The sequence below is a fragment of the Condylostylus longicornis genome, unplaced genomic scaffold (assembly GCF_029603195.1).
Source record: "Condylostylus longicornis isolate FDR11 unplaced genomic scaffold, ASM2960319v2 ptg000080l, whole genome shotgun sequence".
In the NCBI taxonomy this organism is placed as follows: Eukaryota; Metazoa; Arthropoda; class Insecta; order Diptera; family Dolichopodidae; genus Condylostylus; species Condylostylus longicornis.
Window position 1 is genome coordinate 2,616,623 of NW_026578048.1, and position 249,686 is coordinate 2,866,308.

The window sequence follows — 249,686 nt, forward strand, 5'->3', positions numbered from 1 at the left end:
GACAATTTCAGCAAATTTCAAATGATGCACCACCACGCCTCTGTGCATATCTTCTGTATCACATATGTGTGCATTCAATAAAGTTTAAAAATGCGTCCAATTTTAATATTTTTACTTAAATTTCGAATTAATATCTGAGAAAATATTCAAAACACTTTCTAATTATTACAAAATCAAAAAGATAATCAAAATTAAATTGATTAAAAAATATGCAATTTTTAATGTCCCAAATGAGATTTTATGCTTGCAGAAAATAAAAAATAAATTTTCAAAATTCCCCTACAGCAAATTAATGTGTAACAACTGATAATTTCATGCAATATTATAATTAATGCTAGTTTAAGGAAATTTAGAGCAATTTTCATCAAAGACAAATACAAAAATGGTAAGAAAAAAAAAATTACATTAAAGCAATTATTTTGCATTTCTTTTTTCATACCATTTTGAAATTAAATTTCAAAAATTAGTTTGTCATTTAATGAAGTTTATAAGCAAGATAAAAGCGAAGAAATCAAATTTTTTTTTTAAATGTTATGGAAAAGTCATTATAATTATTGGATTTTTATAATTATTTCATATTATTAGTCGGGATTAGAAATAATTGTGTACATTGTAATTTATATCGCTCCAATTATATGAAACACTCTATCAGTTCGAAAAAATTCCGAACTACATCAGCCTTTATGCAAAGGAGTAATTAAATTGAGAGAAAAATTGTAACTTACATTTATTCCGATAGATGGCAATTCCCGGTACGGTAACATACACATTTACGCCAAACATCAAATTTTGAATATTATTAATTTTATATGGGTAATAGTTTTCTCTATTGTATAATAGATTTTTCATTCAGAAAAGCGCTCCATTTGAAAAACTATGCGCCCCCATCCCCATCTATACTTCGAAATTATGGTGTTACATTCCTGAAAAAAAAAAAAAACAAAAAAATTAACAAATTTTCAAGTGAGCGCAAAAATTTAATTTTTCTTCTTTCTGCAATAGTTTCCTTTTCCTAGAAGCAACTGATTTCTAGCCCCTATAGGCATTATCCTACAAATAATTAATTAGAAATTCCAAGTAAAATTGAAAGTGATAAACTCTTAAAGTTTTATAACATAAAAACACAACAATCAATTATAACTGTAACAATTTCTTTGGGCAGCCTGAAAACTTTTGGAAATTTTTCAATTTTTGACATTATAAGTAGTAAAAAACAAGTGAAAAAATTTAAACTCAATTAGTTGCACATAGGAGGCGAATTTATTACAAAATACAATGAAAAGATCTCCTCAACGCATTCATAAATCAAACGGTTTTTTGTTTTCCTTTTCTCTCCTTTAACTAGTTTTCTGTATATGCATATATAACAGTTTTCTATGTAAAATAAAAATGACAATGTAACAAGTTTTTATGTAGGTTTACAGTGTTTATACGTGATTAAAAAGTTTATCACTTTTGCAAAAAAAAACAAAAACACATACAAAATTATAAATCTAATGTTGTCATTGTAATTTATTATTAGCAACTATGTATATATTGCTATTCCCGTGGCATTTGGATATATGTGCATGTTCATATACTAATCCTATATGTTATATAAAAAAATTTGTAGTAGATGCATCATAAATATAACGCATATTTAGCGTTTATACACGTATACAGATACGTACATACTTGAATATATTTTTGCATATAACATGCAAGTATTAAAGAAAGTAAAAGCAAGCTACGTATATTTCAATTACATATTTTTAAATAAAAAGTGAAATTAATGACAAATACATGAAAAAATATTTTTGCGACTGCCTACTCTCACAAAATATGCAATTTTTAATTGAAGATTAAATATAATTAAGAAATCCATAAAAGCAGTATATAGTTTCTTAATCCTAAAAGCCTATTTTAATTTTCGAATCTATAAAATAAAATTGCTGCATTTCAATAATTTCAATTTCGAGAATATTCAATTTAAACATTTTCGGAAACTTGGATTTAAATATGCAAATAATTTTAATATTATTTATCACATAAATTCTAAATGAAAGACAGTAACAGCATTTTCCTTAAAATGAAAGTCACCCTATCTTTGTATTCAAATTTAATTCTAATAAATCGCAACTATAAAATGACATTGCCACTATTTGTCCACAAAATATGGCTAAAGTGAAAAAATGGTAACCAGTCCATTAGTATCTGATTAAATTACTGCACTCGTGGAAAGGGACCTTAAAAATACAAAAATATAGATTTTAATTTAATTTACAATTACAAATTGAAAGTTCTAGAAAACTGACCAAAATTTAATTATAAATAATCATAAGCAGCGTAAAGTGGTGCAGTTTATTTTACACTAAATAATATTATACGGTTCCCTTTCTAGGTAGCATTATTGAAATATAGTTAATATTCTTTTAATGAAGAAATTGTTAAATTTTTTTTATATGACTCGGATTAAAATTGTCAGTCAGTCAGAGGCATTTAAATTAATTAAATCGTACGATGACGAGTACGAACACGAAATGTTTTTTATATATTCCTACTTATAAGTTCTTTATTAAGCTAAAGTACAATTCTGTTCTGTAAGTTACCAATGAAAGACTCTATTTAAAACTCTTATACATCTTAATAAAGTTAAAAACTTTCAAAACAAGCAATTGGCTATTTTCAAAAATTTTCATCAATTTCATGAATTTTACTACCCGACAACCTGGACTTTTTCAATTAACAAAGCCTTAATTTATAATGCTATAACCAAATTCTGATTCAAAACTTCTCTATATAACACTTATTTCATAAATATTATAAAATTTCTTATCACTTTTATTTACAATTAAAAATAAGTTATAAAATATCAGAGAAAAGTTCAAAGTAAAAATATGTTATTAAAATATAAAATTTTCTTTCCGTATAACATTATGTAAAATAATAAAATTTACAAATTATTTTGTGCAATATATTGTTATACATTTTAATGTAACACTTAATGCACATGCACGCGTTTTCATGCGTTTCAATAATTTTTTTTTTTTTGTTTTTAAATTTAAAACATTGTTAAATTTTTATCGTAAAAACTTACTGATCTTATATACAAACATAGCTTTAATTCAGATGAAAATAAAACTGATTTTAATAACAAGTATACATATTTGTTATAATAATATGTATAACAGAAAAAGAAAAATATGTAAGTATGTCTAGACAATTCGCTAATATAGGAATAAAAACATATTAGTTTGCATATGTACAAACTAGGCGATTTGAATACACACAACAATAATGGGTACATCAAGTATTAACTATAAAATATAATTACATACAATTTTTTTAAATATTTTTATGAAAATTTTATATATGTACATGTATAAGTGTGTCATAAAAGAAAGTGAAATCATTTCGATATAAATAAAAGTGAAGTCTATATTTACTGACATTATAAAAATTAAACCGGTATGCTACTAATGCTACTAGCATTTTCTTATCTCTCTCTCTATATATATATATATATATATATTTTCAATATCCATTCATTCGCATATAAACATACTGTACACACATTTTTAAACGACTATGTACAACGCTAATCATAGATACGAAATATTATGCTGCTCCTATCGTATACGCAGTCAAATGAATTTGACTTGTCCTCAAAAAAAAAAAAAAAGAATATGTGTATAACATAGTACACATTAGAAAATAAAAGGCTAGACAAGTCCATGTTTTTCTTCATTATTTTAATATTAAAAAAATTATTCGAACATAATTTGTTCTCCTTTTTTTTCTACATTATTATTATTTATTCGTGTTTATAATGAAAATCTAGTTTAAGCAGGTTTTTTTCTTTTTAATTTTTCTCCTGCTATGCAATTTTAATCAATTCGAAATATTCATAAAAATGGAAAATTAATGCGAAAAGCAAAAAAAAAAAAAATCATATTATAATTTTATCCGATCAAATATTATTTTAGATATAGATTAGGAAATATTTATCAAAATTAATTAATTGCAAAATTAAATTGAAATAAAAATTTTTTTTTTAAAGTGAATTTCTACAATAATTATTAGGAACAGTCGAAGACGTTAAACAAAACTTTTGTAAACAAATACTTGCTAATCATGTAGATTAAATCTGTAAAAAGCAATGTGACGGTAACAATTTGGCAGTAATTTCTTCATACCTCTATAGCTTAGTTGTTAGATAGTTCGGCTAGAAACCAGTATATCTCTAGTTCAAGTTCATCCATCTTTTATCTGAAGTTGTATCAAAAAATTTCCATTATAGTAAATTTCGTCCTGAATAATTTCTACACTTCTTTACACTATTTAAAATGCTTAAAAGTAAATTCTTTAATAACACAAAATTTTCTCAGTAGATATAAAAATTAGTTGTTCATCCATATGATGTATAAGATCTAAAAAATACTAATTTATATTTAATATTATTACTTCTAATTATAGTACGAAGTTCTCATTAAAATTTATTTAACCGTGTTCGACTGTATGTGAAATCATATGGATTTTTATACGTACATGTCTGCAAATCTATTGAAATTTCAGTATTAATATGAGCTTTACACAATAAAATTTTAATTTTAGCTTGCAACATTAATAATTTCAGTATCACATATTTTATATTTAGGTTATGTATTACAATTTTTAATTAGTTGTTCTTATTAAGGACATTATTGGTTACAGCGGCAAATCCTTAAACATATACATATGTTAATATAATAAGAAAAAACTTAAGAAGATTTTGCGAAAGCTTTTTTCGTTAATGCATTAGTTTTAGACAAGTTCATTTGAAACTACTACTTATTACTTCTGAAATGGATTCTGCTATATATAAAATCAGTATTACAAAAACCGATAACAAAATATCGGTGACATTTGATATTGACAATTTTATAAATGATTAAAGCATTTTATATGCAAATAATTTCAAAATAATAAAATGGCACTTAAATACACACGTGGAACACTTTCTTACAATATTTATCACTTTTTCGCAACAACAATTCACAATTCCAAAACAACTTTATAAAATTATTCGTATATATATCACGAATTTGAAGATGACAAAAATTTTTGATTGCAATAATGTAATGTTTCTGTTTGTGACATATTAATTTTCTAAATCACGGAAAACTTCTAATTGATATTTACGACATTTTATATTGTTCTTTTACTTTCGTCACTTTTCATATATATATACATATATGAGTTAAAATAAAAATATTTCGAAAATTAAAATGAAAATAAATTTAAACACAATATTATTAAAAAAAAAGTCGTGGCAAATCTAAATAAATTCAAAAATATCCTGGAATAAATTTTTGTAGATTATGAAAAAATCACTCTTTCATAGTTTAAAGGATTTACTAAATGACATTTTATTAATCAACTTTTAATTGTATTTACTCGTTTACATAACTAAATAATAACTCGATTACATAATTATAATAAAAAAGGTGAATTTTGAGAAAAAGGAGCTATAAGAAGTTGAAATTTTTTAAGCTTTCAGTAAAAATACCGTAATAATACAAATACAATAAACTCTTCTAAATAATTTTAATGGAAAATGGCAAAGTATGTTAATATCAATTTTTTGAATATAAGCTGCTCGCATGCACTCAGTCTTTATGTAGAGACTATAAATTAACAATAACTAAGTCAAATAACTCAGTCTTCGATTGCAACTGAAAGAATAAACTAAACTATATGATTTTAAAATTTTTGAAAAGTGTAAACATTCCCTATATGCAGAAATTATTTGACATAATGAAAGTTTAAATAATTACTTTAAAAGTAACGAAAAGTTTAGTAATTCCAATTACTTAACATAACAGAAATAATCGCATTTAATCTTCTTCTTCATCGCAGTAGACTAGAAATTAAAAAAAAATTTAATAAAAAATAATTTTGTATTTTAATTGTTTGATTAACGCTCGTAATTTTTTTCTAAAGAATTTTATAATAAATAAAAAATATCCTTCAGAGTATAATTTAATATAATATTATAATAAATTATTGTTATGTAACTAGTACTTACGCACGTACTTTATATATATATATATAATTATTTAAATATTAAAAATAATTTGTATATACTTTAAAACACATATATATACTTATATTATACACATTTGTAATCATAAATTTTTAAATCATCTCATTATACAACATTATTGTAACTGTATACAATATTTAAAACTGTAGTACATTCGCCTTTTAACTGTTCTTCAAATTACAATCATAATACTTGTATATATATTATCAATATTCACAATTACTTCGTACATATATAGTATATAGGTATACACATCTTAATACTCTTACAATATAATTATCATGTAATCTTCACATAAATAATGGTTAAAATAAGAATTCATATATTGTTACATATATTCACCATAATATTAAAAAATATATTAAATATAGTGTGGCCAGTACATAATCGATCATATATATTGTATATTTTCTGAATATAATATTAATTTTAATAAATCTATTTTTATTATTATTAAATGCAAAAAAATAAATGTCAATAGATACTGGAACTTGCTTTTCTTAGAAATCTTGTGCTGGCTATTCATATAAAAAGAACTTTTAAACAAAATTTAATTATGTAAATTTAATACATGTACTCGTATTGTGTAAGTTATTTTAATAAAAATAAAGATCCAGTTTATGAGGCCAAACATGAAGTATATGAGGTCAAATTATAGGAGTAAATTCAGATGAATCATTTGAAATTATATTTAAATTTCATTTTTACATAGAGAGCAAGGTGAAATGCATTTCCACTGAATATTCAATATATGAAATTTGGTACTAACACAATACCCTCATTATCGTATATTTATGCAATACAATTTGGTAAGAAAACCTTTTATATGTACATTTATATTTGAACTTTCAAGTACCATTAAAAGGAATCAAAACAATATTCAATAAATTTTCATTACTTTATCCCATGTCATTATAAATATTTTAAGTACCAACTACAAATGTACTCACTCACATATAATTACTATTGTATATTTTCTGTTTTATTGCACGGTAAAAGAAAAAATTAAGTAAATTTGAGAAAAATTGAAGAAAAAAAGCCCATATTAAACAAATATTTGTGGTAAATCAAGAAAGAAATTGAAAAAAAAAAAAATAAGCAAAAAAGGAAAAAAATCAAATATTACTTTTTCTCTCTTTCCTTTTCTGTTAACTATGCATACACAATTTTTTTTTTGTTTTCCTTGTTTTTTTTTTTATTTTTTTTTTTTTGTTTACATCCAATATCTAAAGTGAAAGTAATTTCCAGATTCACGATTATAAATGCAAATATTATGTACATATGTATATATATGCACAAGTATGTATGTATATATTATGTTTGTATATCGGAATTCTCTTAAAAAAAAAACATAGTACAAACTGATGATATGTACTTAAAGTTTTTTTTTATTTTAAACACCTGTACTTATAATATTTTATAATATTAAAATCGAGTTTATAACAGTTAAGTTCCAATCATCGACCTCTATTCCTAATATATACATACAAGTTTTTTCTTCTTCTTCTTTTTCTACATACAGAAAATAATATGATATTTAAAAAGAAAAATGTATAGGATATCATCATAATCATCTTCACATCTCTTCATCTCTTCATCACCTCAGACCTCATGGTTACATGTACATCGTATAAATAAATTTACATATCGATTTTTCATATACATACATATATATATTGTAATAAATGCACTTTCGATTTCAATACTTGTATTATGTATATATATATATGTATATAGAAAATGATTCCGAAAACAATATCCATTGATCAAGAAATGGTTGAATGAAAAAATTTTATTTTCAAATGAAAATTTATTATATTGTATTACTGCATATTATTATTGATTTTTATTTTCAATAATAATATAATAAGGAAAAATTTAAGGAAAATAATAAGGTAATATTTCAATAAATCAAAAATTTGAAGAAAAAAAAATTTTTAATTTCTTCCTCAATTCAATTTCTTTTCTCAAAGAATCTTGTCTCTAAGCGATGTCTTATAATAAATTTTTTACCCAATTGAAATTTGAACAAATTACAGAAAAATTTTCGATACTTATTTTGAATTTATATTAATAATTTTTTCTAAGTACAATTTTTAATGAAAAAACATATTTTCTTTTCAGAGTAATTTCTAACGTGTTTTTAATTACATCCTTTCTTTATAGAGCCTTTAGAGAGAGATTAAAACTACATCATGTCTCTCTATATATAGAGAGCCTTTAAGTAAAATATCAAATTAAAATATAAATTTCTTCATTAAATAAAAAAATACTTTACATTTATTCTATAATTGCTGTTTTTATAATTGCTCAATAGTTCGATATAATTACTATTATTGCAATGTATCGGATTTCGAAAGTTAATTTTACCAAAAACATATTTAATAATTTTGATTCATGCCATAATGCTTGTATGTAATACCTACGATATATTGATTTAATATATTTTCATTCCAATTTATTTAAACAAGTGAAGCCGACCCAAAATCAAAATTAAAGCTGAAAATAATTGCATATTTAAAAAAAATAAAACAAATATTTAACCTGAAAAAAAGGAAAATCAAATGGGAAATTGCTTAATAATGTCACTCACATCTATGTTATTACAAAGTTTACCAAAAGTTACCCAAGTAATAACGCAATCGCAAAATACGAATTAATTTCACTTAATTGGTATCGAAAACAAAATGACAAATTTTGTTATCAAAAACTTTCATTAATTCAACCAAAACACAATTAGTATTCAAAAATAAAATATTTCTAAATTTTTAAATTTATAATAATATAGAAAAACAATTTTCATTATAACTAAATTTCCCCTCTAAATTAAATAAAATATTTTCTAATCTTTTTTTTTTTTTGATAAACTATTTAAATTAATATAATTTATTAAAATTTATATTAAAATAAGGAACTACAATAGTAAATTAGAGAAAAAATATAATATTAAGGAAAAAAAATAATATAATTTTTAAATATAATATTTTCAAATGACTACCTATACTATATCAAAATTTAGTCAAGTTTAAGCTTTACTCTAAAATATTACAAAATATTTTTTGATAATAACAATATGTAACTTGTTTGGTTCCGTTTCCAAAAGGAAAACGAATTAAAGATTATATTATTAAAAAAATAATGGAAAAAACAACCTTTCCTTTACTTTTTCATGATAGCTTCAAGCTAGAAAATTATCAACTAAAAAAAAAATTTTTATGTTTTTTAATCCTGGTCATATTATATAAGTATAGGTTAATTTATGCAAATTTTATATATAAATTAACTGTTGTTGATTACATTAAAGTTAATAAAAATATTAATGGTACCCACAATGAAAATGAAAATTTAATACCAATCTTGTCTTATTACCAATTGTTTTTTACGATAGGACATTGTTAATAATTATAATTAAATACATACTGCATATAAATTTATAAATTTAATATTATTTACATTAAATAATGTAAAAATGTATAAAATAATTATAGTAAATTGGAAGAGTTTTTAATTAAAAATTTGGTACATGATGTAAAAATTGAAAAAATGCAGTTTGTAAAATAGCACATTTCAATTAAATAATTTCAAAACATTCACTTAGATTATTCTTCTGTTAAATTCATGTAATTAAAATGTAAAGAAAATGAAAAGGAGCTAATTTCAGCGGCCATTATTAATTATATGCTATTTCGTAGCAAAAGATAAGCAAGCGTTTTATCTTCCTAAATTTTTCTTGCAATTAAAAAAAACACCAAGATCTATTTGTTTAAATAATTTTCCTTAAATAAAATACATATAATATTTACACAATCAATCTCAATTAATTTTGTTCAAATAAATGTAAAAATTTAATAAAAATTCTATTTACAATCATAATAAAACTTTATTTTAATGTAAAACGTCTTGCTATTTAAATCATGTGGCTTATTAAAACTTAATATTCTCTTTGAAAAAATTATGTAATAAAGCATAATTTCATTCATATAGTAATTGATCACCTCATAATATTCTTTCTGAAATAAAATAAACAAACAGCCCAAAAAATAATGTACAAAAATATATGTAATATTATTAAAAAGAAAACATAACAAAAGCCGCCAGAAGCATGAAAACATGCAAACGTACAAAATCAAATTTTGTAGGTGTCTTAAAAAATGTTGACATTTTTTTTCGAAATGTAAACATTTTCAGTTTTTTACTTGATTATGGTACTCGAAAATGGTCTCCGGCAAGTTAAATCTTAACATTAATATGAATACTTTGTAGGTAATTATAAAAACCAGGAGAGTCAAACACGTTTTGGAATATGGAATTTATATTGGGGCTTGTATTAATTTCATATTATTTATTTTATATTAATACGATCGAAAGTTATATAAATAAATAATTGGTTTATTCTCATCCTAAACGAGTTTCTTTTCCTAAATCATTTCTATAATTTTAAAAATATCCGTGCATAGAAGATACTTAAGAGCTTTAATTTATTTAAATCACTTATAGCAAGTGACTTAAACCATAAAAGATAATTCTTTAAATTGCTATTTACACATTTCTAAGTCTTGTTTACATACAATATAACGAATGGCCATTAATTGAATTGTTATTGATTTAAATAGCAAAATTTATTATTATAGCATAAATTAAAAATAAAATTCAGGTGATCTACATAAAATTTCAATTGTATATTTACTATAAAATATTAAACTCTTTAAAATAAATATTTATTAAACTTTCAATATTGAATAACCAAATAAATAATATTTATGCAATAGAATTGAATTATTATCATAAAATTTTTTTAAATTATATTTATTATTTAATTAACACCGAATTGCTATATTAAGAATTTCAATTCTAAAAAAGAAAATTGATTCTGAAAAACATGCATATACGAGTATATGCAAAATACATGCGAATTTCTTTTAAATTAATATTAAATATTTATATATGTTGTTTTTTATTTTTTTTCAAATTTAAGTTGAATGTCCAATATCTTAAGATCTTGTATCTTTAAAAAATTTCCATAGAAACTAGGTTTTTTTTTTTAAAGTTTATAATTTTAAAATACTTATGTTGGTTTCTATCAAGTGTTAACTACATTTATGTACGTGTATTTCAAAATAAATTTAACAGTTTCGCAAATAATTATTTTGATAATGACAGTTAAAATTTTATTAACCCTTGTTTAGAATTATCATATTTATAATAAATTATATTTATAATAAATATCCATAATATCAATAAATCATATTTATAATAAATATCCTCATTCAAAATTATTCCATTAGATTTATGCATGTGTATATATTTCGGAAATAGACTTTTCAATTTAAATTTTGTTTAAACACTTTAATTTTGAATAGACTGCATCAATTAAGCCATAATCATTGAATATTTTGGATGATTCACAACGTGTTTGCCTTTTAAATTATTCAATATATAAAATATTACAATTAAATATCAGAACTTTATTTCACTTTTTGTTTTTACAACAAAATTAATAAGCTCTTATAAAACTAATGGCTTGTAGGTTACCTTTCACACAAATTATATTGCTTAAGTTTTTTTTAAAAAATTATTCAAACTATCGTTTGCGATTTTGATAAACAATTTGTCCAAAGATAGCATTTTCAGAAATTTGATGGCCTTGGGAATGGAAATAAGTAAACATTGTCTTTTACAGAACGCAAATTTTCCCAAAATTCAATTTTGTATATAAAATTTAAGTATTTAGTCCTTTAAGACATGTGTAAATATTAAGTCTTATAAATAGACGAAAAGACGAAGGGTAAATACGAAACTAATAAGCGTATTTTTTTTCATTGAAACTGTACTAAAATGCACACTCGTTTTTTTGCAGAAGATTTAATATTGTATATTTAATTACGGTTTTCTGGATCTATGTCTGTGAACTCGAATTTAAGGCTTTGCAAAAGAGTAAGTTTGCAAATTGTACCTACAAATTAGAGGATGATTATTTTTTTAACATGTCTTCACAAATATAATAAAATTCTGAATAATTTTATTTTTTATATTTTTACAACAGTGCCAATAAAAAATTTTGTTAATATAATTTAAGTACAAAATCAACAATTTCACTGAATTATTAAAAATAAATTTTTAAAACTAACATAAAGATCAAAAACAGTAATATAGAAAACATTATTATATTAAGGCACTTTACACTGTAAAAAGTCTTTTTTAATCCATTTCATTAAATTCGTTCAATTCTGCCAGTCTTTCAGCTTCCTTAAATATATCTGGTATAGGCGCATCATTAGATTGGGCAATAATATTATAACGTTCTGCTGATCTTAAACATTGTATTGATATTTCAACAGCTTTTGTTCTATCTTCATCTTGCAACTTTGATAATCCCATTAATAATTCTAACACGTCTGTTTCCATTACCTTTCTGGCAATTTCTTCATTTGCATTTATCATATTTAAAATGACAACTAAACCACGATGTTGAACATCAGGACTTGGATTTGCAATTAGTGTATGCAAAACATCTAACCATCTTACTGTATCGAATATTTTTTTGCAACAAATTACACTTTCTGAAGTTAACATTGCTAAAGCTCCTGAAGCGGCTTTGGCTGTTTCTTCATCTTCACTTTCACATAATAATGCTAGAAATTTAACACGATCATTTTCGCCTTCATGTAGTTTTACAACTTCTTCAGACATACATAAATTACAAATGCACTGCACAGATGCACGTATCAAAAACTCGTGGTCTTCCATTAAATATGCTTCAATTTTAGATAAGCCTTGCTCTGTCAATATTCGTTTACGAACCGATTCACCCATTTGGGCTAAATTACATAATGCCATTAATGCTTCAAAATTTTCCAACGCAGTGCAATCAGGATGCAATAAATTAAGGAGAGGTCTTATAACCTCCAGACTCCTTTGACCAGGAAACGCTACCTCTGGATTTATAGTTATTCCAATTCGAGCTAAAGCTTGTGATGCATGCCTTTTTCCTTTTTCAGTACCATCTAATGACATAGGAAGTAAAGCCTTAGCTCCCCCATCTTGAACAACTTTCCCACGCAATTCTTGCATGCTACATATTGCATTAAAAACTCTGGCTATCAATTCTTTTGAATTTTTACTATCAGTTTTTGATAAATTAACTAAAGCTGATGTAATTCCATTGTTACAAAGAACATCAATTCGTTTGTTAACAAAGTCCATGTCATCTAATTCATGCTCCTCTGGAATATGATGCTTAGCAAATTTAGCCAGTTCAATCATTTCAGGCATCAGTTCTTGTTTTTCATAAGCATTACACAAGTTTACGAAGCACGTTACAACACCATACAAAATGGATTCTCCACCATTTCTTGCCAATTCAATCAATGCTCTAATAGCTGGTATATCTTCACATAATTTTTCCTTAACTTCTGCATCCAATGTTAAATATGCTAACCCATCTGCAGCCCATTTTCTAATGTCTTTATCCTTTCCAGGTTTGATTAAAAATCTTCTACACGCTTCTGCCATTTTTTTTGTGGACCCGTCGGCAAAGGGCCTTATCGAAGCATCTGTACCACCATAACTTCCTAGTTTACATAAACCAACAAGTGCTCGTACCCTAATAGCTTCATTTTTCGAATTGTATAATTTTTTTAAAATATCTACAGCCATATGCATCATTGTTTGGGCTTTATCTTTCTTGGAGGTCGCAGCAACAATACATTCACAGGCTACCTTTTGTTGCAAAGCATCATCATCTGATGCCATTGCCAAAATCATTTGCAATACACCTAAAACAATTGTATGAATTTTACGTGAATGCAAAGTAAAGATAATATCTCAATTAATTATTTTATTTACCATCTCTTGCCATAATGCTATTACCAACATCCAGAGGACCATTTAATAAAGATGTAATAGCAACCGTTACGCGCACTTTTGACTCGAAATCTGGTTCCAATAATTTTTCCTTTACATATTCCTCTATCTGTTCCGTAAATTTTGCTCTCAATTCATCATAATACATACATTCATATATTTTAGCTAAACAAACTGAAGCGACTGATCTTGAATTCTCCGTAATGTCCATTGCACTTTCATATTTATATTCTTCCAACTCTGAACAAACTTCCATTAATCTGTACAAACCACGTATTTCAACTAAACGCTCACCCCAATTCAATGCACTATATTGGACGTTTCTAGATAAAAGTTCCATAATAGCATCTCTAGACATTCCGGATATTAAACGATCCGTAATAGAATAAACCAAACACGTTAGGATTGTATCTATTTCTTTAAAATATTTTTGGCACATTTCTTTATTTGGTTTACTTTCTACCTTATGATCCATTCCAGAAAATGTGTTTAATATTGTTTGTAAACAAAATTGTGCAGCACTTATGCGATCAGCATTTTTACTGTTCAAAACTTGGAGAAACCAAGGTATACCGAGACTTCCAATAACCACTTTTGTACGAGGTATATTTTTGTTACAAATCTCACTAATTGTTCTTATGGCGTTCAAGTAAATTTCTTCACACTTCTCAGTTTTTGTCAAAGCAGCTATTTTAGGAACAATCCCTTCCTTTTCTAAACATTCGGCACCGACTGGTTCACGAGCCAAAACTAAAATATTATTCATAGCACTTTTACGTTTATCGACTGGTGAATTTAAATCAAATGCAATTTCACACATTTTCTTAACTTTTGTTGACGTTTTTGCATTTTCTGTTGCACGATCTTGTACTATAGCGTGAAGTTTTTTTAACATTGGTTGAACGGATTTGTTATTTGGATCCGCTTTCCATAAATCTACAGCATCTTTATATGCCTCTTCGTATTTTTGTAGACTTTCATATGCTTGAGACCGCCTAAACAGCGCTTTAGGATCATTTGGAGTGATTTCCAATGAGTTCGTACAATCAGTTAAAGCTGCCTCATAATTGTTCTTCTTTAAATGGGCGGCTGCTCTATTCTTATAATATATAGCCAAATCCTTATCTTTCATGGATGACCTCAATTTTATAGCTTTACTGTACATTTCAATTGATTCGTCCCATTTTTCATTTTTAAAAGCTTCGTTGCCTTTTTCTTTAAACTTAGTTGCTTCTTCCATCATATTTTCTGCATCGATATTGCCCATTTTTTTTTAATTTTTTTAGTAATTTTTTTTTTAATGAAGTAACCTCTTATGTGTGCCTCTCAAATCAATGTGCTTTCCTTTTATATTGTCAAAAAATATGCGAGAATTTTCGATATTTTACACGATTTCGAAGAATTTAATGTTATTATTATTTGGATGAAAATCTATTTTTAAAACTTATTTATTCCTAAAATAGACATTTTTTTGTAAACAAAAGTTGATGTTTTACTGTCAAATTGATATGTTCTGCTCTCACAACCAGATGAAAAAATTTACGAGTATCGATATTTAAGATTTAGGTTTTCACATTTACTTTTCCATAAAGGCAAACATCATCTTTACTTTTAAATCGGCACCACAAGTTATGTGTCACAGTAAGAAAACTGCAATGGACGCGGTATAGATTGTCAAAAAATTGGTTTTATGTATTAAAATAAATACTTTTTTCCAAAGATGATGCGTTATAAGAAATAAATCATTTTTAATATTTATAGTTCAATCATACTTTTACAACAACAAGTGTATACCGTTTTTTTCATTTTTTCGTTCTGTTTTTGCAAAACTACATTACTGATTAATTAACAAAATCATATTTTGCTTAGTTAACCTTTCAGGTCGGACGTGATTATTTGATCTTTTAAAATTTTCCTTAATTGATCAATGAAAATGTCAATTGAAGAAATGAATATAAATGTAACACATAAATAACTAAAACTAAATTTACAAGTCACCACACACAAAATGACCTAGTTGTATTTAAACGACTTTTCTATGTATCAATTCTTAGAAACAGTAATTTTCATAATTTGAAATTAGTAATTTTGCAAATGATTTAAAAGTCATTCAAAACTATAAAAATAAATTGATGTATTCAGTGTAAAAAAGCACTTAAACTCTTTTCATCACTTGAATTATTATTCCTGCAAAAATTCTCTGAAGGACTTGAAATAATATCATCATCTTTTATTTATGTGAATAACGTATGTATGTATATTCATTCCTATACCTGTTTGTATATTGCCTCACGGTCACGTAAATGTTATGTTATAGACTAATGTTAGAAAAGAAACCTTCAGTTAATCGCGTTAAAGTAAATATCGTCAATTGCTAAAACGATTAAAGCATTTTAATTATATATATGTATTATGATCAATGGATTAAAGCAATTTAATTTGCTTCACATACATATTTTCTGAACTGAACGCACGCCATACCATTTTTGTCGATTTATATTTTTGCTTTAAAAAACAATATTAAATTTAGAGAATCGAAAGTATGACAGCAAAATATAAGTAAAAATTCGACAAAATATCCACGATCTCTTTCTTTCTTACAAATTTTCATCAAAAAATAGAAAGACAGACGACAATAGGCCAGCGTTGCCATAGAATATTTTTACAAAGATTAAAAGTTACACAGTGGTTTCGAAGTAAAAAAAATAATTTTTAAAATAATTTTAATTAATAAACTTTTGATAAAAAAAAATAATTAATTAATAATTTTTTACGTTAGTTGGTTTGAAATTTTATATTTTATAATAAACTAATTTCACTTACTGTGCTGTAGTTTGGCAATAATCTAACCAACTTTCTGAACACTACAGTATAGTTATATAGTAAAATCATCAGCTATTTCGTTTCAATGAGATTTTTTTTTCATTAAAAGTGAATAGTGAATAATTATTATTATATATCGTTAAGAGTAAGTAATAAATTGTGAATATATTTAATTGAAAAAAATTAAAAAACAAATAAAAATACTAAAACAATAAAATTTGGGCATGAAATATATTAGAAAGAAAATGTTTATCAGTGAATAAATGAGTGTTGAGGGCGTCAAATGTATACTTGACTTACATATCTTACTTTTTAAATGAAAAATTCTTATATATATAACCACACTCCTAAATTTTAGTTTCATATTAATTAAAAGTTATCTTATCTCTTATTAAAACTTACATATCTATATAAATGTATACATATATTAATCTATAAATAATTAAGTTTACCAATACCCTATATGTTCAAAATAATTAAAATTCTCAAGGTTAATGTTTACTAGACACTAATTTTCTATAAATGGTCATCGAATTTTTATAAACTTCAACGTTATGGCTTATAAATGTAAATGATAGAAAAGTGGATTAAAAATAAATACTATTCAAAAAGATTTAATTCTTTATAAATAAATAATTTTAATGATTTGCGTCTTAAAGCCCTAAAAAAATGCATATTTAGGTATAAGTACCTACCGACTAACCTACCTGTACATAATTACTAACGCAGGAAAAAAAGCAAGTGTATTTTTTAAACATCCATCCATCTCTTTGTAAAAAAAAAGAATAGCAAAAATACGAATGCAATAATAAATTATTTGTATCCGTCATTATTACTCATGCAATCATTTTTATTGTTTAGATGAAAGACGGGTTGAAAGGGGCAGGTTTATTAAATTGAAATCAATTATTCAATTGTCAATTTAATATTCATCCACTTAGAAAAAAAATACGCATCTCATATAAGCAAATCTGAATTTTTTATGTTTGCTATCGTAAAGATAAAATACCAATCAACAAGTTATGAACTAAAACAGAAATACTGACGTATTCTAACGAATATTTTTAAAAATTCTCTTTAGGGGGCTTTTTATCCTTACTCGAACTGTTTTTGTTTCTCTTTTTATAGGGCGTGTAGCGGCTTCACTGTTTTTTGTTTGATATTTCTACTTTTTTATATGATTATATTATGTATGTATGTACATGCATGGGAAATTAGCACTTATATATGCAGTATGCATATGTATGCCTGTATATTAAAAATTAAATTAATTAGAGTTGTTATTATCTGCCTATTTACGTTTACATTTTGTAAATAATTTTAGAATTTTTAATAAGTATATATGTAGCCATTGAATGATAATCGTTAAAAACCTACCAAAACAGATAAATAATTTATTTCTAATTGTAATTATTATCAAATTAACTTTACAAAATGTCGTAAAGATAATGACGTCATAAATAACTTGGTTTTGTAGAAAAAAAATAATTTAACAAAAAATTTGCATACATAGTTATGTATATACGCAAGTGAATTTGTTATTAATTTAGAAGTTTTTTCATGCTCCTACGCAGTCAAAAAGCAAAAACAAATTTCGCTTATACATATGAATTGTTACATACATACCTACTTAAGAATTCTTTTGACTTAAAGAATCTTTCAATTTAGATTTTAAACTAATCTCTCAACGTTTATAATCTCGTATTTCAAGTTGTGTAGAAGCTTTATCATTAAATATGTACATATATGTAGGTACCTTTCCAGAGTTTTCGTTTATGTACGCTGCGCTGAAAGTTATACATTAGAATTAAAATATCTAAGTTGCAGCGTTAAACAGTATGCAAAAACTTTAGCTAAGTTTTTTCTGTTTCTTTCTAAGATTCTGAAACTTCTAAATAATCAATCGTTTGAAAATAACAGAAATGACATTGTTTATGAAATTGTATCCACAATTTTTCGCCTTCCAATTCATTGCATAACGCAATTTTAACAAAATATGAAGACTTAAATAAAACTTACTTTAATAACCCTTGAATATCTGAATCTGCCATTTTGAAATTTAAATTTTTTTTTGAAATTTCGTGAGGCAGCAAGAAAATTAAAACTACAGGTCTGCGCTACATTTCTAACATTTCTTTAATACAGATTGAATTTCCGAATGCACATTATTGCAGCCAGTAATTTCCGAACGATCTATATTTTCAGTGTATGTAGCGTGAATCTTCGAACATACTACGAGTACAAGCTAGAACTTTATTTTTTAGAACTAAATAAACGAAAACGTCCAAGCTACATATTAAAGCTAAAATTCGCTTTTTCAATTCAAAATAGTTTTTTTTTGCTTAGTTCTACTGGTCTGCATTATTAATTAAAGTATTTATATTTAAATTTCAAAACTCTTGTTCGATAAACGTATACTAAGTAGTGAGTAGAGTAAAGTTTTAAAGTACTAAGTAGTGAGTAGGGTAACCGAATTTTAGGTAATTTTTTATCAAAATATGTGTACAGGTAGTTATTGTCAAAATAAAAGTAACGCCTTTTACCGATTTTTTCTTTACGTAGGTTCAGTTAAACATTTTTCTTTTTTCAAAAATAAGTGAAAAATTAATTTGTATGAGGGTTGAGGAGTAATGATGTATATTTCACCTTAATTTAAATTTGCTGTATTTTTGATGTACTGCACTGTATTTAATTTAATTCGTTTCTCTAATTCTTTTCGAATCAAGTTAATGTATATTCTTATTCTCTTCCGAAATTGTTAAGTAATTTATCATTACATACGTGTCATCGTTTCATTAATTTCCTCTTCCATATAATTATTAAAAATGATTTTTATTTATTTCAAAAATTTTTCATATTTAATTCCAAAAGTAAAGCTTACAAATCATTTTTAAATTAATTTACTTACATAGTATCTGCCAAGATGATCTATTTTTATGTGATAAATCCATACAATAATTATTTAATTCCTGTTAGGATACTGAGTCAGTACTGTTGACACACCAATCTAGCTAAAAACAAAAAAAAACATGCAAAATATTTAAAAATTTTTTTTTATCCCTCCAAACTTAAACCCGCTGTTTAAGAGCATATTTGAGATCTTATATTTTTTTTAAAATAATTCTCGAGAGAAAGGTGCCATATTATACTCTTTTCTACATTTTTGGTAATATAAAATAATTGATTATCAAATGTTACTTAGGATTAGTTAGTATGCATGCACACATATGTACATACTCTATTTAGTGAAATTGACTTAAAAGAAGTGAATAAAAGAAAACTTACAAAATTCTATCCCCTTCAATACAATTTCTTTTTTAAATGTAAGCATATTCAAATTAGAATTAATTTAGAAAACAAATTTACAAAGCTTTTTCCAGAATGTTTTAGGAAGTAAAATTGATTAAAATTTCAAAATAATTTTTTACTATCACACTACGGGCACCTCGTGAAATCTAAAATTAGAAATTTTTTTATAAAAAGCCCTTCCCAAAGATCAAATATTCCGTCATTATTCATTGTTAGCATTTGCTATTTTCTACAATATCGTTATGTCGTTAAGACACATAATCTCAACTTAGTATTCACACTGTTGTATCTCGAACAATGATGTTCAAAATATGTATTACACAAATGAGTATGGCTTTCGGTGCTGAAGTAGAAAACATGTAGGCATTCACAATTACCAGCAGATATCAGTTGCTTACTACGATGATTTGCTTTGATATTTTAAATAACTCAACTTAGATGAAGATGAACTGAACGTGATACTTTTTTACTTTTGAATTCTTGTTATATTGGATCAGATGAGAACTACGTAAAATTGATTATTCTCTGAACTCTAGATGTGAATAACTGATTCGGTTTTTGGACCAGATGTAAACTATTGAACACAGTATTTAGTTTTTTTTTGGATCAGATGAAAGCAACATATAAACATGATTTTAGATCAGATGAAAACGGTTTATAAGCTTGATATTGGATCAGATGAAAACCTGGTATTTTACTGGATTTCTGATTCAATTTTATAATTATTCAGATGAATATTCGTTCAGATGAAAACTTTTGTTCAGATGAAGAACCCTTGATCTAATACTGATATTTTTATACATTAAATCTAAATTCGATGTTGATCATGTTTTGATTCTTAAATGTTCGATAAACAACTGAAATAAAATAAAAATAAAAAAAAATTAGTTGCCAGTTGTAAAGAATTTAAAAATATACTTGAATGAGAATGAGCTAGATTTGTTAATTTTAATGTATACAAATTTACTAATTATTAATTTCTAAATTATCGTAACAAAGTTACAACATTTTAAAACGCGATTGTAATTTTAATTCATAACTAGCTCTACTAATCATATAATTTAAAATTAGTATTTTTTTTTTTCATAAATTTCGGTATTTTTTATATTAGTATAAACAGGCAACATTCCGAATTTATCAACTATCTTATTGTTGTTGAGTCATAAATTTATTTATTTTGATAAAGCAATTTAAATTAAAAATATGTATAGAAATTTTTTGATATACGCGACTATAACTAAGTTTTCTTTGAAACAAAAAACAGAATTTTTTTTTTTCAATTATTTTTTGTGTAGAATTTTTATCCTTTTTAGGTGTTTGTACATAAAAAAATCAATATGCCATCCAATTGTGCTCTTTACATGAATAATGGTACACGAATTCAATTATTGAGTATAATATACATACGTGGTTATATGTGCACACAATTTAGAAATGAATTGTAGAGTAGATATAAAATATATCTAAAGATGGCTGGCACAAACAGAAAATAAAAACCGATGAACAAAATATTTTTTTATGCTTTTTCTAATTCTACAATGAAATATAAAATACAAATAATTAAAAATTGATTTGATGAAATTAATATTGATTAAGATAATTTTCACAAAACTTTATTTTCAGAATTTTTTTTCATTAACTTTTAAATATTGATTTCATACTTATTTTTCACTTATATAGAAGTTTAGATACCATTTTGAATTTGTGAATGATTATTATAATTGAATAAATTTGATGTTTTCTTTATGAATTTTCTTGTCGTCATTTGTTAAAAATTAAGACGATATTTGAAATTGAAATTTTTCTTTCATTTGCGAATTACTCGCAGTATTTAATTTTTTTCTTTGACGTCCTTCATTTTTTTCGCAACATTTTTTCCTTAATCTGTATTGCGTCCAGTTCTAGACCTTGATCTAGAGTTACGATTCCTCGAATTACTTCGGCTTCTTCTACTTCTCGATTTAGATCGAGACGAGTTATAACGACGTTTGCTGCTGCTTCTATCGCGGTCACTTCGTCCGCTTCTTACACCACCACCTCCTCCATGTGGAGATTCGTCACCACTATGTTGGTGAACTTCACCATTACCATTAGCATTTTCACGAGATGAACGGCGTTCATTACTGCGGTTTGAACTTTTCATTCTGGAATCATTACGTGAACTTTTTGAGCGTGAACGAGAACGCGACCGGCTTTTTGATCTATCTGATCTAGAGCCAGTACGTGATCTAGTACGACGATCTCTAGAATATGAACGTGAGCGACTACGGCTCCGACTTCTACGACGACTCGATGGTCTTCGGCGTCTGCAGTCTCTTGCGTAATGACCGCGTCCACCACATTCATAACATTTATCATCTGGATTAAATGGACGACTCCGTCCTGAACCACGTCTATCACGACCTGAGCCAGCCAATTTTCCCGTAGATAGTTCAACTCGAACCCTTCGCCCACAAATATTTCGTCCATCTAACCCCCGTACAGAATCTGCGGCATCTCTTGCATCTTCAAATTCAACAAAAGCAAAACCAGGTGGATTTCGAGCTATCCAAACACTTCGTAGTGTGCCATAAGCGCTAAATGCGTATTCCAACTCATTTTTCCTAGCATTATTTCCGAGGTCTCCGACATATACTTTTCTATCGCTCGGATAGCGAGACATACGCTTCGACATTTTGTTTTTTGTAAAATATAATTCAGTTTTATTAAGATAATTTCCTAAACAAACTTTTTACCTATTTTTCAACTTCTAAACTCAAAAAATGCAAAATTTATACTGAAAAGAAACTTGATTTTAACAATGCCGAAAATTCACAGAAATGAAAACGATGTTAACGCGACAAACACAAACATCAAAGAAAAAATTACACACATCTAAAAATTGTGGATGTGTGCACGAATAACCATACTAAAAATGCTACAAACACAATTTAACGTTTAGATTTTTTGTATGTATAATTTTTTGTCGCTGTAGTGTAGCTGGTGAACGAGCATTGTATTAAAAAATTTTTGAGGTTATGTGTTCCGCCGTAAAATTAAAGCCATTATTTATTTTCAATAAGTACACTAACAAAATTTTCAAACGCAATATAAAAATAGATTTTTTTTTTGGTTCACATCGGTTTTTTTTTCTTGAAGGTTTGACGTATCCTTTAAATTAAATTATAAAGCAACACAAAAACAAGATACATACATACACTATTTTATTTTGAATGTACAAATATACAATGTCTATTAGATGATGTTAACAGAGTGCAGAGTAGCTAAAAAATTATTCTTGCAATCCAAATCTTAATATTTTTTGAGAGTAAGAATTTGTTGCATTTATTTTTTTTTGGAAAAATTGTTGAATAATTCAAATATAAAAACCATTGAAAATAAACTACAATCTGCTTAAATTAATTAACCATTCGTTGAATATTCATGGAAATAGAAAGTCGACTTCATCATCAGATCCTGAGGACCTCATTTTGTATCACTAACCGAGTATTATAGAGTAATTTTGTTTTAAGATGATAAACTTTTGCCAATTTGCTCCTTTTTTTAATTTTTACTTAAAAATTAAAAAAAATTATTCTTGAAAAAAATTACATACATGTCTAACTCTAGTGACATAACAATAAAAAAAATGTTGTTTATAAAGCGACTCCAATTCGGTTTTGTTGAAGATGAATATAAAACTTTTTATATTTAAATTTATCGGAAAAGTAGGAAGCAATTTTTTCCAAAATTTCTTAACGTAAGAATCAGGCTATTATGAAAATTCACTAAAATTCCATAATTTTATTATTTATCACAGGCACCGTTTTCAATTATTTATCAACTATAATTTTTTAACACACTGTATTCTTTATTATTGCTTTGAACTTTCCATTCTTTTTTTGAATTGGGAATATGCAAAATACATATATTTTTGTTGTAGCGTTGTAGTTTTGAAAAAGTTTTCACACATGCATACATCACCTAATAGTTTTTGAGTGTGTGGTGTTCACAAACACTACTATATTTTGCGCCTTCGTTTTTCGTTAAATTTTATTGCTAAAATTAGGTATTCAGTAATTGGTACTTATGCATGTTTGTATATGAACATGAAATTAAAATTATTAATGTATAGTGAGGTTAAGTTTTATTTTTGATACCCTGTTATAGTTGGATGCTTCACAAAGCAATTTTTTTTGTTTTGGTGTTAATTTGTTATTTTCCTGGAAAAATTTTTCCTTAACTTCCCTATTGCGAAAATCAAATTAAATTAATCTTTAATCTAGCTGTAATGAAAAAAATAATAAGTTATATAATAAGTCAGATCGTTTTTGTATACAAATTAACTTTTGCGCTGCACATTATAACAACATTGTATAAAGGGTAGCAACGTAACAATGCAAATTTGTTTAGCATCCAAAATTTATTTCTATGCTAATGTAATATGTATACTTGTCTAAAGGAACCATAGAGCATGAATTAAATATATACATATTTACTCAGGCATATATTTTTATATCTTTTGACAAGTTGTCAACTTTTATTTTCTTTTAACATGTTTTAGAACTACCAATAAATATTTCTAGAATGGATTTGTGTAATCATCTGTAATTTTGTACTTCACAAGGTCGTTCACGTACAAAGTGTTACTTGTTATTTTTCAATGATACGCAGTTACGGGAAAATTAAGAATGATTTAAAATAAAAAACAAAGATTTGGGTGCCTTTGAGTTAGACATTTAGCACTTCATGAAATTAATTAAGAGAGTTATGTACATATGTATACATATGTACATACATATTTCAGAAAAATTTTAAAGATCTTTTCCAGGTATATATGCACACATAAAAATATCTTATGTATAAGTGTATACTATTTGTACAATCTGCTCGCCAAATTTTAAAATATGTTTTCAGTTCAGTGGAAATACGACAAACCAAATTTAAGTCGGATCTGAAATAGGATTACTACATACATACCTGTATAAAAACTTTCGTTAAAATTCGCGTAGAATTATTAAAAAGCCAATGTTTCTTATATTTCTTCCTTATATGTATTTCTTTTTCACAAAATGACAAAAATGACATCTGTATATGTAGCAGTTACACACAGTGATACCTTATATAAAACGAAGTAAACCGGTAAAAATACCAACTGCCTAGCTTAACATATTTATCAACTCTTTCGCACTTTGCTTTGCAAGCATACTTCTTAACCACAAATTTTTTATACAGTATAAAAGATATACATTATACGTGAAAAAAGAAGTACATTCACGCAAACATATAAATAATTATTAAATTTTGTACATGACCACGCATATATAAACCATCTACCTAATAATATAAGGCATATGGGTACCCATAACATAAGGTAGAAATCTTTGACTTCTATTTATATTGAATTTATTTGCAAATAATATGTAGCAAAACATGTACATAAATAAATAATTAGTTACAGAAGCATAATGTTCAGCGTTAGTGTTGCCACTTTGACTAGTGCATTCCAAATTAGAGCCACTTTGCACTTTTCAAATCGTTCTGTCGATTTTTCTTTTACTTGCTGAACACGTACTTATTTGATCTTTTTTCAACCTGAATTTCGACTTTAAATTTTTTATTTTATTTTTTATTTTGGAGTTTTTGGTTGTTTTATGTCATTTTAATAGAAATAGACAGCTCATGATTCAACGAATTGTAAAAATTTTAAGAAAGTGAAGCAGAAAACAAAAAAAAATTTAAGCTCGTTGTTCATTTAGTACGTATTGTTTTACTAAAGTATACTTGACTTCTTTTTTTTGTATATTGAGGAAATAAATAATGAGATGAGATTGAACTTCATCGCAGGCATACCTACATAAGACTTATTAAAGTTTTGCTTACTGTGTGCGATTGTAATGAGATCGTATAACAGTGTTAATACGAAAAATGAAAATATTTCAGCCAATGCTAACTGACTAGGTAGGTTAAATGCCAAAATTTCTTAGGTTAAAGTCCAAACTTTGAGCAATTATTTCGTCTTTCATTCATTTTTTCATTGTCGATAATATTTACCGTTATATATTTAAAATTTATTTAACAGTATTTTAGAGAAACTGGACTTTAAATTTTGATATTTTTTTAAAATTACATTTCTTACCTTAAATTTGGTACAATCCGTAATTTGTTTTTTTTTTCTTACCCAAAAGCATTTTTTCTGAATAAATCGTAAGCCACCTGCAATTCTCTTTATATGTATTATCTTTGGATAATATATATGTATTTATTTACACATTTAGAACATACAAAAGTATATTTTCCAATTTCCACTGTTTAAACAACAATTTATTTTTAATTATAAAATATTTCGAAGCTAGACTTACATTTTATATGTGTAATACTTTTAACAATTAATTTAAGACATTTATTGATGCAAATTATCTTTTATTTCTCGTTTTAGGTTGGAACTTTTTTAAATATTCAAGGCGCACATTGTCATCAATTATTGATACATATTCAAATCAATTATATAAAAATTACAGTTTTTTGTATTTAAAATAAGACAAATAAAGTTAAAACTTAATTGTTACTAAATAAAATTAAAAAAAAAACACAAAAATAAAGAAACAATGCAAGCCATTAAATGTGTTGTAGTTGGTGATGGTGCTGTCGGTAAAACATGCCTACTAATAAGCTATACTACAAATGCTTTTCCTGGTGAATATATACCAACTGTGTTCGATAATTATTCAGCAAATGTTATGGTTGATGCAAAACCTATTAATTTAGGTTTATGGGATACAGCTGGTCAAGAGGATTACGATCGTTTAAGACCATTATCATATCCTCAAACTGATGTATTTTTAATTTGCTTTTCATTGGTAAATCCTGCATCATTTGAAAATGTTAGAGCAAAATGGTATCCTGAAGTACGCCATCATTGTCCTAGTACACCAATTATATTGGTTGGTACTAAATTGGATTTAAGAGACGATAAAAATACTATAGAAAAATTGCGTGATAAAAAATTAGCACCAATAACATATCCACAGGGTTTGGCTATGGCGAAAGAAATTGGTGCCGTAAAATATTTGGAATGTTCAGCTTTAACACAAAAGGGTCTGAAAACAGTTTTTGACGAAGCTATCAGATCGGTACTATGTCCTGTTTTACAAGCAAAACCGAAACGTAAATGTACATTAATATAAAATTTATTCAAAATAAAGAATAAAATGTGTAAAGCCAATTAAAATTGAATTGAATTAAAAAAATAATCTTATAATAAAAATGGAAAAATTAAAGTAACTATACAAAATACACACAAAAAAAGGAAATAATTAGAAAAATAATTTCTTGAAATAAAATGAATAAATATTTATTCACAATATCTTATTCATAATATTTCTATAATAATGCAAAATTCATATATTGAACACATATTAAGAATAATTAAATAAACCGAAAACTCAAAATATTTGTAAAATTATTGCTCTGAAGTTGATACTAACATTTAAGAAAGTTTAAAAGAAAATTTTTATTTGTCAACAAAAAATATTAAAAAAAAAAAAAAAAAATGAGAAATTTTTTTATATAAACTTGCATATATCAAAAATTGCAAGTATTAAAACTTCAACACTACAAAAATTTAATTATATTATATATTAAATATATAGTAAAACAAAAATTAATTATTATATATTATACAGACCTTTCCAAATTTCATTATAGTCTCACTTTCATTTTTATTTTTAACCGATAATTTTTTTAAAATTTAATAAATAAAGTAATTTTTTGAATTTTAAGAAAAATCTTTTTAACTCAAATTAATTCATATGCTTGAAAATATATATATATATATATATATATATATATATATATGTGTGTGTATATATACATATATATATATAAATTATGAAACGTATCATAGATATAGTTGAACTTAACTCAAAATCTTATAAAACCTACTTAGCAGATAATCATGTAATATTAGTAAAGTTTTATCAATTATACTGTTAAATCAACAATTTACAATAAGTAAAAGTGATGGTGAGAACAATATTTGGAAAGGTTCAAAATAAACTATGGTCGTGAATTTTTTTGTAAATAAAATATTTTTTTTTTCTTTCATATTTGCGCTTTTATAACAGCATTTTATTAAATATTATGTTAATTATTAAAAAAAAAAAAAGAAAAGAAACGCAAAAATATAATTTTATTAAGCTAAAATTTTTTATTTTTATTCAAAAAGAAAAAATATATATTTGTAGGTAATAAAATTCAAATTTTTATAATTTTTAGTTAAAAACAAGTAGGATTAATTTTTCTTTGTTTTTTTAAAAAGGAATTTCTTTTATTGTTAAAAAACGCCTAATAATAAATAAACACAAATGTGTTTAATTTACACAAATATTTTTTCTTTAATAACGATATAATCAAGGTATATAATCAAGGTTTTTAATTATTTTTTTTTTCTATTGCATAAATATTTTTGAAATAGTAAAATCAATAATTTCTATAAGCTTTTTTAAAATTTTGCCACCATAAAAATGAAGTATAAACTAAGTTAAAATATGAGTTCTTTCAAATATTTATTCAAATCAAAATTAACAACTGCAAATTGGAATTGACATCTTCAAAGAATTTGTTATAATAATTTGTTATTGAAATGAATAAATATTTCTTAATGGTACATTAAGAGTAAAGAATTTCTAAATACTTTATATTAAATCTCGTATATCGGAGACGTATTTATTTTTTATTTAAAAGAATAACTTTCTTGTACAACTTTATATTATTTTAATTCTATTAATTTTTTAATTAAATCTAAATTATTTTATATATAGAATATAATATATAAAATAATTTTATATATTAAATTATTTTATATAATAAACACACGCTTTTCAAATTATTAATATTTTTGGTTCATTAGTTTAGTTTGATTAATTTTATCATTTTTTAGTTTTATTACTTTTCAAAATTGTTTTATATTGTTGAATAATTAGCAACTTTTCATATAAGTGGAAGGTATTAGAAACTGTAATAATTATATGTAAACTTTATTGAATCATTGAAATTTCCTTATTTTTATCAATGTACCAAAAATTCATGTCAAAATTGTAGACTTTAGTGAAAACTTTATTATAGAAAGGACTCGGTTCATTCATTTAAATGATAAGTTGGCCAGCACAAGATTATTGAAAAACCGTTATTGGACATATTTTAATAAAACGTTTATACAAAAACGTTATGACAAATTTATTGTTAAAAAATATTTCGAAAAAGAATATAACTACTGAAAAATTTAATTGATGAAATAGATATATGCATAGTAATAAATTAATTTTTTTTTCAATTTAAAACTGATTTGTTTATTAACAAAAAAAAAACAAATTTTAATAAAATGTTTTTTAGATTATATATACAAATGAATTTTTTTACATAAGGCATAATCACACCTTCAAAGTTTTTTTTTTAGTTATAACTACATTAAATTGGTTGTTTAGGAATTAAATATAAATATGTACACTTTATATGTATGTTTGTTTAGTTTTATATTTTATAATTTTATTTTTGTTTCTAAATTATCGTCAAAATTTCTTTGTTAAAATCTGATTATTTAAAATAATTAATTGTAAAATAAATATGTGTAGAAAAGGAAGTAAATTAAAAACGATTTGTTTCAATTCACATAAGCAAGCAAATTTTTGTATAATCTATAATAAATTGTATCTTAGTGATTACTAAACAAAAATAAAACATTTATATTACTTCAAAATCTTGGACTTTAAATATAATATTCAATTTCTTTTTTCCTCTATTTAAATACATATATTATATATATAATAATAGAAATTTTTAATATTACTTTTTTTTAGTATTTATGTTAATAATAATAAAATATTAACATAAATTATTAATAACATCTCATTTTCTTATAATAAATATATTTATATTTTTTTGAATTAGTTTCAATAATAATATTGTATCTGTAATTAAAAAGAAAAAGTTTATATTAATTACGGCATTTATTATTGTTAATTTTTCCTTTTTGAATATTTCAAAACAAAATTTTAATTAAAAATTTATAAAAATAAATACAAAGTTTTACCATCAACAAGATTAATTAAAACGATAGTAGTTAAAGTAATCATAAGGATTTATAGATTTTTAATTTTGATTTTCTATTTAATTGCTTTTTGAAGTTATAATAAAAATAAAACAAATTTTATGAGTTCTTAAACGTTTTTTTAACGAATTTTATTTTTAATAGTGAATTTTAACATATTTTCACAATATGTACATAATAATCAATATATTTTAATATTTATTCAACTACATAAATTTATTTTAAATGGTATAAATCATACAAACTTACGGCATAGTAAAATTTGCTGTAGATGAAATAATTTTCAAGTCCATTAAATTCTTCCTCAAGAAGTTTGAAGTCCTTCGCTACACTAAATTATATTTAGAATTCGATTTAATAAAAATATCTTGGTTCTTTAATTACAATGAAAAATAGGAAAATAAACTAAAATCAATACATATAAAGTGTTTCAGTTTTATAAAAACAAATTTTTTAAGTTTAAATATTAATCGTTATATATTTTCTTTAAATGATTTGGTCTAAATTTAAAAAAGAAAAAAAAATATTATATAAAATCTTACACATTCATATACATAAGTTCAACTTTTAAAATCTAATTAAATTACATTAGTTTTTAATTTTTTTTTTTTGTAGATATTTAAATAAAAAAATCGTTTGCCAGGACTAAATACACAAAATTTGCACAATTTTTGTTTTATCTTTCAATTTTCTATTTATCTTTAAATTAGAAAAAAATTGTTTTTTTTTTAATGTTCTTACAAAATAAATAAGCTAAAATGAAAGTGGGACTAAATTTCATATTGTCTTCTATTGTAGTTAATTAACGAAGAACTATTATCATTTTTTTACTTACTTTTTACATAATTTTACTAAAAATTTTATGTGCTGTAATTAATATGTAACATATTCATAATAAGTATATGAATTAAATTGTAATAATTTGTGTAAACCCACTAATTAACACCTTCATAATATATATTTTATACAGGTTCTTATAAAAATTACAAAAAAAATTTAACAAAATATAAATATACACTATTGATAGAAAAAGTTCAGTTAATTAAACTTCCTGAATGTTTTGGAATAGCAAATAACTGAAATAAAAAAACTTCCAAAATTATGTTAAGAAAAATTATATAAAAAAAAACTTAGATAAATGGATTTAAATGTTTTCTATAGTTTTTGATAATATCTGTTGTATCTAATGCGTATTATTTTTGCCAACTTTTTAATACTAAATTTTAGTTTTACATATATATATATATATATATATATATATATATATATATATATAATTATATATATATCTATTATATATTTTTTTTGCTCTATAATGAAAATAATAAAAAATAATCATTTTTATTTAATAAAAAAAGTTGTATTAATTATATTTTCTTGTTGTCTTTTATATTCTATATTATGTATATTCTAAAATTTATTATTTTTATTAAGAATTCTCTTTTAAAATTGATCTTAATTATTTCGTAAATCAATTGAACATTCTTTAAATCTTCGCGACATGATCTTGGCCTAAATTGTTAATATATCTGAATTGATAGGGTCTTCTAATATTTGTTGTTGTCATTATAGGTCAACAAATTATATTTTTTTAATATAAATTGAGATACAAAAGCATTACAAAATTTTACTACGCACTTTTGATCAAAACAAATTATGAACGTACATGTATACATAAAAAGGTGCCTATGTTCTTAAAAATTCTACTTATTTTAATTTTCAATAATTTAATAAAAATTTAAAGCTTTTTATATTTTGAGGTGAACCACTAAAATACCTTAGTGGTTTTCTTGATTTTTCCACTGTTATAATAAGACACTACATATTTGTAAAAGAAAATTTCCCAAATAATACTTTTTTTACGTTAACTGTATAATTTCAATTATTTTTCCTACTTATATTTATATAATATATTTTTATATTTTACAGGTTATTCATTAAATATTTAAATATATTCAATAATTAAAAAAAAAACAAACTGATTTCGTATGATATTCATACATAGTTCCATGGAAAACAATAGGACTAAATTTAGTTTTGAAAATTTTAATACAATTGAAGGTAACACAATCCGACATTTACGTTTATGAACTTTTGAGTAGTAAGACTTTTGATTTTTGTAAAATAATTTTAGTTTTTACAAATATTCAGGCTGCATTGATTTTAAATCGGTAGTTATTTTAACATAAAAATATTTCGTGCCCAATATTAAACATAATCGAAATTCTAAATTATTGTATTAATTAAAATTGATATATTATTGTTCACGATTATATTAATAAAAATTAAAAAATTAAAAACTAAAAATATAAAAATGCAATTTATAAAATGTGTTGTAGTTGGTGATGGTGCTGTTGGAAAAACATGCCTATTAATTAGTTATACAACAAATTCATTTCCTGGTGAATATATACCAACTGTATTTGACAATTATTCTACAAATGTTATGGTTGATGGTAAGCCAATTAGTCTTGGCTTATGGGATACAGCTGGTCAAGAGGATTACGATCGTTTAAGACCATTATCATATCCACAAACCGATGTATTTTTAATATGCTTTTCATTAGATAATCCAGCTTCATTTGAAAATGTAAGAGCGAAATGGTTTCCAGAAATACGTCATCATAAACCGAATACACCAATTATATTAGTTGGTACAAAATTAGATTTGAGAGATAATAAAGATGTTATAGAAAAATTACGTGTAAAAAAATTATCTCCAGTAGCTTATCCACAAGGTTTGGGAATGGCAAAAGATATCGGTGCTGTTAAATATTTAGAATGTTCAGCTTTAACACAAAAAGGTCTTAAAACAGTTTTTGATGAGGCGATCAGATCAGTTTTATGTCCTACAATGAATAAGAAAACTAAAAAAAATAAATGCACTTTATTTTAAGTTTATTTTAATCAAAAATTAATTTTGAGAATTTCGTAATATATTAAAAATGTATATTACTATTATAATAAATTAAGAATATTAAAAAAGTTTCAAATAATGACCATTTTAAATTTTAATTAATCATTATTTATTTTGTGTGCTTAATAACTAGATGATTACGAATTGCAAATGCAATTTTTTTCAATAATCAGACCAAATGCAAACATTTTGACGCAATGTTGGTAGATTTATGTTCAATCTAATAATTAGTAATCTAATTCATCTAATTATGTTCAATCTAACAGTTAATAATGTAACTGGGATGTGACAATAATGTATTCAGAATTTTATCAAGTATCTATATAATATATCTATAAATAAATAGATGATTAAAACTTTTTTAATATTCTTAGTTAATTTCGCACCATTTACTCCAATAACATTTGTTAATGAATATACGATAATAAAAAAAATAATACGATATATTACTTTATTTGAAGCTTGTTGGAGAGAAAATATGTATGTATTTATGAAAATGAATACGCAATGTTGCGGTTTCACAATTATAATTACTTCGAAAATCATATTACTTTGTATATAAAAATTTTTAATTAAAGAATTTATTAAAATGATATTTTTTTATAAAATTTAAATCAACCTGAAATAAATTGTTAATCTCATTTAATTTTTTTTTTAATACAATAATTGTAAACCGCCGAACATGATATTCAATTAAAGGAAATTTCATTATTTTAATGAATTAACAATCTTCAATACTTATATTATATATATTAAAAATACATAGGTTCATTTAATTAATCTCTGATTGAAATATATTAGAGATTCTATATTATAAAACTAATATAAATCATTCCAAATCATTTGAATTCTAGTTTTAAATTGCATATTGTTATAGTGTTAAAATCAATTCAATTTTAGCTATAAAAAATTATTAAATATATAAGGGTAAAATTAAAATATTATAGAGAAAACTATTAAGTTTTTATGTAAAATGGTGTAAGTTTATCTTACCATAGAACTATAGAGCTTATACCCCCAAATGTATGATTTAAATACTTTTGAGGTTATATTACATGAATGTAAATATGCTCTTATTTAATGCCTCTTCGGAAACAAATAACTGTTAAAAATATTCACTATTTTAAGTTGCTAGTTTTTTAGTGGGTTACAATTGCTAACTTTAAATTTTAAACAAATAAAGTTATGCTTATTATCTCAACAAATTGAAAAAGTCGGAAATTTAAAAGTTATAGAATTTATATGGCATATAAATGTACCCACAAATATAATATTAATAAATTTTAATATACCTGCTACCAAACTATTCCAAAAATAATATTTCACATTTTTTCTTAATCGTGGATCAATGAAAATTATTTAATAATCTATTTTTTTTTTTTTTAATTTTTAACATTTTAGAAATTTTTTTATTTTCCATATATAGTTGCTGACTATAACATAAACTATGACAATATTTTAACAAGATTATTTCCGAAGGAATTACTCAAATTTTTCTCTTTCTCTCTTTTGTACAATAATAATTTATTATACCTGATATGTAAATTTTGGAAAAAAAAAAGTGAAACTTCATTCTGGAATTTATTTTGAAAAAAAAAAAATCAAAATAAAATTCAAGTTCAAAGACATAATTTAAATTTTTGCAAAAAAATAAAAACATGATTGACGTCGAATTTTTTAAAATTTAAAAATTTGCAATTTTAAATTAATTGCTACTAAACAATTAATGTTGACAATTAAAATTGTAGATTATCCTTTTAAATATTTAAAATTCTTCTCAAATTAAACAATTTGAGAAAAAAATCGTCTATTAAATTTGTTCTATTTATTCGTACTATTATACCAAATTGTGTGTTTATTTCTCTCTCTTAAAGGATTATGCATATGAAGGTCTTACAACGTTCCTACAATCAATATCCTTCTAAGAGGAAAACATTATAGGTTTAATTATTTTTTCATTCTTATTTTGAATTCTGAAATTATTTGCGTTTTTATTGAAATTTTTCTTACTATCCTATAAGTATGCAACAAAAGTATGAACGAAAAAAATTCAAGATTTAATTATACGTAGTTTATTCGTTTGAATATAAATAGCCTAGCTAGAGCTATGTAATTTTTAACAAAATATTTAAAAAAAAGGATATTTTTATTTTATTTTATAATTTTTATCATAAGATGACAATTTATCTATATTAGAATTTAAAATATAACTACAATAAATGAAATTTTGTATAATATTTGCGTCAATACGAAAAATTTGACAATGCCACTAATTTCTCCAATATATAAAAATTTAATTGTGCAGAGCTAGTAGATATAGCTTAATTATAGCTACATGTACATGTATATATATGTATGTACTTATTGTGCATCCAAACCTTGTACATAACATAATAAAAACTTATTAAAAACTTATTTAACAATCATTAATTTTTATTCGAATGTATTTTGTGGTTTTTCTTTTTTGAAATTTAATTAAAAATTACATATAAAAAAAAATCGTAAATAAATTTATTAGTTTTTACCATTTTTTCACCTTTTATATATTTTTTTTTTTCAAAAAAGATATTTTTAATTTTTTCTTTAATTTATTGCAGCCACAGTAAAACTTCTTCTTTGATTTTATTTTACAATACGATGCAATATGTTAATCTTATATTGTACATATATATGCATGTTTGCATATATATAGATTTGTGTAGATATGCAAAATTAATCAAAAGAAACTATAAGTCATATAGGTTATTATGAAATGTCCCTCAAATGCATCATAAAATATCGCTATTTAAATGAATATAAATCACAAATAAAAAAAAAAATAATATATTTTTTCTGTTTAAGAAATAGAAATTTATGGCAAAAGTATTTCCAATTTTTTTCTCTGCTTTTGTTTTTTTTTTTTTTTTTAGAATTGGCCTTCATTTATATAACAAGATTTTAATGTGTTTGATATAAATTTTAGCAAAATGGAAACGGTGTTTTTATTTGTTTATTTTTATTCACTTTTCATGTCTAAAAAATTAGGGCATTGAAAATCTTGCAAAAATTTCCAGTTTAAAATTCATAAAAATTTTAAAAAACAAAACAAAGAAAAACATTTTTTCTTTTAATAATAATATTGAAGTTTTGGTTAAAAGTATTTTTTAATGTGATAATTTATATATTATGATTTTTTTAATTTTATTAAAAAAAGAAATCACACAAATTACTTAAATGATCGCAGCTGTTTCCTATTGTGAATTGATGCATTAATAAAATTCACGGGTGCATACTCAAAATATCAAATTATGAGATTAATTCTTCATTAAGTTTTGCATTATTTGGTTATTAAAATTTTTTCCAGATATTTTAAGATTCCGTGATTAAATTAAATAGAATTTATTAATTTTAAAAATCAATTGAATTTATTTTTTTATTTAAAGCAAACATTAACACTCAAAAGCTATTTAATTTTTAGTGTCAAATCATTTAAAAATATGAAAATTTCAGGCAAGCGAAAATAATTAAAAAAAAAAATTTAAAATTTTTGTTCATATGTCCTGTTTGTCGCTTATACGTAATTCATGACTGTCACGTCTATCAAGAGAGAAAAATTTAAAATTTCTATAACTTAATGGATACTGCTGCGGATTTTTATATTATCTGACATTTGTATATTTTTCACATTTTAAAAATTTCCTTCCAATTATGTATATAGATTTCCAAGATAATGGAGGAGCAAATTTTTGATTATTCACTATACGTGTAAAACATACTTCGCTTTTTGAATTCAGTAAACATGTTTTTAATGGACCATTCGAATTAACCGTTTGGATTCATATTTTCCTAGTAATGTAACAGGAAAGAGTCGAAAGTTTTAGTAGAAAAAAAATGTTAGTTTTTACAATAAAAAAAAATTCCTCTTGCTCGACTTTCCGGAAACCAGAAATATGTTCTATAAACATTTCTATATTAAATAAAGAACGTGGTATAACCATCTGATGAACTATTTAGAAAATAGAATATTATAACCATTAGTTTTTACAGTAGTATAACAGTATTTACGACAAATAATAAAAACTTTTCGAAAAGTAAAACAAGAAATATGTTCCTATATGCCTTAATAGAATTAAAAATGTATAACAACATACAATAAATCTATTTTTTTTGCTAGCAAAGTTTTTTTAATTTCCTACTTAATATACTACTCAATATACTCGCGTCATTATTATTATACATACGCACCATTTAGAAAATAACAAATATTTTGCTATATTATAAATATTTTGCTATGCTATATAACAGCCGAATGAATTTTTGAAATTGGACACCGCCACAAGGTTGGCATCACAGTTAAGTAAAAGTAATAAGGTTGGTACTCGTATATAATTTATGTGTGAATTAATTTCATTTATAAAAGTAATAATCTGATCCAATTTTTGATATTTTGATCCTACAATATAATTAAATTATTTGAGCGTCATGAATGTAAATGGTTTGGCACTTTAATATGTCATAATATAATTACTTTAATTGCCGCATCAAATGAACAAATTGTATAAAAAATATTTTTTGTAAAAGAAAAATTTCATTACCAATTCGTGTGAAAAAATTTATCTAAATAATTTTGGAAAATAAAATTTTTGATAATAAAATAAAATTGAAAATCTATAAAAAAATTTTTAATGTTTTTGTTTTTTTATTTTAACAATATTATTTATCATTTTATATCGGCGTCACCAAAAACTAAATGAAAACTAAAAATTTTATGTTATTGCAAAACTATTAATTTTATATCTTCTATAAATCATAAAATTAATTAACATATTCATAAATAATTCAGTAATACTATATAAAATAACCATAAAATGATATAGAAACATAATTTTTTATTAAATTATAAACTCTTTTGGTTTAATAATTTTTATTAATCAATATTAAATTTAACTAAACGTTCATTAAAATGTCATATTATTGGCGTTGTATCTCATTTTAATTGAATTAATGTTATTTTTTTTTTATTACTTTGCTTATATAATTATTTAAAATTATTTTGTGGAACATAAAAAAAATTTACTTTTGTTTTAATTCAATACACTCGTTTAAATTAATCCATTTGTGTTTTAAGACAATAAAAATTTCACTGAAATAATTAAAAAATAAATATTGTAAACTCGTAAACGTATATAGATGGCGTGTATGTAGACTTCTATAACATAGACAGTAATACTTCGATAAATGAATTTTTAATTCAACAGCTGTTTCCTTTCAATTACGCATCAATTTTGAAAAACTTTAAGTATTTACAAAAGCATTTACAATTTAAATTATTTTCGAAGTTGATTAAGTCAAAAATTTGGAAGGGGGGGGGGGGGTGTCGTAAAATAATCAATAGAGAACAAAATTGTAAACAGTGTATAACAGTTTATATCAAGTATGCAGTTCTTGGAATAAACTCATGAATTTTGTTGAATATGTTTGTTCGTTCCCTTAAAGCTTTAAATTATATCTGCATTAGTCTGTTTACATATTATATGTAACATCATACATAAATAAATAAAAAAATTTAAAAAATTTGAATAATTTCCAATACTTAAAGTTATTAAGAAGTTTTATGAACTTCGACAAATTAATTCCTTCATAATATTCTCTTATTATTCAGAATAGCTTTCTAATTAAATGATATTTTGCACAAACATTCTTTTGAACAACAAACCTACATATATGTACATTTAAAAATTAAGTATTGGACGTTTAATTTATCATATAAAAATGTGAAGCCATCTACCAGAAAAAATGTACGAAATTATTCTTTTATAACTATCGTAAACAGAGTATTACACTAAATTAGCTCAATAAACAAGCGCTTAGATTATTAAACAATTATTATGTAGCTTGAAATTATGGCGAATAAGTCCTATAATTATGGTTTTAGTATAAGACCTACAGTTAGAAAGTTAACTCTTAACAGCTAAGGTCTCAGATGCAAAATGATTTTAATATAAACAATATTTTCATATAACTAATTGCCATAGTTTAATAATTTTAAAAATCAACAACTTAAAGCATTTACATTTTCTCTAATCCTATATAAAAATCCAAAAATAAAAAAAAAATGTTAAAATCATATACACTTGCATATGCAAAAGTTAATTGTGGTAATTCCAAATATAAAACTAGATCCTTACAATAAACAAAAATCGTGAATAAAGAAGCCATAATTTTTTTTTAAATGGCGTGAAGTAAAGCTCTACTAAAGTTTACCAATTAAATTAAGTGAAAAGTTATATTTGTTATACTAATATAGTATATTATGTAATATACAGATATAATAAAAGAACTGCAAATGCAAAAATCAAATAGTTATAACCAAGTACAAAAATAAAAGCTCAAATTTTCAATATACTTTAAAAATAATCAACAAATTTATTTAATTAAATTAAATTACACAATTTAAAGCAGGAAAACTTTTTTTCAAAAGTATAACAAATTAATTTGTAATAATTCCATTTTAAACTTTATTTGGTGGTAGATATGAAGCTGACGTTGCTCTAGCAATATTACTGCCAGCACTAATAAAATTATCACCTCCGGAAATAACAAAACCATTTCCACCACCAGATACATGACCACCACTGCTGAAACCACCGTTACTGAAACCACCATTACTGAAACCGCCATTACCACCAGAATGTCCACCAACATGTCCAACATCGAAAGCACCAACAACTGATGATACTGGAGCAAAACCTTCATCCGAAACATGCGTAGAACCACCGAGACTTTCATATTGAGATTGAATTGTTTGTTGAGCATGTTGAGCTTCTTCTGGTGTCTTATATTTAACAAAGAATACTTCTGGTTTAGCTGGATGATGTGGAACATTAGAAATAGCTTGACGAATTTCAGAAACATCATTTTTCTTGCTTAATACATAAATAGCTGTTTTTTCTTCATTAATGGCTTGAGCAGTTTGTGCTGCTATCGTTTTAACAGATTGATGTGGTGCTTTAATAAATACAACATTATAATGTCTATGTTGTTGTTCAGATGAATTATCTTCGAAAACTTCTTCATCTGGTTCTTCAGGGGCTGAATGCAAATAAACATGTTTTGATATTATTGGTGGTAAAACACGTCTTTGTGTATGTGGACGTGCTCTATGTGCAGCTGCAACACTACTTGCTGAAGGAAGAGCTGGTGCAGGATTAAATGAATTGAAAGCAAGTGAACTACCACCTACACCTGAGCTTCCACCAGAATACTGTACACCACCACCGAATGAGCCACCTACTGAATACTGTTGTTGAAAATTTGCTGCAGATCCAACTGAATATGATGGTCCATTATAATTGTATCCTTGTGGTGCTGCAACAGCAATTGCAAATATGCAACTTGTTATCTATACATTTAAATAACGGGAAAAAAACATTTAAATACCTTAATTATTCTGCTCTGAATAATGTTTTTTAATTAATATAGTTACCAAAAAAATTCGCATTTTCAGTTTTTGGAGAAGATTATTGCTCTTAGATGGTTAAAATGTTACTAATAGTATTATGTGCCATTCATAGATTATTTATACTTTTTTTATTGTTCTCTTGACACACAAAATATAAAAATGGTAGCATCTGTGATATTCAAAACCATGATGATATTTAGCATGTCGATGTCTTAAATAGGAATCATAAAAATGTGAAATGATGCTAAAGAAGATTGGGAAAATTATACTTTTTTTTTAAGTATTGAAGATTTATTGGTATAATTGGTAGTCTCAATGATGCAAAATTTATAATTAATTTAATGATCAAATCTGCAAACAAATAAATAATTTTGCTTTAAATTTCTCCAAAATTTGGATACATTACATGCATATATGTGCATATTAATAGTTCATATTTGAAGACAACAATAGCCGTTCATTTTTCATTTTACACGAGATCAATTAGGCGTTACAATAGGTTCATTGTTCCTTAATCAACAAATCATTATTATGTGAAAAAATAAATTTAAAAGTTTCTGGATGTCAATTGAGTTAAGCAATTTTATGATTCCCATTTTTGTCATAAATGACAAAAATGTGAAATATTGCAATATAGATATGAGCGTTGCAGATAACCGTTTGAATATGAATTTAACTGTTACAAGAGAAAATTAAATGAGTATAAATAATCAGCGATTGCTACGTAATATTATTAGTTACATTTTAACTATCTGAAAGAAATCAACTTGATCAAGTTTAAAATGCAAAACTTTTTGGTAATTAATGGAATAATTAAAGTTGTTTTTTGAAAATTTATTATCAAGTTATTTTTTATCATGTTTTGTTGCAGATAATTAGCTGCATTCTTACAGTGGTTGTAGCAGCACCACAAGGATACGACTATAATGGACCATCATATGCAATTGGTTCAGCAACAAATATTCAACAACAATATTCAGTAGGTGGCTCATTCGGTGGTGGTGTACAGTATTCTGGTGGTAGCTCTGGTGTAGGTGGTAGCTCCCATGTTTTCAATTCCTTTAATCCTGCTCCAGCTCTCCCTTCGGCAAGTAGTGTAGCAGCTATACATAGAGCACGTCCACATTCTCAAAGACGTGTTCTACCACCAATAATATCAAAACATGTTTATTTGCATTCAGCCCCGGAAGAACCTGATGAAGAAGTTTTCGAAGATAATTCTTCAGAACAACAACATAAACATTACAATGTTGTGTTTATTAAAGCACCACATCAATCTGTTAAAACAATTGCAACACAAACTGCTCAAGCCCTCAATGAAGAAAAAACAGCTATTTATGTATTGAGCAAGAAAAATGATGTTTCTGAAATTCGTCAAGCTATTTCTAATGTTCCACACCATCCAGCTAAACCAGAAGTATTCTTTGTCAAATATAGAACCCCACAAGAAGCACAACATGCTCAACAAACAATCCAATCTCAGTATGAAAGTCTCGGTGGTTCTACTCATATTTCGGATGAAGGCTTTGCTCCTGTGTCATCAGTTGTTGGTGCTTTTGATGGTGGAAATTCTGGTGGTTTCAGTAGTGGTGGTCATGTATCTGGTGGTGGAAATGGATTCGTAGTTTCCGGAGGTGATAGTTTTGTAGGATCAGGAAGCAATGTTGCTGGTTCAGTTGCCGCATCATATTTACCACCAAACAAAGCCTAATATTTCTTTGGCAATTTGATTTGCAGCATTTCTTTATGCAATTTATATTTGAACAAAAAAAAAAGAAGTTTTGTTATTTGAAATCGTATTACTTAATATGTTGAATAAATGAAATTTGTTGATTATTTCTAAAGGACGATTTTTTTTACTGCAGGCAAAGCACATTTTGCAATATTATATAATTCTAATTTCAGATTTTAAAAGTAATTTAATTTTTATTAACAGGTGGTATTTTATACTTGTTTAAACTTGGAAGTTTCACTATGTTTAATTTCGTTTTAGTTGATTTAAAAATCGAGCACCAAAGCCTCATGAGATTTCAAAGTTTTGTTTAAACAGGCCACTGGAAATATTTTTAAAAGAATATCCACAGACTGTTACCGCTTTATAGGTAAACTGCTATGTTCACGAATGAACAAAATTCTTTGCATCCTGGCAATGTTCAAAGCTTGACAGACTTCTAGAAACTGGCCGTTAAAGTTAATATTGATTATTTTTTCTTTACGTAAATTTTTGAGCACATCCCGGTTCCTTTATAAGAAATACGTATGTGATTTAATCTGATTGTTAAAATTTAAAAAAATCTCACTAAATCATATACGTGCACCTTCTTGTAAATATCGAAACTCCTCTAATTATATTCTTCTCAAATTTTGGGATAATATACTATGACACTTTTAAAAACTTTACTTTGTCAAGAAATGAACGTTGCATCTTTATCTTGGCTTAGTACATTCATTGCCTTCGTGAACTGTAGTATTGATCTCAATAAATCATACGAAAAATTTGTAAAAGGAAATGAATATTAACCCATTCCGGGCAAAATTTTGATTTTAAATATATTTTAACATTTGGTTATGGTAATGAATCTCTAAATGCGAGCAAATAAGCACTATTAATTGTTTTTTTTTCTAAATTTTAATTGGAAAATGGTTTTTTGAAGTGGTATCGTCAGGTTGCCACTAAGCCAGTACGCATTTTAATTTTTTTTATAATATTTCGAAATAGTTTTTTATCAGTTAAACATAAGGGTACTTTGCACACTTTGCGGTACCAACGTGTTCTGTGTTGTTATGCCTTGGAATTGCAGAGCGTGCATCTCCTTGGCGCCCCATAAATGGCCAGATAGGCGGATTAGTCAAACCTTCTTTCAGATGAAACGTATGGTTTGAAATTGTTAGGTATCCTTTCTATTAAAGGACAGACTTCCCTACGAGCTTCTGGCACAGAACCTAATAGTCACCTGACAATAGCGAGTCGAAAACTTTTGAAGTCCATTGTATTTCCGTCCCATCTAGATTTATATACGAGTATCATATGAGAATTTACCACAAAGATATCAACAAAATGTCAAAATGTCCAGTGCCACCATTTTATACTGTCCCTCTAATATTCAAATTCGGAAAACGTTCAATTCAATCACCTTTGAGAATGTTTAAAGAAGAGTTTCAAAAGATTCTCACGTTACCAGTAAGTGTGAAAGGGTTAAAAAGAAATTTATAGTTTTTTATATTGGTAAATAACACTCGAACTCTTTTTTATTTTGCTCAATAACTCTCGAATTTTTAATGGGCTCCATATCAATATTTCAAATCGATGTTTTGTTCACAGAGTCTAGATATAATTAATTTAGAGAAGGCTGCAATTTATTAACAAGGGTCTATATAGCCGTATATAGTAATGGTCTAAAGCGAAAAAAAAACTGTGTAAAGTGTATATTAGCATTTTTTATTATTATTTTATTATTATTATTATTTTATTATTATTTGCGGCACTATATTCAATAACAAGTTTTCATTTATTAACAACCCTATTAATAGCTGTTAGCTAGTCAGAATTTAAAAAAAATTAACACATGAAATGAAAAATTATTGCTGTTACTTTCAGGGCATCAGACCACTTGATGAATTTAAATGTCCGGTTTATAGATGAAAAGTAATATCAAAACAAGTTGCCTTTTCTTTAAGTCTTTCCATGACTTTTGTTCAACTAGCCATTTAAGAATTAAGCCGATGTAAAGCCTTTAAAAGAATTTTTAAGGAGAATTAAAATTGACAAAATTTTAAGCACTATATTAATAATATTCGCGTTAGGTGTATAGGAAAAATTTTAGAAATTTTGATTTTGCTGAACCTTAGACTTCACTTACTAAAATTTTGCTGAAAAAGAATTCATTAACTTTTTAAGACCTCCTTTTGCAGTTTAGAAAATAAAACCGAGGAAATGAATTCAGTGTTGGCAAAATCAACTCCTTATTTAACTAATTTTATAATTAGTAAAAAAAATCACCAAAAAATTTGCACACATGTAAGTACAGAATAAAAATTCTGAAGTTGTTAAAAAAAATAAGGCTAAAATAATTTCCTTAATTTGTTTTAGACTTCTTTTTAGTTAAGTATAGCAGAAAATAAAATAGAATACGTTCTTAAGAATGCGATAAAATAAATCTTAAAATTTTGCATGAAACAGTATTGTATTTTTCATAATCTAGCCGAATTCAGCTAACCAAAAATTCTAGCATCTGTGCAAAATTTTACATCTTCATCTCAAAGTAGCACTTCAATAATAGAATGGCGAACGGTTGGACATAACTGAATCGACTTAGAATTCGATTCTGGCCAAGAATATATTATATGTACTTTATGAGCTCGCAAATGTTTCCTTCTTGGTATTACATGCTTAAGTATATTGTATAAATTACACAGGAGGTTCGTTCAATATTACTAGTTTTGAGGTAAGATTGTATCTGATGCAATTCTGTCAAAATGCATTTAATACATATTATATTAATTACTCTTGTGACTTCAGTAAAAATTTCTCGCGTTACAGAAAATAATTTTGAAACACATGAAGTTGCCTCTTAAGGTTTTCTGGTAAAATGACGTGTTTTGGTAAATATTTTCAAGTTTCAATCATAAATTAGTTTATTGTCAATATTTCTTATAGCATAATATTTCTTATTATATTAATAAATATATATATGTACTCGTATGTATATGTATTTTCATATGAAAAGGAAATTTTAAACTTGTATAGAAAACTTAAGTGTTATATAAAAATGAATGTTACCTTCAAAATATTTTGACATTTTCATTATCTTATTGGCGATCAATATATTGATTGCATATAATGTCATTAAAAAAGGTTTATAGCACAGTTTTATTCACTCATATACAAATATGATGTAGAAGATTGAAAGAAAAGATTATCGTCGGTCTTACAGACTTCTTTTAATTTGCAATTAATTTAAATTGTAATTTTCTTTTAAATACAAAAATTAAAATAATGAAAGAAATGTTTGCTTAATCGTTACGCATTCGGCATTGGTTATGATCTTAACATTAATGCACTGTAAAGTTTAATACAGAAGAATATTATTGATCTTCAAACACTAAACGTAAATTTAGAAAAAAATTTTGATACAATTGCTTTCAAAACAGTTCCAAAACAATTTGAAAACGTGAAATAATCGTGGAAAAAAAGGCAGAAGCAAATTTTTATAGAAAACAGGATATCAAGTGAAGATTAAAATATTTCTCATAAGGAACAAGTGTGTCTTCAACACCCAAGATAATTTCATAAAATCATTATAATTTTAGCAATTGATGATTTCATTACATTTCGCATTACATAAGGCTCTAGCGGTTTAAGATATTAAGTATGATTTAAATTTTAAATAATCAAAATGCTTGTTTAAAAACATAAGCCATAATAAACAATGGTTTAACATAAGCCTAATCGGATTTTTCTCCAATTTAAACTACTGTTTTGACCGCAATGATTAAATGTTTTTACTAAATCTCTTGTATTTTGATATATTTAGCAAAATATGTGAATAGTAAAACATAATTGACAAAATAAAGAAAAAAGAAATACAAGACCACCATATAAGACGGTTTTCATGAACTATAACAAGCAACAGACTATCATCTGATAATTTTCGAAATTGTTCTTTTTATGAACTGAAACAATTTTTCAATGTACATCTTCCTTTTATGAAACCAACTAATACTATATATATTATGTATGTTACTATCATAAACTTTATGTTTTATTAGGTGCAAAAAATTAACACAAAATAATTTATATTATCTATTAAAAGTGAAATTGGTATAAATAACCGTTATTCAAAATACACTTCAGTAGTATCAACTTAACAATCTAATGAAAATCATCAATTTTTCTAAATTCAGAATGCAAAACTTTTTGGTAATCAAAAATATTTTAATTTTTACGTCATCAAATTCAATATCAATCTCTTTTTTATTTGGATTACAGTTAGCAAGTTGCATTTTTGCCATCGCTTTAGCAGCACCACAATATAATTATAATGTACCACAATATGGCGGTATTTCATCAGGCAGCTCATTTAGTAGTATATCTAGCGGTTCATTCGGTGGTTCATCTGGTGGTTCATTTGGTGGTTCTTTTGGTGGTGGAGAAATAGGTAATGCACATGCTTTTAACTTATTCAATCCTGCACCAGCATTACCATCTGCAAGCAGTGTTGCAGCAGCTCACAGAGCACGTCCACAACATCAAAGACGTGTTTTACCACCAATTGTATCAAAACACATTTTCTATCATTCAGCTCCAGAAGAACCAGATGAAGAAGTTTATGAAGATAATTCTACACAACAAGAACGTAAACACTATAATGTTGTCTTTATTAAAGCACCACATCAATCTGTTAAAACAATTGCAACTCAAACCGCTCAAGCTCTTAATGAAGAAAAAACTGCTATCTATGTATTGAGCAAGAAGAATGATGTTTCAGAAATTCGTCAAGCTCTTGCCGATGCACCACATCATCCAAATAAACCCGAAGTATTCTTCGTTAAATATAGAACCCCAGAAGAAGCACAACACGCTCAACAAACAATTCAATCGCAATATGAAACACTTGGTGGTTCTACTCATGTTTCTGATGAAGGTTATGCTCCAGTATCATCAGTTGTTGGTGCCTTTGGTGGTGGTCATGGTGGTAGTGCTGGATTTAGTGGTGGACATGGAGGAAGTGGTGGTTTTGGAGGTGGCTTCATTAGTTCAGGTGGTGGTAATTTTATTGGCTCAAGTAGCAATACCTATGGCAGTTCAGTTGCTGCTTCATATTTACCACCCAACAAAGTATAAATACAATTTAATTTTTTTGTGAATTAATTTTGTTATTCGAAATTTATGCTTATCAATTAAATAATAAAAGTTGTTATTGATTATCCGAAATATCATGTATTTTATATTCAACAAAAATTGCATAATAAGTGCATATAAACAGTAACTGCAGAATGATATCTAAGTAAACTTAACATTTAAATCTGATGAATTTCAATGTTCTTTAAAAAAATAGTTTGGAGCTGTGGATTTACTTAACTTAGCATAATTACTACTTAATCTAGCATATGTACTTCAGTGAATGTAACTTTATTCTTATACATTACCGGCTTGAGGCTTGGTTTTAAATTGCGGTCACGTTTTTAAAATTAAAGTTAAACACGAAAAAGTAAATATTGTAGGATAACTACAATGTTTTTATGTTTATTAAGAAATTTTAAGAAACAATGTTTAATTCAATGTTTATGTCTGTGTTTATTAAGAAATTTTAAGAAACTCAGATTTTCACAGTAAGTATGCGTTTATGCATCTAGATGCATTTTTTTTAAAATACTGTAAGAAAAAAGCTTTACACAAGTTTCAAATTTGAATTTTTAGAATTTCTAAATAAAATCAATGTCCTTTTAATCACGATTAAAGCGTACATGCATTATAAAATTCAAAATTTGGCAAGTTTAGAATTTCTCGGAATTAGTTGGTGATTGGTGAATGACCCATTGCATTGCAAAAAATTTAATTTTCAAAGCTTTTGTTGTTTTAAATTTGAAAATAAAAAATTCGATAGAAGACTGTTAATTAAAATAATAATATGGAAATTTTATTATTTTTGAAATTGTGCAGCAATTTTTTGAGTTGTTATTTTGATTATGTTTCTCAGAAACCATTCTTAGCTCATATATATTGTACATTTACCCCTATAGAAAGCAATTTGACTTTGTTCAGCTGCACATAAATCGGACATGTTGTTCTTGCACATAAATCGGCCATTTATTGCTTTGAAAAATTCCATCTTGAATGAACAAAACCCCCATTTCTCGTTCTTTTTCAAAATTAAGCAAAAAGATTAACTAAATTTTTCAAAGTTTTGAATTAAAATCATTAAAGTAGATTTGCAAATATTTGTTTCGGATTTAAACATTACTGCCAATACTATTTTTTTTCCTTACTCCACTTGGCTACATTAGAGCCACTTTTAAGAGTCAAGCTTCAGTTTCAAATGTCAATGAGTTAACTATTCAATGACGAGTCTGCCATAGTTTTTTCTTTATATTAAATGTGAAATATTTTTGATATTTATTGTTCATATTTAAATAAATCCATTCGCCATACACAATTTACGAAATGCTGGCAAATCCGGCAACTCAAGAGAATTTGAATTTGGTTGTTTGTAATATTTCCTATTGCTTCCTTGTGCTTTTAAGATATTCATCAGTTTTGCATACATTGGATTGCTGAAATGTATTTAAATCCCGTCTAAAGCATACCATTAAATTTATGTGTTTGTATCTTGTAAACCTCCACTGAAAATAATATCCAAAAAATAATAAAGAAACACAACGCTTTGTATGGAACTATCATTTCACAATAAGTATAAGAATGGAGTAGCAAATAAAAACTTAGATTTACATATCGCCGGCTGAATTCTTAAGTGTTCAATTTTAATAGAGTTGCAATTGCGTTTATTAAACTAAATCCGATATAGTTTTTGTATTGCATAATATTAGTATGCAAGAAAAATATAATTTTTCTATTACTTTACTAGAATTCGATTCGAAATGCAAACTAAAAGCATTTTAAAGTGATTTGGCAATAAGAAAATGTGTACACCATATTGAACTTGGAAAATTTGACTGAAATTTGCATTTTAAGGAGATGAAGTTTTTGATCTCCGCAAATACGCTCCTTCTATTTCTAACTTCTATATTTTCAATGATCCACCCAAGAATTTCCCAATTATTAGAAATTCCGAGCAATTTGAAACGATTTGAAGGACTTTCAATTCTTGATTCATTCATAGTCTAATTTGGCTCAAAAGAAATGTCTTATATGAATTTTATGGAGAATTTCTAAATTTCGAAATTTTGTATGTTTAAGTTTTTTAATGGTTTTTGACTTAGCTCTATTTTGTGTTTTAAAATTAATTCCAATATTATTTCTACAAAGCCTCTCTTAAGTGATAAAAGGTGAAATTGATTAACCTTGAGAGTCTACTACATTATTAATTAACATGCATACATACACATGTCATTATGTTGAACAAATTAATGTTTAGAAAGTGTTTAGCAAGCAATTATAGTAATATGTCCCTAAATAATGCCATTGTCAAAATGAAATTAAAAAGGCAAATAAAATAAAAAGAAAGAAAAAAATTAAATTCGCAGTTTCAATTTGCCTTCGAACAAATAAAAACAAGTATTAACAAGTATGATCACAATATAATTTTTAAAACTGTTCTTTTTGTGAAATAAAACCGTTTTTTTTTTATATGTACATACACTTATACCTCTTCCTTTTATGAATCTCACATTGGATTAATGTACGTTACACATGTATGCTACTTATATGTGCATACAAATACACAATATTGCCAAATTAAAATTGGCGTCATAAACTCTATTTTTATTAGATGAAAAAGATTAATGCAAAATTGCAATACCGAGTAAAAGTGAATTTGGTATAAATAACCGTTATTCAAAATACACTTCAGTAGTATCAACTTAACTATCTAAGAAAATAATCAACTTTTCTAAATTCAGAATGCAAAACTTTTTGGTAATCAAAAATATTTTAATTTTTACGTCATCAAATTCAATATCAATCTCTTTTTTATTTGGATTACAGTTAGCAAGTTGCATTTTTGCCATCGCTTTAGCTGCACCACAATATAATTATAATGTACCACAATATGGCGGTATTTCATCAGGCAGCTCATTTAGTAGTGCATCTAGCGGTTCATTCGGTGGTTCATCTGGTGGTTCATTTGGTGGTTCTTTTGGTGGTGGAGAAATAGGTAATGTACATGCTTTTAACTCATTTAATCCTGCACCAGCACTACCTTCAGCAAGTAGTGTTGCAGCAACATATAAAACACGTCCACAACATCAAAGACGTATTTTACCGCCAATAGTATCGAAAAGTGTTTATTATCATGCTGCTCCAGAAGAACCAGATGAAGAAATTTACGAAGATAATTCTACACAACAAGAACGTAAACACTATAATGTTGTCTTTATTAAAGCACCACATCAATCCGTCAAAACAATTGCAACTCAAACCGCTCAAGCTCTTAATGAAGAAAAGACAGCTATTTATGTATTAAGCAAGAAAAATGATATTTCTGAAGTTCGTCAAGCTATTGCTGATGTACCACATCATCCAAATAAACCAGAAGTATTCTTCGTTAAATACAAGACTCCAGAAGAAGCAGAACATGCTCAACAAACAATTCAATCTCAGTATGATATTCTTGGTGGTTCTACTCATGTTTCGAATGAAGGTTATGCTCCAGTGTCATCAGTTATTGGTGCTTTTGGTGGTGGATTTAATGGAAATGTTGGACTTAGCGGTGGGCATGGTGGATTCAGTGTTAGTTCTGGTGGTGGAAATTTCATTGGATCCAGTAGCCTTTATGCTAACTCTGTTGCCGCTTCATATTTACCACCAAACAAAGTATAAGTAGAAAATACTAACTGCAATATTAATGATTTTATATTATAATTTTGTTGTTTGAAATAAATTTTGGCCTTCATTATTTTAAAATCGAAATCATTTTATTTAAAAATAATTTTTATATCAGATTTATTACAAGTAGCATGAAGATATGTATTTGAAGAATTGTGAATGTTTCTACTTAAATTTCTAAAGCAGAAGAATGTATAAAAGCATAAAGATTCCTCCTCATTCCTACGGTATAATAATTTGCTTTACTATCTTTTCTTCGCATTTCATGCTATTTTCTAATATTATATTCAAAGTTTTTTAGATCTACTTTGAAAATACCAAGTGGATTTATGGAAATTCGGAGAACATTTAAAAAAATCTTTGAAAACTTGCAAAATTTTAGGTTTTAGGGGGAACAATAATTAAACTATGTTATAGAGATAAAGATATGAAAGCTATAAGAACTCAAAAAATCAAAAATTCATTTCGTTTGGTTGTACAGGTACAAGTATTTATAAAATACAGGAGAAAAATTGCATTCATCAGATTGTTTTTCCTAATAAATACATAACATAATTAAAGTTATTAATACACAAATCTTGATTTTTAAGTTTTATTTATGAATTATAGAATAATTTTATTAACCCTATATTAAGTTTCGATTTATAAGTTCCTCTTATGTAAATTATGCATGTATACTTATTCTATATCAGATTAATATTGATGCCCAAAATGCGGCTATCAATTTACCTAGCAATTCGGTTCTTTAAGAAAGAACCGAATTCAGAGCATCCTTACCAATATCAAGACCAAAATAATTAGAGTTTAAATTGACGGCACGCAACATCCTGGTCAACGGCTCATTCCTACCATAACCCGTAATGTACGAACATTGAAAAGCTCTACCGACCTCAAGTTGTTTGAATTCTCTCTTAAAGACACTTTTTCCAATAAAAACGGTGAAACAACGATCTAGTTGAAGAATAAAAACAACGTATAATGAATAATTTTTCTGCCTTTAACTCGTTCCTTTGATTACGTCATCCATCTGTTCTGCAGTTGCATGAAGAAACTTCCAACGTATTCATAGTAATTTTATATTGAACTTTACAAAGAAATTATAAAATTTTGACTAAAATCATTATTTCACCAAATAAATACCGAATTTCTAAAACAATAGAAAAATAACTAATGTCAATATTAACTTGTGCACAAAATTTAACTTTTGATGACCCTTTTCTTTTCAAAATATAGCCATCGTAAAAAGTGTTTATTGATCTACCACAAACGATAACTTCACAAACTGATGATCGCCTCACTCGGAAAGGATCTTCTCCCACAATTTTAGATTGAATTAAGAACTTATAATGTAGGCGGAGTAATATGATATAATTGCTTATTTTCCCTATCTGCTTCTGCTTTTCTTTGCCCCAATTATAATTTGAAAACGTGTGTAACTATTTTCACCAAATTTTGGTAAAACATTTAGAATCCGGATAAAATCACATATATAGAATTATTTTAATATAATTTCCGTTCAACTTTTAAAATATTGTGGCTCTACCTTATACAAATTTCTAAGAGTTCGAATTAAATATAAACAGGATTATTTATAGAACCACTACTCTCAAGAAGAAATATTTTAACAATCTAATAAAACAAAAGTTTTAGTTTGTGTACTATCACTAACACATTAAAATAATTTGTATAGGAAATCATCAGGAAAAATTGCAGTCAACATTCTTAATGTGATCAAAGTAGTATAAATTTTTGATTCTCTCACAACTCATGAATAAATTTATTCCTATACAAGTATCCACAACAATCTTCATTTTTCAAGTTTAACTTCTTGTTTTAAGCTTGCAAATTCTTCAGCTTGATTTAAGTTGAACGAGTTATCACTTAATTTTTAAAACTGGCAATTGAATTTCATGAAAGAAACTTAAAATAATTATCTGTATAGCAATCTTGTCGCAAGAATACCAAGAATACATTTCAAATTAATAAAAGGTTCTTCAATAAACTCTAAGATTTTTCCCGAAAATTTTTAATTGTGAAGTAACATTAAAGCATTTTTCAATAATTATACTTACGAGATCAATTTGGAAATTTCGGTTGATATTAATTCATATTAGCACAACTAGTTCTTTAATTTAAATGTGCCAGATTGCAAAAAAAAAAATTTGCTTATATGAAAAGAAATTTTAAGATATTTTATGCAATTTTGTATTTTGATAAAAAAAAACTCGTATTTTCGAATTTTATTACTAGGAAAAAGTGTTACACATAAAAACTTTTAAGAAACATGTTTGACAAGGTCAAAATTTTTATTTGAATTAAAAGTTTGGTCTACTATAAACATTCAATTATAATAGCAATTTTTTGGTTAATTACAAATTAATTATTAGTTGAAGCAGAAAAGTATTATAATTCATTAATTTGTTATAAAAACTGTTATAAATTCTTTAAAAAAAAAAATTGAACTTTGATTTAAAATAAACTTTAATCGAGATCATAAGTTTTATACAAAATTCATATATGGTTAGCCAAAAAGTGTTATAATAGTCAAAACAATGAATAGTTCGCGAACAATAAAATGTGAAATTTTAAGATTAATTTTGAATTTCTTTCTTTTATACATATGAGAGTATGTATGTATATTTGTGGAATACTCATCTTCTCTTTTTTTTTTTATAGAAAAAAAAAAGACATTAATTTTCCTAAATATTATTTCCATTCACTATTTCATAAAAATTTATAGCTTCTTTTTATGCAAGGCTATTTTTCTACAGGCTGTTTGCTACATTTCCCTAATATAGGTATCACATTGCATAACTCTCATTATATACAAGATTATTTTATAGGTGTGACAAAATTAATAGAAAAACGATTTATGTATCGTTATAATTAAAAGCAAATTTAGTATAAATAACGATTGTGCAAAAGAATTTGCAATAGTAATATTTTAGCTATCTAAAGAAAATCATCAAATCTTCTTGAATCATCCAGAATGCGAAGCTTTTCGGTAATTAATATGGTGGAAAATTAATAAAATTTAATTTTTTGTAAAAATAAAATTATTAATTTTAAATAATTAACAAAAAAAAAATTTTCTGTTTGGATTACTTTTGGATTATACAGTTAATATGTTGCATTTTTGCAACTGCTTTAGCAGCACCACAATATAATTATGGAATTGGCTCATCCGGTTCATCAGGTGGATTTTCATCTGGAGGTGGTTTTTCATCTGGCGGTGGTTTTTCATCCGGCGGTTCATTTGGTGGTTCATCAGGTGGTTCATTTGGTGGTTCATCTGGTGGTTCATTTGGTGGTTCATCAGGTGGTTCATTTGGTGGTTCTTTTGGTGGTGGAGAAGTAGGTAATGCACAAGCTTTTAATTCATTTAATCCTGCACCAGCATTACCATCTGCAAGTAGTGTTGCAGCAGCACATAGAGCACGTCCACCATCACAAAGACGTGTATTACCACCAATTGTATCAAAACATATATTCTATCATGCTGCTCCAGAAGAACCCGATGAAGAAGTTTATGAAGATAACTCATCACAACAAGAACGTAAACACTATAATGTTGTCTTTATTAAAGCACCACATCAATCTGTTAAAACAATTGCAACTCAAACCGCACAAGCTCTTAATGAAGAAAAGACAGCTATTTATGTATTAAGCAAGAAGAATGATGTCTCTGAAATTCGTCAAGCTCTTGCCGATTCACCACATCATCCAAATAAACCCGAAGTATTCTTCGTTAAATACAAGACTCCAGAAGAAGCACAACACGCTCAACAAACAATTCAATCTCAGTATGATGCTCTTGGTGGTTCTACTCATGTTTCTGATGAAGGTTATGCTCCAGTATCATCAGTTGTTGGTACATTTGATGGTGGTCATGGTGGTAGCGCTGGGTTTGGTGGAAACAATGGTGGAAGTGCTGGATTTGGCGGAAGCAGTGGTGGAGGTGCTGGATTTGGTGGAAGCAGTGGTTTCGGAGGTAGCTTTGGTGGTGGTTCTATTGGTTCTGGTAGCGGTGGTGGTATCATTACTTCTGGACGTGGAGTTATTAGTTCAGGAGGTGGTAATTTCATTGGTTCCAGTAGCAATTATGCCAGTTCAGTTGCTGCTTCATATTTACCACCAAATAAAGTCTAAGTACAAATTAATTTTATGAATTAATTTTGTTACTATTCTGTTAATTGAAACTTAATTTAAATTGATCGAACAAATAAAGTTTATTGTTTATTATTTGGAAAGATATGTAAGTTGTGATTTGTTCTTAATGCCAAATATAAACTAATTAAAATGGATTCATGCTTTTTTGGTAAAATTTGTTTATTACATTTTGTTTAAATTACATTTAACATCATTTTTTACAATTATATAGCTAAATAATATTTTTTCTGACTTCAAAATTTCAGTAATACACAATTCAGCAATTAGTGTTTATAAGCTGAATTATTTACTAATACGCAGTATTATTGCATTTTTGGAAGTCCCTATAATTCTGTTTCGTTTTATATACATATTCGAAATTATTACCATATAATTTACTTGTTTTTAAAAAATCGGGAATAAGATGTAGGTCTATAATTTCAAAAATTAAACAAAGAATAATTTTATTAATTTTTAATAACATATTTGCATGCTTATGTAAATCAGCCCTTATAATATGCAATTTTGGATTAATTTGACATTATAACAACTTAACAAGCCTAACATTTTACTTGATTCATATGTAGAGACAATTAATGTGTACTTTAAACTGTTTTTAATAATTTAAACAACAAGAATAGTAAATACTAAAAAAATTTTATATAAATTTGGTGCTTCACAAAATCTTAATGATTTCTTTAGCGAATATTTTACTTAAAATAGGAATTTGTGACAATTTCCAAAAAAAAAATTTAAAAAAAAAATTGTAAAATATTAATTTCAACTAAAGGTTCGAATCTTTTAAGTACCTAATGAAAAATTTTATTTAAAAATTAAAATTATATCAAAGAGTCGCAATTATTTTTTAAAAATATAGCAATTAATTAGTTAAATTTGTGTTTTGCGATTAGCAGCACAACTTGTTTTACAGTCTAAACTTCTTGAAATCTCAAATTGCATTTTTATATAACAATCTGCACCCACTGCTCAAATTTTCTGAAATTGTATTCTTGTACTTTTGTAAATTGTTCGTATAAGTCTAAAATCAAATTTTGTTTTTTTATCATTGTCATTATTCATAATCCTTACGTATATATTTTAAAAATGGCTGCTATTAAAACTATAATAATGCAGATTACAAAAGTGACATAATATGATTGCGGGACCCTAACGTATATTACATCAACTATACTATTTATTCTTTTTCAATCAAGTAATCAAAAAAATTTTCGAGGTTAAAAAGTAAAAATAGAAGTAAATATACTTAGACCCCAATTCCATCGTTCTATTCTAAATTCTTTTTTCCGATTTTTCAATTAGTAATAATCACAAATTTTACTTTCCATATTCTTCTTCATTTTCCGGTACATTTTATTTTATATTTTATGAACTTTTACATTTATAATAAATTCAAGTTCAAGACTAAACATTAATTTAATTTAAATTAATGCAATAAATTAAATTTTTATTATTAAATAGCGCTAATATCAGCATGCGTATAACATACGTATACCATACGCATGTACTAATGTATTCATTTTTATGAGTAATATGGGAAGGTGCGAATATTAAAATAAAATAAAAAAAAAAAATTACCATATATGAAATTCCCAAAAAAAAAAACGAAAAAAATGCGTGTTATTTAAAATACTTACATATATGTAATAATATATGTATATAACAGTAATTTAAATATTTAAAAACTAAAATGTAGTCAAATAATTTTCAAATTTATAACACTAAACTGACCTACCATGCTGTTTCATTTACATTTATTTACGCATAAAAATTCACCGAAAAAAGTCAGAAAAAGCTGTAAAACTTTAAAATTCGATTAATGCTTTCTTTCGATGTGTTTTACGTACATATGTAAAACATATTCAATTTAGTATATTAATTTTTTTATAATTTATAAGAGAGAGATAAAATTTATTGTTAGTTTTTTATTATTTATATTACTCGTATATTTAAATAAGGTTTCGGAATTTGAAAAAGGTATTTTAGAAAAAAAACAAATTTTGTATTTTGAGTTTTAAATTTATGAGTTCTTATTTAAAATTTATAATATGGTTTTGATCGTATAATATAATTTATATAGCGTTCTCAAATTTTTACATCAATGTTATATTCTATTACAAAATTATGTCAAAATATGCAATTTTATTGGAACTTAAAATTATTGAACATATAGAGAGAATTGAGGAAATGGCCATAGTGGAATAGCTATAGATGGTAAATAAGGAGAGATAAATCTGTATAATAAATCGAAAATTTAATTGTCAATAAAATAATTTTTTAAGAGAAACTTAACCGGTAACTTATAAATGTTGTATGCCTTCATTAACTTAATATATATTAGGCCGTCTTACTATACATATAATAATAAAAATTTTTAAATATGAATTTTATTATTTAAGTTTTATGTAATAAAATATTTTATTTAAATTTATTAATTTTTTGAAACACACATAATATATCCGTACATTTTAAAATCTAGTGTAAACAAACCGAAAATTTGAATGACATAAATTTCTTAATTACATATAATGACATTTATATTGAACAGGGTAAACTGAAGTGCAAATATTTTAAAAACTATTTGCATAAAATTATAATATAGGCTTAATATAATCAAATTTAAAAGTTAATTGCAGGAACCAAAACTTAATATCAACATTTTCAAATGAAATTGCATAGGAAAACTACATACCACAAAATCACATTTAATCCACTTTTTTCACTTATAATAATTTTGTTTGGGAAATGACATATTGCTCTTTATATTGAAATTGTTAACGTCAAACGTGCGCTTACTTCAGTGTTATTGTCAACTTAATTTGTTGGTCCAACATATCATAAAATCTTTGAAATAAATTTCGTAATAAAATATTTATTTGAAATAAATAAAAAATTTTTTATTTTTCTGTTTTTAAATTTTACTAAATTTTATTTGGAAAAATATAGCTGGACACTTAATACGTGCCGCAGTAAGTATAATTTTTAATTTTTCTCTTTTAGTACAATAATAAAATATCATTAATAAAATTGCTAGAAATTTCGATATATGGATAAAACATCTTTAATTTTTTAAAATATAAATTATATGTATTCGATATTATAATATATTATTATGATATATATAAAACATGTTGGAAATTCTCATACGGAAGCATTAATGCTATTAAGATCATCAATAAATAATATTAGTAATTAAATTAAAAGTTGTAGGTATCTAGTATTCTAGTGTATATTAATTTAAAAGTTGAAATATAAAAATGGCATTTTTTTTTTTGCTGTTTTTTTCCTAATTATACTGAAGAGGAAATTAATTTTAGTTTTTGAGTTGTTGTTCATAAATTTTTAATAACAATCTTATATACATATATAAAGTTATTATAATTTATGTGAAATTATTTATTTGATTAGTTACCTTAGCATAAGGTGCATTTACAAGAAAAAAACATGGAATTTAAATTTTATAATAAAACTGAAGAAACCAGGAGATAAGAAGACTAAATTATCAACAATGAAGTTCTAGACAACCACAAATGATTGTTCTGTTTATTTAATCACTTCAAATAAAGATTACTGGGAAGCTTGGCAAAATTCTGTAAAAAAAATTAAAATTTTTAAAAATTTCATGCGAAATTGTCGGAATAAAGAAAACTAAAAAAATATAAAATAGAAAAAATTAGAATTTTTTTTAAAATTCGAATGTTTGTGTTTTCGAAATTGTATAAAATACAAAGAAAAGGCGTATTGATTTTAAGCCCTTTACTAATCCCTTCAGAAACTGATTGTTTGAAGCTTTTATCTCTTTCGTAATGGAAGTTATAAGCAAAACAACTTGTTCAAGTAGAAATTTCTTGAAATTTCTTTAAAATCCTTGTATTACTGAAACCCTTGAGATTTGACATCCTTTCCTAATTAATAATAATTATGTATGCAATTTTTTAAAAAAAGTAGCTAATCATATAAATTCACTTTGTACGTCTTTCCAATTTTAATTTCTTATATGATAAAAAAAAGCCTGCTCTCATATATTGTTACGTTTCTTGTTTTGCTTTAAATGTCAGTAGCTTAAATTTTGTATATCGAGGACATTGTGTATGTTTAAAAAATTGGTGAAAATATTTTGAATAATTTAGTGAAAATAAATTTAAACTGACTTTAAAATTATTTTCTCGATTTACCAATTACTATTTTAAAATTTTTAATAATAAATTTTTTTTATTTACTAATTACTCCTAAACATATGCAACAAGAAATTATTCATAACTGAACTGTTTGTAATAAAAATAACATTATTTTCATTAAACAAATTAAAAATATGGCGCTTTGTGATTTTTGTTTTTCCGTACATAAATATTTACAAAATTCTTTGCATACTCCTCTTTTAACTTTCTAAATTGTAATAGCTATAATTCTAATTGTAATTTTTAAAATAAAATATCCTTACAGGCAACTATAAGGGCTTTCTATTTATCTATGATTTGACACAAGCCATTCACATATTGTTAAAATACTATTTTAATCAACAACTACAATTAAATATAAAATTGTGGTATAAATAGCAACAAATGCTTACTCGTATTTAATACGAATGCAGAAAACACTTCACTTGTAGTATTTCAAGTTTAAGTGTAAAACTACATATATTTACTTAATTTTCTTGTTTTAAGATGTTATTAAAAAATATTAATTATATTTTCTGTAAAAATACCATAAAAGTTTTTGATTATGTACGTAAATATTTAAATTCATTAAAATCTTTACAGACATGGTATACATAATGATAATTAAAATTATGAGATATGGAAAAAAACAATATTTCAAATTAATATTTAGAAAAAAAAAAATTTTTATCAAGTGCAAAATTTGAATAATTTTCATTTTAAAAAAATTTAAATATCCAAAAATAACTATACAAATTTATTTATGGATATTTAAATGTCCGTGAAAATCAACTAAAAATTCATTTTTAATATTTTAAAAATTATAAAATATTCACTTCAGCTTACTATTTAAAAAATAATGCATACATAAGTCAAATGTATATAAATTGTAAACACTATATTTTATATACCAGTTATCAATTAATCATTGTAAATATAAGATTTTTTATAGATATGAAAACAAAAAGCAAAGCAAAAAATTTAGCAACACACCTACATGCCACCGGTTTAATTTGGAATATAAATTTTAATATAATTATATAGAACCGAAACAAAATGTAAATTGAAAATTTTTTTATAGCATAAAAAATGTTTTTTGTTATAATTGAAAAAAACAAGCAGACAAAACAAAAATTAACATTAAAATTAAAAAATTTTAAAAAATATTTTCAAAAAATATAAAATTAAAATAAAAATAAAATAAAATTTTTGAAAATTTTCAATTTGCTATTTTTTTTTATTAACGATTTATTTACGCACTTTGCAACTTCCTCATTAATAACGCCATCTATTTATTAACTTCTAAATTATTATATAAATTAGATAAAAAAAACCATTCTATTTGAAAATTGTTGTTTAAAACAAATTTAAATTTTGAATCAATTTACAACTATCCAACTGTAAGAAATCTCTATAAGTCTATAATACTTGAAATTTTCAATAAGGGTTCGTAAAATAAAAGAGTTGGTTTTTCAATATACGTACGTAATAATGTGTAAAATGCAAGTTAACCAATATGTAGGTAATCTATTTAATTCGACTGCTCAAATTGTTTTTTGGAATAATTCGAAATAATTTTAATTAAAATAATAAATTTTTATTGAAATCGATTATTTTGAAATATGTTACACAATATTGGGAAGAAGTATAATTCTCTCTATTTTTAATTGTAAAATAGATACGAGTATAATAATTACAAAGACAAGTAATCAAATCAATGACTTTTAAAGTAATCAATTTCAATTCGATAATTTAAATAAAAATTTAAAACTTTAAGAATTTTAAATTTACAAATTTAAAAAAAAAAATCTGTATTAAAAGAAATAAGGTTACAGCCATATTTTATTGCATACATTTAGGGGAAGTATTAGAAAAAAGGATTCTGTATAATAATATAAAAAATAATGATGCTACAATAATATATTCGTAAATTAAATAATATATAGCTTGTAAAAGCGTTAAATATAAGGAATTCAAATCTTAATTTTCAATAAAATATTTTCTATCGTTATTTTTATTTTATTGAATATGAAATAAAACAAATAATTTGGAATAAGAAATTGGAATTTTTGTTAGATTTGAGTTACAATTTCAAAGCACTTTACAATTAAAAACATTTCGGCCTTCTGGCTTATTTAAAAGATCACGTCAAAAATTTTTGAGTAGAATAACGGTTAATACTAATATTTTCTTATAACCTTTTTAAATAAAAGGGACATTTTGAGAATTTTCGTTATTTGTGGTAAGAATTTAAATTTTTTGTGAAGAAAATAACTTAAAAGGGACTATTTTTGTATTAATTATAAAACTTGTATAAAAATCTTCTATAAAAATTAAGAAAACAATTTAAATTATGCTTGCCATCATATATATGCTAGTGTATATATGATGGCAAGCATAATTTTATATTACCATTAAAAATAAATGGTAATATAAAAATATCGAAATACGTATTTAATTTGTAGCTAAAATCTAAAATAGCGTATAAAAAAATACACATATGTACAAGCGTATAAATGCAAATTAAAGACAAAAACCCCCTCTTCCTTTTCAAAATTGGTTAAAAAAATAATTATACAATATAAAATGTTATATAAAACCGTCTAGTTCTAAAATATTTTATATTCACCATAATTTTTTTTTTAATTTAGTTACCCATTTTTATTTTATACGTTATATGTATTTTTTATTATGTGCATATTTTAAAAAATTGTATATATAAATCACCTTAAAAAAAAAAAAACAAATCAGCAATGAAATCTGCAATAAAATTTTGCTTTTATTTTATTTTACAAATCAACTGATTGTTGTTTATTATTGAATTGAAATATTTTTTTTATAAAATATATTTTAATTCAACTTCATATACTCGTAAAACACTCATAAATACAATACATTATTATGTATATAATATTTATTATATAATACATTATATTTTTATGTTATCATGCATTTATAGCATCTAAATTCGTCTCTTTTTAATTTGGATCAAGAAATTATGTAAATTAAGTTTTAATATATATGAAAAATTATATAGCCCAGTATCGTAATATATAAATAGTTTTCTTAGTTTTTAATTTTAATAGCCGAATTGTAATGTGTATACTATAGTCAAAAATAGTGAAATTAAAAAATGAAAAAAAAAAACAACAAGAGTTCATTTTTTAAAGGTGTGACAATTTTAAAATGAATTTGTACGGTTATATAGTAAGAGAAAAAAAAAACTAAAATCAAATTAGTATAAATATTCATTGTACCACAAAAAAATCATATTAGTTACATTTTATCTGTCTTAAGATCATCATTATAGTTTATATTAATTTGAAGATGCGAAGCTTTTTGGTAACTAAAAATTACAATGATTATTCCAACAAATTTTAAATCATAGACAAATCAAATTTCAGATAGCAAGTTGTATTTTTGTGATTATAAATGCAGCACCACAAGGATATAATTATAATACACCCCAAAATATAATAGGATCTAGTGGTAGTAGTTCACACCAAGTTGTTTCTCATTATTCTGGTGGTGGTTCCGGAGGTTCTGGTCTTGTAGGTATTGGAGGTGGTGGTATTGGGGGTGGTGGTATTGGAGGTGGTGGTATTGGAGGTGGTGGTATTGGTGTTTCGCATTTAGGTGGTGGAAGTAATGCTGGTGGCTCATTTGATAATTCACAATTAGGTAATGTACAAGCATTAAGTTCATTTAATCCTGCACCAGCACTTCCATCAGCAAGTAGTGTTGCAGCAGCTCATAGAGCAGCACCACACCAAAGACGTGTATTACCAGCAACTGTATCAAAACATATTTATATTCATTCTGCTCCTGATGAACCTGAAGAAGAAGTCTATGATGATAATTCATCAGAACAACAACATAAACATTATAATGTTGTTTTCATTAAAGCACCACATCAATCAGTTAAATCAATTGCAGCTCAAACTGCACAAGCTGTTAATGAAGAAAAAACAGCAATTTATGTATTGAGCAAAAAGAATGATGTTTCTGAAATTCGTCAAGCTCTATCCGATTCACCACATTCAGCTAAAGCTAAACCCGAGGTATTCTTTATTAAATATAGGACACCAGAAGAAGCTCAACATGCTCAACAAACAATTCAAGCACAATATGATGCTCTTGGTGGTTCTACAAATGTTTCTGATGAAGGTTTCGCACCTATATCATCGGTTGTTGGCGCCTTGGATGGTGGAAATGGTGGTGCTATTGGCGGAAACGGTGGTATTATCAGTGGTGGTGGTGGTTCAATTGGAGGAAACGGTGGTGCAATTGGTGGAAATGGCGGTTTTGCTGGCAATGTTAGACTTGGAGGATCATTTTCTAGTGGTCACGGAAATATTATTAGCGCTGGCGGTAGCGATAACATTATCAGCTCTGGTAGCAGTGCATCTGGTCAAGCTGCCTATTTACCACCAAATAGAGTATAGTAATTTAAAAAATTTTATATAAGTTAACTTTTGTTCTTTATAAGATCAAAAATGCTTTGGCACTCTATTTATTGCAATAATATACTAGTTCAATAAAAAAATTTGGTTTAAGTAATTTTATTACTTATTACTAATTAAAATGTGAAAAATATAAAACACGACTAGTTATTTAATTGATTTATATTAAATAATTAATTGAAAATTTTACTTGCTTTATAGTTTTTCGAATTCACAAAACTTCAGCCGAAATGTATGATGAAACTTCAAATATTATAAATTTTTACATATGGAAGGCACAATGCGTTTTTTTTTGTAAATTTATTTTTGTAAATAATTCTAGTATCGAATATTGATTTAAGCTTTGATACATCATATTATACTCAGCCTTACCACTTTTTTGCTCCATATCGTTTACTTTAAATTTAAAACAACGTTACGCTAGACTACCAGAACCTATAATTCATTTAAATAATTCATTTTGGTTAAATTACAAAAATTGCAATTAAAACGAAATATATTTTTTAAAAATAAATTTTCTTTCATGTATTTAAATTGAAAACTTTCTAATATTACTACAATTTTTATTTTTTAGTTGAACTATATTGTTTAGTAGCAAATTCTATTCTGTTATACGAATTTTAATATAATACAATAATTTAGATCTATTATCTTATTTGAGCTTTGTTAAATATTTATTTCTGTACGTACATGCTTACACATATAAGCATGTAAATGTAATATATGTGTATAATATACTTATCATATAAATATATACTTATTGTAATCTTTATGATATGAATACCTTAGGTAAGTTATACTTTATTAAATTAATTGAGTATAAGAATATTTCATTTTTTTGTTGGTTAATTAAGTACAATATTAATTTACAATTTTTTTAAACTAAAAAATTTATTTATAAAATTATTTCTGAATAGCTTCGCTTACATTGTACGAATGTACATTTTGTACCAAATGAAATTTTATATAGTTAAGATATGTAAAATAAAGATACATTGACGCAGTTTTCATATTTCTTAAATAACCCGCTAAACTAAACAAGCTTAGTGGCTAATTAGCCATATATTTACTTGGAATTATTGATGAAAATCAATTTTAATAGATTTAATAGAAAAAATGAAAAGCAATAATGTACTTAACGCATTTTAAAAATTATTGAAATATCCAAGAATGTGCGTATTTCTTTACAAACACTAATTTAATTAGAATCACAATTGTATTATATTTTGAAATATCTTTGAAATAAAACAATTTATTTTATTGAAAGGTTGTATAAATGAGGTATGTAAGTTATTTGCATTAAATGCAGTTGTTTTTTCTTATTTATAGTATCATATTCCCAAAACATATTACTTATGTATAAAGTAAAAAATTGTTTAAGTAAAAATAAATTAATTTAAGAATTAAAATTATATTCAATATAAATTTTTTGCGAAAACAATTGAATTAGATATTCGTTTTTTGTCTAAATCAGAAACTTAAAACATTTTTGGTTTAAAAAGTTCAGTACAATGTTATTTTTTAATTATTTTAAAAACGTTCAAATTCAGTCCTTCATAAATTACATTCGAGCGATTACAGACTAAACTTCAAAAGTCTTTATTTTATTAAAATTGTCAAGAGTTTTTATATTTACATCACTAAATTTTTGAAATTAAACAAACAATAATTAGAAAAATATTTTCTAAAAAATAAAAATGCAAAAAAGAACAATGAAATATTTGAATATTTAGAAAAAATAAAGTCTATCTTGAAAATTTTTGGCGTAAGCATTACGATTGCAATTCATAATTGGTATATTAAAAAATCTCCAAACAAAATCTGTTTAATTCGGAATTAAATATACATTTCCCTAATTTCTCCGAATATTAAGGCTACAAGTGGAGTTCATGATAAGACTGATTATTTGTGAAAAGTGTTATACGATAAAAGGTGCCGTTAGCTAATAAGTATTCATAACAGCAGATATGTAATCAAAAATTTCAAACTTAACTTTAGTATAAAAATCAAAGCTCAAATAAATAACAGATCTGTTAACAAAAAATACTCGTATTATTATTCTCCATTATTGATAAAAATTACAAAAATAATCGATAATTATTATAATATATAGTATTTTTTTTATATATTTTTTTAATAGCTAATAAAATTATATTGTTTATAATTTTATAATATTAATGTATTTACAAATTAAATTATTTGGAATTTAAAAATGTTATTGGTGTATATTGACTGTTATTCTCTATTTAATTATAGAAGAAATCACAAAATATTAGTTTTTAAATTTCTGTTTTTGAATATTATATAAAATATTTTGGATGTTAGAGAACTAAAATTTAAAAAAAAAAAATTGAAATTCATAAAAGGTTTGAAAATCATTTTACAAAACTTTTATATTAAAGGTGAAACTTAACAAAATCACTTTTCCTATTATTATTATTATTGTATTTCTTATTCTTATTGTAATTACTTTTATTTCCGCAATCTGCAAGAATAATAAACTCCACTCCATTTAATTTTTTTTTTCAATCAATTAAATATTTTCAGAGTTTGTTTCAACATTCCAAAATATTGTTATAAAATTTTAAAATTAAGTTTTCGCATTTTCGTATTAATTAAATATAAATTTATTATAGTATAAAAACAATTATTTTTACACAATTTCAATTTACTATTTCATAATATGAAGCATATATTTATATTATAATATAGTTCTAAAAAAATAAATTTTTGTTCTGCTAACTTCTACAAAGTTTTAAAAGTTATGTTTTAAATAATAATGTTGAAAATGTAAATTTTTTTTAATTTATACTTCATTTTGGAATAATTTTCAAATAAAAAAATAAGTTATTTAGAAATGTAATATATAAATGTATATCAATTAAATTAAATCAAATTATCTACAGCTATCATATCGATTGTCATTTTTATTAATTTTGAAATCTATTTAACTTAAAAAAAGAAAATCATCAAATACTCGTAGTTAAAATGAAATTTAATTTAAATCATAATAATTTACTTTTGGAATTCAAATTATTTAATACGAAATTAAATTTTATTGTACCTTAAAAAGGATTTATTTTAGACATAATTAAAAAAATTTCTGTAGAAGTATAAATTTAATTTAGCTTATAAAATTATTAATGATTGTTCGAAATTGTTATTTATTTGAAAATATTTTATTAAAATTTCGGTAATTATTTCCAAATAACGTAAATATTGTGTGATATAAATATTGAGACGGAGAAATAAAGCTCAAAACATCCATTTATCCTCGTTCCCTCTTCTTCGATTTCTGTAAATAAATATCAATAACGCATATTTTAATATAATATAATTATATAATTATATAATTAATATAACAATTAATATAATACAATTTACATTAGACTTATGTCAAATCACTATAACTTAAGCATATAATAAAAACACAAATATACGAAATTATATTTTCGTGCAATATAAAATCTCCAAATAATTATATTTTCTGGCATATGATTTAAAAAAAACATTAATTAATCACTATTTATAAAAAAAATAGAAGCGTGCCTAAAATAACAAAGTATTAAAAGCAAATTTACTAATAAATGACAATTGTAATAAAGGGAAAATTTCAGGTAGTACAAATTAAAATAAATTTAATAGCAAGTTGAATTTTCTTAAAAGTTCTAAGCTGCGCTCAATTTAAAATGTCCAACATGTATCTCTTGATAAACTCATCTTATTCACTTAAACAATCGACTTACTACAAGCAATAAAATTTAAATTATACCAATTTGCATCAAAATATATCATTCAATCCAGTTAATTACAAAATTAGAATATTATCGTTAACATATTAAAATTAAAATAAAATAAAATATTTCCATTAAATTTCATATATCATGTACAATATCATTTAATAGTTAATATCCGCCAAAAAGAACGTTGGGAGATATGACAAACAAAATAAGTATTATCTAGAAGAATTTTCAAAATGATCTTCGTAATTGAAATTGTCAAAATAAAAGCAAATGCAATCTGAAAGTTAAAAAATAATTACTTCTATTAATTATAAAAATGAAATTTGTATAATATCTTTTACTCTATGTACCAGATATAGTAAAGTTATTTGTTTATTAAGTAAATACCTGTTCAAAAAAAGGAACAAAATAATAATATAAATTTGTTTACATACAAATAAAATAACAAAACAAAAAAAATTCAATTGGATTTTCTTTTATTTCTTTATAAAATAATCTATGTATATATGTAAATGTATATACAAAAATACAATATAAATTTTATAACTACAGGCGTTTTTTTTAGAACTTTTTAAATAGCTATATAATAAAAAAAAACAATTAAAATAATAGGTTTCCTTGTTAATAATGATTTATTTAAAATAAAAAAAAAATTATGTTCTAAATTAAATTATAAATGTTTGGAAAAATCAAAACTGCATCAAAACGTTATATAAGATTCAGCTACTCTACAATATTAATCCGAATCTTGCCTCACAATCGTATTGATTCATTTTTGATATTTTCTTTTATTAAATGGAATGCATGAATTATTTCTTTTTTGAAGTCACATAATTTTCGGAATTATAAATACAAAATTTCTAAAACAATTTCTTTAGCAAAATAATTAATACAAAAATACATCAAGTTGTAAGATGGACGCAAAATAAATTTTTTATTATTGCTGTTTAAGATTATTTTTCATAGCATAATTTCATATATGATATTTAAAGTATAAATTGTAATGATTTTATTAATTCTTTTTAATTCTAAAATATTCCTTTCTTCGTTTCACATTGATTTTTTTTCTCTCAAATACTTTACTTCAATTTAAATTAGGACAAAGATTTAATCAATTAAATTGAATGAGAGAAAAAAAAAATTGGTATTTGCCTTTTAGAATAAATTAAAAAAAGGCATGTGGTATGTACATTACATTAACAGATTGCCACTAATATTAAGTTTATTGTTTTGACATTATAAAATTATCGTCTAAATATAATTTTTATTTAACATTTATTTTATATTTATGTATATTTACATTTCATGTGTAACAAATCTATAAAATTTTGAAAAAGCAATGTTAAAACAGTTTTTTATTTAATAAATTTTCAAAAAGAAATAAAAATATTTTGCAATATTAATTCATTGCACCAATTAATTTTTTGAAATTTTAAGCAATCTGTTAATACAGCTCATGAAGAAGTGACAATCTATTGAGTTTGAACAAGAAACACTTTTTTCACATATAGATTTAAATAAATATTCGATTCTCTACTCAAAAAAATAAGTTACAAATTTTTACATTTATTTTACTAAATAAATTTGTTGAACTTGAATATTTTAATTAAATATAATAAAGTTCTTCTCTCTGAAGTCTTATTACATTATCTACAATTTATACTTTAATTATCGTATGGGTACTACACTTTATAGTTCAATTACCAAAAAGGTAACTTAACAAATAAGTAACAAGAGCGGACGCGATTTTCAAAATTGGGAAATATAATATTACACAAATGAAAAATTGGTAGTATTCATTTATAAATAATAGATGTATAAATAAAAAATTCGTTTGAATAATTCGTTGTTCAAGTTGAAATAAAAATAAAACGAATAAAAATTTATTCGGACAAAGAGCAAAAATATCTAAATTTACTTTATTACTAAAACAACCATTATTTAGATTAAGAAAACAATTTTTTGACTTACAATATTAAGTTTATATTCAATATACAATTAATTGTAACCTTTAAGAAAAATTCCATCATGAATTCTCTTAAAATAATTAAACTCAAGTAATTCAAAATATTTGAACTCAAGTATTTGTAAATATTTAAAGTCAAGTAATCTTTTTAAATGTTATCATTTCTTTTACAAGATCACAAAAATTTAAAAAAAAGCCAAATATTTATAAAAATTATTGGGTCTTTCTTATCATATTGTTATTCCAAAGGGAATGTTTAGATTTCTTCTTCGTTCTTTGAAAAAAAATTTTGTCCGAATGTCAAATTATAAGAAAAAAAAGTTTACAAATACATTGATATATATGTATGTATAAGTATGTACATATATGTATGTATGAATTTATAAATTAGATTTAGTTTCATGTTATATTATATGCAAATAATAATAATATATACTAGTAATAATATTGCATTACAATTTTCAACACACAAAATACAAATATTTATATAATATTAAGAAAAAAATTATGTTTATGTTATCAAATTAATAATCAAACTTGTGTTACGCACTGAGCGTATTTATCCAATTCTGTTTTTAATCCTTTCACTTTATCAGTCTCCTCACGCAGTGATCTAACTAAATTTTCAATAATTTTACTTTGCGAATGCACAATTGATTCCAATTTATTTAATCTTTGTTCTAAATCAATAACACGGGAAGAAACATTATCTTGACTAATTGGAAGACTGTTATTACTATGATGAATTGCAGTTGCAGTGGCTGTAGTTGTGGTTGCGGTAGTTGATGAAGGATTAGTTAAAGCAGTAACAGATGAATTCGTTGATGATATTGTCGATGATTGTGGTGGCAAACCGGATTGATGATTAATATTATTATTATTATTATGTGCTATTAATGACGACGCAGATGATGAAGCTGAACTGGCTCTTACATTTTGAACATCTAAACTAGTTGCTTTATTAAGTGATGTCCGACCAGATGGCGATGTGCTACGATTTCGTATTGATAAACTATTTGGTCTTAATTTAACATCGTCAATATCTTGACTAATCGATGCTTTAAGTGCTGAAACTGATTTCGTCATATCATTATTAGAATTTGTCATGTTCGTATTTATGACACTTGGGACAATATTATTACTGGATGTTTCTCTTTTACCGTCAATTGAACTGGTTTGATATGAAGCTGAAAATATAACGGAATTTAAGTAACATTCATAAAAAGAAAACGAAAAGAAAAACAAACCTTCTGAAGATTTTCTATGCGTGTTTGAATTAACAACCTTGGTTGTTGATATGCTATCCATTTTCTCCATTTTAACTTCTGATTCTGACGTCCTAGAAACCCTATCGATTGGTCGAGGCTCTACATTAGGTGAGGTTTTCTTTTTTTCTTGACTTGCTTTTAATTCAGCCATCCAGGGCGCTTTCATTTTTTCCCATTCTCTAGGCTTGGGTTTTACCAGTTCCTCATTATCTCCAAGCGCTTCTGTGCTACCAGAAGTTGGTGAGGAGTCACCTTTATTACCCTCATATTGTTCTATATAGCTTCCACTACCATTTAAGTACACTGGATTATTATTATTATTACTTTCACCAATTATATTTATGGCCGCTGAAGGCGGCCTTCTTTTTGGTGCTTTGACACGCGAAGCTCGCATATCACCCAACATTGATGATCTTTCTACATTATCAAACTCAACTCCGCCAATGCCATCTTTATTAATACTGACCCGTTCTGTTGCAATATTTTTTTCATTATAATCAGCTAACTGATTGCCAGGTTGGGTTGCTTTACTTGCTGTTATACCATCCACCGTATCATGAGAAGTTAATTTTTGTTCCACACTTTTAACTTTATGTTTAATTCCGCTTATTATGTTGCCAGCAACAGATGTAACGGATGTTGATTTTTTAACTGGAACAATTGGTTTTTTACCTAATACCGGTGGAGGTGTCTTCTTTTCATCAATATTTTCTAAACTTTTTCTCAAATCCGAATTCTTGTTTGCTGAATCCATACTGTTGCGAGTTTTACGAATACCTGGTGTAGAAGATGTAATATTATTAACATCTGTTATTGATCCTGAATTGCTAATAGAGCTCGAAATTGCTCCTGCATTATTAGTTAAATCTAAATTTTTACTTTCTAATGATTTTCTCTGAGCAGCAACATTTCCAGTTTGAAGACCTGTTTCACTCAAAATATCATTCAATGAATCTCTTGATCCAAAACTGTCTTTTCTATTTGACGAACTTTGAGTTGATGATCCACTACCAGATTTTTTAATAAAAACTTTTGATGAATTTGTTGCAGTACCACTTGGCGGGCGATCGGAATGTGATGATGAATTATTTGAATCTTTATTTGGTGAAACTAAAATATAAGTAAAAAAAAAGTGATTAATTTTAATTTTAACAGAAAGTTTATTTCTATGGCTAGCAAATATACATTGTAATATATAATATTCTGTAACAGCAACTATTAACAATAGTATTGGGTCATTTCCAATCATTTAACTAAGAAATCTAAACAAAAAATTGCAAGCACTTTCTAATAAAATTTACTAATCAGTGAAAGTATTATTTCTTTGACCATTTAGAAATATACCACAATAATTATAGAAAATCCATCAGTAATGATCTCATACCACATTTTAGAATATAATTTAAGATTTTTATTAAATTATTTAACAATGCAAATCTACTAAGTTTGGATTTTATTTATTCCAAACAAATTAGTCATCACAAGTATATTTAAGATTTTTTTTTTCTTAAGGTATTAAAAATTAAATTTTTATTTTATTTTAGAAATAAAAGATAGTAGCGTACTTTTAATGATTTTGTTTATGTTAAATGAAACTAGATTTTTATTACAAATCACTATTATTTGATAATGAGTAACTATTTTAAATTATAAATATATATTGAAACTTAAATGAATATCCCAATCACATTTCGGACTAATTATTGAAAATTCAATGATGGATTTGAAGCGATTTGTGATTTCTTAAAATAAAACAAGAATATTACATTTCATACTAATTTATTTAAATCAAAAATTTAAAATCAACAAACCGTAATAAATACAAATGAAATTAACTTTTAAAATTATTTTCAATTTATTTACTTTTTGAATAACTTGATCTCTTCACAAATCTACTGTTTCCGCATAAAAGTAATATTATTTCATAGAATTTGTAAATAAAATTTTTATATATTTTGTAAAAATGATTTTATTTCCTAATTGGACATAAATTAGAAAAATAATATCAAAAACTACAAAAAAAATTTTTAGGCAAATTTTATTAGAAAAAAAACTTTAAACCAAACACAATGTTTATGCTCCATTACTTCAAATCACAATAGTTTTCTATAATCAATTCAAAGAAATTTATTTTTAAAAAATTATTCAAGACAATTCAAACAATTTAGGTTTTTTTATTTTCTTCAATAAACGATACTTATAACTTTCTGTATATGTATTTAATATGAATGAAAATAAGAATGGGTATTCTGCAGAAATTTCACAAAATATGAGGAAAAAATTTACAATACAAAAAAGATGAATAAATTTGAAGAATTTAAGGAGACTAAGAAAAATTTTTTGTAACTTGTAATTTACTTGAATTAAATTAATTAATTATGCAATAATGTATTATAGATTCTAAATCCAACGATTTGCTAAATTAAAAAACTTGGTTTTAATTAGAATTTAAAGATAATTATTTATATTAAAAATTTTTAAAAGCCATAATAATGTCCCTTTAAACTTTATTTGAAAAGAACAGTCGAAATTTAAACAAATATGAATTTTAAAAAATATAGTTTTCGAATATCGGATATATTAAAAATATAGCCGATATTCGAAAACTATAGCCACTGTTTTTTTTTTTTTTTTTGTCAAGAATTTTTCTTATCAATTCTTTATTATAAACAATAACTTTATAATGGATAACTTACTATTTTACGGTATTAATAGCCAATCATTTTTAAACAACTAATTTATTTAACTTGAATTAATTTTAAGCTAACAAAATTAATTGAGAATATAAAACAAATAGACATCGTTTGCGATTTACACCCATTAAAGAACAAGAATTATTTATATATCTATTTTTATATGCATGTATACAAGTTGGGCACCCTGTATAAAAGAATTAATTTTAAATTAACTTGTATACATATAAAATACAACAAGATCTATTTCACTACATAAAAAAAAAAAACTGTTATGTAATAAATGGGAATATACAATAAAAATATTCTTTTATTGACACAATAACACAATTGAGATTCGATCTTAAGGTTAAAAGAATTTTTTATTTATATTTGTAAACGAACATATTTAAACATATGTACATATGTATATGTCTAATTGTATGTATACAGTCATCGCATATTGTTTTGATTTTAATGTTTTGATTTTAATTTTATGGCATTTTTTTTTTATTATTAATAATTTAAAAAGATTAAAATACTTATGACCTCATATTATGTTAATTTGTAAAATATACTTAATAAACGAAAATATAAAACCGCGTATTATTGCATTATAAAGCTTTTTTTTCTAAATATTTTTAATCTTCTTTTTGGTATAGTTTAATTTTTTTTTTTGTATACCTATAAAATTATATTTTTAATTTTAATTACTTATAAATAAATTTTGCATTCACATTATCACACACAAGCAGTATAATTTTTAAATTTACACTTTCATTTTTACAAATTAACAGAATTATATGTAAGTAAATATGTATGTGCATATGGTTGTACAGAAATAAATTATAATACCTATTTTAAAAATTCAATAATAATTAATTTACATTGACCTAAAATTTCCATAAATTCTTAAGTGTTCCCAAAAAAAAAAACTTTTATATTCGTTTTATTTCATATTTTTTATATTCTAAATTCAATACAACATCCGCATAACAAATGTTTTGCAATATTTTGTATGGTTATGTTTATATCATATCATGGTTATGTTGTCATATAAAAATAAAAATAAAAATAAAAAATCATAATAATCACTTTTTTTTTTTTTGCTGTTTCTTCTTTTTGTCTTTATTTGCAATCATTGTAATTTAAAACAAATATTTTAGATCACGTCTTTATAAAAATGTAGGCTTTTAAAACTTAAAACAGAAAAATATTTTTATTTTTCTTTCTTCTTTTAGAAATATAAGGCAAGAAACTATAATACATAAATTATAATAATAAAAACAAAAAAAATCGATTTAATTAGGTAAACAAAATATTGAAAATTTAAAATAAAAAAAGAAAAAAAAATAGAGAGAAAAAGTGAAAAGATTTTTTACTTTTCAACTTTTGCATAACTTTGCGTCGGTCTAAGTTATGAAATAATTTCTATTTTATTATCTACTTTTTACTAATTTTAACCCTTTGCGACCCAAAATTTATTAATTTTCAGCAAACGTTGTGGTCATAATTTTGTCCAATGGGTGGTTATATATGTATGTACATAGCTTATTAAATTTTTTTTATAATTACAAAATATTCATGTTTGCGTTATTTGGTAATAAAAGACATTTTTGGTCACAAGACGGCGAAATACTAATTTCTTTTAAATTTAATTAAAAAGAACAAAATTAATTTGGGCCTTCATTGGTTAGTGCAAAAGGCCATGTATCGATGTATACATAGGAGCAAAACTATGAACCGACAGAACAACAATAAATTTATATATAAAAATAATTTTCTTTAATAACGCATATGTGATGTTATAAATTTTCTACAACTTTACATCGAAAATTTCCTCCGGTCGTTAACTAGTTGGAGGAAAATTAATTTTTTTTTGTACAAATCAATGGACTGAAAACTTTTAATATTTTTATTTTTATCGGACATACAACTTATAGAAAATGAGAAATAATTGCCTTGCTCTACTAAAATATTATAGTTTTCAAATAGATATTTATTTAAGGAGTTGTTCAATGAATTTTACACAACTAAGTATACCTTATGAAACTGCAGAAATTTATTACTTACTGCGAAATAATTTAAAATTTCTTTATCTTGTTAGAATTTTATAATATTTAAAATATTTTCATACTTTTTAATAATTATGATAAAGAACACAAAAGTATCTATGTTTTTTGAATTCTAAATACCTACATACTAATAGATATTAATAAATTCTTTCTAGTAAAGCTAGATAATTAAAATTGACGATAAAAATTATTGATAAATTTCATTTAATATTGTTAAAAATTTTATATATCTATGTATATAACTAGTTATAATTAAACAAACCTTATTAATAATAACAAAAAAAATTTTGCTTTAATAAATTTTGTAAATTTACAATGCTAAATATAGTTCCAATAGCACATAAATCGTATAACATTTCATGTCCACGAAATATTTATATTCATTTGCAATTTTAATGTTTATTTATGAAATATCAAAATATTAAAGCTTATAAAATTTCAGCGGAATAATTTTCAAAACCATATGATTGTAAAATAAAAAAAAAAATATTTAAAAAAAACCATGTTTCTTCATTGTAATTTAAACTAATAAAGCTTTATATTGTATATAAAGAAACTATTTGACAAAAATGTAGAAAACTTTCAATTTGTGACGAGAAAATTAATCAAAATATAGCAATTCATAAATTGAAAAAATTAAAGAATGTTTTAAAATAAAAATTATAAACTTGTAATTTTTAATTATGTATATGTATGCTTTTGTTATAATTAATTTGCAGCTATAGGCTACTACACCCTAAACGAATTGAATTTATTTGTTTTATTTTAAATATTATAATGAATTTTTGCGAATTTGAATAATAGAAATTTAAATATTAACATACATAATTGCAGAAAATTAAATCAGTGAAAATAATTTTAGACTTCACACTGTTTAAGAATATTTTAAAGTTTTCAATAGTTAAAAAGTATAACCACCTTATTATCTGCCACAATATCATCTAGTCTATTTTAATTTCTAAATTAATTGCAATGGATAGCAATTGAAGATATTAAATATATTATATACATACATAATGCCTAACAATATTTTCACTATTTCCTAATAGTAAATTTTGCCATTTCATTATATTATAATTAAGTATTCAATTTTAAATAGGGGCTTAATTAAATAAGTATAAGGATTTTTATTTTACACTTCTCGCAATTTTATTGAATAAATATATAAAATACACATTGAAAAAATGAACCTATAGTTTACAAATTAATTATCATATTCGCCAAAAACGAATACTTAAATTATTTAAAAAAAAAAAAAATAAACAAAAAGCAAACAGCAGTGTATAACAGATAAAATTCTTTAATAAAAAATTTTTATAAATTATTTTATTGTCTAGCTTTGTTTACAAATAAATATTTAAAACGGAAATTTAATTTCAAATCACGTTTAAAATATTTTCGATTAAATTATACAGGATAAATTAAAAATGCAAAATAAAAAAAAAAAATTCAAAAGGTGTGTTTTATGTTCAATAAAAACAAGGTTAACAAGCCTTTTTTTAGACATTGTCACACATACATATATACAACAAGAATATTATTCTGGTCAAAGTTGTTAATTTGAATACAAAATAATTAAAAAAATTATTAATTTTTATATTACTTCATTTTTTTTTTGTTTTTTGCTGTGATCTTCTTTTTTTTTTAGATTCCTTTTTTATTTTTATAATGTCTTTTTTAACAAGTTTTGTAACTCTTTAATTAATTCTCGTTATTGAATGTAATTAAATTAAATTAAATATTTTATTAAATATATTTTTATCAAAAATCACAAAATATGATGAAAATAAAATCTAAGTTAATAAGACAACAAAATATTGTATGCCTCTTTTTTTTACGCGCGAAATTCTTTTTTTTTTTACTTTTACTTTTGCGACCTTGTTAACGTTTCTCGTATTATTTTTTCCGTTGTTGTGCTTTCAAATTAAATATATTAAATTAAATATATCTTGACTTCAAAGTTTATAACTAAATACTAAACTACTGTCCTCCTACAAAATTATTTTTTAGTCAAAGATTTTTTTTTCAAATTGTTTTCAAACAGTTTTTGCATTTTTATTTTATTTTCATTATTTCTTTACAAAATATAAAGGTTAACTTAAAAAACAATAATCATACTAATGAAAAAATGAAAAAAAAAATAAGTAAGAAAAGGAATGAAAAGAAAATAAGTAAAAACGCATTTTTGTATACTTTTCATTACTATAGGATTTTTAAATTTGTACAAAAAAAAAAGAGATTATTAAAATGTAATTAAACTAAATTCAAGTAAAAGTTCACATTTTACTATAACTAGTTCCGTTCCGGTTTGGTTAAGTTGCGGCTTTTTTTTAAGTAAAATTTTCAGAAAAATTTAAAATCTTAATTTCATGTTTAATTTGTAATCGTTTACTAATTACATTTTTTTTTTTTAAATTGTTTCCCAAAAAAAAATTTGTATGTTTTCAAAGTCAATTTCTAAAATTTTAAAATTTATTGTTCAATTATGAGCTTATGAAATTAGTTTGAATTATTTTTTTTCCTTCTTCACTCCTAGGAGGAGTATAGGGCTAGTGCATGACATCTATCATGCCCTAGTTTCCACAGTCATAGAGAGTTAGCTAGGTAGGTGACTAGCCTACCGTAGATTTTTTTTTTTATTTATAATAAATATTTCAGTTTATTAATATTTACTGTTTTATTTTTCTTAGTCTTTAGTATCGAATATTATGAATATTTGAAAATTACTTGTATAATATTTATTAGTATTGCATATTAAGTTATATAATATTGAATATAATTTTTATAGTGACCTGACCGGGGTTTGAACCCGAGACCCTTCGGTTAAAGGGCCGGTGCAAACAAGGTAAATTAAGCGAATCTGAAATTGGAATTTGCAAATCAAAATATTAAATTTTGATTAAAAAAGTACGTATAGCAAATGGATTGTTTATGTTGAAAGTGTCTAAATAAAATGAAATTTAAATAAAAATGTAAATAATAATTCTCCGTTCAAGTTTAAAGTAATCAACAACATAAGTTTAAACTCCAACTATTGATATTGTCCATTGCTCTGCAAATAAAAAACTATTGTCAAATTTCATAAGGACTCTTATTAATTTTTCTTTACAATTGATTGAACAACCTAGCGCTTTTATTTCAATTCAAACTCTTAAGCTATATTAAGCTAATTACAATATTGTAAAAAATATTTAAAATTTTCTTGTTTAAAGAGCGCACTCTGAATTTAAATTTATTAAAGTCTTTAATTTTTATTTATTATTTACAAACGGAAAATTAATTTTATAATATTTTTTTTTAACAAATACACTTGAAAAGCTATAATAATCAATATTTCTTATATTTATCTTCTTAATTGATTTTGTTTTTTCGTTTTGCTTTTTACTTAAAAAAGCTACCATAAATTTCTCAAATACTAATAAACTCAACAAAAATAAAATAAAATGAAATAGAAATAAGTAAATAAAAACTGAATAAAAACCTTGAACGTCCGCGTTTAACTCAAGAAAATAAAAAAAAAAAAAACAAAATAATAAATAAAATAAAGCTGAAAAGCTTCTAGCTTAGATCAAAAAGCTGATCTATGCGTTTAAGCATTTAAATTCAAATCAAATCACATATGTAAAATTAAAATAATGCTCATAAGCTTATGATGTAACCCACTAGCTATCGGTTTTTTGATTATATTCGTTATACATATTTCTCTCTTGCTTTTTAATGAGTTTTCTTATGATGATATTGAAAATATTAATTTTTTTTCCAACATTTTTTAATATATGTAAATAAAATGAATATATTATAAAAAGCAAGTATATATATATGTTCAAATATACACATTTTAAAATTATGTTACGAATTTAGTATAATCATGTATACGTGTGGAAATCAACAAGTACAATATCAACCTGTTTACTGACTAATAAAGTTATTTAAACTGTTAAAGTTACAAGAAATACCAAAATAATTTTTTTACATTTTACTCAATGCTACATAAAACGCAACACAAAACAATATACTTTACAAATTTACTATTTTTTAATAATGAAAAATATAAGGAACAACAATATGTTGCTAATTTTTATTGTATAATGGTGCGATAAAATATAATAAAAAGAAAAATAAAGAGAAATGAATGTTTTTATGTTGCCAAACATTTAGAGCATAAAATTAATTTCAAATTTCTTTTTTTTTTAGAAAACCAAATTTTTCTTCCCATTTTATGCCAATACAGTATATTTAATTTTAGATTGAAAATTAGTAGAAATTCATATAAATAATGTAATTAACTATAAAAATTTTCTTTGTATGATTCTTCTATTTAAATATCTACTAAATATGTACAATATCCATATACTACGATATCATGATGGTATAAAGTTATATAATTGAGTGAAAAATTTAAATATATTAAAAAAGAATACATGGTGTATAACATTTTTTAAATTTTATAAGAATTTTAAATATTTTAAAACATTTGCATTTTCTTAATTAGCTAGCAGATTGGTAAAATTTGTCTTAACATATTCGAAAGTGATTGATATAAAATTTGTCCTATGTTGTCCTAATTTTAAATACTTACTAAACGTGTACTCGGAAAAGAATTATTAAACATTGTAAAAAAATGTATGTATTCTTGAACATTAGGTTCGTAATCATGACAAATTCTATACATTAAAATATATATTTATTGATATTTTAAATTTATTTCCTTATCATATTATATTTGGAAGATTATTTTCATAATAAAACCTATATATTTCTCAAAAACTAATAAATCTCTTACATCTACTAACTAATGTCAAAATTTAAAATTAAATTATTGTTGAAAAGTTGATTAAATTAGTTGTTAGAATAAAAGTTCATTATTTTGCGTTCCTTTATTTTTTTATAAATTTTCATTCTCATTTCAATTCCTAGCCAAAAAAGAAAATAAAATCAATTTGTTACTAATGAATCGCAAATTTGTAAAGCATCCTGTATATGTTAGCAATTTAAAATAAAATAATGAAAAAAAATATTAAAAAGTATTTTGTAATTAGAAAGTGATACACCCAAAATTTTGACTACCTAAAAATAAAAGATATAATAAAAAAACTTCTTTAATAGCAATTTTGATAACGATTTACGATAATAAAGTGAATGATCTCATTTTTATTTACAATATTTTCGTAATAAAATACATGAATTTGTTGTAAATTATCTAACTAATTTTGATTTGATATACTATCTTTTTTACCAAATAAAATGTGTCTTACATTCGCGTATAAATATATATTAACTAAATATAAATTTGATTTTTTTGGGTGAGTAAATAATGAATAAGAAATTATACTGATATTCGAAAACACATAGCCTAGCTGTAATTAAAGAAAACTATACAAGTCTTAATTGATAAGACAATCAAATGTTTTAAAAACTTTAAAAATATATTAAAACTAATAAAATAATTTAAAAGAAATTTGATTATTTTGTTAATTACAATATTTATCAGACAAAATTTATATTTTACTTAGTAGTTTATACTTCGTGATTCGAATCGACTACTCCAACGAAAAAAGAACGTTTAAGAAGTGTGAGCTCTTCTGTTTAAACCTATTTTGAGTGGTCAAAATTAATGAACACTTTTTCTATAAGCACCTCTAATTAGTAGTTGCAAATTTCTTAAAATTGTCCTAAAAATTTATATTATAAAAATTGCTACATGATTAAATTTGACAGAAGAAACATACCGCATTTATTTAAAGTTATATTTATAAGTAGTTCTTCAGAATTTCTGTCTCAACTGTTAAAAATTTTGTAAAACAAATAAAAAAGCACATAGCTTGGTTTTTATAATATAAGAAATAATCAGCAATTGCTTTTTACAAATATAGTTAAAAATGATAATTAAATATTGCGAAGACTAATGTTCTTATTCAAATATTGCAAAGACCGATTTTCTTCAGTATTTCTTTTTATAAAATTTCCTAACCAAATTCCCTTAACTTTATTTTAATAAATATAAAAAAAACTATTTCTGTAATTTAAGAAATTAATTCTGTAATAGTTATGATAAAACCCTTTTTTCATTTACTAATTGATATCATAAAAATTAATTGTAAAGAATATTATTATTAAAATTTTATTTGATTTTATGTAAACAAAAATGAAATTATTATTTAACTAAAAAACCTTAATGAAGTACAAATACATTTATTAAACAAATAAATAATTAGTATATTAATTATTCTGCAAACAAAATTGTATATTTTATAAGAATTAGAAAATAGCAAAAGTGTTTATTTAATTTTCATCTAATTTGTATTTAATGGACACTATTATAGTAAATGCGTAACAATTTACAGTAAATACAGTAAATTTTTTAAAATAACGATCTTTTTTGCCTTTTCTTCGCATTTAAATAATTTTAAGTTCCATAAAATATTTACTTTGCAAAGATATTCTGAAAATACACTATGGATCAATATCTAAATATTTTTAAACGAATACATTTGTATGAAATGTTTATAATTTCTAGCAATTTGTATAAATTTTTATTTCAAAAACTACAGTTCAAAATTTATATTTCTCTAAGATTCGAATTTTAACTTAAAATTGTAAAAACGTACAGAGTCTATCAATTAAATGTGACATGTAATCACCGGTGCAAGGAAAGGAATATCTTCCAAAATATTGATATGCTTAAGAGAAGAAGAAATATATAGATAACATTTATATTATGAATAATATTGCCCTATAAGTGTAAACTTACCATCGGGGGGTAATAACGTAACAAAATTATCGGGAAATACTCCAATTTTCCCTTTTAGTTCACCACGCCACCATCCTTTATCGGGTAATTCCTTTGATTGAATTTGTATAATATCACCAACTTGTAATTCTAATTCATCATCGTTTTGAGGTTCATAAGGAAACATAACACGACAAAACTCTCGCATTGGTTTAGGTGGTAATAATGGTACATCTTTCTCTTTATCTTTTATTGATTTATTAATTTTGCTGTTAATTCCCGCACTAATACCACTTCCTATAATTAAATTTTCATTGGAACTATGCAAACTCGAACGATTTTCAGTTTTAATTGAATTCGTTGTAGTCGTTATTGCTGGTGCTGGTACTGTTGCTAAATTATTGGATTTGCGATTAGCTAAAATCGGTGAAGGTTCAACTGGTACTACAAAATTTGATGGAAAAACTCCAATTTTATCATTTAATTTACCTCGCCACCATCCTTCTTCCACCTACAACAACAAGTAAAAGTTATTCAATTATTTAATGCTATTACTTAATCATTTAAAAAATATCAAAATACTAAAAGAAAAAAGTATAAACTGTTTTTTATTCAATATATAAAATGTTCCATAGGATTAATATTAACTAAACTTACAATAGAAATAGAATCTAAAACTAATCTGCTTCCATCTTTCAGGAAAATTTTAAAATTTATTTTCTGTGTTCGGAACAATTTTAAATAAATTAAAGTTAAAAAACATTTAACAATCAGTAAATAATTTATTGCAAAATAAAAAAATTAAATATATTAGTAAATCAATCTAAATTGAAAATATTTTATAAAATAAGCAAAGATACATATGAAAAAATATTATGATTTATATTTATCGAATTAAAATAAAAAGCAGTTAAAAGTGTTTTAAAATACAAAACCTTAAAAAGTTGTTAAACTAAGATTATCTGATTACTGCTTAAAACGCAAGCCTAGTAATTAATTTCAAAATTAATTTTTAATTCAAATTAATAGCATTGGCTCCTAAAATTTTGTAATAATCGAGACAATTGGTTTTGTAGCTTGTTAAATAATTGAACAATATAATATTATATTTTAGTTGAGAATGAACCTATTCCAACATGTGTATATTATAATTAATATTGACTTAAACATCTAATGAAAAATTTCTTACATAAAACACGTAGCTCCACAGATATGTGAATTGAATTTATTTCAGATTGAAATATGTTTCAAAATTTTATTTTCAATTTTTTAATATACCACAGATTTTGACATAATTGACATGATTATAGCCCTGTCTTTGAAAAATACATATTTAAAGATGCCATAGATTTTAACATACTTAAGAAACTACGTATAAATAAGTAAAGCTTAATTAAATACTTAATTAATTATTAATTTTCTAACGTACAACTGTAAAATAACAAGTGAGCTTGCGTGTAATTTCAAATTGTGAAGGCTTTACTTATTTAAAACAAAAAAATAGTATCTATTTACATATTACAAAGCTAAGTGCTTATAATTAATTCAGTTTTTAATAATTATTCTCCTATAAAATAATAAGTATACTTCCATAAAAATAATACTTAATTCTATTACAAAATTTTCATGAAATAAAAATTAGTAGGATATTACTCAATTTACAATCAAATTTTACAATACATAACTAATTATTTAAAGTTCTAACACTATAGCTTATGTGTACATAAATAATTTTTTATTAAATTAATTTCATAAAACTCACCACTCCTAAAACATCAATTATATCTCCAACAGCTAATGTTAGTTCATCTTCATTATTTTGTGTATAACTATAAACAACTTTACATTTTCGATGAATACTTTCAGATTTTGGCCTAAAAATAAAATTAAAAGTGTCATTAAAAATAACACATTTTTTTTTATTCATACATACGAGTATGTATATTTAGTATAATGACAATATAATAAACTCACCTTAATACTACCGGACTTTTTTCTTCATTATTATCTAAAACACGTACAAAATTATCAGGAAACATTCCAGTTTTACCATTTGATGCTAAAGTTCCTAACCACCATCCACCTGGTTGTTTTTTAATGTTATGTATGATGGCACCTTTAATTAAATCAATTTCGTCTGGTTCTTTGGCGTTATAATCATATTCAACGATTGCAGAAACTAAAAATGGAAATAAGAAAAAAAAAATTTAATGAAAATCTTTAGAATATTAATGAATAACAATTTTTGTAATTTTAATAGATTTCGGAATAAAAATTAAGTAACTTCAAAAGAATACTTTGTTTTCAATAAAATAGAGTGGATATCCTTTTATGGAATTTAAGGTAAATACGAATGAATAACAAGAGAATAAACCGATAATGTGATTTTCATCAGGAATGTGTATGTTAGTATTACGTTTGTATTAGGCGTAATATTCAAAAAAATATAGCGTTCTTATTATGTTTTGATATTATACGGTACATGTTTTGTAAAGCTCAAATAAATAATGTGTTTGATTAAAAAGTGTTTGCTTAAATTTTTGATTAGTTTAAAAATACATTGATCTAAAGTAAATATTTAGCTTTTTTATATTTGAACTTTATCTAAACACATTTGATATTTTTACAAAACAAAATTATGTGATAACCACTTTAATATTTTTTTTTTATTTTTTGTGCAAATATTAATATTGGTTTAATCACTATAAAATTTTTAGTATAGAAATAAAGCTTAATAAAAACTAAATTTCATGAAAAATTTTACAACGAATTTTTTGAATATACTAATATTATAATAGAAAAAATAAAAACTTATAGAGGCAAGATATTACAAACCACACTCGGTTCTTAAATTTTAACAAATATATTTTAACTAGAATCACAATTAGAACGAAAGCCTAACTATTGTGAATGATTTTTAAACAATAACTAAATTTGAAGGCGCAAAATATTTATAATAAATTTATATCATTGAACATTCACTCATTTAAAATCATTAATTGCGTTCACATAGATCTTTTACGTCTTTTGCATCACCGGTTGAGCTTTTTTGGCAAAGGAAATGAGTCGTGTCAGCCAAAAGTTTTTGTATAAACACAGTTATTAAACATTGATTATTCTAAAAAACAAATATGTATGTAATTGTTTTACAACTCAATAGATATTATGAATGAAATATTTTTCAATAAATATTCAATACTCGAATTTCCGTTTTTGTGGATTTTCAACGAAATATAGAAAAAGTTAGATTGTAATTATGATATTACATCTAAGTTTGTTTTCTAAGTTTTGACATGCTATATACAATTTTACAGCAATTGAGCAAATATACTTATTGATTTCTTATTCAAATTAGCATAATAACCAGTTTTTTTTTTTGTTTTACAAACATCATGACAGAATGCTATTATTAGAAATTTTTTAAACAACTAGGAAGATTGTAACTATTTACAGACTTTATAACGAAAATAAACTAAAAAAAATTTTTTTTTATTATTGAAATTCCTATGAACATCATAATATATCAAATATAATGATGGATCAAATTAAAATATTCACGATAAAATCAAGAATATTATGACTAAGATATGTAAATATGTACATACTTATAAATGTGTTTGTATTAAATTTATTTTGTAATAAGCAAATCAAAGATGACTCATTTCTTGCTCAAATAAAAGTTTTATTCTTTAAATTGATAGAAATAAAAAAAGTTTATCAGTTTTAATAAAAAGTTTTTAAAAGATAAAAAAAAATTTAAAAATAATTTTATATACTTATTAAAGCATCTGTAATAAAAGAGATAAGCCGCGATAAGATAACTGCCCAATTATAAATTTTATTATGAAGGTATATAAATTTATTTATAAGTAATGCGTGTTTACTACTTTGTTATTGTAATTCCTTAGTATCATTTCAAATCACAAAATCGACTTAAATAAAATCCATGAATTCAATACATAAAATTTAAAATTAAAATTTTATACGAGCGTAAAATTTTGACTTACACCCATACACATTTAACGTGTAACAAATTTTTAAAATGCGTAACTTTCATACTTATATGACAATTGACAATATATCTAGATCTTGAATATCATAAAACCTCAATTTTAAATTATAATTATACAGATGAAACAATTTGCAATTGCGAATCGAAAACAATAAATATTTTAAAAATTAAAATTTTAGTTATTACAAATAGGTAAATCATCAAATTTTATTTAATTGTTAATGTTAATTTTTGACTCCATCTTCACATTTATTTTGTACGATAAATAATTTTATATTACTCAAAATTACATATAACCTAATCTTAAATTAAATTTCAATGCAATGACACCAAAAAATATTTGAGTGTGAGGAGTAATAGAAATATTTTTGTTGAATTATGATGATATTACTCATTGTGAGAGAATAAAAATGTTTGGAATGAGAAAATTGGAAAAGTTGAAGAAATTTTGGATATTTTTCTGACTCATATTCTTATATGATGCCATTGACTCAAAAAATAAGTATGTAATTCAGAGCTACTTTAGTAATAATTGTTTTAAAATATTCAAAGACATGAAATCAAAATGAGTTTGTTTCAATGATATACATACATACGTATATACATATTATCAAATATATCGCAGAACGTTACCGTAACAGTTATATAATGAATTTAAAATATGAGTATACTAAAAATACGTAGTAAATATTTTTTTTTTCGGAAAGCAAACATTTTTTTAAACCGAATCCAAAGTAATTTTATGTGAATAAATACATACATATTTAGAACAAATTTTTTTCACTAACGCAAGCTTATCAATAAATTTCAATATAATCTTATCACAAGTTATTAGATATCAGAGGATATAAGAGAATAAGAAAATAAAAATACAGAAAGAAATCAACGACGCTAAAAGTTCAGCTATCTGTTTTCTTCTTTGAAACACATTTGAGAATTTTCATTATTCTCAAATGTGTTGGCTCGGCCGACTATCAAGACACATTCAACTGAGAAATAAAATTTCGATATAAGTATAAAAAATATAATTAAAGAAAAACACATTGATTTGTTTTTTTTTTTTTGTAATCCTTTCATTTTTTATTTATACAAAAAAATCGTAATTGGTAGCCCATACAAACATACGAGTATTTATTGTGTTTATCAGAGCTTAAGAAATTTAAATTACTACGATAAGTGCAAACTAATCTTATCATGAGCTTTATGAATTTTATTTTAATATTTTCAACTACTTATAATTTATTTCCGTTTATTTAGTATGTCAAGTATAAAAATATTTTTAAATAAGAATAATATATTCTAAAGAAATGTAATAATTTCTAAACTGATTAAATGTCCAAGCAAGCAGTAATGAAAAATTACTTATTTTTTCAAATATTATCATATGCCATTTTTGATTATTTCTTAAAGTTTCATGATAATTTAATTAAACAACATTTTTTACATACATATTTCACCAATTGTAATTCAATATGATTTTTTCACTGGTATTCGGGATGAAAGCAAAGAAATTTGATATTACATTGCTTAGAAAAATATTAGAATCACTCAACAATTCACTAAATTTTATTTTGATTAATTTATTTGTTCTTTAAAATAGATTTGTAGCACTTTACTAAAAATTGTAATAAAAATTAATCTCAAATTGCTATAGAAATTTAATTATATAATATTGTAGAATCATTAATATTTCTTTACACATAAAATTTTGAAAATAAATTAATTTCTCTCATATGATACAATGTTCATGTTACAAAAGTTTTTCAACCATGAAATATTTTTGATTCTCTTGAGTTTAAGTGAGAAATTTATAAACTTTTAACACAATTTACACGTAAAAGATTATGAAATTATACAACTTCTCTGATTGTATATTACATTAATTATCAAATTAATTTATAATAATATGATTTTATATTGATATATTATTGCACGTACATAAATAATATAAACTTTTCGTGCTTGTGTCTAACAGTGTTTTCTAAAGTGGATTACAGCGCATTTAAGAGTGTCACAAAAGAAAATGTTAAATGAGGGCCGAGAAATTTTTTTTGAAAGTCACAATTATTTTCACTAACTTAGTACTTATACGAGTATACTTTAAAAATTTAAAAAATGAAAAAAGGTAAAGAACAAACACGCCAATTTTAATAGAAAAAAATGATATTTTCAAGACAGTTTGTATTTGTAAACACAAATAGATTATAGCCGTGCCATCACCTATACACCACACAAAATTATAGCTATAGTGCTAATATAGAAGTGTGGGTTTTAACTGATCACGGGTGCGTTTAAGCTGATCTACCGGCACGTTTTTGGTGTATTTATTTTTATATAAATCGCAAGTTGGAGAAGGGATCACGCCAGCAAAAAAATTGTTGAGAATCACTTGTCTTAAACATTTTTAATTTTAATATAAGTAACATAATTAAATATAAATAAAAAGTGAATTGTTAAAATATGAAAATTTTATAAAAGGTTATTCGCAAATAATTTATCAGAAAACATTTTTATCACATAATATTAGATTGTATTTTTTCTAATTTTGGAAAAATTCTAACTTCTTCTCAAATGCTTGCGGAATATACATACTTGTTATCATACATGACTGGTATTATTATAATCAAAGCTCTTAATTCTTTATTAATTAAATTAGAACTATTAACCACTGATCAAACATTTTTAATTGACTAAAACTTTCTACTATAATGGTCATTGTGGACTGTTCAATACAGAATATCCATATTGATAAGTGCATCATATTTTACTAATGCTATTTTAATCTAGCATTTCGTCATTTTATCGTATATTGAATTACTTATTATTTTCATAATAAAATTGATCCATTCTTATTTTGAAATTAAAATAATTTATTCTATACAATATAAATATGAAATTAAAAGTACCTTTTCAAAACATTTAAAATAAACATTTAAATTAATTGAATTATAAAAATTAAAAAATTCATTTTAATTAAAAACATTTGCGAGAACTTAATTAAAGTCAGGAATATAATCACTGTTACTCAACATATTCTATTGTATAGATCTATTTTAAAAATGACAAAACAAATGGAAATTGAAAAAATAAATAAGATAAAGGATAAAGATAAAAATCAATGAAAGAAAATATTAAATTTTCATATAAGAAAATAATATCAACTTGATGACGATAGTTATCCCACAACAAAAACATTTGTAAAAATAATATTTTACATTTATATTAAATATTTATTATAATACATCAAACAAATAAAAAAAATCTTAATTCGTTAACACTATTTAAGAACATATATGTATATAAAATAGCCAATAAATGAACAAAAGTTCTCCCTTTGAACTTGAATTTTTTCAAATCGCATATGTATGTAAATATAAATAAATTTATATTATATTCTTACTCAATCCTTGACAGATATATTAGAATCTTAATACCACTTTTATATAAAAAATAAAAGTGATATAAAAAAAATCACTATAACGGAATGGACTTGATTAATTATTTATGAGCCCTCGATGAACTGAAAATTTTTACATATATGAATATGTATGTATGTATGAATTTATATACACAATAACAAATAGTGGCAAGGCTGCCTAACTCTGAATAAGCAATTTTGAATTAATGAAGTTTAACGTTTTAAAAATATTTCCGGGAAAAATTTCAAAACTTCTAACAGAAACCACTACATACTCGTAAGTAAATAGAGTTAAAGTAATATAAAATTGAAAAATGAATATAAACTTAAAAAATTAATTCAACTAAAGGTCCAGTTAATGTTATAACTCCAAATTATAAAAGGTAAGTACTTATTGTAAATTTTAGGTAAAAAAACAGCGCAAATCTAAGTTTTTTCTACTTATAAAAGGTGAAAGAAATAGAAAAATTAATTTTTATTTCAGAAATAATGCTTATTATTTAATTTGAATAAAAAAAATTGAGTAAACTAATGTTAAACTTCTTCATTTTAAATATCATAATCACTCAGAAAATAATTATTTCTTCAGTTGGAAAGTGTGTTTCAGGATTATTACTCAAACTATGACTTTATGAACTGATCTCAAAAATAAATTATGCATACCTACTATAATTTGAACATACTACATATTATTCTTATCTAATTTTCGTTTTTTAAAACCGTAGGAGTTTTTGAAAATTTGTAAATTTGAAAATATTCAAGCGTATTATATGCGAGAAAATAAAAATTTCAAAATATACATAAGTACATACATACATGAATAATATATGAACATGAATGATAAAAAAAAATTGTCTGAATTAAAACTTCGGTCATGTTTGAAATAATTCGTTAAATATTATTTTTGATTATTCACTAAAGTAACGATAGTAACTAAAATTTTTATCTCATTTGTAATTTGTTGAGAGTAAAATCATTTAAAAATTTCATTTACACTAATAAAATTATTTAAAGTAATCAAACATAATGTAAGTAACTTCAAAATATTCCTAAATAATTATAAAACATTAATAAAATCTTTTTAATTTAAAAATAATATCAAATGTTTTAAATTAAAAATTATATAAAATAACAAATCTAAAAAATTTTACACAAAAATATTTTATTGTTGAATCAATATTTCTCAAAATATTCAATTGTTATCGAAAAAATGAAAATTTATTCATTTTAAAAATACAATAAGTAAGTATATAACATTTGTTTTACTATTATTTACTTACTTATTCTTAAAATTACCACGAATTCACAATAGTATGTTTGTAAACAATTGACAGTAAAACCATAAAAACGTGATTCGAATTCTCTTTTATAATTTTTGTCCAAAATAATTATTTACATACTTATATACATACGTGTTTCTATATTTGATATTATTAATTTTTAATCATCATTCTCTATATAAAAATAATGAAATTATAAATCTGTTATAATTTGGAAATTATTTTTCGAATAATATTTAAAATAATAAAAATGAAGCTATTAATTTTTTAAATATGCACAAAAACAAAATATTTTTCCTCAATAATTTATTTGCAACCACTCTTTTTTATACATATAGTTTTGTATGTATATTGTATGTATCTTTAAAAAGGCAAATAAACAAATGCTTAATGTCAACATTACCGCCACTACATATCATTTGGAATGACACAATGCTTTTGAAACTAAACTGCTTTTTTTTTTGTATCAAAGGTTTTTTCAGCAAAAATTTTTAAGAAAATAATTTATTTTTTTTTTCTTATTGTGCAAAAGAAAGTTGATTGAACCCTTATATATTTGACTTAAATAAAATAAAAACCAAAAGGCAAAAAGAAAAAAAGACGATGAAAGAAAAGAAATAACAAGGTAACAAGAAAATAATAATGATACTAGGTTATAGCAACTACTATAAAAGTACATAAGAGAATAATATAATATGCATGTATAAATTACACACGTTTATACATATATATAGATACATTTATTTGAAGAACAAAGCCAAGAAATAAGACAAATATGAAAAAAAATTCATAAAGTACACAAACACATAAACAAGTTTAAAAAAAACAAGTAAGCAGTAACTAGGAAAGAGAAAGAAAAAAAATTGAATCAAAACATCGTCGATTTACAATTGAATCAGCGCAACTAGTTGGGCGAGTAAAAATCTATTACATAGTGAGACATTATACTTGCATGTTACTTAAATGTGTTAGGATTGCCAGGTTCATAATTTTGAAAAGAATATCTAATGTAAAATAATTATATGAAATAATAACTAGTATGTACATATGAACATGGTTGTAAAATTTGTGTATAATTACACGAAACTTAAGGATAAATATTAAGAGAAAAAAATATTCTCCCATTAAAAAACTGTTTTGTTAATTCCAGACGTTTCTAAAACAAATCCAACAAATTACTATAACAAACCACAAATTATAGCGGAATGGCAACTGACATTATATTCAAATAATATTCATATACATACATATGTACATATGACATTTTTCAGTTAAAAATTCTAACAAAAAGTAATGCCCTTAAAAAAAGAAATTTATGAAAAATTTCCTATTCCATCCAAAATGTGATGAAAAAAAAAGAAACAATTTTCTACGCGTAAAAATTTCCTCTTAATTAACATTAAAATCAATTAAAAGTTTTTTAGGGTAAATTTTAACATTCTATTAAATTAACAGTTACAGGCTTTTTCAAAAATTTTAAAATAATGGAACTTATGTATATATATGTAGGTAAATTAAATTTTTCAAAATTTAATTAAATTGCAAAATAAATAAGAACAACCCTTTACTACAATTTATTTCCGATTTTTCACTTTAATCCGTGTAAAAGTCAGTATGATAAAATTTTGTACGTACATACATACATATACGTACAATTTTATTCGTACATACATATGTACATGTGTATGCATATACCAACATATACATATGTATATGCAGATAATTAATATGTTAACCATAATTTCATTTTACGAAACACTTTAGGAAATGACTTTTCTAAGAAGGATTTAATTTAATTAAAATATAAGAGAAATTGGAAACAAAAGAAAATACAAGTTACTGAAAAATACATAGAAAAATTAATAGCATTTCATGTACAGATTTTTAATGGAAATTTTAGGAAAAATTAAGTTACAGCAGTCAAATAATAAGGTGGCAAATTAACACACTTTGATTAATATATTAACACCGCACTTAATTAATATTATTTTAATCTTCACAAGCTTTATTATATGAGATGATTTATAAAATTTAAGCAAATTTTGAACTAGCAATTAGAATATAAATTTACTATTCCTGTATGAATTATTTTGAATATGATTGAACTAAGTGACAAAGTTATACGATAATTTTCTCATAGTTTTCGGTTTTTCTGAAAATGCAACAAGAATACGTATTTTTATAAGTAGGAAAATTTATCTTTTATTTTATGGTGAAAATTTTTAACAAATCTTAAGTTAACTGGAACTATGTTTCGAAATACAATTTTTTAGAAACACAGTGTGCAGTAAATTTAAAGCAATATGGCAACACACACATTTAATAAAATAAAATTTTATTACTCATTATTTGTTCGATTTAATCTTGAGGTTGATGAAAAATTCTTCAGTTTTTACATAAATTCGTATTAAAGTAAGCTGAATATACATAAAACTATTAAACAATCATACAAAAATTTAATGCCAACATAAACTTTTTACATATGTATGAACATATATACATATATATAAAGAGTATTGTAAGATGTTCCTGTTCGTTTTTCATTTCTTGCAAAACTCATGAAAACAAATACATAATAATAAAAATATTTAAAAAAATTTTCTTCCTCTTATTATTTTCTATACTAAAAACTAACAAAAACATTGAAACTCTTTAACTTTGTAAGAGATTTTAAATCAATGCTGTAATAAATTAAAAAGTTATATTGTAAAAAAGAGAAAAATCCAAGAACGTATAAAAACAATTTTTTTATTACACGATAATATAAAATACCCTACACTGCTACAAAAAAATACTAACAACAGTATTTGCACACACCTGAGTCTAAAATGTTCACAGAATACAACAAATACGTATGTATAACAATTAGAGTATTTATATATATATTCAAATAGTTGAAATAATGGTTGTACACTAAAAAGCATATTTGATATAACAAAATTATATATATATATGTATATGTACATACATACATATATATATTTATGTGAAAATAAAACGCGGATATTACCATTATCATTGAATCAAGTTCCGAGTTCACCATTCAACCCATGCTCTTTCTATGTGAACATTTATGCATGTAAACATTTTCTACACAAACAAACTTTTAAATATTTCTGTGAAAATAAATATTTAAGTATTTTTCTTCTACTGCAAGCCTAAGTATTTTTACAACCAAGCTTTTTTTTTTCAATCAGAATATTTTAAAGTAAGTGAGTTATTTACTTAACACACATACATACAACAATTTTAAATAAAGTACTTTTTATATACTTACTTAATTTAATATAAAGTATTAATATAATTGTTGTTGCTTTTTAGTAACTAACACTCATGAATACAAGATGTTTCGCTAGCAATGTTGAAAAAATGTACAAATTTTTAAGCCCTAAAGCTCAAAACGCTTTTAAATGTATTTTGCTGTACAAAGTTCCGTTCTAAATAATTTAAACTTATGAAAGCAATTATTTTTAATAGTAATTGTAAAAATGTATGTACAAGGAAGGAAGAAAACTTTGAAAATATCTATACAGAACGCCCTACTTTGCTTTAATATAACTGAAATTTTGTCATCCCACCTAACAATTTTTTAAAGAAATCGAACATTTTAAAATAATTTTTAAATTTTAATTCTTGAACAAAATTTTAACTCAGTAAATCACTATTTCCAAATACAATATAAACATCTATGTATATGTAGAAATGTATGTCGATATATGTATATATGCAAACTACTGTAAATGTTTCAAATTCACTATCTAACCCAAATAAGTTCAAAACGATATTTCTGAAGAAGTACTTGAAAAAACGCTCTTTGATTTCTGGCTTTTATCTTAAATTTGAAATAAAAATAATAAAAGATATAATTAATATTAAATATGATTTTAATTCTTCTAAATATTTTACAGTGAAACACTCTATCATACCCATATAAGTATGTAGTATAAGGAAAAATTTTTACAAAAAATAATGAATTCAGTAAGGATATGTACAATCGTTCTTTCTCTAGTATGTTGCATACATAATGCATGAAAATAGAAAAGAATCAACAAATTAATTTCAACTGATAAGATAACATCTAAGATTAATATCTGACATTATTAAATTGCACACAGGTGAAAAAAATTCAAATGATATCTTAGAAAGAGCATTAAAATAAATGATTGCTTATTTTGATACCAGAAGTTAAATTTTTTATAATATTCGCAGTTTTCAACTTGGAAAAAAAACAATATTTTTCTTTTGACATTGTCATTATTTTAAAACTTCTTATACACAAATAATATCAATCTACAATGTAATTAATTTAAAAGACTTGTTAGAAAATATTATTTGACAAAATTGGAAATAAACTCTTTGATAATTCAAAAGAGAACGAGAGAAAGAGAAATAAAATCTCTTTTGATTTTGTAAGTTTCTCTAAAAATTTTTCAATATTTTCTAAATTATAGAGATTTAATCGGTAATTCATTTGTTTTCTTGAAATTTCAAATAATCATATGAAAAGCATTTTCAACTAGTGTACTTCTACTCCTAACTTCTATCTAGATCTATCCCGCCTACTTGATCCTACCCTCTTATTGAAACTATTTCAATAAGAAATTGAACAGATAGGAAAAGATTAACCAAAACAGTTAATTTTTTACTGAAACAATTTGACGAATTCAATCAAAAATAATTGCCATTTTAATTTACGATATCGTAAAATATCTGCATACAATTGAACTAATATAAATAAAACTAGGTCAAACCATTGCTTTTATTAAGTAACACTTTTTCCTTGAACAAGTGGAAATACTTCTCTTAAAAAATATTAATTGCATTTTAAGTTATCATATAGCAAAATATTTCGAATTATTGCATATATTTAGGATTAAAACAAAAAAAAATTAAAGGCGGGATACAAATTTTATCTAATAAAAATCTACTGCCATATATGTAGGCAATATGTTATAAATTTATAAGTTGTCTATATGTAGAGAAAAAAAAAATTAAAGTATGTAGAAATTTTATAAACAGATCTACAGACGAACAGAGTAAGAATTTTTTTGAAAAATTTTTTTTTGGAAAAGTGTTAAAAAAACGAAACACAGATTGCCAAAAAATGTTTATCGTTTTGTTTTTTTTTAAATACAAGACTATATTATGTAAATAGGTAATATAATAATGTTAGACTTTAAAAGTGTTACCACAAGTGTAAACATACAAACACCTTTTATTTTAAATGTGTAATACATTAAAGTGTACATATACGCATATGTATGTACATAGTACATAAAATTGTTTTGAAACAAATCACATAGCCACCTTTCTTACGTTATAACTATGCATATGTATGAATAAATATATTAAAGAAAACTTTGTCGACATACTTATTGTGCTTGTACATACCGATACATACAGAAGACGAAAATATTTCTAAATTAATTTCTATTATCCTCAGGTTGACTAATTTGACACAATATGTATAAAAATACAGTAATTTCACTATACACACTTTTAAAATATATGCGTTTTAATTTTTTTTTTCACATTTTACAACGTTATACTTTTTATTTTTATTATTCCCCATTTTACAATGAGATCCCCATGTGAACCAGTTATAAAACACTGGTACTTACTACATTTACGATATAGAGTTTAGGTAAATTTCAAGCAATAAAAATAATAATAAAAAAAACTTTTGTTAACTGTCCATTAAAATAAAAAAAAAAAAATTTAAAACGGCAAAAAATAAAAATAAAATTAAGAAAGAAAATAATAATAAAAACTCGCTCATAATGCGTGTAAATGACTTAAGAGTAAAACTTTTCTATTTTAAAGAAAACTATACCAGTTTGAAGTTTCCATATTGAATTTCTAAAAATATTAAACCCAAACAACTACTCAAATTTATAATTTTATACATATACATACTTGTACATACTTATATACGAGTATATAAGTAAGTATATATTTTACATTTTATATTAAGGTTAATACCAAAATATTACACAAAGTATTCTACTTATATTTTGACAGCAACCAAACAAAAAAAAATGAGGCAATTTTATATACATATACGAGTATTTTTTTTTAACCTCTTTTTCACTTTTAGCTTTTTAACACAAAAGAAAATGAACAAATAATTGATAAAAATACAAACAAGAAAGAAAAAAAAATTCAAACTAAACCAGAAAATGAATGAATTTTTCAATCTTTGTTTTTATCTTATCGTTAAAACTTGATAATAAACCTAAAGGTTTGTATGAATTTTTAAGTTAAGTTAAGCCTATACCTACATACATACATAAACAATATTTATATAACCTTAACGTTTTATTGGTACTTTAATCTACCAGTTTTATCGCTTTTCTTTCTGAACAGTATAGATTTACACAAAGTTTAATTCCCTTTAATTTTTTAAACAAAAGTTCAAATCAAATTGAGGAAGTCATACGTGAAAGTGATGATAATAATATAATGACAATGATATTATCTACATATGTATGTATATTTATGTAAATATATGTGTTTTTATTGGATCGTATTACAAAATTTCTGTGGTTACTAAGAAATTCAATTAAAATTAAAATCAATTCAATTGAAACTTTAATTTTTTATTATAAAAATATTTCATTTTTATTGTGAAAAAACTGCACATACTTAACTAATATACATTTTGCTTCACTATATAATTCATTTAAAAGACTTAACATAAGTTTACATAAAAAGTATACGTTACGTAAACATATATGAACGTAATATGTTTATGTATATGGAGCGAAGCAATGCTTATAGTTCCCAAACAATCGAAACAGAGCTTAAATTATTGCCAGTATTCAATGATTTTTAAAAATTTCTGTAACAGAAATTATAATGACTACAGTCGCATATTTTAAATTAAAATTGCATGAACGGAACCGAAATACCTGAATTTTGTGCATAACTTAACAGTACAACACTTATTAGTTCCAAATTCATATATTGTATAATTCTGAAATGATATTGAGTCAAGTAATTAAAAAATTTTCAATCGTTTTTTTTAATTACGAATGCTTATCTCTCAATTTAAATAGGTACAACATATTAAACTGTTACCTTATAAGTTATTATAACAGTAAGATTGAAAATATATTTTAATATGAAAAGTTTCCAACCACTATATTTACAAAAATTGCTTTTTTTTTAAATCTCCAACCTATATGTAATCGTACCTATAAAATAGATAAAATATTTTCATAAAAACTGGCATAAAATTAACCAGTATAGAATTATGTTTTAAATTTTATAAATACAATAAAGGTACTGATATAAAAATTATAATGGTATCGAAAATTTATTCTTTGGTTTCGCTGCCTACACAAGAAAAACAAAATTTCTTATATTTCAACTTAATTTCGTATTTAATGATTTAACACAAAAATCCTATCAAATGTACTTTTATCTTCTATGCAATACTTGATTGCCATTTTGATATTTAAGTATAAAATTTTTAAGAGATAAAATATAGTTTCAAATATTTTTAATACCACATTTTGGAAATTCTAAGCTTACTATCTCTCATTATTTTGCCAATAAAATGTGTCAATGTGTTCAACAACATGCAAGAAAAATGCAAATTTTGTACATTTAATATAAACATACATTAAAATATTTATGGTGTTTAGTAAGATAATAAGAGGAATAAATCGATTGTAAAACAAGCCACCCATAATTATATGAAAAATTTTAAGTAACAATACTAAGCCTAACATGTTATTACTTTTGAAAAAACTGGGACACCATAATTAATAACTTTAATTGTTAAACCCTTAATGTGCGTATTTTTAATTATTTTTATTTGAAATCATATTATGTTATAAGTGAATAGCTTTAGCAGATGACTTTTTAAAATTATTTTTTATAGCTTTTCAAACAATAAAAATTAAATTATTTTCTAAATTTAGAAGGAAAAAAAAATAAATAAAAATTTCGATTCTGTTCGAATACATTATTGTGTCACATACGAAATTTTATTTTACCATCTACATAAAATTTTTATTTTTATGGGAAACACAATCAAATTGTATAAGTATATGTACACAATATTTTTTGACAAAAACGATAATGGAAATTTCATTTTACATATTATAATAGGAAATCGATTTTCCCACTTTCTAGATTTCATTAAATTTCATCAAATATACAATTAATATTAAATATATATGTACATATTCATATACATAATACAAAAGATATAAAAATATTGAACATATTTAAAATGCTTATACAATATTATATAATATAGAGTTTTCCATGAGGAACAAATGACTCATTAAATACAAATGTATACCTTCTGTTTTTACATTCCTTACAATATTATGGTAATTATTATCACAATATCGACGTCATCTACCGATATTAATATATTATCTGCCGGTATTTACATATTATTATCAATATTGTTCACCTATTTTCTCAATACGTCAGCATTTCTTATCTAAAAAGCATTTCAGCTGACCTTTTGATTGGTTGTCTATTTCCCGATTGGTAAAATTTTCTCATGTTAAATTATAACAACAGGTATAGAGTACTTTCTAGTACTGACAGTAGAATTTCTAGTATGAACAAGTACCAGAAATTCTGCACAGACTATTTTCTTCTTTCATATTATCATCTGTGCACTATTTTATAGTTTTTGAACGATGTATACGAGTATATACGGTATTTTAAAAAATCAAAACTTTTAACTTATGAAATTTATGGAAATGAAGATGTTCACACTTTTTTAGGATGAACCTGGAACATCTTATATGTATATGTGTATGCACGTTAAAGAAAACCAAAATCAAGATTAATGTTAATAAGCACTTTTTTTACAGTTAAGTAGTTTGGGTGCGTGAAGAAATTAAATAGGATACTAAAGATTTTCTTACACGTTATCTTTTCTTTACCAAACATTAATTTTTCCCATATACTTAAGTAATAATACATATATAATGATATTTTTTATACATATATAAGTACAATATAGTAACAGTAATGATATAAAATAAATGTGAATGATAAAAATGTTTCAAATAAACAGCATAAGCGTGGTTATTACATTGTGATGCGATGATATATGAAAATGAAAATAAACAATAATTAATCATTCCAAAAATATCTGATTTTGAAACCTGAATTGTGTATCTAGTGCAGAATATAATCATTTAACTGAAATATTGTAAAATTGCAATAAAATAAAAAATATTTTTTACCGCAGTTTAAATTTCAAAATGCGATTAACCTGAGAAGAAAAACACTGCTAAAAGTGCATCATGGTTACACTATCAATAAAATGTCAATTGTATTTTATTTTTCATTCAATTTTGAATAATTTTGAAATTTTTTTTTTTGAATTTTCACACAAATTATTTCAGTTGAATTATAATATTATTTAATGAAATCTAGTCAAAAAGGAAACTTATGTGATAATTAATGTGCGAATTCAATTGAATATCATTAATTAGTATTAAAAATAATAGATGACTTAAAATAATTATTACCAAATTTAATAATATTTAATTCAAAAGTACAGTAATAGATTAAAATATAAATCTTCAATACTGACGTCACGAAATAAATTAAATTAATTATTCTGTTATATTACAAAATATGTGTATTTCTTATAAATTTTTTCAATTCAATTAAGATACTCTTGAAGACTTTGCAATCACAATTTTGCCACGCAATTCTCATACACTTGAGAAGGGAATCTCTCATTTTTTTTAACATAAAATTTGATACAAAACGGTATTGTTTTCATATCGTATAATAAGTACTTTATATTACTCACAAGGCACATTTAGTCTTAGTCAGTAAAAAGAAGTCGCATGGTCCTTCCACCCAAAAAACAGTCGGTCGGCAATCCTCAAAACAAAAAAAAATTGGTGAGGAACCCACGCTAATCACTAATGCCAGCTCTTCTATTATAGAAATCGCAGCAACCTTGCAATACGTAAGTATTTTTTTAATTTATAAGTGAATTATAATTTGAATATTCACTCATTGATACTTAAAAAAAAATTTTCAATTTTAAATTTTTTCATTTCACTTTAAAATGAAAATTGATTTTCAATTGAAATTCGAATCGAATTTATTTTAATCAATTTATATAGCCGCAGTAAATGTTCAATTTTAACGAAAAAAATAAAACAATTCAAATATTGAAATCGGAAAAAATTTTTTTCAACAATAAAGATATTAAATTTATTGATGAAAATATTTTACCCATAAAATATGATAAATTGAACACTAAAAAAAAAATTCAATAGCTCCAAGGAACAAAGCACAAGCAAAAACAAAAAAAAAAAAAAAAAAATGCAGCAATTCGAATGAATTTCGAAAATATTTATCAGAAGTGCCATCAAAAAAAAATTTTTTTTTTAATTTGTTTGCTTATTTGTTCAAATTTGAATAAACAAATGAAAAATAATGATAAAAATAAATCAATTGAAATATCCTTAAGTGTGAATTTTATATTTAAATAATAAACAAAATTTGCCATAAGATTTATTTTATTCAATTTGCCTTTTCTATAAATATAATTTTCGGGAACCTATTATAATTTCAGTATAATGATTTTTATGTAAAATATTTTTATTGTGTCTACTAGTATTAATATTTGTCTATGAATTTTCAGTGGCTCCTACTATTTTTTCCGAATTTTAGTGGAACAAGGTTTTTTCAGTACTTCTTTTTTGCACATTTTCTACCTACGTTTTCTTACTTTTGTGTCTTCTAATTCTATGCAGAAATTTCGATAATTTTTTTAAAGTTTTATTTACAACAGAATTCTCTTGTAAACAAGAGAAAATTTATTTGTTTATTCTATTCCTCTTATTCTTTCAAATTAGATTTCTTATAAAAATTTATACAAAAAAAAATAAAGTAACAGACCTAATATTACTTAAACACTTAACGTATTAACTTATTTACTACTTTTAATACCATGTCAACGAATCGTAGTTCGAACTATCTAAGCGCAATTAGTAGTTTTAAATTCAATAAGAATAATATGTAAACGGCTCTTATCTTGTATTCAGTAATGGTGATCATTTTGAAAAACTGTTATAATTTCCATTTTAATATTTTTTAAATCTTGTTAATTTTTCTAACGACTAATTAAATAATATTTATTACAAAATTCAAACCTCCGCTTGTATTTTTCTTTAGTATAGTCGTCAGTTTTACAGGTTTTGACAAAAATATTATCACTTTACTTGCAAAACGGAACGTGTGCCATGTATAGCAAATTATATAGTGCATAGAAAAAATCAAGCGATTTTGTTGTTGTGCAGCTATTACTTAAAAACGGTAAGTTTGACATTAATCATTGGTAACTGTTATGTAGATCTATCAAATGAAAATTTTATCAATTTAAAAGTTTCTGGACACAGCTTTACCTCTACTTTCCAGATCTTCAAAGCTATAATGGATATTTATCGGACACAATTTGTTCAATTCTTTTTTTTTCACTCTCCAAAACTACACCCTAAGATGTCCGAACCAACCGCCACCTTTTTTTTTTTAAAAATTCCAAAGAATCACCTCTCGAGCTTTAACATTTGGGCTGGACCTTCCTTTATATATAGTAATTTATAACTTAAAAATAGCTATTTTTCATAAATATATACAAGTAGCAATTAAATCAAAAAATTATATTAAAAATTAAATTTTTTTTAAAGGCAATTTATAAGGCGACATCATCAGCTGGCTTTTTGTTTCACATCTTTATTGCGCAATGATATTAAACATTTAACATCATAACATAGACACAAAATATACATATATGTATTTTTTTTTTTTTTTGTAATGTTTCCTTTTAAAGTAACTTGTTCATACATATATATAAAAGTTACTCTTCCATCACGTATTGCACCTTAATTTTATTTTAGTAAGTAACATTTTTATGACAGAGAAATAAAATATGCATAAAATTTATAATAAAAATTTATGCATATATGCCATTCATATCGTACATAATTGTTATTCTAAATGAAAAGTGATTTCGAGTAATAAAAGCAGAAATATATACATATGTCAGATACAGTTAACTTTGGGGTACATTTTTTTAATAAAATTTATATTTAGTTTAGGAAAATTTCAAAAAGATCTCAAAACTCGATTACTTAATATTTAGTGAACCTTTATTAATAAATGAAAAAATGATTGTAAACTGAAACAGTTTTAGCGGAAGATTGCAAGTTTTAGGGTATTAGTTTTTTACATACTCGTATTTCCAATTGTTTAACGAAATATTTATTTTCTATAATGTAACAAAAAAAATCACTGGATCTAATCAATAATAATAAAAATTCAAATGAAATTACAATTATATATTATTTTAAAGAATTGCGACAATTTCCTAATAATAAAATATTTGTTAACCTAAAAGATTAAATTAAAAAAAAAAAATTTTAGAAAAATTTGAACCATTGTTTTGTACTTAAATTAAGATTTATCGATAAATTTATTTTTTCCAAATTTTATCAATAATCATACCATCTTGGTATCGAATTATTTTTTTGGGGGCATTCGAGTTTATATTGAATTTAAGGAGAAATAGTAATTAGATATAAATAAAATTGAAAATTAAATTAATTTTTTTAAAAAAAAAAAGTAATGTTATTCGAAGAAATTTTTTGCAATTTTAACATTTAATACTCCTTTGAATCAGAAATATATAATTTAATAAAAATAATCTTTGAATTATCAAGGATCATTTAAGATTTTAAAATCAACTTTTCACCTTTAGGCCCCAAAATTATTATATTATATAGGAAACTTAATATGAAAATTTTAATACACTCTTATTAATTTAAAATTCATTTAAGCATAAAATATGAATTTATGAATATTGTGTGTAGGCAGCTGTAAAATTATGAATACATCATATAACATAGTGACACCACTTTTCAATAATTTAAGCTAAAAAAAAAATAATAATAAGGCAACGAAATAAAAAAAAAAAAAACATTTTTTTTTCAATTTTACCATTGTCTAAAAGTTATAACTGAGGCTGGTTCAAATGAAACAGAAGAAGAAAAAAAAAAGGTTAATCTTCTTGCGCACAATTAACATATATTTATTACTCATATAATGTATGTAAAAATGTATATGTACCTATAAAAACGTACGACATTACCTATGTATATTAGTTTTATAAAAACTCATAAAAAAATCACATATTGTTTTTCCTCTCTAAATCGCTTGTAGGTATTATGGAAAATTTTCTTTAATAATCATAATTAACCAATAGTTAAGAGAAAGTAGAAATTTTCTATTTTCATATGGTGTAAAAAAAAAAAAAAACAAAAAAAAAGCTTAATAAACAAATAAACTCTTTTGTTTCATTTTTCTTATTCTTTTTTGTAACAACTTTTCTCATATTAAACTTTTTTTTTTCTTGTTAAAGTTTCGAGTTACAATTTCAAACATCGAAAGTATAACCAGCAATAATAATTATTGTCATAATTGTAGGAAATGAAGCACTAGAATTAAGCAATCAATGTTTTTATTAAGTTTTTTTTAATTCCAATAGATTTATACATACATACGAACACACATGCATGGATATATATGTAAATTAATATGTAAAATGTTTGTGTAAAACATGTGGAAAATAATAAAATATTATATTTAAACGCATAAATATAATTAACACCAATCCTCTGTTTAGATATGAATGACCCACAAATCCATTTTTAAACTCTTGATTTCCAAAATATTTTAAAAGTTAGTTTGTATTTTAATAAATTGTCAGAATTATAATTTCCAAATTGCGACTATAACAATTTCAGAAATACTAAAGTAATATTTAGTATCCCATAAGTCGAGGTGAGAAGAACGGCGTTAACGGCGTTGTCCTCTTTTTAAGTAATATTAGAGCGAGTTCAAACAAAAGATAATTATTTCTTATTTGTTTACACAATATACGGTCACTAAATTTGTTAAATATGTCAATAAAAATTACATTAAAATTATTTAGTCTCTTTTTTACTTTAATATGTACGTAACGAACTCATATGTATGAATGTGAAACGTGTGTCTTAGTCATATACGATTCAAAGAGAGGGAAAACAAGATGAAATTTTGAAATTACTTAAAATATAATGAAAGAAATATGCTTACCACAAAATATTTGATAAATTAATAAAATTGTAATAAAAAAATATTCTTAATAAGAGAATATTTAAGAACAAATTGTTCATATGACAAAAATCATAAAATCTGATAAAACTCAATCCGACAGAAAGTAAACAGCATAAAGAATAAAAGTTAATAATAGAATCTATCATAATGAAAAGAACAAAGAGTGAGAAATATTAAAACAATAAATGGCCAACGTCCTTTTATAAAAAAAGTCGTTCCTTTAATTTCATCATAAATCTGAATGATCAACCTTCAATATAATAAGAAAAATTTTTGGCAATATAAAATATTTAATAATTTTGTATAACAATTTTTTTAATGTATAATTTATTTATATACACATATGTATATACATGTTTGTATGAATAATAATTGTAAACACATTACTTATACGAAATTCAAATAAAAATATCAATAAAATAATAAAATCAAGAATAAAGAAGAAAAACGAAAAATAACAAAAAAAAAAAAAAACAAATTTATACACTTAGTTGTAAACATCTTAATAAATTATTGATTTCCTTACCACAACAATACCTTCTAGGTTTGACCTAGAATTTTCTAAATGTCAGAAAGTATTTCGTATATACCCATGTGTACAAATAAAAAAAATAATTTTCCGTACACAAAGGAAGATGCCAACAAAAATATCCAAGTAAACAAAAACAAAAATACGAAAAAATTTTCTTTACTTATTTTGAGCTTAAATTGCTATTCAACAAATGTTTATCTCATCACATATCCTTTTATAAATGCTTACAGAAAAAGCATATAAAACAAGGCTAATGGTGTAATTTAAATTAGAATTCCATTCGTAATGAGGTCATCTTATTAAAAACAAAAAAAAAAGACCAAGAAGAGTGAAAATATTTTCTTTTTTGTAAAAGGTGTTTTTTTTTCAGAAGTTTATTTTTCTCCCACAGGGTTACAACTATTTCATAGTTTTCGTACTTGTCAAATTTTGAATTACACATACATTACGTTATTCTATTTAAGGTTATGCTAATTAAGATGAATAAAAATTTTTTTTAAATATGAAGCGTGTTTTCGGTTTACGGGAGTTCTTCTCATCTCTAAAAAAAAATCACTTTATATAACATGCTCTGTCGGTGCTGTTCGCAATTCTTTAAAAACTTAACTTAATTATCACCGCTATCCGACAAGGTCAAGATGAATGGAATAACATTAATTTCAAAAACATACCTAAAATATGAATCAAGAAAATAATGTTAATTGCCTTACAACAGAGTGAATGTTACTACAATCATATCTGAAACAAACATTTGTTTAACGGATAATTTTGCAAAACTAACAAGTATGTATTAATTAGCCTTATAGGGCATATAATTTAAAACTTTTAGACTATTTGTGTTAAATTTATAATTCTGGCAAACAAAAAAAATTGCGTTGGGATTGTAAAAGACAACATCAAAATGAATGAAGCGGGATCCCAAATAACTTAATAGTTCTAACATTTTATTTGAAAATTTTAAATGTAGATAACACTTTCCTCTTCTGTCGTACAATAAATCACCCTATAATTATATTTACAAATATGCAGATTACATTCATTCCAATTAATCTCAATTAACCTTATATGTCAGAGAGTATTTTATTAAATAGAAATCTAAATTTTGAATTTCAATATTCTACATTTGGAAAATTATTTTGAAATTGATTCTTTCACGAATTAGCTCAAAGAATTTTAAAGGATCCTAAACATAAAAGCCAACAAACTTTCACAATTTTATTTATAGGGTTATTACAACAATTTACAATATTGTAATTGTACAACAAAACATGATGAATATTAAATAAAGTTTAATAATTACCAAAATACAATAAGTTTGACCTACTTTTAAATAATATAGCTATCTTCCAAAAGAAAAAAAATCCAAATAATAAAAAAAAAATTGTTTTCATGATGGAAAAAAAATAATTAAAAGGGCTAAGAAACGTTTCATATATTTTAAAGGATGAAAATTAAAAGAAACACAAATTAGAGAACTTTATATTCAGAAATAACCCGCAATTATATTTTAAATCTATATGAAGTTGCTTTTTAAATGTGTTTTTGTGAAGCTTTTGTAGTTTTGCTATCAATTTTTTTATAATATTCAAAATAAGAATATTAACCCGTTTTTTGCTATAATAGCAATATTAACCCAGTAGGCCAATATCCATAACATCTTAAAATGAAACCAGTCATTAAATAGTTTCTAGTTTATTTATTCTGGTACTACGTACTTCTTATGCACACTATGATAGAGAATTTCGAATTTTATGCAGACCAAATATTTTTACGAATAATTTACATTCCGCATTCCACTGAATTAAATGAATATGAAATTACATTCCATAACATTCCGCTGAATTTTCTTCATTGCATCTAGTCTAGTGTTTTGTTTGAAAGCTTCTAAAACATGACATAAACTAATTTGTTATTACAAAAATGTAATTATCCTTATAGCAAAATAGAATTAAAATTAATTTCCTTATACTCAATTCATATTTACTTACTAAGGTACGTCTATTTGACTTTTACATTTTAATTACGATTCACTAACTATGAACGGAAGCAAAAGTTTCCCGTATTAAATGAAAAACTAAAAATAAAAATTTATTTGTTAAAGACAACATAAACAAAAATGTCATTTTTACCCTTCTCTTATATTTTTATACACCCTAAATATTTAATCGATTTTTATCAGCCAAAAATACAAACACCGAAAAAAAATAAAACCATTTTATTTGTAGGCATACAAAAATTAAATTGGAATTCGATGTCAAAATTTTTTTTATTATTAAACGAAATTTCAATTTTATGTGCTTTTATTATGGCGGATATTTAAAAATAGGTATGAAAAAAAATTTTCGCTAAAGCTTACAATTTTTATGGTTTTTTCCTTATTCTTGACATTAAGTTCAGTGTGTCAGCATTTTTACCATTTTTGTTTTTTTTTTTTTAATTTAACATGCAATTTATGGTCTATTGATTAAATTAAAGGTAAATTTAATTAATATTTAAGTTTTATTTAAACAGATTTTTTGTATTCTTTTGTTGTTTTTTCATAAAAATATTGTTATACATATTACAATTGTATGTGCATACATATTTATTTTTTAAAGAGCATCGACATTGAATATTTTATAATTCAAGTATAAAAAAACAAATATTAAAATTTATGAATAATAAATTAAGATAAAGTAGAAAATATTAACCGGAATAAAACTTAGTGAATTTTTTTTACACTTGGTCCACATAATTATTTAAGAAAGAAGTAAATATTTGGGAATTGTCATCAACATTATTTTATACTTACTTTATGGTCCCATATATGACCACTTGTATTCGATAAATATAATTAATACAAACAACTAAGTTTTCACAATTTATAGTTACATACATAGTAAAAATTCAAAATTCAATTTTTAAAATTTATATTTAAAATGTACTTTCAAAACTCTTTTATTAATAATATTGTTAATAATTTTATTAATAATATTGTTACCCATAAAGTAATTGGACATGAAATTGTCTTTCAGTTCGAAAGATATACGGTTTGATTTCAAACTTTGGTAAGTAAAATTAAACAATAAGTAAATTTCTATTAAAACTGTACTACAAGTAGTATTTGTGTATATTATAGAAGAGTATTCTTCTACTACTTATATAATATAAACATATGTATGTAGTAATAAGTACTTCATGTAATAGTATGAATTATAAGTGATAAGTTAAGTATAGAATCTTTAATTCACTTTCATGCTTTCATAGTTTTTCTGTCTGTTTCCTATGACTCTTTATATAAGTAGTTAAGTTATCGAATAATAATGAATCTAAGAAAATCAGTGACAATTAAAAAGAAGTCTAAAGTATCTAAATATGTATTGCAAGTGAGTTTAATTTACTAACAAAAAAAAAAAAACAAGAAAAATTTGCCAAGTACTTTTGAATCTTAGACACAAAATAATTTATATGAGACAACGGAAAATGAAAATTTTGCTAGTTACATCCAATCCAAAAATTAATTTCGAGATCGCAATTATAAAAACAACAATCTATTCTCTTTTCTAAAAATCACTCTTTTTTCTACTAACTATGTATGTACATTATGTGCTACCTACATACATGTTACTTACAATATTGTGTACCAGCCCTATTCCAAGAGCGAAATAGGAATAAAAAAAATATGTACATTATGTGCTATATAAGTATGTATGTACTACTATGCTAAATTCAGTATGTATTTAAGTACAATTTTTGAATTTACTTCAACCGAAATTAAAATTTCGCACTTATTTAATAAATATTTGTATTGCAAATTTAAGAAGTTAAGAAGTTAAAAAAACAAAAATTTGATGAATTAAAGTATAACTATTCTAATTTAAATTATAAATAAAGAAAAAAACAACGTGAATACGTCCAAGTGTATTTGTATATTGTTATATGTATGTAAGTATATAAAATTTATTCGAAAATCGTAACAGAGATTTAAAAATCTAACACTTATTATTTCCTTCCTGAATTCTTTATTATTTCTTTCAGATTCTCATATGCATACAGTATGCCCCCCAAGATTATCACATAGGCACTCGAATTTAAAGAAAACTTTCAAAATTATTATAGAAGACATCTGTTTGGTTTTTGTTTTTTTGAATTTTTATTTGAGATAGTTTTTTTTTATTTATTTATTTTGTAATCTTAAAAAACAACTCACGTCTTTCTTTTATTCTCTACACGAAGATTTCAAATGAACAAAACACGAACACACTCGAATGTAAACATACATACTCGAATATATATATTATATAATATGTATATAGATTTGTGATTTTTTTATTTATTTAATATTGTACTTACATACTTACATGCACTTATACATATATGTAATTTTATAAGAATATTACCTGAATAATACGTGACAAGAATTTTGAAAATTTTTAATACTTTATGAAATAAACGTTACTTTATATAAAGCGATTTCGGTTACCTTATTCCTTTTTCCTTTGAATCCTTCATTGAAATTATTAAAATAACATTCTTATTTTGAAAATTTATATTTTCTTCTACATAAATACATAAATGTATGAATGTACTTATAGTATTTCTTTGAATTTTACCGGTACTGAGTCATGAGGAGTAAATAAATTTTGAAGAAAAAATCCGAGGCTTTCTTTTATAGTTTAAACATAAAATCTTGTTTGATTTTCCGGTCCCAAGTTACGTTTAGTTTTAGAAGTAAAATAAATTTATTAGATTAAATTTTGAAAGTGAAATTAAAAAAAATACTAAAGCAAAGTACTTGTATTTCTTAATCAATTAATCTACTGAATTAGTATTTAATTAATATGTAATTTAATATGGATATTAAAAATTATTTTCAGGCATTCGACTGGTAGTTTAGATAAAAAATTTGTTAATATTAAAATTTATTAATTCATGTTATCATTTTTGTAATTTTTCCAAAGAATTCAAAATTGTATTGCATCTGGATTGTATTTTTTAAAGGAACTAACGTATTCAGCTCGATCTATTACGAAAATTATACAAAAATTTCCATTCAATATGTTCTACTAACTTGAGAGGACTCATATTAAAGTTAATCATATGATAAAATGAGAGGAATCATATTAAAACCACTAATTTTACAAAAAAAAAAAAAAACTACTAAACAACTAAACTACAAACCGATAACTCAAGTTTTTTTCGTTACAGCACAAGTACTAAAAATGCTTTTGCATTTTAATAAAATCTCAAAAAAGATTAATTAGATTTCCACTTAAATTTATCCATAAAATTCATGTTATATAAATAAATAAGCGTACTAAAAACAAAATGATACTAAATACAATAATAAAAAAAAATTTTTAATTGTACAAGAAAAGAACACGTAAGAATTTATTTCGAAAATAAAAAAAAAACAACGACAACTAAGTACTTAAAACAAAATTAATATATCCGCGGTAAATATTTAAAATTTATTAAGTAAGTAATTGTTGTGAAAGCTTCAATTAAACACATAGAAGTCCTCTCCAATTCAATATAAATTTCATGACTATATTGTATTACTCAAAAATAATATTAAGTACTTAAGTATGATAAAATAAAATATTATTTTGCATGATTACTTAATTACTTAAGCGAACACAAATGTGTGTAGAGTTATAAATAAAAAAAAAAAAGATATAAAACATAGAAAGACGCAATTGAAGAAAATAAATTGAATTATAAAATAATTAAAAGCAACATATTACAAGTAAGTAATCATTTTGATAATTTAAAAAATTAAGTACTTAATTGTGTTTATCAAATAATATAAGTAAAAAAATTTTAAATAATTCTTGAATTCAAATAAAACTTAAATAAGTAAGTAATAATTTTGTAGAATTTTAGGATTATGCACTGAGTTCTTTTCAATTTAATTTGGTTTTGCGGGAAATTTTCATTATACTATATAAAATTGTAGATGAATGCTATTAGTATGCCAAATAGCAAAGTTAGGTAATTATTGTCCCAACCGAAGTAAGTATACTAGAACAAGAATTTAAATAGATTTGCAAAATGGTTAAAAAAATTTAAAATCACAATAATTTGTTTGTTCAACGAAAATAAGTTTTGAGAAATTTTATTGCAATTTATATAATTTCTTGCCAAGAATTAAAAGATTTATCATTTCCTACCACAAAATTTTAAATATATACATATACAACTTACAAGTTTCAAAGGATAAAGGTCCCCTAAGATTTATATTTTAAAAAATAAAAGTACGATTTGAATTTTATAAGAATGATTTGAATCTTAAAAAATCTATTCGGAACATTTTTTGATACTTTTTAATATTTATAATTTTACTTATATCATATACTTACTTAAATTAGATAATTGTTAATAGTATTTTCAAAGTAAGTATTTCAATATAATTTCAAAAATATTCTAATACAATTCGGACAATATGGATGTAATATTACGAGTATAAAATAATATTTTAATATTGCGAAAATTTTTACAAATTGCAAATACCTTAGTCAATGAATTTCTGAATCTTTTTTAACTAAGAAATTAATACTAAATATTAAATAAACACAAGTATTCAAATACTAGAATTTTACGAATTATTCAAGTTTATTCCATACGAGTTAATAAATTTCAATTTACTTAATTATAATTAAGTTAATTATTTAATTCGTGAATTATTAACTAATAAATTTCAACTGATAATTTTTAAAATTTATTTTTTTTAATATTAATTTTATTTTCTTTTATTATAATTTACAGGTAAGCTGTAAGCACTTTCAGATGTACAAGTATTGTATTCACTTGCATGAACTGTATTTTAAGTATTTGAAAGTATAATTTTACTTATTTCAATTGAAATTTCAAATACTTATATTTAAGAATGAATTTCAACAATCTGTTTAACCCTAAAATTTTTGATAAGATTAAAAAAATTTTATTTTTAATTACTAAAGTAAAGTTTTGTATATCAAAGAAATTAATTGTATAGCACTGACTATTTAAGTATATTAATTCATACACTTAAGTATATACCCACGAACAAATGTATATATATATATGCATGTATCATGTGTGAACACTTGAAACAAAAAAAAAATAAATTGAATAAAAGATATTTAAAAATAAACATATAAAATCGTAAATTTATTACACCTACTACTACCTGAACAGTTATTCGATTTTTTATATTTATATATACATACATATACGTACTGGAAAATTCCATATATAAAATTTTAAAGTTATTGAAATTCTTGAAGTTATAGTCAGAAACATTAGGTTTTCTTCTATATAGCAATTACTTAAAATACGAGTTGTTCAACTTGAAAATATTCATTTAAGTAAAATAATTTATAAATTTTAAAAACAGAAAAAATCAATTTTTAAAATTGGAAGAAGCCACTTTTTAATACTTTAATATTTTAAAAATGAAAATTTTCTAAATACTTATCAAGGTTGAACCATGTTAAAAACTAATAAATAGTTACAAATTAAAGAATATACCATAATGATTAGCGAAAAAAACTATCAAAAAATAAAAATCGTAATTTTCTCCCACATTCTATTGATTTTTTTTCATATACTTATATGATTTTTGTTATAAAAGGTCAGAATTTTTGTTTTGCTTTATGATTGTACAATGTTAACTAATATTATATAGTTATATCTACCTATCAAATATATACATATCCACATTTGTATATATATATATTTACAATCCCTTATTTATTTCGAAGTTCAATAAAATAATAATAAATTCTCAATAGCATAATTTATATACAATATATATAACTATTATACGAGATTAATAACTATTTTATTTTGACATGAAGGCTATTAAATTGTTATTAATTTTATTTTCTTTTAATAATTTCATTTGCTAAACTTCAAAATATTATCAATAATTTTAAGTAAATTGATTAATTGTATTGATAACTGAATACAAATTAATTACTTTATCAAAAGCCAACAAAAAGATAAATGTGATGTTAGAATATTTTTATAAAATGCAGTCAAGTAAACTTTATATAGTTTGTAAAATAGCACATTTCACTTTACAAAATTTAAGTCTAGCAATTGCACATTTTTGTATATATACATATATATGCATTTTTTTTAGAGGTCTAAATAAAATTCTAATGGAAATTTCATTTTGTGTAAATTTGAGAGAAATATTTTAGATAATTTTCAAATAAGTTCTGCTTGAAATATCAATATAGAATGCTTACGAGCTGAGTTAAAGCATAAGAGCATAATATAATGTATAAATGTACGATACGTTGTGAACTTTGGTTGGTAATAACTCTGGAGAAGGAAGAAGTACAACAAAATGTTTTATTCTAGTACGACAAAACATTTAAAAATTTAAGATTTTATAGGATAAAATTTACTACAAAATTTAGCAAATTAATTCAATTGAGTTAATTTGAAAGGTTAGTACGACATATAATGCGACATATATAGAGGAGAGAAATAAATAAGTCTTTATTTTTCTGCATTTACAGAATTCAGAAATTATTTCGATCCCTGTCTCTTGTGAAAAAAATTAAATTTATGAAGAATTAAAAATATAATTAAAAAAGGATCGAAATAAATGACTGTGATATTGATCGAATAATTGGGTAGAAACAATATGTTCCTGTAATTTGAAATCACAATGCATACATACTTATGGTAATTCAACGGAGAGAACCATTTGGCGGTTTCTTTTTTTTCTTATTCTTTTTTTCCGTACCTTGACAAACATAAGTTATATCAATATATAGCTCTCATTCGAAACCGGGAATCTACTATATCGATTACAATTTGAATGAAAATTTTTTTTCACTTATACTACCTTCAGACCAGTTCCATCCCTATTAGTTTTTATTATGATTGTATGAAAATATTATGAATTCATTAAAAAAATAAAAACATTTCGATACTTTAAAATAAGGAATTAACTAAATTATAATTTTTGTGATTTAAAGTTTTCCTTTTCTTTTGTTCTTTCAGCATTTATTGATAAATATGGGTATTTAGAACAATGACTTTTTAAAATATCCTGGTGAAACCCAAAATTAGTTATACTTAATTATATATTATGCTATGATAATGCTATGAATATTAAGCAAGTTTACTCAGCTGATATATGTATATTCAATATAAAAAGAATTAGGACGGTAAGTTGTAGAGAAAAGAAAAAATATACCAACATTCATTCTTATTTATACTCGTACCTATAGCATTCCTATATATAGGACTTTTTATTTGCTATATTTCTCAAGTAAATTTTAATATTCACATAAATACTTAATAATTAGAAATATACATAAATAGAAGAATTCATACATAAATATATATATATATATATATATATATATATATATATTTATGTATTTAATGAAAATGATGACAAACTTATCATTGTGACATCATTCTCGAACTCAACCGCCTTCTTTAACTAGTTAAAATTTATAAAACTTATGACTAAGTATATTTATGTATGTATATATACACAGTGAAAATAAAAGATGAACACAGTAAATATTAAAATATAAATAAATACATAATATATAATATGCATGATACATAGACAAACAAGTAGTTATGTATAAAAACTTCATTAATATGTATGATAGATCTTAACAATGAAATTTGAAATTATTTTCAAATCCCATTTAAAATACAAAATATTTATTTTTTATTTTTGTATTTTATATTTAGAGTAAGTATGTATTTAAACAATAAACATTCATACTTAATATGAATATTATTTTATTGTTATAAATTTGAATATTTTAAAGATGTTTATATTGTCAACTAGTTCACAAAAGTATAAGAACATAAATTAATATTTGCTTTTTTATTTTTTTAATATTCTTATTCGTAAATACATACATACATAAGTATATGCAAATTCTAAAATTCTAATTTAGAACAACATTTAATTTTTATTTATCTTTCACTTTTAATATGAATTTCATTTTCAAAATTCATAAAAATTCTAACTTGTATAAAAAGCAGCCAAAGGAGTATTATGATTTTGCTTATGACTGTGTTAAGAGCTAACTAACAGCATCTGCAATAAATGCTTGAATTTCAATTTTTATAACTAATCATTGTTTGATTAGTTCAATTCATATAGAATAATAAGAATATAAGAATAAGTTATAATTAATAATAAACGTGTTTTACATGGCTCCTATATGTTTTAGAAAAAAGATTTAACTATTGTAAAATCAAAACTACCAAATTGATCTTGTTTCTAATACTTATGAGATGATTTTCAAACAGACAGAAGAAGCTTTTCTAAAATTTGAAACATTAATTTGGATCTTTAAATAAAAAAATTCCAAACCAAATTAGGCTACACAATTACTTAGCAATGAATTATTAAAACCACTAAAATTAATTGTAATCATTAGAAGTTACTTAAAATTTTCCAACTTCTGATTCACAACATTTATAATGTAAATTTCATGAATAATTTCGTAAATGTTGATAAAATAATGGCTGTATTTTTTATTTATAGGAAATGAATATCAAAGGAAATCATTTTTCCCTTACGAAAGTGAATTTTCCATTTTAATTAAAGCAAAAATTGTAAATGAGATTACAAAACATTATACAAACTTAAATTTAAATAACAAAACGCTTAAATACATAAAATGATTAGACTTTTTAAAAATAACAAGAAAATTGTGACTTTAAGGTCCATAATATTTGAACAGAAAAAATCAAACTTTATTTTTTATTTTGCAATTTTTAGATTGCAATTGACTTTTTTCCTTATTTTTGTTATATTTTCTTTCTAACGAAATATAATAATACTACTAGTCAGGTTGGTATGTACATAATATGGGACTCACCAAAATCTCTAAACGATATTTATAGCAGCATAGTTAAATTGACTTTAATAGCATCTTTTAGTAAGTACTAGGCCTAATAACTATTGTTTATTTTCCTCACTTTGCATAAGTAAGGCTTTAAAAAGTTAAGGTCTTTAAATCTATAGAATATTATTAAAAAAGATAAGTAGATAATTATATTTTATTTACCATGAAACCTAGGTAGGTACTGCCTAAATAAAAGTGATTTAATGCCATTGAAAACTTTATTTATGAAACAATAAATGAAACATTATTAAATTTTCAATCTTAATAATCGTTACTTAGACAGAAACTTAGTTCATACTAATAAAAATAACTAATTCAATTTTATAAACTAACGTAAGCCCTTTAATTAAGAATTTTCCCACAAATTTACTGTTCTTATATAGGTACAAATGTAAGAACCTAATGTATACATATATGTATGTATTTATATTTATAAGAATATTTTTAAATAAATTTTACCCTTTTTTAAAATGTATTATTTATGTATAACCTAACACCAAGAGCACCTAATTATATTGTACATCTATATAAAAGGTATATGCCTACTCCACATTTTAAAAGGGTAAATGCCTAGGCATATATATAAATAGAAAGCTAGGTCCTTATATACTTAGATATACACATTGGAAAGTGATTAACTTAAAATATATAAATCTACATCATAATTAGTGACCCAAAAATGTTTTGTACAAAAGTTTGATTTGTAAGCTAAATGAGTATTATAATATCCAAAGGCAAAAATATGGTATTTTTTTAACTCATGTCCAATTTAATTACAATTCTTTTTTAAATTCTTCATTAATTTCTTTTCACTAAAATGATCTAAATGAAGCTCTACAACTTTGTTAATATGCATTTTAATTAAAAAGCTATGAATAACTTATGTAGATATATTGTTATTATCTTTATGATGTTAGGTAGGTAGTTATTGCTATTTTTTTAGTTGATTCATTCAGTGTACTAATAAGATTCACACATTCGTTTACCCATATGGTAACATTCACAAATAAACGTACATAAATTAAATATTATACAACTGTGAAACATTAAAAGAAATTAAATGAATCACTTTTAAAAGTAAATTGTCTTTTCTTTATCATTTCATTCAAAATGAAACTATATATTTTAACCTTGTAAATTTTCAATTAATCTTAACTGGCTTTTTTTTTTGTGTACGCTTTTGTATAAGAACTATTTTTACATTATTGTATATATCAATAAACATAAAAAGTGCCCCACCTCTATTTAATTTTTTGAAGAAAAAATAATTTTAGGACTGTCAAAAAAAAATTTTACCTCCATGTTTTGTTGAAGTATCCATGTTTTTAAGTTGGTTTTTATTGAAAATATTTTATCATCTGCTGTTTTCAAAACAAATTTTTTATATACAATTCCTTTTAGCTTTTTAATAATTATTTTTCGAATTTCATTATTTCCTTCACACAAAAAAATGAAATTATAGGTTTGACATAAATTTTTCTTTTCCGATTATTTTCAATTGATTTTTCACAACCCGAAATTTACTTTAATCATATGGCTATAATTTTATTTTCTTTTAATTATTATTCAATATATTCAATATTTTAAATAATTTTGAATTTCTTTTTAATAAATTTCAATTATTATTTTAATGTTGACAAATTCCTACGAAGCCTTTTTAAAAAATTACCAACACGTACGCGTTTAGCTTGTTGACTGACTTTAAATAACTGACCAAAGTGATTGACTTTTCTGTGAAAATTCTTTCAATTGATAGCTTTTTGTTACCCTTTTCTTTGCTACCTAAAAAAGCAAGTATTTTGAAAATCACTACAATTACTAAGTGAATTATGCAGTAGATTAATTCAATGAAACTTTTATTGAAAATTCTAATTTGACAAAAAGTTTACTAAACGTAACGTAATAAATAAATTAAACGTACATATATAAAACATAATAAAATCTTTTAATATTTTGAAATTAAACATTTTTTTATTCGCTATTAATAACAATGTAAGATTATTTGTGGCACTTTTATGAAATTGAATTTTTTCTTGGTATTTTTATTCAACATTTTGTATAATAGAAATTACGCAAGAAACTTATAAAATTTAATGATGTTTTATTCTAGCAGCTCGATTTTCGTGAAAATGTTACTTAACCTCGTATTTTTAAATTATTACATATAACCTTATGTTACTTTACATGAGCATTAATCAGTTAAATCGTTGCCTTCCTTCACAAAACGGAATTTAATTTTAATTCAATTACAGTAAGCCAATAAGTTTTCTTTCATGATTATGTTTTGTTCACTAAAAATTATTATTTTTGACAAGTCGTATTAGTTTTAAAATATACAAAAAAATTGTTGTCGTTGTCAAAAAATAATTCAGCTATTTTTTTAATCAAATTGTGTAACATGGTATATTATTTATTAAAATTTAACTTAGTTAGTTTATAATTTTTGTCTCTTAAATTTTGATTGCATAATTTTGATTGTAAATTTTTCGAAAAATGGTTTTATTTTAAATTAATCTAAAAACTTAATGTTTTTGAATATGTTATTGAAAATATTTGGCTTGTTACATATAAAATTAAATAAATAATCTGTGAAGCAAACAGATTGTTGTTAAAATTATAAAAGTGTTATACAAATATAATAATTTAGGTTTAATAAAATATTTAACAAAATACTATTGTGAATATTAAAAAAATTTTTATTGAATATTAAAAGAAGTTGTCAAGTTCGTCGTTCACGTAGGTTATTTACAATATTTACAAAACACAACTGATTGCTCTGAACAAGTAAAATTTGTGTTAAAAATTTTTTTTTTAAATATTTGCGGTATCATTATTAAAAGAAATACAAAAATTTCTTAAAATTTGTTCTTGCTAGAGGAAATGTAAACACATAGGAAATTATATACACATGTGGTGTTTTCGTAACAGAATTAGTTGCTTAGAAAATTTTGCTAAATACTCTACAGTTTCCAAAACGACAAATGTGTTGAATTCGTGGGTTGAGGATGAAAATTTAATTTTACCCAAAAACCTATCCAAGAAAAAACATAAATATTCAGATCATATTTATATAAATAGTGACAATGGAGCGCAGGTTATCGCAAAAAAACTTCCTGATTATATTTCAAAAAATTCGGTGGTATTGGAAGTTAATCCAGGAAATGGATTTTTAACTAGGCATCTTTTGAGGAATAGTAAAATTAAAAAATTATTATTATTTGAAACACATTCAGATTTTATTCCAAAACTTGAAGTAAGCTTAATATACATATTAAAAAAATTATTATTACTTACTTCTTATTACACTTAGGCACTACAAGCAGCTTGTCGCAATCGAATTGAAATAAAGCATGGAGATTTTTTCAATCTTTGGAAACTATCATTTCGAGATAAAATGGACAACGGAACTAGACTTCCTAAGTTATTATCAAATATACCAAAGACAAGTTTCAATGATGGTAAATTTAAAAAAATTTCTATGGTAGTTTGCGAAATATGAATTAATTTCAATTGAATATTAATGCAATTTTAAATAACGAACTTTACATAATATTACCTAATGTAAAAATGAATTGTATTTGATTAAGCAAATCTTGAAATTTTTAGACTGTGAAGTTAAAATTTGTGGTGGTGTTGGAACGAAAAATTTTTTTAAACATTTAATTACCAGTTTAACTTTTAACACAAGCTTATTTTCGTATGGTCGATTTGAAATGCTTTTGATTGTTCCGCCTTCAATATATGTAGTAAGTGGTAAGAACTTTTTGCTAAAATAAAATTTTCTAATATAAATTACGCTTTTCAGCACTTGACTTCCTGTAAAGAGAGTGGTTATTTTTATTATCGGTCCACATCCGTTCTTTTCCAAATAATGTTCGAATATAAATTTATTTGTAAAATTCCAAAGTTCTATTTTCTGCCCACGTTATTTGACAATTCAACAACAAAGAAAGTGAAGAAAAAAGTAAACTGATCCTGATGTTACACTAAATAAAAAAAATAATATGTATACAATTTTAGAATGTAATAGATCCTGAATTTTTATACTTAGTTAAAGTAGTTCCTAGACGAAATATTTATGAATTGTGCTCATTAGAAGATATGCCAGCTTTGTGCCACTTTGTCAAGCAAACTTATTTTAGTAGAAAAAATCGAGTTATACCATTAATGGAGTAAGATTAATATGAAAACTGTAAAATATTTTTAATACCATTATAAATTTTTCTAGGAAATGGGCTCCAGGTTGCGGACCCAGGTTAATTTTAAATTCTAAAGGAATAAAATCTGTAGACAATTTGTTTGAAGAAGAAAACGAAAAAGACTTACCGGCTTTTTCAAGGCGATGTACGACAATGTCTACCGAAGATTACTTTTCCCAAATGAATATTTATACAGAATTTGGTGAATTGAATCCAAGTCAAATGTTAACATTATTTTTACAATTTAGAAATTGGCCAGAGTATAAAGAAAGTCCATTCTTAGCATCCTTAGAAAGTAGCTTATTGAAAATGGAACCATCTAGTGAAGATATCGTTGATGAAGTTGTTGTAGATGATAATATAACTTCTAAGGAATTTAGCTCCAATGTCAAAGCTATCGATGGAAGTTAACTTTTAAATTTTAAGTTATGATAATTATCAATAATGGTAACAATATTTTGATCGTTTTTTACAAAGATGTTGAATTTAGATCGCCTCTATTTTTGAAAATATAAAGAAAAAGCCTTTTTGTATTGTATTTCTTATTTGTGTTATTGTATCATAGAATTGAATTGGCAACTTTTAAAAACAAACATTTTAGACTACTCTATATCGAATAGGAGCACACTTTTTTTAAAATCACTTAGAAATGAATACGTGAAAGTAACATGAACCGAAATTAATTATTTGAAAAATATTACAATCTAATTTGATGTTTTGTTTTTATTGGAAAAAGGAATCAGTATTTCTGATAATGGGATTTTTGGATAATTTATTATAATTTTAAATGGCAGAATAGTCCTGAGTTATGCATTTTCATGAATGAAAAAATAACTTTATATCACTATTTTATTGTTATTCTAATACTAATAATTTTTTTTCAAGATAAAATAAGCTATTATTTTATAAAAGTAAGAAAAATTTCTTTTGTAATAATACAATAATAATGTAAAAATGTACAAGAAATTTTGTTTATAAAACCTTAACTTCTCAATATTTTTCTTAAAATCTAGCACTTCGTTTGTTCTTATTTTTCTTTAATTAATTTTCTGAACATGAGTTTATAATGCGTCGTTTGGATCCTTTTTGACACCAAGGAGCATTTCTATAAATTTCTTTAGCGCCTTTTGGTAAATTTATTTCAGTCGATGACACTTCACTGCTGTCGGAACTAATTCTTTGTTTTATACTTATTTTAGAGGGTTTAGCTGTCGTCGTTGAAGTATATTCAATAGCAGTTGCAAGTAAAGGACTTTTAGATGTTCTAACACATTTTGGCCTTAATGATACAGCATCAATTTCAAGATGCTCAGATAATTTCAAGTTACATGCATCTGATTTTCCATATGGATGACATTGTCCTTTAAATTTTACTTCACCAGTTTTACATGGATTTTCTGCACATTCCGGAACTACTTTATTTTTTTTCAAAACCAAATATTTACCGTCCTCGCATGGACCTTGATTATATGGCATGTAACAACTACCGGTGTCAGGATGGAAAATATACGCTGAAAAATCAGAAAATAAAATTTAGGAATAAAGTTAAGAAAATAATTAATATGGATGTTAATGTAAATATTATAAGCATTCAATTTTTCTTATTTTTAGTCGTTTTATTTAAGTATAAAATATTTTTAATGATAAAACTCTTGTTATAAGAAATTCTTTATAAGAAATTCTTTGATTTTGTATATTTATTCTATATTCTATCAGTTTGCTATTCTCTTTTGATAAAGTACTCGAAAATATAATAATTACCTGGTTTACAATCGCATACCCAATCATCTTGATTATCTCCTGGATATAAAATTTCATTTTCTGCACATCGTCCTGGAACCCACACAGGTTTTCTTCCCTAAAATCAGAAGCAAAACATTTACTTTTGAAAAGTTATTTCTTTGTATGCATATTTATACATAAATATTTTATAAATTTAAATTTATATTGGAATAAAGTAGAATATAATTCATAATTGTGAAAAAGCTAATATATAAAGTAAGTGACAATGATGAAATAACAAATTTAACAGATAATAAGCACAAGAGTAAGAAAAACCGAGTAAATTAAGAATTTTTGGAATTTTTTTTATACCAGCAATAACTGGTTGTATTATTAGTATACGTAGGTATGAATAAAAATTCTAAAAAGATTTTTTCCTTTAAAATGATAAGAATCTCATTACTTCGTTGAAGTAGATTAGTCAACTGAAATCCCATTCAAAAATATGATCAATATTGTATTTTTTAAATATTAATATATTAAAATATTTTTAACTTTAGTTCTTGCAGCAAGTAAAAAATATAATTTTATTAAAAATACTACTAGCCATACACCATGTACATACTAGTAGACATACTTATTTCTGTGTATAGTAAAAATGATTAATCATATGAAATATTAAAGACCATAATACATTTTTTGTTATTATCGGCAAGATTATTTTAGTTCATTAGGGCAAAAAATGAAAATTGAAATATAATTCTAAATGATTTATAGATTTGTTTATTGGCAAAGAAAATATAAAAATTTTATATACATATTTTAATATAGCATTATTCTAGAAAACATTACTTTCAATTGGAAATATTTAAAAAATTTTTAGGTTTCATGCCTGTATACGTATAGGTTTAAAGAAGTACTTTTCATAATCTACAGTTGATTGTAACGAGATAATTAGTAACATAATTATAAATTAATTAAACTATTTCTTCTTTTAAAAAGTGGTTATTTTTTATTCCATTTCAGGTAGCTAAATCTTCAATTTTTTAAAAATTTTATATTATGAAATTCAAATTTATTATCCTCCTTCATAAATGAAATTAACTTAAATTTTTTTAAAATATGCTTAATTATGTACTTATGTATGTGTTTTTCATAATACTTTAAAGGTTCTATAGATTTTCATAATGGTTTTATATTATAAATTTGAAAACATTATGTTTTTCTAATAAATGACCAGTGCGGGTTGAACTGGTAATGTAAGACAACATAATCTATTTTTACCAATATGTACACAAAACTAAAATTACAATGCTTCAAAATTTGTATATTTTAAATAATTTAAAATATAGATTAGCTTTTCTTAATTTTTATCATTTAATATTAAATTCGGAAATCCCTATGAATAAATGAAAAGTTTAAGATTTGTTATTAATGCTCATTCAATATGTAATTAGTTATAAAAAAAATTTTGAAAGAAGACAAGTATGTAAATTAATAATAATTAAGATTAATGATATTTCACCGAAATTTTATCTTAAGAAATCTACTTTACGTATAACAAAAAAAACTGTACATATTGATAAGCTTATTAATCCAATGTGTGTTAATCTAAAATTAGATATTCTATCTGATTGAATATTTTTTCAAAAGAACAACATTTGATGAGCATAGAAGATATTTAAATATAATTTTTTCAAATTATATAACATTGCTAAGGGGAAAAAATTCTGAAAGACTTATGTAACCGGCATAGCAATTTGAAATCGACGATGGATTCGACATAGATAATTTATTAAGCAAGTCATTTTAACAAAATCATTTTTAAAATATCAAAATAATTTCAAATAGTTCAATCGATTTCTAATACATATTAATAAAACAAAAATTTTTTAGAATTAATTAGCAGATAGCGAGAATTAAATTTGGTTGCAAGATGCATCAAAATCAATAAAATTATATTTTTTTTTTTGTTTTATTTCATATTATGGTTTGAATAGAATATTATCATCTATGGTACGAGTATATTCACCCTATATGACCTGCAACTATTTTTTGTATATATAAGTAGATATTTATATAAAAATATAGTTAAATAAATTCTGGATTTAAAAATGTAAAAATTAATATTAACATATGTGTGTATGTATAAGTATATAAGAAACCATTATATTTAAAGAAAAACTGATATTGATTTATTATTAAATCGTTTTATCACTTCGTTATTCATTTTATTCTTAAACTTAAGACACTTTCACTTGCAATATGATCATTTTCGTATTTAATAAATGTTAAAAATAAATAGATTATTCAAAGCTAGAGATATTTTTTGTAGAGATATTTTAGTATTTTAATAATTAAATATATTATGTATTGTTGCTATAATAATGTGTAATAAAATTTAAAATACTATTTATTTATACAAATTGTTATTGTTATTCTGTCTCCCGTTTTTATAATATTCTGTTTGTTCCATTGAGTTAAATTTCTATTTACAAGTTTTAGTTTATAGTTTTATATATGAGTTATGTTTATTCATAAGTAAGCCTGACTGCCCCCCGTATAATTTAAAATTTGATTTGATTTCAATGAAGCTATAATAATGACGTTTCGTTTATTTTCACTTCTAAAAATTGTTAACAGAAAGTAATTTCGTCTTTAAACACTTATACTTTAGATCAAATTCTTATATAGTAATTTAAAGAAATTTTGTACTATAACGTTACCGCTTTGATAACTTCTATAATGTTGAATTTAATATTTAATTATAGAAGAAGATTTAATGATTTTTGAATTTGATTTTGTTTTAAAAGCCAAAAATTATTATTTTACAATATAAATCAGTGTTTCATATTGATTAAAAAATTTTTTATATCCTTACATCTGCATTCAATTTAGCTTTATCTGGCATCAAATCATCAACAGGATAGGCAAATGTATCAGCTTTTACATAATAAAGTAATGTGTTTAATAAAATTAAAGTTAATATAAAAAAATTAATTTGATTCATATTTTAGATTATTTTTCTTAAATTAAAATTGAAAAAATTATTTATATATAATAATTTTATATATATATATATATATATATTTCTTTAATATATTTAATTTTTATAACGTTCAACTTTAATTTTTGTACTAAATGAAACGAAGGTTTTACAAATACTAATCAATGATTAATAATAAAAATTCCAAGTGAGTACTGCGAGTAATTCAAAATCGCGATTCGTTTTATAAAATTATGTTATGTTCTCTTTTTTTTTATGATTCTTTTCATCTCCATTATCTTACTTTTTCCTGTTTTTTTTTTTTAAATCGTATTATAATAATATACGTGTATTATAAATAATGTTAGTGAAGTATGTAGGTACGTACATATCAATGAAAATTTGTTTGAGAAAATGCGGGATCGAAATTTCAATAGTAAGAACTCTTATATATACTTACATATATACGTATTGTTCTATTAAATAATGTAGGTAGAATTATATTAAATTTATGTGTTTATAAACGAATATATAAACAATATTATTATGGGACTCATTTAATATGTACATAAGTTGATATTTTTTTCATAAATTTTTATATTTTATTTATTTATAATAATAATGAATTACATGGGCTTCTCCTAGTGTTTATAGATCAGTTCATCAAATATATATATATATTATATATGTATGTATAATTCTACTATTTTCAATTGTAAAGCTTATAATCAAATTGTTGAAGATACAAATTAAATCAAAGTGAAAAATAAAATTATCTCAGAATTCGTCGGTATAAATTGAGAGTATGAAATCTATAGAAGAAAACAATATATTTAAAAATAATGGCACTTAACGATGAATCAAAAACTTTTGGTACTACATGCATACATATATTTAAATGTATTAAGTACTTGTGTTTGGTTATACATATTATGTATGTCTGTATGATTAAGAGATTATTATTTTTAAATTAAATTGTAGCGGTTCTAGTTTTATTGTATTTGAGCTAAAATGGTTCTACATTACAGAAAAGTAGTGTAGAAATATTATGATCGGGTATAAAATCCTTAGGGTAGTTTAATCTAAATAATATTAAAAAACTAAAATTTGTTTTAAATATTTAAGAATTATGAGGGATTGGAATTAGGTTTGAATAACTTGAATATCGATTTAAAGCAATCGGTAACACAAGGATTATAAGTAATCAAAAGTATCTTAGTATTCTTAGTGTTCGTATCTTATATTTGATGTGGGCACTAGATGTACATAATGGTACAATAAAATATTACGCTACAATATTTAATTTAAAATGTTTTATTACTGCTCAATTAAAATTTACTATATTTTTTTTTCTAATTCCTTGTTAAAAAATTTCAAATCATGTGAATGTAAACTGATGTGAACGCACTTGACCGGTTTTTCTAAATGGAAAACAAAATTTATAACAATTTTTATATTCTCAAAATGAAAACTATCAAATTAGTGATTTTATGTTTATGTACATGTGTTACGGTCTATAGATCGTACATATATATGTGGGTAGATAACATATTTATCTGGCTTGGTCATTCGGGAAAAGAGCGTGCAAAAAGAATTCAAAAAATAAAAATAAAATGCATATTATATGTATTATATGCGTTTTTACTACTTACCTGCTTGCCTATTCTTATTATTGTACAAAGAATTTTCCTTATAAAAGTAATGTAACAGTTCAGGGTCATGACCTCCGGATTCTGAAAAATAATAATTTTATTATAATTGAATTTCTTCTTCGAATTTTTTTGTTTACTGTTTGCGTAAAAATCAATTGGAAACCGTTTGCGTTGGACACAAATATGTTCAAGGTTTGTATGAAATTTTATATGAAAAAACTTTATAATGCTCTTAAAATATGATTTTTTAATGCATTTTCAAAGAATGTTGGAAAAAACGCTTTTGTTACTTTTACGATGTCCAGCTTTTATGCTTACAATTTTTTTACATTCGTTAAGATAGAAAGCTGCAATTGAAATTCGAACATGTCTTAAAAAGAAACTCGTTTCCTTAGAATAATTACACTGCACATTTGTACAAAAAACGCTACATAAACCATGTAGTTTTTTTTTTACATATACAATGTAAGTTAATTATATTTGCAAAACTCTTCGAATTTTTTTAAACGTCTTTATTAATTACTAAGTAATTTTGTTAAAGTAAGCTATAATGTGCCCTTGAATTTTACCATCGGCAAGTATGAAATTGGATATTAGGTCACCCTGTTTACATACATACCTGTGTACTAAACACATATATATATTTTATGATTTAATCAATTTGTCGCCTATAATTTAATTTTGTACTGTTATATTAGTAATACTTTTATCTTACTATATAGTTGTTACAACATTAAAATAAGAGAAAATACGAGATCATTTGAAAAAAGAGAAAATAATCTGAGCTACTTAAGAGTAATATTATTAATTTACAGACCATTGTTTTGATTTGAGTTTATTTATTTAAATATAGATAGTATTAAAAGACAAATGCCGACTGTATAAGAAATACTAGAATTTTTATACTTAATTGATAAAATACGTCATTCTATTTTATTATCAAATTAAATTTAAATCGCGTTTTTCAAAATAAATATTAGCAAATTCTTTATAGGTCATCATAGTATATTGGGTTATACATATTGTATGTTATGTTAAAAAAATGTAATGTAGGTATGTATGCGTATATTTTAATAATTTGAACAAGTTTTAATCGCAACATAAAAATTAGTGTGTGAGGGATTCGTTTGGAAAAAAAATCCTTTTATAATCCCTCTAATTAACAATTGAATAATTATGGCATTGATATTTTTAAAATCACTTATAATTTTTTTATCTTACCGTTTTATCGAATATCAAAAGAGTTTTTCCTTTAGTATTTTTTGTGAGTAAAAAGTAAGCTTTATCGTAGACTGTTATGGTGTAATCAAAAACAAAATATGGGAATTTAATCGAAAATTTTCAAGAAATTTATCAAATACTTTCATTTCAAATTTTCTACCCGATAAACTCTAAAGGAATAATTCAGAAAGATTTAATAGTTCAATTGAAAATGTATGTACGTATTTAAGTATGCATATATTTAAATACATAAATATATATGTATGTGTGTATACAAATATTACCTTTAGAATAAAAACCGTATGTAGATTATTTAGTATAAATTAAATATTTTCCTAGAACTAGAATAAAGGGAATTATTAAATAAAATCGAAAAACAACTTGAAACAATAAAAATTAAAGGGATAAATAAAATGGAAATTATAAACAAAGTGTTGCATCATTTAGTAAAATATCATAACTGAAATATTCAAAATAACATTGTAAAACATCTGAAATGGATCAAAAATCAATTTTTTGTATTCAGTAGGTATTTATGAACTCATCAATTATTGTTTTTTATGAATTCTATAAAGCGAAATGGATTTGAACAAAATTTGAAATGTAGGTACCAGCATTTGTTTCAATTTTATTTTAAAATTTTAAATAAATTTGGAATTTAAGAATAAATAAGACAAAACTGGTTTTTCTTATAAAAGTGAATTGTATAAGTAAAAAAACAAGCTGTAAAATGCAATTTTTTGTCAATTTTAAAACGGTAGGATGGATTGTATAGCTCGAGACATTGTCTGAAAACTGTGATGAATTCAATCAGTACCTAGTATAAATGTACAAAATTATTAATTTATAATTATGTATACCAAACCCAACAATATTGGTTAGAGAAATTTATAAGAGTATTAAATAAAGATGATCATTCCGAATTGTTTTGAAAAATAATTAATTTCTCTTGAATAGAATAAACTCCTTTTACTTACTTTAAATTAGAAAATAATAAACTTTTTAAAATAATAATTTTTTTAAGAACATTATTAACGAAATTCTAAACTTTAATGTTTCAATTATGTACAAACATAAAAATTTCCAACCCAAATTCAAATTTTACTTGTAAAAGAAATTCAAAATATCAATTACCATTACTTAAATTAGCACTCACTAGCCACTAGTCACCGTCATTTTCAATTTATTGTTTCGAATCAAATCTTGACATAACAAAAATATTGTTGTCAGTCGTGACTTTTGAATATAAATATAAAATCCAAACAAAACAAATTACTATATTATTACAAGTAATTTATACATAAAATTACAATCTGATTGTTTTTAACATATGGTCTGTTCTATTACTATATTCAATCAGTAGTGTATGATTATAAACGTGTTTGTTTAATTAAGAACTCTTCCACAAATTTCCAATTGGATTTGGTTCAGTTGAATATTAATCTTTCTATAAAAATTGTATAGAATATAATAATTGGTTAGAAGAATAAAATATTATAATTAATACGGAATATAGACTACCTGCAAAGTCTTACATTTTTAAGTGATTATCTAGAACAAAAACTGAATATCAAAAACATGCTTTTACAATTCCATTTTCATTTGCTTTAAATTAATTTAAAACTAAAACTGTTGTTTAAAAAAGAAAAAGTTCAATTAATGTTATAATACCCTCTTTTAACTTAATAATAAATAACGCAATACTACACAGTTTTTTCACATAACTTTTTAATCATGTGTCGCACTCCTGATCAAAATGCAAAAATTACCAATAACATATGGCAATTGCGAAATTTGGCCAAACTATGTCGGATATAATATCATATTCAAGATTAAAATAACACTTCAAAATTTGACATTTATAAAATGTTGTGTGTTCAAACAGTAGGAAAATATAAATCTGTTCCAAGTCATATTCTGTAACAAGCATCAGAATGGAAAATTAGAAAATAAAAATATTTAAAAATGCTGCTTTAAAGTTGCGTTTTTATTTTGTGCTTCCCGTTTAATTAAATTAATGCATAGTTGTCATATATTAAAGTGCACTTTTGTGTTTTGATTATAATTTTACAAATTTAAAAATATGTAAGAAAAAAACCATTTTCTAATAGAAAAAATTTCCAAATAAAAAAAAAAACCATTTTTGTGGGACGAATAGTTACATAATTGCCAAAAAAATTATATAATAATTACAAAAAAAAGTTCAGCAAATATACATGAGTGACATACATATATAAAAATTATTTTATAAAATATAAAAAATTGATAAACGATAAAAATATTTGGAAAATAATGAGAATTCACAACTTTGGATAACGTTTTTGATTAACTATTGCTAATCATGTCAAAATATATATTCGATAAATTATGATATGTAGTTATCGAAACAAAATGAACTTTTGAATGAGTGTAATGATATTTGTAAATAGTTTGCTACGATCAAAACCAGGGGTCAAAAGAATAGGTAAATTTCCTAATATAAAATTCAGCTGTCAAAAGTGAAAACATTGTACGTAGAGATTTTTTTACAAAAAGTTTCTAATTAAAACTAAGTTATATTATTATAGAATGCTTGAATAAAAGAAAATATAAATAAAATCAAACTAATTTTTAAGCATATCCCAATGTAAATATAATTAAGTAATGGTGCAAAAGTGGTTAAATTAAAAGAAAAACTTAACTTTCTCAAAGTAGAAGTAAGTTAATTTTTAGTCATCAGCGGCCATTACTGGATAAATAGGTAAAAATGTTTACAAAAAAATCGCATGCTGATGTGAAAAAATCTACACTGAAAATTCAGGATTATAAAAAAGATTCTGCAACGAGATTAAGGCATTTAAAAACAATATTAGGTAAAATTTTTTACAATCATTTCTAGAAATTTTTGTTAAGGTGAAATTGAAAATGAGTGGGTGTATTTCGTAAACATTAAAGAGAAAATAGGACAGGGGGAAATCGGCTTAAGTCATGGGTGAAGCTGAATATTTATATACTTTTTCATATATTAATGTGTGCATAAGTGTACGAAAGAATGCATACAAAAAAAAAAATAAAATATAAAATTAACAGACGTTCTTTTTGGTGGTGTTTCAATGTTTTTAACTCTATAGTCAAAACGTATAAGGCAAATTTGTATATTTTTTATTTATAAGTTTTAAAAGTAAATTTGTATTTGTTTGAAATTTTTCTTTAGGTTATTATAATGTTTACACTATAACTACAAAATACAAGCATTTAGATAACAGTAAAATGCAGCGAACTCTCAATATTTTCCAAATCTTTTTATCGTCTATTTATCATAATCGACCTTTGGTAAAATAAATAATAATTTTTCATAATTATGTATTTATTTTACCAATTTGGATTTCTTTCTGAAGAAAATTTCCAAAAAAAAATCAAATTTCCTTAAGATTCTTCCAGGGACATGAATTGATCACCATATAATACTAATTAAAAAACATTCATCTACGTCTTATAACATAGATTTTAAAATAAAAATTTTAAACATTATTACAGATTTCGTTGATTTGGATGAAGCAAAATCGGTTTTTGAAACGAATTATAGTCATGTGTATTATATTTTATATGATACATTTGTACAGGCTGAAGCTAATTTGAAGCAGAGAGGTAAGTTTTAATTAAAATTTAAATTTCATTTACTTATTCAAATATTTTATTCAATATTAACATATTAAATGTTGTTTTTTGGTTTAAATTCCTGTAATTTAATGTCAAAAATTAACAACATTATTTGGAAATAAAATCAAATTTAATAAAAATGATTTATTTTATATATTTCTTAAATGGTGGTGCAGAACTTCCTTTTCATATTGGTAAGTGAGGACGGTAGCAACGTTGCACGACAATATTAAAATTTTAAAGTTTTCTATTTATATTTGCAAATTGTATAATTTTACAATTTTTAATATCATTTTTAAGCTTTTTCTACGAATAAATTGCTTCTTTTAAGATTTACAGCATGCTTTTAAAAATGTATATAAATGAATGTGGCATATAAAAACGCTTAATGCTTTTGAAATATTTTGAAAGCCGCTTATAAATTTGCACTGTTAACTTACTTTTGAAGAATTCTTTGCATTTTTGTATAAAATAACTATAATATCTGTCATTGTATGCAAAAAAATATAGGTACTTACCTAGTAATGAACGTACATATGTACATATTTTTCCTAAAAATTATAATATTATAGCTACAATTTTTAGTAACTCAGAGAAAGCTTAATTAACTAACAAACGAAACATTTTTATTTTAAATTTATATACCCATTAAAGTACCTTTCACTATTAAAAAATGATTTATGTATTTAAACATACATACATAAATATTATTGCATTCATCTTAACATCATGCTTGTTAATTTGCTGATCAAATTATAGGTTTGATTGAATATGTTTAAGAGTTTTTAATTTAAAAATTTTGGTTTTTTTAATTTCTAACTTGAATTAATATGTAAAATTATATTTACATACTTATTTTAGTGCACAAGGCTCATAAAGAAGAATTAGAAGGATCCTTATGGTTGTTAGGTAAAATATTGTGCTTACTCCCAGAATTACTAGCTCGTCGTTGGCAATGTCATTCACTAAGTTTAATTATTGGAAAACTACTTCATCCAGGAAATAGCGCAAAACTACGAAAAGAGGGTGTAAAGTAAGTGAGCTAAACATTACATTGCATGGAGTAATTATTTATTTTTGTTTTGAATTTGCAGGTATTTCTTGCTTTGGTATCAAGCTCTTGGTAGAAATGCTCCACCATATGTACATTCTATGTTTTCTGAGCTAGTGCCGGGGCTAATTATACCTCAAAAAGGTTTATCCGGTCCTTCTTCGGAGGTAGAATTTAACACCCCAGATTTTTTAAGCCATCCCAATATGAAGGGAGAACTTGGCGGTTCAGTTTTTCATGATAACTGCGTTCATCCCGTACAGTGTGGCGAAAAAGGTCCTCTTCTACCACCATCGTCAAATGAAAGATCTGCCCCAGATCCGCGTGATGGTTTGGATATTTTACTGACCTCAATGGTTCATACAACAGCCTGTTTGAAATGGCGTGAGCAAAGTACACAGCGTCATATGAAGTGTTTCGAATTCTTGTTGGAACGATTTAAAGAAGTCTATCTAACAGTTTTTTGTCCGCATTTTGATATTAGAACTTCAATCTACGAACCAAAATTAGATTTACCTTTGATCAGAACAACTAGTAAAAAAGATGAAGTTATGTCATCTTGCATTGTCGTTCTCATAAATTGGTTATCAAGATTTACTCATGAAAAATTGTTAAACAGTCGATTGGAGCATGTTCAAATAGAAGAAGAAGAATATTCAACTCTACTGGCCAACCCTCGTTTTATGGCATACGCACAAGGAATAATTGTACGAGATGTATTATATATGAGCAGAGAAAATGTGAATTTTGTCCATGAAGTTTATCGGCAAGCATTTTTACTAGGTTTTTCGACAAAATCTCAAATTGAGGCGATTCGAACTTGTATTGCAGTATATAGGGATTGGATGACAGGTCAACCTCCTCCTCCATTTTTATTAGAACCAACTGAAGAATTTATTAATAGAAAATCTACCGAAAATGGTAAATAAAATTGTTTTTTCTTTTGTATATTATAACATCAAAGTTCATATTTACCGTTTTAGGCACTGCAGTTAATCAGAGATTGCGTACTGACTCGTATTTGGGTGCAATTTCTAAAGAAAACTATTCAGTGCGTGCTGGTTTACAAAATGTTTTACAAGTTTTTGTAACAAACGCTTCAAATGTATTTTTAATAAACACGGCGCATCTCAATATTGTTTTTCCTTCAAAATCTCGAGATTATCGTTCATCGCCGCTAAATGAGCAAACAGATATATGTAAAAAAGTTTTGAATGTTTATCGAACTATGGTTATGAATACACGCATGGAACCAAGAACTTGGGAGCAATTATTGCTAGTTCTGTTACAAATAACTTCAGTAATTTTAAGTCAACCACCACAATCTAAATCAGCTAGTTTAGGTGGTCGGCTTGGGCAAGCAATATTTCAAACATTAATCGTTACTTGGATTAGAGCACATACAAACGTTCCTGTAAGCCCACAGCTTTGGGACAAATTTTTAGGAGTCTTAACCAATTTAACTTATCGAGACGAGTTGATAATAGAGTGGGACAAAACAATGCAAACATTAACGAGAGTCTTAGCAAGATACGTCTACAATTTGAACCTGCAAGATTTACCTCTAGATCGTTTAGCGGAAAGCAAAGGAAAGAGACGTCGTTTTGGAAGTGTTTGGCAAAGTACCGGAAATAGTCGTGACGCTCGAACTGTAGCAGCTGATAATCGTAAACCAGATGAAGATTCCCAAATTCGGGATGAAAATAGTGCTGGTGTACCTTCTTTACAAAGTCAGCATTCTGTTCCAGGACGAAGTGCTCCTGGAACTCCGGCCTTAAATCGTAGTTACAGCGAAGGGTCTTTAGCATCGACTGTCATGCATGGAAATAGGAAGAATCGTCTTCATAAGCATCGTATGAAACATTCGAGCAAAGTACCAACTTTATCAAGCAGTGTTGAACACTCTTTGAATTTAATATTAGCTCAAAATAATTCGGAAACAGACTTTAGTGTTAGTGTAGAAACTTTGAGTACAAATAAAGAATCTCAGAGTTGTGTTCGTAAAAGCACGCTTGAAAATAGAAGAGAGACATTCCGTAGAGCAATGTCTTTAGATTCTTTGCATATAAAAAAAACAGCTAACTGTGAAAATGAACTTAACGTCGATGATGAAAATGAAAGTGTTCATGGTTCCCGAAGTCCTTCACCCACTGCTTCTAGTGGTATTGAAGGCGGTTCTATTAAAGATTCCCCTATTCAAATCGATTGTTTAGCAGTAGATAATTCCAGTGTTGATACTCAAGAGGATATTGGAAATTCCTTAGACAGAAGATCGATAATATCAGGTTAGTAATTTATATAAAAAAATACTATAGTGAACATTTTTAAAAAATAATAAAAAATAATTTTAGGTGGAACAGCAACGGGTTGGCTGCCAGATTCTGCTGCCATTATGTGGAAGAGAATGTTAGGTTCATTAGGAGACGTAAACAAAATACCCAAATCAGAACTGCATGCGCAAGTTTTTAAGCATTTAGTTGACATGACAATTAATTTAATTAAAATTAAACAAAATCAAGGTATATCTCATGACAATCAAAGTACACCCGCTCCTCCCTCACTGGTTCCACCAATTGGAATAGTGTCTCCTTGGTGTTATGGCGCTTTGAAACTAGATTCGCAGTTCAAAAAAGGGAAGTTATGGGCTGTTCAATTACTATGCATGTTAGTCGTTAATGGATCCATAACTACTATAAGCCAGCTATCTTTGTTTTACAATGTGTTACATAAACTATTAACTGGAGAGGATAGGGATATGATATATGTAATATTAAAGTACTTGGAAGGTCCACGATTTTTAAGTATTTTGTTACCTGGACACACGTTGCTGTATTTGGATATAGTCCATGCATCTGCAATTTTGTTAACTTCTTTTGAAACTGGTCGTCATACACCAAGGGCCGAAGTCGCTTCACTTTTAGGGTCCTTATTATGTTACCCAGCATCCGTCATTCCAAAGCCAGTATTACAGCCCTCAGAAAAAATTGAATTAATGGAATGCCCTGATTTACAAAATCATGTTCTTAATATAATCCTAAGATGTGCCCGGCGTGAACCATCTTCGAAGGCACGTTGCATTGCTTTAGCTCAACTTGGTCAGTGGATCTTGCAAAAATTATCAGGTCCTTTGTTAACAAAAAAAGGGTTTTTGCAAAATATTCCTCATAAAGCAAATAGTCCTGTACGAGAGTCGCGCCATTTCAATCCACGGATAAAGGAGGTTGTTCTTGTTTTATTGCAAGCTTTGCAATTCAAACATAGAACTATTGCAATTGCAGCTTGTAACTCTTTAAAAATTTGTGCAGAAAGAGCAAAAGAACTAGCATACATCGAAAGATTACCACATTTAATTATTAAAGCGATATGTAAAGCCTTAGAAATTCAAAACGTATCCAATCCTAAAGAGGCTGATAAAACTGTTATAACATCTCTTATTTTGTGCCTTGGTGAATTTTGTATGGCGTTTCCATCGGATTTACTTACTCAATCAACTGATGAAAATGATGATATTTTAATATTGACAGTTTTAAAAACCCTACATGTAATAGCCTCTGGTTCACGAAATGATAGGATCAAGCTGTTGACAGCTGATGAAGATTTCGATATGACAATACTATGTGATGATGTAGACAATGAATTTAAATCTAGCACTGAAGCAAATTATCAGACAACTGAAACAATACAGAACTGTGTGCAAGCAATTCGATTATGTGCAAAGGGCGTTGCAATGCACTTATTTACACATTTAGGTCACTTTCCAATGGGAATCGGTGCATCTCGACTTAGTTCAATGGTTGAAGAGCAAGATGATGTGCAATTAAATTTATTACAAATGACGACAAATGTAACTCTTCAGGAAGAAAGAAGGGATTCAGTGGATTTGGGAGCACCTCAAGTACTAAATGCCCAAAATATCCAAATTTTCATGTTAAATAATGGATTAGTTTCAAGTTTTGTGGAATTACCAGCCTTAAAACTACCAGGTGGCGGAGCTACTGCTGGATTAGTGACTGCTGAGAAACAGGTGCGTGTTTTGCTTCGGGATTTAAATGGAAAAGCATGTTGGGATGCATCAATTTTGTATAGTGAACCCAAAGGATCTAGAGTAACTAACAACTTAAATAATGCGGGAGCTATGCCAATTGATAGCGCGTATGGTCATTTTCAAATTGGAAGTAATTTTAATAGCAAAATGATGCCAAATTCAAGCGTTCCTCTGGATCCATTAGTTTCTACGATGGTTGGAATGGAAATTTCCGTTCCAAGACATACATTGAGACATCGACCCCCAAATGAGTTACCATTGGCTAAAGATATTGCTCCGGATCTTGATCAATTAGATGATGTAAGTTTGAATTTAAAAATAAAATGGAATTTTAACATCTGGTTGTCATGCTTAGTAATGGTAAATTAGAAGTCAAATCTCTTTTGATAAATGTGCTATATCGTGATTTGTGCTAATTTACATCGAAATTTAAAGTTACATGCCGTTCAAAACTAATTGTAATAACCAAAATAACCTACTTATTAGAATTCATTTTTTATTTGAATATTTTAACATTATCATTAAGAACAGTTTTCCTATGCACCGCCGTTAATGCTTTTATCTAATAATAATTTTTTTTCTAGCTCTTGCAATACATTGGGCACACATCTCCAGAGTGTCTTTCCGGCACTACTACTAATTTAAATATGCCAGGTCCAAGTCCTTTAGGTGCACCTACAGAGGCGCAAGCCATTTCAATAATATTAAATCAACGAACTGTTGAACAAGAGTATGTTCAGAGACAAAATCAAAATTTATTATTGCAAAGAGAACGTTTGCCTTCCTTTCAAGGAAGTGTGTCTGGGGGTGTTCCAGACGGTGCTTCGTTATCATCCCTTTCTTTTGAATCATATAATACATCAGTTGGAAGCTTATCCAAAAATGATGTTGCCTTCCAATATTGCCGACTTTTGTTTAGCCATCTTGGTTTAGCTGGATGGGAAAGACGTCAACACACCTATTTGCTAAAACGTACTGAAAAGCTTTTACGCGAACTTCGAAATGTTGATTTACAGAAATGTCGTGAAACACACAAAATGGCTGTGATATATGTAGGAGGTGGGCAGGAAGATAAAAACAGTATTTTACGGAATTCATGTGGTAGTAGTACTTATGAGATGTTTGTGTCAGCACTTGGGTGGGAAATTGAATTAGAAACTCACAATGGTTTTTTGGGTGGACTCCCAAGACAAGGTTGTGGCGCAACGGCTCCATATTATGCAACACCTTTTTTGGAAGTTATTTTTCACGTAGCTACACGGATGCCAACAGATTCTCCAGAAGCTATTCTAACGAAAACGCGACATTTAGGTAATGACGAAGTTCACATCGTTTGGAGCGAACACCATCGTGAATACCGAAGGGATATATTACCTACAGAATTTTGTGATGTGTTAATTGTAATATATCCACTAAAAAGCGGTTTATTTCGTATTACTGTTAATAGAAAACCAGATGTCCCTTGGTTCGGACCTTTGGCAGATGAAAGTGTTATTAGCGGAGCATGTCTAGCTAGTTTAGTACGAGCAACCGCTATAAATGCTGGCCGAGCAAAGCGTTCTTCTTTACCGTTTTACCAACAATTGTAAGTATTGTTTTTTTTTCATATTTTTACCTATATTGTATAAATCATTTTTTTAAATATTCAAGCTATGAAGAACGTAATAGATCGCTTGAAGCAGTATCTTCACGTTATAAAGATAGTACAACATTTGAAGAATTTGTGGCTAGAATATATAGCCCAATTCCAAGCACACAATCTTTAGGTGGAAATAATGCTCCATTAGCTGCAGCTTTAATTGATCATCACCGATCATCGCTCAAAGGTAATTTAGTTTGAGCGGGGAAAATTTTTTAAAAGAAAGAACAAAATATTGGCTTGTTATCAAAAAGTTCTTAATGTTACGATTTTATCATTTTAATTTTATTCTTTATTTGCTTTAACTGGTATTTAAATTTGTTTTCAATATAGAGATTTTATTTAATTTTTTAAATTTTAGGATGGCTACAAAATTCCGATGCTAATATGAAAGATATTACCCAAAATCAAATGATGGCAAATTCAAGTCAAAATTCTTCGGCTTCCGTTGATATACCATCGCCAAGACCGTCTAGAAAATTACATCCATTCAAGTCAATGCCAAAGAAATCATTGCAACAAGGTGGAACTCCGCCAGAAAGTCCCACATTACCAGGACGCAAATTTAAATGAGCTTGAAAAAGAACAAATGACAAAGAAAAAATATTTGATATGAATAATTGATTAGCCTATAGTATTTTTTATTAACTATTATTGTTATATATTAGAGTCTTTTCTCCTCGACATTAAAGCATTTTAATTTATTAACATTCCAAAAAAAATAAAAAAAAATAAAAAAAAAAAATTAAAAAAAATTCTCTATAAAAATACAATAAACAAAAATATATTGCTGTAAAGTATAAATTTTCCGATCAGAATAAAAAACAACGTAAATTTAATTGCAATAATTTTTATTAAATAATTTTAGTAACAAAGAATATTAGGAACAAAAAATATATATATATATATATATATTGCGTAACATAAAAATTAATTTAAAAATTTAATATAAATTGTAGTGCGTATGTAAGTCAGTAACTAATTTATTATCTAAAAAAAAAACCTTTATTTTATTAGAAATTTAAGTGCTCACAAATAGGTTCATTCATGGTGATTATGAACTTTACAAATTCAATGTATACACATTATATATAAAAAAATATATAAGATTTTTGATACACACAATGTACAACTTTTCTGAAAAATTAAAAAGTTACGCACTACTTAATACGTATACATATGTTTATGTAGACATGTGTACATAATAACAGAAATTTAAAAAATTGACCGTTACTTACTTGTTTTATTTTACTAATCTCTGTCAATTTAAAGAAAATTAATTATATTTAAACATGTAAAAAAACGAAAAAGAAAAAAAAAGCAAGTTAACAAAATGTATTTATTAACTTTTTATCTGTTTGTTAATTTTCAATTATTTTTACTATTTTAGTACTATATATGTTTTTTTTTATCAATTTTAAATATTAATTGCACGTTTTTCTACTAATAATACTTAATTTATTTGTTTTAATTCTTAAGTTTATTTTTATCATATTATAAGAAAAAAGTATTAAACTTCTATGATAAAAAGAATAAATGTGATTTTTAAATAGCATACTTGAATAAATTGATGATTTTCTAGTTTTTGAATTTGAAAATTTATATAGTTAAGTATCGAATAAATTTGAAAATCAATTTCTGCATCTTATTAATGTTAATTACGGTTATATCAAATAAAATACATTTGATTTGGAAAAATCCAAGATTAATTTCAATTTATAAAATTATAAAAAAATTATGTAAGCATTTTTGTAAAAGTACCTTGGAGAGTTCACGAAGAATTTTGAATTCTTTATAGAATTATGCTAAATTGAAAATTTTTTATGAATACGAAACGAATATTCATTATACCTAATTTGAAAGTATCTATTAACTAAAGAAAAATCAATAAATTAAAAATTTTTTTTTTATGACAATAATGAATCACAGGTTATTTATGGTTTTGCTTTTTATTATTATTTTGTTATTTAATATTGCAAACCTTCCCAAATTAAGAAAAACTTCATATTGTAATAGCTTAACAAATGTACAAAAAAAAATTATATTTTGGTAAATAATTATTTAGTAAATAAATTTTCCATCATCACATTTAAAAATAAGACTACAGAATTTCGTTTAATTGAGAACATTTAATTAAGGAACTGTGATTTTTGGAGGTTTTCGGCGATTTTATAATTATTTTATCTATTATAATTTACAATCTATTTTCTATAAAACCGAAATATTCCTTAAATTTATTAAATCAAATAGTATAACAGCAATATTTTTATTTTATATAGATTCGCAAATTTTTTTCATTAAATTAAGTAAAAATATTTATACTATTTTTTTTAGAATTAAAAAATTCCAACCCACTACAAAAAGCGTTAATTTAAACAAATTTATTCCCGGTAGGTAGGCTTAGTCGTGACCGGTTTAATTTCTGATTTGATTTCTGCGGAAATAAAGCATTCTCAAATTTATAATGTGTTTTATTTTAATGTATTCAAAAAAAATTTTTACTTTCAAATATCAAATTAATTTTAACATTATTGAGTTTAAAACGATGAAAAAAAAACTTTTTAAAAAATGTTCGTCTATTTTATATATACTATTTTCTTAATTAAAAAATACAAAACGATCAAATTTGATAATCAAAAGCTACTTAAGTATATTCTTATTAATTTTAAGTTGAAATTTATTGGACAAATTACAAATTATTAGAATAAAAAAAACATTATTTGCAATTCTATTATAATTTTAATTTTGTTTTAGTATAATTTAGTTAATTAAACAATTAATCGATAGCTTAAGCGCAATATAAAGTAACATTTTATTAAATTATAACTTTATAAAAAAAATGTAAAGATACCTCTAAAAATTGTTATCAATACTTAAATATAACAAACAAGTATTTCTATATTTCAATAAACAAAAACGAAAAATTTCAACTTTCTTCTTTTTAACAAAGTAAATTGATTCAAAAATATAAAAAAAAAATTATAAAATTATAAAGCAGAATTCCAATATTTATTTAGCTAAAAAATATAACATAAAAAAGTATGTTAAAAAAAATCTCAAATCTTCAATAAATAATAACATAAAACTGTTTTTGTATTTTGAAGTTAAACTTTCTTATTTATTTACAGACAATTTTTTTTAGTAATAAATACATGAAAGTAATAGATATATATATACATTATAATGATATATATATATATCATACTATTTTCAGATTACAGGTTCGGAAACATATTTGCGGAAACATTTACTCTTTTTACTGAAAACATAATATGAAACATTTTAATAATTCCAATTGGGAAAAATAGGGACTAGTAAAAGTTTATTAATTACAATTAAGAACATTTAAAGTTGAGAAGAATTAACAAAAAATTGAGACATTGAACTAGTTATTTAATGGAAACAATAATTACTCAAGTTTAAACTTTTTACACTGATGTGTGGTTAAAACTAAATGAAAAACTTATTTCAAAACTCAAAAGTATTTGTTATATAGCTAAAAGATACAGATGGAATTTGTACATAATTGTAAAATCTTAATTATAGCTTCTACATAAATAATAAAACATTAGAGAAATACACACACTTAATTGAAAATATAATTACTTTGAAAATCGGAATGAAAGGATGACTAGTTCTGTAAAGAATTCAACAACGTACTTTTTATGTGCAAGTGTTATTTTTCGATATTTTAACAAACTTTAAGAGTTATAACATAGGAAACGGATTCATATTGCCCATATTGACATATTTTTCTGAATGGCAACACATCTATTAAAATTTCATTTCCTGAAACATTGAATAAGTTAGTGTAACTAGTAGGTTGTATCTTTTTGTTTAACATTTCAGACTCTCATTACTGTATGGTATGGAATTATACTATTCATTGCCGTTGTGAAACACACTCTTGCACCCTTAAAGAAATCGGAATTTGTATAGACAAAAGCATCTCTGCAAGAGACTAATTTCTATAACAATAATTTTACTTGCCTTTCCTCCTTCTTAAAATTACAGGCCTTCAAAGTCGAAAAAAAAAACTATTTTTGAAAACTTATTGTAACGAAACTAAAAATATTTTTTAATTTAAAAAAAAGCAACCTAATGATAAATATGTATCTTACAATCCAGAAATTGGATTTATCTTAACTGACCTAAATAGCCTTTGAATCTCAACGTTATTGTTGTCTCTTTAAATTTTTATTCCCGTCCTGGAAGTATGCAATATTATTTTTTTTTTAAATTATGCGAATAGCTATTTCAAATAAAAGATTGTTTTTTAAAAAGTAATATTTGGACTTCTTCAAGGGAAATGAAGTACTTTACAAATCATTGGTTTAATTTTATGAAAGCTTGTCATAAAAGCTAATTACAAGATTAATTTAGTAAATGAGCATTTAAATAAGTATTCCTAAATATTGCATTATGTATATGTATTTAGGCATATACATGTACCTTGAAAAATTATTCTTCGTAATACTGTACTGTTACGGTAACAATAACATTACATGTGAACACTGTATGGATGTTAATATCTCCTATAATAATTTAAAAATAAATTGTAGAAAATTTTCTATGAATCTGTCAGCGTTCAACGGTAGCACTCGGAATTTATTTCATTTCTTTAAAGTTATTTCTGTAATATTTTTATTACAACGTAATAAAAATAAAACATCGAATTTAAATAAAGCAAGAGTTTAAAATTTACAATAATTTTTCTAGCTTTTGGTCTTATTATAATTTAATTGCTTGGTATTTTTAGGTAGTATTGTTAAAAATTTTTCTATATTTTTTTTAAATTCAATTAATTTTGTTAATCTCGTTGTTTACGTAAAGATTACAGAAATATTATTCGCTTTAATTCTTTTATCTATAATGTTCCAAATTTAGCTTTGGTTACTAAATGAATAAAATATGTTAGGATAAATTTGCAAAGTAAATTTAATAAAGAATCTGGAAGATTGGCTGATTAATTACTTATAAAATGAGTTATTCATTAAAAATTTCAGATCATTTTAATGCTTTGATATTGTAAATACTAAAGAAAATGTTCTTAAATACTTATTAAATTTAGTTTTATTTAAAAAAACATATTTAAAGAATTCTACTATAATTTTTTCAGTTATAATATAAAATAGAGTAATGAAACATTAATAAAGTAATATAGACAAATTATATAAAATAGTCACAATATTTAAAATAATCAACCACATATTTTGAAAACACAAAAAATTTAAATATTTTTTTTTTTTTAATTAAAAATATTAATAAATTATTATTTTAAGAATGTTTTGAATCATTTTCAATTTCAAATAAAAATTGTTTTAATGAATCATCATTGATATTTAAATGTACATTAAGATTATCTTCAATTGAATTTGGTGAATACAAGCATAAATGTTGTAATTGTTCAGATGGTGAGGGAGTATCATTTGTTATTGGACTACTATTATAATTTTGTGTTAATTCCATATTATTACAATTACCAATACCCAATTTATTACATGATTCTGCAACAAGTTCATCAATAGATTTGTTAGCTATTTCTTTATTTATATCGCAATCATTGCCTTTAAAATCATTATTATGGCATATTAAATCATTTGAAATTGAATTTGGTAATAAATCATCGCATCCATGTAAAATATCAACATTTTGTAAAAGTTTTTGTAAATTATCATCTACTGTTGATAAATTTTCTATTGTATTATTATTATTTTTTAATTTTTCAATTTTATTTTCTAAATTTTCAATTTTAATATTATTGTTTAATTGATCAAGATTTGTATCATTATGTTCGTCATTCGTTTTTTCGATTTTTAATGATTCATTAAGTGTTGAGCATTTATGAGTTCTTAAGGTAACTTTATAACGAAATTTTCTAAAACATGATTCACAGGAATATGGTTTAGCACCTAAAAACGAAAACAAAAATATAATATTATAATTGCTATGTATAATTTTATATTATAATCGGAAAAATAAAATTATTTACGATAGCATACAGTTAACAATTATTTGACTATTAACACTTATAATATGCACTTAAAATTAGGCTGAATTTTCAACAAATTTGCAAGTGCAAATCAACCAATTACGAGCATAATTATATCATATACCAATAATTCTATTTACCTGTATGTGTCCTTTGGTGAACATAATTTGAAACTCTTTGCCGAAACCGTTTACCTATAAAAACAAAATTTGCAAAGTTAATAAAACTATTACACTAATAAGCCTTAAAATAAAAATATAAAAAAAAATATACAAATAGATTCAAACTGTTTTTGAACAAATTAAAAATATTGCAAGTTCTGTTCGTGAATCATTATGGCTTTCATTTTAAATTTTTTATCGTGATCTATTGTCTTCAAGTAATTATTAATTTAATTTGTTATACAAAAAATTTGACGGAAAGTCATATGAGGAGTGTTGAAAATATTTTGTTAAATGAGCAAGACAAATAACATTGATTTAATTTTTTTTCAATGAAAATAATCTTATACCATTACGTAAACTGTTTCATTCAAAAAATTTTTGCAGACTTCATGTTCGAGTATTTTATTCCCAAATGACAAAGATTAAATTTTAATCAAGGAATCCAAAATATTTTTTTAATTCCCATTTTCGCAAAAAATTTTTCAACTTTTAAATAATAAATGTGCAATTCTTTTTTGTTTTTTTGTTTTTTATATTAAAAATACCATTGAGGGTTTATGTTTAAAATTTTAAAGGATTTAAAACCAAACATGTGTTATATAGAAATAGAACAAGCAGATGAATTTATGAAAAATATATATATATATATATATATTTCTACTTTTCTAAAGAAACAAACTCACCGCAAATTTCACATTCAAAAGGTTTTTCACCACTATGAATCCTTTCATGGTTATGTAACGTTGAAAGTTCCTTAAAAGCTCGATTACAAATTTTACAAACATGTGGTTTGTCATCACTGTGATACAACAAGTGTTTATGGTAAGATTGTTGAAATGTAAATAATTTATTACAAATGTTACATTTATAGGGTGTTTCACCTAAAATTTTTTTTTAATTTTTTAATTTATAATAGATTAAAAATTTTAAATAATAATTAAATTATTTTAAAACAAACCTGTATGAATTCTTTTATGTTTTTTTAAAAAATATTTTGTAGTATAAAATTTAGAACAAATATCACATTTCCATGGTTTTGGTATTGGTTCAGGTTTAACAATTTGAATATCTTGTAAATTTTCATTTCCAATTTCATCATTATTAATGTCAATTGCTTCAATTTTAATTGGTTCTGCAGTTGTTGCGGTTGTAACAACGTTAGTATTTGTTGCTTTCAAATTTGTTGTAAGAATACGAATTTTTTCACAAATTTTTAATTTTGTTGCATTATTCTTAATATTTTCATTATTTTCATTACAATTATTATTATTTTTATTTACTGGATTAATATTTAGGCAATGTTTAACTTTTAAATGTAAACGTAATCTTGCTTTAATTTTATATGATTTTGAACAAAGATGACATTGATATAATCCTTGTCCATAATTATTAACTACAGTAGTTGTTAATTTCGGATTTGTAGAATTAAAATCATTTGTTTCTAATGGAATTTGATGCATAACTTGAACATGTTTTTTAAATACATCAACAGAACTGAAAGTAATACCACAAATATCACATCTATGTTCGTCACAATATCGTGTTGGTGTAAGTTGATCTTCAATAATTTGGGTATTAAAAAAAATTTTTCCATAATTTGAGCTAAAAATATAAAATTAAAATTATGCTTGATTAATTGTATAATATTAATTAATAATATATTTTAAAATATTTGGAGCAAATAATTTTTAAAAATTTTCTAACTTCCTTTAAATGGTGTGTATTAGAATTGACACGAAGAAAGTGAGTGTCGGAAATGAATTGACAAGATAGTACTTAATATTTACAAAAAAATTTAAATATGACATTTATATGAGATTTCTAAGATTTGAATTCATTAAAAATTAATGAAAATTCTAGTTGAAATTAAAGACGAAATGGCGAAGATAATGAAAATTGTGATTTAATTAACGCAAAAATTCCATTTAGTTTGCGTCAAATTTGTTTTAAAAATATTTATGTTAAAATTATTAATAGTTATTTAATAAAAATTAATAAATTAAATTTTAAAAAAATTAAATCATTCTGCAAAAAAAATATTCGATTGGGACTATTATTAAAATTTGAAAATTTTTTTTCGAAAAAATTTTAAGAACTCAATCATATAGATAATATATAGATATAGGTACATAAAATAAATATTACCACAAATGTGGTACTTGTCAAAAAAAAAGAACAATCAACAAAGTCAGAAATTCGAGACAATAAGAGAATAAAGACTAAGATTTTGAGTTAATTTTCTCTTTTGCAAAAAAAAGGTGTACAAATGCAAATTAAAACACAAAAATTTGCAAATATATAAGTAGGCATTGTAAGAAACTCGAGTGGCGCATATTTATACTCATACAGCACATATTTGCCCATAACCCACAAAAGTTTGCCGATGGTTGTTCCAGAGAAAGTAAGCAATACTTAACATAAATTAAAAATAAAATTTTATATTTAAATAAAAATTACCAGTTAGTCTTTTCCATATCTTGATTTTCTTCTAATTTAATCAAATTATTATCATTTTTGATAATAATCAAATTATTTGGTAAATTATTATTGGGTGATTGTTTTAATTGTAAAATTGATGCTGTACCATTACTAAATATACTATTTTGTTGTTGTTGATGTTGTTGCTGTTGTTGTTGTTGTAACGTTTCTTGATTACAGTGATTTATTTTATTTGTTATATTCGAACAAATTGACGGAATCATATTTGATTCCCTTGATATTAATGTTGATGCTACCATCGATGATGTTGGTGATGCTGATGATGATGATGATTTTGATGATGATGATGATGATGCTAATGTTGACATTGTCGTATTATTTAGAAAATCTGTTGTTAATACTATAGGGGTTATAAATTTTATAGGGTCATTTTTAAAATAAAATGCGTGGGTTGAATTATTTAAATTTAAATTATCATTGATATTTTGATTAATATGATTTTGTATAATTTGATGTTGATTTTGTTGCTGTTGTTGATTTTGTTGTGATTGTAAATTAATTTGTTGTTCAATTTGATTTTTATTATTTGTATTTATTAAAACGCTATCATTTAAAATTTCATATGTTGTTATATTATTATTATTATTTATATTATTATTATTATCACAAATATTGGTAATTTTATTATTATTACCATAATTGTTATCACAATTATTATTATTATTATTACTATTATTATGAATATTACTGCTAGTTAAATTAATAATACCATTATGACTAATTAAATGTAAAGTTAATTTATCTAAACCGTTAACTATTTCATTACATATTGGACATTTTATTGGAGAGTCTATAGCTTTAATTAAATTTGTTCGCAAAGATGCGATCGAATTAAAACTTGAATTGCAACACAAAGGACAAAGAACAGTAAATTTACACATAATTTTATTTTTATAACTTTTCACATTGAAAGAAAAAAAAATTTTTTTTTCTTCTTTTATCCGCCACTTGCTTGGAAAATTTATGAAAAAAAAAAAATTTACTTTTAATTTATTGAATATTTTTTCAATTTCTTAAATTTTTTATTTTTTTTCCAAAAAAAATATGTAGAATTTCTTTTTCAAATTTGTAATTTAAATATTAAATTTTATAAATTTATAAAATATACGTAAAAAATATTAAAATTTTAAAAAGAAAATAATTTAGCGATGATCTCTTGCGAAAAAAAAAATGACGAGATTTTTTAAGAATAAGAATAAAATGCCCCAGATTTTCTCATCAAGAATAATTAAAAAAAAATATTTTTTGAGTTACACTCAGAAAAAATAGATTGGAAAAAATCAAGTTTTATGCACTTTTTTGTAGTTAGATTGGCTTATTTTTAAAATCAGAGCAGAATGTTATTTTAACCTCAAATTAAAAGTTCTAAACATCCAATTACAGTTCATTATTTTATTGGCAGTTATGCATTAAAATTTCTTAATTAAATTTTTAAAGTTTTTTCAAACATACTTGCAAATCTGCATAGACTCAATATTTTTAACATTCTCGTGTATCTTCAATATCTTAATTTACATATATATATATAATACTTTTGTGGTAATTTCAAAAAACTCAGAAATTCCTTTAAGCACAGCTATAATTTTTGAACATGCAATTTTTGCAGATTTTGCAGTTGGAATTTATAGAACTTATTTTAAATTAGTACCTTAGTTTAAATTGAATTATCCAAAATCCTCTTATTTCTAAATTTTTAAAAAAATATCTAGATAGTTAAATTAGTTTTTTTACTGCTTATGAATCTAAATTTCTTTTAAGTAGAATCTCGGTAATAAATTTTAGAAAAAACTATAAAACAAAACTGTCACTATTAATTTTATCACAAGCAAAATATAATTAATTTACTTATTTTCAAATATAGTTTTTGTTTGAGTGTATTTGAAGAATTTTCAAAATGAATACATGTGCTTTTTGAAAGAGACAGAGAAAAACAAATTGAGTATTTAATTTTTTTTTTTAAATTTATTATTTTAAAAATAGAACTGTTTTCTTTTTGTATAAACCACTCTATTATGCTTATAGGGTGGGTACTACATACACGAATTTCTGTGTTTGTAATTCGGTACGAATACTATGATTTTGAATGTTTACAAACAAAAATGAGAAAATTTTCATTGAAAGAAAAAAAAAATGGCATATTATGATCCATAGAGAGTAAAAATTTGGAAATTTTCCAAAAAAGTAAAAGCAAATCAATTGAGGAAAGTGTAAGAAAGAGAAAACTCAAATTTTGTTTTTGTATTTAATTGTCACTTTTTAATGATTTTGACTTAAAATAGTTTTGACAATTATATTTTATTTTTTTTTTGACTTTACCATTAAAGTCCCATTTTGAAATGAGTACAATGTTACAAATAGCGTATATCTTTTAATCTCATACAAGAAAAAGCGTTTTTTTTCGGTGTTTATTGGATCGTTTCGAACTGTCTGTCAGATAGAATTACAAATATAAACAATAAAACTATTATAATCATTAAAATCAAAGTGCTAGATATCAAACATTTTGTTTGATTTGATTAAATTGTGATCAAAATTTAATCGAACGCAAAAATTAATATATGCAAAATTTTATTAATGTGCTTATCCTTCATAAGGTTCGATTTGTTTATTTTAAATTAGTTTGATAAAGTGTGGTTTATTAATGATAATTTTTGAGAATTTTCCGATTGAAGATTAAAACATTTCAAATATGGTAATTGAATAAAACAATTATTCAATTTATTTAAAATATTTCAATTTATTGTGAAAATTTTAATTTAATTAATAAATTTAAGTTAATAATCAAAATATTTAATATTATATTTGAAAAGTTGAATGTTCAAAACATTCACAATGGTATACAGGTTTGTTATGATAATGACAATAATTTAAGGTTTCATAATAATAAGTAGGACAGTAATTAATTTGTATAATTAAAATTTCTATTAATATTTGGTTTATTAGCATAAGCTTATGATTTTTTAAAATTTTCTTAATTTATTTTTCATTTTTATCATTTTTATCTTTTTTATCATTTACATTTTTATCTACACTTTTATCATCATCATTGCTATCAACGGATACATTGGATGGAGAATGAGATGAATGATTTACTTCCACTGTTTTAACATTTCCGGAACATTTGAATATAAATTTTATTTCATCGAACATAGCCTTTTTGTAAGATGTCTACATAAATATATAAGTTGTGAGAAAATCCAAAAAGAAAATTAAAAAAAAAAAATTAATAAATTTTATTAACAATATTTATTTTTTTAGCAATAAATGATAAACCAAATCGTTACCTTATTTTTAGATGCTTCTTGTTTTATAGCAAAACAATTTTCAAAAATACTTATAAATATAGCGAATATAGATCCTAAAATTAATACTAAAAATACACCACCAAGGTTAGCAATTTCTAAAGCAACAGCTCCACCACTATCAGCACCGCTGTCCTGTTTTTTTTTCGAAAGAATAAATTAAAATAACATTATATTTATAGATTATATAATTAAATAAAAATCTAAAATAGATGTAAGATTATTCATGCGAATAAGCAGAATCTGATTTTGCAATTTATCAAAGTGAAATTGTTTTTTTCGCTTTTTGTTTTTGATAAAATCATTAGCGGAACTAACTGGTAAAAGAGTCAAATAAATATAGATAAAAGGGTATAAAGAAGGTCAATTAAAAATTTGTTTAGATGGAAAAAAAATTATTTGTGTATATATATACAAATATAAAGAGTGTTCTGGCACTAGAACATTTTTTTCTAAAAATAATTTGTTTTTAATATTTTTTTCACTTCCCGTCAAAAGCTACGAGTAATCACAAGCTTGAATTTCGTTCATAGCTTTGAAATTCGAAAAATTCTAAATTTCATGTTGTCGATTCCGAATTATGTACGAAAATCCTGCTCCGAATATTTGTAATGGAGTAATCATAAATTACGGTCGTAGTAAAAATTACCCTCGAGACTCTTTGAAATAAATAATCTCAAGCAATTTAAACTGAGTGTTTGCTTTAAATTTTAAAGTTTTGAAATTTACTTGAGTTTAAATTCTTGCAACACAGCTACTATGAAAGGAAATGAAATTCATACTCGTATTTGCTAAAAATTTTTTTTCCACTTTTCAAAAATATTTAAAAACTAAAAAAAAACTACAAAACTCCGTTTTTAAAAATTTTTACTTTGCGCTTAGAACTTTTTGAACAACTAAAATAGCCTTTTAAATCGGAAGGAATATCATTCAGCTTTAAATTGAGTTCATTCCATCCGTCACGTTCTACTGAAAAGTGAATTTTGAGCTCTCATAAATGAGCCCTTTTGAGCTCTCATTATTTTTTGTTCGGTTAAAGCTCATTCTATTGATCAACTATTGCTTAGGAAGTATATAGTATCGAGTAGAGGACACTGTATTTAACAAAAAAGAAAATATGATAAGAATAATATAAAAGTTATAAAAAGGAGCAATGGCTTATAAAAAGAATATTTAATTCATTATGTCGGGTAATTTTTCTAAACAAATATCATCAATATATCAAATATAAATGTATATATATATGTGTATATATTTATGTGCACGTAATAGACTAGAATTCATTGAGTTTATCATTGTCTGCACTAATGTCGTACAAATTATAGGCTATACTATATTTATTCAATAGTAAAATAATAAATTTTATCAAGTCTTTTTCGAGCATAGCTTTGATTTTTTAGAGAAATCAAACTTATACTGTATACAGAATGAAAATAATTATTATTTGATAATATTTTTTAAATCTTATGAAAAAATTTATTACAATTAATTGAAAATTATTTAACAAAATCATTTTAATAATTTTTACGAAATTATTTTCTCTAATATGAAAATTAGTGAAGGTGTTCCAACACAAATAATTCATACTTTGTGGCCTACATAATCTATTTAATTTATGCTATTTGTTTCTAATATTATGGGATTTTCAAAAACTAGAATTATTGTATTTTAATGCGAAAGTCAATGTTTTAATTTTTTATTGGATCTTCTTTAATTTTTTCATTGTTTTAATTAGTTTATGGTTAAAAATTGGCGAATAAGAGCTTTATACCCTATACATGAGGGTATTAAGCTCTTATTCTGCAATTCTACTGAAAACTTGATTATACAAAATTTGTTGCCACCACATAACCTAAAAAAATGTATACACAATACGGTCGGTAAAAGCATAAGACTTCGTTTTTTCCTCTTTCATTTCTCTTAAAATTTTAATCTGAAAATATTTGTATAGTGCCATAATATTTAAAGAATTCAATAATTATGAGACGATCTTTTGAGTAATGTTAAAATTATTTTAATTATTGCATTATGAATCTAATTTAAAATTTCCTCTGTAGATTCATATACATTTATACACGTCATATTTCTCTAAATTACACTTCTCTCCTTATTATGTACAATACCAAATCTTTTCAATTTCATCCTTTTGAATAGATTTAAGTCTATCATTAGTAACTTTAAAATTTAGTCACGTTTTATTTACATACATTATGAATTTATAGACACATCTATATGAGTTTGTGTATATACAAGTACGGAATATAAAATGTAAGTGTTATCTCCTTGACATTCAAATATGCAATTTTGCATACTATATTCTTGTTTTTACATATATACCCACATACTATTATACTTTAGAATTTATACACTCTTCTTCTCATTTGAATACGGGCAGTCTTAATAAAAGAAGAAAAATTTGAAAAGAAATTTGACTAATGAATAACATTCATTTCTAAATTCTTGGACTTATTTAAATTTTTAATTTTATGAAAAAAAAAGGAATAAATTATGATAATTTTCATTTCCCCCATAATCAATAATAAGAATTGGAAGGGGGTAAAAAATTCGAATACAAAATTTTTCTCAGTACTTTTTATGAACGATTGGAAAGAAAAGAAATATAGAAGAGAAGTTTTGGATTTTTTAGTTTCTAGAGTTTGCCTATTCACAATAAGCTTATAGAAATATGAATTATTAGAAATTCATTTAGAATAAAAATTTTCTAAATTTTCTTTATGTACTAACTTTAATGATTATTGATGATACCAAGTAATTTAAATCTTAAAATCTTAGGAAAGAAAAATTTTTTATGTGGAACATTAAATGAAATGTTGTTCATAGGAATTTCATGGGAATTAATAAATTACACTATAATAACTCATATAGAAAAATGAGAAGTAAATTAAGATAATTAACGATGAAACTTTAATTTCTATAGAATAAAATTTTAAATGGGAATTGACTTCTAAGGTTTGAATAAATTTTATGTAATAACTCAATCAATTATATATGAACTAAATATTTTGATCAATATTCCATAAAATACTTTCATAATCGCGTGTAAGGGATGAAATTTTGTCTAGAGGAAAAGTTGTTTGACAAGTTGAATTCGAAAAATTTTTGAGATAACATCGAATTCATCCGAATTATAAAATTTACTATTTGCAAGTTTTGTAAATTTTTGCAAAAAATTTGAAGCAAACAAGTAACAGGAAAAATCTTTTTTAAGAGAAACTGTCATCAAATTGTTTGATTTCTTTTAATTGCAAGAATTATAACATTTTGTTTGTTTATTTTTTGGAAGGGTATAGATACCTATTATATATGTATTTTAATTACTCTCACTAATAGCAAAATTCTTCATTTATTCCAGTGAATTGTGGTATACTTTGCAAAACTATTATTTTTTTCTAATTATCTTAGTATTTATACCCGAAATAATGGCCTGAGATATAGACTCAAGTACACGTTTTTTGTCAGCGTTAATTTGCCGTGAAATGTCAGAACGCTATCTAAATTGAACAATGATTGAGGTACTGGTTCGGGTAGCTGCAATACAACTTAATTCGGATAGCTAATTCGGATATCTGTTTATGTACAGCTCAGAAACTATTGAAGGTACAAAGCTAAAAAAACGAATTTGGTGATGTGGGCATCATTTTCAGTAAAACTCTTTTAGATTGTATAAGTTTATATGATAACTACCACGTATGTGTAAAAAAGCACTAGAAATATAAAAATCGGGAGTTTGTATGAAACTGTATGTCAATTATCTCTGACATTTCAAATCATTTTATTCGTACGGGTGTCACAGAGTTGACATTGTCAACTACATTTATTCTCGTTTTATATTTTTCTTTTTGAGTAATGCTATTATTTTTGTAAAACTAAAGAAAATTACTATTTTTATCAGAATCATTAAAAATAATCTTATATGTGGTTTTTTACTAAAATTATTCATTTGTATAACAAAGTGTATTGGAATCTTTTAATATGCATATATGTATATGTGTAAAATAAATCTTCTTTACATAATAAATATTTTCAAATAAATTTTTATTATAAACATATTATTTCGAGAAAATTATTATTGTAAGTAGTATAGTAGAATTGCTTGTATAATTTTTATGTTCAAGAAATTTGTGAGGAAAATTTTATTCCTTAATAATGGTATACTTGTATCGACACGCATCTTGCCATATGCTTTACATAATAGTATCGTAATATATTTATAAAATACTTATATACATAATTTATTGGAAATTCATATACTTATTACATTTTTTTTTGTTTGTATGTTGTAACCTAGTACTTTATATAAATAAATTTCAATAGAACATAAAATTATATTAAATTTTATAACGTGATCTTCAAAAAAAAAAGAAACAGATAATCATGTAAATGGAAATTATTTTGAAGATAGTATGTATGTATATATGTAAAAAATAATATGAATATATTAAAAAATAAAATAATTTGGAAGTTCTTAAAAAGAGTTCTTAAAAATTTATTCTCGTATAATCATGTAACATTTTTTCTTTGTTGTTTAAAACACAAAAATTTTACTTAGTGTTTTATAAGCAAATATTTTGATTATAATTTTTTATTTTGATTATGAATATTGAAATCAATTAATAAATTTTGGATCATTGTATAGATTGTACACATATAAAAGGTGGCAATGAAAAATTGACCCACACCATAACGAGAAACTGTTATTCCGCAGGGAATTTCCAATTTCACGTGATTGCAATGTTTTATGATCTACTCATGCAGAAGCAAGAGTAATTTGTAAGCCTTGGATTTAAAATTTTACTTGAATTTACAAAATTATTAAAAAAAATTTGTTAAGAGCACAAACCATGACTTTGGTTCTCGGTTTTTCCAAAAATTATTACTTATGAATTCTAAGAGATACGACTCGATTCAAAAGAAAACTTTGATAAAAATTCCATTAATGTGGTAAATCTTCATAAAAATAAAACCTGTTACATATGGTCTAACAGGAATATACTCTTTTCAGTCATAAAGACCAAAGCATGTACATTTCATCTGTCTTAATAAAATTCAATGAGATTTACGAAAAAGAAAACAGTGAAATTAATCTTGTCGAAGAGTGAAAATTTTTTTAAAGGATAAAAAGAACGAAGGCAATAAAATTTCAATGTAAATTTGTTCTAAATATTTTTCAGTAAAAATTTTTTTTTTTTTTTTTTTTGTTTTTAAGGATATTATAAAATTCGTATAGAATTTTTCAAGTATGTTTTTTTTTTTTTAACAGCTACATGTTAAAAAATTTAGAGTGTAAATCTTTATAAAATGAAATCGTAAAATTGTTCAAAAAATATACATACATATACAAAATATACGCCCTATCGAATTTCTTTTCATTTCATGAGAAATGGAAAATAAAAGTACAAAATGTAAAAGAAAAAAAAATGTAATTTTTCTTACGGCACAAGCACCACCACCTCGTTTCTCTTTCCACCATTTATTTTTCATTTTTAAAAGTGAACCGTCTTCTTGCATTACTAATATTGTTTTACTTAAAGCATCTCGATATGGCCAATCTAAAATTTAATATTATTAAAGTTTTTCTCCTTTTTTTTCATAAATTAGAACCTTATTAGACCCATATAGAATTGTGAAGAAATTCAACTTACTTTTTCTCATTGCAATACCGTAACCTTTTTCATCTAAATTTTTTCCAACTTGTGTTAATGTACATTTACGTTCTATTACGTATTCAATAGATGTTGATTCCATAAGAAAAGCATAATTATCATTTGGATTTTCAACTCTGGACACACCCTCTAGAAAAAAAGAAGTTATGGCAATTTAATTAGAAATTTTTAAATATTGTATAAAATTTTTAATAAACCTGCATTTGTGCTTGGTTGATGTTCCGGATGATCTTTCATATATTCATACATTTTTTGGAATGTTTCATCTTTAGCATCCTATCATCCGAACACATTAAATTTCATATACATATATAAAATTTAGAACAATTATTATTAGGAGGCTTTGAATTTGAAAAATAAAAATAAAAAATTACTTTAAAAAAATTGTATGTACTTCCACCTTTTTTTGCTCCATATCGTACACCACCTTTATTAGCAGCTAAATCTTCAGCACTTTCAATAATAGTAACAGGATTTTCAACTGTTAAAAATGCAGCCAAGTTAGCAGTATATGATGAAACTAAAATTAGTGTAAAAAACCACCAAATTGATGCAACAGTTCGTGTTGATGAAGCTCTAAAAAAATTTTTTTTTTTAATTTAAATTTTATAAAAATAATTATTTAATTTCATTGAAATTTTAGGATAAAATTTGCAATTTGAAAAATTTGGATAAATTTTGAAAAATTATTAGATAATTTTGTTGAATAACAAAATATAGAAATTAATTTTTTTTTAAACCAAAACATGTAATGGTATATTATAGAAATTTCATCAAATCTGGAGTAACCGCACGAATTACTGATTTCATGATTTGCAAATGTGAGAAATCTCACTTGAATCACGATTTCAAACAATGCTGTAACTGTTTGACTGCTTTAACTTGAACTTTTTATAAGATTTGTTAAAATTTCTTTTAAAATTATATGGAGGATCTCATTAGAATGAGATATTTATTAGATGAGAATATTTATTAGAAGCATAAATAAATTCAGTTTTATAAAATTTAAGTTTTGCAGCTCCTCGAATAACTATTCCGATCCCAACTACATGAAATTTGATGAGCTTACAAATCTCAATCAATTTTTCAGTTATCGTTGGGATATACTCGGTTTGTAAACATATATCTTCGATAATTATTTCTACCCGTTTAAGACGAATAAATTTCTTTCTTTCTTGCCTGCGTAAAATACCCGTGACTGTATAATTTAAAAAAAATCATGCTATAAATAAGATAGAAATTAAAAATTAAAAATCTTAGAATTATAGATTGATTATAAAATATTTATGAATATTATAATTAAAATGAATTAAATTGAAAGTCAAGGTCATACACCTTCAAACATAATTAATACATTTAAAATTTTATATTATATGAGTACGGTGTGTAGAAATCCTTTTTTTAGGGTTTGACGTAATTAAAATGAATTCTGAAAAATTAATTCGTTTTAGATGATTTCTTAGATTTGATATTGAAATTATTTTATTTTATGTATATAAATCTAAAATATAAATATAATAATTTTCAAATACATAAAAAATGTAATTATGTGTTGGGTGGTGAATTTTGTTATTAAGGAAAATTTACGTATAATTCCAAATAACAACAGGGTAGTTAAAGAAAATGTAATTGAAGAAATAATCCAAAAATTTTGAAATTTTGCATTTAAGTGGAAAAATCTTCACGATAATTTGACAGAAACAAAATTCTTCACGTTTTGAAATGGAGTTTATACTATATCTATAGATAGTAGTTCCAGATCTGTCGCGTTACCTAAGGGAAATTCAGAATTCTGCCTCGGAATTACTTTCCTATCTCGAACTTTCGAAATAATATTAATATGCTATTATACATCTACTAAAATTTTTCGAATTTGTATTTTTATCTCGTACGAAAGTATGTTCGAAAGATATATATTTTAAATTTACCACTCCGTTTCGAATCATAAGAAATTACGGACTGACATATGAGCATGAACATACTTATACATTATTTTTTATTATTGAATTCTGAGTTGATTCAGTCATATCTGTCGTTTCGTTTATTCAGTGTTGATAAGATAATTGAATTACGTTCTCCAAGTTTTCTAAAATAATTTATTACGAGTATATACATAGTTAATGCCAAAACCACATTTAATTCGTATATTTATTATATACACAGTTAATGCCAAAACCACATTTAATTCGTATATGGTCAAGAAAGTGATTTGGGTAGTTGCCGGTATAGTATTCCAATTTCGTACCCATATATATTAAGGTTTAGCATACAACTTGAAAAGTAATTTAACCTTATTAAAAAAAATTTGGTTCCTTGAAATTGATCACTTCTTACATTAAAAATAAAGCCAGTATAAAAAATAAATACAAGGTTGTCTGAAGCAGTGTGGAAATTATCATACAACCCACATCATTCACTAACTCATTTATGAGGCTCCTGCCGGGTTGACACGATTTACTCTACTTATTTTCGTTCATTTTATAATAGAACTCACATTTTTTTAAGTAGAACACGAAAATTGATTTGTTTTACTGAAGGTAACATTTAACTGGAGATAAAAAAATTTTCAATGTCAAGAACATTCCAAAATTTCCTTAATAACTTTTTATATTTGAAATATTAGAAAAAAGTTTCTGAAATTTTTCCGAAAAGAAAAAAACAAGAGAGAAAAAAATCACATTATTCATAGACTTTAATAATCAATGACCTGAAATTTTACTTAAAAGTGTCACGTTAAAAAAAAAGCAGTGTTTCAACGAAAATTTATAAGACTTACCTTTACTTAGTTCTCCTTAGTTGTGTGTAAATCGTTTTGATTTAAGAATGTTAAAACTGATTGATGATTATGAAGGTGAATGTTAAGATGAAAGCAAACAATGTGATGAATTTTTAATAAGATTATGAATTTTTAATAATTTTATTAGATCCTTAAATGAAGGCTGTATATTTTATATGAGATGAAATATTCATGTTCTACACACATTTATATATGTATTATGTACTTATATGCATATATACATAGATAATAAATAAAATCTAAAAAAAAAATATAAACATTTTTTAATATTTTAATATTGCGTTCGAATTTCAGGATGTGTGGATGTATGTGTTAATTATTTAATATTTTCTTACTTTGGAGCAATTTCTGATCCCTGTTGTAATAAAGCACCAATTGTAAACCACATTGAATTCGCAAAACTAAATTGATTCTCTAGTTCAGTTGGTTCTTCAATACAAGGATATGGATTATCCCATTCCACAGGTGATAATCTACCCAAAATAAATAAACTTATTGAGACACTTAAATAAGCAACACCTAAATAACCCCAGACTTCACCAGAGAATGGTAACATGAAAGAAAATAGCTAAAATATTAAAAATAAATTATTATTTAATTCAAATTATAAAAAGATAAATAGATGGAGTGAAAAATGTATTTACCTCTGGTGGTGCTTTCTTAGGTTTTGTGTATAAAATCGCTATTCCTATAAATTTTAAAAAAAAATTAAAAAATGGTTCGTGAATACTCGTATTATTGTATGCATATTTCGCCCGATTAGTTCGCAAATTAAAACCGGGTAATGGAGTAAATGTATTGGTTAAATGAATATTGAAGAGAAATCAATGGAGATCTAGTATAAAACTAAATGTTTCAAAAAGTTGGAAAAACTAAACAAGAATAATTTAAGGTGGTTGTTAATAATTGCCAAGGCAGGCAGGCAGATATGATCTTATGATTGGTTAAATTAACTCGATCCTCCGAGGTATACAATTAGCCCATTTAGGCAGTTCTTGGTACCGGTGGATTTCTCTTTTCCCCTTCCTCTTTAGAGCCAAAATAATTTAGAAGGTCTGATATAGTACACACACATTCTTCTTTAAACATATGTTCCTGCTCATCGTTGAATTCTGAATCGATTTAGTTATTTCTGATCGTACGTCTGTCATTCGCTGCGGTAGGATAACCAAATTTTTACACATTAGGCATACGATTACTAAATTTTTTATTAATGAGTCTGGTAGCACAATTACTATTTCGACAAAACTTGGTTATAGCTGCATAAATAATTATAGGACCAAGTGCGAAGCAACCCCAAAAGTAATTACTTCATAGCTCGAAAATTTAAAACATATACAGAACTCCTAACATTCACTACCACAAGTTCGAGTTGGGTTCATTAGTACGAGTTCAAGTGTGGATTTCACTAACAAGAGTTCAGCAATAGAGAATAACAATTTAAATCACCAATGTTGATATGATAAACAAAAATATTATAGCCAAAATTTACGATATAACAATTTTAATTAAATTTAATATATTTTTAAAATTATATTTATTATTTTAAACTTTAGTTCTTGAATTAATTTTTGGTGTGTAATATAAAAGCACTGTAGTATAATTTCTATTAATTAATTAATTAATTATATCGTATTCATATCAGTCGTATCTCATATTAATATCGTATTTCTTCAAATTTAACAATAAATTTTTCTTAAAAATAAATTTTTAACTTCTATTATTAATACCGAAAAATCAAGTTATGTTATATTTCCGTTCAAACTCGTACACCAATGATACCAATACTTTCGAAGCTTAATAAAAATATTGAAAAAACAAAAAATTGGTAATTTTTATTTAATGTAAATTATAATACGTATATGTACGTATATACGAATTGTAAATATGTATACAATGTAATTAGAAATAATTTTTATATATATGTAAGTATAAATATAATTAAAATGATAACACACGAAATATTTTGATATAAAAAAATTAAGTTTTTCTGTTCACGCGATTATTAATTACGATGCACGATCGTTAATGCATCTATTATCCGTATGTAGTGCTGTTGTAAAGCATAACTTCATTCAATTATCAAAAAGTAAAATTTTGAGATATTTTTGTTTTTGCTTATTTTGTTTTTCTTTCTCTTTGTTTTTTTTTTTATATTTACATAAACTTTCTAATAAAATTGAAAGAGAAGAGTACGAGAGTTGTTGCCTGATGAAAACCGGTTGTACCGGTGTCACAAACTTGCCATAATCATATTAAATAAATTTTTGAAATAATTTAAAATTTAAAACATACCCAAATTCATAAAGGGAATAGTAAAATCAACCCCACTTTCACGTTCTGATGTCATTGTTAAATCAGTAATTCCTAGATCAGCTCTCTATATATGCATAAAAAATAAATAATTAAAAATAATTTAATCAAAAATCACAAAAGTTTAATTTAAATTTTACATTTTCAAGAATTTCTAATATCATTCCATTCCAATTGCCTTCAGCATCTTTACTACCATATTTATTATCTTCTTGTAAACGAAATGTGTATGTAAAACCTAATCTTGTCGATAATTCTTGTATTAATTCAATTCCAAAACCTTCAAAACGATCATTTCCAGTTAATTTTTCAGCAGAATCAACTAGCATACCATAGGGATCACTCTACAATTTCATAATACTGAATTAAAATTTATTTAATTAAAAAATTTGAAATATTTTTTAATTATACCAGAGCTGTTATAACAACAAAACTTTTATTTGCTAATGAACGTGTATCAGCTTCTAAAATTGATGATGACATTACTCTATCATTATTATAACCGCCTGATGAACTCCATGTACCAATTTTCATAATACCAGATGCTGTTAATTCAACAGCTTCTAACATGATATCAGCTCTAACACCTTCATTATCAAATTCGATTTTTCCAGTTATACCATCGATAATAAGCTATAATTTTTTTTTTTGTTTTCATATTTTAGAAACATAAAACAAAAAAGAAAACAAAATCAAAATTCATTCAGAATTTCAATATACAGGGTGATTTTGTAAAAGTACAACATTATATGCTACCGCTTTAATAATCAAAAATGGGAGTTGAATTTCTATTTAGAGGTAATGTCGTATGACTCAAGGATCTGATTAATACGAGTATAAAGATTTTAAAAAAATTTTGCTAATATTTTTCAAAATTCGTTTAGCTATAACCCCAGTTTTATAGAATTGAATAGAACCTAGGGTATTACTTAATTCCGTGTCTTGCACACTTTCGGAATGATTAGCATTATAAGATAAAAAAATTCAAGTTAAAATTTTTCAATTAGTTTTGTGGAATATCAAAATATTTTTCTCCTAGCAACGGATAAAACAAGAAAAATTTCATTTGCATTCTTTAAATTTTAAAGAAAATATTGTACTCCTTACAGCATCACCTTGTATAACCTTATAAATATATATCATATAAACACACACATATATAATTTATTTTATTTGAAAATAATTATGTGAAAATATACATTTATATTAAAAAGATTTGCTAATACATATATGTAGTATAGCGCAGTGTGTATGCAGAACTATATAGTATAAGTAGAAATCGGTGTACAAAATATGTAGATTATCTCAAAAAGGACTTCTTAAATTCTTTCTGTTATATTTTTTATTATAATTTTCTTCTTTTTTTTTTTTTCGTATTCTTACCGATTTTATATGATTGACAATTGTATATCCTTTTTCCCAAGTATTATCCGTTTCGCATCCTAATTCAACAGCTCCCTCAGGCACATATTCAATTGTTTCTGCAATAAGTTGAACCCCATCATATAGTAATGCCATATGTGATGATACAGCACATGTCACTGAATATGAAAATAGTTAAGAAAGTATAAAAATTGTTGTTGTTTGGATTTTCTTTTTGCTTATTTGTTTTGATTTTTTTTTAAGGATGTATTTTATATTTTTGATAAAAAAAAAAGAAGGAAAATAAAAAAGGCAAAAAGACATTTTTCGTAGTCTCTTTTTCTTTTTTAAACCGCATATTCCCATGTTTAACATTTGAATAAATGAATGAGTGCAAATTGATACAAGGTAAATTTTTGAATAATATTTTAAGAAAGTCAAAGCTTAAACTGGTAATAATTTCGAAAAATTTTGTCATAGATTTTGATAAATGCACAGTGATAAAAGCTTGTCTTCCAATTGTAATCAATTAAAATAGTTCCAATTAGTTATTATATGACACAGCATAATAAATCTCGCAAATTATAGGTTTCCAATATTAAAAAATTATAAAATAATTTGGAAAATCTAGTTTACGACTAGTTTAGGAAGAGTAGTTTGTTTGAAAACTTTATTTATTTATCTAAAATATAGCTTATAAATAAGGATATATTGGTTACACTTTGGGCTACTGGACCATATTTAGGGCTTGTGTCAACTGTAATTATTTATTTTACAGATTCATTTTTGGATAACAATATCAAGAGTATAAAAATGTTACACAATACTATAAGATTTTATTTTTACACTATTTTGATATACGAAGGTAATTTTTAAGCAAATGACGCAATAATTTTCTTTACTATTATGACATTTTCCATAATTGAAACCAAGGCTTCCGGTACAGTTACCGCATATTTTTGAAATATTGCATGGGTTCTACTGCAAGTAAAAATGACATTTCTCATCAAAAGAATCTTACTACAGAAAGGATCACATTCTGGAGGATTGATCCTATGGAATAAGTACTTCTTTGTAGATAATGTGTGACTTAATCAATTCCTTGAAAATTTAGTTTTCCTCTCTAATTTTCTTCTTTTATTGAACTAATTCCAAAGTGACCCAAAAACTAATTCTTTTTATTATTAAATGCATATTTAAAGATATTTTGCATACTTATAGGGGATAAACAAAAATACAAGGAATATTGACTAAGAAAAGAAGACATTTTCATTATAAAGCTTTTGTAGAAATACGAAAACGTTTCGAAGAAATAATTTAAGATCTTGTTTATTTTGAGATGTAAGCCAATATTTTAAACTAAAATTTAATAATAATAAATAATCTATTAATATTTGGAAACTGTTAAAATTTCCGATTTTAACAGTTTGCCATTTAAGAGAAAATTGAGAAAATTTTTGAAAAATTTATTTAAAAAACAGTTACCTCATATTTTTCAATGCTATTTCGTTAAAGAATTAAGTCGTCGTCTTTCTATTTTAATAGAAAAATTATTTTCTTACTTTAACAGAATGCCTACGCAACAGCATAATGAACTATTGCGGAACAAACAACCCCTAGGAGAAATAAACTGATGGGGAAGCGAGTATATAAAATAATTAGCACATTTTTTAGGATTTCGTTCCAATTACACTAAAAAATTAATTTATAAATTGGAATTTTTCCAATAAATACTGATTTTCTCTCTAATTATATAATATTATATAAAATGGTCGGTTAAACCAACAATTACAATTACCGGTAAAACCAAAATAAAACCTAAAAGGTTTTATATATTGAATCAGACTGTATAGAAAATATAAAAATTCTTTGTATTAATTATGCATTGTCAGTGTTCAACGTAAAACTAAATTAAAAAATTTTTAAGTAAACCTCAATTTTGTGGATAATGTTGAACAAAAGCTTTATGTACATTTATATTTTTTTTTATATATATATACCAATATTATACCATTATGTTCATGAGGATAAAAAATTATGTAAAGTGTCTACTATAACAACATGATTTTTATTATAATATATATACATATATATTATGTATATAAGAAGATTTATATGCCATATATAACAGAATGAATGAAAAAAATAAATGTGTAATACAACAATCATGAAATTTTTCCGTGTTTTTCAAAAAATTATGATGTTTGTTACAAAAAATTATAATATAAATATAGAATAATTTTTATATAGAAAATGTAAAGAAAAGAAAAGAAAAAAAACAATGGAATTGTTCTCCTTTGAGACGAACATGAGACTAGCATACGTCAATTTAATAATTTATAAGAACTAAAGAAATTTCAATGCAAATTAACTATAGAAATGGTAGGAATTTTAATATTCTTGTAATATTTTAGTTATTAAGTATATGAAGAGATTTATTTAGATGTAAAATTTATTTTTTGGAAATTGTGTTAATTTCGATTAACACTTAATATCAGGGCCCGATGACGGAATCAAAAATTATTTTATCAACTATATGAAGTCAAAATTTTGTTTAGTGATAGCTATTATTATTATAATATAGAAATTATTATATAGAAATTTTCAATTATAAATTAGAAGCTTTCCATATCCAATATCTTTGAACCAATTGTTGTAAAAATTAATCTTTAGTTGAAATGTTAGGCTAACTACTATCGTAATTATTAAATAATAATGTCATTTTTTAAGAAAATTACTTTCTAGAATGTTCTTAATATCTTAGGTTACAAAATACAATATAAAAATCAAATTAAATGTTAATTGTATATAACACTTGACAATTATTTGACATTTTGTGTCATTGTCACTCAAATATTTCACCAACAGTATAATTTGTTAAACATTTAATATAAATAAATATTTTGTCAGATTTTTTTGTTTAAATTTCTCTTAAATTATTTAAATATTTTAGAAGAATTTAATATTAAAATCAAGTATAACAGATTTTCAACACATAATATAGTAATTGGTTTAAAATTATTTTTTAGTTCAAATATCAGTTTAGTTCAAATATCAGTGTTATATACTCATATTACTTTAAATATTTTTATATTATATAAGCTTTTTTAAATATAGATTTAAAAAAAAATAATATTCTAAAACAATTACTTTTTTACACAGAAAAAAATATTTAGAATTATTCAATTTGAATTATCATCATTCTATCATTTGTTATATCCAACTTACCATTTTGTAAAGCTTCATTTTCTTGTATTAAAATTTCATGTAATTCATTAATAATTTTGTGCTCTGGTGAAATCATACGATAATTTGTTATATTTGCTTCACCATATTGAAATGGTTCTAAATCAATTGTTTGCATATCTAAATTACCAATTATATATCTATAAGCATCAGTTAATATTCCAACTTGTTGAGCCTTAAAAAAAATATGTAAAATGAAAAAAATGTTTTATTAAAAATTTTAAAATAATTAAGATTTCTTACTTGTGTTAAAAAATTTGTAAGACTTCTTGTAGATCCCAGTACAAGTAATGAAAAATCTGGTGATTTTTTTATTATTCTTAAAATTGGTTTATAATTTCCATTTAAATCTAAATCATATCTTTTAATATTTATTGGTGGTATATCAGTTCCAAATAATTTAACTAATTCATTAACCAAAATAAGATCATCACCAGCTAAAAAATTTAGAAAAATAATTTTTTTTGTATTATTTTCTAGATATGTATATAATTTTAATACCAGATTCATAAAGAATTGTAAATTGTGACCATTGTAAAGCATCAATAAGTCCCTTTAATGCTTCAGCATATTGACTTGGAGATGGATATAGATTTATAGTTGACATTCGATTAAAAAAATCCATTCTTATATCAATAAATGGTAATTCTTTTGCATCACAAATATTAGCTGCATGTTCAGCTGAAGCTGGTGATGTTGGACCAATTATCATTGCAACATTTTCCTATTTAAAAATGAACAAGCTCCTTATATAGTTAATGAATAATACATAATGTACTTGAAAAATATTTTCAAACCTTTAATAAATCACATAATTTACGTGACATATCAAAAACATTTCCTTCGGCAACATTAGCCACTTTACCCTCTAATGAATTGTCTGAAATTTTTAAATTGGCATCTTCAATTGCTTTCAAAAATATTTTTTCCTCTAAAGAATTAAGTGATTCTGTAACAAGACCTATAAATTAAAATGTAAAATAAATAATTTAGAATAATAGTTGATGTGTAGAAATGTAAAAGTCATTCAAAAGATTGCTATAGAAAACAAATAATTTTTGTTTTTTTTTTTTTGAAACATTTTGTAAACGTGTTTTAGGTATATAAAACATTTTATATAATCTTTAAGATGAATACAAAATGGAATTTTATAAATCCTAGTTATTTACTTTGTATGTCCAGAAAATTTTTAATGTTACTCTTTCTATATACTATTAATATTCATTATAAATGTATACAAAGATATTTAGTTTTTATAGAAATACTTAAGTACACATATATTTAACCTTTGTAATTACTTCGGGTACAAGAGTTATGAGCAAATATCGAAAATTCTTTATTTAAATTGAAAATTTAAAATAAAGTCTTAAGAATATTATTTGTTAATCGTGTAATAAATTGTTGATTCTTGAACATATGTTAAGTCAAAAAAATATTCCGATCTGTACAACGCAAAATTTTAAATCAAAATTGTATTAGGACGCAATTTTGTCTTATACAACAAGTATGATTTTGTATGACAAACATAATTTTAAAATGATGTTATAGTTTTATTGTTGGTCATTTAAGAGTAATATTAGAAAAGTGTGAAAAGATCAAATATAATAACTAAATGTATCACCGAGTAGATGTTTGGCCTCTTAACAAAAAAAATTTATTTAGAGGCCTAACAAAAAATAAGACTTATAGAAAAAATATTAAAAGAAAGTACTTTCCCGCACCTATTAGTTTAACCTTGTCTTACACAGAAAAATAGCGGCAACAGTGATTATTGCAGAAAATCATGGACAATGATAGCGAAATGTGACAAAATTTCTGTTTATGTGGAACTTGTTTATATTGAAGTTTCATGAAAAAACATGAATTCCGAAAAATAATGTAACTGCATGGATAATTTAATTATTTATTTGTGTTTGTGTAGTTGTATTCAGTTTTGATTACTCATGAGTAGTTTGTACCTTCAAATGGATAGCAAAAATTAATGAGCATGCAGTTTAAAGTTTTAGAAGCTAAGTGTGACTAAACTTATTTGAATAGTGATCAGTACTGGTAAATATTAGTTAATTTAAAATTTAACAAAATATTTTATATATAAATTATTAATTTTCTTGAATAGCTGTAGCTAAAATTCAAATTTTTTGAGAATCAATATTAAATTTTATTCGGTTCATTTTAAATATGAATATTTTAGCATTTGTTCTTAAATATAAATACACACATCATATTTTATATATATACATATATATATATACAATATTCAGTTAGTATATACAAAGTGTTTACATACATATATATTTTGAATTGAATTTGGTCATCACAAATTCCTTAAAAAAGAATATTTTGTAATTCCTATAATAGTTAATTACTTTTACACCTGATGCCTTTTATTTAATGTGTATTTTACATATATAGATATACCTTGATATATACATATTAAATATGTAATATGTATATATATACATATATAGCTATTGGCCTACTTTTAACTATATTATTTACTTTTACAATACGTACAATGGCTTATAAATTCATTTTATGTATATATAACATAATTTTTTGTATATATTTCCAATATATTTATACATGTATACATAAATTCCAATATATACAGGTACCATTATGTATTTGTTCCGATTATGTGTTTTCTGTTAAATATTCAATACAAAATTTTGGATTTTTAAAATGCACGTATTTTATTTTTTTGGTATATTAAGGTTTTAAAAATTCAATTTTAAAAATTATTTTAAAACCTAGCTATTATACATATAGTGTGCACATGTGTATTTTATAGGTTCTCATACTGTTTCTATAAAAAAAGAAAATTTTCTATGTAATTAAATAATTTACAAGGTATAATAGATTTTGAATATTTACTGGATAGGAACGTATATATATATAGGGTATATAAAGGTATAAAGAAAAGTTTTTGTTTTGTAAAATAAAATGTCAGATTCAGAAATTATATGGAAATTAAATTGATTTTAGAACTTGGAACCAATTATACTTATCTAAACAATTTGCCTACAATTATTACTAATTTAAAAATTTTTTAAAATATATAACAAACCTATTGGAGTATGAGTCTATGGAGCAATTGAGTAACAAATATAGAAAATACTTTAATGTTACAATATAAGAAACATGCATCAAAGCAGTTTTAAAATTGTTATACATTTGAAATGTTCCTAGAAACAGATATCGTACAGATTTTATGATTCATTCTGTAGGAAGAAATTAAATTTAATATGTAATTGTAACATCAGCAGTAGGAAGTGTTCTTTTACTAATTTGCAAGTTGTTTTCTGTAAAAAAAATTACTTTTTTGTAATTGGTTCTTGAACTGAAGGTTCTATACCATAATATTATCTATTATAATACTGGATCTTGAAATAAACGACAAACATCATATAACCTTAAATATTTGAACATAAAGGTAAACTAGGCAGATGACTAGGCCTAGCAAAACTTAAATTATTTTATAAAACTGAGACATGACTCCTATAATATCAGCCTTATATCCCTTCTAGGATTGAAAAAATTAGAAAATTTGGCTGTCGGCTGGGGTTGAAAGTTGTTAAATAAATTTTACTTGACAGAGAATGTATGTATTTCTGTTTGATCAATTTTGTGAATATTTTCATAAATTTCACGTGTTTACATACTATTTCTTAATATATATATATATATATGCACACATGTATACATATAGAGTTTCAATATTTAAATACTTAAATTTTTTTATTATAAAAAAATTCTATTAAGCTATTTTCATGATATTATTAATTTTATTACACAATTATAATTTATTTTTACAAGTGGCAGAACACAAAATAACCGCAATATGCGATTACTAATAAATGACTACATACATAAATACATATATATGTATATATACTTATAATTCAATTTTCATCTGAAAATTTTCCTCTTAAAATTTGAAGCATCTAAATTGAATTATTTAAAAACCATAATTTCGAGTAATAAAAATTTATACAATAACCACTTAAATACAATTATGCATATTATTACATACTTATATTCATACCTATATATTATATATACGATATTATACATATAATATATATTAACTTTAATATACGCACATATTGTATGTTTGTTTTGCGTAAACACTTTTTATATAAAAAAAAGATATTCAAATAATTGTTGTTGAAAATGTGTAATGAATATAAAAAAAAAAGGTCTTATACAACATTATTAAAAATTTTTAAATTAAATTACTTTATTCATTTCAATTGTATTAAATTGAACATTTTATTTAATCACAAAATAATTTGAATATTTTTAAATACTCTATGTAGCTATATATGAGTTTTTGATTTCTGGTGTGAAAATTGTAGCATATTATTAAAATACTTGTTCAATGATTTTATTTGAATGAATCATACAATATGGAAGGTGTAAATGATTTTCAACAGGTATTAAATATAAAAATGTTTTAAAGAAAAATATATTAAAAGTATCGGGAAGTTCATTCTGTTGGGCACAGAAAGTATTGAGTTGCGTGAAAGCAAGGAAATCTTTAGTAAAAATTGTTGACTTTATCAGTCTTAATAACCGCACGTTATATGCTTTTCATAATAAGTGAGAATAAATTCTTACAGTGTGAGTGTTTTATTAAAGAGTTTTTAAAGTAAAATAACGCTTGACGGCAATTAAATTACAGTTTTCTTTAACAAAATGTCCGACAATACACGCACAACTGTTTGAAACAGAAATTATATAAGAAAACTATAATGACAAACTAATGAGAAATAAGAAACTCGTTGGTGTCTGAAGGAATAATCATACCATTTAGAGAATAATTTTTAATAAAATTTATAAATTTTCAAAATTATACGGCTATAATGCTGATATTTTAGCAATTTCCATTCAAATTTCACCAATAATAAAATATTTTTAAATACGATTGAATTTTACTCAAATTTCAAGTAAAATTTTTAACTACACATAATATCTGATTACACTTATTATTATTTTATTAATTTTTCAATAACTTTCTTTATCATACTTGTATATATTGCCTATATACACATAGTCCGTACACATAATTGTAAATATACTTGTAAATGTGGTAATAACTGTAATTACACCTGATTTATGAAATTAATTTGTTGACCCAATTATACATTTTGATTGAAATAAATTTATATATATATATATACCACAACATTTCCTCCTTTATTTAATTTATTAAATTTTATAAAATTATTTACCAATATTTATTTGACCAATTGATAAATTAATACCAAATAATAATGTAATTATAATTTTAATCATTATTTTAATTTTTTCTTATCATTTATATTTTTTCTATAATTTTTTTAAAAAGTAAAGAAAAAAAAAAATGTATGTGCTAATTTTAGATTTGCAACATGTATGATGATATATACACTTAAATAATTATAGTTTGAGTATGATGCACTTATGTTTGCGGTAATTAAAAAACTGTAAAAATTATTTTGTCATTCTGTATTCCTCTCTGAAAATTAAGAAAACAAAAAAAAACAAAACATTTTGACGTTTCTATTTTTAATCAAATATAATATGCCAATTGTATTTATTATAAAATATTATAAAAATTTAAAATGAAAAGTACTAAAAATAAGGGTTGTTCTAAAGTTTTTCTCAAATATCCGAGAATATTAATAAAATTCAGGTGTGTAGTGCTTTTGCTTAAATATTTCAAATTTGTACAGAAAATAATTTCATTTATTAATGTTTTATTGCCGAAAGATATTCATTATTTAAATTTTTGAATAAAGAGTATGAAATGTTTTAATATTGACATTACTTAGTGCCTATCAACTTCTTCAAAATTAAAATATTTTTTTGTATTTAATTAATTTATGCAAGATATTTGGCACGTACATATAATATTATACAAAAAATCTTGATCAATTTTAGTCGACCGCTTTGCATGTATTAAATAAGTATGCAAATAATTTAAACAGACTTTTTCTTGTCAGTGTATTATTATGTTAAGCAGGATGTCGTCTTTATACGTATATCTGTTTTAATTGCATTATTATCGAATAGCTATTTGATCTCCTTCAAAAATTTTCTAAGTAAAACTCCAACTAGAATTAAACATGATCGACATGAATTTTTACTTGAACAATTTTCGCTTCAATCACACGTGTTATGTATGATTCTGGTATATCATACCTACTGCAATAAAACAAGAAATAACATTTTGTCGATAATAATATTTATGCTGAAGTATTATCAGCAATTTCTGGGAACATAATTCTGTATAGGTCTGTTACTATGTTGTATCTCAAGTTCGGCTAAAATTATGTTTACGAAAACCTTAGATTTATATTTGTAGATTGTACATTGTAGATTGCAGAACGGGGCGATGATGCAGCACGACCTTAAATGATCTATTTCTATTCCCGCCTAGATCCGAGAATTTACTATTGTGTTAGTAAAAATTTTTTTATTCAATGTTGCAGTTTTAGTTGTATTGGAAATTTTTTTCGAAATATGCATACATTAGAACCAAATTAAAAACAATTAACATGCTCGAAGCGTATAAATAAAAACTATTTTTTTTTTGTATTTTCAATAGGGGCAAAGCAAATTCACATTATTAGTTTATTTACATGGTAATTCAAATCTCTTTGTGTTATGTAACATTATAAACTGCATTCATCATATTATGTACAGTAAATAATCATAAAGCATACGTACACATACATACGTACAGTTTTTGACTATAAATTTGAAAAGGATTTTTTTTTTTGTATTTGGAAAATTAAAAAAAATTTTAATTATAATTTCCTTTCATGCTAAAATTTCATATGCACAAAGATGACCTTGACTTATAATCAATGACCTTATAACAAATTTTTAAAGCTACTATGTTTTTTTCTTTTGAATTATGTGTGACAGCGTGTGGTATGTCATTAAAAATTCTCTTTTATTTAAAAACAGTTTTATAGTTTTTTGATTTGAAAGAGATTTTTTTTTTCTATAAAATTGTTCTCGTATTCAATTATTTTTTTCAGTTGAGCCTATGAAAATTTTGGTCTTGAAATGGAGATTGCAAAATTTTTTGCTGTTCTTTCATTGTTTACAATATTTTGTCATTGCGGTTTGTAATAAATGTAAAATGGTTTGAAATTTTTAAGTAATATTTATAAACATGAGTTAAGGATTTTTTATTTGTTTAAGTCTTTAAGTCTAAATCAACTAATTTTGTTAACACATAACTAATTTTAAAATGAGTTTTTTGGTTTGAAGAAAGGGTTGCATAGAATTATGAAAATATTCTTTAACAGTTTCTTTTAAATTCTAAGGATGCTACCAAGCTTTTGGTATAAATACCTGCAGAAAAATGGGAATTTGGTTCTAAATAGAGAGTTTTGTTCGTTTTCATTAATTAGTGGAAAAAAATCGTCTCAATTTTCACCCAAATATGATTCAGCTGAAATTTAGATTCACACAGCACCAATAAGCGGGCAAAAATAGTTTATTAAAATTAAGATTAAAATTAATCTGTATTTTTTAGAGTAATACTACCGTGGCCAGATTTTTATAAAAAATCTGCAAGCAATGCAGAAATTTAGAAGTTTCTACTTAAATCTTTAAAAATTAATGTACCGTATTCAATATTGATTAACACATAAAAATGTGTTATACAAGACAAGTGCAAGTTAGAGATTATATATTAGTTATAATTATTCACTTAAATGTATGTCTGTAGATGTATTATTAAAAAGCTTTTATAACTATCTTAAATTTTACCATATCCTTTAATTGAAAATAATTTAATTTATTCACTAGTCTTTTTTTTTGATAATACAAATTTTATAAAATCTTATTTTTAGTATTAATAGAGAATAATAACTATTTTCTATATTATTAATTTAATTTATCGAAAATTATAAATATAATAAAAGAAAAATTTTCTATTTTCTCACAGTTGAACTGTTAAAAGGAATAATAATTATTTTTATAAATATATGTACATATATATAAGAAGTGCGTACATAATATATTATTTAATTTTAATTAATAATTGAAGACCTTGCAAGTGCTTTTAAGCATAATAATTACATAATATATGTAATAATATTTATAGATAATTAATTTATCTATATAAATATACTAATTATATTAATATATAAATTTTGAATATATCTACATAATATATATGGCATATGTATATATAAATATTGTAATACATTTGATAGAACACATATAATTATAAAATAATTTCTTTATATAGTATTTACTTTTTTTTTCTCATATTAAATTGCATTTGGTCCTTAAGCTATTGAATATAGTATATATATGTATATATACTATATAGATATATGAGTATATATTAATATTCTATATATGCTATTAAGAATATCTTTTCATAGAAAAATTCCTTGTATACACCGTATTTAACATAATAATATAATAATGAATTATATAATATTGTACAAGTATTTCAGCTTAAATATAATAATATTTTATATAAACATTATAATATTGTATACGGATTTTAGCGTTTTAAGAATAAAATAATATCACATATGTATATATGTTATAATATAAGAAATATTTATATATAGATACTAATTCGTAATCTGAATGTAAAAATATCGGATTCTCAAATAGCAAAAAAAAATCTACTCATACTATACTTATAAATAAGAGTTTTAAATACCGGTAATTATGTTTATATATCTACTTATTATTATAGTTCAAGTGTTTGTAATAAGTATACATAATTATATATGTATATGATTTTGAAGAGGAATTATGAATAAGGGTATAAAAGATAATAACGAGAATAAGTTGCAATAGGTTATATCCTATTCATATATCATATAGGTGTATATCATAAATATATGTATATATATATATATATATATATATATATATATATATAATAAATGTTTATATGTCATACAATTCTTTTTTGTTTTATTTTCCATATGAAAAAAGGACTTTTAAAAAAAAAAGTGAAAATTATGATAAAAGAAAATTAAGTTTATATTTATAAAAATAATAAAATATTTAAAATGATTTTGAGCAATTAAATATTATTGTATATAATTAGACTTTAAAATATTTTCCAAATTTATTGTATAGACATGTATGTATATGTACAGTGTGTTTTTACGTCAGACATCTACATGTATCTATCTTTATATATATATTGTTCCTCTTTGTACAGAAATTATATTCGATTATTTATTTGAAATTCATATTCAATTTAAAAATTCCAATTCACATGTGCGGAATGTACATACATATGCCATAATAATAATAATTATAATAATATATTTGAAGAAAAATCACTGCCAATTAATAATATAGTATCAATAATTCAATTAGATGACATAATCAATTAATTACTGTGTACATATTAAATTATATACATACATATATACGTACATGTGCATATATTTCACATCCTCTTTTATAATATTTATGTTCAAATAATCACAAATATTTACACATATTAATATAAAATATATACTTGTATATATTAAAATATAAAATCATATTAATTTTTATTTACAGGTGTTTTTTTTTTCTTAAAGTAATTTTCTGTATAATAACTCTTATCATCGCCGAATAGATAAATTTAATTTAATATATAATATAAAATATATATATGTATATATATATATATATAATATATGGCCTAATTACCCTGTCGTTTAAAGGACAATAACAATAATAAGAAAAACAATAATAATAATAATAATAACAAGAGCAACAACAACAGTAACAACAATAACAAGAACAACTATAAAAAGGAAAATATCGAGGAAGTATAAAAAGAAAAAATATTTCATAAGATAAAAATATATTCACAATTATAGGGTAAATATGTGAATTATTGGTCATATAAAAATTTTTATATAAAAATTGTATAATATGAGTTGATTTTTTCTATAATATTTCTGTTTACGGAATCCGACACACGCGACTTGTAAATTGAATCCCACTTTAGGATTTTCGGCGAGGAGAACATAATATAAATTAATTGTTTTGTTACAAGTTCTTTAATAATAACGAACAATAACGAAACTCAATAATATTCATTTATGAATGCTTACTTCAAGACTAATATCATCTTAAAATCACAGAAATTTACTATATATGGATATCATGCACTTATATATTAAATAATATTAATAATTTACAGCTTGCATACTGTTTACTTACCACAAATCGGGCTAGGTGGATACGTTGCCAAATTTTTTTAAATTTGAGCAAACTATGCCCTTACTTAATCTTAAATTCAAATACAGCTAAAATGCAAAGGTATGTGTGCGAACATATTTTTCTTTTTTGGTTTTAAGTGTTCTGTTTAATAATGAAAAAAAGTGCAAGTTAAATAATCAAGTCAAAATTTTGTTAGCTCTTACAATGTGAGATTCTGTTAAATTTATACATTGTTCGTTCAAAACAGAAATAAAAATAACATTTATTGAGTCTCTCTCAGTAATGTTTAACTGGAACGGTTTTTTATATGGAATTCCTATTGAAATAACATAGGACATATATATTGTCTATATAATTTTTCGCCATCTATCGGAATATTAAAATTCAAACTCAAAAGGCAGAAAATTTTCCACAAATCTTTCAAACAGAAATTCTTGCAATCGAATAAATGAAAATACATTCAAATACTGAGAATTCTTAAGAAAACGGGAATGAGTTAAGGATTAATATAATAAAATCATAAGCCAAAAAATATTTATTTTTCACAAATTCTCACACCTTTATCTGCCATTTCCTTTAAATTTACCCTATAAAATACATATATGAATAAATCTTAAATAAATGAACAAGGATGCTTACTCAATATAATTTTATTTAAACGTACCTATACAGTATGTTTATAAAACATACGTTGTACAATTATATTATGTACATATTTGTTATATATTATTAATATATATTAAGATAGCTTTCTAATAAATATATGTGTATAAATATACCTACATATAAGCAGATACACATACATATAATAAAAAAATACAAGAAGCCATAAATATACTGAAGTATTTTCACAATTTTTTTTTTCATTTTTTCCAGAAAAGATAAATTAGTTTAGATGGAAGATTGGGTTTCATTATTTTGCCCCGTTCTATACATAGTATTTTTGTTCACCTAAAATGGAATCACCTTGGTATTCGATTTTAGACATTTTTATTATTAACAAATCTTTTATCACAGTCAGTTGTTACTTAATAAACGGTAGGAGACTTATTATTAAATATTTTTTATGAAAATATTATTGGTTTATGAATCGAAGAGTATATGGCTTCGATTTCGGTAACTTAATTGTTAAATCAGATGACCATTAAAGATTATGCCGTTACTCGAATATATTAAAATTTTATTTTATATACAGGGTTGTTGGTGGCGGTATTATTTTATTAAAATATTCATTTATTTTTTTACGGACGGCCTTTTGATTTATTGTTAAGATAATTTTTGTATGAGTTCATTAGCATAACTTGTGTCATAAAGTTCCTAATTTTTTATGGTTGTTAAGTGTGGCTGAGAAATTTTATTTGATCATACTTAAATCGTAGTTTCTCTTTCCGATACTTTCCGATTCTCTTGGATTCTGTCCTATTAGAAATTTTTTCTATTTCATATTCTTACTAAATTGCAAGTTTGATTATATATGCACTAATGAATACTATGTCAGACCATATGCAAACATTTAATATATGACTTTTTATGTACATGTTCAGACAATCTTATGTTGATAGATTTTTTTTCTGTTTTAATTCACTTTGAAACGATAAAGTAGGGTTTTTTTGTAATTTATCGAAAAAAATCCTTGCAAATACATTTTCATTGTTATTACTTTGTTCTTCTTCTTTGATTTATTGTCATGACAAACAGACAGTCAGATAGATGAATGTATTAAAAGGATGAGCATAAAGCTATAAATGAAAATAGGAAGAAGATCGAAGAAAATTTTATAAAATATGCTCATACCGTTATTGTAAAACTATCAAAGGCAAGATTTACGGATTTATAGCAATTCACAGTATATTTTCAGCAATTATTAAAAAATAGTGCTTATTATATTTTCACTCTGCCCGTTCGGGCATCTTTTTTTAAAAAAATGGTACGGCTGTTCAAATCCCTAAAAGTCTCATTTTTTGACTAATTATTGTGAAAACGTAGAACGGAAATGACGAAAACGACTTGTTTCCTCCATTGAATTATCACAGGCAAATGTCACTATGCCATAATGGACGTGTCAATTTACCGTTTCGATGACGAGTTGTGGCCAGACATTAAAAAATTATCAATTTCGTTTGAACAGTGATTTCTTTCTCCATTTTCAAAATTATGCAATATTCAGTTTTTGTAGCTCTTAGAACGGATAAGAAAAAAATTTATGATGTAACGATATAATTCGGGTTAACGAGAATATCGCCTTATAGAAGTTTGAATTATAGGGATTCAACTGTAATCAGTTAATTTTAAAAAAAGAGATGATTTTTACTTACATGTTATATAAGTGGATTGTGCTACTTTACAAACTATTGGTTTGATCAGAATTTATTATGCTTAGTTGATTTATGTTGAAACTATAATTAATGTAAAAAACAAATAATAAAAAAAATAGAATACTTACTTATAGGAAATGTGCAATTACAAGGTTGAAAAATAGAATCTCCTCTCGCTTATATGGAAATCTCATAAATACAAAAGTAGTTAAGAATAAAAAAGGAGGCACAACTTCCGATCTTAATTATTCGTGCATCATTGTTTTCAATTTACAATATATTGAAAAACTGTTGTAATTATTGAGCATGACTACAATATATTAATTTTGTATGTGAATGTAAATATAATCATGTTATTGCATGTTTACTGAAATATTTGCAATTTAAGATAACTTTATTAAATTAAATAAAAAAAAAAGGTTTACAACAATATTTTCGACTTTCTCGATTAAATGAGGTTTACACAAATAATATGTAGGACAAATTGTTTGGTACGTGACAGGACATGAAAATGAAAAATGAAATGGAGTAGTATTTTTGGGAGTGGCACAATAAGTTTCAAATTAAATTTTTGATACTTATTTACGCATTTATTATATTGTACATGACACGTGCTAAATAAAATTTTTAATAAATTTTTGGTAAAAATAAGGAATTTTTGCTTTACTGTTATACAAATCTTTTATTTATGTTATTTTAATTGCATATATATGTGTATATTTAAAATATATTTTAAAAATATTTCACAACAATGCGACAATATATATATATATATATATATATATATATATATATATATATATATATAAGATTCCCTTTTCTCATTCCCGAATTCATTTTAATCAAAATAATGTCAAAAGCAGTAGCAATTTTAATTTTAAAAAAATTTTTAATTAGGATAAAAGTGGATTGTAATTTATAGTAAAATTTTGGTCCAATTTTAGTATATGTTCTGCCGAAACAAGAACTGGGCACTGTTCACTTCTTTCTGAAGGGCATTGACCACTTTTGCAATTGTTTTAAACTGGGTTTCCTAAGCGTTCGGGAACTGTTGTCGAACTCTCTTGGAGATATCTACAACTTTATACTTGAAACGAGTATATTATAGGTGGGAGCGTGGAGCTGTTACAATAAGTTGCAAATGGTTGCGGTCTCCTGGGGGAGCTTCTCTTGCCCTACTCAGTTTCCTTAAAAGCTTGCAATTTACAATTTATAGTAAAATTCGAACATTTTATGTTCGCTATTCTTTTTTCAGCAAAATATTTAATAGTGGACGTTCAAGAACAAGCGCTGGTCTTAACATACGCACCATGATCAGCAAAATTGAAACCAAATATGTTTCGGTTTATCCGTTTTACTTTAAAATTCCTACACCTGTAGAGATAAAAAGATCAAAATTTCTTTGCAAATAGACATTGACCGCTTAATTTTATTCCTTTATAGAATATAGACATTTGCAAGTCAATGAAATTGAAATTATTGTGCTATAATCACTGATAATTAGTGAATTCTAAAAAAAATGGATGTTCTAAAATATTAGAATGGTAATGAAATGGAATATTAGCATGGTAATCTTTGCATATCATAATAAAAATAGGTTTGTCAAAAAATTGTTGTGTGTGTTCAAATAACTGTTGCTTTCACAGGGCCTATCACAGAACCAAAAAAATATTTACTTTTACTAGAGCAAAACCCATTCCTTTCTTCAGGTGCTTTTCTTCAGCATTATCCAAAATATCCAATATTTAAATATGTATACTTACCTTTTTGAAACTATTCTATAAATTTCAATAAAAAACTTCAAGGAAATTAAAATTTTTGTTTAATAAATTCGATTAATATACTTATACATTCAGCTGTATTTTACTTTCAGTTAAAAAATAGGAGTAGTTATTATTTGTAAAAAGCTGTTAGTTGAATTCCATTACTGAACTTGAATATTTTGCTAAAAAGATAATTATGTGGTATTTATTTAAACAATGTACAATGACCTATAGGTCTGCTTTTCAATGAAAATATTTCCTGATCTTTCCTAATTTATTATACCATGTTGAATTGAATTCAATTTTCGTCCTATTTAAAACAAATAAATAAAATTGCATAAGTTCGGGCGTACCAAAAATACAATTTCTTTAATCCTTTTCTTCTCCTAATTCTGTTAATTGTTTGAAATTAAGAAAATAATACTACATTTCTACAAAATTCACTTCCTTTTAGACTATGATTAATTAGTTTAGCATTTGTTTGTGTGCTCCATACAATACGAATATGTTATGAATTTCTTTGTATATGCAAAAGGTGCAGCTAAAATACACAATTTTCCATCATATAAAAAAATTAATAAAAAAAATTTTCTAAGCAAAAAGTTGATGAGTTGGTCTATCTGTCTGCCTAAGTACTGCCTTATCTAGTTTGTACTTAGAATTTATATTATTATCTGAGTTCAGTTTGGGTTGAATTAATTCTTGTTTGTTTAAATTCAGATTATGATGAATTTAAAAACTTTAGTTCTAGATTTTCTTGAAATTATACGTTTCCTTTGGTACTCTTAAACCGTTTACTTTTAATATATAATTTCCTTAAATATTTTCTATAAAATTAAAATAGCGGTAAATTGAATAAAATTTTCGAAAACAAAAATGGAAACTGCTATTTTGCAATTTATGCAGAAGCTTTTTAAATTTTTTTTTCTTACAAAATTGTTCTGAATGACATGTTATGCCTAAAAACCAAAGTCTATTATGTAAAAGATTTTTTTCTCAGTATACGTAATTTATAGAGCAAGCAAGAAAGGGTTAACGAATTTTATATTGTTGCTGAAGAACCCCTCAATTTAGATTTATTTGTGAAGAAAACTGGAAAAAAATTTTGTTAAAAATTTTAAGAGAATGCAAAATTTAAAAAAAAAAATTTGTTATTTGTCTTCTTTAAATTTTAATTTTATTTTTAATTTTTATCTTTTTTTTATTTATTTTATTTTTTTTTTTGGGATTTTTTTTATTGTTTTTTTTTTTTTTGCTTTTTATAAGATTACTGTTACAATTTTTGTTATGTGTGAGAGGAACCATAAAATTACTTTTTATTTTTTTTTTTTATTTTTTATTTTTTTTTTTCATATTAATATACATACATATGTGTATATATATAAATATATATATCGTATTTAATTTTTTCTTATACATTTTTCTGTTGTTACTAAAATTTTCACTAAGTTTAAATTTACATTGTTTGGCTTTAAGTATGTATATGTATGTATGTTTGTATGTATGTATATATTCATTTTGATGTTACTGCAATGTTATTTTGCTTTTTTTTAATGAAATGTAAATAAATACATGCGTTATATTACATATATATTATACATACATATATGAATACATATCTATACATACATATTTTCATACATAAATATTATGTTAAAAGTATACATATATTATGAATATTTAATTTTGTATATATAAATTGTGTTATATATATATATTCTCACAATATATATATATATATGTACGAGTCTAATCAATATCTGTATTAATTGTACATTGTATAAATATGCTCGATATATATACATATATATATATATATATTGTATATATATATATATATATATATATATATATATATATATATATGTATATATATATTTATATATATTGTATGTATACCAATATATATGTATATATTGCAATAATTTATTCATGTGTTGTATAATAAAATGTTAGAATGTGAATGGTGGTAAAAATGATTTTGAGTACATGTCTGTTTGTATGTGTGTGTTGGTATGTTTATGTAACTAATAATAAATAGAATGATATTGTTTTATTTTTTCATATTTGATGAACAAATTTTATTATTTACTTTATTAGTTTTCTTTGTTCTTTTTTATATTCTTTTAATTATTTAATTTAGTTTGTGATTAAAATTATTATTTTTTGTTTTTGTTTTTAGTATATTTTTTTTAAGAAAAACATTTTATTTTACAAGATTTTTTTTTTTTTGTTTTTGTCTAACATAAAATGAAAATTAAAATAAAAATTAAATTATGCATGGAAAATATTAAAAATATTATAAGAGAAAGTAGAAGAAAATGAGAAAGAGAAAAAAAAATTCTCAAAAAAAGGAGATATTTTTCTTTATTTGGGCAATATGGTGGGGTTTGGGTTGGTAGTTTTTTCTTATATGGAGAATGTGGTGGGGTCGAATTAAATTGAATTTTAAAAATGATAGCAAAATTAATGACTTAAAAATTATAATTATTACCCTCTCTTATTCATGTATACAGTATGTATGTATGTTATTTATAAGAGTGATAACATACACATAATTTTATTTATCAATATTCGTATATTAACCATATGTTATTGTATATATATATATGTATAATTATGTATATTTAATTAGTATATATTTAATTCTATTTTAAATGCTGTTAGGTGGTAAGTTTATTAAATTTTTTTAAATTTTGTTTTTTTTTTCATTTATACATATATATTTATTTATATATATATGTATATATTTTCAATGTATATACATATATATGTATATTTTATTTTCATTGTAATGTTCCCTTAAAACTTGTTAAAATATTTTTTGGTTTCTTATCTTTTGTTTTTAATATTTGGCTAAAATTTATGTTATTTTTTTTTTTGTTTTTTATATATTTTTAATTATTATATAATTTTCTTAATGTTTAAAAATTATTTATTTTTTATTTTTTTTTTAATACATTAAACGCGACAAATTCATTTAATTAATTTAACATATTTAATAAGGTAAAGGTATTAAATGAAGTAGAGGTACGGTGGTGAGAGTTATTGTATGTGTTATTAATCAGTGTGTAAGTACAGTCGAACATTCTTATATATGCACGCCAATTTTTTGGGCAAATTTTTTTGTTCATATATTTGGGCTGTACACTTATTAATTAATAAATTTTTATAAATTATACATAAAGATATAATATAATATTCAATGTGAATGAATATTTTCGAATGGCGTGAAATATACTCTAAATATCTGTGAATATAAAAGTTTTGATTAATCAAGCGTGTTGCAATTATGTTTTAAAAATTGTACGAAAAATTAGAGAAATTACATGTCCGCAAAAAAAATTATGCGTATACAAAAACATTTCGCTAATATTCGTGTTCCAAGTAAAAGATTTCGACTGTACTTATAATATTATCTTGTATTCTGGCGGTGTTTGAAATTGTTTATTTAATATATATATAATAAAAATTATTAAAAATTAAGTAAAATTTAAAAAATAATTGATTTTCGAAAAAACGGTATAAATTTCATTTAATTTTTGATTTATACATAAAATATTGTATATTGCAATTTATATTAATTTTCAAATTTATCCATGGTGTCTAAAATTATTTAAATACACAGTGTTAGGAAATTTACAGATTTCATAATTCATATATGTATAAAATCATGCTTATTGTATAGTCGTTGTATAATATTGCTAGAATTTGTAATTGTGGAGTAAAATGTGTAAGTAAAATTTTAAGCATAAAAATTTCATATATGTCACAATCATGTGCGGAAATAAATCACAAGTAAATTCATAATGTGTGGAATTAAAAAAAATATTGAATAATGTGGAAGCATTTGGAAGAACTTGGAAGAAAGTTGTAAGTAAAACTTTTATAAAAATTTATTTTATTATAAGTAAATATAAAAATTAAATTGAAAAAATATTTTCTTTTTGTAATTGTGTAATTAAAATCAATTCCCAAAATTATTCATTTAGAAAATTTTAAGAACAGGTTGTCGAATTACTCTATCAAATATTATATACTAAAAAAAATTCAACATACTGATGATAACATTACTACACTGTACACATTTTCATCTTAACTTATCACAGTACATATACTATTGTACCGAAATTACATATACGTATATATATAAATTTTAAACAAGTAAAAACGTTTCAGTCGGTATAAACCGATTGAATTATACCCTGCACCTTTCGTTATTGTGTAGCAGTTACTCGAACCCTTGAAGTCATTCTATAGAAACTTCACGGATATGTCTGACCTATAATTGGACATCCGACTGCCATGAATTGGACATCCGAAGTTTCATGAACCTGACTTTATTATTTTTCTAAATATTTAAAATAAGCTTTTGGAGTTGTATGGCAAGTACCCGAACCTGTCAAGCAATTCCACTAAAACTTCACAAATATATCTGACCTATAATTGGACATACGACTGCCAAGTCTCATGAAACCGACTTTATTATTTTTCCAAATATTTAGAATAAGCTTTTAGACTTGTATGGGAGCTACTCGAACCTGCCAAGCAATCCCACCAAAACTTCAGAAATATATCTGACCTATAACTCGACATACAACTGCCAAGTTTCATGAATCTGACTTTATTATTTTTCCAAATATTTAAAATAAGCTTTTGGAGTTGTATGGCAAGTACCCGAACCTGTCAAGCAATTCCACTAAAACTTCACAAATATATCTGATCTATAATCGGACACACAACTGCCAAGTTTCATGAATCTGCCTTTATTATTTTTCCAAATATTTAAAATTAGCTTCTGGAGTTGTATGGCAGGTACCCGAACCTGTCAAGCAATTCTTCTAAAACTTCAGAAATATATTTGACCTATAATTGGACACATGACTACCAAGTTTCACGAATCTGACTTTATTATTTTGCCAAATATAAAAAATTTGCTGTTGGAGTTGTATGGCAGCCACCCGAACCGGTGCAGCTATCCCATTGTAATTTTTATAGCATGTGTAGAATATAATTGGACACATGTATACAAAATTTTATATTTATAGCTTTATTAGTTTTCGAAATATTTAAAATAAACTCTTTGAGTTGTATGGCAGCTACCCGAACCCGTTGTCCGAATTAGTCCAATAACAATAGGGTTCGTCCTTGGCACAAAAGAAAAAACTTGTGAAAGTTTGGTGTCAATAGCATTATTCGTTTTTGAGTTATCGTGCGATCGGACGGACGGACGGACGGACGGACGGACGGACGGACGGACGGACGGACGGACGGACGGACGGACGGACATGTCTAAATCGACGCAGAATTTTACGCTGAGCAAGAATATATATATATGTCCATACCGCAGATGACTCCTTCAAGTAGTTACAAACTCCATACCAAAGTTAATATACCCTTCACGAAGTGCAGGGTATAAAAAGACTGTAACAATAAAATATAATTTTTTTTTCGATACATTAAGGACTAAGCTATAAATTTTTAAGTATATATGCAAGTATAAACAAATATACAACATAATGTAAGCTACGTGTAGATATTCCTAATTTATATATATATATATATATATATATATATATATGTATATATATACGAAATTCAAATAGAAGGAGAAAAAAACAGTTGCACTGCAATCCACTGTAACTTTTTTTTTATATTAAAGAAATAAGTAGTAAAAAATTATTTTATAATAAAAATTTACGTGCAAGTATATATATTATAATAATGTATATTTACATACAAACATATTATTTTATATATTGAAAGTGTTGAATATTGAAATTTTTATTGAATATATTGAATAATTTTGAATTGTAAAGTGGATATTGAATTTATGTATTGAATATTGTTGAACTTGTTGTTATAAGTGTTTTAATATATATATGTATATATATATTTAAATATATATATATATATATATATATATATATATATATATATATATCTGCGTATAGGAGAGCTGTATAGGAGCAGTACCTGTTACAAACAAAAAAACAAAAATAAATTTTTAACAATTCGATGTTATACGAAGTTTATTACCCTATATACTAACATTTTACCCTATATAAATACATAAATATAGTATAAAAATTTGAAATAGTATAGCTATATATATATACATATATATAAATATTAAAATTATTTTCTTAACGAAACTATAATGAATTCGAAATTAAAATCAGAAATTTGGTATTTATTTCGAAATTTCGATTCAAAATTTAATTAGTATTAAATTTTAAATCAAAAGTTTTCGGAATAAATTTTCATGGCTTTTGGTTTAATTTATGAAAATAATTGAGGCTGTATTAGAAAGTTTTGGATAAATTATAAATTTAATTCAAAAATTCAAATTTAAAAAAAAATAAGAACTTAATTGTAATCAACCGGAGCAAATGATTTAATTTGGTTGATCCTATAGGTATGCAATTTTTTTTTTAAATTGCGTTTATTACACAGTTAGAGTATAAAATAATATTATACATATGTATGAAGCTAGTTATGCTTACAATTTTAATTCATTCATACAAAAATTAAAGTAAAAGCTAGAGCTTTAAAATTATATATAAAATTAAGGAATTTCAAATTTATTTATTAATTAGAGTTTCAATAGAACAATTAATAAAACAAGCACAATAAACATCTGATAAATTTTATGATTTGTATAAAAGAGTAATTTAAAATTAATTTTTTAAAATAAGTTCAACTATCTACAGGGAAATAATAATATAGTTAATAAAATAAATTTTTCCAAAGAAAATTAAACAATCGAAAGGAAATGAACACCGCTGTAAGTACCATTATTATTTCTGTTTATATATGTATATGTATAACTGTTGATACATTTTATGAAAAATATTGTATGAAAAATATTGTATGAAAAGTCAAAAATTATATTCTTTTTATAGTTGTATGAAAATATCCGATTTTATGTATTAATATTAGAAATGAACGCATCTATATAGCTAGTTTAATTTTAAATATGTATTGATAACTAGACTATTGTATATATATATATATGAATTTTATTCATACTTGATTGAGTGTACTTTGTTATTGTATGAATGTATTTTTTGCTGTAGAAATACAATAAATTGTTGAATTATTCGCTATACCAATTTAATATTATATTCTATATAAATAAAATTATAAAAAAAAAATACCAAGAAATTTTCAATATACAAAATTTTTTTCATTTTTTGTACAAAAATTATAATTATGAGACGTCAGAACTTTGATTAGATTTTGTTTTTATTTTTTTGCTATAACTTAAATCTATTAAATATGCATAGTATATAAGTAAGTATATAAAGGATAAATAAGTTTATATGTATGAGCAAGTATAAATATATTTGTATATAAAGTTTGCCAAAAAATTTACAATCAACAAGTAAATTTGAATTGAAAATGATATTAAATTTTATATTCGTATTTTATAACAGTTTAAATCTGTATAAAGTTTATCTCTATATAATGTTATGTTAACATTTCTATTATAAAAGATATTTGTAATGCATTTAAATTTTAAACAATGTTAAAAATATTAAATTTTGAATAATTAAATTGCGTGTTTTTCTGGTAGGCTTTTTTCAATATTTTTTTTTTTTTACTCATATACAACATATTTATTTTCTATTGAGCACAACAAAATGTACTTTTAGAGATTTATTGGATTGTGAGCTTGGAAATTGTATAAAAACTGCGTATACTTTATTTTGGCTTGTAATATTACACATAATATAGGAATGTGATGGTTTTTAGAAGAAACAAAGTAGATTTGTAAAAGAAAAAGTAGATTTACTAAATAAAAAAGAAAAAAAATTTATTAGCATAATAAAGATATTTTTAATAAGTTAAGCTAGAGTTTAGCTCTTTTGTTATAAAAAATTGTTTGAGTAAATCGACATTGTATATATTAAAGAATATAATTTTAAGAAGATTAACAAGTTCCGCACTACTCCGATATTGTATTTTTCGGAATATTTGCCTATTCGATTTACTCTGTATGACTCTAAAATTCGTTTGTCCATTCATAGAGTTCGCGATTTCGTATAGAAATAAATTTTAGTGGGAACCCTCTTTAATGTAAAATTTCTCAAAAATTTATTTCCGACTTCTGTTCGATTATTCAAAAAGTTTTCCTAAATTTATGCAAATTTATATAACTAAAAAATTATTTTAAATAAATTGATCGTTTTCATCAGTAAGACCTAAAGCTATAAGTCTAAACTTTAATATTGTAAAGGGTGATGTATACTATTTTATTTATTTATTTATTTATTTAATTCATTGCAGGCATATTGAGTTCTGTTAGGGATAAGGGATCAATTGTGGCCTGCAATTCACAATAGATTTGAAAATTTACAGATTGGGGCACAATAAATTTTCAAAAGTTTGTTTAGCACGAAACGTTTGTTTTTTCTTCAGTAATTAATTTCATCCTTAAGTCATAACCATAAAGGATCTTTTTCTTTCTAATGTTTATTGATTGTCTTTACCTTTAATTTCTCTGCCAAGTATATTTTTAATGGGTGCAAATTTCTTACTTTTATTGACTGCAACGCATACTATAAGGGAGGTTATGTGATGGCACCAAATGTCGGATGTCGTGTTTTCGGTGGGAACGCATAAAATATTTTTAAAAAGATGTCACTTTATCGGTCTTTCTTTCTATCTGTCTGCCCGCCTGTGTACGCGTATATCTCAAGTTCAAATTTTGATCTCCGAGCTGAACCGATGAGTTTATTTCGGCTACGTCAAGGATTAGTCAAATTTTGATCTGATCAAAAAGTGATTTTACATTTTTGTACATATAAAGAGAATTAATCAAGCGATTTTCTTAAAATTTAGTATTTAAATTTGACATCTTAAATAAATGATAACATAAATTTTTTTGAACCATAGCTAAAGAATTAATTGATAGAATTTTTTGAAATTTAATATTTGAATTCGAGTTGTTTTGGAAATAAAACCACCGGGTTTTTCAAAGAACTTGGATGGCACAAAACAAAATTCTACTAAATGCCAAATTTACATTTTTCGAGGAAAGTTAGCTAAAATCATTCTTACTTTCTTAAAATTGGAAAGAAGTGTTTAAAAGGTACTTATTGGGGCCGGTTATGGCCTGACCACCGTCAGATTTTTGTTTCTTATATAACTAAAGATTTTATATATTTGGAAACTAAAATTCTTATATGTATATAAAAATTATAAGTATTTTTTTGGCGCGTTTATTGTATTTAAAAAAAATAAAAAAAAAAAATTAAAAAACAAAATATTCAAACTTAAAATTTAAAAATGGAATAACAATTTTTGTCTTTTGGTATTTTTTCATTTTTTTTTTTTTGGTTTTTTTTTATTATTTTTAAATAAAAGTATACCATGTGGTGTGTTGTGTGTAATTTATGATAAAATTTCACAAATATTTTTTTTTATGTACAATATTCAATTTATCTTTTTGTTTATCCTATTTAATTTTATTATAGCTATTTTATCCTTTTTTTATTTTTATTTTTTTTTTTTAATATAATAACATAAAATTCACATTGCTACAATTCCATTTTTTTTTTTAATTTTTTTTTGGTTTTGTTTGATTTTTAATTATTATTATTTTATTTTTTTTTTTCTTGTAACTTTTTATTTATCAATATTTTTATTAGTTTTAGATTTAAAAACAAGGAAAAGAAAAACTTAAAATGTCTTATAATTTCTTTTTTTTTCTTGTAAATCGTTGATTGAAGTTTTCATTATTATTATACATTCATATAATGTGTATATAGTTGTGTACATATATGTATATATATATACATATGTGTAAATTATAATAACGTTTTCATATTATTTTAAATAATTTGTGTATATAGAAGTGTTCATATTATTTTTTTTTTGCTTTATGCGTTAAAATGATAATGATTATCGTTTTTGTTTGTTCTTTTTTTCTTCTTCTTTTTCATCTTCATCTTCATCTTCTTCTCTTTGTTTAATATAATTTTACTATATAATTTATTATGATTATTTATTTTCATTATTGTTATTTTTTTTCTATACTTTATTCTTAATACTTATTACAATTATTTAATAATTATTATTTTTATTTCCTTGTTTAATTTATGATTTCTTTATATATGTATATATATATACATAATATATATGTATATATTTTTGCAAAAAATTTGTATTATATTTGTGTTTATTTAATTTTTTTTTTTTAATTTTGATAAATAATTAATTTATCATTAAAATAAAAATTATATATGAAAATTATAAATTGTATATAATATGTATAGAATATGAGAATTTGAAATATATATAAATTAATTTAATTTAAAATAAAATTATAAATATTATTGTATTGTATGTATGTGTATTTATTTATAAAAATAAATTGAAATAATTAAAAATAATTAAAAATATTCAAAAAAAAAAAATATTTTTTTATTCACGTATAAATACAAATTCATTGTAATGATTCCATCTATTCTCTTCAGAATCAACACCTGGTTTTAATTCAGCAGCTGAACCAGCTGTACCAGAACCACAACTACCAGATAATTTAAAACCGCAATCATTTAACATATCAAATGCTTGTTCAATAAAACAATGTTTCAAAAAAAATCTTGATGTATATCTATCTGGTCCACCATGATCTGGATCACGTGATTCATTTAATGTATCACCAAATACTTCACGACATAATGCAACACGTCCACATACCAATATACGTGATAATTTACGAAATTTAACATCAGCTAAACCATCTTTACCAAATTGAAAACTTCCACGATAACCAATTGTTATACAACCAGTTGGACGTATTTCAGATAATTCTTTCATACTTTCTATCATTCCAATTAATTGAAAATGTTCAGCTTCCATACGTAAACGAACTTTTTCACGAAAACCTTCTGGTAAATTTAATTGTTTATCACGTAAATAATCCAATATATAACGAAATAAAACACCATCACGATCCAAAAAATATCTTCCTTTACTATCTTTAATACCTTTTTTTTTAATATCAGTAAAATATTCATTTAATAATGAATTTTTATCACTTGTTAATGTTTTTAAAGTTGTAGTGTAATGAACCCCACCAACATTTAATTCAATTATATCGTTTGTATCTGCCATTTTTTATATTTTTTTTTTTTTATTTTTCTTATTTTCTTTGTTATATTTTTATAATTTTCGTTTCTTTTTTCCTGTTATAAATTATTGAGATAAAAAAAAAATTTTTTTTTCTTCTTGATTTTTTTCACTCTTTTTTTTTTTTTTTCAAAAAAAAATTTTTTTTAACACTTTCTCTTTTTTTTTTCTAATTTTATAAGAAAATTCTTTTGAATTTTTTCATTTAAAATGAAATTCAAATGAAAATTTAATTTTTTATATTAATTTTATTTTTTTTTTTAGTAAAATTTAAAATAAAAAAACAAAATAATGAAGAAAAATTTTTCTTTTCACAAAAAAAAAAAAATTTTTTTTTTTTCTGTATATTTTTTTTTTATCTTCTTCTTATCTCTTTTTTAATATCAATTTTTTTTTTTTATTCTATTGAATTTTCATGCCAGGTTTTATTGTGCGTCAGATAAGTTTAATTTTTCAGAAAACACTATATACTCCTTTTATAAGAGCAAACTGATATACCGTTTCAATCACCGAGTAACCAAGAAGAAAACAAGAAAAAAAAACAAAAACAATTTTATATATATAAAAAAATTTTTTTTTGTTCCATTACATGGAGTGCAATATATCATCCTTTTTTTCTTGTTGTGCTTTTGCTGATTCTTTTACTTCTTCTACATCTCTTTTTCTTCTTTAGTACTTCTTGTTTTTTGCTCTTTAACGTGTTGTTATTGTTGCTGTTGTTGTTGTTGTTGTTGTTGCTGCTGCTACTGCTGATATTTTACATTCTTCTTCTCTTCAATATATCCGCGAATTTCTTTTATTATATTTTATTTTTGTTTTCGTTGTTTTGCTGTTGTTTTTTGCCAAACTATTGTTGTTGTTATTGGTATATTGTGTGTATTTGTTTATAATGTTTGTGTATATGATTTTCTAAAATTTATTATTGGAACGCAGAATCCTTTATTCAGAGATCACAGGAAAGGTGCAAAAATGTTAAAAATGTTTTTTTCTTTTTGTTGTTTTTTTTTTTTTGAGAGATGTTTATTTCAACATCAACACTCGTATGAATAATATTTTTTATTTTATTCTTATTATTTTTCTCTTGTATATTTATTTTATTTCATAAAATAATCATTAGTGTACTTTTTTATTATATTTTTATTTTTATGTTATTGTTGTTGTTGTTGTTATAATTATTATAAAATTTTTTTCACTTTTCTGATTTTTCGTTTATTTTTTTTTTTATTTTTTATTTGTATAGTTTTACAAGCATTTTTATATATATATATATAGAGTGAGTGTATACAAGGTATATAAAGGAGAGAGAAATTTATAAAATTATATTTCTCTTGTAAATAATATTGTTATCCTTATCAACAACAAATCATATTAATTATTTCATTTTCATCTATTCTTTTTCTATTATGTTAGAAATTTTTTTGTTGTTTATTTTTTTTTTGAATATAGAATATGTTTTTTGATTATGCTTATGCTTCTTTCTGTAATGTAATGGTTCTACTGTCATTTTGCTTCCTATTTTCAATTCTATATATACATATATAATTTTAAATTTGTCGTTTCTAAATTATATTTTTCGGTTTTTATATTCGATATTATTACATGTATATAAAAGGAGTACCATATTTTAAACGCAGAATCCTTACTAAAATTACTCTAAAATTTTATTATACTCGTATGTACATATATATTATATTTTATATTATAAGTGTGGAATGTATATTAAATTTATGTATATACAAGCTCACGTGATAAATATGTATAATTGTATGTGTTTGTCTGTCGTGTGTACATTTTATGATAAGATAAGGAGCATGTAGAGTTTATTAAATTTTATACTATAAAAAATGAGTAAAAACAAAACAAGAAAACCAAAAAATTAAAAAAAAAGGAAAACAAAGACAAAAAGACAAAATATATACCATAAAAACAAAAAAATTTTTTGGTACTCTCATTTTCGATGTTTATACATAACAAAAACAAAAAGAGAAAAGTAAAAAAAGAATTAGAGATGAAAAAATAATAAATAAAACAAAAACAACACGCAAGTAGGAGAAGAGAAGAAGAGAATGTGTAAAACGTATGTACACATGAATGTGTATAAAAAATTTTTGAAAAACGAAAGCAACAACAATAACAAAAAAAAAAACAAAATAAAGCTAATTTCTCCCCCCCCCCAATACTTTATTTTGTTTTCGTTCCTTTTTTATTTTCTCTATCCCGTTCCTTATATATATGTACATATGTATGATAAAAATCTGTGGTTGCGCAAAATGTAGCTTTACCCTAAAATCAATACGCATAAAAACATACACATAATATGAGTAAAATAATATACCTGAAAATTATAAAGGAAATGAAATAAGGGAATAAAATAAAATTAATAAAACATAGAAAAGAAAAGATAGAAAATGAAAAACAAAAAAAAAATCGCATAATAATGTTCGCTAATTTGATAAGGATTTTTGTAAGGAATTTTTATATTGTACGAAAGCGTGAGGAAAAATATTGCATATAGTTAGGCGAGAGAATAATATTATCAACTTTTAAGGAGAAAAAAAAACTGTTGTCAAAAATTTTGTTTCAATTTTCTCATTTCTCTCTTTTCAAAAAAGAAAAAAAAAAAAAAAAAATTTTAAAAATCAAGAAAAATATTCTTAATTTTTTTTTTAATTAATTCTTTTGCAAGGATGAGAATATTAGAATTTTTACATGATTTTCGGAATTTTATTGTAACATTTATAAATTTATTATATTAAAATTGTATTAGTATTGAATACGTTATTGTATTATGCTTAAGTTTAATAATATTAATAATATAAGCTAACAATATTAAATGACGAGCCCTTTTAATAAAATTTCCCTTTTTTGATTTGCAATTTATACAGAAAAAGTTTATTGATACTTAATTATTGCTATGAAAACAAAAATTTAAGGTAGAGATTGTTACTATCAAATATTAATAATATTTTGTCCATATTATAACCATAAAGATATTTAAGATCGTTATTAATCTATTGCAAATTTATAAATAACTTTGTTGCAGTCCTATAGGCAAATTTTTAATAATTCATAATGTAGGCCTACAGGGTATAGGGTATAGTTTAATATTATGCATATATAGAGGTAGTTTTTTATGGTAGATATATTTTATTTAACAAATGTACAATTTCATATACTTTATTTGAATTAGCCTAATATTTTTTATAAAAGTCTTTTACAAACAGAGTATGTACTTATTTTTGTTTAAATTAAAAGGAAATAAATTTTTTGCTACACGGGCAAACTTACTAAATAACAAATTTTTTATAAACATTAAAAGGAATTTCTAACTAGCCATAAGTTTAAGTATAATTTTAATTTTTTAATTTTTCTTATTCTAAAACTTTTCAATTAATAATCAAATTATAATAAATTCATGTTTTACTCATAGTATGTGTAAGTATTGCATGTTAAAATAAAATTTTTGCAAAAATTTTAAATTTTTTTATAATGAATGATTTATAAATTTATTACGAAATTTCTTTTAAGTATTTTTCGAACAAAATTCATATTTACATATTGAGAGAGTTTATTTGAAATTTTAATGAATCATTGGAAAAATATAAATAACTAGATGGCGTAACTTGTCTCGTTTTATATTGTATAACAAATCAATACATAATTATTGTTCCAACTCACTAAATCAATAAAATATTAAACAGAAAAAGTTGAGTTGCAGTTTCTTCAGCAAATCCACCGACTTCTGATTCATTTATAATTTTTTATTATAATGGAACATTTTTATTATTTTACTAACGGTTCAAGCAGACATGCAGTTTTTAGTTTTGCAACTGTTTGATTATTTATTTGTATTCCATAGGTTTATATTCAAGGATGCACAAATTCAGTTATATGTGATCGGATGCAATTAAGCAATCAACTAGATTGTAATGTGTTACAAACTGGTTGTAATTTTTAGTTTTCGTTTGAAAGGCAGAATCATAGAAGTTCAGAAAGAAATAAATTTTTAAAATAATGTTTATAAAGAAATGTTGCAAACCAATTTTGTTCATAAACATTTCTGTCTTATCAATAATATACTTAAATCATATTATATGAAATTTTCATCTGCACTACAATAATTTGCAATCTAAATTCCTCAATGTTCAGAAGGAACTCTTAAATAATTTGATGGTCTTTTATAAAAAAAACTTCTTTCGATAATATTAACAAATTTTAATGGAAAATTCTAAATTTTCTGTATCAAGAATATTGTATAATTCCAGTTAACAAATTTAAAATTTACATTTTATAGTACATACATATGTACCTACCTACATACATATAATTACGATGAAAATCATAAAAATTTCAATTTTAATACTCTCTGTATTTTTTTTTTTGTTTATAAATTTGGTTTCTAACTTAATAAACAGCTTTAAGTGAAAATTAAATTTTTAATTTTTTAATTTAATTGCTCCCTCTTTTTTTATTTTAGAAAATTATAATTATGCACACAATCTACGCACATCCATAGCCAGTATAAATAGAAATTTAATTAGTTTTTAATATTATTTTCTATGAAAATTATATTTATAGAATTGTTTTTTCAATTAATAAATAATTAAATTAAATAATTAGCTAGCTAGGCATGTGTTGGCAAAATATTTTTAAAGCAAAGCAAAAATAGAATAGGAGAAATTATTTTTATTTTCAAAATTCCACTGTATATTGAGTTAATTTATATTAAATAAATTCGAATTAGACCAAGTGTTCACTTAAGCAGTTGCAGCTGTTAAAATGTAATTTCCTGTTTTTTATTTTATTGATAAAAATTAACTTTTTATTAAAATTAATACTAGATTACAAGGAAAAATTTAATTGCATACTTCAAGGGGAACAATAAATAATTATTAATTATTTCATTGTCATTTATGCGTTATTAATTCATAATTGATTCCTATATATAGCAAATTTCATTCTTTATTATTTTTGTGAATAAAATTCAGTAAACGATCAAATTTTAACAATATTGATTGCACTAATATAGTTAATGTATGCCTTCAAAGACGTAAATTTAGTTCTTTACAAGCAGGCTGAACTGCCTGAAATTCGAATTTTTTTTACATTTTTGATTTTATTTTGAATTTGAATATGAATTTATTAAATTTGAAAGTAAGTCCGTTAATTATTATTAAAAATGTAAAATTGTCTCCCATAGTTTATAAGCATCCTGGTTACTATAACCTACAATCACTGTTGAAACAATTTATTCCCAATTAATTAATAATTTTTTATTCGCAATGATAAAATTATTCGCAATGATTATCTTATAGTTTTTTTTTTCGAGAAGAATAAGATTCCTATTAAAATCTACACATAGGAATCCCAATATATTTTTTATTCAACATATTCAAATAAATCAGACAAGAGTCAGAAATCCAAAACGTATGCCACACTGTATGTAGTAAGTATATTTGCTATATTTGTATATCAACCACCATATAGCACTATTGAATTTCGAATTAATTAATTATAATTAATTTGTAATATAAACATTTCATGTTCATTTCCTTTTATTTTACCCATAAAATTTCAAATATTTTCCATGAAACTCATATGAAATCCAGATCATCATCTTTAAATCAATAACATACAAAATTAATGAAATTGCTGAAAATAATCATGAAAAAATTCTTATTAATTTCATTGGATATTTTTTTTTTTGTCCAATTTGAATAAATATTAAATATTTGTTATTTTTTTCAATATTTATCCAAATCAATATGGAAAAAAGTCAAATATCGGCTTTATGTTTTTTTTTGTATTCAAAAGATAATAATAACAACAACAACAATAACAGTCAATGCCTCTTTGTTTTTATACCATGATTTATTTTATTTATTTATATTATTGTATATTTGGGAAGGAAAAAAATAGTGGTTCAATGAACGATTTCATATTCTGAATACGAACAAGTATTAAAGCAAAAAAAAAAACAAAATCTCTCAAAGGATTTGTATATTGGTCCTTCAAAAAAAAAAAAAAAATCTTTAAAAAAAAAATTTTAGCAAAAATATTCTCTATAAAATTTTATTTACCATTTCATACCAAAGTTTTATAAACGACTTCTGTTTCATACGCATCATTTCATACAAAATCTTTTGGGTCCATTGGCCATCAGGTATTTTTTATTTGATTTCTTCAAATTGTAATTGAAATTTGTATATGTATGTAGAAACTGATAAATATTTCAATTGATTTTCTAAAGAAGGTTATGTACTAGTAAAATCTACTTACGAAATAAGAATCTCCTTGCTTGAACAAGTTGTAGCCCCGTGGAAGGATTGATTTAAACGAATAGCATAAACTTTGAATTAAATTATAAATTTAAATACAACCATGTTTAAACTTTAATAAAATGGCACATTTTATGAGTGAATACAGTAAGTAAATAGTTTGTCGAACAATATTAATATTAAGGGTCTTACAACTTATGTAATGTTTCTCTTAAAATTAATGATCTTAATCAATTTTCTAATAAAATTAAATCAGTTCTCACCTACATTTGAAATTTGCTTCATATGAGATGATAGAAGGTAAATCTAGGAGGAAAATGATTCTCAGTTAATTGACAATTGTTTTCTTCAGAGTATTTCCTTTTATTCAAAAACAAAAAATAAGGAAATACTGAAAATTTACATTTAGTTTACAATTCCATATAAATTATGACGTGCTATCTATAAAATTTTTTCCATAAGCTGATGTATTTATATAACGGCTTTTATACATCAATGATTAATGAACCGTATATTACAACCATAGTTCGCCTTGCCTACAAACACAACACGGGTAATTAGTAATGACCGATTCTATTCAAAAACCTTTTTTAAAATTCTTAAAAATAAAAAATTAAATATTCTGCACACATTTTCATCAATTTTTGAAATTACGGCCACTGAAGTAGTAAATATTCTACCTACCACCAATATGAACCACTTTGGAAAGGACTGATAAACGATATACATTACAGATATGTAACAGATACACGAACAGATTTCATAAAATAAATAACCAAAAATATAGCAATGACTCTCGATATTTTTATTATACTCATAAACTAAAATGTAATTTTTATAGCTATTTTAGCGAACCTTGCACGCAAACAAGGATGTTTCCATTGAAAATTAATGTATCAGTCAGAATTGAAATGCACTTCATATAATTGATTATAATTCGAAGTAATTTACAAAACATACGGCAACAATTACTTAATCCACCAATTGCAATTACAATTATTGTTAACAACTAATTGTCTGACCGTATTTCCAAATTAAGTACATAAAAAAATTTATAATATCGTAAAAATATTCAACAAATATTCTGTAAAGATGAAATTATTGTGAAGTTCATAGAACTTAAAAATCTAAAAATCTTAGTATACGAGAAATTGGGTTAAACAAATGATAAAAAAATAAAATAAATAAGCAGTCATCATACTCTTTGTGTACAATTTCCTATTCTAATGTTAGTGTGTCAATATACGTAAAAACTTTTTATGTAATATGTCGGTACACACATATAAAATATTTGAGATTTTGTTTGTAATTTTTTTATGTATAGAAACCTCAAAAAAGTATTTTTTTTTTAATAATTTGTAAACCATACAAACAACATCAAAGGTTAGATATAATATAGAAAGGTCAGAATGTGGTCAATATTATTTCTTAGGAAAAAAAAAATTAAGATTATCATCATCATTTAGGTTTAGTAGAATACTAGATTGATTTACGTGATTGAAATTTAATTTATATGTTCATATGTTTTTATCTATATAAAAATTCAAGGAGTTAAATGATTTTAGAAAAATTAATATTTATAAAGAAATTTTAAAATAATCTCTCTTTTACATCAGTCAGTGCCCATACGAAATCTTACAAGTGATAGTTTTTTGGATTTGCAAAATCTTTTAATCAGAAAATTAGTAATATTGTTAATTAAGAAGTAATTAAAGGATATGGGAACTTTTTTATTGGTGTCTGAGACATAAACTCTAGCTAGATCATTTATCTTGTATTTAGAAAATACATTAGTCATTTCATCTTAGTTATATTTCGGCAAATTAAATAACAATAAAATTATTATTATAATTAAAGTTAGAATTAATTTACTCCTAGATTTATGCAACTAGAGTTCACTAATATCGATTGTGTTACGAGAATTTTTAAATTGTTTGAGTGAACAATGATAATTATAAGCCTCACTATAACTCTATTCAATTTGGAGAATCTAACTTTTCTTCAATTTTAGTAGCAATACGATTTACAAAGCAGAAGAAATATTCTGAAGAAATTTTACGCAAAAATTGTAGATACCTAAAGGATTGCAAGTATGTAAATGTTAAATTGAAAATGTAAAACTGTAAGAAAATCCCGTTACTCAAGCTCGTAAAGCTTACGAAATTTTCTATTCTGAATAACAGAAGTCTGGAATGAATTTCAAATATTTTTAGTTTTAACCTGTAAAGGGTTAATTAATTTTCAATATTCCAGATCTTTTAACATTTTAAATTCCATTTATAAAATTGAAAAAAAGGAAAGTTTCTTTTTATAAAATAATAAATTAATTTTATTATTTTTATATAGATTTTGAATTATTTAAATTTGAACTTTTCGACTTTTGGAAAATGCAACAACTTAAAACTTTTAAAAAATATTTCTTTTAGAAAAAAGTTTTTTTTTTCTTTTTTTGGAAATAAATTTAATTTTTTTTTATTCTACTTAAATTTGAATAGAATTTAATTTTTTAAATATATACACAAACATACACGTGTACAAACATAGATGTAGTATTTTAAACTTAACTTTTAGTTTTACTACTGTTATACACTATGTATTTGTATATATAGATAAATATCTCGTTCTTATATGCATAAAAATAAATTTTATTTACTTTGTTCTCATATCTTTTAAAAAAAAACGAGAATCAGCGGTAGTCAACATTAGTAATTCATTTGTTGCTGCAATAATTGCTATTAAAAGCGATTATATTCACCAAGTTTCTCTTTCAAGAAGGTTTGTCATTAAATCATTAGGTATTATAACGTTCCGAATCCGATTTAATCCGAGATTTCTTAATAATTCGATATTTTCCTTTTAAATATAGTCAAAATCCCATAGTAACTCCAAATTCTAGCGTTTTTATTAAACTTATAACTAAAAAACTTGATTTGCAAAAAAAAATTAGGCTCTTACTTAAAAGTATTCGTTTTGATTGAGAAAAGTCATAATATTCAAGTCGATCTCTCAACTGGACTGGAATAGAAGTATAGACAAACAATATTTTGTATAGCTCTCCAAGATCTTTTAGACGGTGCTCCATTTCAGAATATTCTGCCTTTTTTACGGAAAGATACGCGAGATTTTGCTATTTGGAGGCCGAAAAGAGAAAATGTCAGAAATTTCTCGGGTTCTACTCATACCCACACCCACCTAATATCTAAAATGCCTCTTCTACAAGTATTCCCACTTTTTGACACATGGTTCGAACCATGTAACTGTATATGTATAATATGAGTGTCATTGCAGCACTTGGCATATTTAAAATGCGTATTCATCTCTTTCAATTTGTATTGCAATTTGTGTTGGTCTCACCTCTGTAATGGTATACATATGCTATCGAAAAGTATATGAAATATATAATAAAAAGTATGATAAAGTAATTATACAGAAACAATCCCCCGAATACAAATAAAGTTTTTGTTTTCTCCCCTTTTTTCTCAGTATATGTTTGTGTAACATGAATTTCTTGGACATTAATGGCTTTATAACTTTATTAAATCAACAAAAAAAAAAAATACAAAGAAAATTCCCTACATCCATTCCAATTTGCACACACGTATGTTTTTTTTATGTTCTTTGTTGTTTGTAATTTTTCTTCTTCTTTAAAATCTTTAAACATATTTGAATTTGAACTAAGAATGTGTTTGATTATCGTAAATTGCTTAATTTCGTATGTTTTTTGAATACGATTAGCTGGAAAATTCTATTTTAAAGATTTATTTTGGAATGAAATAATTTTGCAACTTTAATTGTACTAAAAATATTACTTTTGGTTTACTAATATTTGAATTTAATTAAAATTTGAGATAGCCACGGTTGTGACAGTTTAATAAATATAATATATTTTTGAAACAAAAGTTTTATGTGATCAATTTTATGTCCTCAATAATACATCGCTAGTACTATGGAAAGTCGCCTAGAGCAATCTTGCGACAATTTAGAAAAATTTGAAAAACCTAAAGATTCGAAAGTTACAACACTGTTTTGTGTGACGGTGTAACTTTGCAAAAGTGCGGCTAAATCTACAAACTTCATTTCTCGAGATTTTTGAAAGTCAGACGTAATATAAAATTATGATATTTGATAGATTTTAGTAGATTTGAGAAGAAATATACCAGGAGATCACTCACGTCTACAGTGGAGGCCTTAAGACCATCTAAAGCCTTAAACATGAAAAAGATTTTTGTATTTATAATAATGTCAGGGATTCCAAGAAAAAAATTTTTATTTTTTTTATAATAACTCTTCGCTTTCGTGAATTCTTTTAAAAACACAATTTCGGACATATTGTTTTTATGTTATTCGTATTGCAAAATTTTAACAGCAATGTTGAAAAGCGTGATGTCTAATTATTTCTGCAATAACATTATTATGGTTACTCGCCGTATATTATCATCAACTACAGGAGATAAAACTCTTTAATCTTTTTTCTCAATTACAATAAGGAAGTCAGACTAAATAATGAATAAAATTTTTATTTGTAACATAAATTTTTGCCATACTTTTTTTATAGGATCAGAAATGAAATATTCAACGAAACTTAACAAAAAGCTATCAAGAAAATAAAAATTCTTTATATTTTCAATGAAAATTCAAAACAAAATTTTTATTTTCTAGATCGCTATAAAATTTCATTACAATTGCAATTCAGACCATATAATTATTTTCGACAAAAATAAATAAACACATAATATTGTTTTAATTATAGACGGTAAAATATTTGTACTAAGAGCTAAGAGCTGAGATGAAAGTAATAACTGAGAGTAATCAAATTAATCAAAACTTTTATAGAACTCAGAAAGCATGCACACAAATAGATAAAGTATTTTGCATATGTAGCTATGGAATCCGGATCCCTTTATTCGGCATGCTATGTTTTTTAGGATAACTTAATTATGAATTAATTATAGTAACACATTTTTCGGAAAACGTTCTGCCAAGAAATATTTTATGAAAATTTTTTTGATTTTGCTTTCATTGTGTATGTTTGTTTTGATTTTTAATAAATATTTCAGAAAATTAAAATTTTCAAAGTTGAATAACGCTCTTTCAATGTACATGCGAATTTTCAAAAAAAGATTTGAAAAAAAATGTATTATTAGCATTAGTTTCTCTGTTTTTGAGAACAGGATCAGGAATTTTAACTTTAAGTTTAAGAATTACTTCTTTATATTATGAAAGACTTTTTATTAAAATTAAAATTAATTGATAAAACTGATTTAAAGTTAGCAAAATTGTTCGTATATTTCTACTCGGTAACTCTACGCAGTAATTCTACACGGCAACTTGGATCAATTTTAAACACCAGTTGGATCGTTAAATTCCTCACTCGCTAATTTTTTTTCTATAATTACTTTTCATTACACAGTTATTAACTCTACAAGATTCCTATTCTTTCGATGTTGCATGCCCATAAATTTATGCAATATTTCTTATGTAGTAAGAACGTTATTCCAATAGATCGTTTTCATCATCTACGACCCAAACTATATAAATATAAGTTTTAAATTTAAATTGGTTTAGGAAATATGCTCGTTCTATAAAGCAATGGGTTTGAACAACTATACTTTTGCAATTATTACATATTAATTTAAAATATAATGAATAGGGCTAACAAAATTTACAAAGTGAGTATATTTATTCATATATAGCTTGTCTACATTATTCAAATTGAAGTGCTGAACTAAAATTATCATTCAATAAGCAACTCTTAATTTAGTAAAAAAAGTTTTACAACATAAAATTTACAACTAGCAAAGTAATTTTTTCTTTACGTAATTTTTCTTTTTTTTCAAAATACTAGTAACTACATGCCAATTTCAATTTTAAAGTAATATTATTAGTATTCCAAAATTTAAATACATACAAAAATAACGTAAATTTATAAGCAATGTGAAAATTATGCAAAGCTACTGTGTATAAATTAAAAAAAAAATTATTTTGTATTTTGAAAAATTAAATAAAAATATTTAAATAAGTAGCTATTACAAAAAAAATTATGAAAATGCAAATTTAATTTAGAGTAATTGATTTAAATAAAAGATTAAAATTTTTTACATCTACCCACTTTGTGTGGTTAGTGTACTTCAGGATCAATTATTCCATATCTTTTTACAATTATACTGACAAGAAACTTTTAAGATTGTAGCGTGATAATATAAGTTGTCTCGGCAAATTGTTTCATACATTCAAAAACTTTCCATGGCACCATTTCATTCAGATTGGTAAGTATATTATGAGAACTTAAAATATTGTCTATGATTATTACCTCGAATTGCTTTTCACCAGAAAATTTTTATTGTACAAAAAATTAACACAATACTTAATTTTAATTTAAGAGCAGTATATAGAGTCATGTCACGTTTAATTCAAACTGTTATAATCAAAATTGTTTGAATTTGTGAAATTAAACTATCTCCAACTATCAAGATAATTTGCGATAAGTTTCCAGTTTATAACTCCTAATTTTGCAGTATCACTTTCAATATTTTTTCTATCGTTTTCGCAGTCTTCCTATGTTTCTATTTAACGTTGATTTTGCTTGCATGATTATACTTTGTGGTCTATTCGTGTCCATTCTAATTATATGTCTTACCCACCTTAAATGTCGTGATGTACTGAATCTTATTGTACCTTCGTCTTTAATTAAGTCATTGAACTCGTCATTTGTTCTTCTTCTATATTCTCCATCTAAATTTATAGGACCAAAGATTTTCCTTAATATTTTTCGTTTGAATATTCTCAAATTGTTTTCTTCTGTTTAATTCAGAGTTCATACTTCGCAGTCATATATGTTACTACCCGACGAATAATGGTTTTATAAATTTAAATTTTAAGCTGTCGCGATAGTACTCGTAATCTAGATTGTATTTTATTAGCAAAATAGCACCTGTTCCCAATCTTAATCCTGTCACGTATACAATATGCTTCGCTATTATTGTTATAAGATAAAATTAATCAAATGTGAAATAACAATATGAAGTGGAAATAATTTTTGCATAATGTTTCAAGTTTTAGATTTTATTTTTATTTTATTCTTTAAAATTGGTCACTTGAAATTTTCTCATATAATATCTTTTGTCCATAATTATTCCAACATTTAAATTTTTAATTATATTTAGAACAAAAAATAAAACTGCTTAATGCTTTTTATTCATTCATCACACCAATTAAATATCATTAATTTTCCATTCAAAAGTTTTTTTTTTACCTTTTAACTGAAATTCACCTTTATTTTACCATATACAAGTATACAATATGCACACATATATTAGGGTTAAAGAAGAAAAACTTACCTTAAAACTAAAGAATTATTAATCCGACGAAAGGATTTAATTTTCCGTATTAAATATTAATTTTATTTTTATTATATTCAATATATAAATTATATACTTGTTGTTATTGTTTTAAGTTTTTCAAATAATAAAGAATTCTTAAAACTGTATAGAAAGAAAATATTTTCTCTCAAAGGTATTTTCTTTAGTATTTGAAAATCATACAACCCTTTAATAATTTTGTTTTATTTTGGTAAATAATTTAAGATGAGAACAGCACATTGTAGATTGTAAACCCGGGGTAACAGTGCACCGCGACCACGTAATGGATATATTGTGCTCCCCCCTGGTTGCGAGTACCCAATCCAGATTAATCTATATGCGGTTGTATGTAAATAAAAAATAAATAAAAAATAAATCTTACTCATCACGTCTAAGATCATGTTGAAACTTATTCATCTTATCTAAATCATCATAATTTTTTAAAATTTGGATGGTTTCATTTTAAATCTGAATAAATTGGTGACAACAAGCAGTAATTTTTGTTTAAGTTAAGATCGGTTTGAGAGCAAGTTTTTAATTTTATTGAACACATTTGAATTCCGTATAAAATAATTTGATTAATTTCCCGCCAAAAATTTGACGAATGTATCTAATATTAGTAGGGGTTTGTAATGCCTGTACATTAGTAGCCTGGTTCAGTAGCTAAACAATGATCAGTAAAAAGCCGAGTCAAAATTGAAATTCAAAAAAAAAATTCTTTTCAATAATGGAAAGGCTCTTTTTCTCCCAAAATAAGTTTTCATTGAATATTCGCGAGTCTAAACTTTTTTGTTCGTGTAAAACATATGGGTACGAATCTAATACCTTCACTTTTTGTATGTATAGAATTGATTGGTGTATAAAAAAGGAATTTTAGCTTTTTTTTTGTCTCTCTCCTGTTTTCGTTTTTATTTTTTTGTTTTAGAATTCAAAAGCTTAAAGGTTTCATATTCATAAACAAGGGAAAACAAAAAGGACTATCTCTATTGTGTTATTATTAAATTCTTTTAAAATTTTAATGTATCATCTTCCATTGAATAAATATAGGTTATTTATACGAGTACATATGAATATTTTCTTTTATATAAATAATAGTATACATAGTCAATATAATAATATAGAGTATAACATATATAAATGTTCTCTGTCAGTCAGTCAAGTTAATACCTTATCAAAATTATTCATACACATTTGCATACACTTAATTTAATCATGTATGAATGGAGCGTTTTTTTGAAAATAGAGAGCATTGCTTCTCTAATTTTTTTATATAAGAGAGAGAATTTATTATATAATACAATATATTTTATTGAGATGCTTCAAAGATTTTTTTGTAAAAAAATTTACTGAAAATTAAAATAGTTTCTTTTTTTTAATTTTTATTACATTTTATACATTCGACCTCGTGTATAAGCAACTCGCATAAAAGCAAATTGTCTGTACAGTAGTCCAAAGGAAAATTGGTTTAATTCACTCTTCTTTTTTCTTTTTCCCAATATACCCAAAAGTCTTACATAAATATAAAATAAATTTTCCGCATTTATTGTAAAAACACAACAGAAGCGGACAGAAACAGCTAACGATTCCGATTGTTAACTCAGAACAATAGCAGAACAGCAAAATTTACTGTACACTATTTTGCATATAATGTCATACAAACATGGAAACAGATGAGAGGTCAAAAAAAACAGCAAGCGGTTAAATAGTTATTTTTGGAATGTTATCGCCGGCGATTAAATTTGCAGCTGTAATTTGACTTGACTCTGGGCAGTCCCATTTAATTATATGTTTTATATATAAATTCTGACATTTCGCCGCTAGAAATCGAATATAAATAACGAAAATCATACAAGTTTTTGAGTGTTCGTAAACGACTCTCACTGTATATACATTTGTTTATTATGTATAATAATAGATATTATACGCAATTTAAACTAAATTGAGATTAAATTCATGAATAGAAAATTTTCAATATTGTTGCTTTGTTAAACAAATATAAAAATCATTGCATTTCTATTGAAAATTTTCACGCTTCGACACTCTCTCTATTTTCTAAATTATACATTTTACATTATATGCGTTTGTGTATAAATACTATGGTTGTACATACATGTATATATACATTTATATATGTACAACATAAAAATCATTGTTTTGTATTAAAAAAGTATTTGAAATGCAAATATTTCTTTTTAAGACAAAACGAAAAAAAAAAAAAATATACCATTTTATTAATCTTTTATATATTTTTTTAAAAAATGTATACCTTTTTTTTATACCTTTGCAGTTATTATGAGCATACACATATAAATATAACAGTTTTAATTTTATATGTTTTCAACTCAAAAATTTTAAGGGTTACCTTATTTTATTATTTCATTTTTATCACATAGTTTGTGTTTCTAATTAGGGTTAACGAAAAACCATCACCATTTATCTCCCCATACGTTATGTGGGTAATATGCCTGTTATTATGTATATGTGTATGTTTAGTGGGTGGTCGATGCTCAATAGTATAAAAAGTGAATTTTATCTATATTTATAGTGCGTTTTAAAGTCAACTCAATCCCTCATCATTGTAATAAACTCTGTCATCTGCGTTTCGGGCTTCATCTAACATATAATTTAACTTAGAGTAGTTAAAATAAATAAATATTGTATTAAATAAATTCTGATAATACCAATAATTTGTATTACAGTAAATTTTTCAGTGAAAACATTTTTTTTTTTTTTGTGAAAGAAAATAATATTCGATTACTGCATAATTTTAGGAAGAGAAAAAAATTAAAAGAAATCTGAGAGAAATTAAATTTGCTGTTATTTATGCTTTTACTTTGAAATTCAGTAACGCTTATATTTTCAAAAAAAGCTCGAAAATTAAAATTCTGCCAAATTTTAGAGCCGAATTAAAAAAAATATATGTATATGTTCCGCTTTCCATAAATTTCAAAAGTAAACGTGAGTAAGAATTTTGTTGAAAAGAAATGCCCGGGTTATCAGCAAAATCCATTTGAGTATAAGAGTTTAACATCTTTAACAAAAAATGAGCACATTTTTTATCAACTCTTTATTCATATACGAATGATTTGAATCCAGTTCATATACACAGTGGAATCTCCACAACTCGAACCTCTACAACTCGAAAATTTCCTTACTTCGAAACCATATGAGTTCCCTTGAACATTGGCATAGTTTTTTTTCTCTCTTCAGCTCGAAATCTCCATAACTCGAACTGTTTTAACGTTCCCGCGGGACTTCGAATAATAGATGTCCCACTGTATTATTATACATGAGTTTATATATTTTAAATTTTTGTATTATCTTTTAATACTAAGATTTGATGCGGCAAGCCTATTATATCCCGATATATATAAATGTGAATATATATAAATAATGCATTGAAGGATTGCATATAAACATTTATAATCTGCATATACTAACATACACAAATATATATGTTGGTTTCAAAGTAAAAAAATTAAAAATACTCTTTAAAAAAATATATGAAACACATAGAAAACATATGCTGAATTAAATTTTAACAATGGAAAAAAAAAAACAAAAACCAGAATAAGAAAATTGAAATCTGCGACTAACTAGAGTAAAAGTTTATGTTATACACATATGTACAAATACCTATATATACAATATATATATATATCCATATATACCACATAAATACGTTTACATTTCGTATACTTTTTGTATTTACATAACCTTAAAGCTTAACTCTTCTTTTTCATGAGACAAAAAAATATCTTTAAAGATTACTTAAATTACTTATCCTTTATTATTCCATATTAAATATACTAGACTCTCAACTGTTATAAATGTTCTCTTAATTTTTAACTCTTAATATTTTTCTTTTTTTCCAAATTATAAATAAAGAAAAAAAGGTTACCAAAAACGGAAAAAAAAACCAAAAAAATTAAAAATAAATATTAAAGAAAATTTTTTTGTTTTCATTTGAACCTTTTCAACTACAATATTAAAAAAAAAACAATAAAAAAGGAAAACGTATAACGGTATAACCATTCTTAAATGACTTTATAAAGCTTAAAAAGCAACTCAAGAGTTATTAAAATTGTAGGGGTTTAAAAAAAAAAAAATTTTTTTTCTCTTCTCTTTTTATTATTACTTTTTTACTTTAATAATTATTATTTTTTTTTATTCATTTGTCAAGTTTAATATACGCGCTCTCTCTCTTTTACTCACTTTCTTTCTCTGTATATGCACTTAACATAAATCTGATGCTTAAAACATTAAAGTATAAATGTGGTTTATTACGTTTGTAAGCCGTTTTCATTATTTAAAAGGCAAAAGCATATACGGATATAAAAATAAAAAAAAATTTAAAAAAAAAAGGTTTATCCAGATTACTATGGAATTTCTTCTTCTTTTTATCCTGAAAAATTAAATGCTAAAAGTATAAAGATTAAAAATAAAGAGAGTAAAAGAAACTTTTATATATTTACATATAATAGTTACACAAACTAACCATAGAGTATAATTTTGTTTAAATAAATTTTTTAAATGAATAATTAAATTGAGCTTTAAATTATTTTTTATGCAGTTACGACATAAAACTGAATTAATATAATATCATGGCTGAAATTTAAAATGGTAAAAGAGTTTGGAAAATTTAAAACATATTATAAGCCGATCATACTTTGCTGTATGTTATTTCCAATATTTAATGGGTTTGAATGAAAATTTACACTGGATGCACTGAGTTAAATTAAAAGTTAAAAAAAAAATTTGATGAATCAAAAATAAATTATTTTCTGGATTCTGCTTGCCTGAATACTCTTTTATTGGATCTTATATCGTCCTCTAATTGCATATATCTGGGATGAGGAAAAAAAATATTAAAACAATCAGTAAAATAATAGTTGAGTAGGACACCTAACTGGATCGGTTTAAACATGCCTGCCTGTTATGCATATTTTGTATGTTGTATATTTTTTGGGAGATAGACTTTTGCGTTTTGTCACGCAAGAAAAAAATATTTTGTTATATATATTGGTTGCTGTTCCAAAGTTCTTTATTTGTTATTGTCATGGGTCGGAATACTTTGCATGTTATCCTCACACACTTAATTGTCAATCATGTTTCACAACCATATAGTAATGTTGATTTTAGACAGGTGTTGAATACTTTGATTTTTGTGCTTCTGGCACAAAACTTGACCTACAGATTCGGCACAGTCTGTTGAATATTGATTTTATCTTAGGCAATATGTGTTTAATATCTTTTTTTGTACCTTCATCATTTGCTACAATTTTGCCCAAGTAATTGAGTGGTAGCACATCTTCTATTGTATTGCTTTTCAATTGGAGGGGTGTATTTATAACAACAGTTAATTTTAACAGTTGATTATTATTTAATTGTGTAGTTCTTATTGAATCGTTTGTCACTTATACTTAATGCTATTTCTCATATAAGAGATTGCACTTGAAGAATAAGAAATAATTTCCTGATTTCCAATTTCGATACTTGAATCTAGGATGTAAATGCTATAACTTATTTAAATACATTATCAAAATGAAAACTCCTTAAGTTGTAGGTTAATAAATTAAAGTGTAATTACTGGCGTATATAGTTTACCAAGTTTTATTTAATTAAAAGAGCTTATGGTAGAATTGTGTAAAAATTTAAATTTTCCTTGTTTTGTATTGTGTTTGTTTTTTTTTTTTTAATTTTTTCCCCGTATTTGTTTTGTTTATATTTTAACTTTGATTTTAAATACACATGATAAGCGGTTGATAAAAAAATTTTCTTTTTTTTTTCTTGTTATTTCTTTTTATTATTTTTATTCGTTCATTATTTTTATTTTTTTCTTAATATGCAAGCTGATGCTTTGCATTTTTGCGCATGTTCACACAATTTCAAAATTATTACTATCACAAAAACAAAATTTTTTAAGGAGAAAAAATTTTCTTCAATTGAATCTGTTTTTTTATGTTTCTTTTATTTTTTCTCAATGTTTTTCTTGTTTTCCCTTTTTTTTTGAAGTTTTTGGCATCTTTTCAGCATCTGCTGAAAAATAATCTTAGCTCAGTTTTATTGTAACCATCTAGTTGTATTGCAACTTATTTGTAACGAGAAGAAAAAATTATTGGAAAAAAACAAAAATAAAAAAAAAAAAAAACAAAAAGGATTTAAAATTCTTTTATATTTTTAAATTTTTATTACAATAAAATTAATGTTAATAAATTATAAATTAGTGGAAAAATATTAAAATTATTAAAATTTGTAATGATTTTTAAATTATGTATATTTTATTTAATATATCAGAATACATTTTTGAGTATTCATTCATTGCCTGATGTAATCAAAATTGGTAAGGAAGCACATACTTGTATACGAAATGTGATAATAAACCACAAGAACAAGAAAAAGAGAAAAAATAACAAAAGGGATTCCTAAAATATTATAAAATATTATAGATTTATAAACTAAATTTATTTATTGAATTCAGAAAAATTCTATAATAATTCTGAAGCTAATCTCTTTAATGTTCAAATATTTAAATGGCATCCTTAATACAAAAATACTTTAAAGGAGAAATTTATATGCTCTAAAAAAAAAATATTGAAAAATGTTCTATGTTACCAATAATACTAATATAGTAAATTTTGATTGCCGCATATAGTTTACAAAGAACATAAATTTTATATACAAAAAACAATAAAAAATAACAATAAAAAATGCAAGGCTTTATAATGAAACCTTGGCTATTTTTTCGCCTTTATTATTTTATAGCTTAAAATATCATTGTTAAATTCTATTTTCAAAAAAAAACTATTTTTAGTAGATAAGAAGAAAAAAAAAAAACAAAATGAATTAATCAATATATTCAAAGTTAATAGATTCTTATTCAGAAATTCTTTTATTTTATCGGTTAAAAAAGGATTTCTTAATAGAAAAAATCTTTATAATAAAAAAAATAAAGAACAAAAAAAAATTGTGACAATAATAATTAATACACATATGCTCTCTGTGATTCTCAAACTTTAAATTAAATCTAACAAGTAGAGCGTATATACCGTTATATATGGAGTCGAATACGTTATTTGCATTTTTGTTTTTATAAATCAACATAACCTTAAAAATAATATTCATAATTTTAAATATATTTAAAGAAATTAATATATTAATAAATATATAATTTAGTAATAAAAGTTATAGTGGTTGAATATTAAATAATTTTTGATATTTACCTTAGTGTGACAACATTTCCATATATCTGGAATAAAAATAAAGGAAACAAATAAAAAGTAATAACATGTTGAATTCTACATAGGCTAACCAGTTAACTTGAAAAAAAAACTTACACTTTATGGTTTATAAGCATAAAGTCTGCGTTCTCTGGTCTGCGAACACAAAAAGAAAAATTAAATCTTGTATATAACAATTGTAATCTCCAAAATTTAAAAAAATTGTAAAATTAACTCAATTATTTGTCTTATTTATTTTTATATTTGGCAGAAGTTAAATTTATTTTGCCGTCAATTATAGTTAAGAGGGTTGGAAAAGAAAAATAAATCGCTTCAAAAATTTTCAGCTGTGCGATACACTGATACCTAACGATTATCTAACTATTCAACGGTATATTTTAAAAAAGAATTTCCGAGATAGTGTTAGAGAATTTGATGCACATGAATATTGTTTTTATAAAAAAAAATAAGATCTTAAACCGTGATATGTTTTGCTCTGTAACATTCATACATAATGAAATAAAATAGTGGTGTTCTTTAAAATTAAATATAATGGAAATTATTTTCATTATTTAGATTGCGTCTCACAATTTCAATTAAGTGAATTTTTAATTTTCCTATACACGAAAATAGTGTTTTAAAGCAAAGTCAACTTAAAAGAATATACTAATTCTATCTGAATATAAAAAAGTACAATTGATTTATACTCTTACTATACACACACTCATTTTTTAAAAAAAAAACTAAATATTCGGTTAGAAGAGGATGCTGAACGCCCAATAATTGTATATACTTCTTTCTTATTCTATTTAAATTGGAATTATTTGATAATAATTATATTTATTAATATTTAATAAAATTAATTGAACACAATGCCAAGAACGAATATTAAATAAAAATTTGAGAAACACTGCTTATTATGCTTACATACATATACCTGCACAATTTGCTCACAAATATAACATTATGTGTACATGTATGATATTGCTTGTAAAAGCAAAAAAAACCGACGTCATTAATATTACACGACTGATAGGACATAAAATATGAAAGAAAAAGCAAAAAAAAAATAAATAATAAAAAAAAGGATAAAGGGAAAACGTGCAATAAATGTGTATAAGAAATTTGTAAAGAATTTAATACCCAAGACGAGCTATGAATTTGTAACCAATCCTTTCCTTATATCCTGTACTTACAAACATATATTATTAAATTTTATTTATAAATATTTTATTTACAATTGAAAAAGCTCATACAACATTCTAAAAGAGTCTTGCGAATTTTAAACTGGGAGATGGGAGTAAAAATTTCTAAATTTGAATTTGTATGAAAATGCAAATATACTCTTATGAGTTAGCAGAATCGGATACTCGTACAAGAGAGCATTATTTAAGAGTGCATTATTTAAAACAATTGAACATTTTAATATGAAAACAGGGTGTACTCATTTGATTTTGATTTTTTAATTTTAGGCGGCCTATTCCATGAGCCTGGTAGTTATCAAGAACTAGCATTTAAACATGCTGTAGAAAAAGTAAATTCAGATAGATTTTTACTACCACGATCGAAACTTGTTGCTCAAGTTGAAACAGTTTCACCATATGATAGCTTTCATGCATCGAAAAAAGGTAAGTTTTTCAACGATTAGGCGTGCATATGTATATGTTCCAAAGTATAGTAGGCATTGCAGCATTTTTGAATTTATTAAAAATTATAATATTTTTTATTTAAGATATTAATTTTTAACATTAATTTACAAGTTTTTGTTCAGTTTTTTTTCGAAATTGTAAAACACTTGTACTCGAATGAAGAAATATCGTTCGCCGATTCTATTTAATTGTCACTTATTTTTTTTTATATATTTTCTTAGCTTCGCAAATTATTTTGAAGTTTGAAATTCACAATTTAATATTCATTTATCAATATTTTAGTATGTAATCTTTTGAGCCTTGGTGTTGCCGCAATTTTCGGACCACAATCAGCGCATACAGCTGGACATGTTCAGAGTATATGTGACACAATGGAGGTAAATATTTTTATTTAAATTTTTTAAAAATTTTAAAAATTAATTTTATATACATACATAATTTATTTTTTTTTTGCTTTAATTATATAGGTTCCACATTTAGAAAATCGTTGGGATTTTCGGCCTAGAAGAGAAAGTTGTTTAGTCAATTTATATCCGCATCCGAATACTTTATCTAAGGTAGATGCGTACATATACATACATATGTACATACTTATTTGAATTTTTACCAAAGTTCTTATATATGGTAATATTAAAATTATCATTTATATATTGTTAATTAGGCCTATGTCGATATTGTTAAAGCTTGGGGATGGAAATCATTTACAATAATTTATGAAAATAATGATGGTTTAGTTCGATTACAGGAATTATTGAAAGCTCATGCTCAATCACCGCTAATAATTACTGTCAGACAATTGTCAGATAATGGTGATTATAGGTAAATAAAATTATTTTCATAATGTAAAATTTGTAAATTAAATTCAATCTTCTATTTAAGACCATTATTAAAGCAAATTAAAAATTCTGCTGAAGCTCACATAGTTCTTGATTGTTCAACTGGAAAAATTTATGAAGTTTTGAAACAGGCACAACAAATTGGAATGATGAGCGATTACCATAGTTATTTAATAACATCATTAGATTTTCATACAGTTAATTTGGATGAATTTAAATATGGTGGAACAAATATAACTGGTTTTAGATTAATAAATGAAAAAGCTGTATCAGAAATGGTAAAACAATGGACTGTTAATGAGAATGGTGTAATAAAGCATACAAATTTATCATCAATCAAAGTAACAACGAAATATATTAATTAAATGTAAAAAAAATTTATAAAATTACAATTGATTTTAGGCTGAAACAGCTTTAATATTTGATGCTGTACATTTATTTTCAAAAGCATTACATGATTTAGATACAAGTCAACAGATTGATATACAACCCTTATCATGTGAAAACCAAAATACATGGCCTCATGGTTTTAGTTTAATAAATTATATGAAAATTGTTGAAATGAAGGGCCTAACAAATGTTATAAAATTTGATCATCAGGGATTTCGTACCGATTTCATTTTAGATATAATTGATCTTGGCCCAAATGGTACACGAAAAGTAGGAATATGGAATTCAACATTACCGAACGGTGTTAATTTTACCAGATCATTTAGAGATCAACAAAAAGAAATTGAAGCGAGTTTAAAAAATAAAACTTTAATAGTAACTACAATTTTAGTAAGTATAGAATTTAAATAATTTATCCGAAATTCAATATTTAAAAACTAAATTACAATTAAACTTTATGCAATAGAGTGATCCTTATTGTATGAGAAAAGAATCATCTGAAACGTTAACAGGCAACGATCAGTTTGAAGGTTATGTTGTTGATTTAATACACGAAATTTCTAAAGCTTTAGGATTCAATTACAAAATTCAACTAGTTCCCGACAATGCTTATGGAGGATTTAATAGAGAAACTGGGTAAAAATATAGTCTAAAAACCATTTCTTATTTAAAATCGTTCTAAAATGATTTAATTTTTAATTTTTAGTGAATGGAATGGTATGATACGTGAACTTTTAGAACAAAGAGCCGATTTGGCAATAGCAGATTTAACAATAACATTTCAGAGAGAGCAAGTAAATATAAATTTATACGAACAATTTAATTGTTTTCAGATGTAAAAAGCGTGTTTTCAAATAATTTGAAAATTTTTTTATTTTAAGGCCGTTGACTTTACAATGCCATTCATGAATTTAGGAGTTTCTGTACTATATAGAAAACCAGTTAAACAGCCACCAAATCTTTTCAGTTTCCTATCACCTTTATCATTAGATGTTTGGATTTATATGGCAACAGCTTATTTGGGAGTGTCGGTACTCTTATTTATTCTTGCAAGGTAAATAGTTTCCTAAAGTTTTTAGATAAAATTTGAAATTATTTTGTTAAATTATTTAAATTTTATAGATTTACACCTTATGAATGGCCAGCATACAGTAATGGAGAAAAAGTTGAAAGCCAATTTACTCTTCTGAATTGTATGTGGTTTGCCATTGGTTCTTTAATGCAACAGGGCTGTGACTTTTTACCTAAGTACAATTTTTTTTTAAAATTACAATTATTTTTAATTATAAAAAATTAAATTTAGAGCCCTATCAACTAGAATGGTTGCTGGAATGTGGTGGTTTTTCACTCTTATTATGATTTCATCTTATACTGCCAATTTAGCTGCATTTCTTACGGTTGAACGAATGGATTCACCAATAGAAAGTGCTGAAGACTTAGCTAAACAAACGAGAATAAAATATGGTGCACTTAAAGGTGGAAGTACAGCTGCATTTTTCAGAGTAACTTATTCAAATCTCTTATAAGATTAAAATTAAATAAAATTAAAAAAAGGAAAAATATTTTCAAATTTTTTTTATTAATAGGAATCGAAAATATCAACATATCAAAGAATGTGGTCATTTATGGAATCAGCTCGACCATCTGTCTTCACTTCAAGTAATTATGAAGGTGTTGAACGTGTCATCAAAGGAAAAGGTCAAATTAAAGAATATTCATTTTGATTAACTTTTTATTAAAATTATTAAAATTGCAAAATGTTGAAAAATTTTTTTCCTCTAAATAGGCACATATGCTTTTCTGATGGAATCAACCTCTATTGAATATGTTACAGAAAGAAACTGTGATTTAACACAAGTGGGTAATATGTTAGATACTAAAGGATATGGAATTGCAACTCCCCCAAGTAAAATATTCGAAATAAAAATTTCAATTTGTTAAAATATTTAAAAATTGTTAAATTTTTAGATTCACCTTATCGTACAGCAATTAATGGTGTAATATTAAAGTTGCAAGAAGAAGGGAAATTACACATTTTGAAAACACGCTGGTGGAAAGAAAAGCGTGGAGGAGGGAGTTGTAGGGTAAGTTTCAATATATAATCAACATAGCACATTATCCAAAGTATGTACATACATAATATGTAAGTACGTGCAAATTTATCTGTAATCAAGTGTGTTTACGATTTTGCTGGACTTTCACAGAATCGAAAAATTGGACTTACAGCACTAGAAAGGCAGCTAACACTTTAGTAAAAAATTTTGTTATATGTATGTACATTATGTATCGCCTTTGTATGTACATTATCTAAATTGCTTGGGCATACATACACACATTCTAATTGTCCATATGCTACAGTTTTTGCTAGCTGAGAACTTCTTGTTTCATTCCAATTTAAAAGGCAAATTAATAAATGCGCCACATCATTCTGTTCAGTTCATGCTTCGTATATTTACCATTCTCGAAATTTTTACAAAATTATAAAACTTTGAGGCTTACTTAGCCTTTGAACCCTGTTATTTAGAGAAAGAATTTTTCAGTATTTACTTACAGATTTGCCCAATAAATTTTTTTTTTACTCTATTTTTTTCTATTATTTATTATTACCAAATCTCAACATTTAATGAACACTTCATTTTTTAAATTTTTTTTTCACAAAAGGTTGAAGCATCTAAGTCAACATCAGCTGCTAATGAACTGGGATTAGCAAATGTAGGTGGTGTTTTTGTTGTATTAATGGGTGGAATGGGTGTTGCATGTGTTGTAGCAGTTTGTGAATTTGTATGGAAATCAAGGAAAGTGGCTGTTGAGGAACGTTTAAATTCAATGCTACATGAGTGATTGTAAATTTTCCTTTTTATTTTCTCAATTATCTTTTCGTTTTAACAACTTTTATAAGTGGAATTAAGGGATGACGAAATAAAATATAAACTTATAGAAATTTTATTTAATAAATCATAATATCAAAAATCGAAACCTTTCATATGTATGTACTTATATCTAAAACAAATTATGTAGATTTTCTTCTTTTTGTTAATTTGTACTAATATTACATATAGGATATAAGAGATTATAGAATAAAAGATCGAATTAGTACATTAAAAAGTTTTTTAATTGATTATATATAATTAAATTATATAATAATTAGTAAATTAAATTAAATATTTCTAACATATTTAGGAAAATTAGTTATGAACTTTAATACTAATACTTTTTATGTAATATTGTGGGTACTATATATTTTATGTATATTATGGATACACGATACAGTAATATGAAATCTGTAAGTAATAAAGCGTTCAGCACTTTGATTTTCATAGAGTTCTCGAGTGCCCTGCAGTGCTTTCAACTTATAAAAGCTAACGGCTGATATTTAAAAATAAATTGCATTATAGTTCGAATATATCAAAAAGTTTTTAAAACAAAAACTAAGGCCAATACGAACATAAAAATATGTATAACATGTACATGCAACAACAAATTTAAATATTTATTTAAAAAACAAAAAGGAAATACATACATATTGAATTCAATGAAAAAAATTATTCTCAAATTTTACCAAGGTAAAAAGTTTTGAGCTTTTACATACTTGAAACAATAGGTTGAGGAACGATTTGGGCAAAATATAATCCTAATTTTTCTTTTCAACTTACTTAATATCTTTAATTTTTATTCTTAGTTAGAAGCTAAAAAAAAAAAGAATGCAAGGGAAAAAGTTGAAGTTTAAGACATTTTTCAGTTGACTAAAGTTTTGTTCAACATATTCCATATTTCAAGAAAATCTCAACGAATTCGGAAATATAATTTTGAAATCAACGGGATATGAAATGAAGGTTTTTTTTTTTTTAAAATTAATTAAAACTTTAAATAAATGTTATTTGAATTTTATATTTATTAAATTCTTACTTATACATTGTTTTGACATAAAAACCGAAACTCACATATTTTTAATTTTTTAGTTTTCAGACGGCAACATGCCCTTTATAATATTACATCTCCTCTTTATTCAGCCTTTCCTAATAGTACAATATTGCAATATTGAAATTAATTTATTTTTGTGAAAAGTTCTTATACTACTACATCATTTCTTAAGCTATAAATGTTTCGGTCTTAATGGAATTATTAAATTTGATCATAAAATTCAAATCGAATGTTACAATGAATAAAAGGTTGTATTATCATGTTTAAAAATAAACAATTATAAGTGATTAAAACTTTTTTGACACAAATAAAATTGTTTTTTTCTATAATTTTGACTGAAGACGATAAATAGTATTTTTACTGTGAACTTTGAGCTTTAAAAGTATGAAACACTTATTGTTCTTCCTTCCATTCGTGATCCGTCCATCAATTCTAAAACAAAAACAAGATAATAATATTTTCTGTTCATTTCAGTAAATATTGAAAATAATATATACTTACTTATAGCAAGCTCAGCGTCATTTTCTTTGAAAAATCTGACAACTCCAACATTATTTCCACGAATTTCAGCAAATCTTACTTCTCCTATATCACGGAATTTATCGCGCAATGTCTGCCAGGTGCAACTTAAGGGAATCTAAAGAAAAACAAATTAATGAAATAAATTTTAAAAATATTTATCACGAATTTTAATAGTTACATTTTTTATAACAATTGTATCAGATTTCCTTCCACCAATTTGGCTAGTGGTAGCTCCATATGAGTTGGGGAAATTATTTTTATCCATCATGTTATTAAATGACTGTTCCGGACGTACAGTTTTATCTGTATTATAATTCGGCGCACTGTTGGTGTTAAAACCAGAAGATGTACTATAACTGCTTGTTGAGTAATTATTTTGCATTGAAGATTCCGGGGCTGGTGGAATTGCATTTTCTTGCATAGGATTGCTTTGATTTGCAGTTAATAAACCCAAATTAGATAAGCTTGAGGCCAATAATGGATTTGATAGAACAGACAAGTTTTTAACACCATCCAGAGCATTAGTCAATGCCGACAAATTTGGAGCAGATAATCCACCTAGTACATTTGCATTAGATTGACCTGTAACAGCTGATAATATAGATGCAGCTTGATTTAAGGAAGTATTCGGCATTGGCATGTCCATTGAATTTGGTGGTTGCATATTATTTTGTTTTTGCATATTTTGCTGATTCATATTAGCCAAGTTTCGAGCAACATTGCGTAATGGTTCACCATTAGCCCCAAGGCCCATACCGACAGCGTGTAATCCTTCGGGTAATTTAATATTTTCTCCTTTATCAGGAATGCGGTCCAAACGTACTGTAATGCGCCGATCATAAAGTAATTGTCGATCAAACATGGAAATAGCTTGCACTGCTTCAACTGGATGGTCGTATTCAATTACAGCAAAACCACGACTATTGCCATCCTTATCAACAGCTAATTCAACATTTTGAACTCTGCCAGCCAATTTAAATACTTCTTTCAGTTTCTTTTTATCTACCTTATAATCCAGCTGCAATATATGTATGTCGAAAATTAGAATAAAAAGAAATGAAATTGAAAAATATGTAATTTTAAGCAGGAGGAATTATTCTACAAGATAAGTATTCCAATTTATTACAACCGCTCTTACAGTTTTATTGTAATATGTACAGGAAAAAAAAAGTCGAAGGTTATGGAAAACAACTTGCAGGAAAATTATATAAAACTGAAAAGTTAAGCATAAAAATGAGAAATTTAAAATTTTTTTGTGTAATCCGTTCCAAATTCACAGAAATACAAAAGCGGTTGCCCATTTTCAAATCCTGTGATTCAATTATAAAATTCTCTATTCAATCCAGTTGGTTACAAAAAAATTAATTTAGTCAAAAACATTTCTAAGATCTCTGAAAATAAATATTATTTTTAATATAAAAAGTTAAATCTCTGCGAAAAGAATCTCTCAAAAATTCAGGAAAAAATATTAAAACACAATTATTAATAATTAAAAAAACCAAAAATATTAAATATTCTAATCATTCCTGCAGATTTTCCTTTGTCTATAACAAAAGATATTTCACATTGAAACAACTCAGCCCATTTTTTTTACAATCAAATATCTATAAAATTACTTTTACTCTGGTGAAAAATAACATTCTAAGTAAAAATATCGTTAAAAAATTACAAGCACAGTTTTTATACTCACATTGGCAACAAAAATTTTATAATGTAAAGGTCCATTTATTCCAAGATTATCCAGAAAAGATTTCGATAAACCGTAGGTGTCATATGGCGAATTGTCATAATCATTTGACCCGTTGTCAAAACCCATGTTACGACCAGATCTAAATTTACGAACAGATTAAGATTTATAAATCTCATAAAAAAAAAATATTTTACACAATATTTTCCTAATCTTAGGATAGAAAACATGTCATGCTTATCAATAAAAGCAATTTCACTGAATATAATATTTAATTCTTTTATAATTAGACTATGCATGAACAATCAATATCAGAAAAACTTAATTCGGAAAAATATTTCGCGATAATTTGATAAAATGCTTCATTCTCAAGGAAAAAAGAAAATTAAAAATAAAAGAAAATGATAATACACTAAGCCTTTAAAAGCTGCCTCCCAACCAGCGCAATAAAAAATTAACGTAGTTCTCAATGTAAACACCTCAGCCTCTTTTAAATTGCCACACAAACAAAACTCTGGCGTAATATCATTAATACATATAGGTATAACAAAATATTTTAAAATCAGATATATGTAAGTATTAAAATATTCTCAACTTTATATTAAAATCAAACCAGTTTAATAATTTCAGTGTAACAGAGTGTGCACAAAAGATCTATGAGCAGTAAATATATCCTAACTAATCAAGCTGATTGGTTGAAAATAAAAAAAAAATTTTTACCAATTTCCTAAAGGCCATCAACCACTAAAAAAAAGTTAAGATCAACAATAATAAAAAATAAAGTACATATTAGAGTTAGGAGAAATAAGGAGGAATAAAGCATTCATCATAAAAAAAATTTACAATTCAATTACTCATAACAGCTACTCATAATTTTTCTTTCTTTTTTGTTTTTCATTACAAAATCACTTAATTTGATTGCTCAGACATAATTTAAATTCATCTTGGATAAGTTTCGATAACAAATTCGTAGAAAAAATATTTGTTTTAGATTTTTTTAAAAGCTCACAAGGTAAAAAGCAGGTGTTCACCAAAACTATGAAAAATTTTTATCTTATATTTAAACGAAAAATTGGTGGAAAATTAGCTGATTTGGTCAAAAATTCGTTAGATTATGTTAAATATACGTGCATGTGTACACCAAAAAATAATACTTTTTATTTTGCGAAACTTAGCAAATATTCGAGAATATTAATAGAATTTCGAAAATCAACTTGATAAAAATAAGACAAAGAATATTTCAATAGATATACACTATAAAAAAAACTTAAAGTAAGCTAACTTGAAAAACAGTGAACTGTACTTTGTTTACCAAATCAAGTAGGTATATCCAAATTAAATCACTGATAAAGCAAGTTCCGAATATAAAATGAAAGCAAATGCATACATGTATTATCCATTTCGCAGAATGTAAAGTGAAACTTTCCAAAAGATTTTTTTTTGCCATTAAGGCAGTATTTCTGAAACATAACATTGTATAATGTAATAAAGAAATAAATGTGTACCTTTCTTTATCTCTATGTTCTCTCATGTCACCACCACCACCGCCTCCGCCTGAACCACGATGCCCATCCTTAACAATTCTACCGTATTGATCTCGTTTTTCTCCATGATCTTCTTTGACCACTATCTCCCTTCCACCAATTTCATATCGATCCATGGTTTGCAAAGATTTTTGAACATTTTCTGGGTCCTTGAACTCAATTATTCCGCATCCACGTGGTTGATTGTTTTCATCTTTGAATAATTCAACATATTCAACATTACCGACCATTCTTCGGAATAAATCCTTTAGTTCTTGCCAACGATAATCATATGGGATATTAGAGACATATATTCTACAATTCCGTCTTTCTCGACTACGGTCTTTTGAGCCGCTATCGGCATCAGAAAATCTTGTTCTTCCTCGACGATTTCCTCTTGCAATTCTATCGTTTTCTTGTTGCTTTTCTTCAAAACTACTGTCAACATTTTGATTGGGGTCCATCTTAATAGTATAAATTCGAACTTCAAGCTAAAAGAATTTTGAACAAAAAAGCTATTACATAAATGTACATAAACATTTTATTTAATAAATTCTAAATTTTTTAATAAATTTAGATCTTTTTTTATAATATTAAAAACAAAATTAATTTCTGATTGTATTGCAAAAAACTTCCCGCTCTGCAAACGATTCCTCATTTGCGTTTTTTTTATGCGGTTAATTACGCCTTTAATTTTTAAGTACAAATTCTAAAAAATCCAAACTTAATAATTTTATAAGGACTTTTATTATGAAAATTGTAAACCGAAATTATTTTTCTAAATTAAAAGAATGATTTTTTAAAATACAAGTAATATAATTAAATTTCCTGCCGCTAGATGCACATTATAGGATTTTTACATAAGGTTAAAAGTAGCGTCAGATCAAGTTTGTTCACTTTGGTCAAAGTAAATTTGCTAAATCACTTTTACAACATAAGTAGATACAATATAATTAATTAATTTTGTTCGTTAATAGTTTTTGAATAAAAAAATTATGTTATTCTTACTTAAAATATGTTGTTTTTTCCAAAATTCCAATTTTCAATACAAAAACTTTAACAATGGCTGGCTGAAAAACTTTTGTGAAACAATTATTAGACGCACCTGCGCTGTTGACGCTAGCGAATTAAATGCCAAATGGAGAAAAAACAAAATTGTTAATGGCTTGTGTTGCCATAGTAAATTTTGATGCATTATAAGTATTGCCAGTAACAACAACTAGCTACAAAAAATATTTTTAAGTTTTTGACAGTTAATGTTCAATTGTCAAAAAAAATGTATTTAAACTGACAGTTAATTATTCTACAACCAAATTTCAAAATAAGGAAGTGGTTGAATTTTTTTCATAACAACATAATAAGTATAATATAAAAATAATTGTAAAGTCTTACAATTTAAAAAATTGTTTTCAGAATTAGTAAAATAAGAGTGTTATTTTCTTGTTCTTTTTAACTTCTTCATATGCAATTCAACATGTTGACTAACTGAGTTGAGGTATGTAAATTGTTTTTGTTTAATGAATATGTTGCACAACAATTTTGAAATGTAAATGCTGAGATGACGTTAAAGAAAATTTTTGATTAATCCAGCTCACCTTGTTGATCAACATGTAAAACAACATAAATAGTGAAATGCATACTATGGCCCTAACGGTAATTGTCTTTGATAAAAAAAGAAGTAAATGATAAAACAAAATAATAAAAGATGTATTTAAAATAACAAAACTTGAGGTAAAATGAATTACGAAAAAAAATTGCGGAAAATGGAAAAATCACATTCTTTAGAATCTCATGTTTTTGAAGAAATTCACCTGCTTTTCGATGTTTTCGCATCAATACGTATTAAAAATAAAATAATAAAATTATAATTAAATACAATTTATTTAATTTTGTGATCAAAACAACCTTTTTTTCTTAGAATTTTTTTTTTCCCAAAGTTTGGTCAACTGAAAATCGAAGTTTCTTTTATGGAATTCTTCATTTTGTCGAAGATTGAAAACTGGGCCACGAAGAAAATTTGTCACAGCTGCCGCATAATAATTTTAAGTGATTATTTTAAAAGTTTATCGAACTTATCAAAATCAAATACCTTTTATAGCGAAATCGATACATATGTACTAACTATGCATATAGATGATATTTTTTAAATTGATTTAAAAATAAGTGGGAGATGTTGTTGTAGGAAATCTTTTTTTCCGTTTTTTTGAGAACTTTAAAATTCCTTATTTCTATTCAAAGGTTTTTGAAATATAAATATATTTCAAAAGGTTTTCGGAATATATATACATACAATGTACATATAAATTATCACAACTTTTATAACTATATTTTCAATAATTCTCTTAATTTTGTTTTTAATATTAGATCTTAACAAAGGCTTAGAGCCCCATTATGTTGGTTTTTCATATTGTTTATTAAATTTCGCACCAGTTATAAGTGCATCCGTAACAGTGCAATATTTATTATGTATATCTATTATGTATACATACAATGTTTTTTTAATTTTATGAAACCAATAAACACTAAAAATTTTTTTGTTTAATTCAGCTCAACATTTTAGTAAATAGGGTCATTTTTTAACCAAAACAGAAAAAACATTCCTTGTGTTTATGTTCGAAATAATAATTTACAGTTTCCGTCCCATATAAATGAAATCGATGTATAAGTCAGCAAAAATCATTATTTTTAATAAAATTATATATGCATAACCATTAAACATATTGTAATATTAACCTAATGCAGATTAAATCTCATTATATTTGGGTACCAACAATGTATCTAAAATCTATGTATGTCATAATAATTAATAAAAAAAATTATTATTTTGTAATACTTCCGCAATTATTGCATCCACAACCGTTAGATAACAACAACCATCAATTAAATTTTTACTGTAACATCGCAATTTTATTTAATTTTTTTGTTTTGTCTTTTTGAGTATTACGACCGTCCATGTAACACATTTTTTTTTTCAATTTTGTACCAACATTTTTAAATGCTAAAATTTCCAAAATATTTCCCATGAGGTAAATTATAATGCAATTACACTATACATATGTACATCCATATGTACATGCGTACGATACATACAAAAATAAATAAATTTATGGAAAATCCACAAAATTATTTAGTAATAACCCATTTTTTAGTAATAATATATTTATTCATATATTATGTATATATATTTGTATGTAAGTAATTGTATTTTATATAGGTATTAGTGGTTTTGTGCCGGTGCAGCCTATTAAAAATTTATTATTAATACATATAGAAATATAATTTAAAATTTTTTCTTATGAAAACAAATCTTTTGCAATGAGGAATTATTTAGAAAAAATCAATAATTTTAATATTTTCAAAATCATTTTACAAATTTATAAGATGAATTTGGAATTTCCAAGATTTTGAATTTTTTTTTTCAATTCATTTTGAATACAAAAATTTCGTTAATTAGATATACATACATATCTACATATGTGGTTGGACTACAATGATATTTTGTTCTGTTTCGTAAAATTATTCCATGTATGTACAAATGTTTATGTATCTATTTAAATATACCATTATATTATTATGAATAATGGATTAAACGGTATTAATTCTCCTTTTATAGCTTTATAATATTCGGTAGGCGTATAGCATCTCTAAACATTCAAAAAAACCTTGATAAATTATAATACAAAATTGATAATAAAAAATGTGATTGTTTTTATTTCAATTTTTGAAAATTAATTTGTAGAAATATTATGTAATAGACAGTAGGAATATGTAAATGTACTATTATATATGTACATATCTACATATACAATGTTTAAATAATTTAGCATTTATTTTATTAATTAATATTTAATATAAAGTTTAATTTATTTAGCATGTTTAATTAATTTTACCGGACATTTTACCCATATATGTATATTTGTATGTAAAAATGGAAGTTTTACTTGCTTATATCTAATATTTTATTATTTATTATATCCTATAATAAGCTGTCTAATATACATATACAAATCTTAATAAAATAGTACAACATACGTTCGTGTGCTGTTTTGCATTTTGTATTATTCAATTTTGCAAAAACTTGTAAATGTTAACCAGTGTTTGACCATATACACAGTAAATTTGCACCAATAAGGACCTTATTTTATACATTCGTGATTTTCAACCAGTGTATATATTACATTATGTAATACACAAATGTATATACATATATTAGAAACTAATTAATATGCATACATATATATACATTTTTAGTAAAATATTTTCAAAATATCAATTCAATGTAGCAAAAAGTTTTCTTTGTTTCCATTTAATTGCACTTACAAAATCACAATGCAATTTAATTTTCCATATAATTATGTAGGTATGTATATACGTATTTCTCTTATATTATCTTAAGAGTTGCCGCAATTTTTTAACAAATGCAGTAATTTTTCAAAGTTGCGAATTTAAATGAGTATACGATTCAAGTGGATGTAAAATTAAAAAAAAAATTTTGAAACACGTACAATAACGCAGTTAACCAAATTTATTGTCAAAACTAGTAAAATTTATAATTTTTGTTCACAAAGAAAAAAAAACAATTTTTTTTATTAATAAAAACTTTCATCTAGAAATAAATTTCATATATTTTAAATATATTTTTCGTATAAGGAATTAAATTCACCTGTACACCCACACTCTATATTCTCATATTTTTGATTACGTGCGTAATTTTTCTTTTCTTTTTTTAATTTTCTTACCATATATACACATGCACATCTCACTACTTTTGATTTCTGGGTATAATTTTAAAATAAAAGAAAAATAAAATAATATAATAAACCTGCTTGCTTTATCAACACAATATCAAAAACTTGTCATCCATCTTAATATAAAAGATTATAAATATTGTGAATCAAAATATAAATATTATGCAAAAAAAATAAAATTCAAACAAAGTTAATTTCATCTTCAGTTTTCATTATATATGAATTTATTTTTTATAACAATTATTATATTCAAAATTATAGATAAAAAATATACAGTTTAAGTTTTTGTACAATATTTACAAATTGTTCACAAAAACAATGGTAGAAAAAGTAAATATGTAATTTTTAAAAATGTGTACATACTTAGTATGTGTACATAAAAAATGCTATTTATGAATTTCAAATTAAAAAAATATCTGATAATTTGACAGTGGATAAACATTACAATCAGCTCTAAATATCAAAAACAAACAAAAAATATTAAAATAGAAAATTGACGAATAAATTACAAGGAAAGTATTTTTTTAATTTTTTTTTTTTGTAAAAGATTCAATAATAAAAGTCTTTACTCACAGAATTATATTTACAAATAGATTATTAAAATAATTTTTTTTTTGGAAATATTACAATATTTATGATTTCAAATCATCTTACATTAATTTTTGCATAAAATTTGTACATTTTCAAGATCAAAATTATCTTGAGTCATATAATAAATCTTTAAAATGGTTATTAATCAACTTGACATACATAAAGTATATGGAAGCGCACATACACTTAACATTGCATTTAAACCTATTTGCATTACATATATTTTGTATTTATAATGCATATAACGAATATGCAACTAGAGGCATATGTGTAAAATTCTGTGGCTATAAGCAAAATCTATTTAAAACTATAGTTATATAGAAAATCTTTGTTAAATCAACATGCGAAATATGTTCGAAGTATATTTTAAATTTACCGTTCCATTTGTAACATCATGATTTGCACATCACGAATGTAGATAGTACCTTATACCGCAACAATTATACATACATAAATCCGATTACGAGTTTTAATTTTCGCATTTATTGTTACCAATGAAGTATTGCGTCCTTTTATTTCAATAGTCACTAATTTTTAAAAATAAATCTATACCATTTAAATAGGAATCAAATAATTGAACTTTAATCGAAATATGTTTTTTCAACTTAACAGATTTTTCCTTTAAACCACAGAATTTTTTTTAGCAATAAATGTTTTAATATAAAATAAATTTTATATTAAAACATTTTATTGCTAATAATATTATATTAAATGTTTAATATAATACAAATTTTTAATGTCATTTCAAAATACTCATGATAAATTTATTTCAATGAATTTATAAAAATGATGATGTAAATGTGGAAATCCCGTCAAATTATTTACAAAAAGAAAAAAAGAAAAATTATGAAAGAAATGACATTGAAAAAATGCTTTAATCTTTAAAATTTAATGTTTATTATAAATTTGACAATGATTTTTAAATGAAATACGTAAATAAATTATCAATTCATTTATTTCACTGATTGGAAAAATATATATTGAAAATTAAAAATTTTTAGACAATTTTGAATCTTACTAAAATAATTTTGTTATTGATCCACTAATTGACGGGAATTCAAAACTTAATTAAACTTATATAATTTTTATAATTATTTTTCCTAAAATGTAATAGAAAGCAGAAAATATAAATCACTTCTCTATACAATAAAGTACACTCATTTGTTATTTATGTAAAATATCAGAGTTGGGACATACTCGTCTAACTAATTATAAAATTTTACGTTTTGACTACAAACATACCATATAAAATAAAAACAATTTAAAATAATTACAATTAAGGCAAATAAAAATGATTTTTTTTTTTAAATTTTTAAAGCTTTACCAAAAATTATAAGCAGAAGTTTATTACACTTTTTATGTCCCTTATTATTATTATTATTATTATTATTTTTGTAATTATATAGTGAAAATTTACTGAGAAAATAATATCAGTAACAAAATTATAAATATTAACTATAATGTGCTTTTATACACATAATTTCGGTATGTAAATTATTATATATTAATTTGTATAAATAAATATGTATGTATGTATGTAGGTGTATTAGCTTTCCTCAACTGTATTATTTCCATACATACATATAATATGAAAGATGTTACTGAAACTATTATCGCATATTAAAAATGTTAATTTTGGTATTGTGATCGCATATACATATGTACATAAATGCACGCTTATATATTTATGTATATATGTGCTGCAGCATATTCAAAAATAATCCATTACAAAAACAATAATTATGAATTATTATGAATAAAGTTAAATTTAGGTGTTTTAGTTTCCATTATAAAATCAGAACTTGTATAAAGTATAAATGACATTTTTTTTTGGGAAAGTTTGAAAAGAATAATAGGAAAATTGTGTGCTAAAATTTAGTTTTAACGTAATGTAAAATAAAATGTACTATAATCGTTGGTAATTTATCCGTCAGCCTCAGTTTGTTTTTAAATTTGTAAACTTCACATTTTAGATAGAAAGCTATTATTTTATTGACAAATGTAAATGCATGAGAAATCCATTTCTTTAAAAGAAATTTGTTTTAGCTATTCCCTCTTCCTTCTCTTGTTGTCTCTTACAATTCGCAAAATGGAAAATTATTTTAATTTATTCTTCCAAAATCTTAATATCTTTTTGAATTTTGAAAGTGCAGACATTTATAGCAATATTTCTTTTCACTGTAAAATAACATTTGATAAATATAATTCGGCATTTTGACCAAATATTGACTCAAATTGCAAATTTTATAGGCACCTTAAGCTGCAGTACTTGCTTCTGAACAACTTCAGTACTCTTTAGACTCAACGCATGACTCTTATATGTCGATCAAGATCAAATTAATTAACTTTCGGAAATTTTCTGTTACAAGTGCGTTCTAATTTTTCGAAACAAGTTTTTCGAAACAGTGTTAATTCTAAGCAGACTTACAACTTTGGGTATACACTATGGTATAAATTTCATTAAAATTAATACACTTTTAATATGGTTATAGTAATGTGAAAGAATATAGTTATTCAAAAAAAAATTTAATTTTGCATAAAAAAGTTCAATTGAATCAAAACTGCTCTGCAGTTTCATTGTTACACTTTTAAATCCAAAATTATTTTTCATTTAAATTTTTTTTCATCATTCCGTTTTTCTTTTTTTTTTTAGTTATTGTTTATAATTTTTGAATACAACATCATTAAGTGGAGGTAAAAAAAAATTCCCTCCTTTTGGAAATTATAAAGTAAAAAAAAAAAAAATAGAAAGAAAAATTGTATTATAAAAAATGAAAAAAAAAAGAGTTACAACAGAAAAAGAAAAAGAAGAAAAAAAAGTAATAATAAAAATATTAAATGTTTTTCCGTTGTTGACGCCTGGCTTTGGTATATACACAAAGATAAACCAACAATTCAAATAATCGAACCAAACCAAATTATGTGGTGGTATTAAACAAAATAAAATTTAAAAAAGTAAAAAAGAAGAAAATATAAAAGTAAATGAATTAAAATTAGTTGATATGCATATTGGATGGTTGCGCAAAATATAGCAATTCAGTCTTTCAATATTGGTCTTTACTATCGGAAGGTTTATAACCGTATACAAATACTTTAGATTTTCTAAAGCGCCTCGTCCAACATACAGTAGTATACAGTTAAATTTTTTTTTTCTTAAATATTTTTCGGACATCTTCCTTTAGTATTACAATATTCTACAATAATTTATTTATTAATTTTAAACAAAATTACAAAAAGTGTTTAATACATAAACCAATTAATTATTTTAAATATTTTAAATAAAATTTAATATACGGTAATTATAAACGGTTATATGTTAATAATTTTAAACAGAAATAATAAACCCATATATATGGATCTCAAACTTCATAAAATTATACAACACCAATATTTAATTAAAGTGTAATAAAAAAATTAATCAAGGATTTTTAAAAATTGGATTGTTTTAATCAACAAAATCGAAAGGATTTTAAAATCATTGTTAACTTTTATTCGTTCTATACATTAAAATTAATGTAACACGAAATATTTGTTATTTGTATAAAAATATTATTTGATATTACAAATTTAATAAACGTATGTAATTACAATATTGTAGGTTAAAAATTGTTAAAAAATTAAACAAAAAAATAAAGAATTTTAATACATAAAATGCTATAAAATATATGATAATAGTATAATTAGTTCAAATAATTACGAAAAAATTGATTTTATAAATTGTTAAATATTAATTAAAATTTTAAATTGTCCTTGCTATGAGTGAGCAAATGTTTTAATTATAGGGATTTTCTTCATTATGTCAAAAAAACTGTGAATTGATCTCGGTAATTGTAATCAGGGGATTCTTATTAATACGTCGATATATACCCTATTCGAAAATATCGATAACTATTCAAAAATAAAAATGTTTGGAAAAAGAAATCATAAAGTTATATATATTATGTATGTATAACTTAACTATAACAAATATTCCGGTAACGTTCACATTTATTGCAATTTAAAAACTACGTCTCTGTTATTCATTTAACCTATCTGGAAAAGCCTATATTTCGGGAGTATTTTTTGGAAAAATCGAAAATCTTTTTTTTTAGAACTGATATTGCATACTTTTACTTTTATTATAGGGACGATACTGTTGTGTACATGTTTCAATCTTAAAGCTGATGATTTCAATTTAAATATTCAATTGAATACATATTAATTTAAATATTAATTTATATATTAAAATTCTTTACATTTACGGTATTAACCATCAGCTACGATGGTAGTACTACGTGAATATTTTACAAAAGCAAATGTATAAGTATTAAACAACACTATTTTGACACTTAAATACATCGGGATATCGTTGGCGCCGTTAGGGCTAACAACAAATTAATATTGTTATTATGGCTTACATTTTTACTAAAACAAAAATTTTCACATCATTTTTTTTTATTTTTGTGGTTTTTTGAACTTTTCACTTTTCTTTAATTTTAATTTTCCTTAATAATCGAATTATGCTTAATGCATAACAAATTTTGATACATACAACACAATTTATAATCGATTTTTGTACATAATCGATTTATTTTCAATTAACGCATGCATAATTATGAATTTTCAAAATTTTAGTAACTATAAATAATTAGGAATTCAAATGCCGATAAGACATAAAAAAAATTAAGGAGAAAACAATATTAAAAATTTGTTTTTTTTTTTTTTTTTGGTTTTTGCATTAAGTGAATGTATAGTGTTTCATTTTTTGTGTGCTTTTTTTTTATTAAAAAAGAAATGTTTTTCCAATTACTTAAATGAGAAAAAAAGATTGTTCAATTGTTATTGATTTAAAATCAAAAAGCCATTGAAGAAATTTCAATAAAAAAAATTTTTACATAACTCTTGATCAAATTGAACAAATTTGCTATTATTTTTTTTTTTTTTTACTATAATTTTCCAATCTCCTTTTGAGCGTTATTAAAATGTTCAATGGAAAATTTGAATGTACTTACTTACGCGCGCGGGAATAAAATGTAACTGCGGCAAAGAGAAATATGAAGGTGAAGAGAAGAGATAAAGAGAAAGAGAGAGACGTCAGAAATACTTTAAGACCAAGGAGGTGAATTGAAAAAAAAAAAATTAAAATTGAAATTTTAAATTTATTTCTTTATGGTTATTTTTTTTTCTTTCTTTTATACTATTATCATTATTATTTTATTGTTTTACAATTTGTTTTTTTTATTTTTCTCTTTAATTTTTAATTAATACTTAAAAACAAAAAATTAAAGCATATAGTGTTGTAACTATCATCATCCCGATCACATGAACTTTTAATAGAAACCAAAAAAAAAATAAAAAAATAAAACTACTATAAAAGAAAATAAAAAGCAATTATTTAATTTTTATTTGAATTTGTTTTTTTCTCTTTATTATTATTTTAAGCATTTTGCAATAAAAATTTTAAAGTAACAAAAGAAAATATTAAAAAGAAAACAGAAAATTATAAAAATATGTATATATAAAAGTGTTGCATAAAATTGGATAATAACACCACCATCAGCTATTGAATGCTTATCAACTAATCATCATTATCAACATTATTACCAACATAAACATTTTTAACGTTAGCAACATTTATAGTAGTCTGAAACACAATTATTATAATTCCAACAACAAAACAACAGAAAACAATAAAGCATTTTGCTGAAAAGTTTTGTGTTTACTTTTTGATTTTTCACGTACCTATTCACGAACATATGTGTAAATATATATGGTTTTGTAATCATTTTTAAAATAAAAAAAAAATACAAAAAAAACTTATTGCAAGAAAGAATTTTTTTTAATACATGCCAAAATGTTAATAAGGATTACGTTACTAACTGGTAAGTTGGTTATGAAAAGTTGTTTTATTATTTTTTCTCTTTTACTCTCTTGTAATTGTTTTTGATTGTTTTTTTAGTTTTTTTGTTTCCACAACTGACTTGAATTTCCGTATAGATCCGTTGTTAAAAATAAAAATCATGTTTTTATTTTGTTTTTGTTTAAATGGAAAATGTTTACAAAAACATACACGTATGGCACGTATAGGATAATACAAGGAATAGGAATACCTATAGGATAGGAAAAAGTGACAAAATAAGAAAATGACAAGTCGCAATTCTTGCTTTCGCACGTGACATATACTGAAATTAAATAAAACTTAAATATTTTGAATTTAAAAAACAAAGTATAATAACTATGTTTATAAGTAATTAAAAATTTTTACTAAGTAGGCCAACCTAGATAGAGGGTTTAACTGTGATTGAACCACAAATTATTAAATAATGATCATCTTCTGTCAAAATATTTAACTACACTTAAAACTGCTTTTAAATATGTTGCATGTTTGCAGTAGGGAAATATTTTTGAAGAAATATGTTTATGCTTTAAAAACTGTCAATTTATTTATGCAATCTCAATACTGTTATTCTCTCATTATTTTCATCCAATTGATGACAGCACTTTTCAAAGACAACAATGTCAAAAGCATTCTAATTATACTAAAAAAATTCAAATTATCATATAGCTTTAATCAGTATAAAATTTATTTCTGAATATTAACCATTTATTGCACCTACAAAAAAATAAACAAAATTAATGAAAATTCCAAATTATAAGACATAAAACGTTATTTAAATTTTTTTTTTGTTTTTGTAAGTGAAGGTCATGCACACGATTATTATGTACAAAAAATATAATAAATATATGCAATAGCTTCAAATTTTCCTTCCACGACATCCAACATTTTTTCTTGCAAAACAAAAAAAAAAAAAAAACGACAAAAAAAAACACAGTAAACATTGGTAATAATAAAAATGCACATACGGAAGTATAATAGACTCGTAATTCAATAAAATAAGAAAAATGAGAAAGAAAGATTGTAAAACGAGAAAACGTTGAACATAACATTAAAGTGAATTGAGCGTAACAGCCACACTGTAATGAAAATGAAAGTTTTTTTTTTTGTTTTTTCTTTTTATAATTTTATTTTAAAGTTAACACGAAAGGTTGTAAATATTTTGTATAGGAAAATAAAAAATTTCGTTTTTTGTTTTTCTGTTTTTTGGTTTTAACAATTTTTCCTCTTCTTGTTTTCATTTTCGAATATTATGATATAATAGAAAAATTAAAAAATATTTTTATAATGATAAAAAAGAAAAAGAAAATCATGCGATTAAAAATTTTTTTTATTCTTACAGACCATTGCCGTATTTGTAATTAGACATACGTGCATACATACATATGTATAAAGTTTTTGACGTAATCGAAATCTGTGATAGCCATTTTCTTTTTTTTCCAAAAAAATAAAGTTTGTTTTTTTTTTTTAAGTATACAAGGTCACGATTTGCATTAATTTCCCATATGACTTAATAAATTTTTTTTGTTACGAATTGCATTTTCTGCATTATTAATAAAATAAAAACAAAAAATATTAGGAAAACTGATTGTTGTGGATATTAAGAGATATTTTGACATATCGCTAAATTTCTAACCCTGAAGAGAGTATTAAATGCATTGAACGTTACCACAAACCAATTGACATTTTATGCAATATCAATTCAAAAAGAATTATTTACATTGTCAAAAATATTAATGTACCTATACTTGCAATTACATGCAATTTCATTCTCTTCTCACCTTCTACAGTCATACAAGAATAATCAAATGGAAAAATTACAAATGTCAAAATTTGTAATTCAAAAATTTCAATTTTAATTTTGATTGCCAGTTTGAAAAAGAGGCTCAAAACTACAATGCTGCAAATATAAAGACTACAACTGAACCTTTTGAGAAATGAAAAAATTACATAAGTCTACCATTTATATTTTTGTCTATAATGAAATAAAATATCCTAAATCAGCTTAAAACTTTCAGTTTCCAATAATATATTTTTCAAATCTTATCAAATATTTTCAATTTTATTTTTACTATTATTAATCTTAACTGATTATCTTTTGATGAAAAAAAAACACCAAAAAATTTTTAACTATAAAGCGTCATTATGAGTCATTCTTGTATAATTGAGAAAGGGGGAAAAAATTATGTTGAAATTCAACACTATAAAATTAAAAAAAAAATTTTTTTATTTTGTTTTTTTTTACTTACTCTCATTTTTTATAACATTGTAGATATTTTTAAAATATACCGTTAATTCTTCAACCAAATAAACATCATAATTGCATAATCTTCATATTCAAGATAAACAAAAAACAACAACAAAATAATAATAAAATTAAAATTACGTACAACATTTTGAACTCCACCCTATGTTTGTGTTGCTCGGTGATGCTGTGATGCGAATTACAAAATGCAAAACACAATTTTTTTCATTTCTTTGTTCCATCCAAAGTAAACTCGCTCACTGCTACTCTAAAGAAAAGATTATTAAAAAAAAAAAATCAGCGAAACACAATCAACAAAAAAAATATCATAAATAAGGCACTTTCTTTTTCTGAGCCTCTTTGTCACATAACAAAGCGTTCCCTCGAAAAATGAAAAAATAAAAAAAAAACCCATCAAGACTTTAGATATTTTAATTTGTTTTTTAGTTCAATTTTTTTTGTGTTGCTTTTTGCAATGTAAAGAACCATAAAAATACTATAAAAGCCTGGCATAACTTAAAAAAATAAAATATTTTCAAGCAAAAAGAAAAGCTAATAAAAAGCGAAGAGAAAAATTAAAATTTTAAGTGTTACAATTTAAAGTTCCAAATAAAATGAACCTTTTCGCCATCAAAATGGAAAAAGAAAAAAAATCACTTAAAAAAATTACGACGATATTTTGTTTTTTTTTGTCATAACATCCAACCAACCTTCGAAATTCCAATGAAAAACAGCTGACGCTATAAATAATTTTGTAAGATTTTAGTTGTACCAAATTACTTTAAGCTTTCGTAAATTTCTGCTAAAATTTTATTTGGTATTATCCAGATTTCCAGATGCAGCTGAATTTTAAAATTTTTCCAATGACACACGTTTGGACCCATATAAAATAATTAATATTCAACGCCTTACATTTTTATAGTTTTTAATTTAAATAAAACTAATTATTAATTTGAATTGTTATTTTTGAAATGGCGTAATACAGAATTGTAAGTGTGATTAAGTTTACATTTTTAAATTGCATTATGCAAGGTTTGTCACTTTGCATATTATTATTAAACAATGAGCAAGCTACGTACACATATTCAAAATGCAAAGATGCAATTTGAATTTTAACAATATTTTTAAATTTTTTTTTTTCATAAAATGAAACATAATGCAAAGGAGAACTTCAAAATTTGAAAAAATTGAAAAATTTTTACAGTAAAACAACGACAATAACTTAAATTTGCTGTTCAGTCTCATATATTTTGACAGATAGTAGATTCCAATTTCCAATATAAAACAATTTAGAATTTGGATTTTTACTCCTACAACATTGAAACGTATTTTTTTTAGCAGCTGTAATTGTGCATGTTTGCATACTCAAATAACACAACACATCTTTTATTGCATACTTTTAGGGAAACAAAAATATACATGCATAACATGCTTCTTATTGCATACTTCAAGGGAAAGGGGAAAAATTATAGAACCATTAGAATTATGCTTAAATTAAGCGGCTGATCAAAATATAATCTTATCAAAATAATTGTCAACGTTATAAACGTTATTACAAAATAAAAAGCATATTTAAAGTATTTATACATACTTTCCACCTTTCTTTGTACTTCGAATTTCTTTTATACATATTTGCCCTCTTCTTTAATCAAATACCACAAAAATTAAAGCAATGTAACAAGCACACCCAGCAACTGTTATAAGGTGTTACAAATTATTTTTCTTTTTACTTATTGTTATTAAATTTCAGATTTTGTTTTCCTTATTTTTGAAATTTCAATTTTTTTTTTTTTGTTTTCCTTTAAAATACAATGTGCAAGTAAATATAACAGAAAATTGAAATAAAAAATAGCAGTTATTATATGAGTAGATATTATTGATTAACAGTTGTAGCAAGGTATTATGTGACACTGTACTCCTTTTTCTTGTATTTGTATATAATATGTGAATTTGTTAATTTGTGTGCATAATAATCTGTGACTACAAATACTATATAGTATAGACTAATGTATAATACATACTTACATAATAATCAGTGTAATGAATAACAATACATTGCACACGTGCATATTGCCCATATTATGATTTGTGTACATCTAACACATTTCTAATACTCTTGCTTAATCAATTTAACGTGAAATTTTTATATTTTTGAAAAATTTTTAATTAAATTATAATTGTACTACCTCCACATCGCCCCCAACTTCTCTTACCCTTCTTCCCCCCTTCCCCACCAACCTCGCTAGTTGAGTTTTCAAGATTTTCACAGTTACATTATTCATCTAGTGAAGTTATAATATTTTTTATATATAAAGCTTAATTGACCTAAATGAATTTTTATAAATAGTGTGTAAATGGGTAGTTTCTTTTTTTTAGAAATTGTGGTCCTAAAATTCATAGTATATATATAAAAAGTATGACTGCGCTTCGCCGTATTTAAGTCGATCAAAAAATTTTATATGAAAACTGAAACTCAATTCCCTAATTTATTGAAAGGCAATTCTAACCGGAAAACTTAAATAAATTGTTACAGTAGTTCCTTTTTTAATATAATTATGAAGACTTCCCCAAACAACCTTGAGTTCATTTTTGCAACAAATATGAATTTATTATAATGCAAAGAATTTTTTATTATGTCTAATAGTATTTTTAGCGTTAAGCACATGAGCATGCCAGATCTAAAAATCATATTCAACGTCCAATGTTCAGTATTTAAAATGTTTAAATATACAATCCGTATAAAACGTTTTTGCTGAAAACGCAATAAGTTTTATTTTTAAATAATATTTTCATCTCAATATTAAAATAATATGGCAACACTAATCAAAAATTTTTGATTTTTATTGAAATTTTCAAATTAATTTATCATAGGGACATTAAAAAAATATTATGAAAATTACTGAAAATTTAGAAAATATTCACAGTTTTTCTTTTTCTTTCTTCATGTGGAACAATTATAATGTTTGATTAATTAGCATTCAAAGTATTGTTAGCATAATCGTAATCTTTTTATGGTCTTATGATTTTCCTATTATAAATAAATTTTGAAAAACACATGAAAAATTTTATTTTCAAATTAATAGAGTATTTTATGGGATACGATGATCTTTAACCATTGAAAATTTCAAATTCTTATACATTTACATTATATGCCAAATATTTCCTGACATTTCCTCAATTATAAAACAAAAACTTAGCATTTCTGTTTATATTATATTGAATAAACTATCGTTTAAATTTTTTTTCCTGTGTTATGATAATTATTTACATTACCATATAAATTAACATTTATTTTAACACTATCACTTTTAATATTTCCGCGCGAAAATTTCTTAAAAAAAAACGGTTATTTTTTCTTTGCTTTTGGTCTTTTGTTTTTCATATTTTTACGTTATTGTTTGCTTAACTTAATGTCCATAGAGCACAAAAATGATATGAATAAGATTTTTGTTTAAAAAATAATTTGAAAAACAAATTCAGTATAATTCCTTCCTATTAATTTCAATTGTAATTTAATATTCGTAAATCTTAGTATTATATTTTTAAGATAGCATTATTTGGGGTAATTTAATGGGCTCAAACATGATTTGAGTTCGAGGAAAATTTATACTCTAAATTAATTTCAAGCGTTTTCATAATTTATGCCTTTTAGTTATCCCGAAAGAATTAAGCTACATATTGAATGCGTCCAGAGTGTTCGATTCGTTTATAGAAAAACAGAAATGGAAATTTAAAAATTTGACTATTTCTTAAAATAATGAAATTACCATAAAAAAAGTTTAAGGTGATTTTAGTGGCAACTAAATTTTCAAAGTACAGTTTTGGAAATTTTAGTATATTTTAATTTATGAATCAATTTTGCATATGTTTAAGTCACTTATCTACTAAGAAATAAGGCTAGGAATTCGATACTAATTTGACCACTAAATTTTACAACTCCGACCTTAATTCGGATTTCGACATTGATTTCAATTTCGATCTCGACCACTGGATCTAAAATTTCAAATCCTCCAATCAAGCTTAATTGCACTTATTTAGCAAAAAATAAGTTAATTGCTTAAGTATCTACATTCAAATATTTCAAAATATTAAACGACTAATAATTAATTTGACTGCATTGCCATTGAAAATTTCAAAATTCCTGTTCGAATTATGACTTGTACCTTAATTATGCAACTGATTAAGGTACAATATGTCTAATTTAGTGATTTAATAACTTTTTTTTGATTATCTTTCATTTTTGTTTTCAAAATTGTAAGATTGCCCATTCATTTAATTCTCTTACTCTAATATACTAATTATACATGCACATATACATGTGTGTATATATTTATTTCATTATGATATTGTGACTAGCCTAACGTTGAAATTAATAATGTGCAAGCAATATTGAAAAAAAAAAGTTCCTAGAAATGAAAGTGAAAATTTTTTTGAATTATTTTGCATTTTCTAAGTTCAAATTTTCTTTTTCCGTGACTTTCTAATGTGACGTCATTTTTTTTCGTTTGATAAACCAAAACAAAAAACAATAAAAGAAAGGTTTGTTTGAATTGTTCCATATCATGAATCACGACGATAATAAAAAAAAAAGAATAACATAGGAAAATAGTAAAAATTTTTTTCTTTTTCTTTTCTTCATAATTTATACGAAAATGATCAACGAGCAGCGATATGAAAACGATCATTTAAATTTATTTTTTCAATTGTTTTTCGGCGACACTGTATACAAGTGCTGCTATCTCCATAACATGCATGCATGTATATTAGTTGTCATCATAATAGGAAATTTTTCGTCTCTCTTATTTTTGTCTTTTAGTTTTTGTTTTAATCAAATGCATTGAAAATGTTTTATTTTTCTTTCCTTAATAAAATATTTTTATCTTGTGGTTACACGAAATGAGAGAGACAGGCATATTTTATGTGTTCATTAAAATTTTTGTTATTAACTTATGGTTGTGTTGCGCCTATAAAACAAGTTTTGAATTATTAAGTATAAGATATGTACATAACATCGAAATATATGCACATAGATATATACAAATATAAGTAATGTGTTGTTTATATAATATTATGCAATATTGAATATTAAAGTTCAATACAGAGCCAAATAACCAGAAAAAATAGTACTATGGGTACCCCCATTGACAATTTTTTTTTGAATAACGAAAAATAAAAATTAATTAATTATTCGACATGTGTCATATGACAGAATGAATTTTGGAAGTTGCCAAGTAAACAATTCATTTGCACACATTTGTGTTGTACTACGATTTCTTTTCGCTGCACTCAATTGAATATTTTTGTTTTTTTATTATTGAAGTGGGTTACTCGTAATATTAAATAAATATTTAAAATTACATAATTATGTTTTGTGTGACATAGTAATTTCTTTTTCCGAACAAGTTGAAATAAAATTTTGAAATATGTGAAAAAGTTTTAAAATAGAATAATTTTATTTTGAAGAAGTTTCTCACTTAAATCTTTTAATTATTTTCGGTAAGGCATATAACTTTTAATACAACTTAATCCTTTTAATAACTTTAATAGATTTTGATTCCGACCCCACTGCCCTGATTTCTTAATATTATAAGAATTAATAAAAAATTCTAATAACAAAGACTTCTGCCAAACAAATTAAGCGATTTTTTTTTAAAACAGTCTGACTAAATCAAACTTCCTTAAAAACAAATTATGAAAGGAAATTGAATGCAAAAAATTTATTATTTCTACCAAGTATTTTTACTTAAAATGAAAAAATCAAACTTTATTTAAATAATTCTTAATGAAAGCGGATAAAGTATTGACTGACAGGATTAGATTTATAATTAAATTTATTCAATCAAAAATAATGTTGAAATTATTAATTATAATTAATAAGCTTAATTTTAAGGCAAATTCGACAAGTTGTTGAATTCTCTTGAGCTGGCGAATTTGTCAGATTTTATCATTATATTCCATTCACTATAAATGAATGGAATTATTGAGAAATTTGTTTTTGCAATAGCATTATTAAATAATATTCAATGTGTATTGAATTAAGCTATATTACATGACACTGTCATATTTGCCAGGAAAATTAGTACGTATAAATATCATATTCCACAGTTTTAGCTACAGCTAAAAATATATCCATAATTTTACTATAAAAAGTTTTAATAACGTACATTATACAGGAATTATTAAACTAATTTTTTAATTATTTAAATTATTTAAAGTGATTTTTTAAAATTCATTTTATTCACCGAAAATCCAATCGAATTTCAAAACCTCTAGTAAACATAAAAATTATAAAAACTTTAGAGTGAATATCTTTTTTCACTATTTGCCTCTTAATATAGAATAACTTACAAATATTACAATTCATTCGTTTTGTCAGAAAATGTAAGAAATCTTACGTAATGTTCAAAATAGGCTCAATTTGCTTTTATTGCAATCTTACCTGATTATGTATAAATTTAAAATTAAGTGCAGAACAAAAAGCCTTCAATTATTATTAATTTTTTTTTCATCTAATCCAATTTCAATTTAATTATGAATTATTACTTAAACTTACCAAATAATTCCCTACTTCCTTAACTAAAAAAAAAATTCAAAAACAAGCTATAAATGAACTTTTTCAAAAATTCAAAACCGGATTTAATTTTTCAAAAATAAACACAAAAAAAAAATTGTATGAGTAAAAAAAAATTTTTTTTTGTTACACATTTTTTTTTCTTTTCTTAAACAAGAGTGTTACATAACTTTACATACAAAGAAAAAAAAAAATAAATAAAATCTTAAATTTTATTATGTTTACTTAACCTCAATTATATCCAAATTACAAAATAAAACAACAACAAAAAAAAATTAACTACAAAACGTCAAAAATATATTAATTTTGTACACCCATCATGAATAAAACAGAAGAATAACAGAATTCATTTTGACTCATTAAAATTCCCTCATAGTTTGACACTATACATATATAATACTCGTAATATGTATGTACATAATATATAATCGAATTCAAAGTTAAATCGAATCGAATGTGTATAAGGAGAAAAAAAAAAAGAGACCAAATTAAAAAAAATTCACTCTAATTGTTATATTTATGTATGTATGTACGTATGCATTGAGTATGTAAAAACAAATTTCCCGTATATTGAAGTTTGTTGGAATTTCATTTTTATATATAATTTCGTATACAACAAAACCATCACCTGATGAAATTTCATTATTGTGTTTTTAATTTGCGTCCACTACCATTATATAAAATAAAAATAAAAAAAAACGAAAACTGAAAATATTGTAATAAAAATAATTCAAATTATCATGATGATGTTAAAATACAAAGGTCGTTCAAGGCCGCCGTTCAGAAATGCAAAAAAAAAAAACTTTCAAATAAGTGCTATGTTTTCCTTTCTTTCTTTCTTTCTGTCTTATTTTCTTTCTTTTTATTTCTCTTTTTTTTTAGATTTATATTTTGTTCATTTCTGAGCACTCTTAGCATGTCCAATTAATTTTAGAAAAGAAAAAAAAAAAAACAAATAAGAGTATATTACGTCAAAGCCCTTGTGGGCAATCCTATAATATTGATTTGCAAGTACATACATACACATGTATAATTAAATTTAAAAAATTTAAGTATTTAATTTTAATTATGGGCACTTAATCAGTTCTTTTTTATGGACAAATTCAAATATATTAATTATTTTCAATGCTTCTGCTCAGTTGCATTTATTTTCATATATAAAATGCAACAAATATAAATTGCAACATTTCATATATAAATTGCAACAATTCTACTTACGAAAACGTAATACGAAAAATTGAGTTTTCTTCTCCATTGCTATTACGGGCTCACACTAAATTAAATTTTGTTGGGAAAGAAAAGCTCGATACTAAAATGTTAAATACAAAAAATTCTTTTGATTTCATTTTATTCAAATGATATTTAAATAGAAAATGATTTGACCTATTTTGCTCTTACCGATATAGAAACAGACTTCCAAATTGCATCAAATTGCTTTCTGAATTATAAAAACCAAATTGCACTTTATTAAGCGATATTTTAATATGCGATAAACATATATACCGCAAATTTGTGCTCATATTGGTATATTCGGAAATATGTGTTTTTGGAAATATCTGTTCGGAAATTGTATTCGAAAAGAAATAACTTTGTCGGTTTTCTCATCCAAATTTATAAGTAAAAATGTAAAAATTCGCATTAACAAATTTGGCCTGCGATATAAAAATTCAAATTCTTTATACCAAATCTTAAAATGAATTTAAAATATTTTAAGTAAAATTAAAATATTATATTTTTTTAGACTCGGAGTTGTCGCAAAATTTGAAATATACGTAATTAGCAAGACTAAGAAGAAAACTAAAACATGAAGAAAAATTTTTTCGTTTTACTTTTTAAATAAATAAAAATTATTACAATTTTTGTAAATAAATTTTAATTTTTTTAAAGTTAAATTTTTGGAGGTTTGAATCCATGGTTTATTGTCATACAACAAAATAAAAAAAGTTGATTCGGTACCTGGTTGTGTCATTTTATCAGTAAAATAATCACAACAATACAACATAACCATTATAACTATATATATATATATATATATATATATATATATATATATATATATAGATAATTGTAAATTTCATCCGAATCCTACCTTAAGCAGGTATAGTTATATACATACATATATATGAAGTACAAAAAAAAATTAAACAGATGCTAAAATTAATGTGACAAAGAGGGGAATTAAAATACAATAATAATATTATAATAAAAGAAGAGAGTAAAAAAATTCTTCAGTTTTCAATCACTTTCACTTTAATTTTTTGTGTTCATAATCATTATACATGGTAAAAAAATATTTATACACGTATACATATACATATATAAGTATTTTGTTTTTTACACTTAATTTTTGTTTTATTGCTTTTTTATTGTATTTTGCAAAAATTTTGCAAAAAAATTATCCAATATTTTTTATATTCCCATTAAATTAAAATTAACAACGGAATAAACTAATTTCAATGTACCGTATAAAATACGAATGCCATGTTAAGCTAAGTTGTGTCTCTTATCTGTTTTACATGAATGTAAAGCAATATAGACGTATAATGTACAGTATTATAGAAACGGCAACAAGGGTTAAAGTCAAAATGTTACATTAGATTAACCACTAAACGGTTTTTTTTTGTGTCAAATTTACGCTGTTATTTCTTTTCTACGCGACAACTCTGATGAATATAAAATTTTAACGGTTTGCTAAATCCTAAAAGATTTAACAATATTTTTGTTTTTTTTTATATGAAATGCCCTAATGAAATTAAACTACTGAGTAATAAATTTTTTAATTTTATTTTCAGCCATTTTGTTGACGAATTTATTAAATGAAATCCAATGCCAAAGATTTATGCAGGATATGTTTGGGTTTAATCCCATGGAAATAGGAGGTAAGTTCGAATTGAAAGATTAATTTCTTCTAAATTATCAACAATGAAAAACGCATTGTGCCGAAATCATATCTACTTTAAAGGCAGCATCTTATTTTCAGTCTTACTTCAATCCACAATCGGAACATTCACATCGGAATCATCCAGATCGTGTAGCTAGACAATCAACAAATGCTCAAAAAGTTCAACTGAATCGTAAGCCATACAAAGATGATGAAGACGATGAAGAAGATTATTTTAATTTTGGTTTTGATGTTGACGATGACTCAAGTGAAGAAGATGACGACAGAAATAAAAGAAAAAGACCGCAACAACAACAAACTCAACAACATTCACATAGGCCGGGTAAACCTCCTCCAGATCCAAAAAATACAAATGGGAGATTATTATCCCCATCTGCTATTGATAAAATTTCTGAAACCTTAGGAGCTTTAAATACGGTTGGGCATTATATTGTTGATATAACACGCGGTCAAGATTCATCAAAGCCATCAGATTCATTTGAAAGTAGTGGAACTCAAACGGGTAGTGTACCAGATGCAATTTTAACTTTAACTAAAAATGTTCTTGGTCAAAATGTGACTAAAACAATTGAACCACTTATTAAAAGACGAATCGGTACAAATAATTATGACGATCACTTGAGGAGCACAACTGAATCAGCCGATGATATCGATAGTAAAAAAAAGAAGAAGAAATTAAAAAATAAAAATAAACCAACACAACTTCAGCTCATTCCAAACGGTTCAACCGCTATATCAGCGACTACATCAATTCCATTGGTAAATTCTCAACCCGGTGCTCCTGCCCAGTATAGACCAATATCGAATGAACAAACAAGCGTCGATAATAATAAAGAGAATGATAATCATTGTTCAACGCCCGATGGTGGACCAGGAAAATGCGAAGATTTGAGCAGCTGCCCGGGTTTGTTGTTAGATTTAGCAAACTTAAAAGATTCTTTATGTTTTAAAAGTCTATTTGTACCTGGTGTTTGTTGCCCTGTCAGTTCTCTCCAAAATACTATCTTAACAACACAAAGACCTTTAATATTAACTACAAGACCAACAGTAGTTCGACCACCTATTATAAGAACCACAACTAAACCGGGACAAAATTTAATTTTATCACCACAATTACCAACCTCTACCACAATAAGACCAGCATTCGCAGGTTCTATTAGTGAGCAAGTTTCAAACTTGTTGGGGGTAAATACAATTGATCCAGATGATTGTGGACAACAAGAATATTCTTCTGGTCGTATTGTGGGAGGAATGGAAGCTCCTAATGGTCAATGGCCTTGGATGGCAGCGATATTTTTACATGGACCAAAGCGGACAGAGTTTTGGTGTGGCGGTTCTCTAATTGGTAATTACTCTTAAAAACCCCATTTCTAATCTACACATATTTATAATATTTTTTTTTTAACAGGAGTAAAGTACGTACTAACAGCAGCACATTGTACCAGGGATTCTCGACAAAAACCGTAAAAAATTTATTCTCTTAATAGAAAAAATTTTGTAATTCTATTCCTTATCTTTTAATATAGATTTGCAGCACGCCAATTTACCGTTCGTCTCGGTGATGTTGATTTATCTACTGATGCCGAACCATCTGCTCCCGTTACATTTGCTGTTACGGAAGTTCGAGCACATGAACGATTTTCACGAGTCGGATTTTACAATGATATTGCTATATTGGTGTTAGATCGTCCTGTTCGAAAATCAAAGTACGTTATACCAGTTTGTTTACCTAGACCAGGATTCACACCACATCGCGATAGATTACCTGGTCGTAGAGCAACTGTTGTTGGTTGGGGTACTACATATTATGGTGGTAAAGAATCAACTGCGCAAAGGCAAGCTGATTTACCAATATGGAGAAATGAAGATTGTGATAGGGCATACTTTCAACCAATTAACGAAAATTTCTTGTGTGCAGGATATTCTGAAGGTGGAGTTGATGCGTGTCAAGGAGATTCAGGTAACAAAAAAATTATTTTTAATATTTTATTTTGAATTTATTAATTGTAATTTTTTTTTTTGTAATATTTAGGAGGACCTTTGATGATGAGAGTTGATACTAGATGGATACAATTAGGTATTGTTTCATTCGGTAATAAATGTGGTGAACCAGGTTACCCAGGAGTTTATACAAGAGTATCACAGTATTTGGATTGGATTCGAGAGCACACGAGAGATTAAAATTAATATAGTACATAGTTGGTTTATAAATATTCAGTCATTAAATTTTGTTTTTGTTTTACTTACTGATTTGTAAATATGTATACTAGATTTAAAAAATTTAATTTAAAAAGTATTTATTAGTAAAATTATATTGTAAAATAAATCTTTATACTGAAAATTGAATCTATTTTTTTGTTTCGATTTACAGCCATTTTTTAACTCTTACAAAAAATAAAAATGTATTTTAACAGGTTACGGCATTTAAAAAAGTAGCTCATTCCTTCTAATTTTATTAAAATGTGTACCTATCTTGAAATTTCTCAAAATTCTCAAATAATATTTATGTGTATGGTAATCAATTTATTTACAAAAATAAAAGAAACGCTATCCCATCCCCAGGGCTATAAAAAGCCATTTATGTTGTTTGCAAAAAACCACAATCATATCATAAGAGTAAACAATGCCATATAAGGGCCATATTATAGTCATTGCTTTTTACAATTTATAAAAAAAGGTAATTAAGCTTTCCACTAATGTTTGATTTAGATTTTATTAATTTGATGTAAGGTATTTTAAATTCAAAATTTAGTTGGGTATTCATATTCAATCAAAATTATTTGAGTCGGAATTCACACTTATAAAGTTTGACAATCTATCACTAAAATCACAATACAGAACAGAAATCTACAAAAGAACTATAAATACCTGACACAACACAGAATATACAGAATACAAAGCGATAAAAAACTATAAATAACTGGCTATTCTTACCTAATCAAAATTGGAATGCTGCAAGATAACAACAAGTGTAAATGTTTTAAATATAAACTGGAAATATTTTATTTTAATTATTATTAAAAGTAAGGAATTACGTACTGCAATCTTAATCAAATTAAAATTCTGAACGAAGTATCATAGTACGTACATTAATTTACCATAGAAATACATTTTATTACCATAGGGATTTTCGAAAATTCAAAATATTTTTAATTTAAAAATTTTGCAAAAATATTTTTAATTTAAAACAAAAATCAAATAGAAAAATGTAAGATATTAAAAAACTTAAAAAATAAACTATTTAATTAGTTCCTGTAAATCTGTAATGATGCAAAAAAACAAGATTTTTAAGATTTATGTTAAAACTTTAAGTGCACATAAGGGCCCTCGCTATGTAGTTCAAGTTTCGTATTTGCATTAATGGAAAGGTAGTATCATAAAATTTGATTATTGCTCAATTACCATTTTTCAGAATACCAAAATCGTTCCACGCAAATAAAATTATATAATAAGACCACAGAATTATCGTAAATCCCGAATATTATATACTAACAGATTTTCCACTGTAGCAATTATAAGAAAAAAGATTATAAAAAACAAGAAATTTCATTATCATTTATTTTTATTCACTTTTCACTTTTTTTTTTACAAATTTCATAGCTAAATCTATTAATACTTAAAACTTTTATATTTTAAATTTAAAGAAATAGAAAATATTTCAATAATTCTTATGTCTAACAAAAATAAATTAAATTATTGACAAAAAAAAATTTTAAAATAAACAAATAGTGATTTTAAAAGCATAATTTAATTTATATATATATATATATATATGTATACAAATAATTTATTCGAAAATAAAAATATATTTGTTGATATTATTCTTAAAGAAATCTCGAGTTAGTATTTTCATACATCAATTTGTAAATATATTTTGTATATAAAAAAAAAAAAAATACAATAATAAATTTATATTATTTATTTTAT

General features: G+C 24.1%; 18 protein-coding genes across 26 annotated transcripts; 10 read left to right on the forward strand and 8 right to left on the reverse strand.

Annotated features, from left to right (window-relative positions):
• Nucleotides 1-12,036: 12,036 nt before the first annotated feature.
• On the reverse strand, nt 12,037-15,430 carry LOC129612998 (protein unc-45 homolog B). The gene is made up of 2 exons (XM_055526873.1): nt 13,910-15,430; nt 12,037-13,839 (listed from the first exon to the last, which is right to left on the reverse strand). The coding sequence occupies exons 1-2, from the start codon at nt 15,192-15,194 to the stop codon at nt 12,263-12,265; spliced, it is 2,862 nt and encodes a 953-aa protein (XP_055382848.1). The 5' UTR covers nt 15,195-15,430; the 3' UTR covers nt 12,037-12,262.
• A 1,133-nt stretch (nt 15,431-16,563) lies between these two features.
• Nucleotides 16,564-28,805, forward strand: LOC129613070 (ras-related protein Rac1). Its single transcript, XM_055526987.1, has 2 exons — nt 16,564-16,895; nt 26,478-28,805. Exon 2 carries the CDS (start codon nt 26,647-26,649, stop codon nt 27,223-27,225), a length of 579 nt encoding a protein of 192 aa, XP_055382962.1. The 5' UTR covers nt 16,564-16,895; nt 26,478-26,646; the 3' UTR covers nt 27,226-28,805.
• Nucleotides 19,592-22,869, reverse strand: LOC129613068 (serine/arginine-rich splicing factor 3). Of its 2 annotated transcripts, XR_008697290.1 has the most exons (2): nt 21,752-22,869; nt 19,592-20,916 (listed from the first exon to the last, which is right to left on the reverse strand). XR_008697290.1 is itself a non-coding variant. In XM_055526986.1 (1 exon), exon 1 carries the CDS (start codon nt 22,731-22,733, stop codon nt 21,939-21,941), a length of 795 nt encoding a protein of 264 aa, XP_055382961.1. In that variant the 5' UTR covers nt 22,734-22,869; the 3' UTR covers nt 21,657-21,938. The 2 variants fall into 2 exon arrangements, 1 of the variants encoding a protein (XP_055382961.1); XM_055526986.1 differs by lacking the exon at nt 19,592-20,916 and having other exon boundaries at nt 21,657-22,869.
• A 3,643-nt stretch (nt 28,806-32,448) lies between the features above and the next one.
• LOC129613071 (ras-related protein Rac1-like) lies at nt 32,449-33,042 on the forward strand. Its single transcript, XM_055526988.1, has one exon. The coding sequence runs from the start codon at nt 32,461-32,463 to the stop codon at nt 33,040-33,042; it is 582 nt and encodes a 193-aa protein (XP_055382963.1). The 5' UTR covers nt 32,449-32,460.
• Nucleotides 33,043-39,553: 6,511 nt separating this feature from the next.
• On the reverse strand, nt 39,554-40,543 carry LOC129612962 (uncharacterized). Its single transcript, XM_055526825.1, has 2 exons — nt 40,529-40,543; nt 39,554-40,444 (listed from the first exon to the last, which is right to left on the reverse strand). Exons 1-2 carry the CDS (start codon nt 40,541-40,543, stop codon nt 39,554-39,556), a joined length of 906 nt encoding a protein of 301 aa, XP_055382800.1.
• A 743-nt stretch (nt 40,544-41,286) lies between these two features.
• On the forward strand, nt 41,287-42,215 carry LOC129612963 (uncharacterized). The gene is made up of 2 exons (XM_055526826.1): nt 41,287-41,301; nt 41,376-42,215. The coding sequence occupies exons 1-2, from the start codon at nt 41,287-41,289 to the stop codon at nt 42,213-42,215; spliced, it is 855 nt and encodes a 284-aa protein (XP_055382801.1).
• A 1,347-nt stretch (nt 42,216-43,562) lies between these two features.
• On the forward strand, nt 43,563-47,348 carry LOC129612964 (uncharacterized). The gene is made up of 2 exons (XM_055526827.1): nt 43,563-43,685; nt 46,494-47,348. Exons 1-2 carry the CDS (start codon nt 43,563-43,565, stop codon nt 47,346-47,348), a joined length of 978 nt encoding a protein of 325 aa, XP_055382802.1.
• Nucleotides 47,349-50,084: 2,736 nt separating this feature from the next.
• Nucleotides 50,085-51,757, forward strand: LOC129612965 (uncharacterized). The gene is made up of 4 exons (XM_055526828.1): nt 50,085-50,099; nt 50,169-50,996; nt 51,391-51,489; nt 51,701-51,757. Exons 1-4 carry the CDS (start codon nt 50,085-50,087, stop codon nt 51,755-51,757), a joined length of 999 nt encoding a protein of 332 aa, XP_055382803.1.
• Nucleotides 51,758-53,983: 2,226 nt separating this feature from the next.
• On the forward strand, nt 53,984-63,853 carry LOC129612966 (glycine, alanine and asparagine-rich protein-like). The gene is made up of 4 exons (XM_055526829.1): nt 53,984-54,012; nt 54,129-54,779; nt 54,948-55,080; nt 62,873-63,853. Exons 1-4 carry the CDS (start codon nt 53,998-54,000, stop codon nt 63,775-63,777), a joined length of 1,704 nt encoding a protein of 567 aa, XP_055382804.1. The 5' UTR covers nt 53,984-53,997; the 3' UTR covers nt 63,778-63,853.
• A 2,991-nt stretch (nt 63,854-66,844) lies between these two features.
• Nucleotides 66,845-118,199, reverse strand: LOC129613038 (E3 ubiquitin-protein ligase SH3RF2). 4 transcript variants are annotated; one of them, XM_055526931.1, is made up of 9 exons: nt 117,810-118,199; nt 84,224-84,428; nt 84,012-84,123; nt 82,271-82,760; nt 82,128-82,199; nt 71,652-71,882; nt 70,752-71,549; nt 70,055-70,691; nt 66,845-67,090 (listed from the first exon to the last, which is right to left on the reverse strand). In XM_055526931.1, the coding sequence occupies exons 1-9, from the start codon at nt 117,832-117,834 to the stop codon at nt 67,051-67,053; spliced, it is 2,610 nt and encodes an 869-aa protein (XP_055382906.1). In that variant the 5' UTR covers nt 117,835-118,199; the 3' UTR covers nt 66,845-67,050. The 4 variants fall into 4 exon arrangements, with proteins under 4 accessions (XP_055382906.1, XP_055382903.1, XP_055382905.1 ...); XM_055526928.1 differs by having other exon boundaries at nt 70,752-71,882; XM_055526930.1 differs by lacking the exon at nt 82,128-82,199 and having other exon boundaries at nt 70,752-71,882.
• A 1,094-nt stretch (nt 118,200-119,293) lies between these two features.
• Nucleotides 119,294-121,250, forward strand: LOC129613058 (dimethyladenosine transferase 2, mitochondrial). Its single transcript, XM_055526970.1, has 6 exons — nt 119,294-119,766; nt 119,824-119,971; nt 120,120-120,259; nt 120,319-120,477; nt 120,534-120,685; nt 120,742-121,250. The coding sequence occupies exons 1-6, from the start codon at nt 119,422-119,424 to the stop codon at nt 121,121-121,123; spliced, it is 1,326 nt and encodes a 441-aa protein (XP_055382945.1). The 5' UTR covers nt 119,294-119,421; the 3' UTR covers nt 121,124-121,250.
• Nucleotides 121,251-121,558: 308 nt separating this feature from the next.
• On the reverse strand, nt 121,559-129,476 carry LOC129613065 (uncharacterized). 2 transcript variants are annotated; one of them, XM_055526983.1, is made up of 4 exons: nt 129,428-129,476; nt 127,073-127,153; nt 122,474-122,570; nt 121,559-122,223 (listed from the first exon to the last, which is right to left on the reverse strand). In XM_055526983.1, the coding sequence occupies exons 1-4, from the start codon at nt 129,428-129,430 to the stop codon at nt 121,754-121,756; spliced, it is 651 nt and encodes a 216-aa protein (XP_055382958.1). In that variant the 5' UTR covers nt 129,431-129,476; the 3' UTR covers nt 121,559-121,753. The 2 variants fall into 2 exon arrangements, with proteins under 2 accessions (XP_055382958.1, XP_055382957.1); XM_055526982.1 differs by lacking the exons at nt 127,073-127,153; nt 129,428-129,476 and adding an exon at nt 125,316-125,583.
• Nucleotides 129,477-130,726: 1,250 nt separating this feature from the next.
• On the forward strand, nt 130,727-140,026 carry LOC129613015 (probable Rho GTPase-activating protein CG5521). Of its 4 annotated transcripts, XM_055526891.1 has the most exons (11): nt 130,727-130,802; nt 130,861-131,145; nt 131,810-131,920; nt 132,109-132,126; nt 132,794-132,965; nt 133,027-133,904; nt 133,967-135,268; nt 135,335-137,328; nt 137,613-138,613; nt 138,679-138,854; nt 139,029-140,026. In XM_055526891.1, the coding sequence occupies exons 2-11, from the start codon at nt 131,040-131,042 to the stop codon at nt 139,238-139,240; spliced, it is 5,970 nt and encodes a 1,989-aa protein (XP_055382866.1). In that variant the 5' UTR covers nt 130,727-130,802; nt 130,861-131,039; the 3' UTR covers nt 139,241-140,026. The 4 variants fall into 4 exon arrangements, 3 of the variants coding, with proteins under 3 accessions (XP_055382866.1, XP_055382865.1, XP_055382867.1); XR_008697288.1 differs by having other exon boundaries at nt 130,787-131,145; nt 138,679-138,975; nt 139,029-139,165; XM_055526890.1 differs by having other exon boundaries at nt 130,788-131,145.
• A 3,883-nt stretch (nt 140,027-143,909) lies between these two features.
• On the reverse strand, nt 143,910-171,452 carry LOC129612981 (glutamate receptor ionotropic, kainate 2-like). The gene is made up of 22 exons (XM_055526848.1): nt 171,261-171,452; nt 166,824-166,987; nt 166,528-166,750; nt 166,270-166,463; nt 166,009-166,201; nt 162,802-162,959; nt 161,830-162,051; nt 161,559-161,762; nt 161,401-161,485; nt 159,750-159,793; nt 159,441-159,673; nt 156,683-156,884; nt 156,506-156,584; nt 156,288-156,437; nt 156,079-156,194; nt 150,607-150,759; nt 150,416-150,490; nt 147,281-147,648; nt 145,782-146,425; nt 145,507-145,704; nt 144,800-144,853; nt 143,910-144,579 (listed from the first exon to the last, which is right to left on the reverse strand). The coding sequence occupies exons 1-22, from the start codon at nt 171,322-171,324 to the stop codon at nt 143,945-143,947; spliced, it is 4,458 nt and encodes a 1,485-aa protein (XP_055382823.1). The 5' UTR covers nt 171,325-171,452; the 3' UTR covers nt 143,910-143,944.
• An 18,538-nt stretch (nt 171,453-189,990) lies between these two features.
• On the reverse strand, nt 189,991-192,564 carry LOC129613042 (BTB/POZ domain-containing protein KCTD12). Its single transcript, XM_055526936.1, has one exon. The coding sequence runs from the start codon at nt 191,426-191,428 to the stop codon at nt 190,733-190,735; it is 696 nt and encodes a 231-aa protein (XP_055382911.1). The 5' UTR covers nt 191,429-192,564; the 3' UTR covers nt 189,991-190,732.
• Nucleotides 192,565-211,195: 18,631 nt separating this feature from the next.
• LOC129613093 (glutamate receptor ionotropic, kainate 2) lies at nt 211,196-218,272 on the forward strand. Its single transcript, XM_055527012.1, has 16 exons — nt 211,196-211,422; nt 213,772-213,927; nt 214,231-214,325; nt 214,416-214,505; nt 214,610-214,767; nt 214,828-215,125; nt 215,187-215,564; nt 215,641-215,810; nt 215,881-215,968; nt 216,056-216,228; nt 216,297-216,422; nt 216,478-216,676; nt 216,761-216,872; nt 216,961-217,080; nt 217,143-217,258; nt 217,836-218,272. Exons 1-16 carry the CDS (start codon nt 211,338-211,340, stop codon nt 218,013-218,015), a joined length of 2,544 nt encoding a protein of 847 aa, XP_055382987.1. The 5' UTR covers nt 211,196-211,337; the 3' UTR covers nt 218,016-218,272.
• A 774-nt stretch (nt 218,273-219,046) lies between these two features.
• On the reverse strand, nt 219,047-223,960 carry LOC129612995 (myelin expression factor 2). Its single transcript, XM_055526868.1, has 6 exons — nt 223,836-223,960; nt 222,810-223,318; nt 221,308-221,446; nt 219,796-220,635; nt 219,597-219,732; nt 219,047-219,527 (listed from the first exon to the last, which is right to left on the reverse strand). The coding sequence occupies exons 2-6, from the start codon at nt 223,289-223,291 to the stop codon at nt 219,472-219,474; spliced, it is 1,653 nt and encodes a 550-aa protein (XP_055382843.1). The 5' UTR covers nt 223,292-223,318; nt 223,836-223,960; the 3' UTR covers nt 219,047-219,471.
• A 21,723-nt stretch (nt 223,961-245,683) lies between these two features.
• Nucleotides 245,684-247,940, forward strand: LOC129612967 (proclotting enzyme). The gene is made up of 5 exons (XM_055526830.1): nt 245,684-245,713; nt 245,820-247,104; nt 247,168-247,222; nt 247,286-247,719; nt 247,792-247,940. The coding sequence occupies exons 1-5, from the start codon at nt 245,684-245,686 to the stop codon at nt 247,938-247,940; spliced, it is 1,953 nt and encodes a 650-aa protein (XP_055382805.1).
• Nucleotides 247,941-249,686: the final 1,746 nt, after the last annotated feature.

Excerpts from the sequence above, each read along its gene's own strand:
- LOC129612965 (XM_055526828.1), top strand. Across the intron at positions 50,997-51,390 it reads CATATTTACCACCAAACAAA|GTTTTAGGGGGAACAATAAT; the intron begins GTATAAGTAGAA and ends GCAAAATTTTAG. Across the intron at positions 51,490-51,700 it reads CATTTCGTTTGGTTGTACAG|ATTAATATTGATGCCCAAAA; the intron begins GTACAAGTATTT and ends ATTCTATATCAG.
- LOC129613065 (XM_055526982.1), bottom strand. The coding sequence starts at position 125,444 with ATGAATCAAATTAATTTTTTTATATTAACTTTAATTTTATTAAACACA. Across the intron at positions 122,571-125,315 it reads AAGCTAAATTGAATGCAGAT|GGAAGAAAACCTGTGTGGGT; the intron begins GTAAGGATATAA and ends TTCTGATTTTAG. Across the intron at positions 122,224-122,473 it reads GGTATGCGATTGTAAACCAG|CGTATATTTTCCATCCTGAC; the intron begins GTAATTATTATA and ends CTGATTTTTCAG.
- LOC129613070 (XM_055526987.1), top strand. The coding sequence starts at position 26,647 with ATGCAAGCCATTAAATGTGTTGTAGTTGGTGATGGTGCTGTCGGTAAA.
- LOC129612966 (XM_055526829.1), top strand. Across the intron at positions 54,780-54,947 it reads AATACAAGACTCCAGAAGAA|GGCGGAAGCAGTGGTGGAGG; the intron begins GCACAACACGCT and ends AGTGCTGGATTT. Across the intron at positions 55,081-62,872 it reads TGGAGTTATTAGTTCAGGAG|GTTCTGGTCTTGTAGGTATT; the intron begins GTGGTAATTTCA and ends GTGGTTCCGGAG.
- LOC129612995 (XM_055526868.1), bottom strand. The coding sequence starts at position 223,291 with ATGGACCCCAATCAAAATGTTGACAGTAGTTTTGAAGAAAAGCAACAA. Across the intron at positions 221,447-222,809 it reads GAACATAGAGATAAAGAAAG|ATCTGGTCGTAACATGGGTT; the intron begins GTACACATTTAT and ends TCGTAAATTTAG. Across the intron at positions 219,528-219,596 it reads TGACGCTGAGCTTGCTATAA|AATTGATGGACGGATCACGA; the intron begins GTAAGTATATAT and ends TTTTTGTTTTAG.
- LOC129613015 (XM_055526891.1), top strand. The coding sequence starts at position 131,040 with ATGTTTACAAAAAAATCGCATGCTGATGTGAAAAAATCTACACTGAAA. Across the intron at positions 133,905-133,966 it reads TAGAAAATCTACCGAAAATG|GCACTGCAGTTAATCAGAGA; the intron begins GTAAATAAAATT and ends TTACCGTTTTAG. Across the intron at positions 137,329-137,612 it reads ATCTTGATCAATTAGATGAT|CTCTTGCAATACATTGGGCA; the intron begins GTAAGTTTGAAT and ends TTTTTTTTCTAG.
- LOC129612967 (XM_055526830.1), top strand. The coding sequence starts at position 245,684 with ATGCCAAAGATTTATGCAGGATATGTTTGG. Across the intron at positions 245,714-245,819 it reads TTTATGCAGGATATGTTTGG|GCAGCATCTTATTTTCAGTC; the intron begins GTTTAATCCCAT and ends TCTACTTTAAAG. Across the intron at positions 247,720-247,791 it reads TGCGTGTCAAGGAGATTCAG|GAGGACCTTTGATGATGAGA; the intron begins GTAACAAAAAAA and ends TGTAATATTTAG.
- LOC129613042 (XM_055526936.1), bottom strand. The coding sequence starts at position 191,428 with ATGGCAGATACAAACGATATAATTGAATTAAATGTTGGTGGGGTTCAT.
- LOC129613038 (XM_055526928.1), bottom strand. The coding sequence starts at position 117,834 with ATGGATACTTCAACAAAACATGGAG. Across the intron at positions 84,124-84,223 it reads AAAAGTCCGGTAGTATTAAG|GCCAAAATCTGAAAGTATTC; the intron begins GTGAGTTTATTA and ends TTTTATTTTTAG. Across the intron at positions 70,692-70,751 it reads GCATAGAAAATCTTCAGAAG|CTTCATATCAAACCAGTTCA; the intron begins GTTTGTTTTTCT and ends TTATATTTTCAG.
- LOC129613068 (XM_055526986.1), bottom strand. The coding sequence starts at position 22,733 with ATGTCGAAGCGTATGTCTCGCTATCCGAGCGATAGAAAAGTATATGTC.
- LOC129613093 (XM_055527012.1), top strand. The coding sequence starts at position 211,338 with ATGATTTTTAAATTATGTATATTTTATTTAATATATCAGAATACATTT. Across the intron at positions 215,969-216,055 it reads TAACATTTCAGAGAGAGCAA|GCCGTTGACTTTACAATGCC; the intron begins GTAAATATAAAT and ends TTTTATTTTAAG. Across the intron at positions 216,229-216,296 it reads CTCTTATTTATTCTTGCAAG|ATTTACACCTTATGAATGGC; the intron begins GTAAATAGTTTC and ends TAAATTTTATAG.
- LOC129612981 (XM_055526848.1), bottom strand. The coding sequence starts at position 171,324 with ATGATTAAAATTATAATTACATTATTATTTGGTATTAATTTATCAATT. Across the intron at positions 156,438-156,505 it reads TCAACCAAGCACAAATGCAG|AGGGTGTGTCCAGAGTTGAA; the intron begins GTTTATTAAAAA and ends CTTTTTTTCTAG. Across the intron at positions 146,426-147,280 it reads GATATGGAAAAGACTAACTG|CTCAAATTATGGAAAAATTT; the intron begins GTAATTTTTATT and ends TTATATTTTTAG.
- LOC129612998 (XM_055526873.1), bottom strand. The coding sequence starts at position 15,194 with ATGGGCAATATCGATGCAGAAAATATGATGGAAGAAGCAACTAAGTTT. Across the intron at positions 13,840-13,909 it reads TAGCATTATGGCAAGAGATG|GTGTATTGCAAATGATTTTG; the intron begins GTAAATAAAATA and ends CAATTGTTTTAG.
- LOC129612964 (XM_055526827.1), top strand. The coding sequence starts at position 43,563 with ATGTCAAAATGTCCAGTGCCACCATTTTATACTGTCCCTCTAATATTC. Across the intron at positions 43,686-46,493 it reads AAAAGATTCTCACGTTACCA|TTAGCAAGTTGCATTTTTGC; the intron begins GTAAGTGTGAAA and ends TTTGGATTACAG.
- LOC129613058 (XM_055526970.1), top strand. The coding sequence starts at position 119,422 with ATGTGGTGTTTTCGTAACAGAATTAGTTGCTTAGAAAATTTTGCTAAA. Across the intron at positions 120,260-120,318 it reads TTCCGCCTTCAATATATGTA|CACTTGACTTCCTGTAAAGA; the intron begins GTAAGTGGTAAG and ends TACGCTTTTCAG. Across the intron at positions 120,686-120,741 it reads CGAGTTATACCATTAATGGA|GAAATGGGCTCCAGGTTGCG; the intron begins GTAAGATTAATA and ends AAATTTTTCTAG.
- LOC129613071 (XM_055526988.1), top strand. The coding sequence starts at position 32,461 with ATGCAATTTATAAAATGTGTTGTAGTTGGTGATGGTGCTGTTGGAAAA.